Source organism: Cyanistes caeruleus, chromosome 3 (genome assembly GCF_971803275.1).
Source record: "Cyanistes caeruleus chromosome 3, bCyaCae1.hap1.1, whole genome shotgun sequence".
Taxonomy (NCBI): Eukaryota; Metazoa; Chordata; class Aves; order Passeriformes; family Paridae; genus Cyanistes; species Cyanistes caeruleus.
This window is the reverse complement of record NC_141703.1, coordinates 28,066,012-28,292,697: the sequence shown is the minus strand read 5'-3', so window position 1 is coordinate 28,292,697 and position 226,686 is coordinate 28,066,012. Positions and strand designations below refer to the sequence as shown.

Below are 226,686 nucleotides of genomic sequence, written 5' to 3'. Positions count from 1 at the left end.
TCTTTGCTGTGATTTGCTCAGCAGCTCCTGGGGCAGTCACAAGAGCAGCCATGGGTTTGTAAACTGCCCTGTGGCTCTGTGGGCTCAGGGGTCACCCCATTCCCTTGTGCTGCTGCAGCAGCTGCTGGTCACCTTCTGCCCCTCAGGGCAGCACCTGCCCAGCGTGGCTCTGGGGACATCTGAGACAGCTCTGCATCCTCATCCTGCCCCAGCCCTTCCTGCTTTCCCTTCAGGGCCCTCCAGGAGCCCTGGCTGGCAGCTGAACTGTGGATTGCACTTCTCTGCAGGAGCTCCTGCTGCTCCGTTTCAGCTGCCTGACAAGCCCTGCAGCCAAAGGCCCTGAGGGCTGTCCTTACAAATCAAAACAGGAGGAGAAATGTTACATTAAGAATAATCTAGGCATTAGACTGTGAGTTGCTATGGGGAAAGAAAACCCTATCAAACAACAAGAACAACAAATCCCCCAAAACTTCCTAAATGCCACAGTATCCTAATTATCTCTGTTGAACTCTTTTCCTGGATCTCTCCAGGAGAAAGAGTCAGTTTATCATTTTACCCTTCCAGGCTGTTGGGTAGCTTTTGGACATGATCCAAACTCCCCTGAAGTTACTGAAAAGTTTCCAAGGTCTCTGAAAGAAGCCTCAAATGCAAGGTGTTAAAAAGTGTGAGTATCCTGCCTTATATTCCAGGTGAAAATACACACATTCTCCAGGTGCCAAATATCAGAGTTCAGTAAATACTTCTTTCCCTTTCCCTGTTTCTCTAGTGCATGAGCAATTGTCTCTGATACAGTGGATGAACCTCTTCTCAGAGAGGAGAACAAGTCTGGCTCCCTTCTAGCAGTGAAATTGCTATTAGCAGTGGAGCTGCACATCACAGGAGTGGTCCTTCTCCTGGTCCTTGACTGCATAATTTCACATAAGGCCCTGTTTCAATGATTTTATCACCGTAGGAGACTCTTTACCTGGTAACACTGTAGGTCTGTGAATAATAACCCCCTGCTTGTGGTCAGGCAGAAGAATTGTGTGTGATCTCTGAATAGTCACCAAACTGTCCATATGACCCAGGCCATCTATATTTTAAACAGCCAACCTGTAAGTTACATTCTCCAGTCAGCAAGCAACCCTAGATAGCACAATTTCAGCAGCAGCCTAAGAGATGAGACATTGACTGCTGCTATGAGCAGATAAACTGCTGCAGACCTGAGTGCCTACTGATCTGACCACACTTACACCTAGGTTCTTAAAGAGGACAGATAAGGATCTGACCATAAAAATAGTTCCACGGGCAGAGAGACAGAGCAGTAGAGGATAAAATGATGGGAAGCATTTTAAACCCTCTAATTCATTCAAATTGCTGTGTATTAGACCAACTCTGCTTGCAAATAGCTGAAGGCAAAAAACTTACCTGTGACTTTATAAGCTCTGCTCAGTACAGTTTTTGCCAGGCACAAGGACAAGGTTTTCCAAAGCCTCTCAAGAGGGTCTATCTTAAAGACACTGAATTTTGTAGCAAAAAATACACAGTCCCCTCCTCACTTAGCACCCTCTTCTAGTGAAAATGAACATCACAGAGATGTAAGGATAACCTCACATCAAGCCACTGCTTGCTATATCAGCTTGATTTTTCCAGAAGTGATGCCTCAGGCAAGTTTCAAAATTTAAATTTCTGCTACTCTTCACATTTCCCCAAAGCTATTTTTTTTCATTACATTTCTTTTTCTAAGCCATTACAACTCCCTGAGAAATTCAGGTTCTGTGTGATTTCCTTCAGCTTTCCTCCTCCTGGCCATGGGACTCACTGAACACCACAGAGTCACAGAAAAACAAAGCTGGATCTTCTACCCCTAGGCAAGATCAGCTGCAGACATACAATTTCTGAAAGATGTCCTGACAAAATGTTATCTTGTTCTTATTCAACAGCCTTCCTGAACTGTGTCAGCCTTTTTTGCTCATGCCTGACTCAGATCTTTTGCTCAATCCATAAATAAAACTTCATGAGTCCTTCTGCTGTTAGTGAAGGCCTCCAGAAGGTGGGCCAGAGGTGGCTTAAGTAGGGGCACATGTGCCCAGGACAGGTTAGGTTAGACAACATGAACACCCTGCTGTGTGCATTTCCATGGTGTGCCAGGCTGATTTGGAATAAAACTCTTGCAAGGTTTTCCTCTTAACCCCTGTGATGTGGTAAAGGCCAAAGCGGTGAAAAACATCTGGCCAGCTGTGTTGTAGGTACTCAGAGAGAACAACCAGTGTTGGCACCATAGGTGGAAACATGCAAAGATAAGAAAAAATATATTTATTTTTGTTCCATGACATCTGGCAGTCAAAATTCCTCAACTTGGTACCAGTTATTCTGAAAGTTTCATATACACACACACTACAAGACAATGAGAGTGGTCTAGGGCTCATCTTCCATCACTTTACACCTTCATTTATGTGCTGCAGGCAGCCCATTGCACAGTGATTAATTATTGCTGTCATTATTGTTATGATTACTGCTATTATTATAAAAACTGCTAAGAATGGTGATAAATATAGGGCTTGGTTTAGGGTGGCTTCTATCAGCATCTCCCGTTTTAGTGGAGTAAGGTTCCTTCTGAAACTTCTTCCTCCCTACAAAATATTATTCTGGACCCTTTCTTCCATCATGCTCACAACAGACACTTTCCAAATACTCCAGTTCACCAGTCATCCCTTGGAAATATTAGATGTGTCTTTTGCGAAGAGCTCCTCTTTTTAACAATAGATTGTTATTTCAAGCAAATACTTGATGAGTCTCCAAGTTTTTCCAGTGGCTCCTGGCATCTTTGAAATAAAAGGATATTTATGGGCAATGCTGGTGGGCGGAGGGGTGTACATCAGGTATGTAAAAAACATACCTTGTGGTTTTAGTGCTGCATGAATTGTAACCACTGAAGGTAGTGAGGTGCATTCCAGTCACTGTGACAAAGATAAAAGGCAAAGATTTGCCTTCCTAATTATTTATGGAAGCCTGCTGTTCTACTATGCAATGCTGTCATGGATAGATTTCCTTTCAGAAATGAACTGCAACATTAGCTGCCCCCCAAAACATCCACTCAGTCATTTTTGCATGGATGAATGGTGGCATGTCAGAAGTGCTATTTGTTGTACAGGTGTGACTGCAGTGTCAGGCACCTGGGAGTGGCTCCATGTGCTCTCCAGGTACATCATGTTATACCTCAGAGACTCCATGGAGCAGGGACATGTGTAGCTGCCCAAAAATGAGTGTTTCAGCCAGCCTGGGTGAAACCTCAGATGGGAACAAGTCTTCTCCCTCCTGCTCCTCCTTTTGCCTTTTCTCTCTTCCCTCCAGATTACACTCTGGTCAGTTTTAACATGTCATCTGCCAGGCATCTTTTAACTAACTATTATCAGATGGCCTAGATAAATACTGCCTTGTCCTGGTCTTGGCTGCTTATTCTTACCCACAAACTACCTTCTCTGATAGTCTGGAATAATATGTTTTTCCAAAAATCTGTCTGTTTTTTGGCTGAGTGAATTATCTCAAGCACCATGTACAGCCCATGGAGCCCAAAGCACCATCCAGCTTACCCAAAAGTGTAAGGACATCTTCACTTTTTAAACATCCTCACTATTTTAGACAATGAGCACTGCTAAAGCAAAACAAGACAAACCCCCCCCAGATATTAACTATAAAGACCACTTCAAAAAAAGAGTTGCTCCAAGTCAACCTTCAGGTGGAAATCAGCCCTGGTGGATCTGGATTCAGAGAGGGAAAAGGGCAAGAGAGCCCGTGATCTGCAGATAACTCTTACAGTTTTCCCCTTTTTGCCACTCAGTGCTTTTCCCCCAGCTGTAGCAGCACAGCGCTGAAGAAATGATGACTCTGCCTGCTAAAACAAAGCTAATCCATGCACATGCTGGTCTGAGCTGACACGGGCTTGCAGCAGAAGGTTTTAAAGGAGATCTGCTTAAAGCCTGCTAGTGGATGGCAGGTCATTTGCATGTCAGAGAACACTCCCGATGGAAACAAGCAAGCATAAACACCTACCCTTTACAATCCTGCTTTCATGCTCAAAGAAACCTGATGCTCAGCCATGTGGAGAAATCATTTCTTTCCTGTCCACATCATAAAGTTCACTGAAATGGAAAGTAGCTCTTACAGCTGAGTGCTCCAACTGGAATTATTAAGTATTTTTAACAGCTAGCAAAATGATGCATTCACTTTATCTGTTATCATGTAAATACTCTGTACTAAATACAGTAAACCATTTTTTGCAAGATTAGTTTGGCTGAGACACATACTATAATAATTGTAATGAAAATGTTTAGGTCTGAAACAGGATTTAAATATTATTTCCTATCGCTTTAGTGCCTCTGTATAAAGGTGAATGTGATCCTTTATGTTTAAATGGATTAAAATATCCAGCTTAAACTGTATTACACAAAAACTTCCATGTTGCCATTAATAGTCCAAGCTTAATTTGATGTACAGAGCAAAAATAATAATCAAAACCTGAATTTCCAAGCATTTTCTAGTTTAAACAAATCTCAATCTCACTTACATTAAAAAAATGTGATTTATTTGCTAAGTTAGGAGAATCTTAAAAAAGACACTAAAAGCAGAAGTTATAAAGCATACAGTTTACCTGAGCTGCCTCGAGGAGTCTCTCTATAACACACACTCACTCAGGCTCAGCCTTTAAAACTGATTTAATAGGGATTAAATAGGAAAACAATGCCATACACTTACCAGACTGGCAGCCATGGCTCTCTGCAAGGATGCTCTCCTTCTGCATCCTCGTCACTGCTGTCCCTGCAGACAGTGGTGGCCTCTTCCCCCACATAAGGCTCACCCAGCACCAAAGTGGTACCAAGTGGGTGGGAGGAAATGTTTTCAGTTTGCAGGGCAAGGAGGCTACAATATTTTTAGTACCTGGATCCTTGACTATCCCACTGCCCCTCTGGGATCAGGTCCCTACCTTGGTTTTGAGCCCATGATCCAACAGTCCCAGGAAGACAGATAAACCTGCTCTCAGCACTGAGAACTGTACATGCTCATGGCATGTTTCAGCCAATGGGCATTCACACACATTTAAATCTTTTTCTGGCCCAGGCTCTTAGGCACGTGCTAGGACTTTAGGAATTGGTTCAAGAGAAATCCATTTCATAATTTGGAAGCCACTGCCCAGCAAAACTCCAACATTTGTTGTCCTTGAGCTACTGACACTCAGCCTGAGGATGCTCAAGTAGAAGTTTAGGGTGGTCTGAAAGATGAATCTGTGAGGGAGCCACTGAGTTGTTCACATTTGGTCAAAGCTCTTTTCAGACCAGAGGCAGGTGGCTGTCCACAGTGAAGTTTTGCTACCAGTAGGAGCTCTTCAGCCTAGCATCCCCTCACCTCTGGGCATGACTTAACAATGCCCAGGCCTCTGCTGAGGTTTTAGTGTTTTACTGGGGATTCTTTTTACCCTTCAGGACATTTTACATTGAAATAAATTAAACCACTTCTATCTATATGCTTCAAAGCTTTTAAAATACGATTTTACGTTATCTGAATAGTCGGTTAATACTGTGCAAGACTTCATATCCTGGAAAAAAGTCTGCATTTTTCACCAGCCATCAGTCCTCCAATGACTAACTCCCCTGTTAGAGTTGTGAGACCATTTTATAAGCACACAGCAAGGTGATAAGTCTGGCTCTTGCAGCAGGAGCCACCTGCATCCCTCTCCTCTGTAACCCTGTTAAGGCATGGCAGTGTGCCAGCAGGGAGTAAGCGTTGTGGCTGGGGCCATCCCTGCCAAGTCTGCCCTCACAATTCCTTCTCTTGCATGATAAATAACCTTCTGTTTGCAGTTCTCCTCTACTGGAGAAGATTATTCTTGTTCTACACCTTAACTTTTCTGTAAAGTGATGGTACAGGAGAGCAGAAAACGTAAACTGTGCGAGTTGGGCATGGGGTGCAATGGCCACAACCGTGATGGAGGAGTGCCTGCTTTGGAAACAGGAGCCAAGCATGTCTAGTAGCCTATAAATAAACAACTTTGGGGCCCAGGCTTTCAGACACCGGCATGTGTCACAGAAATGCCTGTTACAGCTCTTCAGCACTTCAGAACTGAAGTTAATAGCTACAGGCACATGATGGGGATCCAGAGTGTAGAAGACCTGAGAGAGCAGGTCACATACGACATTTGTAAATTATGACAGAGCAACTTCACCCAGACAAATGAAAAAACTAGCAGGAGGTTACCTGTGTCCCGTGTCTAACCTGTCAGGCTACATCTGTCTTATTTTGGGCCTAGAGATACTGCCTCTTAAGGTGGTAGATGTAACCTAGGCTACAGTAACCTGTCATACTCTAACTGCCTCAGTTTCCCTGCTTTCTGTACCCGGAATGCAGCCCTGAGCACTCCCAGCAATCACCACAATCGACAGATCAATCACTTTCCACTTGTCACATTAAAAAAAAGGGATGGGTTAATGGTCACTAAAGAAATGCAGCCAAGGTGTGATTGTGTCATTTGTCAGCTCAGTCTCACAGGGAGATAAGCCTGAAGGTTCAATGGACTGCCAAGGCTAATTTCTCCAGGGGTGTGCTCTAGATGAAGCTGTACTCTACATCACAATCTCCCTCACCAACGTGTGAAAGGATGTCTGGGTTAAGCAAGCACAGAATGCAGGCTCAGGTAAGCCTCACACCTTCCTCTTGCACCAAGATGTACTACTAGGGAGTGCTGCCTGAAAGCTTGTGTATCTTACTTGTGCAAGCTTACACAGAATCACAGAATCATCAAGGCTGGAAGGGATCTCCAAAATCAGCTAGTGCAACCATCACCCTAACATCACTGTAATCACCCCTAAACCATATCACCAAGTGCCACACCTCCTATTTGGTGAATCTTAATTTCAAAAAGAAAAGAAAGCTTTGAGGAATTTTTCCTGAAGCAATTAATTTGACTTTTTCCAGTCTCTTAAAGCCATTCCTCTGCTCAATGTCAGATTCATCTCCCTTCACAAAACAGCATTCATAGGTGGCAAATCTAGCTGATCTTTTAGGTGTGGTACATGTTTCCATGGATAATTCTCCCCATGGCTACACCTCAGTCAGCAAAACCCACTCCATCTCCCCTCCTATGTGAGCCCCCAGACGCCCACTTCTGCTACCACAACCAGGGCAGAGCTGGCTCAGCTGAGTACAGCTCTGCCTGGGTCTGTACTGAGACAGCTGAGCCACCTCAAAATACTCTTTAAAAATTAATAATATAACCCAGCTTGCTCCCCTGCTTGGTTCAGCGTGTGCTTCCCCCCCAAAAATGTAGCAGCACGAGTGGGAACATGGCATTGGAAACTACTGGTGAAAGTGGGAAGGTTGGCAGAGGTTCTTGCTGGAGCCACCACAGAAAGAAAATTTGTGGTATCACAGAAAGCTCCGTGCATCACTGAAAGCTGTCATGGTCAGAAAGTTTCAGGCTAAAACTGTTTTCCCAATCATCTGCTTCCAAGAGATCAGGAGAAAAAACAGTACAGGAGTTAACAGAGGTGGCCAGAGGGCATGATGCATACCTGTGGGTTTTCCCACAAAAATATCTTTTTGTCTAACACTACACAGCCCACAACTTACACTATAGAGCAGCATTATTTAGTGTGGGAAGGTGGACAAATCACTCAAATAAACAGGACAGCTCAACAGAAGCCTTCTGCTACATTTGGGGTGTAAAATGAACCTTCAAGTTTTTTCTCCTGACAAGAGGGCATGATATCTGCCTGAGAGGCTCAAGTAACAAGAAGAGTTCAGTCTCATGATTAAGGGAAATAAAGTATTGGGACCAGTTTGTGCATGGGGAGCAGTACTATCTTGAGCACAGTTTGGGAGAGGGTTTGTTCAGTGCCATAGTTTAGGAATGGTACTCCCCAAATCACTATCCCCACCAAGACTCTCTCAAACAACTGCTCTCTCGATCCCACTTCCCCTCCCACTTCCCACTGTGGTGGGTTGGAATGGAGAATTGGAGGCACAAAAGTTGAAGATAACTGCTTGAGGTAAGAACGATTTACTGGAAACAGCAATGAGATGAGAAAATAAACAGTAACAGCAACAATATTAATAACAAAATTATACAGAGACAATGATTCCCACGCAAAAATGCTCACCATGGAGACTGTGGCAATAAAGAATACTAAAGAAAAAAATAGGTTTTTCCCCTTTCCCTCATTTTAACAGAAGCATGTAACAGGAGACATTTTTTAAACAAATGCAAACACAGGGTTACTATAGTGTGTTATGATCTGATTATTGAGAGATGCCTCTATAAATGAATGTGGGACTTTGGCCCCTGAAATTCCTCCTGACTACTGCTGCAGAGATCAGGGCTACTCCTGCAGAGCCAACTTTTGCCATCCCTCCCCAGAAGCTGAGGTTCTGAGAAAACTCTCTGCTGCCTCTCAGCTCCACTTCAGAGGTGATGAATTGCTGTTGATAGCCCTCTTCAAGTGAGCCAAACACACCAGGAAGAGCCCTTCGAAGCTTTGACTTAGGTTAAGGCAGGTAGTGGTTATCCACCATCATGTGTCTGTCATTAGCTATCAATTAAACTAAGTAAAAGACAAACATTGGCTTTAGGAACCATTTCCAGGTATTAAGGGTTTGTCCTCACTGTACATCCATACTCTAGCACCTGCCAAAAGCAGGTTAAGTAGCTCTTAAATTCTTTGGCTATGTTTCACACAGTATTTGCTCTTAATTTTAGAAATGTCATCCTACTTTTGGAATGGCTGGAACTTTATGTAATGTTCAATTTTTAGCAACCTGCCTACTGTCAGTCTATACCAATGACATCTACTAAATATGTCTGGGAGTCTGAGGAGGATTTCCAGGAAAACCCTTGATAGGATGATACAGTGCATTGGTTGGCGCTGGCCTAGCTTTTTGGCTCTGAAGCCAAATGCATATTTTGGCTAATAGGGGGCTTCCCCCACAGCCACTGCTTCTCACCCCTTCTGCAGCACATATGATGGCTCCTAGCAGTCCCCAGGCTGTGGGAACCTGTTGGGAACAGGCTGGACACGTGCATGCCCACATGAGAGCCTTCCAGCCCAGCTGCCTCTGATCCTCACATCCTCTGATCCGTGCAGTCCCCAAACACAGGTGTGCCCGTGGAAGCAGAGGCTGAGCCAGGATATGTGGGTGGCAGTGCTGGCACCACATGGACGTGCCTAGCTGCAGGCTGGATCTCACTCAGCCCTCAGTTAATGTACCTCTGTTCATCTGTCCCAGGAGTTAGTGGGTGGCTGGGGCGTTTTTGCAGGTCAACCATCACCACACGATCCATCTGCTTGAACCCCACCATGGACGTGTATTCCTAGTCAGAATTCAGCCAAGGGCCTGGCTTTCTGCTGCTATGTCAGTGAGCTCTGGCTCCCTTCTGGTAACACAGGCCATTATTCTAAAGTCTAAAAATCAGGCTATGTTATGCTATGTTGTTTTCTTCACTGAGACATCAGTATCAAAATCAAATAGGGAGGAGATGGACCATGGACCAAAAAGTAGGAATAGCTCCTGTTGTCAGCTATTTAGACAGCAGTCACAGGTAGTGGAAGTTTAGTCTGTAATTTTGATACAGAAATTCTTGGAAAATTCCAAAATTGCAAAATTTGCAGAAAGCTTTCTATGGGAAGGAAATAGTTGCTGGTTAAAAAAATGGTGGTCTGTATTCAAATAAGGACTACATTTTTCAGGAGTCAGTGGAGGATAATGCCATTGCCTTAAACCTGAGTAAGCCTGAAAGAGGATACAATAAGGTACATTTTAATTGGTGATGTATGCCATCACAAAAATCATCCTAGTGGTGCCTCAAAGGAAAAAATAATCTGTGTCTTCCTTATTGTCTACTCTTATGTCCCTTCCCTACTAATTACTAAATGTTCCTAGATGTTTGAAGAGAAAAATATTGAAGAATAATCTTATCTTTAGACACTGCTCTCTTCTCTATTCCTTTACAATCCCCATGCCTTATTTCAGCACATACAGTCAGTTGTTTAATATGTTAGAAAATAGAAAGAAAATATTTATAACATTGAACCTAAAGGACATCTTCATTTCTATTATCTTGGCAGAGTTAAGGTACCAGATTTTGTAAGATACTAGATTTTGAAACATCTGTGCTCTGAAGATCCTTCAGTCCTGGGTGTGAAAGAAGCGAAGCTAGAGCTTTCATCTCAAAGGAGTTTAGCAAAATTTATGTTCAGAGATTTTTCTCAGCCTCTCACCTCATAGACTTTTTTTTCTATATTCATCCACCATGAAAAAAGTTTAAGCTGCTACCTAAACTAGCATTATATCTTCGTGGATCTCCTGTCTAAGGCTCACCAGAGAAAGCAGTGCTTGCTCAAGTCTAGCAAAGTCTCAGCAGTAGCCATGAACTATTTTGCAGTGCAGGTTCTGCCTTGGAAATGAAGGAGTGAACTTTCAGCTTTGGGGGTTCATTATTGCTAGGGCTTATTTGTCTTCTCTGCCACTTTGCTAGTGGTGCCCTGGAAAGCAATACAGATAGAAGGATTTTGAAAGAAAGAAGTAGCATTTATTGTTTTGCTTGATTAGTACATGAGCCTTTGATCTGATGTATCTGTGCCTGTCTCAACATCATGGTATCTAACCACCACTGTTCTCCTAGCTTTCCCTAGACACTGCCCTCTGAAACAATTCCTTTTTAGAGTGCCTCCTTGCTTTGTGCCAGGCTATCCGCCTGGGCAGATGGAAATATGCATGCCTCTAATAAATGTGACCTTGTTAAGCTGCTCATCCTTCATGTCTGAGTGAGAGAGAGAAGAAAAATGTTACACCCACAACCTTCCAGAGGGCAAGAAGCCTCCAACGACGCACGTTTGCCGCGCTGTGAGGTGTTTCCTGGTAACGCGCCTTGATATGATCAACATTGCAGCTAGTGCTTCTCAGCATCTCAGCCTTGTTGTAAAGCATATGCTTGCCTGCACACCAACGCCTGCTCTCTCTTCACCTCCTGGAAAACACACCTGGGGGCTAAACGTGGGGTGCCGGGAAGGAGCCACGGCACAGCAGTAGCTGTCATTTTGGCAGTCGGTGAAAAGGTAACGTGAGAGATAAGCACAAAAATAGAAAGGCAATGTGTGAATGGAAAAAGAGGATAAATGGAGGTTTGTAAATAGCTTTGCTCTGTGACCTGATCCTAAAAGAAAGTACTGAAAAATGACTGCAACTGCTGCAGTGTAATTTGGGTTTGTCTCACTTCATACAAGATACAAGAAAGTTGTAAGTCTAAAGTCTGCGAGCATGACCAAAGAAATAGAACATGAACCTCCAGAGAGTAATTAATCTGACCTCTCTTTGGTGCTTAATTGTTATCTGGAGCAGCCTATTCATTCCTAGGAAAAGAAATTATATTATTCTTAGCCCTTGAGGGCTCCAGGCAGTTGTTCACAGGGCGCTGTTCCAAGCTACTGGATATTACCTGGGATCTCTGAGACACCTGCATGGGGCAGGAGGGAAGACACAGGAGCTGGAGGTGGCCTGTGCTGTTGTGGCTCCATGAAGGACCCCAGGGCACCACACAGGGCATGAGCCAAGGTATGGGCAGTGGAATGAATTCCCTAACCTTCAGGTTCTTATACCAGGGCTGATGAATCTTCACACAAGTGCAATAACACCAATAAGCACGCTCAGCCCTTTGTCTTAATAAGGATAAAATGTGTGCCTGCTACAACTCCATGAACTTCAGGCAACCAAGCCCCACCCCTGTTCCTCTGCCAAAGAGCTCTGTAGAATGCGAGGTCCAAGGACTGCTCCCAGTGTGAATCACAGCTGAGGGCCACATTTCAGTGCCTTACAAGTTACCTTCTCAGCTTAAGCATTGTCCTAGTAGTGGAAGATTCTTGAAAGGTGGCAGGGGAAATCAAGGGAATGGCTGAAGAGATGTGAGACTGGAGAGTAGGAAGGGTTGACTCTGAGCAAGAAAAGGATTGCAATGACCTTTGGTCCATCCTAAGCCTTCTCTCCCCTCCTCCACACCTCTTCATAGCTTTCACACATTCTTCATCTACTACTGGCATTTCTTTCCAAGTTTCGTAGCTGCTGAATACAAGGGAAGGAAGAATATGCAATTAGAATATACTAATGGAATACACCATTAGGGTTACACAGGAATTTTTGTCTCTGTATTCACATAAGATGCATCTGGTACTACAATCAATTGAAATTGAATAAATCTAGGCCCTTCCAGCATATTTAAGACTGTTGAAGCCTGACAATTGGCAACAGAATGACTCAGCTTTCATCTTTCACCCTTTGTCTTTGGTGGCAGGATCCCACTGATGCAGTGGGGTAAGGAGTGAGCTACCAAAACCTCATGTCTGTTTTTCAGACAGGGCAGTGTGGGTGAATGATAGCTGCTCTTAAAAAGTATTGGCTCACTAAGCAGTTGTTAGCAATAAACAAGAAAGTCTTATCAGACAGCCTAAAAATCAGAAACAAGTTTGCACTTGGGACAACTTAAAAGCAGCTACCAATACCCAGTATCTCTCCTTTGTTGGGGTGGTGAGGTGGCTGCCAGCCAAGTGTGTGTTCTCTCCTTTTAGGGTGTAGGTCCCTGCTGTCGGCAAATTGCTTTTATGTTTGGAAAACCAGCCAACTTGTGACCTATTAGTTGCTGACAAGTGAAGAGGGTGCTCTTCTATCCCTGGTATAATAACCAAAGAATAACAGGCCAGATTTTCAAATCTGATCTGTTGCTTCTGTGGTGTTCAGGAGATGAAAAGGAGCTGGCAAACATCCAGCTGCAAATGACCAGCTAAAAATGCCTCTCCTGGTCACCCCAACTCATGAGAGCAAAAATTGAGAAGAAGCAGGTAGATATGTTCCCCATGCAAAGCTAAGCTTAACCCAGGTCCCTGCATAAGTGTAAGTGAGGTGTCTTAGCCCACAGGTACAGACTTTTAAGGAAACTTTTAAGAAAACTTTTTAAGAAAACAACTGGACTCATCCTGGTAGCTCTCACTTTCTGGATCAACCTAGAGCAGACTGTAGGTCAAACTGACCACAGCTTTCTGCCAAGCAGCATTTCTTGGGGCAATCCATGGTGGTGCAGTGCTGTGTCTGAAGAAGGGCAGAGAGATGCTATCAGCAGCTTCTGAATAATGTTTCAGCAGTGAAAAAGAAAAAGAAGAGACTCTTTTCCCACTGTCCTAGACCCACAAGACATTTATTAACTGCCACTTTTCCTTTCTTTCCTCTTGGAAACACCTCTCTTAAAAGAGGCACAAGATTTTTGTTGTCGTCCTTAGCTGTTCTCTCCATAGACAAGGGAGGAAAGGCAGCCTCAGAGTGGGAGGTATCTCCAGACTTCACTGGAAAAAACACAGAAAAAAACCCCTTCTTTTCTGGCAGGGAAAATGTTGGCAGTGTTAATCACTGCCAGTGCCAAGTGTTAAGAAAAAGACAAACAATGAGGCAGATTTCAACAAACATGAGATTAAAAGCAGTGCCTCTGGCTTGTGTTGATGGCCTCCTGATACTCAGCTTGTGGTGTTAAGGAGAGGCTGCATAAGTGTGGGATGGGAAAGAATAGATGTTACCCTTACAGGTTTGCTTTATCTAGCACAAGTCTTGAAGGTGTCTTTTTAAAAAACAAAATCTGTGATTTTTACTCAGCCCTGTGTAAGAATTTTCATTTCCCATTTTCAGAATGGTGAAGCTTGATGTAAAAGATCAAATCATGGAACAAAATGATAAATGGTCATCACGTGCAACATGTTGTGACCTTTTCTCTTAAACACATTGGTACTTCTGATTAAAGTATCATACAATAATCCTCTACTACAACTAAGACCTGGGAGAAACATACAGTAATTGTCTCAATTTTAGATCTTGTGGCTGTGTAGACTCTTGTTTCCTCTGATCAGATACTGAAAAACACCACAAACTGCAGGACCAATACTCTGCTTTTTAGTAGTAGTGTCCTGGTTCCATCAGGACAGGTTTAATTTTTGCAGTAGCTGTGATGGGCCATGGCCAGTAGCTGGATGTTGTTCTATTCCACCTCATCATTGCCAGGTGTGGGGAGAAGAGACTTTCTCTTCCTTCTGGTCAAGCCAGCATGGTGGAAGGAGCAGTGGGGTAACACTGACTCTGAGCCAGAAGGGCAGTGGGGGTGGTGTGGAGGAGGGGGCAGATGGGTGCTGTCTACTGTCAGGGGTTTCTGTGGTGAGCAATAATGTCTGTTTTCTTGTCCCCTCTGTCATCAGCATTGCTGCTCTTACTGTTTGTTTTTGTATCTCATGGCTGTTTCCAGTAAATTGTTCTTATCTTAACCCATGATCTTTATTTTTTGTGCTTCAAATTTTCCTCCTCAGCCCATCGCAGGGGAAGAAAGAGAGGGACAAGGAGGAGAGCACCAAGCAAGTATCAGTGTGGTTTGGAGAGTCTCAGTGGGAACACTAGACTGGGGAATACCATTCCTAAACCACAACAATTAGTCAAAAGCCTTCCTTCAAAACTGTTTTTGATGAAAACCAATGTAACATTTATTTTCCCAAATAAGTGTTTGCTTTCCAAGATGAATATTTAATTTATTGAGAAAATAAATTTAATTAATTGAAACCTTGACCCTAGGACCTTATGAAAGCCGTGATTCAGTGGTTCCCCTGAATTAGCTTGATTCCTACCGTGTTCCACTGCTTCCCTAGGGAGCATGACTGTGTAGCAGCAGAGTTGCAAGGTCACAGGCACCACTTGCCCAGCAAGCCTGCTGTGTGAGGAAAGGATGTGGATGTGAGAGAGCTAATAAACAGATCTCAACAGAGACATTTCTAAAATACCTTGGTTCTTGACAGAGAGACTTAAAATAAAAAAACAAAACATAGATGTTTATGGGTTTTTTGTTTTTTTACTTTCTTATTCACACCATAAGATTTTCCTTGCAAAGTGAGGAGGAAGCATTTGTTTTCTCTCAGCTGGTACAAACTATTTTTGCACCTGTGCCATTTGGCACTTGATGCATTCATTATGTTTCTGTATCACCGTAGTGTCTGAGAGCCCTGATAGAGACCAGAACTTCAGAGAAAACAAAACATTTCTTTCTTGAAGCTGAGGTAGCAGATTTCTAGCTGACAAACAGCAACTCCTTAAATTTATTTGATAAAATTCTTAGTACCTTTCAGACCACAATAAGAATTTAAAATACAGGCAAACTAAAATAGTGATATGTTGAGATTTCTGTCTATAAGATGATGAATTTGAAAAATTGCCAGTTCAGGTGCATGTACACCAGACTTCTTAGCAATTAAAAACAAGAGCAGAGTCCTACTGTATTAGGCAAATAAAAAGTTGAAAAACAGTTGTTGAATTTGTGTTAGATTCAGCATGATCAAACAATACCTAAGGTCAACCCAAAATTTCTCTGATGTCTAATGAGGGGATAATCTCAACCCGACATCCTTTTAGGGTATTGTTGCTCTAGTTAAATTCTTATTTTCATGACTCCTGTAGGAAAAAAAAAAAAAAAAAAATTTTTTTTTTTAATGGCACCACCCTTCTAACAATGTATATGAAAATTATCAGGGTCTTCAATTGTTGTTGGGTGATATACACACACACAGTGTGACTGGACAGAAGGATATCTACAACAACGTGCCCAAAAAGATGCTCTCCCTCTTTCAGAGTTTTGTGGTGCCCAGCAGCTAAAAAACCTTTTCTATCAGGCTCCTCTCTATCAATTTAAAGAGAAAAAGCACTTGAAAGCCAAGTTCCTATTTTTGCCTCTATGATGGTATTTTAAAACTTTCCCCAGAGTCATCTCTCATGTGTTAAAGGAACTCTAGTGTGGGAGGAGGGAAATAGTGCTGAGCAAGACCAGGAACAGCATGGGAAGGCTGTCTGCCAGATTCTGCTTCATCATACTCAGGTTCAGTTCTGAGGGAGTCATGACTCACTTTCATAGATATAAAAGTAGAATATTTGCACAAACCTAAGTAAAGATATGGGATTTTATTTCCACTTTTCTGCTGGTTTCTCAGCTCTGTATTTTTCTTGCCCACTTTTCCACCTCATCCTTGGATTTTCTCAGCCCCCATCTGCTCAGTGGTTCTCTGTTTTTTGTCCACAGCCTTGTTAGTCTTGTCACTCAGATGCTGCAGGAAAAGACAGCATGCTGATGTCTCCAGAGGAAAAAGAGGAGGGTGGGTAGATCAGATGCACCTCTGCTACATTCATACCTGTGCTGTGGCTGACCTGTAATATTGTCGGGGCGTGTATCCCTGCTGGGTAGCCCAAAGAGTCCCAGCCACACCAGAGGAAAAGCTGTCATCTCTCTGACAGTGTGCAGGAGAGAGGTGCAGAGAAAAAGGAGGGAAGTCTTCAGGCAGGAGAGAAAATTAAATGGGATATTTCTCTGTCTCTGGTAAAGCTTAAGGCAAGTCCAAGCAGGGACAGAAATCTCATTCAATAGTTGAGAGAGAGAGAGAGAGATGAAAAAGAGTAATGTTTAATCTGATATGGTTGTTTGTGGTCCTTGAGTAAAGAAGATTCAGCAGTTCCCAGTGCAGGTATAGATGGTTTAGGCAGAAGCATGGGCAGTGTTGGTCAAAAACTCTTCAGACATCAACAGACCCCAAGTCTCTTCCATGGCCAGGGAGAAGACAGTTCTCTTCCACCAGTGCCATTCCCAGCCTGTTTGACTTTAGAAAAAGAACAGCTTGACCCTTACACATTGCTCTTTTAGATAATAGCATAAAGGTTACCTCTGTCTTTGACAGATTTTTATAATAAAAAAGTTAAAAGGTCACATGGACTGCAATAGATGGTTAAACTTCGATTGTTATGCAGCACTTTGTTATGTCATGGGACAGAAGGAAGAAATGGCTATTGGCCTTTTCTCTTTAAATTCATAAGGGAAGAGATGGAAATTTTTTGCCTTCATCTACAGAAGTAACTTAAATGATATATCAGGAAAAAAAATCTGTGATGATTTCATTGTACCACTGTATCATATGATTAATTTTCTGCTTTTAACAGGTTTTATTTCAGGTTAAAAAGCATGGTAACTGAGTTCCTTTTTAGTTGTTCTAGTTCTACTAATTTATCTTTTCCTTCTTATTTCTTCCTTGAAGTTTACATAACAGCCAGTCATCTGCACCACCTCACCTAATTATATGAGAACGTCCAAGTCTTTTGATGAGGAATTAAAAATATTATTAGGGCATTCTGCTTATCTATTCCTGATACCCATTTTAATGCTTTCATTAACAAATTAGAGGGAATACACTCAAAGGTCAACATGAAATCCAGAACTAAAGCAATAAGTCATCAACATATTTAAGGTTTTCAGGTGGTCTGTAGGACAGAATTTTAGTCAGTAATTTCATTTAAGGAATGGTATCTGATTGAAGATTATAAGCTAAGTGGAGGTCATAAAAGTTTCTGCCATACCATGGCTGCCTATTGTGAAATAAAATGTGTTTGATCCACACACACCACTACATCAGAATATCCTCCTGCGAAATGTATCCAGGGAAAAAGGCTTATATATTACTGATGTAAAAGTACAACTGCTTTAGAGAAAAATTTTCTACAACTACTTATAATCAGGATCTGTCCATCCATGCCATTATTTATAAAACAGCTTTCTTTTCAGGGGAAGGAAACTACAATAACATAATCTGCCTCCTAAAGTATCTGAAAAGAGATATATAGATGTGAGTGCAAGAACAGCAATCCTCCCCCACAGAATCCTCCCAATATTCACAAATGACTACAAAAGACTATCACATTGATCTTTAAAAAAAAAGGTATAGTATGTCTAAAACAATAATTTTTTAAAAAGTAAGATGCTGCAGTTAGTTAAGTTTAGAAATGTTGCACTGTAGGAGTAGCAGCAAGAATGACAGTTTAGCAGGAAATATCCCTGTGAGTTGCAAATTTGTGTATTTCTGACTACAGATGATGGGGAGGGGAGGGGGGGGGGAATAATCTGTTGGAAGAAACCTGACTGGGATTAGATATTTATAGCATTCTGAAAGGCACATTTTCCCTACCTTCCCTCATTCTACAGCTCATTTCAACAACCAGAAGGCCATATTCAAGCTCCTGCTGGACAGTCAACTATGCTCACATCGTCCCCCTGGGCCTGCAGAGAGGCCAATTCCAAGTCAGCAAGCACGTCTCCAGGAAAAACATCTTTATTTTTTTAGTGTGGTCACTGTCCCGTGGCCTCTTTTTTGAAGTTCATTGCTTTCAGGAGTTGTGAGCATCCAGCTGTCTCTCGTCGCAACAGAGAGAGCTTCCTGAGCCGTTTTCCTTGCCTGCCCTTCTGCGGTTCATAACTCTGACATGAACCATCTTTTCATGGGATAGAAAGTCACTTCATGAAATCAGTAGGACAACATTTTGTGGATCATTAGGCAGCCCAGCACAGGAGGATTGTTTGGAGGAACAAGGGAAAATGGAGAGTACAGTGATGGACATTTTTACTCTGTCATATCCTAAATACTGAATGCTTGAATTATTTATGCTTGTGCACAGATTCCTCAGTGAGAAGACAAAACAAAATGTGATAATGTTTCTTTTAAGCAAGTCTCAACAAAGTCATAGATCTTGCTTGCCAGAGAATAAGGCTGCTGTTTTTTCTTCTCTTTTTGAAGGCATTGTATGAATTTTTGTAGTCTTGGGTTATTGCCCTGGAGAATGGCCCATAATTTGAGTGACTGAACATACTGTCTTTGTTATGACTTTGAACGGGGTTGGCTCTAAATAAATCATGAATAACAAGAAAAAACAGCAAACAAATACAGAAGCATCCATGTGACCAGACCAGACAAGACTAGCCTTTCGTATCCAAGTAAATACAAGTGGGAAGTGAATCTGCTCACATTGAAAATTACAATTAAAAATCCTGGTAATGGCTGCAAACTTTGCATGCCCATCACAATGATGGTTCGTGTGCTCCCTTACACTTTTCATGATGGGCTTTTTCAGGCAGCAGAGAAACCCCTGACTCAGTAGGAAGGTCAGACAACATCCAAAGATAATTTGTGGGTTGCCATCATTTCATGTCTGTCAGTCAGACTGTCTTGGCGCAAACACTGCCCAATGGTCAGCTGGAGAGCATCTGCACAGAGAGGTGCTTCTCTTGGCATGATCTGCACAGATCATGCTTCTTGCCACCACTGCATGTGTACCCACAAATATGGCATGCAGTCTGTGCAGGTCCTCCAGGAAATGACAGAGATAAGACATGTCTCTGTGTATGTTCTGGACAGCTTGAGGAACAGCTTCCCAAATTTTCTCCTCTAGTTTTTGTACCAAGCCTGGCAGCAGCAGAAGGAGAAGTTCCAGTGGACTCCAGCCTGAAGATACTTCTGGAGCCAATGTCTGGTATGAACAAATATTCAGGAGATTAAAAAAACTTGGTGTAGTACAGAAAGAAATATTCTTCATTTCAATAAAGCTTCATTAGCTTGAAGCCTACAGACTTCAAGCTAATAAGAGCTTTATCCCTGTTTTCTGCTTTAGAACTGATCCAATTAGGGTTCAGATTTTTCCTGGTTTAAAAAAACCCTGTGCTGCAAATCCTAATGTGTAGGCGATGTGCTGATATGTGGGAATGAAGGGATGTGCCAAAAATATAAATACACTTAAGGGAATAAAAAAACCAGGGGAGAAATACAGAATGAAATGATGGTTTAAATGCAAAAAAAATAAACAACTATTTGGTTCACATAAAGTAGGTACGGAAAATACTTCAAGTGTAATTTTTATCTTTGTTATATTTCTTCTGTGGGTGAAGATCCTCTGGGAAAATGCGTACATTCTAGCAGCATTATCTTCTCAGTCTGTTCATGTGACTTCTGTGTACTGCTGTTGTGACAACAGATTAGTTGCAGCTATTCCAGTTTCCAATTGAATTTGGATTAATGGGTCATTTTAAGGTCTTCTCTAAATCTATTGCATGCTCCATATAAATTATATGAGAACTGGGGTATTTTGGAAGTAAAGAAGATATTTTTAAAAGCCCATATATTGCTACAGTTTTTTTTTTTTAGTCTAGTGCCTTTGTCATTTTTCCAATGGAAAATGGAAAAAAATGTAGTCCAGGACAATGTACAAACTTTCTCTGTTTAGCTGTATGGTGTTAATATTTTATTCTAGTCCTTCACAGTGTATAAACTTGAAGCTCAGTGAAATAAATGGGGTAGCTGGAATTCACAAACATAGCTGCAAATCCTATTAGCAGTTAAACACAACAGGTCTGAAATGCACCCTAGTGTGCATGAAATCTACTGTGCAAACACAAAATAATCACTTTGGGTTGAGTGACATTTGCAACTTAGAGGTAAAAATACTCAGAGAAATTAGTGTATTTAAGCAAGTCTGCCTTTTCCTGAAAGTGTCTACTAAGTCACTTGAAACTTAACATTTGATAGAGGAGAGAGAAAACCAGCCAAGGAGATGTCCTGGTCTAGTACAAGGTTGGACTGTGATAATAGATGGGCCTGTTACTTGGCAACTAAAGAACAGCAGGAGGTGTTTAGCTTCCAGCAGCACTAAAGTAAACAGGTGAAAGTGCAAGGCTGGATGGGGATGTGCCTCTGTTACGCACTGGAAACTGCTATCTGGGATATCTAAACATATTCCTGGTGCTCTTCCAGCCAACACCTGTCTCTTACATCCGTGCCCAGGACTAACACACTTGTGTAAGCAACCTTATTCCAGCTGCTCTAACAGTCACCATGCAGGAAGAAATCCAGTCCATTTTTAAAATTAGCAGTCAGTCCCAGAGGCTCAGCAGGAGACACTACGGTGCCAGTGACTACGTGGCCATGAGCTGCTTGGTCTTTGTAGGACCAGATCTCCACTTCCATCCTGGTGTGAGGAGGTGACTTCTTAATCTGCCTCACACAGGACACACTGCAGGATCTTTCTGGGGAAAAGAAGGAGATGGAGAAAGGAGAAAGGGGAAAGGGGAAAGGAGGAAGGAGGAAGGAGGAAGGAGGAAGGAGGAAGGAGGAAGGAGGAAGGAGAAAGGAGAAAGGAGAAAGGAGAAAGGAGAGGGTTCCCACCAAAATACTTGCCCTTACTCAGAGACAACTAATGATGGCAAATGCAGCATTTACTTTTGTAGCTTATTCCAACAATTAACAACCTCACAGCCAAAAATGTCTATTCTTGTTTCTGGTTTGATTCCACTTGGATTTAACTTCCAGGTATTAAAGCATTCCCCACTGCCTGTCTCAGGAAATTACACACAGACACTCAATACCCCTCCAATATGTTTTTGAAGAATTAACAGATTTTTCCTGTATCAGAGCACATGGCAGTTTTTCCAGCCTTTAATCCATTTTGGTGGCTCTTTGCTGTAGTCTCAGTAGCCTTTCAAGTCCCTTTAAAAATGGGCACACCAGAATTATGTGCTGGTATCTGTGTTGACAACAGAGCTAAATTTATCTCACTGCTCCTCTGATTTTATACTCTGGATCCCAGATGCCCTGGGTGACTGTGCTGGTTCTTCTATGCCATCACCTCTCAAACTGCTGCTAGGAGCTGATATTTCTGAAAATAAAGTTCTCCAGTCTGAGAGGATGGTCTGGCTCTTTTCCAGCTTTGGTTCTTCCAGGTCTGATCCCCACTTGGCCCTGGCATCAAAGCATGTTTTGGCTGTGACACCTCACCTGAGGGAGGGAACACCCAGAGGTGTCCTAGGCTGGAGGTAGATGTTGAACCCCAGCTTCCTTGAGTGAACAAGGTCACTCAGTATCACAGTGCTTTCCTCACCATTGTATCCTGCTTCATAGTCTACACCTATTTCTAGAAATACTCTTATGTATGCTTCTCAGCTTGAAATGATGAACAGATTTAGATTCTATTACAAATGCTCATGGAAAATGACTAGAAATGACCCATTTATGAGTACCCATGGAATAACAATTTTTGGTGTCTGTCATACACACAGTTTAGGGCATTTAGTGTATTATACTGATAGCACTAGGCCATGTGTCAGGTAGGATATTTTTAAGGAGAATCTAAGTATACTTATTATGCTGTCAAGCTCTTTTATGCCATAAATTTGTAATTTCTTAAAAAAAGGAAATCAGTCTTTCTTTATAAACAGATCAATTTTCCATTAGGCCATGTTGATCAGTATTAATTTAATTCTCTGCCTTTGTTTCTTCTTTAATTTTCAAAGCCTTTTATTACTTTGAATTTGCTAAAGACTGATATCAGGCTCAATAGCCAGAGTAAGTCTGCTGCTGGCACAGAATTAGCATGTTCCCACACTTCTGGGATTTGCATGGGGCTTCAAGACCTCTATAAAATTAGTGTCAGAATAGGGCATCTTGCTTTTTTGCTAGCAGTAATAGAAACTCCCAATAAATTATCATCTTGAATAGTTTGCCATCTCCCTGTAGCAAGTGGCTAATAGCACTGGAAATATTTTGCTCCTGGTAGAATTTAAGTTCCTCTAACATTCTGTGAGTCAGGTTAGAAGATAAGCTATGCCACTGATCAGAGAGGCAACTGCACACAAAAGCAGATGCTGAGGAGAGCTAATAAGGACAGGAAACAGGCCTAGGTATGCTTCCAGTGTACTTGTATTTTCCTTTGTGGGTCTACACTGTATATATCTTAATCTCTTTACATTCCCTATGATCACTTCTCTATATATGCACAGGTATATATGCTCTCACATGCATATGTTCCCAACTTCACTATTAACAAGTTACACTTCAACCAAAGCTCTCTCAATTGCAAAAGAGATATTTTTTAGCTGAGTCTAAAAAAACCTCTCGATATGTGACATCTTTATCTGTTGATGGATATTCCCTGTACTGACCCCTCTAGGTACCGGCAAACCCCAGTTTAACACAAATTGTCTCCTGTTGCTGGCTTCTTTAGGGGTCACATTCTCACAGTCCCCCTTTTCTCTTCCCCACTGAATGGTTGAGAGTCCTTAGAACAATTTTGCAACAGCACTATGGAATATATTGGTAAAATACCCCCATTAATGTCTTGATTGTGCAGAGGTCTCTTCAAAGGAACAAGATGACGAATAGATGATAAGAATGGTACTTATTTTATGCACTACAATAATCTAATAAAAGCATAAATTATTATATACTTGTAGAATAAACATGCATACCAAAGAGAGCATGCAAGAGGGCCTGAGATGGGCCTGCCATTTGGTGAGCACATTGTACAAGAGCATGTGTAACTCATTTAATTTAATGTATGATTAACAACTGAACGTGATTAGCACTTCTCTAATTGTGATTGACGTGAGATTTTCTGCAACAGCCTTTCCACAAACACAAATTTGTAGATTGTTAAAATGGAAAAGCAACTATATTTTAACATCAGCAGCCCAACATCTTGGAAAGTTCCAGAGCCTCTTCCAGCAATGTCCCAGTAAGTCTCTAATTATGTCTGGCATGAGTGGCTTTAACTATATCCCTGTTTTTTTCAGAGCTGACATTCAGCTCCGAGATGTTCTCCAACAGGTGGCCTTTAACTGGATGGTTACCAAGTGGCACTGGTGACAACAATATTCTGCCCCATACATAAAATACAAGGGATGTGACAGGGTCAGGAGATATCATAAAGCACAAGAGGAAGGCTTCCAGATAAACTGTGGCCAGTTCTCTTTTTTTCCCTCCTAATCTGCCTGTTTAAAGATGAGCTTTCCTGACCTTTGCTCTTTAAAAAAGCCTGGGTTTGCTAGTTCATTTGCTTGCTTCCACTTTTCTCCAAGGGCATTTGGAAGGTAAACACTGTATTCTTTTCTGTCTTCCCCAAAAGACTCTAGATGCTGAAAGAAAAATGTTTGAAAGAAAGTGTCTTTTCTCTTTTGAAAAAGAAGTCTTTTGGTGTTCTTCAGAATGTCTAAGTTCCTTTTGGGTTTGGACAACTTGATGCACACACTGTGTGTCTTCATCTCATTATATAAAACCATGGGTTTTTTTGTTTCATTAAGTTAAATCAAAACTTTGTATGAGAAGAGCATAATTCCTTCACCTTGACACAGTTGCTTACATCCCTTAGGAGAGTTTTGCAGAAATTGCCTGGACTCCTCTGGTTGTGTGACCAGAGAAGCCAGCAATGATTTATGAGCCAAAGGAAAAGGGTGCAGTCTGTCACCAGGGGATTAACAGGCAACAGCCAGCTCTCCTGGGAAGCTGAGTGCTGGCTATGGATTAATTCTGGGAATTTAGGGAAGTCCCTTGTCCTCTGTGGAATTTGAAAACTTTTCTGTGTATGAGACCTACACCCTGGTTCTCTTGGGGTAGCTGCTCCCCATTTCAGTGCCCAGAGTAAGTTGGGAAGGGAATAGCAAACACTCTGGCTTCAGACACACTGTCCTTTCCTCTCAGGGAGGCTAAATTCAGAGGATTAAACCAAAATCAGGCTTACCAGCATCAAGTGATACTCCACAGTAGCAGAGCAGTGAGGACAACAAGCCACCCATGCTGGGGGCTCTGTTCCATGCCATGTAACATGATGGAGCCCCTCAGTCCCCAGCCTGCCTTCAGGTCAGGGAAATTTCCTCCCTGACAAAAGACTTTTAAATGAAATCATCATAGTCAGTCAGCAGAGAGGGGTGGAAACTGGTATCTGAGCTTCCAGCATTGTACAGGGGAAAATGGAGTAAAGGGTGTGCTGGACAGGGTAAGAAAGCCAGGTGTGAACTCCGCTCTTTTAGACTTGAAAGTCAATTACAAGCCAAAAAGTTAGGCTCAGTGACCACGGTGGCAATCTTATAAAGTAACATTTATAACTGTGTGTTTGTTACTCCCGCAGGCATTGCTCTAGAAGTACAAAAGTCCTTTAGATCCTCCCCGGGTGGTGTTGTCTATTTGGACTGAGAGCCTGCCTTACAGCCATGCTGCTCCCGTGACATCCAGCCCCAGATACCCAGCTGAAAGCAGCAGTTACTGACGAACAAAGTACAACAGGGGACTGCTGATGGTGAAAGGAGAAGCAGATCTGCCCTCTTGTGTACACGACATCTACTGCAAATTTTTAAAAATTAATATGAAGTTAATTTATTCCTTGTAGTAAAAAATACGGAAAAGACACTAATGCTTTGAGTGTTTTAACCTCACCATAAAAAGAAGAATAAGAAAATAAAGGATGAAGGATTGGGTTATTTCTTCTCAGGAAATGGTTTGTAGACCTGAAAGTAACCAATGTGTCTAGCACGATCAGGAGAAGCTACTCTGAACACTCAGGCTATCAAACTAGAGACTATGAAAATACAAGTAGTACAAAACCTCTAGGAAAATAAATCTGATTGCTAGGGAAACTCAACCATCTGCAAAATTATTACCCATTAAAACTAAGCTGATTTTTTTGCTTTTTTTTTTGTTTGTTTGTTTTTGTTTTAAACGAGGATGAAAAGTAGTTTGAGTGTTTTCATTGCATTCATCACAGCAGGAAGGACCAAGAGAGAAGATTTTGGCTGAGGCAAGCATATCTGGCCAGTCTTAATTAAACCAGAAAGGGACAGAGGGCAGCCAGCTTCATAGCGTTGGGAAGGTCAGACCTTCCATGTCCTCCTCCCTCCAGCTGTTTTCTTTTGAAGCTTCACAGCCAATTCCTTTAGTCCCTAATATACCGAAATCTCATATTTTAGACATGATTTCCCTTCCCTTCCCTTCCCTTCCCTTCCCTTCCCTTCCCTTCCCTTCCCTTCCCTTCCCTTCCCTTCCCTTCCCTTCCCTTCCCTTCCCTTCCCTTCCCTTCCCTTCCCTTCCCTTCCCTTCCCTTCCCTTCCCTTCCCTTCCCTTCCCTTCCCTTCCCTTCCCTTCCCTTCCCTTCCCTTCCCTTCCCTTCCCTTCCCTTCCCTTCCCTTCCCTTCCCTTCCCTTCCCTTCCCTTCCCTTCCCTTCCCTTCCCTTCCCTTCCCTTCCCTTCCCTTCCCTTCCCTTCCCTTCCCTTCCCTTCCCTTCCCTTCCCTTCCCTTCCCTTCCCTTCCCTTCCCTTCCCTTCCCTTCCCTTCCCTTCCCTTCCCTTCCCTTCCCTTCCCTTCCCTTCCCTTCCCTTCCCTTCCCTTCCCATTTATAGCTGAATAGGCAGCTGTAAATGGAGAGAAATTTGGATGCAGCTTTAAAACAGAGGCTACAGCAAAAGGTGCATTTTCAATTTGTCATCACTGTTCTGACAATATGCTAGGTCTGATAGCATCCATTTTTCTCTTCTTTACAAGGAAAAAGCAATTATATTCTGGGCCTGAGGCCTGAGTAATATATAAAAAAAATTAACAAATTCTTCAGCATATAAGAATTTCATCTTCCATAGAAGTGGTAAATGCTGTTTAGGTGCCTTTCCCTACAATCTTCACTTTCCTGATTCTCTTTAGAGTGGTTTTTTTAAGAGTTCTAGTGAGATCAGCAATAAAGCAATCTCATGTGAATTAGCCTGGTTTTGTCTGAAGCAAAATTACGTCAGCAATAAATGTGACTTAGTGGATCCTATCTGATATAACTGCATTATAAAACAACACTGATATCCCTCCTTACCACAGGACAAACAAGAACAAAAAGTAAAAGAAGTAATTTTTGCCATTGAAATAACACAAATAATTATTATGGTTCCCTCTTCTCACTCTTTACCCTTTACCTGTTTCAGACTCATTGTTGAAGATCTGGGGGATCTGTGGCCTTTTATGCTTGTTTGTGTTATAAAGTTGTGTCTAACATCTGGGCTTGTAGTTTGATATGGTACTGGGGGTAAAACTATTTAACTGCATCATGAAGCAGGCTGCAAAATATTGGATGACAGGTTGATCAGGTGTTTTCTGTTAATTATTTTTTATTTAAAAATAGGCTAAAACAAATATACCTTTTAAGTCCTCTTTACCAAGAAAATATTGAAACATTTTGTTTTTTGGTATCAGATCCATTCTTTCATTTTTGCATATGTGTATATATATATATATATATATATATATATATATGCACATGTATATAAAAACCTTCCAAGTTCCTTCCATTCTTCTAATATTTCTTTTTTACCTTCCCAGAGGGCTGAAACTTGTGCACAAGTAAAGGAAAACACACAATATCCTTCTCCTTGTTTCCTCTTAGGACACGTCATGCTGGTGGACGTGAATATTCAGTTCCCAGATAAGGGGTGACCTTGAATCCAGGAGAACTGGAAGAATGTGGAGGTGCCTTGTCACTCTCTTTAATTGGCCATCCAGACTCAAGAAGCCAAGACATCCTCAAGAGATCTTTGGGCAATCACAGCACTGGCCTCATTTTTTGCCATTTTTGCAGAGATGTCTGTCTCACAATCATTACAGTTTGGTTGTTTTAGTAGAAATTTTAAGGTCTATATTTTAAAAATGGAAGGAATCTGCAATAGAGTCAGCAGTTGGCAATATCTGAATGACTAATAGCTAGCAGAGTTTAATGTCCCTTAACTTCCTCACAGGCCATCAACCCTGAGAACTGATCATTAATTGCCTGCAATAGCCTGTGCCGTGGTCATTACTGCTTAGTTATTCAGATGAAATGAGTAATACCAGTCTTAGGACTTCAGTTTTCATAAATGGAGACCTCAGTCTTTTTTCCTCAACACATTTCAAGTCCAATATGACATTACTTTTCTCCCCACTTTAATAAACAATGCTCTATGCCTGTTAAGCTCTCATAAAGGTAAAGACTTTTTTTATGTATTAGTCTATAGAGCAGACAAATAACTGGATTATATTCAGTTATTGATGCATCACTGAAAAAATGACCACAGAAATCAATCATGGTAAGTAATAAATGAATGAACTGGAAATTATAGGAAGGGCTGCATCCAAACTGCAGAGCAGAGGCAGCGTGTGACTTGGTCCTACTTTCTGCTCCCCAGTCATAGGGCAAGCTTTGAGCTCAGACTCCTGGGCTTCTCTTCTGAGGAACCACAAGGCATGGGGAAGCTTTATTTCATCAAGGTACATAAGCTGTTCATCTTCCAAAATCCCCACTATTTCAGCCTCCTTGATTACACTGCAACGTATTTCATTAAGCCCAAGTTGCTTCAGGTTTGTCATGATAAAAAAGTCTTGTAGAGGGTCTCAAAATCAAGCACCCTCATTTCTGCCCCAGAATCCAATAACCCTGCTTTCTCCACTATTTTTTTTCCCCCTGTAACAGAGGGAGATGTGAGAGTGCAAGACTGTGGTGAGCTCCAGCTGATCCCTGCTAAGGATGTGTAAGGCACTTGGTATCTCAGTCTTCCCTTCCCAGGGGAAAATTTTACAGGCAGCCTTTGGGAAATCAAAGGGAAATACACAAATGCATGTGTACTTGTATTTACTAAACACTCAGGGAGGGTATTTAACCTCAAAATTGCTGAGCCATGAAGTGCCAAATTCTTCCCATCCCAGATGAAACTTTGTGCAAGAAATGACACACCAGATCTGCCTTGCATGGATAACCACAAATAGCAATTACAGAATTACCTCCTGGGCATGTTTTATATGGTGAAACTGTGGTGGGCAGAGTAGAAGAGGTCAAACTTGTCAGTCATAGCAGTTTCTTCTGCTTTGAAGATCAGTGATTTTGTCAGTTACAGAGTCAGGAGAAAAGAGGCACCAGAACCAGCCCACGTACAACAGTTCACAGGCAAAGATTCAGGGAGGTTTAGATCTATGGTCTTGATACACTTCATCAGAGGTCACTTCTCAGCTAATCATTTTCCTATCCCAATGCACACCCAGGGTCCTGAAGCTTGTTCTAACAGTGTATAGTTTGGTGTGTCAAAAATTCTTTGTAATCTGATTGTCCATTATAAAGTACTGTTGTGACCATGTTTGCACACACTCAAAAACAAAATCGTAAGACAGTTCTGAGTGCCTCACCTCTGACAGCTCTTTTTCCCAAGTCAGGCTGGCAGACGAGCACCCAGGATTAGGAAAGAGTGTGGGGAAGAAGGGGCAGAAGAATGCGCATTGTCACTTCAGCTACTTTTGTTATGAGCACCATTCTGACCACATGCCTCTGCTTCTCTTTGTGTTTGTATGCGTACAAGTCACGGGTTGACAAATGGTGTGTATCAGATAGAGTTTGTCTTCAAAGGATGCTGCTGTTGGGTGTGCTGGGGTCCTTGGCCTCATGTGCTTGAGAATGTCCTCTTAGTCCATTTGGAGAAGGTATAAGCAATATCCTGCAGAATTTCGTGTTTACACAAGCCTGCTTCTGAAAGCATCACTTTCTGCAGGCTCTGCTAGACAGAGTGGAATGGGAAGCTCTCCGTTTATTTGCATAGGTAAATGCTGTGAGAGCTTGTCCATCAAAAGCAAGGACAAGAAAAAGCATTTGCTAGTGAATGGATGTAATATGAGCACATTTGCACAGGTAAATTAAACAGGGCCAGGCCACGAGTTTGAACACTGTTTCTCCCTATGTCTGTGCATCTTATCAGTGTTTTCCCTGAACAGATTAGGTCAGCCTATGGGCAGTCCTCTAGACAGTGCCTAGATGGAACTCAGAGGTCAGGATGTGAAAGAACCACCCCAGCATACCTGGACATGACCACACTTGGGACTTTGGAAAAGGAGGAGTATAGCAAAAGCTTATGAGCCTAAAAATTGTGGGACTGCAAATTGCAGAAATTGTAAATCTTGAAACTCCTCTGTGTTCTTTTTTTTTGTCTGTTATTAGTTCCATTTTAAGTACTCTCCAGGGATGGAAATAGAGTCCCCATTTCAAAGAATTCACTGAGAAAATGAAGAAGAAATGCAAAACCTGAGGTAAAGAAAAGAGAATGAGGAAGAAGAATATCCTGCATTTATTTGGTTGCAAGCTCTTGACAGGTCTCCTGTATATGCATTCATACATAGGAATGCACATATATATACATATATATATATGTGTGTGTGTGTGTACATATGTATACATATATGTATATATACATAGATATGCATAAATTAATGTATATATGTATACACACACACACACACACACAGATAGATAGATAGATAGATAGATAGATAGATAGATAGATAGATAGATACATCAACATATCCCTCATGGTTATCTTGAAGATCTAGCATAATATTCTTGTCATATTACTGCACTACTTGTCAGGTCCATGACAGATGTGGGCTTTTTGACAGGAAAGGATGAGAATGTAAAAACCTTTCTCTGGAGGTCATTTCATGCATGGACAGCTGCAAAAGGGAGGGCAGCAGAATGAGAATGGGAAATGGAGAGTGAAAGAATTCCAAGGGCATTATCAGGATAAAGTGATAGAAAAAGAAGATCAGAATATTGGGGACAGAGCTACATAGGGTCTTGATAGTAAAAGGGGATACATGTATTTTTTAAGCCATGAAATGGAGGGAAGACTGGTTTGGAAGATGAGAGGGCATCAGTGGTGTGTTCTGTGTGATGGAGACTAATCCATTCTTAGAAAGGGAAAAGCAGTTAAGAAATCATTTTGGTCCAAATGTTTAGGTTCCTCCTGCTTAACAATAATGCTGCTGCTGCTTCTATGAAAACCCATGGACTGTGGGATTCTTAAGATTTGCTTCTTGAAGCTTTTCTTTCATTTAGACTAAATGTCCAGTCTTGCTCACACAGTCAGGTCTCACCCAACTCATTTTTTGGCTGTTCCAAAGACAGAGGTAAAGCCATGAATTTTGAGGTGAGGAGGCAGCACCACAGATGTCTTCTGTCTGATCAGGCAAAGGCTGCCCACATCTTACATGACCTAACATACCATGTCACAGATTGGACAGAGTTCTGACATGGCAGGCAGGCATTTGTCATCCATACTCAAATAGGTCCTGATTGCTGGCAAGCTGCCCTGTGACAGCTCAGCATCCCAGTATCTCCTGTGCCCTGGGACCTCTCCTTCTAGACATCACTCCTAATCCGTTATTGTCTCTTGTATCAAATAAAAAGAAATTTGACAGTATAAAACAAACAGAAAAACTTCAGGCTTCTACCTTCTCTACTGAATTAATCATCTCTGGCAGATTTGTGGCTTCCTATGACCCTTGAGTTTTACTGTCTGCTAGCACATCAGGCACTGATTTTCCTCTCTTTTTCCCCTACAGCAAGCATTACAGTGATCTTCTCAACACTGACAGGGACAGGGCTTATTTCCAGTAAAAGGGCACCATACTTAGCTGTGCAGTGTAAGTGAGGTTAGGGGGATAGGTGCCTGGGAATAATAAAGGCACAGAGGGCAGCAGACTTTCAATATGTTTATGCAGTTAGATGTAACAAGTTCAGACACTATCATTTATTTTTTTCCGTTGTTCACCAAAAAAAAACCTCTTTATGTAGTTTTCTCTCTGTGAGTGCTTTTGTATTTTTCTTAACCTCTGCATTGCAGTGCAGCTAGGCTGTGCACATGAAGATATACTCCCTGCCCTGGGGAAGATCCGAGATAAGCAGAGAAGTGACATACAAATGGCAAGGGGGAGAGAGCGATCTAATCGACTGGCCGCAAGCTTTGTACATTAAGATAGCGAAAGCATACACAGAGGAGGAAAGCTGGTTTCTGCTGGGAGAGGCACGCTTCTCTCCCCCTTCTCTTCTTTGTCCTTGTATTTATGTCCTTGTCTCCCTCGTGCCCTTTTTGTACTTCCCATGCTGAGATGGCGTGAGGCTTGTGAGGGCTGTGGTGGGGCCTGTGTGCACATATTGGCTGCTCAGTTTGTTTTCTAATTTAGCTTGCTGCCTGTCTCTGTCTCAGCTCGTGGCCTTCAGCCTGGCACAGGGGTGTCAGCTGTTCTTTGCTAAAATTGGCTCCATTCCTCTTGCTGTCTGTGAATACCTAACACCTGCTGATGGTCTCTGAGTTTGAGAATTTTCCCATGTCTCCCATATTGCACGTAAAGATGGAAAATAAGCTACTTTTCTGCTTCTCCCTTTCTCACACCTAAAAAGTCTTTTCAGGTGTCAAATTTGAATTCAGCAATACTAAAGAATTTCTTGCACTTTTATTTCTCTATATTGTTCATCTTTGGGTGCAGCTTTCGAAACTCCTTCTAAACTTTATGGGCATGGTTGCACAGGGCATCATATAGGGCTCCTGTAGGTGTTACAACACACTCAGGCTGCTGTGCAATGTACCTGGGAAGCTGAGGTGACCAATTCTGCTCCTGCATTTTGTAGGGTGCTGTGGTATGTGCCCAGGAGGAAGTAGGATCTACCTTCTATCTCATTACAGGTACTTTAAACATACAAACTTATGAATCTCCTGAAACTAAGCTCTAATGGGGTAATGATGCTGTAGAAGATTTCAGAGGTCTAACACAAACACAGTAAACTTCCTCTGCAATGAATATCTTGGCTTTGCAAGTTCTGGCCAGGAGAAAGATGAACATTTGGCTTGACATCTCTGCTCTTCTGATGGCTTTTTCATCCTCCTTTTTCACAGACACTTCTGAAAAGAGCTGTCAGATCACAGATGCCTGTTTCACACCTCTCTGAGTGGACAAGGACAAGGGCACTGAATTCAAGCACTCATCCCTGGCTGTCACCCAGACAGCCTATGTGCACTTGGGCAAGTCGTCAAATCGTCCACCAGGCCACATTTAATTAATTTCTGAGTTTTCCAGGATGTCTCCTCCTCTGCAACCACTGTAGAATCATCAGCCTGGATCCATGTTCTGTTACTTCATGCATGTAACTGAAGAGCCTGGTAAACATCTCATCCCCATCATCATCTCTCTGTGGTCACTGGATGGCCAGAAACAGGCACTTCCAAGTGCAAGATGAGGTGGGATGTAGTGGTCTGGCATGAGTCTGGGCTACAACTCCCCTTCTCTGAGTCCACAGCACCTGGTGAAAAGGTGCTGAAGCTGGGGCATGGACGTTTCCACATGTCTCTGAGTGACTTCTGAGTTGGAGTGTCTTCAATGAAATGTCTGAGAAATGATGGAGACTATATCCATTTGTTGGCAGGACTTTTTCTGCTATCTGTTATGAAACTCTTCCCAAATGCCTAAATGCAACTTAATTGCTTTGCCTTATAATAAATTGCATATTCCCTGACTTTTCAGAGAAGAAAATGTGTTTCTTCCTGTGGCTGACACAGGAACAGACACATCAATACCTCATTTCACTAAAAGTGATGTTGCCTTTCTCAGAACACAGATAATGTAAGGTACAGATTTGTAAAGTAACTTCTGAAAAGTTTTACTTCAAAAACATCTAGCCTCATTAATACAGACAGAGAGCTTCAAATAGCCATCTTTGCTGACCTAGCTCATGGAAACATGGAGATTTAAGCAAAGGAAAGGTCCCAGTGAAGTCAATGGGCTTAAAACTAAGGACAGACTAGCAGGATCTACACGTACACAGGGCTAAAAGTAGGCTGACATGCTTTGGCAGGGTGAAGCCCTGCTGTCAGGCTCACTGCGGTGACCCAATTTCTTTGCAGGTCTCTGCAGGGGAAATGCTCACTCCTGCAGTTCATCCCTTTCCTTCAGTGTCATTAGTTCTTATCCTTCCACGTCAAACTTTGTAGAGGAAGGATTTTGCTGCACTGCTGAGTGACTGGGAAACGGCAACTAATTTTTGCTTGTAGTTTAGGAGAGGCAGGTTTGATTCCAGACAAAAAAAAAACACCTGCCCTGAGCTTTCCCATGCAATTTAAGGGCTGGAAAGGAGATGGAGCCCTGCTTTGTCCCCTTCCCAGTTAGTGAACAACTTCATTGCTGTGAAGGTTTGGAAAACTGCCTCTCAGGGAGGTGGCTGCTTCAGCAGGAGGAAAGCTGTCCTTCATTATTCTCTCAAGTAAAGCTTGAGGCTTAATCCACTGGACAACAGACACACAAGGATCCATCTCCATGGCATAAGCAGGTGATGGGGGAAACTACTAGGGCTGGTACAGAGGAGGAAAATGGTTTGGTAGCTGCTTTGAGCTGCCAGCTGTCTGAAGACAAGATTAGGTTTCAGATATCTTGGCCTGTATCCAGCACTGCCTTTCTTATTCAAATGTCTGTATGTTATTTGATTTCCATTTTCCACAACATCCCCCTCAGTAGCATGTAGTTAGTATTTATATATACTTAGCTAATGCATTAGCTAAGTATATATGTACACACTTCACTGTGGTTTTGCAGATTGGTTAACCAAACTCTGTCCAGATCCTGCCCTGTCTACAGATTTCTATGAGTGCAAAGAGGTTCACCATTTATCTGTTGCAAAATGCTTGAGAAGCAAGGAAGAAATTTAATTTTACAAGCAAAGTATTTGGTGCTAAATAAGGTGTATAATTTTTTTGTACATTACTTTAGAGAAGGAGATGCCATAAAATAAAACATCGTGGAGCAAGGACATTCCTGGAGAGCAAGTACTTGAGATGCAGGTAAGTACAGGTCCTGTGCCCTCCATCCTGCTTCTGCCAACAACACGGTTTGTGAGACAACATTAATTCAAATGCCTCAATATCATGCAAGGATGTACTTAAGGAAAATACAGTGCTTGATAAGAAATCACGCCCAGCTAAGCCACAGCCTAATTCTTGATAGGAAACAAGGTGTCCTACCTGATTTTTTCATGATCATTTTGATGCAAATAAAGAAGTTGTAGAGTCTCCCTTTTGCCACCAGAGGTCATAAGCAAAACACCCTCAGTCACTTTCTGGGCGGGAAGGAAGTGGGAGAGTCAGCAGAATTATTCCTACATTCTTGCTAAGTAAAATGCAAGCGGTAACCATAAGGACCCCCATCAACTGTGAGGGAAGATGCCCAGGTTAGCAGTGCAGCCATCAGTGTGCCAACATGGGAGCTGGGAGACAGACAGCTGGAGGGGCACTGCTTACACACTGCTGGGTGTAACACAGATTTGTTGGAATATTTTGTGCTTTTGTATTTGCTCATTCGTGAGCACTTATGCAGGAAACTTTCCGTGTTTTGAAAGAGGTAAGCAGAATCTAAAATCCCTTTTGAAACCTGTGTGAATATTCAAAAAAGGCATTTGCAGCTTCCCTCAAAATGAACTTTCCTTATTTGCAGACACATTTCAGGAATACTAGAAAAGCATCTGAACATAATCAGAAATCAGGAGAGGGAATTTTCCTGACCGAAAAGCCTTGATCAGCTTGTGGACAAGAAATACAAGCACATGATTTCTCTGACCAGCCATAAGGCATGAAAATTGGAAAGGCAGCAGAAAGTTTAGGAAGAAAATCAGCTGAAGTATATCCAAGCCATAAAACTTTAAGCAGTTATTAAAGTCATGGACTGTAAACAGTGTGCACATCGTTTGCAAAAGGAAATATGCCTTCAGACAAATTATTTACAACAAATACCTTCATCTCTTCCCTTTGAGCGCAGCTCTGAGCAATGCATGTTGGAAGGAAAGGACTGGGGTTGGCAAATAAAAATTGACATTTTTTTTAATTCAGAAAATGTCAAGGCAAGCAACTGTGCTCTGCTGTAAAGCACCATCATGTCCCTTCTGGAGCTCTGTGTGCTCTCAGTTACTGGTGGCCAGGGTTAGTTGTCTTCTCAGGAAGAGCACACATGAGGAAAGAGAAATGGCATGAGGTAGAAGATATGGTACTGGTGAGGCAGAATTTCCCAATTTCCTCCACTGTTTTACAACTCTACAGCACACATATTTCCACTATAAGCAAAATGGAGTCATTATATTCATATTAAAAGAACCCTACCCTGTTGCTCTGGGAAAGTCTCACAGTTTGTTTTTGCTGAGAGATAAGACTCTTGAAAAAGATGAGGTTTATTTTTCAAAATTGGTAAAGCACATTTCTGAGCAATGACTAAAAGTAAGCTTCATTTTGCAGCGAGTTATCACTTACAGCCCTGACAGAGAAGTTTATTACAGAAGTCTTGACAGCTCATTAACTACCTTACTGAAGAAGACTCATGCTATAATAAAACTACCATCACTCCACCTTTGCAGCCAGAGAAAAAATTAACAGGCCATTTACATATTATGTTCAGTCAGCAGCCACAGAAACACAAGTCTCCGAGTCTCAAGTAAGTTCCATGGTGGGGTTTCAGTGGGCTGTGGGAAATGCCTGTCTCCTGCAGAGGAAGGCAACCAAACCATGGCTACTTCTTGGCTGCTCTTTGCCCAGCCCATTTAAGATCTTCTCAGCCACTTGTCAGCCACTTCCTCAACCCCTCAGGACTTCTTTCTGTTTCCCTGCAGTAGGGGGATTTTGCGGTGAGCAATGGTTTCTGAGGCAGTTTTGCCATTTCTAGCACCTCCCCACAGAAAAGCTGTGGGTCCACCTTCTGTTGCTTTGATGCTGTCCCTTTTTGTCAGACCTGCTCCCAAAAATCTCTCATAATAGGCTCCAGGATTTAAATACATCTCACTGATGCAAATCAAGCTAATTATATTGTGCACTGCCCTTAGCAGACAGGGGAAGTTTGATCTCCCTCCCTCTCATTATAACCTGATAAGCTGAAGGGTTTGCATGGGCTCCTCCCCTCCCCTCTCCCTTACCCCTTGGGTCTTCCCCACAGTAAACACAGCAAAATTCTCTAATTTATACAGAAATAATATTTTGTAGCTCTCCTGTCATGCTTATTTTTCTCCTCCACTCTCTCTGCAGCTTGTCGTGTCTTTCTTTAAAGTGTGGTTATCAGCCCCGAAGAGAGTAACAGTCTAGCAGGAAACTTATCGTTGTGGATCAGAGGATGTTAAATACTTCTGGTGTCTCGCACATGACATTCCTGCCAGTGAATCCAGGAATGGGAGTTGTCTTTTCTGCAGCACCATCACACACACACATTTTTAGCTTGTGAATCACAGCAATTGCTGAATTATTTTCCACTCTAATGCTGACTTACTGTTAGTTCTCCATTGTGCATTTCTGTATTCACATCTTATGACTAAAGGAAGCTTTTTGAATTTTTTTTTTACTGAACACCCTGCAGACCTTGGATCGCTTCTGAAGCTTGTGAAAATAATTTAAAATGTTATCCCTGTCCTCCAAAGTACTTGCATCCCTTCCCAGTTAGCTGTCATCTATGAATGGCAGAAAAAAATTGTTTTTCAGTTCTATTCTACAAGCTGCTTAACAGGACAAAATCTATGGTAAATACCCACTGAACATTATTTGAAACACATCCATGCTTGACAAAACCAAAACCAACTCTAAGCATGTTTTTTCTTCAGTGTACATGTCCACCCATGAGCTAGATGTCTAAGCTGCTGTTACAGTGTGTGGAGGTTGGAGAGATCTTTGTCTCATCGTCAAGTGGGCGATGAGTGGCCAGGTCAATTTGCTGTCTGAACTGTACAGTGGTGCCCTCAGGACAGCCAGACAGGGTGGCAGATCTGACACAAAGATTACTTTGGAGATTGGTTTGACATGATTCTTCTCAATAACTCCAGGACTGCTGGGTTTCAATCACTGTATTATCCTTTGGGTGCTTCAGTGGTGTTTGCTTAACAAGTTTGCTCAATAACTTGTTCTACGCACTGGAGTTACATTCCTTGAGCTCTAGCTCCTCAGACTGCTCTCCACCTTCTAATAATGTGTGCCATATTGCCTCTTTACCCTTCTCTAAGGCATCCCATAACCTCTTGAAGACAGTTGATAGACACAAATTGCTTCAGCAAGATCTGCAAGTTTGCCAGTGTGTGTTTCATTGGGTGTTACCAATTTGAATGATTCTGCTTATCTAAATGTTGCTTACACTGTTCTTTGAAAGTGCAGCCTGCATTTCTAATCCCTTATTAAAATAATGATAAATATCTAGTCTTAATTAACCTCGTTTAGTGATGAGTGAGGCTTTTGAATGCTTCAATCCTCTTTGCTCTTCATCTTCATGAGTTGGTGGAACTCTGATTTTGTTTGTTCTCCTCTAGCTTTCCCTGTGTTCTTCAAGGTTCTCCCTGCTCTCTGCTCTTTGTAAGACATTTTACATCTTGGCCATTCTGAATTTAATATTACATACTGTAGATGTAAGGACTAGTGTAGAAAGATTGTTTTTCCTTCCTGAGAACCAGACACAGGATTCAGTTACTATTAATATTATCTGACAACAGTATTGAAAACCAATGATGTCAGGTTTTGGCATTTGTGTGTCAGTGCTGCTTGATTACTTCAGTCTTATTCATGAAATGGTGTATGATTGCTTTTTTTGTAGGCTGTTTTGAACTAGTCTTTTTATAACAACAGATGATATGAGCCAAAATTGAAGGATACAGGCAATACCCCATATATAGTCATATTTAGTTTTCCATCTTTGCTTCCAGCATGTGCTTTCAGGTCACTGAGATATTTTGCTACCATGTTTTCTCTTGTACTCACCTCAAATAGGAATCTAGACATTAAGTTATTAAACAAGTTCATTTAAGAAATAATATTTGTTTTTGTTGTGGGGTGTTTTTTTGTTGATGTTGATTGGGATTTTAAATTCTTCTTGATCGATTCCAAATGTTTATTAAAATTACAGAATTTCTAGGACTCATTGAGAATGTTGAACAGCAAAGGGCAGACACATTTGCTAATGGCAAGTAGCCCATCATTCAGCATGGTTGTGATTAAAGCTGAAAATGGTCTTGGATGCAATCTTTTGAACTCCAAATTATGGCTCACATGGTAGATTGATTCAGAAAAGATTTACACTTCTTTATGCTGTAAAATGATGGATAATCTTGCCACTGCATTTGATCAGTGAAGTGTAGGAACAGGTCAGATGAAGTAGCAGATGGAGCAGGTTGAGAAATGAGGATAGAAAGTTAATTGTGGCCAAGATTAATTTCCTTTATTTGACTATGCAGGAGAAGTGTTTGAAATTGTTTCAAAAGCATTTCTAATTTCAGAAGACAATAAAAGTATTTAGCACTGCACATAACTTTAGGCACTAAATTTAATCTGTAGATTTCAAAGCTCTTCACAAGCACAGCTGTTAATCTACTTGCTTGCATCTAGAAGAAGAGGCACTGACAATTTAGTGAACTGGTACTCCAGTCCAGCTTTTCCACAGCAGGCTTGATTCAGTCTGCTGTCCCCAGTTACACATCCTCAGACTACAGACCAGACATAGAAAGCCAGCTCCTCTCCTAATGTCCTTGGAGAAAATTGTAAATGGGGTCTGTTCTTCCTGGAATATCCTTTTGAGTCCCAAGTGAAATCTGCATGCAAATGGGTGGAGACAGGAGTGCCTCCGACCACAACTTGGTGCTGTGTCAGGATGACATCCTAGTACTTAACAGCTAAATGAATCTGGCAGCACCTTCCAACGTGGGGCCCAGTCTGGACAGCTGGTTTGTCAGAATCTTAGAGGCATACCCATGCACCTGGCATGAAATTGTTCATCTGCTGCATGCAGAACATACAGCCATTTCTACAAAAGCGCAGTGAAAAAATAATTAATATTTCCCATTAGGTATGTGGAAACTGGATAATTTCTGTGCACTTTTCCTAAGTTATGTATTGCCTTCTTCTTGCTTTTATACATTGCAAGGTTTCCTGCACGTCACTGGAGCTCTCTGTGCTCTGTCCCATAACTGCACATGCAATGTTCAGTCATCCCAAGCATAATTTGCAGTCCTCTGTAGCTTGTGATCCTCTATACCCCTTAGAAACCACCGATTTCTCACCCATTGAAATCAAAGGCCAAACTCCTGCAGACTTCAATTATGTCAATGCTTTCCCCCTCTATGTCTGAGATCATTAAGCAGAAGCCATTTGACTTTAGACATTTGACTTTAGATACTGGGAATGTCATCATTCTGAATAAGCTACTAAAAGAAAGGAAAAATGGACAGTTTTTCTGTCATTCTGGTTCTTCAGCAAATCTGGAATTGTACACAGACCTTTCCGTTTTCTCAGTATGTGTCCTGTCAATTTGTCTCCTCTTGAGAGAGTCCAATATCGTAGGTGTCACAGTCATATAATAAAACAGACATTTCACAAAATAACTGATTTTGCAACGTGACTGAAACATATTAAAAATACCATTTGCTGTATTTACAAATCCTGGCAGTTAACAGTGGCACTCACAAAGCAGATGGGAATCTCTTCAACTAGTGTTTACCAATTTGGGGTACTTCACTGAATAAAAGATTTTTGCAATGGAATTTTTATGTAGGGGTAGCTGTGTACCAATGTTAAGTAGGAGGGTAGCTTTTCTTGAGCAACACAGTCAGATGTAGTCCTGATGATGACAACTAAATAGCACATCTCCTGGCACTTAGCAGCGGTGCAAAAATGACAGATAGTACTTATTACATCAAAGGAACTGGAATTGGTTTGGGGCACAGATCCTGCAGATGTTATATAGACAAAATGGCAGTGAAGCAAATAGGAATTTTGGCTGAGCTGTGCCTCTTCTCATCACATGGCTTTGAAATCTGAAACTGTAAGGCTTGAGTCCAATCATTCACACTCATGCTCAGAACGGGAAAATAACTGAAGATGTAAATAATGGTACCATCTAATGGTATCTTCTCATATAATGCTGACTTCTCATATAATACTGAATAAAACTTCAGGTTTTGTCCATTTAAACAAAAGAAAGTGTAAAAAAAATTCAGAGTATTACTGTATCTAAGCTAAAATTTTTAAAAATTATTGAAGATATAGTTATTGTTGTAACTATCATCATACAACATACAGCATCATACAACAACAGTTTTGACTACGCTGTTATAGAAAGTTACTACAGAACAGCATAACCTACATGATGTAACAATACGTTACTGACTTCTTCTATAGCACTATTCACCCAGAGATATCAACACGCCTCACACAGAAGAGCAGTATTAGCATTGCTATTGTAATTACTATTATCACTAGCCAACAAGAAATGTGCATATCTGCACATTGCAGATGAACCCAATCAATGTATGTGTACAGAACAGAAATGCCTGTAAATATTAATCTGAAATATTATTTCAATAGCACATTTCATTGCGTATCAACACAACTGAAGCTCTTCTTAGAAGGGCTGTGGAAAATTATTTTCTGCCAGTTTATTCACTCAATACAGATGACTGGAGAAAAGGACAATGACCATGAAACTAGCATTAATCTTCACATATAATTGATGATTTAATTGTAGTAGTCTTTCATGAAGCTAAATAATCACTAGTTGATACAGAATTGTTCTCAAGATTTACAGAGTAAACACCCATCACATTTTAGACATCACACAATAGCCCAAGCTACAATTATCAGTTCATCATTAGTATTGTTAAACATACCACGTAGGCACTGGAAATCAATCCCAAAATACCAAAACCTCAAGCAGCATCCTAATTGATATAAAACAACCTTCATATTCAGGTTATTGGCTGAAATTGATCTAAAATTAGTGTATTTAGCCAGAACTTTGGTTCTGCATTTAAAAGAGAAGCGTGATCCAACATTTTGAGGTAAACTATCATGTTGTTATGAAGAAAAAACTGTCAAGATAATAAAACATGGGAAGTAACAGAGAGATGAACTCCAGCAGTGGTAGTGTTAGAATATGTTATTAATTTTGGATTAGGTGTGAATGATGGGTTTAACATTTACACTAGAGATCAGAATAGAAGGATTCCTTCCTGTCCTTCTTTATCAAAAAATGGCACCCTTTATGACCTCTCTGAAGAGTGATATGCGAACAATTTATAACAAAACTATACAATGCTGCTAAAGCTCAGGTAAATAACAAAGGTTGTTGGCAATGATAAGTTGCAGCATGCCATAGAGAAATCTTTTTCAGGAATTTGCCACCATTTTTCAAAAGATGATGGAAAAATCTTTACTGAAATGGGGAATATATTTGAGAGCAGAGCAAGTGATTACCGTGTTTAGCCAACATCTTGCCCATAGTGCAGTTGGTAACCATCTGCCTTTGTACTATTTGTCTGTGGCTCTGGCTGTGCCTGACCTACATGTGACACTTCTGAGCAGATGTGCATCAGGATACAGCAGATGAGAGAATGCCAGCCCCTGCCAAAAGGACTCCACACATATTGGGAAGGATGAATACCAATAAATCAGTATCAGATGGGATGTATTGTATGGCCTTTTCAGAGCAGAAAAACAGTTGAATTTTTTTATCTAATAAATGAATGGATAAAGGATTTAATAGTAATATGTGTTCCTGATGTATTTGTCTTAAACAATAAGATAACATTTGTGTCCATCCATGACCTTTTCTTTTTAGGGTATTAGAGACTGAAACACAGGTTTGATGTCTGGAAATCAAGATCCTCCAAAACAACATTAATTCCATCCTATTACCTTCCACTTACCTTCTATTCATACTTCATTTAACTTGTATGACTGACCGAGGCATAGTATCAGAGTTCACAGGCTCAGAGTATATATTTAAGATATTACAGGAAGTGGATGGGGGGAGAGGGAGAGCACGATACTTAAGAGGGTTCAACAGAAATGGGTTGAATGCAAGTATGTTGGAGGAGAGGCTCATGAAATCTATGCAATAGCCAAGGCATGAAAACTGCTGTGCTGTCAACATCATGGAGAAATGGAGATAACCACGTGCTCAGCTAGTATGCCATATCTGTCTGATACAAAGCAGCCTGCAACCCTTGATTTAAATTGCAGGCTATGGTATTTTGTGCTGGGCACTTGTCATTTGGAAGTTCAATTGGTTAGCCAAGGAGGGCTCATCATGAGGAATTTTTGAGGGACAGGCACACTGGTGTTGAGAATAACAGTTAGGGCTATGTATGGAACTGAAACTTCAATTTTACCATCCTTTCAATATTTGCTTTACAATTCTGCTAAGTTCTTGACATAGTAGGGTCTTTAATTACTACAGTATTTGTAATGAAGCCTCATCTGAAGTTCTGTTTAAAACCAGACAATGCCTGTTAAAGATACTTTGCATAGTGACTTCTTTATACAAAGAATGAGAATAGTTTTCTTATCTAATGTCTTCATGTCATCCATCATCAGTGGATATATCACAGGCAATTTATAAGCATTTGAAACAATGCAGTGAACTACATGATTTGAAATGCCAGAATTTTTCTTAAAAAGAACAAATGGGCAAAAATGAGAAGCAAAATTGATGAGAAAACAGAATACATTTGATTTGATAAGGGCACATGCATCTTTTCAAAGGCAGATGAATAAATTTAGAGCAGAGGTATTTGTGTCTTTTTTATTATGAAGATTATTCATATTAATAGTATTAATTTAACTCTCTGTTATTTTAATCTCCATGTTTTCCGAATCAGAGGTAAGTTTTAGATACCCTTGGATATACACTAAAGCTGCATATTTAGCAATATCATTTTCCCTAGGACTGCCTTCCTCACAGAATGCTCTTAGCATCTGTGATCTTAGATCTCTTTGTTTCCTGCTCCCAGTTCAGTTTTGCACCTGTTGAAGACATTACTGAGAGCCACAAATCTAAATGTTGTGGTCTGAATGGTGACTTCTTCAATAAACTGTGTTATATTATAGTAAATTGAATTAGGACTCTTTCCCCAAGGCATGCACTTTCCAGGGCCACCAGGTTTGGTGCATGCTCTGAGAGTCCTTCCCCCGTGATGCATGGGAACTGAAGAGCAATATTTCTCTCCATACATGTGTTCAAAGAGCAGACGAGCTTTGCAAGTTGTGTTGTTTGGCTCACACCCTCTTTATCTCTCTGAGTGCTGGTCATGCAGTTCTGGTTTAACCTTTCTGTTAGCGGGTGACTAATATGCAGTTAATACTTAAGTAAAACCACAGGTACCTGATCCCAGCTGGGCAAGTGACTATCTCCCAGAGGCTTAGCTCTTGGATAAACCCAGGACCTCTAGAGATAAGCCTAGGGTGGCACACATGCTTGAGGGACTGCGCTAGAGATGTCCTTTGGTCTGCCATCTCAGTGGAGGTAGGGGGTGGAGATCCATGTGGCAGTTAAGACACAAGGGTTATAGATGTGTTATATAGATGTGTATATTTCTGTGTATAGAAACCACAGAAATGCCTGAGAATGGTCATGTAAGAATTAGGGCTTCTTCCCCACAAAAGTAACAGGATCAATAGCCCAAATGAAGTGCATTTGCACAAATTCACACAGGGCAACAAACAGGAGGAGCTTGAAGCCATTGAACAGCAGGAAAACCATGACATGGTTGCCTTCATGGAGACATGGTGAATGACTCACACATCTGAAGTGCTATAAACTGTTCAGAACGGATTGGCAAGGAAGAAGATGTGGTGGAGTAGCCCTGTGTGTTAGGGAGTGGTTTGATTGTCTGGAGCTTAATGATGGTGATGACAGAGTTGAGTTTTTGTGGTTAAGAATCAGGAGAAAGGCCAACAGGGCAGATATCCTGGCGGGAGTCTGTTATAAACTACCAAACCAGGATGAAGAGGCAGACGAAATATTGTATGAGCAGCTGGGAGCCGTCTCATGATTGATGGCTCTTGCTCTGGCAGGGGACCTCAACTTACCAGACATCTGCTGGAAATACAACACAGCAGAGAGGAAACTGTCCAGGAGGTTCCTGGAGTGTGTGGAAGTTCATAACCCCTGACATAGCATGTGAAGGACTCAGCTGGGGAAGGTGCCCTGTTGGACCTGCTGTTCATGAACAGAGAAGGACTCAGGGGTGATGTGACTGTGGATGTGATGTGATGGCTGGAGACCATCTTGGGCAAAGCAAAGGAAGGCACCCTCAGTCAGTTTACAGGTGACAACAAGTAAATTAATTTTACCTTATTGGAGAAGTAAGAAGGGGGGGCTTCAGAACTGCTGCCTTGGAGTTCTGGAGTAGCAGACTTTGGCCTCTTTAGGAGATGGTTGAAAGACTCCCTTGGGAGGCAGTTTTGAGAGGCTAAGGAGTCCAGGAAGGGCAGACATTCTTCAAGAAAGAAATCTTAAGGCACCAGAGAGCACACCCCCATATGCCAAAAGACCAGCTGGCAGGGAAGAAAACTGGCTTGATTGAACAGAAAGGTTTGGCTGGAACTCTGGAAAAAAAAGGAGAGGAGTGTTCATGGCCTTTGGGAGAACCAGCAGGCAACTCAGGAGGATTGCAAAGATGTCATGAAGTTATGCAGGGAGAAAAGTCAGAAGGGCTAAAGCCCAACTGTAATTTAATCTGGCTACTGCCATAAAGGACAATAAAAAATATGTCTATAAATACATCAGCAGCACAAGGAGGGCTAAGGAGAATCTCTGTACTCTGCTGGAGAGAGAAACATAGTGACAAAGGATAAGGAAAAGGCTGAGATGCCCAATGCCTTCTTTGCTTCACTCTTTAATAGCAAAACCAATTGTTCTTCAGGCACCCAGCCCCCTGAGCTGCAAGACAGGGACAAAGAGCAGAACTCTCATTATCCAAGGTAAAAAGTCAGAGACCTGATACTCCACTTACACATGCACAAGCCTATGGGGCCAGATGGGATCCACACTCAGGGAGCTGGTGGAAATGCTCACTGAGACACTTTCCCTCATCTATCAGCAGTCCTGGCTAACCAGGGAGATCCCAGGTGTTTAGAAGTCAGCAAATCTGTTGTCCATCCACAAGAAGGGCTGGAAGGAGGATCTGGGTGACTAGAGGCCTGTCAGTCTGCCCTCAGTGCTGGGAAAGGTCATGGAGCAAATCATCCTGAGGGCTGTCATGCAGCACGTACAGGACAGCCAGGGGATCAGGCCCAGCCAGCACAAACATGAGTTTGTCAAAGGCAGGTCCTGCTGGACCAACCTGATCTCCTCCTATGACAAGGTGACCCATTTAGTGGATGAGGGGAAGGCTGTGGGTGTTGTCTGACTGAAGTTTGGTAAAGTATTTGACACTGTCTCCCACAGAATTCTCCTGGAGAAACTGGCCGTTCATGTCTTGGACATGTGCTCTGTTCTTTGGGTAAAGAACTGGCTGGATGGCTAAGCCCAGAGAGTGGGTGGTAGATGGAGTAAAATTCAGCTGGCTGTCAGGTGCCAGTGGTATTTCAGGGCCAGTTCTGCTCAGTAACTATTGATGATCTGGATGAGGGGAACGAGTGCTCCCTCAGTAGGCTCACAAATAACACCAAGCTGTGTGAGATTGTTGATCTACTGGAGGGCAGGAAGGCTCTGCAGAGGGATCTGGACAAGCTGGATCAATGGGCCAGGGCAAGTTTTATGAGGGTTAACAAGGCCAAGTGCCAAGTCCTGCGCTTAGGTCACAACCATCCCAGGCAGTGCTACAGGCTCAGGGAAGAGTGTCTGGAAAGCTGCCTGGCAGAGAAAGACCTGGGCATGCTGGTCCACAGCTGCTGAACAAGAAGGTTAATGGTATCCTGGCCTGTATCAGATATAGTGTGGCAGCAGGACCAGAGCAGGGATTGTGCCCCTGTACTGAGCACTGGTGAGGCCTCCCTCAAATCCTGCATTCAGTTTTAGGCCCCTCACTAGAAGACATTGAGGGGCTGCAGTCCAGCGAGTGAGTTGAGAGGACAATGGAGTTGATGAAGGTTCTGGAGCACAAATCAGAAGGAGGAGCAGCTGAAGGAGATGAGGGTGTTTCACCTGGAGAAAAAGAGGTTCAAGGGCGACCTTATCATTTTCTGCAAACACCTGAAAGAAGGCTGTAGACAGGTGGGAACTGTAGTCAGTTCCAACCCCAGGTAACTAGTGATAGAACACCAGAAAATTACCTGGAGTTACACCTGAGGAGATTTAGACATTAGGAAAAATTTCTTCACCAAAAGGGCAGTCAGACATTGGAACAGGCTGCCCAGGAAAGTAGCTGCATCATTATCTCTAGAGATTTTTAAAAGATAAAAAGTAGATGTGGCACTTAGGGACATGGTTTAGGGCTGGACTTGGCAGTGCCATGTTAACAGTTAGACTCGATGATAATAAAGGTATTTTCCAACCTAAATGATTCTAAGATTCAGTGATTCTAAAAGGTGAGTCAAGAGGAATTACAGTGTCACATTCAAAATTCCCAGGCACTTTGTACCTGAGACAGGACCTCCCATCAATATTTTAATCCTGCATTTTTCACAAAAGCTACAAGGTCTTCTACTTAACTTGATTTTTAAAGTAAGTAGCAGCAATTTTCAGAATCCAGGAAAAAAATTACATCGGAATGACAATCTTTAAGGCTGAGCAAGGAAAAAATTATACTGCTTTCTTCTGCACTAATGATTTGAAATGTATACCTAGACTTTTGGGAATAAGGCTACAGAAATTACTTTTTTCCTGATTTTTATCGATGCAATCTTCTTGTAGGTTTTCATTACAGCATTTAAGCTCCAAGATTTCCTTTAAAATCACAAAACAATAGATTGACCTCAGCACTAAGGAAAGAATCCCTCTTTTCCTGGAAGTTTTTCTAATAGGCTAACTTTTGTCCTTTTAGGAATAAAGACAGAGAAAATAAAGCCTTGCCCTAACAGAAAATCTTTGACAGAACTCCAGCAACAATGGTCAGACTGTCTAAATGGTCTCAGAAAAGTGGGTAGTCCTTGAGATTTTATGGAATTAATGACAGACACTAATTCTTGATCTTTTGGGGGCTGCAATTCCTCTCACCTAAACATACAAAAATGATGTCTCCATCTGAGCAATTTTTTCTTATCAGCAAAGAGAAATGAGCCCTTCTCCCTTGTGATTCATCTTGTCCTGAGGTAATCATCCAAACCAGATCAGATGACTCATGAGCTAGAAATGTATGTTTCTATCCATTAGTCTAGGAAGGGAACCCTGGTCTAGCTCAAGTGGAGACATCTACCTGGCAGATGCCTCAGGTTAGGTGAGATGAATGCTATCAAGTATCTCTTCAAGCCTTTCTGTCCTTGGTAGAGTAGACAGGAATAATTTGTCATAAAATTATTCAAAAGAAGCATTCAAAACAGGATCTTTCCATGTAATAGTTTGCTACAGGGCATGGTCCCTTTCTAAAAGGAAGAAAGAGCTGAAATAAGGCAGTTTCCCTGGAAGTGATAAAACATAAAAGGCAGAAGTGGTCTCCATAAAAATTTAGAGATGCAATGAAACTGTACTTTGCTGGTCTAACAAAGGAGCCATCTTTTGGAATTCCAGAAATAAGTGAAAGGCAGCATGATAGAGAACAAAAATCCCCCATATTCTTCTCATCACTCTGCTCATTTAGATGGTGGGGTGTGGCAGGTTCACCATTAAGGATTGTGTTATTAGACGGATCAGGAGGAAAAGACAGAACAATAAGACATTTAAAATGGATTAATAAATTCCAGGCGTATCTTTGAAGAATACTAAAATACTCTATTTCCTTTTGTTTGCAGTATATATCTTATTTTAAAATAGGTCTGATGGGAAAACTTCGTATTTATTGCATTTCTGGAAATGTGCCTGTATTTATTACTGGCATCTGCTGTTAGTGACAGATCTTGAGTAGAATCCAGAAGTCCTGAATAACACTTGGCTTTCTTTATTATGGTAAAAAAACCCTGCTCTTGCAGGCTCACTGCAATTAGCAAAGATTGTATTTTGTTCTGCATGCCCTTTACTAGCAGTAATCCAATACTGAATTGCCTCAGAGGGTCTCAGCAATAACTGGGTCAAACTCTCTCATAACTCTTTCTGCTTGACCTGGAAAATTGACACTTCTATAGGAGTGCACAGTATATATTTATACGGTCAAATCACCATGTGTATTTCAATGTCTCACTCAGTTCTTCATGTATTCACCTTCCTTTTATGATTTATTTGAAGCTTGTCCATATCTCAATTTTCTTCCCAACCTATTTAGCCTCTAGATAAAGACCACTTAGCTGCTAGCAGGAGCAGAATTCGTCTTCATACAGCATTTATACTGAGCATGTTCTAATTAAGTCAGTTAAAGCAGCTATCTGCAATTCAGCATGTCTGAGCAGCTCTCCATTCATCAGTGATCTCCTGTAAACACTTAGGACATCTTGACCTTGACTGGTTGTGAGTGTAGAAAAGGAAACATGACTGAGATTCAGGTGCTGCTTCTTGGCAGCAAGGTAGCAGCGTTTTAAGCTGCTTCTCCAAGTTGTTCCTAATCATGAGTGAAAAGAACGAGGAGGAACAGGGGCAACTCACAGACACCACTAAGACCCAGGAATGCTGGGTGCCAGGAGGGGAAAATCTCTTGTTGGGCTCAGAGACATGATGTTTTATGGTGTAATTCTCTGTTTAACACTCATGCAAGAAACTGGATAAACCATATTTTTCTCCAATGTTAATGAAATATATTCTTATTTGATTTTGTAGAAATCCAGTATGTTAAAACTACGCCCAGATTCAACTGACATAATCTTTCCCCACCCACAGCTGCTTTTTTTCCTTTTAGCTGACTCTCAGAAGCTGGTACAGATACCATCAAGGTTTTCTCATTACCATGGTTTGAATGTTTCATTAATTCTATGTACAACACCCATAAATATTTTCTGTTTTGGAAACTCCATACGTAAAGTTAAATTTATGTTAATATCTAGGCTTTTGAACCAGCAGGACAGCAGGACAGATTATACAGAAAAAAAAATGTGTGGTTTGCATGCGTGAAACCAGGACAGAGAAGTATTGCCACTCATGTTCCTGCATTTTGCCCAAAGTCCAGAGATTAAAGCAATCCCCAAAATACGTGAAATCCAGTTCTTATTCCTGTCATAACCAAAGTGGATCTGAGTCCACACTTACCTCCCCAGAGTGCCTAAGCAGGCTGTGTAATATAAGGATCTTCTGTCAATGCCACTCCTCTTCATATCTAAAAGGTTATTGGGGTAGGAACGGGTTCCCTGGTATTACAAGTCCTGAATGAGTGCCCTGACCTCTACTTCATCCGTCTTTCTCTCCTGCCTCTGGCTCAATTTATATTTAACCACTAAGCCTTTGTATAAAACAAGCACTACATTCTTTACTTGCTTCCCTGCATTTTGAATGCCGTCTGTACTTTGCACTTCATTTCATGAGGGATTAAAATGCTTGAAATAGATTTGATATGTTTTCCTTCAGCCTGAAGTGATAATTGATATAATTTTCTTCTACAAGAGAAATTTTTTTAAGTTTTAATTTTGGCTCAGGTTTCATAGTTCCTGCCTTGAACATTTTTCAGTTTTACGGATGAGCTAAAGAATATTTTATTTTTTTTTTTAAATCCCAATTTCTCTTTGTTCTGTTCATTATACTATCTGCTGTCAACTGCCTTGAGGTTTTGGTAAGGTTTCATACACTGAATGTCCTTGCCAGTGGAGACTAAGCTTAATAATTTAACAGCATTTTCAATGTTCAAAGCCAGGAGAGTTTGAGTTGTTAAGCCTGCTAGTTGAAGCTGCTCAAAGTCCTATTACACAGTATAAAATGCTCATAATTTTCAATCTATTAAACCAGTCTCATTGCATTTTGCTCTTATTTCCCAATGTTAAAAAAAAAAAAAAAAGTGTTAATTAAGAAAAACGAGTGTAATTCCAGTTTTATTTAAGGGAATTTTGCCTAAATTCTTAGGCAAAAAAAATTCTTGAACTACCCCAGATAAAAACTTTGGAGGTGAGGTAAAGAAAGATAAATTTTAACTCTCAAGGAATGGATAAAGATATAATCAGGAGCTTATTATGACCTAGATATTTTTGGCATTCATGTGTGGATAGCAGATAGGTTTCCTGTATGTCATCCCTCTAGCAAAAGAGAGTTGAAAACAGGTGGATTTTATAATCCTATCCTTACTCCACTCCTGGAAAGCTAAGGATCACAGTGAAAGAAACATATTTTTCCCGCAGAGAAATCACAGTAAGAAACTTCCTCTAGCAGCATACTTTGACTCTGCTCAATTGGCTAAGGATACATCTCCCCCTCGAGGGGTGAGGTTAGGAAACAATGGGGATCCAAAGAGAGGTAGCAGCTTCAGGCTCTTCTACAAAGAAGCCCTGATGAACATCCTGTGCTTTGCCTATTTTTATCTCCATTGTGCTCAAAAATTTCATAAAAGCCCCTATTAAGTTTCAGTATAAGAGCAGCTATAGGCAGGAACTGAAGGTTTGATGACATTAGGCTAAAGTTATGACTAGACTGGTGAGGTGAGGTAACCTGGATAAAAAGTGAGCCTTATATACAAAAATAAAAAACACGCATAGATATGAGGCCAAAACCCCCTCGCTGAGAACTATTTGCATAAGTGGGGTTTTTTCAAAAGAAAGAAGTGATGTGATTATGCTTTTGATCTCACTGAGAAGTAAAGGCTTTGAATAGCATCCCCTAAATGCGGTAAGAAATTAGGTAAAAATACACCCCCAAACAAACAGAAGAATGGATGAAAAAGACATGTTGCTACCTAGAAGGGTGTCGCTGCCAAAGGTGGTATTTTCTGCTGCCCATGTGGCTGAGACCACACCCAGGGCATGACCACTGGCTAATAAGGAACTGATGCCCTGGAATTAACACCAGTGAAAAAACACAGGGTTTTTTGCCATCTGAGAAGCCCTGTTTTTTGCCTGAGAGATCCCTGGCACCTCCAGCTGCTGTTCCAAAGGAGCATAGCCCTGTGTTACATCTCCCAACCCCACATTTCCTATCCATACAAATGATTCCAACAGTATTAGACACTTGCATTTAGTAGTAGAATTCTAGAGGGGCCTAGACTGTCACTGGCTGCAATGGTACCTGTGTGTAACCAGTCACCTACAGGGACACCCCACAACGCAGTGATCCTCAGGAATAGTCCAAACCTGCTACAACCCTTAATCAATTCTGATGAAGTTAACAAAGAGCAGCAAGATGTTAAGGGAGCTAATGCTGATTATAAATTATAGGGAATCCTATTTGACAACTAAATCCTATTAAAGTAAGGAGGTGGATTACAAACAGCATGGTTGATAATGAAATGGGTGCGTGGAAAATGTTCTGTAGGCTAAAAACAAGAGAACACAGAACAAATTCTTAACACAGGATGAGTGTCACTGCTTATTAATAGTTTCTTTCAGTCATTGTGATAGCTGGTGCTGCACATGATCATATGGGAGAAATAACATGGCATACAAAGCAACCAGTCCTTGTATATGTTTTTATTTGTTTTGTGATAGCAGGAGCCTGCCCATTAATCACCAAATGTAAGGCTCATCAAATACCCATGCCGCAGACAACTGTATGTGATCTGGTCACCTTGCCATGAACTGACATGCCAAGGACACATGTTCCCTCATTTTTTTTAGCTCTTCCTCTCAGGGTGGAAAGAAAGAGGCCTGTTCCCCTCTGGCAGCTATACTGAGCGGTCTGCTAAGGTGGCCAGAGGGGCCCCACATAGAGCTACCCGTGTGCTTCACAACTTACTGCATCCCATACAAGTCTTACATCCCACAAAATTATGAGCTTAAGACCTGTGTATTTTGAGCTCATAGCTCTCAAAAATTGGATATGCTAGGTGAGCAGATCTGTAGAAGTGTTCACTAAACCAACTTTGATCCAACTAGCTCAGGCTGTGAGCATATAGCTGAAGTTTGGTGTGGCACTCCAAGGCATCCCCATGACCATCATACTTCACATTGCTGGAGGCATTTTCACGGAGAAGCAGTGCTGGCTGTCCTGTGCAGAAGATCTGAACCTGTGCCACCTTCCAGGGCTCTGTGGTATGGTGAGTGAGTCCACACTGGTGTTCTGAGTGATACCTCACTCTCACAAGCTTTACAGACACCATCTGTCACAAACTATGCCCTACCACTGTGTAAAAACTGAATGCCACCTCCAAATCATCAGAAAACAAGAAACAAACCCAAACCCAAGCATCCTGACCTTTTTACAACACCCCCACTTAAAAACGTGCAGCAGTAGACAAAAGGCAGGCTCAGCAACTGGTATTAAAGCAAAGGGACATTTGCAATGCAGTGGGAAAGGAAGACAGATGGGATGTCTCACTGTGAAAGGGCCCTGCTATGACAGCACACAGCCATTTCACTGAGACAGACATCAGATGCTGAGGAGGAGGAGTTGCAGTCAGTGAAAGGGAAGTTACTTGCTGTGCTGGAAGATATTTGTTACAGTATTTCCCGACTCTGTAGGCACAGAAAGTAATGTTATGGGAAAAATTCATCCTTTCAGATTATCTACTTTTCAAACCAACAGAGATTCAACAAAGATGGAAATAAATCCATAATATGTGTATTATGTATCTATGTTCCAAATCAATATTAGAGATGGGCTACCAGTGCGAAAAGCCAGAGATCCAGGCCAGAGATGCATGCAGTATTACAAGGACAGAGAGAAATCCATATGCTCGGTGTATTTCTCTACATTCTATGCCAATATTCAAGCTAGTTTACTCATGTGAAAAATTAGTGCTACATAGTTTGGAAGGGGAGAACACATCAATAGTTGTACTGTGGAAACGTGTGCTAAATAACGAAGATTGCCTTCATGCCATGCCAATTGAGTGCATCTATATTCTGCAGAGAAATCCTCGTCCACCAAAATATTTAAGTTAAGCAGCCTTTTTTGAAAGAACAGTATTTATGCTTCCCTGATAATTTTCTTCTATACTTCATCAGGTGCTGTGAAAAATTACTCATGCCACCTCGGTGTTTTCTAGGGCATGCATCATGGTAGTCAGTGGCCTGGCTCAGCCTGAACAGTGCAGCACTGAAATGTCTCTCTCCATAGGGGCCAGACCTTCCCTCCTCCTTCCCTCCTAGCCTCTTCCTTCCCTCCTTCCCTCTTCCTTCCCTCCTTCCCTCCCCCTCCCCTCCTTCCCTCCCCCTCCCCTCCCTTCCTCCCTCCCTTCCTCCCTCCCTCCCTTCCTCCCTCCCTCCCTTCCTTCCTTCCTTCCTTCCTTCCTTCCTTCCTTCCTTCCTTCCTTCCTTCCTTCCTTCCTTCCTTCCTTCCTTCCTTCCTTCCTTCCTTCCTTCCTGCCTTCCTGCCTTCCTGCCTTCCTGCCTTCCTGCCTTCCTGCCTTCCTGCCTTCCTTCCTGCCTGCCTTCCTGCCTGCCTTCCTGCCTTCCTGCCTTCCTGCCTTCCTGCCTTCCTGCCTTCCTGCCTGCCTGCCTTCCTTCCTTCCTTCCTGCCTTCCTGCCTGCCTGCCTTCCTGCCTTCCTGCCTGCCTTCCTGCCTTCCTGCCTTCCTGCCTTCCTGCCTTCCTTCCTGCCTTCCTTCCTGCCTTCCTGCCTTCCTGCCTGCCTTCCTTCCTGCCTGCCTGCCTGCCTTCCTTCCTGCCTGCCTGCCTTCCTTCCTGCCTTCCTTCCTTCCTGCCTTCCTTCCTGCCTGCCTTCCTGCCTTCCTGCCTTCCTGCCTGCCTTCCTGCCTTCCTGCCTTCCTGCCTGCCTTCCTTCCTTCCTTCCTTCCTTCCTTCCTGCCTTCCTGCCTTCCTGCCTTCCTGCCTTCCTGCCTTCCTTCCTGCCTTCCTGCCTTGCTGCCTTCCTGCCTTGCTGCCTTCCTGCCTTCCTGCCTTCCTGCCTTCCTTCCTGCCTGCCTTCCTGCCTTCCTTCCTGCCTTCCTGCCTTCCTTCCTGCCTTCCTGCCTTCCTTCCTTCCTTCCTGCCTGCCTTCCTGCCTTCCTGCCTGCCTTCCTGCCTTCTTTCCACAGTGGCTTCCTCTTTCCACACTCCACCGTTTGCCCTGCCTTTGCTCCGTTTTACGCAGAACCATTGGGCGCTGCAGTTTTGTGGCACATGAAAAGAAGAGGCAGGTGAAGCCAAATCCACCATATCTAATTCTATGGGATTTGGTTGTTTACTACCAAAACATTCTTCTTTCGCCAGCAGTCGCAGCAGCATAGCTGGCACGGAGTAGGCACAGGTGAAAAAAAGGTCTCCTTACACAAGGCTTGCCTGGTCCCAGGTTTCCTTATCTCTGACCCTTGCACTCCTCACACACATGCCGATTTATTGCCACTCTCACAAAGGCTGCCTTCTGTGAGCGTCAGGCTTGCACAAGCTGCCCTGCCCTGCTGTTCTCTTTTATCCCTCCTCTGTCTTTGCAGACATTTTCTTCCTTTTAGCTTATCAACACCAGGAGGGGCTGTCTGATCTGAGCCCTTATTCTTTCTATGGCTGCAGTCTCACCCCCATCAACACCTGTCTCTTTCATAAATTAATCCAAAATCAGTCAATAACACCATCAAATAAGCCATGTCCCTTCTTTTGCGCACACTTTTATCTTGCTCTGATTAATATCGCAACAATGAGTCACCAGCTGTTTAGCCTAATTTGGGAACTCTACAATAGACCAGCCTGTTCAGGAGCTCACCATTTATTTTCCACGTCAACAAAGGAGTCATTTCTTTAGAAACAAAAAATACCCCAATGCCCCACTCAACACATTCAGGTCCTGATGAATAACTGTGCCCAAATAAGGCCCTTCCTTACTAAAATAACAAATAATATGAGTGTTTGATGGCTGCTTATGAAAGTACCTTGCAATCTTGTGCAATACCAGTAAATCACAGCAAATCTGTAAGGCAGACATATTCAAGCAGCCCTGGGAAACATTTCAGATATATTTTGTTGGGTGACTGATCTGGGCCTACCCCTGAACTTGTACCTGATAAAACTCGCTAAAGATTCAGGTAAGGCTCTTCCCAGTTTGCCCCCCAAAAAATTCTTATGCTTCTGAGAACTAATATGCAAATGAAGGTAATCAAAGCCCACTGTCAGTATGGCTCCTCTAAATCCTTTATACAATTAATTTCTTATTGAGAGGACTGTCAGATCTGCTGTCTGGCAATGTTGCAGCTGTGAAGCCAGGAAAACTGACTTCAAAACTCCGGAAGAACAGACTGTTTCCATGAGTGTGCAGAGATGTGATAATTTTTGTCAAGAGCTCTATGTAACAGGCAGGTATTAGTTCATGTTTTCTGCCATAGGCACTGCAAGTAATGATGGAGAGAAGTGGGATTTTGGAAGGTGCCAGGCTCATATATTGGAAATGCGGTGACAAAGAAAACATACACCACTTATATTCAGAAAACATCTTTTTTTGTTTGAAGTATGTCTTCTGATTTCTGCCTTATCTGACCATATATATCAGAATACAGATAATTTTCAGTTTTGTTTGGAAAGCATGTGATGGGTTCAGGCACTGGCCTGAGATCTGAACTCCTGAAGAGCAGTTTCATGCCAGATTCTCACAGCTGGTACCTCTGTGGCTTTGGGTGTGCCTGATCCTACAGGGTACTCAGCATTGTGCAAGACCCAGGTCCCAGTCCACCAAAGATCTTTAACATATGATTAATTTTTAGTCCCTTTGACTTCACCAACTAAACTGCTTAGATGGCTTCACTCCTAGGCACTTAATCTTCCCACCTGAATTTCAATATTAGCAAAATGAGGATAATTCTTTAATATAGATGGGTACAGTGACCATTAATTAGTTAATACAGGTGAAGTGCTTTGGAGATACAAAGGCTATCTACATGTTAATTTATGCAGATATTGGAAGAAGTAGAGGGAAATAATTGCTGTCTCTCACCTGTGCAGAGTTTCAGAACAGCATTCATTCGCTCACCTGCTGTAGAATAGAAACTAAATGCTGAGACAAGCCCACGCTTAGGAGACACTCAGAGCGCGCTTATCAGATTTAACACACTTTCCCATTTAAGGGAACGCAATCAGCTCTGTATTTGCATTTCCCTTGCAAATGAACCTCACTGACTCCTTAGGCTGGCTTTGCACTAGCTGCTTCTCCTGTCTCAGTGCCGTGGTAGCCAATTGCCTCAGCACTGTAACATGCTTTCATCTATCCTGTGTCTGTACTTAATAACGAACCTGGCAAGAAGGCTCCAGCACTGGCAATTGGCAGATTCTCTCCCGTTCTTGTTTTGAGACGCTGAACTTGGGCCATGTGAGATCTTGGTTTGGCCAAATGCTTACCTTGGATCTATAGATAAATAAATAAAGCACATAAAAGGGACTGGTTTCTCTCATGTGATTCATTAAGTTGTTCATACAAGGTTTTTCCCTAACAATCTCTGTAAAGTGGCTTTGGTGAAGATGCCTTTGCTCCTGGCTCGGGAGGTCTGTGGATAGTATTGTTATCTTTCCAGAATTGGAAAGTCTTGGCAGACCCTAGTTCCCTTTCCCACCTGACAGAAGTAATAAACCACTGTTAACCATAGATCCAAGCCTAGTCTCTTATCAGTTGGAGAAAAGCTGAATGTCAGAGACTCTGGAGTCTCCATCAAGTCCTGGTGCTGGGATTTCTGCCTGGTGTTTCAAGCCCTCCACATCAGGCTGTGCTGAAGATTTGGCTGTTTTTCTACTAAGAAATTATTTCCCCAGCTAAAAATGGAATGTGAACATAAATGCAAGGCTTTATACTCAGCTCTTTATCTGCTTGTGGACCTGAGGAAAATAGGAAGAGACCTAAACAGGGCTAAATAAACTACAAGAGAAAAAAGACTCCAGGCAAATCCCTCAGAGATAAAAATCTCAGGAGACTCTTTCTAATCCTTATGGAGTTAAGCCTGAAAGTACCTGCTGCCTGTCAGCTGGAAACAGCTTGAAATGTGAGGTTGGGGGGTCAGGTCTGCTCCATCCATCCTGTGGGATCCAATCACTCAGCAGGGGTTCTGGCACCTAGGGGAAGCCCAGAGCCAGGACAGACATCAGAGGGGTCTGGCTTGAGAAGTACAGGCTACAGTGAGAGCCCTTCATACATTTCTGGGCAATGTGACAGCTCTCCTGAGTGCAGAAATAATTATAAAATTCACCTTAAGTAAAGCTGATACTGGCTGGAAAATATCCCTGATACATCAGAATAATATCACTTAAAACATCAACAGCAACTGTATGTACCCACACTCTCTGATTTATATCTTCTTTAATCAAGTTTCGTTGCTAAGAAGCTTATTGATAATAGAAAACAAACACTCTGGATAAAAATGAAGAGACTACTTTTTCTCATTTTTTTCTCCCTTGTTTACCAATTCATGTTATGTTCTGAGTAAACTTTATTCTTTTCTAAGGTGAATGCCAGCTATTCCCATACATCTACATCAATCATGTAGAAAATTACATTGATAATGCAGAAAATACATGAAACTTCTGACTTATAACTTGTGGCTTCCTAGAAACTTGGACCTTGCCTGGAAAAGGGCTGTCACCTGTGAGGCAATTGGTATCCAGCTCATGGAGATAACAGCCACATGTCTGGGATTATTGCTAACACAAGAATTTTACCTGCAGACAGCTCTGCTGACTAGTAGCAAAGTCAAGTTTTCAGTCCCTGTGCATAGGACTTTATTCAAATATTTAAATACAGCAGACAGAGCCTACAACTTTAAAAACATTATGTAAAAATCCATATAGAAACACCATAGGAAACTGCCAGTTAATGTTTGCTCTACAGCCAACCCATTACACTGTTACAGTGAGACAGGTTTTCTTAAAATTTATGATTGGCTTATCAGAAGCAAAGCACTTCAGTATCGTTTATTTATTAATTGAACATAGAACCTTTCAAAAACTCAGCTGTGTGTTTTGTTTTTGTTATGGTATCACCCATAGGCTCTGTTTGAGGTTGCTGGATACAGTAAAAATAAAAACAAATCAAATCAGAGACAATCAAATGCAGACAGAGAAATCAAAAATCAGGAATCAGAGGCTGTCTATACCTTACAGAATTTACACTCTCAGCAGGTGAGGCAGATAGAGAGAGAAACAGAGAGAGAGTAGTGCTGGAGAGGGGAAATCCATGTAATGATGGAGTAGTGGCACAGAGAGATGAATTGACTTTGGTCAAGGTTATGTGAGAATCCTGAGCAGAGCCAGGAAATGAGGCCAGCGCTCCCGAGACCCTCAGCCACAAGGTAGTCCTTCCCACTCTGTACATCTTTCTCTTCCTCTCTTTTTAAGGCAGAAAATGTTTCAGCTGAACATCTGCAGTTCCTCAAATTTCTTCTACTGTTTGCCAGTCTGGGATTTTGAAGCCAAGCAACCCCCTCTTTATCCGGGCACACCCTCACGTAGTCTGCCTGTGTTCTACAGGTTTATTTTCAGACGCTGTCCTGATGATAATAATCATGACAGTGAGTTTTCAAAGCAGGGATGAGAGAATGACAATTTATTTGGCTAAGTTTCTCTGCCTAATCTAGTAAACAAATATTATCATTGCAGATGTTAGTAAGAAATGGGATAGTCTCCTGTTACGCAGCATGCAGTTCCCCACCACAGAGACTGCTGCCTTTGGCAGCCTGCATGGTTTCTAAATTCCAATGTAAATGTCCATCACTGGGCCAGGTGACAGCAAAAAGCAGTACACTGGGTGATGGGGGAAATGCACCATCCAGCACAGGAGGGATATTTCCAGCTCTGTTCATCCCTGCAGTCTCTGCGCTCTGTGAGCTGCAGCGCAGACACAGATGAGCAGCTGGTAGCAGAGCAGAGGCATCCAGTTCTGGTTGACAAGCCAAGCAGTGCCCGTGCTGTGGTGCAAATGAAAGAGGCAAGCAGCCACAGCTGGGAAGCTTGGAAGTGGGACCAGCTGAGTGAGGTTGACAGGTCTAGGGCTGTCTGGGAGCAAACCTGCACTACCACCCAATGCACGGCAGTGATGTGGGAGCAAGATGTCACCCAACCCAAACCATCTTGTAGATGGCTTCTCAGCTTAGCTAAGCAGTTCAGAGGGAGCAATAGTGTAATGTAATTACAGTGATTCTGGGATCAAAGCTGCGTTGCACCACTGAGACATATCAGCTCACAGGCGGGAGAGCTCCAGCATGGCATGGCATGCTTTGGATAGAGCAGCCCCTGTCTTGCAGAAATGCATATGTATGTATGCAGAGTAGATGATGCTGTGGAGCAAACCTTGTGAGTACCATGCACACAGCCAACACAGCTCTGGATCCCAAACCGTGCAGGTGGTGCAGTCATGTTGCAACATTCACTTTTGGGATAATTAAAGGCACCAAGCATTTCAGCAACTTGCAAGTGACTGCAGACAAAGCCTTTGGGATTCATGTTACTCATCTGTTCTAAATGCAAAGGGATGTGGAGGATCAGCTCAACTAGAAAAGCAAGGCATTCTTAGGGGACATGGGGAGAAGATATTCTAAATAGGGCTAGATAATATACAAGACTAGAAAAAGTATGTTTATATTAAATAACAACTTACAATGATGTTAAGGAAGAAAAGAAGCTTACTTCTAAATGCCATATTAGCAAACCTCTCTGAGCAGTGTAGTGTACAGGTTTGTCATTGATATTTGCAGTACAGATGATGAAGGTTGTCAAAGCAAGGACATCTATTGATCCAATATTGAAAACCAGTGGAAATGAGGATAAGTAAAGAGACCACAGTTCTTGGCTCCAAATACTTTTGGATGTCACCCTTTCCCAGCTAGTCATTGGTGTGCATGTCTGTATCCACGTCTGCCAACCTATTTAAGCACTTGTAAATGGAAAAGGTACTTCACAGGGAATGCATTCTGTATTGTCAGTGAAAGATCTGGGACAAGTGTGGCTGAAAAAAACTCAGCCTAAGAATGTAATTTCTTAGGAATGTAGATGTTTGTTTGCCTCATCATAGTGTAGGTGTGTCATTATGAAGACCTTTTGGGTTAGTAAATGTGGCTACTTGGTCCGACTTTATACATAGCACTCTTGATAGAAACCTGAAATCACTGAAGCCTCAAGCCACCAGAAGAAGTCCTTGCACAAAATGACAGTCAACAGGGGCAGGAAGGGCACATGACCAGGAGTTGAACGAGGTTGTTTGCACTTCCTCAGTGACTCACCTGAGCATCCACAGCTTTGCACACAAGCAGTCATTCTAATGAAATCTCACACTTCAGAAGTTCACAGGCAGCCCCAATACCCTGCAGTTAATTAATGCATTGCTTTCAGCATTACTATCATTTTGACTTCTCCTGAAATATGAGAAGATGACTTGCTCAATGATGGCTGTAGGATGGGTAACAAGGCTAGTGAGCCACACACAGGAAGTTTCTGTATGCACTCAGAGTCAACCAGTGATCACAGCTCTGCAGCCTGTTCTGCGGGACTGGAGCACTGACAAACTTTCAGAATGATTCTTTCACACGTGAATTGTATGCAACTTTGCAAACACCTGCTTTGCACAGAAGGGATTATTTTGATACCAAATTTGAAGCTTCAAAAGTCAGGATGTGTCTACATAAACAGGTGTGGATGAATGCATGTGCTTTGCATATTCTCAAAGACAGGTGCAAGAGGCACATCTGCCTGCACACAGCTGGGCTACTTATTCTTAGATGTGTTCAAAACATCTCCTTTCTCTTTTCTCCTCCAAAGAAGGTTGACCAAATCACTCAGTCAAGGCTAGGTAAGTGGTTCATTCAGTTTATCTACTATTTCACCCTTGTTTACCTCAAAAACAGCAATGGGTTTACGTTTTTTCCTTAAAGTCTCCCCAAAACCAAAACAAATTTTCAGATGAATTTTCAAGCCTTTATGGGAATATAACTGCAGGTGGTTTGTATACATACAAAAATGGGAAGTTGTCTGGCAATTCTTTTGACAGTCTTCAATTTTTACTGTAAGACACAGTAAATAATGAGACAGCTGGTGAACTGTGGGGAATGTGTGGCTGAAAAAACTTTGGTGCAGGAAAGCTGATTAAGCGATATTCACAGTGCTTCTAATCTTGACAACGGCTGAAGCCCAGCAGCAAGCTCAGCTTGGAGCGTGAGCCTCCCATCAGTGGTGACAGAGCAGCCCTTTCTGGACAGGTTATTGCCCTGGACTGCAGGATCAACACATATGGGGGATCTGAAAGTGACTATTTTGTTTCCTTGGTCAGATAAGCTTGCAGGGAAATTATGCTCATTTTCAATTAGATAGGTATGAAGAGTGCAGTACCATATGATGACTAGACTTATCCTATCTTTCAGGAAAAGAGACCTCCTGTTAAAAGGTGAGACAGGTTCTATTAACAAACCCCAGTGAGAGAGAGGATAGAGGGAAAGAGGGATAAACAGAGAAGAGTGCTGCACTTCAGACCTGTGCTATAGATTCTGCTTTCAAACAGCTTACAGTTTTGGAGTGAGCTATATTTTGAGGTTTTTAGTTCAGACTATCCAATAACATGGAGGACTAAAAAACACATCCTGATTTATACAGAAGATGCAAGGAGAAGCTATGAAAATCCCATGGGCAAGGTATGATTTTGCTACTGGGCTGCTTTTACTCCTGGGTTGTTTTTACTCTGTCATTTCTGTGGAACAAGGGCAGGGTACTGCAGTTCAATTCTGCTACTGCTGAACTAACTCAGCTCACATAGCACAACCCTGGGTTCCATAACGTGGTGCACAAGAGAGGGTTCTCACAGTCTGACTTGTGTGAGAGTGGCAGTTTTCAATCCTTAGATTGAAAATGTCAGTTTTGAAATGAGAACATAGCTCGAATGAGAGAAGCAGGACCAAGCAGAATCCAGACAAAAGAGATTCTCACCTTCTCACCATTGTTTCTGAACACCCAAAGGTAGACTGATGCAACCTCTTCTCTCAGTGAGCTATTATTGCAAGGGGCCAGATGGGCTCTCTTTGAACCAAAGTACTACACAGTTTAAGTAAAAACTGAAAAGTTTACACTGTCTCTTCAAATGCTGGCAAGTTAGGTACATTCCCAAAAGGTATAGAAAGTACAGAATCAGTCAAGTTTCATTATGAATGGGTTTACTAATTTAGCAACGATGGTTGAAGATTTTCCAGACTAATGTAATATCTTCTCCCTGTCAAATTCTCAAATGTATAAAAACAGTGATTTAGAAATAAAAAATCTATTCAGCTAAGACAACAAGCTACTGTGCTTCCAACTAGCAAAGGTAGGGAAAACATGAAAACCTTGTAAGAAAGTATTGCCTAACAGAACCAGTGAAATCCTTGTGTAGATGTGAAATAATGCTGAGTGCCTGGAGGCAAAAAATGAGTGGAGGACAGACACAGGGCTATTGCAAGGCACAGACTGCCCATCTGCACCTTCATGCCACTTTTTGAATCACAACAGCGCCTTGGGGGTTAAACCAACAAATATGTCTATATGCTTGTGAGCTCAGCTGGCATTTTAGAGCAGCTCTGCAAGCTTGCTCCCAACCCACACTCATAGATATTGGATACTAAAGCCTGTCACATTAAATGTGTCTCTAGATGTTCTGTCCACAACGTGACCCGCAGCATTTTCTTCAGAGTGGCTGATACATTTCAACTCAATGCTGCAGCCCTCGGTGCCATGCTTGATTGAACAACTTGTCTCCACTATTAAAATGCAGAGAGAACTTAGACAAGCATTTAGAAGCTTTGTCATTAAATAGTTTTCTTGTCAATTGATCTATCTCGTAGGGGAAAGACAACTACTAGATCCATCAATTGCCAGCAAAAAAAACTAGGAGCAGGTCTTAGTCAATTAAATGGGCAAGTATTGCTTGACAGCTCCCTTCGGGAGATGGTTCATTTGGGGCCTGACTATTCAGCAGGATTAGCAACTTCAAGCACTGGAAACCTGACCTTAACTGAAGGTGATCTCGCATCTGCAATGTGTCTGTGGAGCAGCACTGTGTGAAGGAGCAGCACAAACCTCTCTCTGCTCCCCTGCTGAGGACTGTAAAGTCTTTTTCTTATTCCTTTTTTTCTACCCCAAGAGTTTCATGCAGCTTTTAAATGATCTAATTTTTTCTGAAGCCTCAGTGTTTTCCCTTTCTGTTGATTTTTGCTATCACACATTTCGTGACTTGTGGTGCTCATCTCAAGCCCTGGAAGCTCTTGCTCCTCCCTGGGTGCCATACCTTGAACAAGCAGCAGCACATGTGGTTGGGGGGTGCACTGAGATGGAACTGGGAGACAATTCACTGAGTGGAAATCACTCTTCTCATTGATGAATGGTCAAAAATGACCACACACAGAGTGCAAGGGGAACACATGTTTACCTACAGCTGTGTCACACAGGGGCATCTCACTGAGCCATTCCCTGCCATTCCCCCTCCTGATACGGGTTTTAAGCTTTCACTGTACACTGCCATTTTTTTCCCCAGAGTTCCAGGTCTTCCAGATGTCCCAGGACACCTCTAGGTCAGAAAAGCCTGGCATGGTTGTCACAGACAGATCCCTGTCACTGTGCTACTCCTTGGGAAGCTGTTTCCATCTCCTTCAGCATTAGAAATTGCTTGTCCTGACATTTCTAATGGTTGCTGCTCACAACCCCTGCTCAGCAAATCCTCCTGGCTTGAAACCGGAGCAAATATTTTTCACCCATTTTCAAGTAAAACTCCCTAGAAGTTTTTCTGTCTCTTCACTGAGTACCAATAACTTGGTTTCTTCATGGGATTAGCTAGTGCAGGTGTGTGCAGAATGTGCTCAGAAAAAGCCAAGTGCTGAGCAGGACTTCTTGATGAACAAATACTTGTAATATTTTCAACCCTGTCATCACTTTGTAGAGCTTGCCAAATCTGTTTTGCTTCTATTGCATGAAAGTAGAGTAACTCTCTCTTCCTGCCTTAGCTATGCTTCAAATGTTCTCAATGCACAACTACATTAATTATTACACTTAAAAGTAAGGCAGCAGACAGTCAGATACTGTACTTCAGGCAAAAATCCCTGTTGAGATTCAGCGACTGCATGAGAACTTAGGAAAATTTAAAATGTTCCAAATTTTTCTAAGCTACAAATTGATGCAAAAACTCAGATGAAGATCATGCCTATTTAGAGATGTTAAAGATTGATAAATCGTATTTGCCACCCTTGCAATCATTTTGAGTTGCAATTTAAGTAGAACTGAATCACCCAAGCATTTATTTCCTTTACAGATGGGTGGATTCAGGCTGTAAGGTTTACATGTCCAGATTTATTTTCCTCATGTTCTGCACCAATTCATTCTCTAGACTAATAAAAGTTGCAGAAAATAGTATTCACAGTGGATGTGCTCCAAAAAATTTGAAGCTCAGATGTCCATGAATACAACCAAATAATTTGGAAAAGTGATTTTCTATGTCCTAAATTAAAACTAGATTGATGATGAAAGTTCAGTTGTCTTTCACTAAACGATGTCATCACAGATACCAAGGGACATGCACAGCCACTCATTACAAACACTGAGTTTATAAGGAGTCTGCATGGAGCTGAGAAATGCAATTTCCACTCTGTGGAAGGAACCACTGCTCATTTTCCTATTGCATTTATAGAAAGTGATGCCAATAAATAGAGCAAAATACAGAATGCCTCGCTGCAATCAGCCCTTTAACTTGTAACAATTGCAATAAATCATCTTTCAGCCAGGGCAGCATCTTTTGATGTGTTTTTACCTCCTGTCCAGTACAGTGTGGCCATGATCCAGCAGTGGGACTCCTTCAGCAATACCTGGAAGGGAGCAGCAGCTGCCAGGTGGATGCAGCACAAGGGAGAATTTATCTCTTGCCCATTCTGCACCTGGGGTGCTGCTGGAGGGATTCTTTCCACCCCTAGGGGCACAGCAGACAGTCCAGCATGAGAAGTTTTGCTGTACCTCTGCTGAGGACTGCTTTTCAGAAAACCTCTGGAGGGTTTTGGGGGGTTATTTTTTTGTTTGTTTGTTTGGGGTTTTTTTTGGGGGGAAAGGTGTTTGGTTTGGTTTTGTTTTGGTGTTTTGTTTTGTTTTGGCATTTTGTTTTGGTTTTTGTTTTGTTTCTTTTTGTTTGTTTATTTCTTTGGGGTTATTTTTTGTTTTGTTTTTGTTTTTTTTTTCTTTTGGTTGGATTCTGTCATTTGGGGGTTTTTTAATAGAAAAAGAAAGCTCAGTAGCACTGTAGCAGTCCACAGTCAGGAGTTCTGTGGAATGTGATTACATTCACTGCTCTGGGATGTCCAGGATCCCAATCACTGAATCCCATTGGATGGAGAAGATAGCCAGGCTGGGCTTAAGGTCTGAACTAAAGCCACTGGTGCCCCATTTTCTGCTGTCCTGCAGTTGGGATGTGGATGAAGGGTGGCTTGCCACCTTTCAACCCGTGGGGAGAAGTCCCCGGAGTGAACCTGGGAGAGGCAGCATCTCAGTGAGATACTGTCTGTCACTTCAGCCTCAAGACCCATCTCCCAGGAACTACACATCCTGGTTGTTGGCAGCAGAGGACCCCCAGGGAGGCTCAGTCACAGAAGCAGAAATGTTCCTGCTTCTCATTCAATGTAAAATAATTGCCTGAATCCATGTGAGGAAATCCTCTCCCCAGAGCAGCTTTGGGGATATGACAGAAGGCATGCTCCACTTCTGGCAGAGATAAAGCAATTTATCCTTCTTTTTGCTGTAGAAAGCCCTGAATTTCTTTCAAGACATGACAGTGGTGTATATTAGTACATGATGAGGAAAGAAATTGCAAGAAATTGTCTGGGGTGGTTTGGTGGATTATTTTTTTGGGCCACCGCGGGGCATTTTCTATCTACAGAGTTGTGTCAGCGATTTCTGTGAGTTTATCCCCACTCTGTCATTGTTGATGTTGGTGGTGCTGTAAATCTGCCTGTAAGGCACTGCTTGCAAAAGCAGCATGTAAAGCAGAAATTTGTCCTTTGTATTTTGAGCAAACTAGAGGCAGAAATTACATAAGCTGTCCCCAGTTCTGTTAGACAGTCAGGAGTCTGTTTCACCGGTCTCCTCGCCTTGCAAAAAGTTTTGGGGTTGAGTTAGCATTTATATACTCCATATATATACATGTATATATGTGCACTGATACAAACATGTATGAAAATACAGATATATGCCTATATGCATGTGTATCCTTCTGTGTGTACATGTGTATTTGCATATGAGACAGTGATTTCAGATGAGGGGCTGTGTATCTATAATTATATAGATTGTTTTGGTGAAACTTATTGAACACTTCTTTATTACAGAGAAAATCATTGAATATGTATTTTACATCTTCTTTCCTCCCCTTTAATACCTATCTTGTTTTATTTTTGTATTTTGTTCCTTCTTTTCCTCTCTTTCACCCCCCCCCTTTTGTCTAAATATATTGGATGATAAATAGAGTCTAAAACTGGCTTTGCAGCAATAGTTTTGTGAAGTCTACTTGGGGAGAAAAGTCTTCTGAATAATTGTATCTAATGAAGATGCACTTGAATATATACTCCATGTCTCTCAGACATCCATGAAATGCTCATCCAGCAATCATCCAGCAATGCTCATCCCATGTCTGCAGCTTATGTAAAGATACCACTCTGCTTACATGATGTGTTATGGCAGTGTGGTATGTAAGCACACATAGAAACATACACTTGAAATGAATGTTGAAAATAATATAAATATTTGTTAGCATATTTAAAATTAATGTCTACATCTCAACAGTAGCATGTTTCTGTATGGGTACATGTGTTTTGCTACTGTATGTATCAGCCAGCCTTCCTTTAAGTGCATGTGTGTAGGAGAAAAGGATATGATTATGGATTTGCATAACATCCTGCACGAATGTAGACTGAAACTGAAAACATGGAGGAAATTATATAATCTATTTTTAAAGTCTGCATTACTGCAAATGTTGCTTCATCAAGCTGTTATCATTGCTGATTAATTATGTAGAATGAATGAAGATGAGTTCTAGCCTTATCTTCCACTGCACTGGAGAAGAAATTTAAGCAGGGTGTTTTGGGACACTCTCAAAGAGGTGTTTCAGCAGACAGTGGAGTACCATAACCTTATTATTTTGTCCCCTGGACATTCCAGTTACTGGTGTCTCTTCTAGTGCATGAGATTATTGATCTCCATGGTAGTAATGAAAGACAAAAAGGTCAATTTTTAAATGTGAACAGTAGAGACCGCTTGTTACTGCAATGGCTGATGCAGGTTATCTGTGCCCTTGTCTTTTGCAAATACCTCCATTATATCAACAATATTGATTTACTGTGGGAAGGTCTTGGTTTCCTCTCTTTTTGTCTCCATAACACTTCTGTCCAGCACTTCCAGAATGAAACGCTTTATAATTTTGATAAATGTTTTCCTAATATTCTTCTTCTCCAGCATGGGACGCACTTGCATTAAGCCACCTGAGGCACAGCTCTTGGCTGTGCTGGTGCTTTCCTGATGGCTGCTGGAGGAGGTGACCCATCTGGAGGGCACCTTCCCAACTTCAGCACCCCAGCCTCTCCTTGCAGCCCCCAGTGGTGCCAAACGGTGCCAGCAGAGGAGAGAGCCCCTATGGCTGTTCTTGTAAGCGGGCTGTGAGGATCCAGGCTGTGCCACAGAAGACAGAGGTGGGATAGAGAGCATTGATGTAGTTTGGTGCAGTCAGATGAGGGAAAAGGGGAGCAGCATATGGGGAGTTAGGTTATTATATTTTGTTATTCATGGAAAATGAAAAATGGATACAAGGGATGAGAGCCCAACAAGACAATCTGAGAAATCCCAGGAGTGACAGCCCCACATTTTGGGAATACAGGGACCACACCCTCATGTCTGGGATATGACAGTTACAGCTACTGCAAATATCAAGGCATTTGATACACAGCTGCAGCATGTTTCAGATAAGAAACAGATAGAGTGCCTCAATATTTCCTTCCTTTCCTTCCTCTCCTTCCTCTCCTTCCTCTCCGCCCTCCCTCCCTCCCTCCCTCCCTCCCTCCCTCCCTCCCTCCCTCCCTCCCTCCCTCCCTCCCTCCCTCCCTCCCTCCCTCCCTCCCTCCCTCCCTCCCTCCCTCCCTCCCTCCCTCCCTTCCTCCCTTTTTCTCTCTCCTCCTCTGCCTTTCCTCTCTTCTCTCTCACAGATGCAGTGAAAATATAAAAGGTTGCTTGCCCCCACACACTGAAAGAACTGAATCAAAAAAATCCCAATTTCTTTCCATGTTTTGTTGAACTCCCATGTTTATTTTTTCAATTTTTTTTATCAGTATCACACAGTTGTAGACAGGAAAATTGATCTGCAATTTTCTGCTTTTTTGAGGATTTAGTGCAGCTGGAATTCTTTCAAGGAAGATACTAGACTGGACTTATTTCTGTTCAGCAAGTGGATGTATTAGGTATGCGAGAAGAATAGGAAAGTTTGATGCTGGTATTCACAATGATTCAAGTTCAAGCAAACCCAAAAAGGCATTGTAGAGGAGATTCACTAATAGCCAAAAGTTTTGGATTAGGTGTTTAGTACAGGAGGTAAGAGGCACAGAACAACATTTGGAAGGTGTGAAGACTAGTCACTATGATGCAATGGAATACATCAACAAACAAGCCAACCATTGTGAGTTTCTGAGAAAGTTGGGGAACTCAAAAAGAAACCACAATTCCAGCATGTCTGTCTACATTCCCCACTATCCCCCACCCCTGAAACAGAAAACAGAATAGAGGAAGAAGTAGGCAGTGTGTCTTTGGAAATCCTGCTTGTCAGGCTCTACTCAAGTCCCTGGGAAGAGATAAAGTTAGCAGAAAACAGAAGAAGTGAAGGGCAGCCAAAGGGGCATCAGATAAGATGAGTTCTGTGCTTAAGAGGAGACCCCATTTTAAAGAGAGAACTAAAATAAATTGTGAAATGGGTATGATGCAGAACTATATTTAAACATTGTTTTATGTAAACTAAAATGAAGATGGACTGCTGGCAATTAGGAATCATTGACAAAACTTTAGCTGTTGATAAAAAAGCATGTGAGACAACATTTGGTAAATTAGCTGCCCTGACTAAATTAATCTATAATATTGAAGGGATTAATATTGAATTGCATATAATTTCTCATGTCTCAGAAAAATGGAAAAATACATTAATATGGGGAAGCAATATAAGGAAAGACTCAGCTTGCTGATCTAAGACATCCATAAGCAGGGAGGTACTTACAAAGGATGGAGGCATCGAATGTCCCATTATAATTGGTAGCAATTTAGGGCTTTGTTCAGTTGCTTACACATAGGCATGGCCTGGTGGCCCCAGGGGACAGCAGACATGCCCTGGGGACTAACAGTTGTATGACAGGAACTACAGGAAACCCATGTCTCTCTGGAGCATAGGACTGGAGACCAGACAGGAGAGGGCAGGCCTTGGGCATCTCAAAATGAACCAGGCACCTCCAGTTCACAGCCAAATCAGGAGCTGGGAGCAGGAGACAGGTCCAGCTTAAGGCTCCAAATGCCCATTGCCATAACTTCCCCAGATGTTAGATCTCCTACTACATTCCCCTAGTGAAAAATTGTTCCGTTTAGCTATTGGCATCTAAACATCATACCTAAAGATTATGTCAGCTGATCTAAGGTATGGGGACCTCAGGCCCTTGAGCAAAAGAAGCAGCAGAAAACATCAGCCCAGGAGCTGGGCTGTGTGATACGTGGTTACTTTCATTATCCTGGTATCACTTCAGACCTGTCCTTTAGAGGGCTTTATGATGGAGCAAGCTCCCCCTCCCCAGCTAATGAAGAGAGAGATGCACGGAAGTGCAATCCCTCTTGGCTCAAAGCAGGCCTCTAAAATAAAAGGGATTCCCTCTCTCAAGTTCTTGCTGTTCCTGAGAGAGTGATTTTTCTTAGCATTTAGAAAAACAAAGCCAGGTTCCTGGTGGTGCATGCAAAAGGAAAGCAGCTCTTTTTCTTCTCTCTGGGATTTGGAAGTGATTTCTCATGAAAATGCTAGGATGGCAAAATCAAAAAAGAACTGCAACATGCCTAATTTTTATCCATGATGTTTGGCAACCATGCTGCAAAGTAAGCATAGGCCTTGGCTCCCCTCCCTGCAGAGCTGGATCTTCTACAGAGCTGGATCTCTGCCCCAGGTCTAGCTTGTCCTGACACTTGGGGTGCCATGGGGAGAGGCATCCACACCCATGGGGTTCTACATAAAGTCCCTGGTGAAGATGGGACACCTGGAGTGAAGTGTGACACCCTGAGTCACAGTGATGGCCCAGACCCAGGAAATGAGTCAATCACTCACCTTCACCCTCTGTGGCCTGTCAGGGCCTCATCAAGTAGGTAGCCTTGTTTAAAAACAAACCCCCTTCAGCATGTAAATGCATCATAACTTAACACCATGGCACAGCAGCCCTTGCCCATGGCTTCCTCCATTTGCTGCTTTCTTGGGGTGAAATGAATCCCAGATTCTTCTGGGTGAGAGTTGCAAGAAAGGTGCCCACAACAACAGAGTTAGATTGGGTGATGAGCTGGAAAAAGTGGGGGTGATTTTTCAGAGGGAGTATTGAGAATACTTCCTGCTGACAGTCTTGTGCCCTGATGAAATACAGCATCACATCTGTACAACTCCAACAACTGAAGAGAGCAAGTAAAATGCCGAGGGAAGGGAGGGGATTCCTACAACATATATGTATATATATCTCATGCAACTGGAAGAGATTCAGTTTGCAGAGATTAAGGTGAACATTAGAGCAGAAATTCTAAAAGGATGACGTCTATGAAATTACAGAGAGCAATTTGGGAAACTGTGCTTCTTAAGCACTAAGGGGAACAAGAGTGCACTGTAAGGCACAGTATCTCTCCTAGTTAATAGCTGTATTACAATGATGTAGTGTTCATGCTATAGTTTAACATGAATCACAATGCTGACTGATGCATAAATACCATATTATTTTATATAGTCTATATATGCACCATGTCTATGACATTATTTTTATCTGCCCCTATAATGCAAGTTTAGAACTTCCCTGAGCTAGTCCATAAGAGTTAGGTACAATACTGGGAAAAATCCTTATGAAGTTTAATTTGACTAGTGCTTAAGGAATGTGCTAATAATTTTTTATATTTTATTTTTTGCATTAGGAAGTAAATAAACTTCACAAGTTTCCCTTGACAGTATGCACAAGTTTATCTTCAAATGGTTTTGGACTATAATGCAGTACTTGTAAATGAAACTTGGGAGTTCCAGTAGTTATCTGGCAAGTGACACAGGCTAGGGTTAAGAATGTGACCATCCACTATGAATAGTTCCCACTTACATCTTTAGTATGTGTATTTATAGAACTACTTATTTTATGCTTAATGTATTTAGTGGTGGGATCACTGGAATTTGTTCCTGGGCCCACTTTCCTCTTAAAAAGCAGCACAGACTGCTGTCTGCTTGGTGTTTGACACATCTTGTTTACAGCTAAAAATGAGGAAAGAGGAAGACTGGTATGTATAGATCTAAGCATTTGCCTGTCCATTTGCCAACTGAACATTCAATCACAGAAGTTGCACAAACAAATTAGGCATACAGCTATACAAACCTAGTTTGAAAAATTGGGCCATGCGTGGGTGTGTGCATCTAAATATTTTACAAGCTGAACAATTACCCTGGAGTATTTTAGGTTAGAGATAGATAAATGATATGTCCATCGAAATTTACATCTAAGCAAACATTCAAAGATGAATATGCATAAAATCTTTCAATTATCAGGTTTTCAGGCATTATGGGTGTCCTTATTTCAGAAGAGTGCTGGGCAGAGCTCCATGCTTTTGCGATTGAGTTACGTAACACAGAAGTAGCAATAAGGCTACTGCCAGAATCCAGGTTAAGAAAAAATATTTCCAGTCATCTATTACATTGCTGCAGTAAAGCAGGTGTTAACAGTGACAAAAATACTCAAAAAGGTGAACATATGGAGTGACTGAGAGAGGGGATGCCCAGTGCTGCCACTCAGCCACAGTGGGGAAGGCTCACTGGCAGGTTCAGGAGTTTGAGGGGAGCTTGTCATCTCTCCACAGCATTACTTCAGTTCAGCCCATGCAATGCCTAGAGCCTAGTGATGTGGGGCTTCCTGTGGATGGGCAGTCTGGAGCCTTGCCTTTATATTTCAAACCTCCTGGAAGAAGGCAGCAAGATCTGCTCCATGGTATCCATATCCCTACATGGCTGGACTTCGTCCTCTCTCAGTAGCTTCATTTTCTCCTTGACAAGGGCACAACTCCAGCAAGAAGAGTGACAAGACTTACCCTCCTGAAGTTACCCTACCAAACCATTTTCTTTTCTGAATCCAGGACCTTCTTTTTATGTTTCATGTTGTAATTACAGAATCTGAGATACTGTCCCATGAAGTGGTCTGATAAGGCAAGCCTATGGCTAAATCATGAGCAAGCAGAATTTGGGACTGGATTTGGAAACAGGCACTGGCTTAGACCAAAGGACATTGCTTGTGTTCCAGCAGCTCAGTCTTGCTGTTCAAGGGTGCTCCCAAGATTTCCCAGGTGACTAACGTTACCTCCTGGCACCAAAGGCTTCCCTGCTGTACTCAGTCCTACTACAAGGCTTGTATCCCATATTCACTTAAGTTAATTATTACTCGTATTGAAACACTCCCTTTTAATTAATGGGAGAGTTGATGATCTCATATGTTTATCTGTTAGCAGCTTTGTTACTTTTTAATAACTAGAACCCTAGAATGACACAAACCCACCACATCATATGATGGTGGCTGATTGTCACTTCAAATGGTAGTGAGGGCTGTGGTTTGGGGAAAACCCTGCTATTCAGGGCCACCTTCTTCCATGTGGTGTTTGGTGTACACCTCCAGCTAACAACCACTCTGAGAGGTCCAGCAAGTCACTTTGAAGGACAAACAATGGAAGGGGGAAAAAAAAGACAAAACAATAAAGCAGCAGCCTTTTACGTGGCACATCTACAAATGAGCAGTCTTCATTCCCAAGAGGCTGGCAGATTACCACAGTTATTCTTGCAGCTGACTGATCTGTCAAAAATTATGATTTTCTCTTCTTTTCTTCAATGGAGATCTTTTTATTTTGTCTGTTGACTTGGAAAAGCACTCCAGAAATACATTTTCATTTCAGTTTCTGCTCATCAGGATGTGGATGCAAGTGAGGGGAAAGGAAAGAAAATGTAAACAACTCCCCATGTGCATTTCCTGGTTGTGTTGCCTGAACGGGTACATATCAAGACCAGAAATACAGAAGACAAAGCATACCAGAACTGTCTACAAACTATCATCTTTCTCACTTTTCCAGCAGCATTACCAACATTACATTTCTCTGCCCGGAATGTTCCTGAACCACCACTGCTGGGAAAACCTGTGGGAAAAGTAAAGAAAGCCCAAGCTACCTTATTTGCCCACAGCAGTCCCTACGGACAGCTCCAGTGTGTGTGCCTCTCCTCCCTCTTCCCCTGAAATACTGAGGGTTGGTGCCCATGGGTCTGGAGGGACCTATTGAATGGGCACTGCAGAGAAGGCTCGGCCCACTTCTGGGTGTGGGAAAAATGCACACTGTCCAGAGAAAATCCCTCCTGGTACAGATTTCAGAATGTATGTTTTCTTCATCAGTAAACAAACAATGAGTCATTAGGTGTCACATGGGAGAAAATGAGATTACAAAGGATGTATAAGTAAATAAATTAGTTCCTGTTAGTCATGGCAACAGCTCAGTGTTTCCACCCAAGTGTTTTATTCCAATTCATCTTTCTGTCTTTATTTTTGTAATATTGTTATTCTTTTACTTTGGGGAATGAAATTCTAATAAGACTCTCTTGTAAATACAGTTTTTAAAAATCCAGTTCTTCTGTTAGACTACTTTTGAGGACACAATCTTTTTTTTTTTTTTTTACATTTATGTTCAGGGATGGAGCTGTGGGGGAAGAAATGATGCTGTACCCTCCTCTGCCCTGATAGTGCTGCAGGTCTTGCATGTGGCCATTTGTCACTCAACCTGCAAAAGGAGCTTTTACCATACAGGCATCTGTTGCTCAGCTCCCTGCCCCAAATGTGGGTACATTACACCCTATCTGTTTTACAGATGCCATCCAATAGAGCTCTGGAGGTTTGCTGACCGCTGTCCCCAGACATTGATGCCAGAATATTGTGATCCAAAGAACTGTATCTCTCTGAAGAAATGTCTATTTTAAAACATTGTTCCACTCCTTTCCTTTACATCTGCATCTCAGAGTAGCTGATAAAAACTTTTTGTTTTTACCCTAGATCCTGCAGAGATGAAAATCTTGCAGAAGAGCTGTATTTCCATCTGTGGTTTTAATTTATTTTTTTTTCAAAGACCTTGTTTTGCTATAGATGCTAAATAGTCTACAAATTATATAAGATGTTTTAAATATGTATATTTATTACAATTCCTGTAATCTCAGTCCATGCCAAAAGCGTGCACTCCAAAGCAGGGGAAGTTGGAAATCATCAGTCACATCTCGATCTAAACGTCACAGTTCTCATCTACAGACAAAAGTGGTTGTTACTGTTTTCACTAAGATATGAAAAAGACTTGAGAAATTATTCCAGAGAACTGAATTATTTAAGTATTACCAGTATTCACAGATTTTCCTAAAACTATTTTCTGCCTGGTTTTGTCCCTTATTCTAAGATGTAGGAGGAATTTAGGGAGATAGTGCCTTTTCTGGTACATTCTTTAACACGTGCAACAAAGAAAATCACTTCCATTAAAATGATATCCAAAAGCATCTCTCTCGCTCTCTGTTCTGAGTGTTTTTATACCTGCAGATGCTGTTAAATATATCTGTTCTAATTGTAAAATTTCCTTCAAGCTATAAAGGTGATGGCATTTTCTTGGGGCAGCTGCTCAGGGGTGACTCAGAAGCCATTCAGCAGGACTACAGAACTATGCTCACAGCCAGCATTAGCAATATAAATCTCTTCATACTATAAATGAATCCATTTGACTTAGCTGGAATTTTTAGGTCAGTGGACCAAAAATGTACTTGGACCAATAGTGCCACTGTATTTCCTGCATTTTCAGTGACAACACTTAATCAAGACTATTGTCTTTAGTCACCCAGCAGAGGTTATGAGTGAGGGAAGGAGAAGAGGGAAAGCAGTGTGGAAGGGAATTTGGCCCCTGTACGCACCAAGAGGCACTGCAAGATTTGTGAATGCATCAGGTAGACAGCCTGGAGCCATCCCTGCTGTTTATACAAGGACTCTTCTTATTCCTGTCTTGCAAACATGTTTAGGCTGCAATAAATTGAAACTTCCCTGTCAAATTCTCAAGGCTCTCAAAATTTGGAGGCAATGTTAGTAAAAATTTAAAATAGGGGACTTCACAGGTTATTCATGCTGTCAACTCAAAAGGCTGTGGGATTTGTTTCAGTACAGCAGAGAATTTTTTTCATTACTGGTGGTAGCAATAATCATAAGCTGCGGCCTGTGATTCAGTTTATGGTGGACTTAATTTATGATGGAAGACTATATTTTTTAACAAAAAAAAAGTGAGAGGATAGCAAAATTCTGTTAAGGGTAATTAACTCCACAGATGCAGGGCTGAAGACTGCTCTAAAGAATTAAAAAAAACCCCAAACAAATCTATACAGGTGATGGATTTTATCCTCTTTCTTTCCAGCAGGCTAACTCTAAAGTATTTTTTTTAATTGACACTCTTAATGAAATAATTTAAATACTACAAAACTATGCTTAGTTCTGCTTATTGCTATTGTCAAGGACATTTCTACATGAAACCTGAACAAGAACAGGTCAGGTGAAGCAACGTGTGGGTGAAAGCACTTCCTCTACACAAAGTATAGCAAGACAGATTGTATGTAAACAACTACTGATTCATGGTTTTGTCTTTGAATGAAAGGGACAAATTTGTTTCTAAATTCTCCATCTTCACTTCTGACGGGAGAACTGATTCTCTGGTGCTGGACTGAATAAATCACAGCTTGATTTTTGCTGTTATTTAGAGGGGTTTTTTTTCTCTCAAGAATGGAAAGTAAATATATGAGTCTCACAGAGAAAAAATAAATTAATTTCTTTCAAGGCAATCCATCTGATTTGAGTTGTTCATTTAACAGAGGAAAGTGAAGTTGAAAAGCAAGTCTCCAAAGGCCAGCTCTGACAGAGCAAGAAGGTAAGAATTTACCCATCTCAACCTGTCAAGAGCTGACACTATTAATCTCTATGCTGCTGCATAACAAATATGTAAGCTTAACAATTAAAGGATGGATATTTTCATTCATTTAAATATGGGTGAAGTAAGAAATTGAGGGCTGGGTTTGTTTTTTTTCAATACTTCTGAGACATCAAAAGCACTTGAAGCAATATAATTTTGATTCTTATTTTATGAATATAAAAGTATTTGTATTTTCTTGTTGAGACAGTGGGTGGGAGCAGTGGAATCAGGAGCTTTGTGTTGAATTTCGTCTCTGATAATGAATTCCTTTTTGATCAAAGGCAAGTCTCCTAACAGCTGCACGCTGTAATTTCTTTGTCCTAAATGTAGCTGTATATAAAGTATACCTGCCTCATGGGATATTCCAGCAATGAATAGAACTGTATATGTTGAAAGTACTACATAATGCCACTATAGCTGATATTTAGATTGAAGCTTTAAAGCCTAGGTGCCGTAAACACTTTTTTCATTACCTCATTATTTTCTTTACTGTTTATATGTGGCCTATTCAGGCAGAACCCATTAGACAGTAAGGAAAGAGGGAGAGATGTTTATAGTTAAATCACCAAAAGATCCAGAGATTTTTTTTTTTTTTAATATATTTGAAATATTTGCAGCCAGAATTGGAGGAGGAATGGGGAGGATGGAGTTTTCAGTTCAGGGATTTTGTTTGGGTTTTTTTAAGGCTCTGGTATCTGCAAACATTTGGAAGCATTTCATGGTTCCCAAGTGTTGTCTAGCTCAAGATGGTACATAATATGTGTATCTACCATCTATTTTCTGAGATTCTTGGGAAGTTACAATATAGACAAAGGTTACCACCAGAGTCACACTGGAAATGTGAAAACTTGTGCACCACAGAGTATTTATTTAGGTAAGGAAAGGTTATGCAGCTTATGGAAGAATTACTCTGCGAGGAAATTCAATTTCAGTAGCTTTTTTATCTCATTTCCTCAGTTCCTCTGTCATCCCCTGAGCTCAACCCTTTCTTTAGGATCCCTGAGTGAGAGGGGAAAAAATGTGTTGAATTTAATGGTTGGCTTGGGAAGTCTTCCCCAAAGGACTGTTTGTCCATTATAACTGGCTGTCTGCTGCACTTACTTTGTTTTACTGGCTATAAGGACAGGAGTACTTACATTTGTTCCCTTTCTCAAAATGTTGTGGTTTGGCTGAGTGGTTTAGACTAAACTGAAGAAATATATCAGTGCTAGAGAGGATGGTTTATTTTGGTCGTTTTACCTGTGTGTTTTCAAACTCCATCTGTACTGTGAGTATCATGCTGTGTGTGGGAGCGGCGCTGCGGCTGCGGCGGGTGGATGTGCAGGAGCCCTGGTTGCCCATTCCTACGCTCACACAGAAGGGTTTTCCCCAAATGCTCCTCTCTGTTATAGAGGGGAATTTACAGATGGGAGCAAGGTCAGGGACCTCTGCACAGAAAGCTCGGTGTGCTGGGGAAAGACAGATTTCACAGAGACTTAGTGCCACATCCCTCACAAGCACAGTGCAATTTAGCTGCAGGCAAGGCAGGGTTGACCACAGTGTGACTTGAATTAACTGCACCAGCCGGACCGAGCCAGAGGACAGACCAGTCAAGGTCAACCAGGGCTGTCCTGGCAGTCACCCTGGCCTCACCCATGCTACAGAGGAGATGCTGAAGCCACTCACTGCCCCTTCAGCTTGGCTGGGGTGCAGTGCTGTTCCTTGAGGACACCTTCTCAGCTGCACTGCCTGGCTGTGCTGCTGTTCTGCTGAACAAAGGGACACCTATATTCCACCACAATCAGCTTTGATAAAATGTTTCTTCAGAGGAGCAGCTCCCCAGTGGCTTGGCCTCCACATCCAGGCTGTGTGCTCCGGCAGCCAGTCTCCTGCAGCCCTGGTGCCAGGACGCCTGCTCGCCCGCGGACAGCTGGGCTCGGCGCCTGACAAAACCTGCTCGCACTCTTGGCCGTGATGAGTCCGGCAGCCTATTGCTCCCTGCTTCTCTGGGAAATACTACACTTAGGAGATCGGCAAAGCAGCCCTGAGCACGCTCCAGCCACATGCAGAAAGGATTTGGATTACAACTCTCCAGCTGCATGTGCAGCCCAAGCATTCTGGCCTTGTGCGAATGCAGTGGACTTTGCCTATTGATCTATTTTTCCCCTCTCCAAGAGGACTTTCTTATGAGACAGTTGTTCAGAAATTAATTTGTGCTGCACTAGTGATTGTATAGTTATTGCTCCCATGCGGCAATGGATATAGATTATATTTTACAGGAAATCATGAAGAAAAGACTATTGCTTTGAGCAAGGCTGTAATTTAAAGTTATCCAGGGAACATGACCCATTGCTTCTATTCTCACCTCTATAGCATTGCAGTGGTACAACACTAGCTCTAGTTCAGGGGATGTTCTGACCTTGGCTTTCAACATGACCGTGTTTATTCTAATTGACAGGTTTAACATTTTAGATCTGGTTCATAAGCCTAAGGTATGAATTAGTGAGCACTTAAACCTGAGGCAAAATTTTCTTGTGTATGAATAAGAGATGCAGGAGTCCAGTATATGTATTCAATGTAGAAATGCCTTTTCTCTTTTCCTACCTGGGATGCATGAGATGTGTTTGCAGTTCATGGTTTTATTTTATAGAAGATATATTTTATTGCCTCAGACTTCATGAAAATGAAAAAAATCAGTGATCATACTGAATTAGTCTAAATAGCATCACTTCATCATTTGTAACAGGAGACAAAATAACCTAAAAATATGCCCATGTAAATTGCTTCTTGTATACATATGATTTCTTTTATGTCGTTCTAGTGTGAACATCCCCCTTGAACGCTTCCCTGTATTGGACAAACTGATTACACTGTTCATTTAGCAAGTAGAAAATGAATGGAAGTACTATTAAATACTCCAAATCATTTGGATCAGAATATACCCACTTCCTTGAAAAATGAAGGTTGGGAAGAGCATGTAGGAATAACAACAAACACATAAATATAGAAGATGCAGTTCAGTCTGGGAGCTGAAAGTGGAGGTGATGCTCCTGTGTCTGGTTCTGCCTGGGCTGGCAGCAGCCAGAGGGCAGGGTGAGCCAGGGCTTCTGCTCTCTGGGGCCAGGGGTGTAACTGGGAGCAAAAAAAACTGGGTGGAGGGGATAGGATTACTGCTGGCTGTCTCTCCCAACCAGACTGAGGCTCAACCAAGTTCCACCAATTTATTTGTGGGAGAGGAGTTAGAGGAATTAATTTACTAATCCTGCACCCAGCCTCTCTCTTCCCTGACTGCAGTCTTCCACCAATTTCCCAATATAGATTGTCTTCCTCTCTGCAGCTGTTAGTTATTTGTAATTTTTAATAACAGAATGGTATTTCCTAAGACTTGGAGACTTTTATTTCTTCATCAAATCCACTTCTACCTAATGTACATAAAGGATTTTTTCCTAATACATAAAAATCTGTAAATTAAAGCACTTATAGTAGATTTTTTCTTCTGTCAATTTGATCTGAAGAAATTAGACGTATGCTTTAACAGTAAATGAATGTTTAAGAAAATTAGGGATTAGAAGTGATTCTTCAATCACTTACAAATCATGAACTTTTTGAGTAGCCCTGAAATAGCTTGCAGGAGTAGTTTTTAGGTGGCTAAAGATGTCTCACTGCACTCCTGTAGTTGCTCAGGAGAGACAATGTGGGGGCAGAGGCTCTACATGATATTGCTTCAGCTCCTGACTGTACGACTGCAACTTAATGAGCTGCTTAGGGCTCGACCCAATTAAAGGTTTAAGTGACTAAAAAAGGGCTTATGTATTATTAAGATTCCTGTACTGAACATTTCTAATCCATACCTTCCTGTTTAATTTCATAAGTCCTAAATGCAGCCAACTCTGCACCTGCACATGTTTGGGACCATCCCTGATACTCTTGTCATGTCTGGGTGTGATTACAACACAAAAATATACCACTTATTTGCTTTAAGGGCCTGTCACACTAGGCTTGGCACACAACCATTGGATGGATCCACCACAGGAAGCAGCAGTGGTTATGGAGCAGCTTTGGCTATGAATATGCTCCACCTTTGTTTTTGAAGGTAAAGGCAAATTCATGGGCAGGAGAAAGGGTGTGTAGTGCCACTAATATGTCAGGTACTTACTTACATAGAAAAGAGGATGTCAGTAAAATCCAGAGATCTCTATCTTCTAGTCAGCAAAGCAAGTCCAAGATCCCTTCATCCTGGCCAGAGGAACAGGGGTGGGATTTCTAAGAGATGCTCATGCACCATGTTTCTTGGTATGAGGTTGCTTCCTGCAGAAGGTGCTGGAGAATGTTCATATTCTAATCCCTTTGCCCCAAAGATTTCGTATCACAAAATCCCAAGGAGTAAAATAACCACTTTGTGACTCCAAAAATTGAGGTCCCACCCATCTCTCAGACTCCCGCCACCACAGAGTTTCTCTCTGTATCTCATGGTTGTACCAGCACTCACGTGTTGGCTTTGCCCTTGAGTCACCTCAGTTCAACAACCTGGAAGAAAACAAACAACAGCAAATCCTACATAGCTTTATGCCACACTAGTGAGTCAAAGGGAGGGTCCAGTCAGGGTCAGAGCTGGTGTAAGCAGGATGCAGGACTGGGAAAGGAGAGGCACATGTTGCCTCTCTTCTTTGTCCTTAGCTGAACACTTTGGTGCCTGCAGCTACAGGCTCCATATGTCTTTACAAGGAGCACACTGCCGAGCTCTGGGTTCGGGCCCTGATTGCTCATAGTGACCATTTCTGTTGGTGAAAATATTAGCAAAGATCTGAGAAAGAAGACCAGTAAAAATTAATTAGAAAAAGATTAAGTAATATAAGAATAGGCTCCTGTACAAACAGCCACATACAGCTCAAATGGTGTCTCCTGGGGATACGTTTGCATTAGATACATTCTCTCCTAGCTTTAATAAATGTTTTCTCTCAGAGCATAAAAATTTATGATTTAATCTAGGAATTAGCCTTAGAGACACCACAAATGTCTAGGGTAATATTAACCTTTGTCTCAGATAATCAATTGTTGTTGGTCAGCAAATAATTAATCTGATTTAAGGGGTTCTTAGGTGACACTGGGCAAACCCACACACTTCTGCACTGCTGCAGGCAAAGAGCTGCGACCAAAACACAGTTCCAAGTGTGACAGGTTGCTTCATCCTTGGCACTAGCTCAGCTGATGTATGTAGGCAGCAGAGCAAGATTACCAAGACCCTTCTGCCCACCCTGCCCTTTAGAAGGCAAGGAACTGCCAGATGAGGGCCCATAAGTAGACCACAATTTGACCGAGAGATACATAAAACAAGTACAGCATTAATCTAACTGAGAGAAAATAATTGGTAGGTATGTTCCTCAAGCTGCTTTGTTCTGCTTATGTAGAATGCTACATTGATTGAAGACATAAGCAGGAAGTACCTGAGAAAAGACAACTGAAAAGCAGATTTGCTATATGTCTTAATTTTTCATTATAGCAAAAAAGACACAGAGGCCTATTTGAGATTGAAAGCCTTTTTTTATATGCATATTATTAAAGGGAAAGAAAAAGAGAGAAAGAATACATTAAAAAGAAAAAAGGAAAATAGGAAAAGGAGGAAAGAAAAATATCTTTTGAGAGTTAATTCTTCAGCCATTTTCCTCTGCTTTTGAGCTGGTGCTCCACGACATTTCCATTATATGCTGTCTCTGGTGTATTGCTATCAAAGCATACAGGACTTTTCCATTGAGTGGAAAATTGGCGAGCCTTTCTTGTTTACAACTGCAAAGGTAACAACTCTGATAAAGTAATGGACGTAATTATGACACTTTTAGCCAAATTGTGGGAAAAATAATGTTACGTTCCCTTAGCCTGGCCATTGCACCTGAATGTGTTATTTTTAAAAATATTGATGCTTCTTGTTAACAGCTTCCCTGCTCAGAGAGGGCTGTGTGCACTCAGTAACCTCCTGACTTCAACAAATCACAGTAAAAACACTCTCCTTGCAAGTGTAGCTTAAGGATTTTCACAGCAATTGGTGCTCTCAATAGGCTCAGCTTTGGAAGAAGAGTGTGAGATTGACTTGTAGAGGCAGCAAGTGAAGCTCTGCGCTAGAAGGGGACTGGGCAGTTCAACTCAGCAGAGTCCCTCTGCAGTCTTTCCAGGCTTCACTGTGGACTGCTGCTACCCTTAAAAGACCAGGTGCCATCTAAGGCTGAAATATAAATGGATAGATGCTGCACTGCTGTAGTGATCATGCCATCCCCGTCGACAGATTGACAGGAAAAGCAGTGTACCGCAAGCCTTTTTAAAAAATACACTCTGAAGGCAGTATAAAGTAGATCTAGGCTGTTTAGGAGCACTTAAACCCCCACAGGATTACTATTATTAGAATCATAAAATCATAGAATAAGCTGAGTTGGAAGGGACCCATCAGGATCATTGAGTCCAACTCTTGGACCTCTGCAGGACACCATAAGAATCCCACCATGTGCCTGAGACACTGAGTCCATTCCTCTTTTATTGTATTGTATTGTAGGCTCTCTCACCAGACTACTCTCTCCCTATCCTAGCAGCTCAGGGAGTCAAGCACTGCAAACTTTCTTGAGCATCAAGCTCCAGACTCTAGCAAGCCCCTTGAATCCTCATCTTCTTAAGGCAATTCCCTAGCAAGCAGCCTATTCTTTCAATGCTTTACCTTTGTGGTTCTCAAAGTGCTTTATGAATGTTTATCAACATACCAGTGAGGGGTTAAAACATTGCTACTTTCCCAAGGGTGGGTAATGCAATTTTGGGCATCCACATGGAGATGTGTGAAAGTTTCAGAGATATACAATACCCAGAACTACCAGCTTCTGGTACACATAACTTGTGACCCAAAATAAGCACTATTAAAAATACAATGGTGGGCTTGCTTTTATTTACCTCCTATCAAAAAAGAGTTTAGAAGTAAAAACATTTTCAAGTGTGCCTCCACAGCTCTGAGAGTAAGAAACTTTTTATTTGTTTGTGCTTTTTTGCTGGAAGGGAGATGAGACAACTTAACTAAAGATGCAATTCAGGCAGTTTGGTCTGTAAGTAAAACAAAGTACACACCATATTGGATGACTCATAGCGAAATTGCAAGAGCAGATGAAATCAGTGGGAGCCACGAGCTTTTCCGTAAACAATTTCAAAGTTACTGACACCAAAGCACAAGGCAGTGCAGTGTCAGGCACCTGTTAGGGGAAGAAACAATTAAAATACATGACATTGTGAGGCAATGTGTTGTAGAGGCAAACAGCAGTGTGGGGACCAGCACAAAACAGCATTTGTAACATCTTCAGATCAACATGAATAACAGCATGTCAACATAAAGGCACATTTCATTCCCTCTGGATCGGCTACTTCCCAGGAATTCCCCTCTCAGGGGTATTTTGGTGGAGAGGGCCCAATGACTAGGAGGTTTGGGACAGGAATGATGAGAATGCAACCACTCCCCGTTATCATTTTTCCCACCCACCCTCCCACGGTGAGGAGCTTTTCTCCCTCCCGATGCTTTCACAGGAGCTCTGAAGCAGCTGGCAAGGCGAGGCATGCCAGCTACAGCTCTGCTGCTGGGGGCCCTTCAGGGGGGCTGCAAAGGCAACCAACCTCAAGCTCTGACCCTCTGCAGGGTTCCCTGTGGTCTGCTGGGAAACTCCTAAGGTAAATTAAACTGTTCTTTGGGGTGAGGGCAGAGGAAATGGTCTTTTCCTGAGTGATCTGTAAAAGGACTATCATGACCTACCAGTATCAACACAAAGTAAAAGAGTGGTGATTAATTTTGCCTCCCTGTCAGCTAGGGACCTCGCTCATCAAATTTTAAATCCCAGGAGAGCAGGTTACTGCAGTGTTGAGCTCTACAGAAAGTCAAAATGTAGGTGATTTCAAACCTAGAACAGACATGATTGTTAGTATTGAGTCAAATAAGTCATTGATTTGACTGCTACTTTTTTGTATGTCAGCTGAACAGCGCTGTGCCTCCTGCCTGGCATGCACTCACAGCTATGGCAAGCCATCTCCACTCTGGAGAGGTTTGGCATTGAAAGAGCTGTAATATTTTAAATTGGTATTTGAGGAACCATGCAGTCCTTTGGTATAGACTATTTCTTGCTGAGTAGAAATTGGTCCTGTTTTTGGCAGATGGCACAGACTCAAGTGTTTAGCCAGAGTGCTCTGATGTACATGTCCATGCATGCTCACAGTCTACAGATAAACATGTAGTGACTTAGGTTAGTGTGACAAAGGTGTTTGGCTAATGAGTGTCAAAACTACAAACACAACCAAGCCTCCTAAATTTGTTGAAGAAAAAATACCACCTGATATATTTCAGTTGGGTACTGGATTTGTCAGCTAAATCAGGACTGACTTTGCTGCTGTAAGCCATAATGCTAAAATATACCATTTGTATAGGATGCCCTCTGTGCTTTACACCTACAAATTATTCCTCCCAGTGAACTATTACTATAATTGTATAAAACCCAGGAATACTAAACTATCAAAGCTTTCCTGACTAAGCCAAAGCTATACAGCACTTGGGTGACAGTGACACTTGGAAAACAAAGACTAGGAACACTGACTTCTGGATTATTTTTCTTGTCCTGTATGTAATAGAGATCAGGTAAAAGAATGGTAGTGATGCAGATCCGAGTTTACATATTCTCAGCCAGTTGTTATTGCCATGCTGCTTCCTTGCAATAGCAGCTTAAAAAGGGACTGCTTAAAAAAGCCCCACCCAAAACCAAGACACTCCTAACTGTATTTTGAAATCTGATTAATTTCTCATCGCTCCTTTGTCATTACTAAAAAGCCTGTTCCTTAAAATAATTAATTGTGATACAATCAATATTTAAAATTTTACTTTATTTCAGTTAACAACCCATAGTTATGATTTTGTAGAGTTAAAAATTTTCTCCATCTCTGATTCAAGAATTCAGTGTTTCCAGATTGTTTCATGTAGTATTTGTAATTGACCACTGATTTTTATAATGCTGTCTGGTATTCAGTTTTTCTGCTATGTATAATTATTCAGCAATTTCAATTATGACTGGTGAAGTCAGGAAAATTTCACTTTCAGCCATATTAGTTCTTCACACTATTTTTCTCCCAGCTAATTCTAATTTTAATTAGATTGAGCAGCAATTGATTGTACTGATGTACTATTCAATTAATTCCACAGTAATGACTGAGGTTATTTGCTGAGTGACAGCAAAATACACCAAATTTTACAATTATGTACCAGTTCTACTGGAAACAGTGGTCTTGTATACCCAAATTCTGATTTTAAAGTCACACCTATTCAGGTATTTTTAAGCTATTTCCCATTAGAAAATGAGGATGACTTAATTTGTTAAGTGTAGAGATCATAAGCTCAGTAACATTAAGAAGGAACTTAACTGTAAAAATATCTCAAATTTAATTTTTTCATTAGAGACAGTTGGAGTCTTGGTTTGTTGTTGTGTGCCCATTGTTTTTTGCCTCCTGTTATTGTAGATACAGGGAAAATTATCTAGTGATCACACTACTTATGGTCTTGTCTTTTAATTCTGGATTGAAAAGTAAAATACAGACTACACTTCTGTATTTTCTGAACCAGAAAAACACAGATAAGACTATGACCATTGCAGACGATGTTTGATCTGCATGGACTGTACATATGTCTAGACTGTAGACTAAAATCTTGTGCACTGATCGGTAAGAGTCTGCATAACCCATTCAAACAGGAAATGTTGCATGAAGGTAAAATTCATGCCAGCATATAATAGCAGAAAATTACTTACACTGTCTGACCCAATTCAGAATCGTCAACCTCAAACATTCAAAAATTCAATCACCACACCAATCATGAAACTAATGCAAAATCTTGATTTAAAAGCACATTGATTTTTCTTTTATCTACAGGTTTCTAAGCTCACAGAGAGCAGGCTTCCAGACTTTCCCTGGCAGTCATGAAGGATGAAAACATTGTTTGGAAGGCTGCACTTTTCGCATAATCATATGCTTCTTGGGATCAGTGCTCTGCGAGATACAATACATTTTGTATAACAATTAAAATCATTGGCAAAACAGTTTTCAAAGGCAGGACCTATGATTAGTCACCAGTTATTAGAAAATAATTGGGAAGGCTAATGAGGAGCATTTGTTTCATTCTCTGCAGTTAACTACAGCATTATCAGACCTCTAAAGGATGAAGTCAGCTCTTTGATATGAAGTTGAAAATTAAGGCTGTAGACACATAGTAGAGAGCCAAATAGGAACTTAAACTTGAGTCAATGTGATGCCATAGGCTTATGGCACTGCCTTCACTCACAACCTGCAGCTGCTTTCACAGCCTCTTGGCCCAACTCAGTGCCGCCATACCTCTGCTCCATTTTCCCATGCTCTTGGGGAGCATGGTCCAGTAATGTATGTATGGATCTACAGCACATTACTTTGCCACTTTTTCAGACCATGGCTCTTGTACCAAGCTGGGATGGGCCAGAGAAAAAGTCCTGTCCAGGCACACAAATGTTGCAAGGTTGTGGCTGTGGGTCCCCAAGGAAGCTGCCATGGAACCTGGCCCAAGGAATTTGAGGGCCCATGGGATGAGCTTCCCTGCATCAGTAAACAACTACATACACTTGGCAAATGTTCCTCCCAAGCAAAGAAAGCACTGATCCCTGGGCTTATGCAACTCATAAATTGGTTATGCAGCCTACTGCATCTCCAAGTAAGATAACATCCACTCTTTCTTTTCTGTTGTCTCTCCCTACAAATTTTTTCACCATAAGAGGGGATTATCAGCTTGCAGTCCTGAGCAAAGTCCAGAGTGGGCAATCCCATTTTACTGATACAACCTACCACAGCAGTGGAATGCTATATCTGCCCCATTGGCTCTGAACTATTGCACATGTTGGGGGGTTGTGCTCCTCCCTTGAAATGGCTGCACCTCATGGCTGGAAGATGCAATGCCTGTGTCTGCACTGTGCAGAACAGCCAACTCTGGACAGAATTTGGTATTTAAGTGCAAAACAGAGATTACACAGCAGAGTCAAAACATTTAACAGCAGTATTTTGAATTTCAAAACTGTATGAAAGATCAGTTTTAACCTTTGAATAGAGTTCAAAAGATGTCCCTCAGCACACTTCCACTTTTAAATAAACAGGAGAATCAAGGGCCCTGACATTTCCAAAGCCCAAAACACCGGTTTGTTTTCCTTACATAAATACTTTGAATCTCAGCAACTGTCTACAAAAGATAACGACAGAATTTGTCATAGTAAAATGTGATCTGCTGTTAGATTTAGCTTGCAGTTTTACAGCACCTTTGGGGAGCTTTGGTCCATTGAATAGAAGAATTTGGATGTATTCTGAGCTCTAAGGACACGTTCTTCCCCTCAACGTTTTTCATAAATGTCATTGAAGATGCAGCAGCCATGCAGCAAGTGAGAAAAGCAGCTGCCTTACCATCAGGCTGAATTAGAATCATAGTGCAAATATACTTAAGTGACTCAGCAGTAACGAAGTGAGTATTTGGGATCTATTCTCCTCGGGTAGTGGTCATGTAATTCCCCTTCATCTACATGAGAATTGAACATATGTTTTAAACAGAAACTAAATATGTAGTGATGTAAACCCTTCAAGATTTTTTTTTCTTGAGAGAAAAGACACTGACAGAAGTTTTCTGTTATCTTCTGTTATTCTGTTGTTTATGTTATTAAAACGGGCATTTTTTTTCTAGGTTACAGAGAATTAAAAATCACCTTTTTTTCCCCAGAGCACCCAGGGTTTTTTTACCTTTCCATTTGATAGTGACACAGTATTAACAACCCCACATGTATAAATGGAGTCTATTAGACTATTGATACCTTTAAAAGGCAGTTTTGAAAATCAGGAGTAGTGGCTTTTGAAAGAGGTTAATCACAGAATCATAGAATAAAACAGGTTTTGCAAAGACTTCTCAGATCATGGAGTCTGACCTATGTTAACTTAGATTAGGTGTATTTTCTCCCCAGTGGACTAACAGAGTGACCAAACATCATTGCTGTCCACCTCTGAACTGGACAATGTTGTTTTCCAGATTTTCAACTTACCAGTCCCTCTGTCTCCCTGTGGGAGTGGGTATTAGCTCATACACTAGATAGAGCAGCTGGTGAGAAAACCTGATGCATCTGGAGAAAAGATCAAGTATTTGTGCAGAAGGAGCTACATCTAGGACGTGGTTGTTGTCTCCCGCCACGATGTGTGTAAATACATTAATGTGGTTTGGATCTGCACGGCTGGGATCCATACATTCATATGCTCATCCTGTGGAAGCCATCGCTCTGCCGAGCTGGTGGTAAAGCACAAGCAGCAGCACACAGGGGACAGAAAATGGGTAGTCATGAAAAAATAAAGGCAAAAAAAATTAATAAAGAACTATAAGCCAAAAGACACGTTATTGTTTTTTTAAGCCTCTTGTTCAAGACATGAACATCAAGATGAATTGACTGCCATTATGCAATTACAAAATAAACCTATCAGACAACCTCTGGGTCTGGGGTTTGCATGTAGCCCTGTTTGAAGCAGCAGTATGAGGCATGCTGTTTCTTTGCTAAAGACATAGATACACATTTCTATTTCTTACACATTTTTTCTATTTTTTTAGTATATAGTTATGGCCTTAGGCTGGGAAAAATATTTATGCTCTTCTCTTCGGTGTATATATTTTCTAGAGGACAACCCCACTCTTATGCATATGCAAAAGTGCATGCTTTACATATTTACTTTCTTTATACAAAACAGTGTGCCTGCCACATCATGTACTGCTTTCACTTCTGTGCATATTCCCCCAAATTTATCATCTTCTCATATTTAGAATGTAATTCTCACTCAAATCACAAGCAGCCAGCTTTTCTTAATAACAGTTATTTCAGAGATAACAGCTAATTATGACATTTTAAAAGGCATACATTAATATTTCAGTAGGCTCAATGTTTTGAAATACTACTCAGGGCAACATCTTGGTTGTTTTTGCAGGGAAACCTAAGGATCCATTCAGCAAATAGGCAGTTAAAACATCCTTCAACATACAAACCCTTGCAAACACTTTCTACAGCGTCTTCTGTTTGTCATAAGCCACACTTTGAAAAAAAAAAAACCAACCCAGCTTTAATGGATCACTTCTTAATGTAATTAAGTATATTTAACAACAGTATGCTTCAGAGTCCTTAAATGAGCACTTTGCCTGAAGACAATGTATTCATCCAAATCCCGCCCTAAAACATTCTTATTCTGTAAATCCTATTAGCAATTAATCTGCTAAAGTTAGGTGTGCTTTATCATATTTTTTCAGATACCTGGAAAGCTTTGAGAGCTACTGCTCATTCAGCAGCTTATGGTTCCTTCTGGAGATCTAACTTAGCCTGGAAACTTTGAAGGGTTGATGCCACCTTGCCTTGGACATCCTCAGCTCAACAGCGCTACAGGGAAAAGAACAAAGTGGAGGATTTATTGTAGGACGGCATTAGCAAGGGTGTGGTGAGGGACAAGACTGAGACGGAAACCTAACTGTGTACTATAAATGCAAAGGAGAGAAGGGATAACTCACCTCTCTTTTATCACTTCCACAGTGCATTTCATTCCAAAAACAACAGAGACTTTTATCTGAAAGTCCTTGGATGACCGATCCCATTTAAATTCAGCCTAAGCCTCTGCAGGCTGGAGTGAGGCCTGACCATGCTGTGAGGTGGGGCCAGCAGGGACCCCAAATATTTTCAAGCTCTAAAAAAGCACGGTCAGATTATTGTTTCAAAAGAATGATTAACACCTCTCTGAACTGAAGTCAAATTCGCACACGAAAAGCCAGGAAAGGGGATTTCTGTTCCTCCCTGAGGTGCATGCAAAGTCTTTCTTGGAAGAAAGAAGTGGCTGTATTTTCCTTTCAGGTTTATCTCACAGGCATGTGAAAGGCACTTGGGGCTTCCCAAACCATCAATTAAATGCTGTGAGAATTTGAAAAAGTTAACAAGGGGAAGAGGGAGTTATTTGAGGATCTCTAAACCATTTTAAGCAGGAACATGGAAAAATTACCGAGCACACATTTTAAAATCATCATATTGCAAGATTCTAAAATCTTTGTCTCAAAATCTCACTGCTAGATTAAGCTTGGCCACAGAAAACAAGACAGCAGGGCTACTGACTTTAATTTAGATTCAGAAAGAGTGGTACTACCTAGCCTTGCCTCCCAAGCCAGGAAATGTCTCCTGAGGAGAACCAGTACAGCTAACACTCCAGCCTCCTCTCCCTCAAAGCTGCCATGTCCTAAAGGGTTTACAGTATTATAGAGTGGCATCCCCCTTTCCTCCTGCCCACTCCAAGGGATGATCTTTCCCCATAGCCCAGGGACACTTCTGGGGGGAGTGGGGAAAGCACTGGGGCTGGCAGGTTGCCTATTCCCCCTTCGAGACCAGGGCCACCATGGGGGGGCTTCTGTCCTCTGCCTTTAACCACTCGTGGAGGCCTTTCCCGTGAGAGGAGGGGCACAGTGGCTGGCACTGACTGGACATGCACCCAACCACGGGGTTCTGCTTCGGAATTGTCTTACCCCAGGGACCAGCCTGAACCGTGTCAGGGCAGGTTTAGGCTGGGCGTTAGAAAAAGGTTCTTCACCCAGAGGGTGGTTTGGCACTGGCGCCCCAGGTCACAGCACCAAGTCTGACAGAACTTAAGAAGCATTTGGAAAACGCTCTCAAACATGGTGGAATTCTTGGAGTGTCCTGAGCTTGGCAGAGTTGGAATCGATGAACCTTGTGGGTCCCTTCCAACACGGGAAACTCTCTGATTCTGCGGCTTGGGGTGGCTGCTGCGCTCAGCAGCCTCTGCCGAGGGCACACCACCTACCAATCCCCGCCCGACCCGCCTGACACACGGGGCGCTGAGGCTGAAACTTCGCCCCGGGCCGGCAGGGAAGAGAAGGGCCGGGAAGAGCTGGAGCTGCGGCCGCCCCGCGGCTTATGGGCGGCGGCGGAAGCGCCCCGAAACCGTGGCTGGAAATTCCCCGGCGGCAGCGGCCCCGCGCTCCCGGCTCGTGAAGCCCCCGGCCCGTGGCATCCCCGGGGCGAACCACGGCGCTTCCCCCGGCCCAGCCCCGAAGAGCGCGCGTTCCCCCCATCCCCGGCTCTTTCAGCGTCCGCCAGTACTTCTCCCGGGCGCTTCCGCTCCCAGCGGGGCAGCTTCTCCGGGAGCGCCGGGTCTCACGGGGCTGGAAGGGGGAGGAGGTGTCAAGGCGCTCCTGCAGGGAAGGGCCCCCCTTTGCCCCGCCCCGCGGTCCCGGAGAGGTCCTGCAGCAGAGGGGAGAGAGCCACCCAGGCTGTCCCTGCCCGTCCTTCCTGCGCTGGGGCGGGGGAGCGGCGGCCCTCCCGGCGGGCAAGGGGGGAGCCCGGGGAGCTCCTCCCGCGCGATCCCGGCAGCGGCAGCGGCAGGAAGGGCAGGGCGGGGGCGGGGGCTGTGCCTGTGCCGGGGGGGGGGCGGTTCGCGGAGGAGGGGCCGCCGCCGCCGCCGCCGGGCGCAGCAGGCAGAGGGAAGGCAGGGAGCGCAGCTGCCGCCGCCGTTGCCGCCGCCGAGGGCCGGGGCCTTGGACGCGTCCGGCGAACAGCGCAGGAGGAGAAGGAAGGGGAAGGGGGGGGAGCCAGCCGGCCCCTCTCGGAGGACGCGGCCCGCATCCGCCCGGAGAAGGGCAGAGGGAAGCGGAGGGGGAGCGAGCGGGCGCAGCCGCCGCCGCCGCCGAGGAGACAAAGAAGCGGAGCCCGCCTGGGCTGGGAGCCTCCCCGCCGCCGCCCGCTCCGCTCCGCTCCCCGCCGGCCGGCCGGAGGTAAGCGCGGCTGCGGGCGGGACGGGGATGGGGCCGGGGCGGGGGCTGGGGCCCGCCGCAAACTTGTGGCAGCCGCGGGGGACGACGCGGAGAAGGGGCGTCGGGAGCGGGGGAAAGGCGGGTGTCACCTGGGCGGCCGAGGCTCCGCGGCCGCCCCGCGCAGGAGAGGGCCGGTACCTGCCGGGGGCGGCACGGGGGGCCCGGAGCGGGAGGAGGTGTTTGTATGCCACGTCCAGTTGCGGGGGGAGCTCGGGGGCGGCTCCTCCTCATCCTCCCGAGTTGCTGCTTGTGTGTGTGTGTGTGTGTGTGTGTGTGTGTGTGTGCGCGCGTGTGACAGCCGCTGCTTTGTGTCGCCCGGCCGGGGGGCAGCGCCGGGCCGGGACGCCACCCCCCACACCCCTCGCGGGGCTCCGGTGAATGGAGGCGGTGTATCCGGCGGCCGCGGGGCAGCGCCGGGGGAAGGCGGGCAGCGCCTCCCGGCCGGAGCGCGGCGCAACCCCAAAGTTTCCCGGGCGGGAGCGGCAGCGCCGCCGCCCCACACGGGGACCGACGGGCGGGCGGGCACACCGGGCTGCGGCGGGGACATGGCCCTTGGCCCGGCCGGTTCGTTTTTCTTTCCGTCACCGGCTTTCGACTTCGGTCGGGCTGAGGCCGGGGGTTTTCTCGAGGAGCGCGGTGTGCTGTGGCCTCGGTCGATGCCAGTGTAGGTAAAGGACGTAAAGGTAAAATTACATCTCATGTTCTGAATGTTCAGTGAAGCGCATCCCTGCGTGTTTTCGGAAGAAAATTACTGAAGTTTTTAAGTCTTCTCGCCCTGTTTTTAATTAAAAATGTGCCCAGGCTAACAGCTACCCCTTGCTGGCGGGGTAGGCACTTTGGCCTATCTCAGATCAGGTTGTCATATCGCGATTCAGGTTTGTACTTCAGGTTTGTAATTCAGGTCTGACCTGCAGCTGGCTGATCATGAGGGCTCTCGGCTCTAGTTCCTATGTCAATACCTTCCACTGTTTTTTAACTGTGAATGTGGTCCTCTGAGTGGATCAGGGTTATTCCGTGAATTCTATGTAGTATTTCACTTGGAACTGTCATGTTTTTGTAAAACAAAGAGAAACCTTTTGTTATTTTAAAAGTTGAATGGTGACTGAAAGTCGGCACGAATTTAAAGCATTCTTCAGCTCGAACAGTGTTTCTTCCCATGAAGCCTTTTTGTTTCTGAGGAACATACTGCTGCTGTTCTAGCAGCTCAACGTGGGAGAATTAGACTTCTTTTTCATGAAATGCGGTAGCGGCCTTTGTAAAAACAAATTTTCATGGCTTAACCACGCGTGGTTTGTATCATTGGGAGTTTGGACTGGTAACTTAATATGGAGGAATTTGAAAGGACTCACTGGATAGGAGATTATGAAGAATTTCTGTTTGAAAATACTTATTTTTCTGTTGCTTTTTAGGAATCTGAAGCAGTACTACATAGATGATGTTAATAGTACTGTGTTTTCATTTTTAGGATTATAATTTCTGATGTAATGTTGTTGCTTCTCTGACATATTGATCCTACAACTCTGGAAATTAAAAGCCTCTGTCTCACCCAAGTGTGTTTAAGAAGTTAAGCAGATCGCTTTGTCTTTGTAACTGACTTTCTTCTTGTGACTTTGACAGAAGATGTCACTTTTGGGAACAGTGAACAAATGTAACAATAGAAGGCACCTGTACCATGAAGAGCAAGGCTGTAATTAGCAAATATTTTTATATAGGCCATGAAACAGATACAGATTCATTATAATGTTAGCTCTTATTGCTGTTATTCTGTCATTGCAGTATTTGCCTCCTACTTCTACCGGATTACATTTCCAATTGCTTTTGTGAAAAAAAAATAATACACAAAATCTCTTTTACTGTATTTTCTAAAAACTAACAGCAGAGTTAGCCCTTGATAGTCTGGATGATCCTTTTTATTATATCCTGGGTACTGAACATATGGTAAATATTCAGAACTTCAGCCTTTGCCTTGTTGCCGTACAGAAACTCCCCTGCCGTACTTATCTCCCCTTCCTCTCTTTTTTTTTATCCTGTTTTCCTTGGTAGCTGTCTGAAAGCTTAAGGTTTTCTCTTCCATGTCACCTCACATATTCTGTTAGCTAAAGAAGATGCACGAGGTCAGGGGTGTTTGCTGTTTTTCCAGCCTTTGTTTTTTTTCTGCCTTGTGTTGCTGTTGGTATGTTAATCCTTTGCAGCGCTCATGGCTTTCCCGGGTAGAAACTGTAACAGTAGCAGCTCGAAAAGTGATACCCAAATGGCTCTGTTTGTTGGTCGTGGTCTTGAGCAGCAGCAAAACTACTCAGAGTATCTGCATTTTTCATGCTCCTTGAGCATAAAAGCTGCTTCCAAACTCATGGAGACAGGTGCTGTATCAATTTACTTGCTGCAGGTTTGAAATCAAACCCAAGACATCTTTGAATGTAAAGCGTATGTTCTAGAAAAATATTTTCTGTTTGTATTTGATGGACTGATGGTTTCTAAGCTGTGGGTATTCCCAAAGCCCACTCCCACTGTGTTTTGAGGAAGGAGGATTGCTGATGTGGATTTATTAGAGGAGTTTGAAGGAGTTTTTAGATAGCTGAAAACTGAAACCAGATGATGCTGTGTTTCTGTCAGCCCGGGGTGAGGTGCTGGGTGCTTGTCGCTGGACACCCTGCTCCCCCAAAGTAGGTCATCTGGAGAGGCAGAGAGTTGAGGCACTCTGCAGGAGAGCTGCTTTCTGCTTCTCATGAAATAATAAATATAAAGGTAGTGTGCTTTGTCCTTGTATTTACTAAGTATACAGAAATGTTGAACAACAATTAGTTTCCAGGGAGTGAAAATGAGGAATTCTTACTAGTTCCTGAAGAGAATGATGTTTAGAGAGCTGGGATGGTGCTTTGTAATGTGGGAAACAGCATTGTTGTGTCGTCCTGACGTGAAGAAGTGTGGCCTGCACTAATCATTTCACCTGTGTACCATTGTCCAGTCTTTCCTACATGAGATACTGGTACCCTTTTTGAGAAATGACTTTTCTGTTTGTTTTGCTTTTCAGATTTATGCATGTTGGCCCAGGAATCCAAAAGTTGTTTCTGTTTTAAGTAGTTCCAATTTAATTTTTTTCCTGCAAATTAATTAGGCCCATTAGTTTTCTCATAATAATGTAGTCAATGGTGTTCTGCCCAATTAAACTGTTGCTCTGTTCAGTAGTGGGTAATTCTTCCAAATGCTAAGTTTTTGTTGTTTTGGTTGGGTTTTTCTTGTTGTTTTTTTTGTTTGTTTGTTTTAGTAATCTTTTTTCCCCATCATAAGACTTCTTAATTGCTTCATAAATGCTAATGACATGAGTAAGTTGAAAGTGCATTGAAATATGAAATACGTATTTTTATATTCAATTAAATATATGTGACACAACAAATCAATTTGTTTCTTACTATTAATGGAGTGAGTTCATATTTTAAACTCATAAATAATAATTTTGCTGTGAGCTGGCCCGACAGTGTACATTTTTAAGCTTTCTTAGAGTATTGCAAATTTTAAGAATTCAGAAGCAGAGGAATAAATCTTGATAAGAGAATAGCAACCCATTGCATTTTAAATTACTGCAACTATAGACAAAACCCTGGTGTCAGTAAAGTTTTAGAAGTACTCATGCTATGAAAAACATTTTTTAGAGTGGAAGCTCAGGCTGGTATAGCTTGTATTTTTTCACAGCTGCAGAAATGAACTTTGTGGCATAGAGACTGGAGGTTTACTATACTGGTTTTGATCCTTATCTCGTTAGCCAGTACTAACATGGTGACATGTAACTACTGTTGATTATTTGGTGGAGCAGACAGTGTAGTAAACATGGGACACTTGGAAGATCCCCAAGTTCTCAAAAGTGCTGCTTCTCTCTTCCAATCATGACAAAATACAGGTGCAAAATAAAATGCTATATGGGTGTGTTTTTACCTTACCCAGTTTTCCTAAACTCATATCAATTACTGTATGCAGAGTACACACAACCATAGAAACAGACCTGAAAATGGGTAGTGAGATGTACCACAGATAGAATATAGCAGAAATTTTACTAGACAAAAAAAGGTAGTTATAGTATGTTTAAAGAATCAGATGTACCTGTCTTAGGCAACCTCCTTTTTATAATCTTCATTTAAATTAATTAAATGAAATAAAAACTTTGTTTCAAATAAGGTAAAATCAGAAAAAGAAATATTGTTAGGTAGCCTGTTGTGTTTCAGCAGTTGTGCTGTTTTAATAGGTGAGGCATCAATAACCAAAAATAAATGAGCACACCTCCAGTTTATTGCCTATTTGATAGAAACACAGGTTTTAGCCTTCTAAACTGTTTGAAGTTTCTACGTTCCAGAAATGATCAGAGTATTTATGAAGGCCTTAATAAAGAGAAGTGTCACGAGTGTGAAAGCAGGTACTGAAGTTTATGGAGAAGCTAGAGGCTGTGGATGCTCTTCCTGATGCAGTCCTCTGAGTCTGGGTCACGTCCCCTTACACTGTGAGAAGCTGCTTTTAGCTGAGTGCTGTCTCTTGCCTGTCTTTCCCTGTGGGTTACGCTGGATCAGCTCTGTGCAAATACAGAGGAGCCATCAGAGCCTGCAGGAGAACAGGAAGAGGAATAACAAAAGGCAGGTACTTTTTGCTTGTGCTGGGGTGGGATTATTGGTTCTTCTAGCAGTGCATCATTTAAAAAGTATTTTTAAGAAAGTAAAATACTAATAAAAAAGAAAAGAAAGTAAAAGCAAGCTCTTGAAAAAATATTTGGCGATTTCACTTTGGATTTAACTATATTGCTCTTATTTATATTACTTTCAAAAAGTCATTGAACACTGTCTGATAACCTTTCCTTCAAAGTAGGATTAGATCCTTGCAAAGATGGGAAGGTTTAGAAAGGACTGATGGTATCCATTAAACATATATGGATACTATAAATGAAACATAGTAGGATTTTCTAACTCATCCTTGTCAAATTTAAGTTGGCTAAAATAATGCTTTTTGTATATCAATTAAGTATTAGTTAACTACACAGTAAAATAAAACATGTCACTCCTTCAGTCCCTTCATAGGTTTGTGAGAGAAGAGGAATACTTTGTCCTGTTAAAACTTACTCTGCATATGCAGAGTTAAACTGGTGTATTCCTGTAAATTTTTTAGAGCATTCTCGACTAATAAACATTTCAAGGAAAAGCAATAAATGAAGCCTCCTGTTTAGCAAAACCTGGCACTGATACCAAAGAAGAGTCCCAAGCATTGATCATACTGACCTCTTGGTTTTAATGCATTAAGAACACCCTCAGCATACCATGGCTCATGGCTGCAAGGTTTTTCCTTGCTGTTTTACAATAGCATCACACTTACTTTCTCCCACATCCATTGTGCTTTGGACTTGGCTCCCAGTGCTGTCCTGGGCCACTGCTGCTTCAGGGGAGCTGACTTCTTAGTTGACATCCTAATGATGTTTTGGATGATGACAAGGAAAGTATTTTTCAACCTTTTAATGCAGAAGGAGAGATACGTGGCTCTATGATATGCTCTCGGGCTGAATTTTGATAGCTGTCATGACAACAAATGACACGTTCATTTCCCTGAATGGATGGTGTCCTTCCAGACACACACAGAGTGTTATCGAATTTGACAGGTCTTGAATGATGGCATGTCAAGCATTCTGGATTCCACCACAGGAGACTTGGGCTGCTGCAAATGCACACTGCCACCTGGCTTAGCAAAACTTACTTTTTCTTGGGTTTGAGTTCAGAGTTTTTTAGTTTGTTTTTACAAGTGTCCTTTGAGTTTTCATTTTAAATAGATTTAATATTGGTTAAAAATTTAGTTGGTAATTTTAGATTGAAAATTTGTTTGCTAAATAGTGGAAGAGAAAAAAGGTAGTTGGACTTCATCCAGTCACTTTAAAGATGCATGTGTTTTAAATGCCTTCAGTATTTTTAGTACAAATTTCAGGAAAACCAGAAGGATAGGTTTTGGGTATTTGTTAGGTTGGAAACGAGCACTCTGTTCACTGATTTTTTTCATTTTTTGTTTGTGCTGTCAGTCGGTGATGGCAGAAACACTCCACGATAGTTCAGCTGTAGAGGCCAGGAGCTGACACCTGTGTAGATGGGCTGCAAACAAGCAGTCAGTGGCACAGATGGCTTATTTGCTTTATTTATAAGCTTGGCTGTTGTTTATTTGTTAGGTTGCAATCTGAGTTGCCCAGGTGTTTCTGGTTTAACTGAACTGAAGAAGTCCTGTAAGTTAGGTAAAACCCTATAAATGCTGGTTTTTGTGTGTTTTGTATAGGAGTGTTAAGCTGGATTATGGTCTGTCAGTATCTAGTGCTCTGATAACGGACTCAAATGACCTGCAAACAGCAGTTTTTCATGCATGGTGGTATATTTATTTATAGTTATGAATTACTTTTGTTAGCAGTACTGTCTTGTTGTACCTGTAATATAAGTGAAATGATAACTGCTACCATATAGGCCCTGGGAAGAAGGTACTATGTTTATATCTTTAACTGATCCTTCCTACCAGAACTTGGAATTCTGTGTGTGTAGCAACTTCGGAAACTTAAGTTAAGAACATAGCATTTTTCCTAGTGACTACTGAAATTTTGTAAAAGTCATTGCTATTTTTTCAGCTTTGTGGTTTTAATTAAGAATGTTTTTGTTCCAGTCATAAAAGAAGTTGGTTATGGTATATCTTGTTTAATTGTGCTTTCCTTTAATCATTGCATGCAAAAAATGTAGGTGACATTTATAGGTATAAAGATGGGTATTTTTACATCAAAAAAAAGAGTGAAGCCATTTGGAGTATAAACATCCTGAGCTTTACTTTTCCGTCTGTCAGAAAAAAAGATTAAAAGAAAAATTGATGATCAATCTTCTTCCTTTACATTTTCAGGTCTGTAAGCAGTCTTTCTGCTAGTGCTGCAGGGATAATATAGAAATAATTGTATTGTGGACTATTCATAAATTCACACTGTTTTGAATTGCATTTAATTCAAATAGAGAAAGAAATTAATGCTAATATCCCAAATAATTAATGCTATAATAAAGGATCTGCCTTCTACTTGACACTAAATGACTTATGTTCTGTTACATCAAAAGACCTAAATCATTTTGAGCATTCAATATTAAAATTCTAGTTCATGAATATTAGAAATTTAATCAGATATCTCAGTAAGGACTGTGTGGATTGTATTGAGTTTAAACACTGGTAATCACAAAGGTTGTGTTTAGCACAAGTATCAAAATATGACACATCATTTTTTATGAGCTTTGAGGCTCTTTAGGGATGCATGGGGAATCATAATGAACTGAAATGTTATAGACTTTCTATGGAAGAGAACTGTTAAAGTGTGGGTAATGTGGTTACTGTGACAATGTGTGTCTTCCTCTGTTAGTCTTGTCTTATAATACTCTTGATTGTATTCCTTTAGGATCTTTTCTGGTTTTGCTGACAGGAGATTCTGGATATTTATTCAGGTATTTCTTTCACCTTTCTGGAAGACGCAATGTCAAAGCTTTGCCAAAGTTTCATTCTTTGTTTTGTATCCCAACTTCTCCCTGCATTGCTGTGGCCCTTTGAATATGCAAGCATGTGCTTAGTGGTCCTATTGCAGTGAACGTCTCTAATTTACAAAACATGAAGCTGAGCCGTATGTACATCTTTTCCAAGATAAGAACCACTGTTATATTGCAGGTCAATTGTTTTTTAGTTATGCATTCTTTAGTTGTCACAGCATGTATATTGAATTTTGGAACTTCTGCTGTAGTGTCACACAGCCAGCTTATTTTTAGAGACAGACTTTATACCTATACATTGTATACGACATTACTTTTCCAGCAGTCCCATAAAGTCAGTGTGGCTCCCAGTAGTTTAGGATTGCTTAATGAGCAGTAATACTGAGCTTTTATAGAACAGGTGTGGATCAGACAGTGCTTGATATAATGCCTGCTTAAGCTGATGAAAAGAAAGTTAGTCCCTCAGGGGGGAGACAAGGAATTGGTTAGTTTGGTGTTTTATTTAAAAACATGGAAACCTAGAATTTAAACCAGACAACCAAAATGAATTAAAACAGGAAAAAAAAAAAAAAAAGGGAAAATGGGAAAACTACAATGTGATACAAGAAAGGCTCTTAAATCCATTGAAGGTTGTAATTCCTGTTTTGGAGGAACCAGGGTTTGAAAATAAGTATATTAATGCTGATCATGGAAATTCATCACTTGTAAAATGCTTTGTCCCCCTTGTTTTAACTGTCTTAGATTGTTTAATGGTGCAGCTAGACCTGATTTCAGTGCTCTGTTATAAAGATGTTTTCAGCTTACCCTTGTGATTTGTCTGTTCTTTTCTTTGATTTTTTTTTCCTTCTTTCCAGATAGATAATTTTATTGGTTAAGTAGCTGGTCATTTGGATTCTTTTGAGTTAATGTAAGTGATATACTTGTGGTTAAAAAATGATACTATACATAACTGCAATCTGAATTAATGGCCATTGACATACTCTCCTGCAGCAATGGCATACATACCATTACTGAGTGTACATAGCATTTGAAGCAGCTTGGTATTTAGTAGATTATACTGTGCTTGCCAAGCAGGTAGTAAAATTTCAAATGCTTCATTCTTCAAAAGTAGCAATCCTGAATCTGATGTCAGTGAGTCATGGATGCAGGTGAGTCAAGGTGGAGTTGTGCTAGAGAGGAGATCATTTTTCCAGTGCCACTCCCTGGTCAGCTCTGCCTGCCTGTTGCCCACCTGACTGGTAGCAGCCCTTGGCTCTTTTTCCTGTGCCATTTTCCTGCCACAGGAAAAATGTGAGGGATGTGTCTAGTTTGCAGGATGTCATGCCTGATGTTAAGCAGCTGGATTTCAGTGGATTTTAAAATTGTTGATACTTTTGTTCTAAAATTGTGGCACTTAGTAGATATGAAGGGGACACCGACAAAACCCAACTACAATCAAAACTCCAAACCTCAATAGTAATACTTGCACCTGGTATCAATGTAATTTGTAGTTTTGGCAGTTGTGTATCTTTAGATTTTCTTAGGGAAGTATTTCATTTTATGAATCTGTAAATACTTCAAGAAAAACTTGGATTTAGTTGGTGTATACCTTGATTTTTTTGCTACTTAAACTGATGGTGATCACCTGTGTCTTTGCTTTGTTAATCTTTTCCCTCCTCCTTTTCCATTGCACAGTATTTTGTAGATAATTAGGACTGGAAATAGCCTTGATTGTGAGTAGACATGTTTTTGGGTTGTCTGTAATCCATTCATATGGCAGAAATATTTAAGCAAAGGAAATAAAATATTATCTACAACTAGAAAAAAATGTAATCTGTCTAGTGTGATTACACACATTTGGGAATGAGAAAGATTTGGCTGGAACATTGCAATTGTGTGATGTGTGGAAGTAGAGTTGTTGAGGTTTCTGAAATGAGAATACACTTGAACCCTTGCTTGCAAGATTTCTGTATAATTGTTTTTAACTTCCTTCTATGAATATATTCTAGAATTATGTTAAGGTACTGCGGTGGGCTCCCACATAGGTCAACTAATACATATCTTTCCTTAAATAAGAAGAACTATTTTTACATTGAGAAGTGTAATAAATAAATAAATGTTTTGCATTGTTTTTCTAGAATTTTCAGTGGTATTGATTTGAAGTACTGTAAATTTATGGAAGGCTAAAATGACCGTGTGTAACTGTTTTACGGAGAAATCTGTTTTCCTGCAGCTGCTGTGTGTGACCGATCATCATGTGTTGTCTTGCATCACGTAGCCCTTTGCTCTAATACCTCTTTCAAAGCATCCAAATCTGCCTCCTTACCCCATCTCCCTTCTGTTCCCTTTGCAGTACGGGGTAGCACCAGTCAATGCCTCAGAAATCCACATCCTCTGGTTAATGCACTCTTTCCAAGCAGCGCAGGGGCTGTCAGGTAGCTGAATGGCATCCAGCCGCTGTGTTATGAAGCCCTTTGTCTAACGATCTGCTATTAAAGTTCCCGTGGAGGCTATTACTCATGTATTCTTCATGCCGGAAGAGTCTTTCCATTAATTTAACAGCTGTGAATAGGATTTGGATGAAGATGTTTTTGTTAGTGTTTTGTTGGCTCTCTATTCTAGCTAAATATGTCTTTGCACACAGTCACAGAAATGAGGTTGTTTGCTTGTATCTGCTCAGGGGAGGAGAAAGTGTAAGGTGCTTTGCAGGTTATTCTGTTGAATATCATGTTCTCATTTTCTACCTTCGTATGTATATGCTTGCAACTTGGTATTTGGGAATGATTAATTAAATCTGAACTTAATGTGGTCCAAACTGGGGTAGGTTTACCAGTATGAACTGGCTTTGGGCTAAGATGAATTGTAGAAAATTAACACTGTACTTTCCTTCACATGTATAACCTCCTCCTCCTGCTTGTCCACTCTTTATAGTGTGGGAGAGCTGCATAGAGAGAACTATGCAGTGAGATTCAGCACTGAATCCCAGTGTCATAGGGTGTTGGGGGAATGATGGAAGCAGTATTATTTCAGTTTTTTCTGTTTTCCAGTAGCTGGATTTTCTCTTTTTTGTAATATTTCTTCAGAACATTGCTGTTCTGAAAAGTCTCTGTTGTTCTGTACTGAAATGAAATGTAGCCTGGGGTTTTCAGCTTGTAGATGTGCTGTAATATACTTACTGACAGTTGCTGATTCTGAGGATTTTATATGCAACACTGATCTGAAACTTATAAATTTTAAGGGCAGGTAAAGGAAAGAGTTGGAAAATAGAAATCTTGAGTTCAGGAAGAGTTGAACAAAGGATATATGATTAACAGTTAGTAGCCTTAAATGTATATGTACATTAAAAAAAGTTTAATGTGGGCATACTTCCAAGATTGTTTTCTAAAGCAGTTGTTTTGTGCTTATCAGCTTTTGCTGCAAAGTGGACGTAATGCAGGTTGCTGAGTCATTGACCCTTGTAACTAACAATTTGTATATCTTCACCTTGTTTAGCTTCATACTAAGAAGCAGTAGAAATGTGATTTTTATATAAAAATCTAGGTGGATATACTTATTCACAAAGGAAAGACTTCAATTTTTCTCCTGTATGTCTAATTTTTTATCATTATGTATGGACTTACAGAATGTGCTCAGCTGAGATTGATCACTGGTGTGTGAAATGACCAAATTATAACAATGGAGGGTTTTCTGAGGTGGGTAATATATTTTCATATGTAGCTTCCAGCAATGACTTTAATACACTGAAGGCCACACTTTCAATGCTTCTGTTATTGAAATGTAGTGCTCTGATCGTTTTTCTGCTGAACTTCAATTTAGAACTTCATCTGGAAAACATCCAAGGAAAAAACATCAAAGTAAAAATAATAATTGTCTTGGAATGCAGGAGGATCTTTAAGTATAGAATTAAAATAGGGAACAAGAGCTTGAAAAAGAGCACTGGACACCTTAAAGGCTAAATCTGTAAGTTAGAAAGGAAAAGACTGGCATGTACCTTGATGTTGTAATAGTTTGCTAACCTTGCATATGGGAAGTAAACTTCTGCATTCTCACTGTTTATAACTTCGTTTCCCATCTTGAATCATTTGGCTTTGGCTTTACTTAAAGGATTGTTACCACTTTACTGATGGAGCCTTGAGAAGTATATTACCACTTGTAGAACTCTGAATTGGTCCTCTTCTGCATTTCAAAGCCACCAGGTGAACTCTTCCAAATATTTAATCAACTGAGTTATGATACTCAAGCAGCTTATGAATGTGTTTAGTTAACTTTTCTGAGGTTTAGATTTTTGACTTTGTAAAGGGAAGCACATATGGGAAGAAGAAAATGGTGACTGAAGTAAATGGATACACAGTTGAGAACTGGTTCTGGCTCTTTGGCTTTTTAGGTGTTCCAGTATGAGAACGATTTCTGTAGTTCTTCTGTCAGTGTAGTAATAGCTGTGGGAGGATGGTGGTGTGCATGTGGTTTCAAACAGCTTTTTTATTTTCTACAACAATTAAAAGTACTGTAAAAGTTGAATTTCACACTGCGTTTATTGGAAGAATGATCTGTATTATCCTGGATCACTTTTATGAATCATGCTGAAGTCATTCAGATTTTCCTTTCTTTACAGTAGGTCTGGACCTGTCAAATACAGGTTTTGGTGGTTCTTGAATTTTCTGGCAGCATCAGCAGATGGTTTCAATGCCATCTGCAAAATACATGGAAAATTCTGTGAAGTGCAGATTTTCTAGGGTTTTGTTTGGTTTTACTGTGTGCTGCAGTGAATATTAAAATGTTCAGGAAGTTTAGCATACTTTGTCTGCTGGGCACAGTAAAATTTTGCTGTAGCATGTGGAGGCCGCTTTTCATCCCAACCACAAGCTCAATGTACCTGAAAAACCCAGTTATTGGCTGTGGAGTGTGTTGGGGAGAGACATACGGTCTTTCAGTTTAAATCTTAGCAGACATGGGGATTTTCTTCACCTCTTGTATTATAGAGAACTCTTTAGCTTGCTTTAGTTTCTACATTGTCTTTTCAGCTCAGCCCACGCATTTTTCTTGCTTTTCTAGGAACAGCTTCCCTAGATGGCAACACCAGTGGCTGGTAGCTCTGTGCTAGTTATGCCTGGGGAAAAAGCCCTGGCTTTCTCAAAGCCCTCTGCCTCTAGCAGCAATGAGCAGATACGGAGTTAGATGTGAGTGCCAGCTTTGTGCTTGTCTTGTCTCTTCATGGCTGAAACCCTCATCAGCTGGAGCATCTGGATGGATCCTGGTCTGGGATGAACCTGATGGATTAGTTTAGTGAGAGAGTGTCTGTGCTATGTTGCGTGTCCCAGCTGATGCTGCCATTGGTTGTTTTAGGTGCTTGCAAATACCAGGTATGGTAGAAATGCTCTTGATTTTCTTCTTTATTTGTAGGTAAGTTGCAGTAGATCTGGATTGGACTCTGATGATAAAATCATCTGTGTTTCCTTGCCATTTTTTTCCAAGTCACCTCTGCATACTTAAATATAATAAATAAATAGCACACATACACTTTCTCCAAAACAGGTATTTCTTTGAAATATGCAAATAGGAAATTTGTTACAGATTATATGATCCATGGCTCTGGAGAAAGATGATTTCCTTGATTTCTGTGTGTGGTTAAAAACATAGTATCACCCCTAAAGCACATCTTGTCAACAGAGTTACTACTCCCTGTTAAATTTCATATTTGGGGTAAAAAGATGTGTGTTAGGATAATGTATTTTCAAGATGCCATATGAGGTTTAAAGAGAGGAACTGTGTGTGCCTGGGAAAAGGTGAATGCTTCTCTGTTTCTCTGTGTCTGCAATTCCATCCTTGAAAGAAAAAAGCAAGGAGGAAAACCACTGTGGTCACGTAGTGTTATTTGATTTCAGCTTGCTAGTCTGAGTTTTCTTTCTCAGAAAAGAAAGATCATTTAATCACACATTGCAAATAGTAGAAATTAGACACATTAGAAATTAGAAATGATAGTAGAAGGATGAATTAGTTGATTTCTACCTACAGCACGGGATTCGCTCATTTTGGCAACAGCAAGGTGTTTAGTTCAGCTCTGCCAATTTTTTTGGAATCTCACTCTTAATTTGCTGAGCTTGGAGACTGTGTGATTATTTCAGCCAGCAGGAGAGCCTTATTTCTTTTGTCAGATTTTTATTTTTTTTAAAATCTGTTTGCTAATTCTTTTGGGTTTTGTTTGACAGGTTTTTAGTTTTTTTGAATGTTACTTCATCATGTGCACCATTAAACATTTTATGCAGGAATGAGAAGTAATTATTTCTTCTTTAGTTGGTTCACACTGGAATAGCCATAAAACCCTTGATCCTGATTCTCCACTGTTCTGCAACTTGTAAATCATTTACTTTGTGCTCCAAGTGCAACGTGTTTATATAAATCTACTATTGATGTTGATGTATCATTTCTACTTCAGTCTCACTTAAGGCAAGTGTAAATAACTTTACGGAGTTGCAAAACAGTAGGGAAATAAGCCTCCACAATCTAAGGCATCAGATTTATTTTCTGGGGCAAATGAAGAGATTCTTTGAAGCCTGATCAAAGTCCAGGCTCTCCAGTTGTGCGTAGTATAAAGCTGGTGGCGTTTGAGCAAAATTAGTTGGCTTCAGGAGTTTTGTTTTGTTTTTTTATTTTTTTTTATTGGGGATTTATATCTCTGGAATCCATATTCAACATATTTCTGGAAATGACAAGTGTACTGCCATATGGCATACCAGATTTCAAGCCACTCTGAGGTGCATGTGTGAATTTTAGAGTGCCTGGAAGAAATGAATGAAAACCACATTCTCAATTTTATCTATTGCTGAGCTCTGTAGGCAGAAAAACGGGAAGGCTTTGAAGTAAATTCTGCTGGAGGGATTGTGCATATTTCTGAGCCACCATCCTAATGCAGCAAGGTGTAGATGTAATTTATGTTTCAAAATATGCACTAATTTCAGCAGGGCTGTTGGTTTATGTGCTGCTCTGCTATTCTGGGAGATGGTAAGAAATGCTGAACATCTTTTTGCTACGGGCAACTGTTACCATTTTCAATTCTTCATTTCCAACCCTTTTTGTGCCTAAACCTCTCTTTCAGACTTTAATGCCTGAACTTAATTCTTAAGTATGGTTGAACTGTTATTTCTCTATATACTCTGCTTCCTTAAAACGTTCTGTATTGATTATACTTTGAGTAGATTTCTTACGCTTTTGTTGGTTAGTAAAAGCTGAGGAAGCATTACTGAAGGTATTTGTACCGGGGTTATTTTTCATTCTGGAAACTTTGTGTAAACTTTTTAAATGCAGAAAAGATGTTTGGGGAAGTTGTGTCAGGTTTTGGTTATAAAAAGCATCTCCTCCTTGCAGAGGGCAAGCTATTAAGGTAGTTCCTTAAGTTCAGTTGAGTGATCAGCTTACAGAATTCTGTGTATTTTCTTTAGAATCAAAGAAAGACAATCTCTTTTGAAGGTTTTTTTTTTATGTAGAAGGGGGAAGAAAATGTACTTTTGAGATAACTAATTTGAGTGATTAATATTTTGCCACAATAGTTTCTTAGCTGGTAGAATTTGGTAAAATTAATTCTTTCTTCCTCTAACAGCAGGAGAGGAATGTTATGCTACGAAATCCTTTCCCCCAAATTTTTCTTTTAAAAATGTACCTTGATACAGTAATTGTTCATGACCACTTACAATGCACAGCCTCAAGCTCTTTGATTTGTGTGAAACCCTAAGGCTTTTCATAAGATTCTGAGTTTCCTCCATGTTAGGTCATCTCCATGATTCAGTTTAACTTGCTGTGTGCCAGTTAATTGCTATTTCTGACCTTGAATGAAAGAGTACATTGTTTCAAAAAGATGACAGCAAAGGAATGGTCTTGCAGTGATGTAAAGCAGCAGTTTTACAGGTGCTTATAATTACCAACATTTCTGATGTTTTCACACACATGATGGAAAAATGTTTTCCTTCTTCCTAGAAAACACTGATTTGTTAGGTGTGTGGTATTTAATAAATCAGCTTGCTGAGGTTGGATATCCTGATGAACTGAGAAGCAGGAAGCTGTGGTTCTTGTTGGTGGCAGCAGGAGGGCCAGGAGCTGCCTTTACCTGTGTGTGCGTGCAATCCTCCTCTGGCCCTGGGGACAGCTCTCCCTGGTAGGAGTCACTGTCAGGAGCCTGAACAGACACAGAGTAGGGGGTTCCTAATGCTGAGAGCATGTCCTCTTGGTGGGCAGTGGGCAACTAGGGGAAAATCATGGAGTTTTCAAGGAAGAGAAAATTATATCCCTTATTTCTTTTTGAATGTTTTTTGGTTTTGTTTTTTATTCTGCTTGGTGTGATATGCTTTCAAATTATCTTCCTCTTTCTGTCATGATGGATTTTTTTTTTTAATAATTTAAACAAACTTTTTTTTAATACAAAATCTTCATATCTGTATTCCACTTAAAGACTTCTGGAGTACAGAGAACCCCACAATAGTAAGAAGTCATTATTCTTTGCTTTTGAAATTCTGTGAAACCATATGTAGCACCAAGTATGTATTCAATGAAAAACTTTTGTTTGAAATAAAGAATTTGGAATTTCTGAAATGCAGTTTCTGTGTGTTTTGGCAGGAATAAAATAAAATACATTTTAGAGTTTATAACCTTACCTGTTACACGCACAAACCAATTTGAAACCTAAGGTTTTGTGTCAGAATGGCAATTCACTTCTCAAATTGCCATCCATATAGAAACTGGTTTTGGAATCGTTTAAGAGGAGTATTAGTACTCTGCAAATTTGTTATTTAGTCCTCTTCATACATTTGTTTCAAAACTCTTCCTCCAACTGTTCTAGAAATTCTGTGTATATTCATATCTTTAGAGAAACCTAGGTAAAAAACCTAGGTAAGAAACTCTTGGAAAAAAATGTGTCTCTGACTTGGATCAGTATTAGCAACAAATATCTCCCTTCCTGTTCTGAAAGACTGACTTGAATTTGTTAGCATTTTGTTTTATCTTTCAGAATTAGAGTTTAAGCTGTCAAATACGAAACCCTAGGTAAACCTGAGCTCTTTTGGTGTAATAGTCATTGGAGGTGATACGTGTTTCCTTTATTGTGTATAAATGTTCTTAAATATTTAGTATTATATAAAAGTATTATCTCTGAAATTTCAGTGTATCAAAAACAGTGTTCTGAGGCCATTACCAGCCAACCCTTATTCTGTCTAATAGTTCTGAATACTGTAATATTCTTGGTGGTTGTTTGTCATCAGTTGAAGTTAAAAACCAAGCTCTGCATAGGTCTTCTGTGTATTTTTCCTTCCCTGTCTGTGAAGGGAATTGCTAATTGCTTAAAACCTTTCTGCATCTATTTCAATGCTCCTCTAACATTTTGGCTGTTTTTGTTTCTTTGTCTGCTTTTTCACTAGTTGACTTTCTCATGTGCGTTATCTTTACCAGCCACTTACAAAAACACTACATCTGCTATCCATGTTCTTGTTTTGAAAACACCAGCAAAGAGCAATTCTGAAAGAAAGTTGTGATTGCATGCCCATCCAAGCTTTATTGCTCGGTTAATATTGCAGGTAATGGCACTAAGGAAAATACAACAGCATGCGTTGGCAATCAAAATGTAGCCCTCCTAGATTTGTAATCTCGTTTATGTGTTGGTACTGTTTGGAGAAGCTCTGTAGACCTGAAGCAGAAGTCTTGCTGCCCTTAGGCCATCAATTTACACATGCTTCTGGTTCTACAAGTTTTCTTTGAAATCTTAGATGTGTGTGGTTGGCTTGTTTTGTTTTGGGTTGGGTTTTTTTAGTGAAGGATTGTTCATAACATTTGGTGGTAATTGGCCTGAGTCTTATCATTCGAGCTGGCAGGGTGGAAATCCTGCCCTGCTGAGAATCACAGAAATTGTGCGATTCTGATTCTTGAGGACACCATGATCTCATACCATTTTCTGATAAAGCTTTTGTATAGGTACACAAGATGTCATTCAAAGTTTATGGATGTGTGTGTATTAGGCTAATGGTTTAGTCTTTAATTTGACATAAATTTGACTGATTAACATGTGCCAATAACTTTCCAAAGCTGGTGCTTAAGTTGGGATTATCTACTCTTCTGCTCACCAGTGTAAGTTGTCTTGAAGTAGCAGTCTTCCTGCCTCTCTGCTCTAGGGAGACCACTGATAGGAAAGAGAAGTTTTTTGCCTGTGGGGACACTGAAAGGCTGGACAAAGAAACAGTACCACCCTCCTTTGAGGTGATTCTTTTTTCAAGCTTTATTCAAACAGGAGGTGTTTTTGCCCTGTGACAGCTTGGAGTTTGGTTCTCAGACTCAAAGTGCTCATTTTGAAACTCCCATCAGGTTGTATTTTGCAGAAAAGGGGAGTCATGTTTCTGTGTTGAAGCCAGCTGGCTTTTTTTAGGAGCAAAGCTAAAACTGACTTCTGAAACACAAGCTAAGCAAAGTGTGTAACATTTAGCCTTGCAGTTTATAAGTGTGGCTCTCTCTACTTCAAAGTTTTGTTACATAGGTGCAGAAGCCCATGCTAGAACTTGTGGTTGGTATGTTGTCTGTAGGGCTGCACTTTTTTCTATCTTCGTTTTCCTTTTTATCTAACAAAGAAAGATAGTAATATATCTTTAATAAAAATAAATTGCCCTGAGCTGCTTTGCTTCAGGTATTTTTTGGTGAATATTGATTGACTCTTCTTGAGTGCATTAATGCCTGTCATCAGCAGGAAATGTAAGAATTCTGATTGAAGGAAGTTTGCACATGTAAAGTTACTACAAGCTGGTAAAATTCAAGGTAAAAATATTTTTTTTTGGCAAATGAATGGTGTACCCCATTTATGGTGTCAGAATCAGTACTAGATAATGCATCATGCTTTTTATCTCTGATATTGTTTTGTCATGGTAGGTTTATTTCTGATTCCTGCCTGAAGCATCACCAAAATTTTGAATCCTGTTCACACAGCATGCCTGTTTCCTGGGCTGGTTTGTTTTATTTTTTAAAATTTTTTTTTCGTTTGCCACCATATGTCAAATGCACTAAGAACGTGAAGCTTGTTGTTTCTTAAAGTACCTGGTGCTTCTAAAAATTCAATAGCTATAATTTGAGTACTTGATATGTTCACAGTCTGTAGGTAGGTTCAGGTTCTGAAAATACTTAATACTGCGAACTGCTACTTTATATTTGTCAGGAAGAAAGCAGCTGTGGCATTTGTGATATTGCTGATTTAAATGAAAGGTTGCTATAACAATTTTTTTTTTGAGAAAAATTGTGTGTATGCTTTAGCAATTAACAGTGAGTTTTTGAGACTGTTGCTCTTAGAATTCATGTCATAGACTTTGTGCTCTGAAGCATGTGGGATGCTTGTGCTCTTTTGCAGTTTGAGATGTTTAACTTCCCTAAAGAATCTGTTCTTCTTACAGGATCCATATTTGCCATCATAAGTCTACTGAAAAGAATGGTAAATTACAAAGAAAACCAATACAAATAAAATTGTGCAAAAAGGAGAGGAAATTGTTTTGCCTCCTTTGAAGTTAACCAGCATTTTCAAAATTATTTAAGTATACAAGTACTTACTTAGTGTTACCAGATCTTCATTAGCTTTAAAAAACTCAGAGATGATACTCTTAGCTTCATTTTTAGACAAAGATGTATGGAGCATGAAGCTAGTGTCTTCATAATTCTCTTAGCAAAGCTTCTGTTCCTGCATGTCAGTAAAGCCATTTTAAAGTGTGTTCAGAAAACGCCATGAAAATACTCCAGAAAAGCCCATGTGATTAAGTAATATGCATGGAAAAATGCCTTTGTCTTTTGTTACCTTTTGTCACAGAAAGGAATAAAAGCCCCACAAACCCCAACCTCATGTTATTGTCTTTTAATCTCCACTGAGAAAGCTGAGGCCCAGATCTTCCCATTCTAGTTGTGGAATTGGAGTACAAACCTTGAAATTACTTGATTACCTTCCCTTCCCTAGTCAGCATCCTCTCTCTCACAGTCTGGAATTTATCTGTTTCTTGGGTTGTCAGTAGGCATGTAAAGGACAAAATTTAATAAAACTATAACTAGAATTGTTTAAGGAAATTACTGAAATATTTAAAAGTCTGTTCTTGAAACTTTGAGCCTTTCTGTACTAGAAGCAAAGTTTGGCATGTGTGCTTGAAAGTCGACAGCATGTGTTTTCTTGGCTTTTGTTTTTTAGCAACAGATCATGTTGATGTCATGGCATAATGACATTTTGATTCCTAGCCTACATGAGGAAGATAATTTAGTCAGGTTAGCTGTTGAGAAAGAGCTATTCAGCAAGGCTCTTGTGTACCCTTCAGAGAGAGCTTTTACTGTTGTGACTGCCTGCTTCAAGTGAGGGATTTTTTGTTTTCTTTTGGTTTTTTGCTCCCAAAAGAAAGGACAGACCTGGACATCTATAAATGTTTTGGTTTGAGTAGTTGGATGAGCTTGGGAAATACTGTATGAAGAGAGGGACACATGATTATTATTCTATATCATAGATGAAGTGCTCTGAAGTAGTGAAGTGTTCAGAACTTCTGAAAGTTGTCTAAATTTACTTTGAAATATTTAGTAATGATAGTTTCTAAAATCCAGATAGGGTAAGAGCTTATTTTTAGAAAATTCATCTTTTCAGTACCCTTCAGATTGGTGAGGTTTTGTTTTGATCTCCCCTCCCTGTTCTCCAACATGAAGTCACCCTGTGTCAAAAGGTTCCTAACCCAGGAAATCTTTAAAAAACAACAAGACAGGCAAAATAAAATAACCCCTAACAAACAAGAAAATGGGAGCTGGAACACCACTGAAGTAAATACCAAATTCACCTAGTGGTTGTTGTCATGGCATACATACTTTTTGAGCACTGGGGCCAGGACAAACTTCTGTGCCACAAGCAGAAGGAACAGTTGTTTGAGAACTATGAAATAGCACCTGGCTTCTTCAAGGGATTCTTCAAGGAAGGAGGCATTTCCCAAGTCTTTCTGAAACGCCTGTCAGAGAAAGGGAACTCTGAATTTTCTTTCTTGTAAATGAAATTTTATTGAGCTGTGATTGCCATCTATGTCATACTATAAAGATGGTTGAAAAATGTGCTGATTCTCATTTCATTCAGTTTATTGTCATACCGTATGGGATTTAAATGAGACCTAATGGAGTAGTAATTGGATTTGATTGGATTTGCAGTGCCTGTGTGACATGAAGGAGGATTCATGGTACTATGCTCAGTCTGTTGTTGGAGAGCAAATGCAAAAATTAAATCTCATACAAAACTGGAAACAAATAGATTGATTGAATATATCCTTAAACCTAAAAAAAAAAAAAGGGGAAAGTTGAGGAAAATTGTAGCTGAAGAATTTCACTCTAGGCTTTGTCAAAATGCTTCTGACAGGCTCATTGACTGTATGATTCAGTTGGGAGATATTTTCAATTAACTGTGTATTTTCATATATATTAACTGTATATTTTCAGTATATTAATGATATATGCTATGTAAGTACAATAAAGTTATCATTAGTTTAGAAGTTCAGTTAAAATTACGGTGTCTGATATTCTCTGTTACGCTTTAACAGCAGAAAACATTGGTTACTGGTTGGAATTTGGTTCAAACCAGTAATATCCAAAATTGCTGCCTTGCAAAGAGATGTCTGTGACATACCTCTGAGAAAGGATTTTGAGACTAAGTGCCCTAAGAAAACAATAACTGGTTGTCATTGGCACTGCTTTTGGGTTAAGGCTATCTTGAGTTCTGGAGTGCAACCCTGCATTTGTGTATTAGGTGTTTCTTTGAATTTGTTTTTGAATTAGCTCTATATTCTAGAATGTACCAGATTTTGACCAAGGGAAAATCTTGTTTTCTGAGCATTGCTAATGACTGTATTCAGGAAAAAAACAATCAGAAAAAAAATTACCCACGTCTAATTGTGTGAATTTTGGTGTAAGAAGCACAGGCTCAGAATATGCAGTCCTAAATATAGTCACATTAATAATGAATGCTTTACTATCTCCTGAATTTTATGCCGTCTTGATACCAGAACACTTGCAATATATATAAAGTGAGTTATGTCCTCACCACTGAAAAAGTTCTGGACAGATCAGTATTAGAAACTTTGTCTAAACTAGTCTGCTATTTTTGATCATAATGCTTATATTTAAAGGTTTATTCATCTCCTCTTAATAGAGATAAGGCTTTCTAGGTAGAATGTATTTACTAACCATCATATATTGCTCCAGTTATTTGGCACATGCAGTTTTTTTCTTTAGTTTCATAGCAGTCTCTTGAATAGCTACATTTAAAAAACAGATAAACTTTTATTTTAATATGCCTCCACAGAAAGAAAATAAATCCTTATTTTTATTTTTTTGTTGAATTAAAATACTGTTTCCCTTTCTTCTTGATCCTTATCTATTTTAAAACAACAATTAAACAGAATCCTGTTGCAGGCTTAGTAAACTGAATTTGCCACATAATTAAGCAATAACACACACACTTCCAAAGAAAAAGGGAAATCAGCAGTTAAAATGGCTTAAGGAAAGCAGCAAGAAATCATACTCTTAAATTAAAATACCATTTGTCAATGAATACCATTTGTCAAAATGAGAGAGATTATTTTCTTTTATGTAGACTTCAGGTAAATTTTTTTGTGCCTCTGGGAATTTGGCATGTTATACTACTGCTGTTAATGTTTTGTTGGGAAAAATAAGTTTTGGAAAAACCAAAATGGTAATTGAGGATGAAGAGGTAAGGAGAAATCTTTGTAATTACTTGAGTCAATATGTCTTTGTTCAAAGAACTGGACCTGGAAGCTATTATCTTGGGGGGCAAATTTGGACAAGGTAATTGGCTTTGACCTTTTGCCAGATGTCTTAACAGTTCCTATTCCCCTCTCCCTTGCATCCAGATAAATGTCATGCCTTTAGGTTTTTGTTCCCTTGTTCTGGTTTCAAGAGTGGAGTTGCTTATGTAGCTAATCTGTGCTTAACATTATTTCCACTTCTAACCCCAGTAGGACTCTCTTTTGGGGTATTCAGACAGAATTGACATTATTGGATTTCTGCCCAGATACTGTATTTAGATAGCTTTGGAGATGTCATTAATTTGACAGCTGCCATAGGAAATCTTTGTTTTGACTAGTGTTACAGGGCCTGCAATGTTTCTATTGCATTTTCATTTGTAGTCTGCCACTGAATTGCTGTGATTAAAATGAGTAGAATAAGACACCATCACATGTGTACAAGACATGAAAGGGCAAAAATCAGTGCTAAAAACCTCACAAGGTAGGCTGTTGCCAAATTTTAGTTGGGTATGATGAGATCCTGGAATACCTAGTTTTCTTCCAAACACCAGTAACAGTAACAGCACAGCCTGGAGCTAGAGCTGTTGTGTGCTGAGGTGGAACCAAAGCTGCATTAACATTTATTTTCTTGCCAATCTAAAGCAAAGTTTCTGTGTGGTTCAGGCAAAAACTGCTTCAGCTGCTTTTCTGATGGTTAACTTGGAAGAAAAAACAGGTTTTTTGGGGAGCTGTGTTCTTGGGAAGTGGAGATCCTAGCAACTCAGTCATTAATTTCCAAAAGGAAACATGAATCTAAGGATCTTTGTCCCACATAGTGAAGGCGTAGGTTTTGGGGACTGCTGTTCCAACATGTTCAAAGACGATGGTCACTGTATCACCTACCAAGTCCTGTAAGTGGCAAAACAGCTTCAGAGTTCCATGTGTTTGTCTTCCAGTTCCCTTTGGCTCTTAGATGTGAACCTTTCATTTGGTGGTTTTGTACTTGAGATTTATGCAGGTTATTGCAACTTGTTGTTTTTCATCAGTTACATCATCAGGAGAGACTCAGAAAAACTTTACATCTGAAATATCAGTTTTTTGCCTTTGATATACAAATAGACTTTGACAAAAATATCTTACTCCTCCCAAAGAAGATAATTTTCATCAGAGCATTACTGAGTACTAACACCAAATATTATTTATGCCTATTCTGGTGTCAGTAAGGGATTCTGTGTTGAGTGATCTCCCACCTCAATTTTACTATTGCATTCTAGTTTAGTGTGTGTTTATATGAGTTCTTCAGCCCTGTGCTTTTTGGCATTGTAAATGAAATACTGAGTTTCAGTAAACAGTAGATCTCTGCTCTTCTTGATGGTGTTGTTTTAGAGAAGTTTCTTCAACTTGCTCCCTCAGCTGAAGTGATTATAGATTTCTTCACCTAAGGGCCAGGATGCCTGGACTTCTTTCTGCTGTCCTGTCCAAGTCAAGTGGCTCATTCATGCTGACAGTACTTCAGATGCACTTTGCCTTAACAGAATAGGGAAGAGCTTGTAAAATCTTCAGTATCAGATACTTCATTTGGACAGTAATGCCTAGAGCATCCTTACTCCTGGTGTCTGAGCATCTGGAGGAAGGGTAAAACCCAGACACCCTCAGCAAATGGGCTCAGGTGTGGGGAATGACAGCTGCAGCTGTCAGTGACAGCTTTTGCTGGGGAGTGCCCAAACCAGGCCTTGTTCAGTGTAAATTATCCACTTGCCACCTTGTAGTTTGAGTTATCAAGAAGTTTCTGACAGTGTTTTCCTTGAAGACATCAGTTACAATATGGTCTGTGCATTTCCTCTAATTTTCTGTATCTTCATGGTGGCTTCAGACACAAACACTGACCTTGAACTATGCCTCTAAAAATGACCATGGCCATATATTTTAGCACCAAGACAGTAGTGGCAATATTATTTTAAATTCAGACAGTGCTGTGTTGAATGTACACATAGGAAAAATTTTCTTCAGACTGAGAGTGAATAATTTACCAGAATACAAACTCTAATAAGGATTTCAGTCAGCCTTTAACTTTGAATTGCCAGAAGGCTAAGTCTGCCTTACTTGACTCTCTGTAGCCCCTGGTACAGTCCGTTTTCTGTTACATCTCACCCCAAAGCAAATCAAAACTGTAACTGTGAGATTTATTTGCTTATTTTAAATGTTAATCATTTTAGCCATGAGTGGTAACCAGTTGTCTCTACCTAGTGTTTCTCTGATACCAAGTTAATGTTACACTCTTCTGTGGTAGCTAATTTTTTGGAATATGCCGTTTTCAATTCTCCAGAAGACATCTGTGAACCTTTTTCCAGTGGAGGTGTTAATTTTCAGTAATCTACATGTGCAGATTACTAGATTACAGTAAAGATTATATTAACATGCTGTTTGTAGTCATCTTTCACAGTCCTGAAATCCACAAGCTCTGACTCTAGTAGAGAGGTTTGGAAGAACTGGTATAATTCAGTGGGTTATATACATCTTCGCCTTTAAAATGTTTTACATGAAGATGCAATAGGAAAAACAGATTTGTGAAGGAACTGCTTGCTTAGTAAATTGCTAACCACTGAGGTCATCCTCAAAGATTCTGAGCTGATTCTATATTTAATGGAAAAGTCTGTTGTCGTACAGTTTTTACGAAGCATTGAATTATTGATTAGAAAAAGGCTGAAGCTCAAGTGGAACCAATTTTTAAAATGTATGTACAAAGTACAAAGCACTAGTTTATGAAAGTTACTAATTATAGATTCTAAGATGTTTCTAATAATGGCATCCGTAATTTGAATAATAAAGCATCCTTTTAAGGAAACCAAAGTAATTCTTGTGCTCAAACCATGGCCTGAGAAGCTCACTTGGTGAAGTGTTACCTGGGCTGAAGTCTAATTCTTTCCTTTCCTTAGAGACACTGTGAGACAAAGTTTAAGAACAGCCTTGGTACGTATAGTTCAGTTTCTGCTTATCTGTTTGCCATTATAATTGGCAATGCAGGTCTTTCCACATACATTTGTAAGGGTTCTTGAAGTGATTAGAGCAGTCCTAAGCATGAATTAAGACCTTCGTTGCTTCTCCTATGTGATCTTTAGGATATGTATCTGTACCCTTACAAATCCAGCTTGTAAACTCTTAAAGAAATAAAATAAGAAAGGTTGTGAGCTCTGTTTTCTTATTGCAGATAAAAAAGGAAAAATAGGGGATTGATACAACATGGAATTTATATAATTCACTTTTCACTGATAGCTCTTGAATAAGAATGCTAAAAAAACCTATGATGAGCTATGATGGTGGCACAGCATCTTTGTTGTGAGCTTCCTTCAGTTTGCAGAGTGACTGGTCACAACCTGCACTTGTTTTGGTGCTTTATTTTTAGTCTGAACAACAAATGTATGGAGTTTTGGTCATGGGGATTATTTGGTTCTGAGACTGCAATATTTGTCTTCTCAAAGAGTTCATAGCCTTCCTGTTGGGGAAGCTTTCTGGCCACCCATTCATGATTTTTCCATTGTGCTTTACGGTTACTTTTTTTTTTTCCATTTTCTCGTGCAGGGGCTGCCAAAGACGTTTGCAGCTCAGCATAATCAAATATAAATTAGATCAATATCAGCAAGCATCAAGATAGAAAATCCTGCTTAATCCTGGAATTGTAAAAATTGCATATTACAATGAGTTTAGATAGTAATTTGTTATCAGTATTTGGTTTTTTTAATAGCTCAGACTTCTGGGGGAGAGCTAGGGAATATAAAAAGCATGTGATTTCTCTTAAAATAATGTAAATTTGTACAATACATGTTGTAGAAATCTCAGCAGATACATGCACTAACAGATGTAACCCTCGTTATTTCTTTCCAGTTTAAAAAGATGCTAGTCATGCAGGTGATTGGAGGATATACATGCAATAAATAGGAAGCTTGCAATGGCAGTTAGATTTTGAAAGGCAATATTTATTTTAAATAGTGATATTTTTTGAACAGTCAACTATTTGTGTGTCATGAGTAGATCATCAGGTGGTTGTGCAAATATTTGTAAAAAATATTCTTTTTCTTGAAAACATACAGTATGTATTCCAGTACAGAGAATACACATTTGACTGCAGGGGTTAAATGAGAATACAAGTCAGCATAGATTCTTTATTTGTGTGTGATTAAAGTGTGAGCTATGCATGTTTTCTCTAGCTGCCTTTCTCTTCCTATTCCCCCCCAAGTATATGCCTATTTTAAAAAAAAAAAAGTTTTTGAAGGACCAATGATACGTGTCTAACTGCTTCCTCTTTGATACAGACAGCACGGCCAGAGGTGCACGACAGCTCTTGCATCCAGACAGGAGCACAGGGAAGCACAACCTCCTCCTGCCTGTGTGCTGTTCAGTAGAGACATGAATTCTTAGGGCAACCTGTACAGCCTCTGGCGATGGCTCCAAACCTGGACTACTTAAAAAAGCCCATTTAAATGCAGAAATTTCTCTTTGCTTCAAGGGCTAGTCCCGTTTTTATAGCTGGCATACAAGCTCAAATCTTTCCCAGTGATTTAAGTATATCACAGTCTTTTCTGCATCCAAGGCAGTGAGCCTATTCTTGTGCCTCATTTCACTTGCTTCCTTGCTGTTAGGGAGCCATAGTCTTAAGAGAAGAAAAGCTTAGTTGTATTGACTATGTAGTATGAAAGGATTTTAACTCTTTTGTTTGTTTTTAAAATGTTATACACGTTGTAATGCAGTGTTGTAATTTGCTGCCTTTTTGAAACCTTAAATATGATATAAATCTGCTTTTTCTTTTCTCCCCATGTTTCCTACTGACTATGAAAGTGTATTACTATTTTAACATAACTATTTTCTTAGTAGAAGAAGGTAATATTAAGTGAGTTTTAGACAATATATATGACTAGGAGATGTAAAATACACAGCATATGCTAGAGTATTAAAAAATTTGTTGGGTTTCTTTTCCCTTTAAGCAAATTCAGGCATTGGGCTTTTGAGTGCTTAGGCTGATCTGTCTGCTGCTCCATGGAACTGGATTGTGCTTGCCCAATTGTCTGCATAGTTAAAATATTTTGAACATAGCCTATTTTAATGTAACTTCTTTTGAAATATCTGCCTAATGGAGAAGTCTTAATGGAATACTTTAATAGCCCAAAGTGGTTACCTGCAATTGCTCCAGTGTATTTCAGTCAATTACAAAGGAAGGCAATATTTAATGCTGGAGTGAAACTAGATGGTGTAATGAACTGGCAGATTGCCAACTTGATCTTCTCCACAGGAGAATTTGTATTAATGTGATGCTTTTCATTTGTTCTCCAGAAGGTCACCAGTAATACGTCAATTGGAGTTAAAATTTCCACTCTGTGCAGTACAGGTTTATGGTCAGATCATTTTTGTATATTAGCATATTAAGTATCAAAGAGATTATTTTAGCTATTTCATGTCAGAATTTAAATAGGAGGTGGTTGGGTGTTGGGAAGAGAGCCTGAGAGAATTGTCATCGAAATCATTGCTGTGAGGCTGAATCTGGATTTTTGCCATAGAGATAAAGAAAACGGGGCACATTAGAGCTATTAGTGAAAGAAGAGGTGGTTAATAACTGTGGATGTTACTTGTAATGTAATCATTACAAGACCACTAATTTATTCTGTGAGGTAGTAACCTTTGTAATAAGGTTTTATTACATTAGATGTTACTGATATTTACCTTCTGGTGCTTGTTTGCAAGCATCAGGTTCAAACTTTTATTTCTGACTATTGACAGGGGCTTTTTATTGTGGAGCTTTTATAGTCCTTGTGTTTGGAAGACCTTGATTTAGAAGGCAAATGAGTGTCTAAAGTTACTATTGAAGATTGATAAATTTGTCTTTTTGCTTTGTGTGTTTGTAATCCCATGTTCATCCAATTCCTATACTCTGCCATTCCTTCTCCTTGTCATAGTCTTCTGTTCCTCTGCTCTGGACCTCAAGGGAAGTGTAGGGTATGAAGAGACTCATGAGTGGTAAGGAGCTGTGGCATTTTACATGCGGCAGGGCTGACATTACTCCAGTAGCAGATGCATTGAGTGAGGTGTGGCAGATGGAAATCATGCTAAAGAAGTGATGGGCACTGGGATACCATGGGAGAAGACTGCCCACCTCTGTGCCTCCATTGGCTTTGCTGACTCCCGAAAAAAGTTGTTGACTTGATTTCCCAAGTTTTCCAGTGTTGCGCCAGGTTGACTTTTGCATGAACACTAAGTCCTGTGTGTTGCAAGGCTTTTGAAGGTGGCTGGAAATAATTCTGTACTCTCAAAATTTAACAATTCATTCCCCAGAATGTTGGTGCTATCAGATGTTTCTTTCTAGTCCTGGCTGGTAGGACACAGCAGGAGAACTAGAAAACTCCATGTATGGTGTAAACTTTGCCTAGGGGCAGGTAGGCCCAAACCCTAACCACTGTTGTAGTTGTTTGACCCTTGAGAAGAAAGGTCCTAAACTTCTGTAACTGAAGATTGTTTCAAGGAACACATTTTAAAGGAACATTTTAAGGAACGTTTTAAATATAAGTGAAATATTTGAGGTCTGGGTTTCCATCCTAAGTCTGTGTCACTTGGCAAATCACAGTGTTTTGGGCAAAGCTTTGGACTGTGTGGGTGTGTTATGGAAATTGGCTACTCCTCTGGGGAAGTGACTGTTAGTGTGACTCGTAGAAAACTTCCTCTGGCTCTTCCAAAGCCAAGTGAAGATTTTTATGGTGAGAAAAATAGAAAATGGGGTTACAATGTAACAGGATTGAACCCAAGGAGGATAGAGACCAGTCTGCAGCTTGTGTTTGTGTGTCTGTTAGATTAACAGAGTTTTATTTCAGTCTAAGTGTTGTTAGGAATGATGGTTTTTTGTGCATCTTCTTCCTCTGACTATTTGCACTATCACCATTAACATTCCAAACTACTTTCAATGTGTTTTAATTGAGCTGCCAAAATAAAACCATTCTTGCTCTACAGAAGGAAGTTAGCATTGTTATGTTGAGATAAACACATGACTCATTCTTTTCTTATGTGTTGAGATGAAATTTGGACTCTTTTCCCAGCTGTACTTCTTCTCTGACTTATAAATACAGGGCTAATTTTTCAGGTATTGATGATGAACAGTGCTGTTTTCAGTTCACTTTCAAACACATGTTCTATTTGCAAGTGTGCTTTTCTGAAGGTGGAAGCAATAATTGAGAGAGGATATTGTGTTTTTCTTTAAGGAACAGAACAAAAATACTGTAACAAAATCAGAGACTTGGTACAGCACTTCAGTGATAGATGGTAATGAGCAGTAGATGATTTGTGAGGTAGGACAAGGGGAGATAGTACTGTTCAGAAGATCTTGTACCAAAAATATGAGATTTTTATTTTCCCATTTTTGCCTCTTAATATTAAAAATGTCCTTGTATTATTGACAGGAGAAAAACACATACTGCAAAACAGTCAGTCAGCAGGAAAATAGATCTGCTCTGCCTCAGGGTTTTAATGTTGCTTCATTTATTAAAGTATCTCTCCCATTTACTTGATATCTGTCCTACAATTTCAATAGAGCAGTTTTCAGTGGGAACACAGTTAAGGTCTGTAATTGGTTAGAAAAATTGGTATACCAAAGTGGTGTTGCCTGTGGTCTGAGTTCAGGACACTGGAAACCCAGGTGGGGCAGCAGCTATTCCAGCCACAACCTGGCAGAGGAGAAGGGATTGGTCATCCTCCAGTCCTGTCTGCTTTCTGCTGTCACAGGCAAATCTTCATTCAGGTGGTGAACTGGATCAGGAGGTTCTTCTGGTGGAATAACAATTCATCATAATTTTCTATCCTCCATTATTCATTTATTTTTTAATCTTGTGTGTTTTTCAGGAGGGTTGGCAACAGTTTATCTCCCCTTGCAGCTGCTGGGGAGCAAAGGGTGAGCTTCCAGGAGCTGAGGGTCAGGGAGTCTCCTGTTCTTTACCCCCTAACAATATGTTTAGGTTTAAATGTTTGTCAAACTGTGACTTTAGTTACTCCACCTATTAATGAATGGGAGAGTAAATCTCACTTTGAAACATTTGTGTAAGGTATTTACCTTTGTCAATACTTTTTATTCTCCCCTCACTTCTATCGTGGGGTCACTGGGTGACTTGCACCTTTGAAGTTAATTTCTTCCTAGGATGCTTTTGTAGAGTCACAACTGTTTGGAATCTGCTCAGAAAAGATTTTGAACAGAAACATTTGTGCGTGAGTGGCCTGGGGTTGTGTAGGAGTTTTAACACATCGTCCTTGCTGCAGCACAAGAAGTTGCTGAGAATTTTTTTCTTATTTTTGAGTTGGATCTTGTATGGGTTTACACTGTCTGAATTTGTCAGACATCCTGTGCAGTTAGAAGGTCATTAAAAAACAGAAACAAGTGTTTAAATATACTCTGACCTGTGTTCTGAACAGTTACTTCTGTGGCTAGAAATACTTAACAGAACAATGGAGGCCAGGAGGGACCTCTGGACAAGCCATTCACATTGTTACCAGGGCTGAGGCTGCACCTAGGGCCATGTGTAAGTAGAATTTGAGACTCTCCCAGGAAGAAGGCCCATCACTTCACAGAGGGTATGTGGCTGTGCTTAGCCACCCTTGTACCTTCTTTATATCCAGACAGAATTTCCCTGAGTGTGGTTCTCTGATCCCTTAACAAGCTTCACCACTGCTGTCAGAGCTCTCTCGCTGGGTCACCAGCTCTTGTGCCAGAAGGCTCTAAGTCACATGTGGTAGTAATCCATCTGAATTACACATATGTATGTGTCTGAGTGTCTTCTGAATGGAAATACTTTGCTGCCCCGCAAAACTCCTGGCTATGCTTTTGTTGCTGTACCTCTTTTCCATGCATAGAGGCATTTTCTTTTCCTTAGAAAGTACAGTCAAGTTAAACTGACTAATACAAGAGTGAAGGAAACAGTAAATAATGGTGCTTTATAAAATATAATATTTCTAAAACTAGGCTGAATTTTTAATTCCATTTCTTGATTGATTTTTCTCTATATTATGAAGGCTTAAGTTGTATGTGGTTCAGATTGTTTGGGGTTAAAATCACTTTGTATTCATTGAGATAAGTTAAATATGAAGATGGGAGTCTGTTTATGCTAAACAGGTGGATCAAGTTCAAGCCATTCTGTCTCCTCTTCATCATTTCTTAGGAGATTTTGACAGCCTGAAAGCTAAATTACCTATTTAGAAGTGTTCTAAGTTTAGTGTTTGAACTAAAATATGTTTGTTGTTTCAGGTGGTGGTGTATATAACTGTGTTGGAGAGTCCTGCCTTTCACTGCCTGGATCCTTTTAACAGTGTGTCAAAGGTGAGTGGTTCAAGTTCAGTGGCTATTTTTGTAACTTAAGATAACAAGTGAACTGGATATATTGCTTGGTTTTGGCTTTTATGTAATAGCAGTATCATTGTGATTTTTTGAATTTCTTTTTTTAACTGCTGGATGAATGATAAAATAGCATGTCTTTTTCTGTCAGTGTTCTGGGGAAAATAAGTTCTCTGACTTTCAGTAAAAAAAACCCCAAGAAAAAATGATAGGCTCAGACTATGAATTAAGAGCTAGATATTGCTTCCACTATTTTATGGCTCCTGTCTCATGCTACCCACTGCATCGACTTGGGATGTTTTCCCCTGAAGGTGCTGCCTGAAAGCACAACACGATGGTGTGGGAAGTATGGAGAAGCAGTCATTCATAAACAATGGTGGGGCAGGCTTCATACTATTCTTTGGTTGAATTCTAAAACCTAAGTAACAACTTTGAAAGTGTTGAGTATTGAAAGTATTGGGTGGAAAGAACGTTTTTGTGTTTCCTCTGCAAGCAGAAGAGAATTGCATTCAGTGTATAAAGAATATATTCTTAGGCTGACTCTGAAGACCTGAAATAATCTAATGAAGCTGATGTTGCTGTAGAAGTCTTTGTGGTAGTTTGGCTAACTTCTTTCTTTTAATATGTGTACCCTGTTGTCAGTTTCTAGTAGCTGTAGCTGATCTGTGTGGCTTAGTAGGCATTTACTAACAGAAACATTTAATAAGTGACACCTCATTTCAACTGTACCAAAAAATAAAAGCAAAATGGCAGAACACTGAATAAACATTCAGCATTATAGTAGCTGCAGCATGGAATCTTGGCTTTATTCAGTACTTTACCAGGTGGATTTGTTACTTTTTACTCAAATTCTGTTTATAAAATAAAAGTAATGTTATCTTCTTCAGTGGGAAGTTATGAAGTCCAGTTATTGATTTTTTGGTACCTTCAGATCATTGTGTGCCTTGATATTTGCTGTGAGTTCTGTTAAATACCTGTCCAATTAAGCGTTATGAGATGTTGAAATTAGATTTATTTATTCAATAAAGTGAAGTTGAACCAGTTACAATTAAAAATGCAATCCAGTCTTAACTATAATGTCTCCATGTGTTTTTGCAAATTATTGATTTTCCTTTAAACTGAAAAGGAAATTCTGAACTAATACTGAGATAGTGGGCTCCTGCACTATATTTTCAAGTTATCTGACATGTCTTTAAATGTACTGAAAAAAATTAATAACCCTGGCCGTTCTAGTAGATCAGTGTAACCTTGAACACTTAGGTGTTTAAAGACTAATAGTGAGAAAGCTTTTGTACTAGTTTTATGGAGTAGAAATTGCAGTAAGTTTTCTTTAATACTTTTTCTGTGATGTATAGGTAGCAAAATCAAAATATTCTTGAAAGAGCTGTTAATGTGAAAACAAAATGAATGCACAATCCTAAGCAAATGATTAATCAAGCTGTTGACTTAATAATTCTAAAATTATTTTTCTGAAATAATTTCTTCTCAAAATTAAGTTGGTTGATTGGTTAATTATTGACTGTGGGCTGAATTATGTATTTATTTCAAATTTGTAGTATAAGACACATTAGAGTTTTATCTTTGGAATCTCTTTCTTGTCCTTTAGTATAATAGTTTTAAGTTAAATGTTCAGTGAAAGTAATTTTAAAAATAGTCCACTACTCACTTAAAAGAAATAGGTATCTGTGATATATGGCTTACTGAGTAATGTTTTTTGCTCTTTAAAGCAATAAATGTGGAAGGTAACCAGACATGTCCAAAGTGGTGCTCTTTATACATCAGGTGAAGGTTTTATGTATTTTACTAAGAGGCAGTAAATAGATAACAGCTAACTGAAAGGAGGTGAGAAAGAACTACCTGGACATGTCAGTTGGTGGGGAGTGTAAGGAGTGTCTCTCCTTTTGTATCTGGTTTGGTTTTTTTCCCCTTTTTTATTGAAGGCTGAGTACCCAGGATATTTGCTGTGTACAAGTAGACCACGCTCAATTTCAGTAACAAAATTGAATCTAACTGTAACTGTTTTCCATACTTTCTGTGCTTGTTTCTGATGGACTGTATTTAGCTTGGTAAATACGTGAATCTGCAAAACCTGGAGCATTCTAATGCTGTTCCCAAAAGGAAATGATTGCGTAGGTGTAGGTTCAGTAAAGCCTACATTTGTAAAGCTTTGTTGAACCAGAGCGTAGTAAACCTTTTGCCCTTTGAAAAGGAAATGAAATTGGCAACAAAGTAAATTTTCAGAAATTGCACTCAAAGTCCTTAAACTTCAGGAACTGCAGGCAATCATGTATCCTTACAGGATTTTTTGTGGTTATCAAGGTCTTCCAGGTCTTTTATGTAGCTGAGCATGCTGGCTTTTTTCAGTTGTTTGCTCTCCTCTCCATCTCCTCTAACATCATATTTTATGTAGTGGTATTCTGTACTTTTGAACTTGTCCTTCATTCACTTGCAATAATTGAATCAAAACCAAGATTTCATATTTTCACAATAAAATATTTTGAAGAGTTGTTGCAATATTGATATGTACATTGAACATTTTTTATTTTAGATTAAAATCTTCTGGGAAATGTTCTGTGATTTTTTGAGACTTGATACACTTGTATGGAATGATTGGTTCTTTAGGGTTACCTCTGTACATGGGAGGGAGATTTTGATGAGATCAGAAGCAAACCCATATAAGCAAATTTATCAATGTTTTCATACAAAGTGGATTTGTCAAAGGCTACAGTACCACAGCATAGAACAGAAATCCTTGTCTGTAAAGATTCTCAGAGCAACCATGATAGTGATGTGCTCATCACGATTTGAGATTGGGGACTTGCACAGAGCATCTGACAGTCTGATCCTCCTTCTCTATTCAAGAGTAAAAAGAACCATAGACATTTCAGCTTGGTGCAACTGTTAGTGATGCTGAATCAGAATATTTCTTGGTATTTTTCTGTGATTCAGCATGTTTGTAGTTGTTGATTTTGGATATTTTTTAACCCAAGGAAAATGATGCCTATTCTCAGTGTTTCATATGGGTTAGTTGTGGGAAAATTTGATGCTGACAGTTATGAAGAGAATGAAAAGTATGTGCTGAGTGGATGTCTGGATTCCTTTCCCTTAAAAAAATATTTCTGTAATTACACCAATTACCTCAGGTGCCTGAAGTGATTGTAAGACTTTGAATGCAACTTCAGTGTTACTTAAGTATATTTACAGACATTTGGTATAAGAAATGAATTTATAGAACACTGCCTGTTACGTTATGCTAGTGGCATAATACTTTCTAACTTATAATTGAGGACAGTGGGGAAGAGCACTTTCAGCCCACTCTTACACTTCCATCACCACAGGTAACACCCTGAATAAAATAGTCTTCCCTGAATTATGTTTTTTTAGTATTTCTTTTTTTAGGTTTTTCTTTACTGCATTTTTTTCTATTTCTCTTTGTAGTAATTGTAGTTCTTTGCTTGAACTATAGGCAAGTTTTAATTTACTTATAATATGAAAGTTAAGAATAAGTTGTCCAATTTTTTCCAGTTTTGATAGTTTCAGGTGCAACTCATATTTGAACGTATCAGCGGCACCTGTTACAGCCCACAAATTTCCTGTGCAGTGTGCTTTAACTGCAGTCTATATGGTTTCCTTATCAGAGAACACTTTATAGCTTTCATCTATGCAGGAAAATTAATTTCAGTAAAAATATAACTGACCACATTTTTTTCATGATGGAAATAGTTTTGGCGTATGATAGCCAGTGTAGACTTTGTCTTGTCATCCAGCATGTCAGTTTTTCTGAGCCAAATGGCTTGGTGTGTTATCTAGATGTTGAAATAGGTGAACTTCACAGAAGCAAAGAATGTTTAAAAGTTAGTGTGGTATATTTCTTGTGGAATTCTTTTTCTAATGACTTGGTTAATTAATCTTGGATTACAATTACTGTTTGCATTGTAGTAACAAAGCTCCAATTGTACTAAGCAGAGAGGACTGAGAAAATGAGCTTGTCCTGTTGTTTAATTTTTAAGCCAGTAGCAACACAAAGCATAGAATACCATGCATATAGATGCAAACCTTTTACAGTTTATTTTTCTTTCCCTGATTTTAAGTTTGAGAGCATGTCTCTTCATGTCCTTTTGTTTCAGGGTGTGAAGGATGTTGCAGGGATGGCCTGCAGCTCTCATCCCTCCTTATTTTGTAGGCTGTTGTTTGTGTCAGCTGTTCTTAGTTGTTCCCTGCAATATAGCCTTGGTATAGCCTATTTTCTACCTGCTCCATTCTCTCTTTTATCCCCCCACCTTTCCTTTAAATCATCCTTCTCCTTATTCTTGATTCAGCAATTCTATGTGTAATCCTTCCAGGTACTGTTGTTGCCACTCAGACTGTTTTTTTTGGTCACTGGTTTAGGTCCTTGAAATTTTATAGCACACCTTTTCTTTTGTGACTGCTTGTTCCACCTCTTCCTACTAATACTTAAAATTTACCAGTGGCCTGATTTTTTTATTTTTTTTTTATTAACATTCAATATTATCGTTTTAACAGATGTGTTCTTGTATGTGGTCTAGAAATCTGCTTTATGGAAGCAGATACAGCAGATGATGTCAGAGAGATTATTTCCCTGAAGCAGCAGGTAGTTGGGAGATCCAAATTTTCCCAAGAGACTGATTTTGAATTCTCTATCTTCCACCAAAATCCGCAGCTCTTAGCACATTCCTTGATAAGCTCAGTTGTCTCATACCATTAGTTCTCAGGTTATCACATACCAGCCCCAAATATGCTGTTGAGTGAGGGTTAGACTTCTCTTTATGTTTGATCTCTGAATTTTTTTTTCAAGATTAAACTGTTGGAGTATTAGTTTTCCTTGCTTAGTTCTCCCTCAAGATTACTGAATGGTATTTTCTGCCAGCCCTGGATTTGCATGGGATCTGGAAAGGTCTGTTCCTTTATTGCTGGAGAGAGGGTTGATTTATGATGGTAAAGTTCTGGATGCATGGTAATGTGAAACATTTATCTCAAAATGAAAGGGTGTTGACATCCCTGAGTTCCCTTGAATGTTTGGACTAGAACTACAAAACTTGTGTGTATATGTATATTTATAAAATTGATTTTGAAACTAGCTCATAAGCAAGGCTTTGACAATTGTGCTCTGTAGAATTTGAGTTTATTGTCAAAGGGATGACGGAAGGTAGCATTCTCAGTTGCTGACTTGCACTTCAGGCACTCTTTAGATGCATGGTTGCTGTAACATACTTTCTGACTGCTGTAAATTACTGAAACTTTAGGAAGTCTTGAGCTGTAAGTCTTCTTCCACGTGACTGCTCACACATTGTTATGTGGCCAACATTGGGGTGTCCCATTTCTGTGCTGAGTTTATGTCCATTGTGTAAAGAGCAGCTGGTGCTTTGTAATCTTCAGGAAAAAAAAGTGGTGGCAGAGAGATCAGAAGCCTGCTGATTGTTGTGACCTGCTTCCTGCCTGTGGGTTAGGAGAAGGGGAGAAAAATGACAGCACAAAGTAGGTCACTGGTCACCTAAAGATTCTGGCCTGTAGATGGTAGCTGGGTATTCTGGCATTTCCACATCCTGAGTCAGTACCCTAACTAATCCTGCAAAATTCTTGAAAATAAGAGAATCAAAACCGAGGGCAGTTTGATGAAATGACACAGTGCTACTTAGCTTTACAGACTATAGCTTGGTTTCAGGGTGGAGTTTTTTGAACCTAAATGTATTTATTACACACTGGAGGAGCAGGAGCAAGGCATCAAATAACAATTCAGACCTGTTCCTCAGAATTTAATTTGCAAGAAGCTAAAGAATAAATAAAATAAAAATGCTTGGTATGAGTCACTTGACACAGTCAGGGATTCTGTGGTAGAGGAAAGGAAAAGGGATGTCTCTTTATAAGTTCTCCCTGAGGTCCAGGGAAGGAGGGGATAAATATATCATCCTTGTTGTCCCGATTCTCTTTTTTCTCTATTTTCTTTATATTCTATTTTATTATCTGTTACCTTGAGATGATTTGTTAATTTTTATATACTGGCTCTTATTTCTGTTTAGTCATGAGTTTGTAACTTGCTACTCCTTTAATACACTGCTCTACAGCTCCCACCCAGTATTTGTGTATCAATTTCTTCAGAATTCCTTTCATTGAGGCTTGGTCCAGATTTGGTAACACTGTTGTCTTGTTTGAGTAATGTCTGAGTTAGATAATGAAGAAATTGTCTACTTCTGTTGTAACATTACTTTTAACAGGGTGGTGGTGCGTTGCTCTTGGATATTGACTACAAGTAATGTTTAGTACTTGACAGCGTCTTGTAGTACCTTAGTATTTTGTATGGCTTCCAGTTGAACTGGTGTGTGACAGCAATGGCACAGTTATTTTTATTGCAAATCAGTAGCAGTATAATTTTTTTTAAATTCATATTAATCTAGAAGGAACAGGAACTCTGTGGTTAAAGTTCCACATTTCAGACCTGTGGTTTTGAACCTGTTCTTCCCTTTATTAAATCTTTGTTCTTGTACAGATGTTAATCCTCACAATCTCTCTCCATGCTTGGAAATTATTTGGCTGCTATTATTTCTCTTTCATTTTTGTTGATGCATTTTATTGTTATCTGGCAGGAATAAGGAAGAAAATGTGTCTGAATGTGAGGGTAGAATGTCTCATCAGTGCAAGAGTATATAACACTTTTGGATGAAAGGGAATGTGATGTAGCAGCCAAAACCAAATGTTTAATTTTGAACCAAGTTATTGCAGGGAGGTTTTGTTCAGGGAAAGCAAGCTTTGAAGAAATTTGACAGAAGATAAAAATAATAGGAGAGTTAAAGTTGTTTAGAAGTATTCCAGTTTGTTCAAGCACTGAAGGTAAGAGTAGGAATAAAGGAGGATGAGAAACCGGCATCATGAGGCAATGTTGGTCTCTCTTAAATGTATGTTTGCTCTTGGAAATGTAGACTTTTCTAATGGCTTATTTTTTGGTTTTGGGTAACTGTTTCTATGGAAAAAGTCAGATATTCCTGCAGTGAAAATTTACTTTGAGAAGCTTATCCTTTTGAGCAGCAGATCTGGTGCAGTGGAAAATTGTGTTGGGATAATAGCAGTGGAACAACTTTTGAGATTGTCTGTGTAAGCTGTCTTAGAGCAGCTGGCACCAGAACTGCAACATAAGAGCTCAGAATGAGGAGCATCTTCCTAACATACTTACAGAAGCATGTGTTCTCTGGAGCACTCCTGGGGTTTTAGAAAATCCTCTTTCATCCTCTTCCCTCTTCTGTGAAAGGTGTTTCTCTCTTGGCTTTGTGTCCCTTTCCGTCAACTGAGGAATTAGCAATAGCTAGCTGCTGTAATTGTGTAGCAGAGCACTCACAAGTGCAATTTCTTGGAAGAGGTCCTCATTTAAACTGGAAGACAATATGTAGGAAATAATTTGATTGAAATAAATGAACACTACCAGCTATCCAGATCAAAAATGTGGTTTTGAATTTAAAGCATTCTTTACTTGTCTATTTAACTTTTAATTTTTAAACCTGTTTTGTTTGGGAAAGTTTGAGGGATAGAGTTTCCTCTGCGTTTGTGTTTTGGGAGCAGTAAGAGAGGATTCCTGTATTGACTCTGAAGTGCTGTTAGATGAAAGAATAAATGATTTTAAGGGGAGGCTAGGATTGCCATTTCTTGCCCAGGCTTATACTTTGTTGGTTAGCACAGCAGTCAGTGTGACTGACAGGAGACTTGTGAAGCTGCAGCATTCACTCGCATTTCATAAAAGATCCAAGACTCTTTCTTTATTTAAATTGTGCTTTCACTGGGTACGTATCCTATCAGGAAATTAAAAGCATAGCTTTCTGAGTAGCTATCTCATGTTCCAGTCTTTTTCAGGAAGATGTACAGATTTATACAGGAATATAAATTTAATACTATTAGCTGTCTCTTAATGAAATCTAACACTGCATCTTTCAGGCTACCACTTTGGTTACATGCTTAAGGGCAGAATCAAGAATGGTATCTTATGTCCAGTGATTATTTTTACCTGTACTATTCAAAGACCCTGCTTCTAGAAAGTAGCTTTTGGCCTGAGAAACTCTCCTAGATATGAGAAATAGGTGTTCATTAACCCCATTTCAGCTTTGGAACTTTGCCTTGAGATTTAAATTGAGAAGCATCTTCCCTGGCCCTCCCCCCCCACTGCTACATGCACCCTTTCATATTAGATAAAAATTTTGGTCGAGGTGACTTGATAAGAAAATCTAGAAATTTAAGAATTTATTCAGCATTGAAATTGACAGTAAACTGCAAAGTTTATGGGAGCAGAGTCTGAACAGGACCTTTAAATTACTGACCTTTAAGTTACTAAGTACTCTGTGAACTAGTAAGTTTAAAATTATTATAACAATAATTATTTTTTTTTCTCATTTCCCTAGCATTATGAGGTAGACTGTTGGGGTGATTTTTGGAAAAAGCAAATGATAAATTGTTTGAGACTATAGAGTGAATGTTGTCTAGGAATGGACAATATATTCTTGGGGTTTTTTTTTTTCCCTTAAAAACTTTGGCAATAAATGGGTTTTTGAACTGAACAAACATCTCTTCCTCTTTCTAGTTAAAAAGTGAATATATGATTTTTCCATTGGGGAACAGAAGGTCAGCGGTTCAGTTTTATTTTCAGCATTTTATAGACAGTTTAAAGTGAAATCCCTTGAAAAGTAGGTAGCGCTGTTTCAAGGGATTAGCAGTAAAACGTAGCAATCCACAGTGATTCTGAGCTTTGTCCTTCTGTGTGAGATCAAGGTTAAACTTCTTATGTCTGTGGACTGTTCTTTGTTTATACAATACATAAATGTACTAATACTTTCAGTGAAGTATAACTCCTGCAGACCATTGAATGTTTGAGCTATGTGAAAAGAAGCAGCAGTGGAAGCAAATCTTTCAAATGCTTTATTATTTGGAATCTTGAAAGAAATTCAAGGATGTCTCATAAAATCTCATGGTGTTCACCATGTCCTGAGTGGCTGGCTGGTTTCATTTTGAGAAGGAAGGCTTGTTGATAGTAAGGATGAAAGTCCATGGACAGGGGTACACTTAATTTGTTCTTTCACAGAGTCTGTCACCAATGTCACCAGTTTGTCATACAGCTAAGTTTACCTAAATGACCTCTCAGGAGAGCGTCTTGGTTTTTTTTCAGACCTTGTGTGCTTGGCTCCCTCCGACTCTGATTTGTAAAGAACTATGGAGTGGTTGTAAGGTGTGAAATGATTTGTAATTTTGTCTTAATATAGACACCTAAAGTATGCTTTATTCTTCCTGGGCTTTCCCTTCTCTTTTATCTTGTTTGTTTTTGGTTTCATGTGTTTCTGAATGGTGAGGTAAACTTAAATGCTGTCTGCTGGGAGGAGTGAAGAGAGCCATCCAGAGCAACAGCAACAAACACTAAACTTATCTGTGTTTCTGACTTTGTAGAAACACCGAAACACCCATAAGCCAATGCAGAGATGTGGTCATTAATCACTGCTGCTGTTTTAAAGGTGAGATGAGGTCTCTTTTCCAAAAGTTTTCTTTAGGGCTGCAGAGTTTATTAGCTGCATCATTTTTCTGGCACTGCTTTTAAAAGAATTGAGGAAAAGATAAGTCAGTGCTCTTTTCTGTCCCTCTTGATGTATCTTAAGTGTGAGGTAGTTTGAGATTCTGATGTGTTTGCTCTGCAGCCAAGAAAAAATGGGCTAAAAAAGCTGCCACCTTCCTGTTTGTCTCGTGTTGTTTGCCGTCAAAATGTCTGAATATGTACTCTCTGCACAGTTCTCACTGCTGTCTACAGTGTACCATTGCTCTTGATTGTCTTCAAAATAAAGCAAGACTTTTTGCACTAATAGTGGAAAAAGTCACCACAGGTTGGGTCATTCACAGTTGCTGCATCTGCATTAGGCTGCTGATGGAGGCTGAAAAAAAACTTGCAGCTGCTGCCTGTACTTGCCTGAGCCCTGCCTGCTGCTGGGGATTGCACAGCAGGTGCAGGAAAAAGAGGTTGAGGGCAGATGGCACAGGGAGGGTCAAGTCTGGAGGAAGGGCTTGCTAGGAAGGGGGATATTAGCCAACTGTCTGTTGTTGGAGTTGCTTTATACTCGGGCATTATTTTTTTTGCTCATCTTTCAACAAATAAAAATCAGCAAAGATGACAATTCACATTCCTTGTGTTTTCTGGTAAATATATGATAAAAGGGCATGAAAAGATATATAGTCTTCAAGATATGGGGAAATAGCTTCTTCCAAACATACTCTCTGAGATGAAACAGTAAAAATCATCTCTTTACAAAAATCCTCTCTCTTAGTGTTGTTTTTTGGGATTTTTACTCGGTCTCTAGAAGGATGCCAGTATTGTCTATTAATCTTTGTCCTGTTTTCTGAATGACATACAGATACACATTTGTTAAAAATGACACATGTCCCAAACAAACTGAAACATATTAGTTTGGTTTTCTTAATCCCTTAAGGTTGTCATCCCATATCTATGGAAAGATTTGAGCTAGGTTTTTCTGACAAGCTCTTTACCTTGTCTGTTGGTGACTATACTAAGCTTAGTTAAAGATGTGATGAAGTGTTTTCTCTGTAATTTCTGTTACTATCGCTATCTATCTTGTAAGCATAGGTAAGTTGTAAGGCTTGTAGCTAGTACTGTGTAGCTGTAACATGAGCTGCTCTAATACCAGCTTGTTCCTGTAGAATACCAGCTTTTTGTCCTTTGAAATAGAACTTTAAATTTAAATCATCTGTCAGAAGCTGAAAATGAACACTGCCTACTTTATAGCAGGGATACTGTTCCAAAAAAGGCTATAGAAATATCCTTTTCAAGTAAAATATCAAAAGAATTTTAAAAAGCTCAGCTTCCTGAAACAGCAGAGTGCTTATCACATAAATAGAAAAGATCATACTTATATTATGTGTTTTAAAGTCTGCCACATTGATTAAGCATTTGTATCTTGAACTGCACCAGATGAGGAAATTTTGTGGTATAGCAGTATTACTAACGAAAATCTTAAAAAATATTGAATTGGAAGGATTAGCTTGTGTGAAAGTTACAACATGAAACAAGAATGAATAGCACATAAAATTAGAGTGGAATTGCATGATTAATAGGCCAGAACTCAGATTTGTGTTCTTGTGATGTTGCAGCAGCCTGCCTTATAACAGTTTGGATGGCTTTCTCTTTGTACCACCAGAGAGTTAGCAGTCTAAAAGTATCCACTGCTTTGTGTAGGATCATAGAATATTTTGGGTTGGAAGGGACTTCTAAAGGATCATCTAGTTCAACCCCTTCTGTAGTGGGGAAGGACATGGTCAAGTATATCAGGTTGCTCAGTTTCCTATCTAATCTGACCTTGAATATTGCCAGGGATGGAGCATCTGGGCAAGATATTCCACCACTCTCATTTTTAAAAAATATTTCTTCCTTATTCTAAAGCTATTTAGCTAGCTATTTAGCTAGTCTAAATCTACTGTCTTCTATCTTAAAACCATTATCCCTTGTCCTATCCCAACAGGCCCTGCTACAAAGTCTGTCTCCATCTTTCTTAGAGGCCCCTTTTAAGTACTGGAAGATTCTATAAGGTCATCTCTTCTCCAGGCTGAACAACCCCACCTCTCTGAGCCTATCTTCACAGAAGAGGTGTTCCAGCCCACTGATCATCTTGGTGGCCCTCTTTTGGACCTGCTCCAACATGTCTTTCTTTGCTGAGGGCCCCAGATCTGGATGCAGCACTCTGGGTGTGCACTCAATAGAGCAGAGGGGCAGAATCACCTTTGACCTGCTGGCGTGATGCATCCCGAGATGCAGTTTGCTTTCTGGGCTGCAATTGGACGTTGCTGGGCCATGTCAAGGCTTTCATCTACCAGTGCTCCATAGTCCTTCTCTATAGATTTGCTCTCAATCCCTGCATCCCCCAGCCTGTACTGATACGGAGTTCCTTGACCCAGGCAGACCACCTTGTACTTGCACTTTTTGAACCTCCTCCAGTGCCCATCGGCCCAGTTCTTGAGCTTGTCCATGTCCCTCTGGATGGCATTCTATCCTTCAGTTTTGTCAACCATAGTCTGGTGTATGTAGTATATTGGTCTATATGTATAGTATATTTGGTGTATGTGTAGACTTGCTAAGGATGGGCTCAATTCTCCCATCTGTGTCACTGATGAAGACATTGAACAGTGCTGGTGCCAGTATGGACTCCACTTGCCACTGATCTCCATTCAGACACTGAGCCATTGATCAATGTCCAAATACCCTCTGGATGTGACCAGCCAGCCAGTTCCTCATCCACTGAGTAATCTATACATCAAATCCATATCTCTCCAATGCAGAGAGAAGGATGTTGTGGGGAACTGTGCCAAAGGCCTTACTGAAGTCCAGACAGACAACATCTGTAGCCTTTCCCTTATCCACAGCTGTACTCACTCCATCAGAGAAGGCCACTCAGTTGTTCAGGTAGGGATTGCATTTGATGAAGCCACTTTTTCATTAACCATTAGCAATTTTATTCCTATTTGATATTTTCCAAAGTCTTTTGTTGTGTTTCTTCTTGCAACTTTTGACATTGTATGCCTCAAATTATGAAGCTGTATTAGTCTGAATAATGGGCAGCTGTGAGTGTGAGGTGACTTTGGCTTTCAAGAAAGGAAAAAAAAAAGTGAGGTGGAAAATTGCCCTCACTGCATTCATTGTGCTTGGCAGTCTCTTCTTTTGAGGACGTCCCTGTCAGTCTTGTACTACAGACACTTGTGCTGCACCTTCCTGCTGGAGTGGAACTTGGAGAGCTGGAAAAACCTACGGACATCAGATACTGACATCACTAAGAACCTGGAGTGCAAGCAAAACATAAATGGGTCTTGCTGAGGAGATACAGCCTTTTTGTTTAAAACTATTCCTTTTTCTTAAATGTTGAGTTTACAGTTTAAGAGGTCATTTGAAGCAGTCCCTGCTTGCTTATTTCACCTGAGCAGGCTCATTAATGTGATAGACATAATGAAAAGTTTGGATGAGAATTTTTTTTACAAACATACTTTTTGACATTCTTAGATAAACACACAAATATTTCATTTTTGTTGAATGGTAAAATGCTGTACTGACTCCTTAGCAGGAAGGATGTCTGGGTGTTTCTGACATGTATTTTCCTATTTCTTTGTCTGTCTTTTTAAAAGGCTTCTGAGCCACTTACAAGACAAAAAACCAGGCTTAAACTCTGTGCACTATTGGAGCTATACAGAAATTCGTTACCACTAAACTAGTCTTGAGGTTTCCTGTTTGTAGTTGTTCTGCAATGTGAGATACAAGGCACTAGCACATAGCTGCAGCTGTATTAGAGATTGGGATATCAGATATGTTGTGGGGCTGGGAGAGGCCAACCTTGCCTAGCAGCTGTCAAAGGCATTTATCTGCAGCAAACCCCAGCCCTCACCACTGTGCCCGTAAACAGTGGCAGGCCACACCAAGGGGGACAGGGTCTGAGGTGTCTAGGTAGCGAGGTGAAGTTAGTTAGTACACCTCTAAATTACTGGGTAATTATGAATGATCCTTCACTTTTTTTGGAGATATACCACCTGGTTATGTTAACGAGAAGTATCATCTAAAAACCTCATCCTGTAGAAGGGGACTGTGGCAGGGCTGTCCTGCCTGGGTGCACGGGCTGTAGCGCCTCTGGTGCCATGATGTGTTGCACTGGCCTGGATCATCCTCACTCTTTCATCTATAATTATGTCCTTCTGGTTGGTTGGTTGGTTGTTGTTTTTTTTTTAAATTTTTTCCCCCTAACTTGAAAGGAAACCAAGCACTTTTTGCACTGTAGAGCAAATGTCCTGGTGCTGCCAGAAAAGCTCACAACGCCAATTGAGCCTACCATTGAGTCATTGCTACATTGTGGCTGGGGCTGTCCCTCAGGTGATGGTTAAATCTGTCCAGCTTGAGCAGATGGGTAGAGCTAACCCAGCCTCTGAAAAGAAGTGGGGGGGAAAAAGAAAACAGTGACTAGCTAAAACTGTAATAGCTTTGTGGATATTTCTGATATCTTAAGATGCATTTGAGCATTAAAAGTGTCTTAATTTTTCTAATTATTTTTGTATGCTAATTAATGACAAAGAAGAAAACGGTTGCATCTGTAAAATAATCCCATATGTAGAAATACATACTAAACTTCTTTTCCTGCGTCATGTGCAATCAACTGAATATTCTGTCTAATTCTGTACTTATTCTTTTGCTAATATTTAAATTATTCCAATGCAGTTTTAGTACCTTTTCTTTGTTCTTGATGAGCTGAAATTTACTTCTTTCAGTTTGCATTTCTGGACTTGAGCATATTGCTGAACTTTCCCTTTCCATTAAAAGGACCAGAGAGAGGGGACAGAGAAAACCCCTAGAGCTTTTTACCTCACTTTTTTAACAGGTCATTGTTTTAATCAGTTCTTCTTTTGTAAACGCTGAATTGTGAGAGTAGGTTGCAGATTGTAATAAAATATTCATCCTTTGCAGTGGATTCATTTATTTACATCTTGTTCACATTTATTTTTTACAGCCTTCCACTCATCTTTGCTTTCAGCTTTGGAAAACCAACCCCCTAAAATACAGACAGCAGCATCTATTGATTGCGACTGTGCCTTCAGTTTGCACATCAAAGTAAATTAGATAATAATGACTTGCACTTACTTAGCTATCACTTTTAGTTCTGTAATCAATGCATCCTAATGAGACCTAATAGTGAAATACCCCAAATTAATTGCCAAGGTTGTACTAAAATAGTCAGTTATTTTAGGTTGCCTGGGTGTGGGGGTCTTTTTTGATCAGATATCACTCTGACACCCTAGAACCACATAGATGGGTGATGAATCCTTGTTCACTATGGCTATTTAGTTAACTTCCTTTAAAAGAGAGAGAGAGAGAGAGAGAGAGTAGTCTTCCAGTAATTTTTGATGCAGTGGCCTCTTTCTGATAAAATGTGTCTCTTGGGGTGGGTTGACACACATTATATGAAGTATGGAAGTGTTAAGCTGCAAAAGCAGTTAGACAAAGTGGCCTTTATGTGATCCATCTCTATTTGTCCAAGCACCAGCAAATAGCCAAGTAACAAAGCATGGAAAGGGTTTTACTGGTAATAACAAAGATTGTAATTAAAACAACTGGTTATAAATTGGGTCAGTTTCTTTACTCTTCTTAAACCTCTGCATTTTGAGATTTCCTTATCACAGTCATTAGAAATATGTCTTCTTTGGTTTGGGTTAACTTTGGCCTTTGAATGAAGGACATTATATTTTCCTGTTTCTTCAAACATGTTCCACTGGAAATAGCTGAAAGTATATCCAAAAGATGTATTCTTTTTTCACAAATGTTTATTTTGAATTCACATTACTGGTTCTTTTTAATGCCTTCTGAGTTCTGTCTTTGTCTTAGTGTTTTACTTGTCCTCAAGAACTGAATGAAACAATTTCAAATGTAAAGATGTGTTTTTTTGAAATCTTTCTATATGTCAAAACTATTCATCTAGGCTGGTGTAAGAAAACTAACCACACACCCACACATGCGATAAAGGAAAAAACTGTAGGTAAAAACAAAACTTCAAATTTCCTGAAACTGTAGGCAAGCTAACCAGAGATGGCATCATCATAAACAAGAAAGCTTCAGATTTAGAGTGTACTTCAGATGAAGTGATCTAATAGAAGTTATTAAGAATACAGTAAGCACATCCAGGTACCATGAAACAGGTCTGTATGAACACAGATTTCTTTTAAAATTTATTTTCTGCAACTAGATTACCTTAGAGGACCAAATATTACCTATTTGCCATAGTTTATGAAAGATTAACTGGGTGGGCACCAGATAGCCAGCCTGTCAGCAACAAATGCTGCATGGTTCAAAACATTCTGATTTTTCAGAGTTTAGGGACAGGAGGAGAGGTTATTCAGCCTTCAAATCTTAGCGAAAACCATGATACATCATTAGTTAGTTTTCTGTTCTTCCCATGTAATTAACTAGATATCATATAGTAATTATATTTTACTTAATACTGTATAGCAATTAGGTGTTTTATGTACATCAGTGTCATGTAAAAGCTTCTGTATCAATTCGGTCCCTTTCTTTCAGTGTGTCTTAGGAAGACATCCAATTCCAGAACAGCCTATTATATCAATTGGCACTGCCTATTATTAGAATTTTTGCTTGTTCCCTTGGTGAGGGATTAAATTTCAAGCATTACTGTCAGTCATTTTTCAGTCGTGTTCATTTTTGCAAAACAAATTGTGAACAAGGAAAGCAACTGCTTCCTTTCTCACTGCATCTTTGCACTGTCCTAACTAACCCTGCCATAACTATGAGCCTTCCTCTTGAGGGCCAGAAAAGATGCTGCTTTTCTACCCACTGGACCAGGGCATTAAACTAGTCATAGTCTTAACTTTTGTCAGTCTACAGGAGAAGATATCAGTTCAGGTGGCATGCTGATAAAGAGTCCTTTCCTATTTGTCATTTGTGGGAGAAATATATTAGTCCTGTATGGGGAGGGAGAGAGGGTGAGTATTGAAATCCCAGCCTGATAAAAAGAGAATGGGATCTGCGTAACAATTCTTTGTACTTGGCTATTTAAAATGACAACAACTGAATAAATCTTTCACATGGAGAATCACTAGTAGATTTACAAGCTTATTGGAGCAAATTCTCTTAAGTTCCTCTATGTTTAAGTTTCCATCATCTCAAATATTGCTTACATAGTTCAGTTTTAAGCATGTCTTAAAAATGGTGTGTTTCTTTGTTTAGTGTTTTTTCCTGTCATTGCTAAGTTGTTGGATTGTTGATAGTTTTGAACATAACCTTTCTCTTTCTGGACTTTGATCTCATAAAGTCATACAGAAGCTACAGTACTAGATATTCCACCAATGTCTGCATTTTTTCTGCCATATGGTTAGTTGATGTTCCTCATTTGTATGAGCAGACTTTCAGTACAGCTGTAACTATCTTGACTTTGGCTGAGTTTTTGTTCATTGCCTTCTTGGCTGGGCAATTTTTCAGTTTTTGCCCTCTGTCTCAAGGACAATTTTGTGTAGAAAAATTTTCATGTGTGCTTCTGCAGTAGGGCAGCTTCCACTGAAGACAGGACTTCCTTTCCTATCAGAACCTAAGCTGAAGGGAAGTAATAAACTTGTTGAAAATACATGAGCTCAGTCTAAACTGTATTAGTTTTAACATTTCAGCAAAAATACAGTGTCGGTAAAATAAATTAGTTTTTTTAAGACTGATAGCAGTGAAGGAATTTCTGGATTAAAAGGAGTTGTGTATTGGTATTATAAGAATTACCATTTGAAGGTCTGCATTGTGGAGTTCTATTTACTCTCATTTAATGTGGTGTCTTCGTTTCTGGTTGTTTTTGGTTTTTAAGTTTGGGGGTTGGATTGCCATGAAAGTAAAACAAATGACAACTTGATATGGTAAGGTGAAAGCCAGGGTCATGTGAAAATATTGTATGGAGGATAGACTGTTTCATTGAATGGACTGTATGGAGGAAAGATGGTTACAGCTCCTTGCAGAAGTATTTCAAAGCTTTTCACTGGTGCTTTTTAATGTGTGGAATGTTGTTCTGTCAGGTAGGAGAAGACAACTCAGTATTTCAGTGCTAGAACTTTTGAGCTTTTTGAGAAGGAACTTTGCAGAAAGTTGTACACTTTTAGCAGTAATGGATTTTCATTTTCCTGATGTGAAGGAAACTTACGTTGCCTTTAAAATCTTTAGGAACTGTGGTATCTTTTATTTTGCAGTATGTAAGCAGTATACTGAAGAAATCTCATGCTTTGAGTCCATGTCAAGTTTTTCAAGTACTCTCAGATGCTTTGGGAGGCTGTGTTATTGTGTTTTCTTTTCGTTTTCCCCCAAATCTCGTTATGTTGTCTGCTTATAATCTTTTATTTGACACATGGCTATGTTGGAGAAGCATTTCAAAACTATTACTTCTACAACCCTCCTTCTGGGAAACAAATGTGTATTTACATACTAGGAAATCTTAACTCTGCAGATGCCACAGGAAGAGCCATATTGTCCTTGATGGAGATAGTCTAATGATGTAATCATAAGAAAATAATTTTAAGAACTTTAATGTATTTCCCCACATTAAAAAAAACAAAACAAAACAGTCAAACAACCCCAAAACACAAAACAAAATTTGCTCCCCCCAAAAGAATAAATCTAAAACTGAAAAAAATAACCCAACACAACTGAATTGTACACACATGTATACAGCTTTAAATGGACAAATGTTTAGCTGCAATTACATTATGCATTTTGACTCTAAATCCTGTCTCCCCTTGGGAAGGAAAGCTTGTGTCACTAAACATTTAGTAAAACTTGGACTACTTTACTGAAAAGGGTTATGTGTGAGTATGGTGCTCAGGAAGCTTGGCTTCTCTATATCTGAATATTTCTGCCAAAATTGCATCATGCAAGGGGTCTGCTTATGAAATGACATCATTTCTCAGGCATAGTGACAGTTTTGCATGTCTGCACTAATGGGAATTTACGAAATCAAGTAGGTTTGAGCACCCTGTCCTGGTGAGTTTGAGAGGACTACAGCTGATGTTGTCAGCCCTGGTAAATAGTTTCTTCCTGTGCTTCTGACCTTGCCCAACACTGCCCATCATGGAAAGACGTGATGACTCTTAAAATAGAGGTCAGTTCAAATCCTTTTTTTCTTCTGAGGTATAGAAAGAGTTTAATAGTTTTCCACCAGTCATTACTCAAATACTATTCCTAATGTGGGGTTTTTTAAATTATTAATATGGTGTAATACTGGTCATTTGAACGTGCCTATATTGTGAAAACAACCTTTTTCAGACGGGGAGCCTATGTAGTGGCAAAATCAACCAGCTGCATTGATGATGTCCTATTTCTTCACGTTCTCCATGTCCCCAGGAATAGTAAGAATTGACCATTTTACAATTGCTGAGATAAAATAAACCAACCTAAATTGGAGAGATAGATTATATTGACAGCACCAGCTTCCAGAACTTGTTTGATTGCAGTCCCCTGTGGCTACATCAGCTTATCGACCTGTAGGCTCTCTGTCCATTTTATGTCGGTCAGAAAGCAGGGCAGTTTATTGGAGACTGAGGTCCAAAGTTCAGACTCTTCTCTGTCATTGTCAGATGGGATTATTATTTTAGGGGGGGAAAAATGGTTGAACGGTTACTGATTTATTTCTTGTAAAACTGTCAGTTCCACTGCGTAAGTCACAGCCTGTTAAAGCTGTGCTTCTCAGTTATTCGAGGCATCATAGCTCCTTTTTAAATTCATCTTGGGGACCTCAGCCGTGCAAATGCATATTTGAATAATGTTTTAATTGTTGTTATGTTCTTTCTGGTTTTTGATTGGAAAATGCGTACTTAAACCTGTTCAACTCAGCTTCAGATTTTCAAAAATCATGTCCTGCCTTGGCCATGAGGGGTGATTTTGCTGGTGCTTGGCAGAGCTTTGGTGTCAGATAGTTTAGCAACCATAGCTCAGGCCTATATTATGTTCTCCTAGAAACAAAATTCATGATAAGAGGAGACTATTAATTTATAGTAGGGTCCACTATTATGTTTTATGATTATAGATTAAATAATGAAAGCACTTCTTTTTCCTAGAATAGATAAGCTGAGTTGCCTGGCATGCAGTTTTCACAGTTTGTACTGTAGCTAAAGGGGGAAGTGTGTTGTGGTTTTGTGTGTATTTAGACTGCAGAAGGAACCCTTTTGGAATATAGGTGATAAAACTGACATGCTGAACAGAATTTCTGAATGAAGTTTAGTTTTTGATTACCTTTCTGTCACATAAAAACTACTAGGTGTCGGAGAAGATAGAGTTGTGGACTTCCAAGACCTAGGAAACAAAGTCTAATATTACAGAATTTTTTGGGCATTAATAGTTTGAAGTATTTTTACACTTTTTCTACTAGTATGTAGTTTAAATGAAATCTACACCTTTTATATAAAAAAACCCCAAATCTGCTACATTGATTTTCAGATATGTTCTCACCTCCTACTCCTTCTGTCCTCCTCCACTTCCCTCTCCCCCAACCCCCATGGCAATAACTAGAATATTTTAGGTGACTGCTGAGAATTTAGAAGGTAAAATCAACGTGTCTCAGTTGGTGTTATAACATATTTGAATGTCATTGGTACTAGCATTGGACTTTTCCTTGCACACTATTGTGCTGCTTCACATTGTTCCTGGTAATTGCTGGGATGTGTAGGAAAACGTGGAGGCATGCGGCTGTCTTTGTGCAGCTGACAAATAGCTTTGAAAAAGATCATTGTTCTTACACATAAGTGAGAGAAAGACATCTCATTCAGTCTTAATGGAACTCTGGATGTATTTCAGGTAGGGAAAAAATGAAATCCAGTGGGTGCTCTTTTCTACCCTGCTGACTAATGCCTGGTGCAGGACTGTGCTGAGCTGGGATCTTCCTGGGAACAAAGCAGGAGTGAAGACTCTTGAAGGCAGTTTTGTGCTGCCTGCACCAAACGGTGAACAAAGGCTTCCTAAAGACAGTACCCTCTTATTGATGGCAAATTTCCCTGCTGGGTTGCATTACTACTTGAATTATTTCTTAACTTTCTACTAAATAAAAATGGACAACTTTGTTTAAATGCAGAAATCTTATATATGTGATATTAGTATGAGGATGCGGAACTAGTGCAGAAGGAAGATACGATGTTTAGAATGCTGCTATTTTATATTTTTTCTCAGATCAGAACTTGGAATGCCGCATGTGGGATACTTTTATAATGCTATACCCAAAAATTAAACAGATTTTATAAATAAGCTTCTGTTAATATATATCCATATAATATTTTATATACATTCTGAGATAGTGAATGTAACACATTATGACTAGAATTCACTGTCAAGATGTTGCCTTATTTTTGTGGCTGAAGACCCAAGCAAAGTCATTATGACTTCCCTTCTTTTTTAAAGAGGGCTTTCCCTATATGGCATCCTCATTTTGCCCTAACCTTTTTCTTGCTTATTTTAGAAGAATTCAAAGGATAAAATGAGTTAGAATTTTATGAATTATAAGAATTATATAATTTACTGAGGATCATGTTTTAATATTTTGTTGCAGAAGGACTCCATGAAAGATGACAGAAGAAGTTATTGTTATTGCAAAGTGGGATTACACTGCACAGCAGGACCAAGAACTTGACATCAAGAAAAATGAGCGTCTTTGGCTATTAGATGATTCTAAAACATGGTGGAGGGTAAGAAACGCGGCCAACAAAACGGGATATGTGCCATCAAATTATGTGGAGCGAAAAAACAGCTTGAAGAAAGGTTCTCTGGTTAAAAATCTAAAAGACACATTGGGTAAGTCCTTTTGTATTTTGGAATAAATTTAGTAGACTTGATGAATTGGGAATGTAATATGGATATAAATATCTTTAACATGCTTGTTTTTTAACCTGTTTGGATTGTCTTTTTGCTTAGTTTGAGGTGACATGATGGATAGATGATTGAGGGAGGGAGAGACAGAGAGTAGGTGTGGGTGGAGAATCATGTGTAAAAATCTGTAATGTGTTTTCTTGCATCACATCCAGAAGAAAAAGATGATACTTTTGTTCCAGTTTGTCAAAGGTTGTGTATTTTCAGTGGCTGAAGAGCTGTGGATTTCATACACATATCAACTGCTGAATCCTCTCCTTTCATGCCAAGTCCTCTCACTTTAAAGATGAAGGATGTAAACTGGATTATTCAGCATAGGTATCACAGCCAAAGCTAAATCACTTCATGAATGGGATTTTACACTGTGGCTATGTACAGAGCCAGGGGTTAAGTTTCTGTGGTCTGAGATACTCTGTCAAATTTCAAGTCCTTAAATATGTATTCTATTTTATATTTGCACATAAAGTCTTCACAACAGTATCTCATACATATAAAATAACCTAGCTTTGAAAATTTTTTTGTGTATTTCAAAGTCTATTTGAAATTCAAGTGAAATATTGGGTTTTTTTCTCTTTGATTTTTAAAGACTGATTAAGAATGGCTTTGCATACAGCTAGAAAAGCTTAAAACATAGTGATAAATTGTTGTTTTATGCCAGGAAAACCTACTAGTGATATTTTAGGATGTTGTGAATAAAACAGAAACAGGCACATTGATAGTGTTTTGAGGGGTTTTCTTTAGCTTCTGTTTTGGTTTTTTTGTCTGTTTTATGAGCTCTTTCATAGAGAAAATTTGTTCTGTTGCAGACTGCTGTACAAAATGACGCTTCAATAGAAAAGTTAGGATTAAGGATTGGATTTATTAGAAAGTTAAAAGGTTCACTTAAAAATAACATGGCGATATCTTATGTGGAATTAGCCTGTGCCAGTGGCCAATGTTGTTTCTAACAGGTTTGTTTCTTAGTCACTCCTTCATTACTATGTCTTTCACTGCTGAGCTGACATAAAGTATGTGGAAATTGGGGACTAGAGGATGGGTGGCAGGCAAACAAGGTTATCATAAAATTTAACATGGTAATGTTTAGTACCCGAGTCCTTTCTACAGATGGTCTTGGAATATACTGATTACAGTGCCAGGAAATGCAATTATGCCTTTTCAAATATTTGTGTGGTTAAAATCAAGGTCCCAGTTGTGCCATTAAGCTCCTTTTATATAGATTTATGTTGTTTAAAACATAAATATAATGTATGTATTTTGATTGAAAGTTACCTTGGGAAAGGATTGCAGTCCTTTTGTAATAATATTTCAAGTGTTCATGTAAAATGTGGGCAGTACTTGCTTGCTGTAAACACATTTTTATTTATGTCCAACTGAAATCTATTTAAGTGAAGGAATGTGTCCTAGCCTATGTATGTGTGTTTATTTTTTTGGGTGTTGTGTTTTTGGTGGTGGTTTGTTTGTTTGTTTTTGTCTTAACAAAGCTGCATGGTTCAGGTTGCTTCCCTTCACTCTGGTGGTGAATGATGAAAAGGTATGAGAAAAAAGCTTGGTGGTTTCATGGCTGAGCCATCCTTAGGTGTCACATCTTGCAAGCCTCAGCCCTTTGCTCGCACCTGCATGGGTTTCTAAGTTCTGAAGCACTGTTATGACAAGTTATCCATTCCCTGTTCCCTTTCTAATGGTTTTGTCTGGGTGTTTGTTCAGCTGAGGCAGAAAGTGCCTAATGATGGAGTCTGGCTTTTTGTGTGCTGTGACCACACTTACCTGGTGAGCATCCAGAGTGTAAAGTACCTCTCATGCTCTTCTAAGCTCATGCATCCTGTGACAGTGAGAAACAGCCTAAGTCATACCTACCTCTCAAATGGACTCAGAATATTCTTAACATCCACCCAAAAGTGCCAGTGCTTGAGAGTATTCTTTAATAGTTCAGTTGCTGTGAACTCCTTACCATAATGAAGCATGTATGTGCTGTGCCCCACGTATCTATACAACTTTTTTTAACCTTTCCTGAATCAGAGTCCTGAACTAAACTATAGTCTTTAAGCCTTTCCTGTCTTACTGTACAGTAATTTCCCATTCAGAGCAAGCAGAGCATGTGTCCTTCCTTAGAGGATCCATTGTTTTGAGAGGCCATCAAAAATCCACTCCTTCTTTTTAAACAAAGGCTTGCAAATTGCAAGACTGATGCTTCATCTAGTGAAACAGCTTTTGAAAGTTTTGCTTCACCAGTGAAGAAAGTTCTTAAGTTCTTTTTATACAAAAATGTCTAATGTATCATCACGCCTCCCTCTCCAAGGATCACAAGAAAATTCTCATTAAAATGCATCCTAACCCAGCACAGTTGGGAATGGTGGTCATGAGTATTTAGTCCTTAAACCAAATCTGTTTCCAACTTCGATCTTGAAGCTACTGCCAAAATACCAGTTACTGAACTTAAAAAAAACCTAACAAAGTGTCACTTAATAGTCTGTCAATAATAAATCATGAATCTTGTGAAATCTCAGGAGGGAAACAGCAGACTCATAGCTGTTTCCAGTGACGTACCCACACCCCCTTTCATACTTGTGTCACTCAAGCAAATGGTTGTTCCCATGGAAATGCACTTTTCCCTGCCTCTTTGTTAATAGATTGAATTTCTTGTGTTAAAAAATAATTCATCTGAAAGAATTATTATAATGCAAATGATGTCATGGTTTGTCTATGTGATTACCTGTAGCTATCTGCCACTCTTGTGCTTATTGGCAGTAATTACCGGTACTTGATTTATATTTTTATATTCAATAAATATGAAAAGTGCCAGCCATAGTTCAAATTGTGGCAGACCCCATAGGAGCTGTAACTAATTAATAGTTCCCCTCGTTTGCTGTTGAAGGTGCATCAACTAATAGTTGTTCATCTTTGGCAGTCTGTGTTCTAATGAAACTTTATGCCACCAGTTATGTTGGTGTCTTGTACACAAAAACCAAAGTACACCATGAAAGTTTGCTATCTTTTGGAAGTGAGCTTTTATCAGGAAAACTTACAATCTCATCAGAAAATTAAGTCATGCCTGTTTGATGCTAAAATCTAATTTTCCCAGAACTGTTGACTGTCATTAATTATATCTCAACCCTTGAATATTTTATTAATAGAGTCCTGTCAGCTTTACTGTTTTTTGCTTGGGGTTGGTGGAAGGTTAATGGACATATGGGTACCTAGAAGAGGCAGCTTGATGTTTTAAAATATCAGCTCATTTTTAGCAATGTCTTAAAGGCTTCTTGAATTTCCATTTTATTTCAGTATTTTTTTGGAAAAAAAAAAATCAAATAAAGTGCGTTCAGAGGCAGCTCTCCTAAATGTGTTGGGTGCTTATTAAAATGCTGATTAACGCTTGTTTAGCATATGTTCATTAAATCAGCTCCTTGTAGACTGAAAAACAGCACACCCAAAATCTCAAATGACCCCCAATAATTTCTGAAGAGATACTTTAGAATCATCCTACATCTTTTTACAAAACAATAGCCTTTTCTGCACCATTCACTTTGTCTTTGCCTTTTTCAGGGCTTACTCTATCCAATTGTATCTTCTTTTAGTCCTAACATCAGGGAATTTTCCATAACTTTTAGCATTCGTTAAATTACTTGGAGAAACTTTGAGTCTTGTAATTCTTCAATTAATGGATGTCTGGTTTTTTAATTTTTCTGTTTAATATATACTACTTTTGTCTTAAATCTCTTTCTTGAGTGAGGTCTAATGAATACTCAGCTACAATGGCCTAGTTTTAATTCTGGAAATATAGTGTACAGGGCACCTATTGAGTATTTTGAATGATTCATCTTCTCATTCCCTTTTTTGTCTTAACTGAGTGATACTGCAGGTAAAAAGTTAATGGCAATTTGGCCATTTTCAAATTGCTATCTTTTGTTTGCTCATATTGAATGAAATCTGATAATTATCACTATTTTTAAGGCAAAATCCAGCTTCCGTGCCTGTGATTAAAATTTCATCTTCATTCATTATAATGAAGTTTAAAATACTTTCCTTTTACAGTATTTCTTTTGTGGAGAGGGTATTCTCCATACATTTTGAATGAGTCTTACTAAGCAAGAGACCTCCAGCATGCATCTTTTAAACTGTAATTTTCTGTAATATAATTCTTCCCATGTGCTGGGGGGCGGAAAGGAATTCCCATTTCCATTTGGTTGGAGTGGGTGTTTGCCAGCACCACCCCCGGAGCTGCCTCTGAGTGCAACTCCACGGGTTTCCCCTTCTGCAGCAAAGATGGTCTATGCCTGCTGGCTCATCTCTGTCATGCCGAACAGAAACCTTATCTGAAGGAAGCCAAAATAATTGAGAAGTCAGTTGTTTGTGTACTCAGAATAAAACCTCTACATTTTTTCCATCCCTTTGCAAGTCATTTTCCTGGCAGCAGCATAACTCCCCAGGCAGCAGCATGCCATGAGTGACTGAGGCATGTGATCCAGCAGCAGGGTGCCATTTTCATGGGAATCCATGATTTTCTGAATGTTACTGCCTTTGCTTCACAACCAGCACTGCATGTAGGCTTTTCTTACAGGTTTCTGGTCTTCTTCCCTTCAGTGAACAGCTACATAAGCAACCTTGAAGACATTTCCACTCTGCTCTTGGTGTGGGTTTTTGAACAGATGCCCTGCCCTGTAATTAATAAAACGTGTATTGAAAAGGAGATTGGACACCAAGAATACAGGAGAAGTGATTGAAAATCTGTAGGAGCAGGAGAAACAGATGCGTTTGGGTGGTGATGGCGAGTAACTGTAACCATGATAACATTTCACAGACATGTCTGAGTTGCATGAGAGACTTTTTAAACAGCTACTTTATTAAGCTTCTGGAGGTCTGCAAAACTTTTCAGTAACTTTTTAGTTTTAATTCACTCAGTGTGCCAGATTTGGAATGTAAGAATTGCCAAGTGAAATGTAATGTAGTGAAACCAGTTCTTGCTTGCATCAGTGTTTCCTAGCAGGTTATTTCAGAAGAGTTACGGGCTTCCAGGAGTATTTCCTGTGTTTGTCAACCCTGTGGTGCATGTCTACTTGGGTCAGTCAGTAGATCTGCAGCAGTCCCTGAGCGCCATATAGACTGATACTTCCAGGAATCAACAGTTTTAGATCTCTCTCCTCTCCCCAGTTATTTTTATGAAAATGCTGGGGTTTTTTTTCAAATTTATAACTTCATATTTTCCTATTTGAGAGCTACTTAGTACCACTTTTTCAGTGCTCATTTGGAAATTGACAGGGAAGTTAGCGTTTTTTTCTTTGCAGAGTCACTCCCTAGTAAGAAGCAGAAATGAGGAATTGGTCATTCTTTAATGCAATAGAAAACTGTTCCTCTTTACTGTTGGTTAAGAGGTTTGGTGTACTTCCTTTTTACATATAAGTATTTCAATTTAGATTTAAACAATTACCATCATAGTTCTGTATAACATGGTTATGAAATCTCATTCTCCAATTAAATTATCAACCTAAGTTCTAGTATGTGTGTGTATGTGTGTTATTGGCCTTTATTTTCTTTTTTTTTTGCTTGTTTGGCTTGCTTTTGAGGAAGTTTTATTTTTAAAAATATCTTAGTGATCCGATTTTGGTAGTTGTGATGTGATATGTGTGGCAGATTTAATGGCATAAGGTGGTATTTTGACATTCATCAGGTTGCTTCTAAATCTTGTTTCAAGTATTGAAATTTGATTACTAAAGTCTTTAACTGGTGAAAGTTACTTACATGACTCTAACATGGGTTTTAGCTGAATATTTTCCCGTTCTTCCACACTAATTTTTAAAAGTGTAATCATAAGAAGTATGCACAGAATTTTTGGCACAGTCAGAGCACTAAACTGAGCCTTCAGTACTCTTTGTTTGATGAATTTTCTTGTTTACCAGTGACCTGAGCCACATTTGCAAGATCACAGAAAACACATTAAATTCGTAATAGAACCAAGTACCAGTTTGGAAATATTTCTGTTAGTTTATAATTAGTTACTTCCAATTGTAGTCTTCTCTGGACATCATAAGGGTATAAAATTTTTTACAGAGTGAAAGAATGGTGGAAATAAAAATAAAAATGGTATCACTATATATTTCTGTATAGCACAGCCTCTTAAGCCTTATACAGCTTATGTTAACAAGAGCAGCAAGATGAACAGAAGCTGTTTTAATCTCTTTAGAACTTCAAGCTTCCAGTGTTTTTGACCTTCCTTGTCACAGACCTGTAAGAAATGCTATTCTTTCCATTCAAAGGCCAGCATTTAATAAAGTTGATTTAAAAAAATAACTAACTTCTTAAAGTATATAGCTATTTTTCAAATAATTTATCACATATAAAAAATCCTAAGAAGGAATTATATGAAGTTTTCGTTTAGCCAAACATCTCTAGCTGAAATTAGTGATAAAATCAACCCCCATATAGGAAGTCAGTAAAAATAAAATTATTTTTTCTGTGTCACTTATTGTTGCTTTGAAGCTTTCAAGCTTGTCAGAAAATGTGGGCATGACAGTAGTGGCATGTCTGTCGTGCCTCTTGGGGAATAGGATAAGGGTAAGTCATCTCTTTAAAGGAGTTGGCACACAGGAATTTTAAGTTCAAATTTAAGGAGAGGAAGTAGTGGAAGTGTTTATATACAACACAAATTCTTGCTTAATTTCCTAGAATCCTAGAATAGCTCATTTCATGGTTGAATTTATTCAGCAGAAGCACTTTTTCTCTGTTGTGCTTCATCCTGATTTGTAGTTGCATTGCTTAAGGTAAGCATGTTTGTTTGTGAGACAGTGTGGCAACGGTGGTGACTTGGCCAGTGATGGGACTGTGGAGAACATGGTTTTGTGGTAGTGAGAGAAGTGATAGGAACTCCTTTTAGGTGTGGTGTCTTTAGTTTCGGGGGAAAAATAAGCTGGAACAACTGCATTTCCTCCATGTTCACAGTAATAATAGATGATTGTGGTTACATAGATTGCTGAGAAAGGAGAAATGGAAGATGTTCACAATGATTTCAAACACAGGGAAGAGATTTCTTCCATTCCCATCTAGAGCGTGTGGAGTAAGGTGCTGGCAGTGCTGATGCCACTGGAGTGGCGGCAGATGATTTGTATGAATGAATGCTTTTTTTTTGATGAATGAAATGCTTTGCTGCTTTCTGGAAATATACCTGCCTCACAATCATCATTAAAACCTAGACTTAGTTAAAGTAGCCATTTTCACTTCATTAATGATCTTAGAAGATGATGGAGACATACTCAATAGCAGTAGTTTTTCATATGGAAAATGACGGAAGAACATACTGGTGACAGGGGAGGGTCTGCCTTCTCACTATCAATTAGATACATAATTGCAAAAAGTATATTAATTTGACTAATTAGTGTTACTATAAAACACTAAAATACTTATCTAGAATGCAAAACAAACTCATGAATTTGTGGTTTTGGAACTGTTGTACACCTGCAAACATTTAAATGATTTTAATATGCTTATCAACTATGTCCACTGAAAGTAATATTAAAGGAGTCCAAGTCTCTGCTTGGTAGAATTAAAATCTGATTTTCTAAAAAATGGTGCAGAATAATGCTTCTTTTATTGCTTGATAAGAGTTTCTCTGCTGGATGTATGCACCAGGCCCTTTATCTGCTCCAAAATGAAAAGCCAAAAGCAACAATGAATGCAGAACCTTGAAGCTTGTTGCAGTGCTAGCTTGAAATAGTTCAGAAGTTTGCTTTTTTCAGTTTAAAATTGTATATATTGTATTCTGTTGAAGTTTTAGCTTTATTGGGGCAGATTATTTATTGGGGTAGATACTTTAAAGGATGTGCTGCTTTAAGAATTTAAAAGAAATATATAATGGAAGCCATGATGTGTGCTAACTTTCAGCAGATTTTTTTCCACTGTGATGGATGCAGTAAAATGTTGCAAGGCTGAAGGCATAAAGAAATCTTCCTAATTTTAATCTATACTGAGTAAATGAATTTGTTCATTGTATTAGAAGTTTTATCTAATAGGTGTACTTTTTTCCCTTTCCCATGCAGAATGTCTGTGTGTGCTTGGAGATACATCGATATTTACAGATCAAAGAACAAGCCTTTATTTTATTCATAATTATATGTGAAAGATAAAAGGAGCACCTTAACACAGTGTGGCTGTGTGTACTGATGTCTTCGGTATTATTTCCCTCAATTGTCACCTTACAGGACCCTTGTTTTTGCCCCTCTCTGAGCCAGTTAGGTTTCAGCCTGTAATGTCTGGCCTTAAAGCAAACCCAAAAATTAGCTCCCAAGGTAGTTTCAAAGGTAGTTTCACATCTCAGTATTAAAGAGAGTCACTCCATTGCCAGTAGCTCTTCCTACGCCCTGTTCCAGCTATGGAGGCAAACTTTTACTTTCTTCTTAGCATTAAAAGTTTGTATCTGAACCCTCAACTCTTTTGATGTTTCATTTTTTTACATAGAATAAAATATTTTAAGAATTCTTCTAATTATGTCTCTTCTTCTGAACCAGTGAAAATAGAGTACTTTTTTTTCCACACACTGTCTAGTACTGGAGGTTCCTGGGAGAACTGAAGTTGGCTGAGGCAGCAGAACTGGGGCTGCAGTGTGGGTCACTGCATTGCACCTATCTGCCTGGGCTGTGCTTTCTCCATAAGCACATGTTTATATGGGTACATGTGTTCGTGTGCTGTGCATACTGTCCTCCCCTTTGGCTTCATGTCCTAGCACATGAAGGTGGTAGCAGAGAGAAGAAACAGGTGACAATAGCTGAGGTGTTAAAGGGATTGTGTACCTTGATTGGTGTGTGGAGCTGGGTCACCGTTCTAAAGACCAAACTAAGGGAAAAGTCAGTAGCCTCTGTATGTACTCTGAGGGACACCATTTTCCAATTACAGTGACTCAAAGGACAAGAAGTTTTTCAACACATAGGTGGCAGTGGCTGTTCTTTCTCCCACCTTAGAATTCTTTTCCTTCAGATGTGGCTATTTCCTTCAATATGCAGCCTTAAGTAATTATTTCACTTATTACTGGATGAATCTCTCCCTTTCTTTTTTTTTGTGGCCTTGGGCTGTCTTGAGATTTAATATTTTTAGATATTAAAACTTTTTAAGTAATAATTTATTTCTTTTTCTTTTTCTCTACGTGTTTTCACTTGGGTTCTGTTGCTTTCTGTTTCTCAGGTTTTCTGAAGACCTGAACGATAGGTGGCTATTCTGTGACACGTTCTCACTCCATGCGAACAGAATTTGTAAATTAGTGTTCACATCAAAAGAAACTGGGTTTTGTCTTGGAATGTGTAAGGAAAGGTTTCATTCCATTTTCTGAGTCTCAAAAGTGTTTTGTTTTGTGGAGTCTGTCCATAATGCATGGAGTGTATGTAGATGTGAAGGACAAAGCTTCAGTGTTGGAGAGAATGCCCACCTCTGTTGTTTTGAAGGGAAAGGTTCCAGCACAGATGGCTTTTTTTGGGAGTTGCTTCAGTGGTGAATGTGATTGTTTACTGACAGGTTTGTTTTGTGGGCTCAGCAAGTTCATTTGGATGGACACCTCTCTTAATGGCTGGTCAGCTTGGACAGGTGGACATTTAAGGGTGATCTTTCTATTAGATGACTATTTGTAGCTGTATTTTGCACTAGAAATTGATTTAAGACTTAGGGTTAAATCTTAATTGTATGCAATCATTGCCATCACTCCTGTTTGTAGTGTTTGGGGTTTTAAAAATTAAAGGAATGGAAAGTGAAAGAAAAAAGAAAGGAAAAATGTATTTTGAAGTGGTGGAAACATCATTATTTTCTATAGGGCTCTACCAGTTTACTAACCAACCTGTAAGATATTTTTTTAATTGTTCATTCAGGAAATGGTTCTTCAGAACAGGAGATAATTGTATTACTTTACTATTACTCTATAGTTATTGAGTGTAAATCTGCAGAAGAAATTCTGGTTTGTGTGTGAGTTCCTGGGTTTTATGTTTTGGCTGTGAGGACTAAACCTCAGAGAAGATGAGCTGTTTTGTTAAGTGAGCCATTTCATCCTGTTACTTCCCCTTCAGAGACAGAGAGGCCTGTCTTTGTGTGTGTAATTGCAAATAACCTGAGAGCCCTTGATTAATGAAGCTATGTGCATTGAAATTCAGAGAGGAAGGTAGTACAGAAAAGATGATACTTAGTTTGCTTTCCCCTTCCTAAAAGGAGCTTGCAAACTGCAAAAAACTACAGTATCAATGACTGGCTTCTAAGGATTTTTGACGATTCTTAAGAGAAAATGTAGTCAACATCTTGTATTTTCTTGTAGCATTTATTTAATGTTGGAAAACATTAGTATGGTATAACATGGGCATTCTGACCTTATGGTAGAACTACTAAGGTGTTTCATCGTGCTTGGAATTGGTATGGGTCAACTGGAGTAAAACACAGTAAGCTCAAAGGGTAGATCTGTTGTACTTCAGGAGGGTCTGTCTTGAGCTTTCTGATGCTGAGATACTGCCCTTGAGTCAGTATTTGGATCATTGTCTTCCAAAGCATTTCTTAGAGCTGAGGGGCTGTATAATTGCTGCTTTGTAGTTTCTCTCTTCAGGTTTGGGCTTGGTGATCCAAATTTCAATCTCTATCTGTAACATCTGTTACATCTTTGCTTTTCAGATACAGAATTGAGAGTAAATTTGAGCATACAAGAAGTAAAATTACAAAGTTGGAACTATACTTACGTGTGTTTAAAATAGAATAATTTCATCTCAGTTATTTGGAAGGGTCTTTAAATTGGAGGGTTGTCATCTTGCATTGAGGGTAGTCTATTTTGGACTTGCTGTATTTTATTTTCTCTAATTTCTTTTTAATTGAGTGGGTTAGTGTTAGGAAGTCAAATTTGTATCCTGAGCTGTCCTGTGCACTCCTTTTACTTCATACAAATGTGAGATATCTAAATATAAATCATCTTTCCACCAAGTGCTGGAAGGGAAGAGGGTACACAAACTATGACGTACTTCTTGAGGGACAGGAGTATGCATTGAGGTAGACAATTTGGAGCGTCTCACACATATTAGTGATTTTTTTTGCCAATGTCCTCTGTTAGTGTTTGTGAAGGAGAGGCAAACCAGTGTAGCTTTCCTCTCTACATCAAGGGAACAGAAGGCAATGAGAAGTCCTACATGGCTACTGTGCCTTCTCCCCACACTATAGATATGTTCTTAGAATATAGGGCTGCCTTAGATTTAAGGTATATTCTCTTATCGGGTTATATTCTCTTATCAGGACATCTTTCAAAAGCAAGATAGCATTATTTATAAGATTACAAATCAGGTGAAAATGTTTTTATTTGTGTTTGAAACCAGAGACCACATATTTAAAGCAAGCAAGCTTCAATTTAAATATGTAGAGATCATTTGGAATGGTAGGTCTTGAGAAACCCCATTCATTTTATATGTCTTCTGAGAACAAGGCAGGTGTTTTCCTGTTTTCCTGTTGTATTGAGGAATTAAAATCCCAAGACCATTTAAATTTGCTTAGTGAGTCTTCTATATCATTTTGCCACTGGGGTGAGAACATACATGAGGCAGTTTATGGAAGCATCCAGAGGGTGCATTTGTCTCTGTCCACATATGTCCCTATAATTGAATCTTTATAATTTTAACCTTTTGCTCTAAAATGATCCGGGTAAAGAAAACTCAGTACCTGATACTGGAATTTGAGTGTACCTTTCCTAATCACAAATAGGCATGTGTAGCACAGTGTAAATTACAAGAATTGGTGCAGTAGTTGGTTTTAATATAGTTGTTAAATTGATTTCTTTATGGAAGCTTCCAGACCAAATAGTGTTTGATGCATGGAAAACTTGGACACTGATTTTTCCTGTATTTGAAAAGCAGTGATAAAGCAGCCTGGTTGTTGAAATGTCACATTTTCACTTTGACATTTAGAGAAGAGTTTCCATTTTCTGATTTGTTCTAGTGTGGCTTTTTTTTTTATATTGAGCTTCTTAGAGGAGATACGAAAAGTCATTAATTGAGCTGTAAAGCTTCATTTCTGTATCACAAGTGCAGCTGAAGATTTCTGGAATTTATAGCAGTGTCCTTTAAAGAGTGCTGTTGATGGATATGTTGCTTCTAAAACACTGACTATCCCATATGGATCTTAGCCTTTGAACATTTTCTTGGAAACTGTACATGTAGGTGGAAGGGGAGAAGGAGTGGGAGGTTGCAGTCCGAAAATGTGCAGAAATGTTTGATTTTTTTCTTTCTGTGTAACAGAAGAAACTTTGATTGCTGAATTCCTTTGTAATAAAGAAGCAAAGACAAGTTAATTTGAAATTATAAAAGTAATAATAAATAAACAAAACTACATGAATGTCTGATCTGAATGTTCCAGTTGACAAGAAGTTGTGTTTAGCTCTGTACTGAGTGAACGAATTACTTAATTTACATTGCATTATGGTGGTTTTTTTTCTGAAGAGTTTTCCTGAACAGTTAATTACTTCTTTCGTAATAAAATTTTTAGTTTATTTAAAAACAAACACTAAACACTTTGCACTCTTATTAAATGTATACATTAATATACAGTATAATTCACTGTCATAGTATTCAGAGATGAATAACTTTTTGTTAGAATACACAAGAAAAATCATTTTAAGTATCTTAAAATTGACTAAAATGTCAAAATATGACTTTTAAATAAAAATTAATTTTGAGAAATTTGCTTGATCCTGTTCCATCTAATAGAAAACACTAGGTTACTAAACTGAATGAAAATTTCTGGTTGCCTTGTCTTTGAATATTTTTAAAACAAGGGGAGTTGTAAAATTTGATTTAATGTTTACAGGAACTAAAACATATCTCAATTTCAGCTGAAATTCATTTCTTAACTTCTATATAACTCTGAAACTAGCAGCAATATATATTTTTTTTTCCCCCTCTGGGTATTTGTATTGTCTTCCTCAGATTTATCAGCCTCAAACTTGTTTATCTTGAATCCTTCAACTCTTTAATGGAAGTCATCTTAAAATACTATAACAAGGTTAAATTTCTCAGCACTCTGGAGTGCTTTTTTTCAGTTTGGATTGTAATTGGGTTATTTTTAAAGAACAAAACCCATTGCTATAAAAAAATTGTTAAAATGAAAATATTTCCATTAAAATTGTACTGTACTCATGTTCTTTGTGCAGTTTCTATTACGTTATGGCTTTCTTTGGGTTTTTTATAGCCATAAAGCAAGTGGTACTGTTAAAAGCATTTTACTCTAGAGAGAGGGTGCCTAAATTAAAATGCATTAAAATTAGTATGAAAAATTTAACAAGTGGTTGCATTGTTGTTCTAAGGTATTTTTTGTTGTGGTGGTATCTTTTGCTTGTTTGTTTGGTTTTGGTTTTTTGTTTGTTTGTTTTTTGTTTTTGTTTTGTTTTGTAGGGTTTTTGCTTGTCTGGTTTGGTGGGGGTTTTTTGGGTGTTTTTTATTTCTTTTTTTTTGTTTTTTTTTTATTCAGAGGATAATGGTCAGTAATATTTTAAAAAGTTGAGTTTCTGGGCAGTTAATATTTCCCATAAAAGATATTTTCTTAATTATTTTTCCTATATATACATTTTCATGTACATATATATATATATACACACACGCACAAAATATTCATGTGAAGTTTCAAACCCATTATTTTAACTGTGTGTGGGTGAGTTGTGGGTGCACATGTATCCTTTTCAGCTCTAGGATCAGTTTCTGTGCTTTGGTATTCTAGTTTTTTTAATTGAGAAAAAAGCTTGTTGTACTTGTAAATAGACTATGAAAGAGAGTACCTGTTGGTATTTGATGAACTATTAATTCAAGATAGCTCTTTGATGACTCTTATCTTGCTCAAGTCACTTTTTGGCCAATTTACAGCTTTGCAGTAATATATAATAACTGATCAAAAACTAATTTTAGACATAAAGGTTTGAATACATTATAGGAAAATTAGTTCCAACTTGTTGTGATAAAAAATCTATTAAGATATGTAAATATGGCAGTAGATGAAAATGTGCAAATAGTTGGCTTTCTAATTGCCATGGAGAGAACTAACAGCTTTACTCAGCAGCATCCATTTTTATATTTCCAGCTGCCTATTTAGACTTAAAACTAGCTTCTCCAGCATTGATACAGGATATTTGAAGAACACCATTTAATAGAACTCTAGTCCCTTAAAGAGGAAGTAGTTTTCAAAACTCGGTTGTATTGAGACACAGTTGTTGGTTTTGCAGTGTATTTTATAGTTTATAGGTCACTTTTGGAGGAGAGTGTCCTTCCTTAATTTTTCTTGATATTTGAATAAGAAGCTATTGGAGGATTCTGAAGGAGTTGTATCTGTTGTATTCAGTAGTATTTGGTTTTTTTAACTGAGTTCTGAATTGATGAATTCAGATGTTTTGGACATTTAGTATTGCTCTTAGGATTTCTCAAAGCAATAGTTTTCTTGTATTACAATGTTTTTCTGAAAGGGTTTTTGGGTTTTTTTATCCTGTGATTTTGATGTGCAGGTAAGCTGCAAAAAATATCTTTCCTCATCATTTGTATATTAAAATTATGTATTAAAATCAGAGAAGAGGTGGGTTGGGACAATTCAGATGACACTGATGACTTGCCAACAATTACTCAGAAACTCATTTGATACTGAATAATTTATTTTTCTTTTATGGAAGAGGGAGAAATACAAAAGACAGGAATATCAAATCAACTTGAGAAAAAGTCAGGTATCAAATCTACGTAAAATTCCTTTAAAAAAGAAACGCAACTGTATTTAGTCTAAAGTTAAGCTACGAGATTTTACAAATTTAAGTAGCAGTGTTGGGAAGGGGATGCTAGAGAATTTGACTGCAAATACCTTTAATGTTTGGTTCATGTTATTCTTAAGCAGAACTTAATAACTGTGAGTCTGAATAAGCCTGTGGAGATATTCTTTCATCTCTGGGGATGATCAAATGCAGTTAAAATACAAAATGTGGTCATTCATCAGTTTCAGATAAGGATACCAGCTTGCAGGAACATGGAAGGACTTGTCAAATAAAACTTCATAAAATCAGTTGTCTTTTTTGTAAATAGCCTTTTTCTAGTAAAGATAGGATGGAATGTTAAACCATAATTAGCAAATGGAATATAAACTTATACTAGCGGCAAAAAAAACCCTTTGTATGGAAGTGTTACGTATGTGTTTGATAAGATATGTTTTAAATATAGTTAAACTTGTTTATCCTGTGAACCAATTTTCATAGAGGTTGTAGCTCTGCAGCCTTGTTTCAGTGCCATCAGTGAAAGCAGCAGAGAGAGAGAAATCCTTTTGATTTTAGTAGGAGAAGGCTGGGCAGTTGGGGCATCTGTGCTGACAGGCAGCCAAGCTTTGGCCCAGGAGTGTGGCCAGCATGGCAGGAGACACTGTCCCAGCATCAGGCCAGAGGAGATCGACCAGAGGGAAATTCCACCACTTTGAGCTTTGAGGCTTAGGGGAACTCAAGACATTTCCTTTGGATGTGAGGTGGGAAGGCTGGAAATGCTGTGGGGAGATGGAATTGGAGATGCAAACTTGAGGACCTTATAGGTACAATGGAAGGGCTGTCTCGGGGACAAGCTGGTAATAAAGGGGTGCTTGCACAATGGAAACTTAAGTGACAGGAAGCAAATTCACAGGAAACTGGTCTTCAGCCTGCTGCTCAGAAAACAAGCTATTCTTTAGAGCCACAGCTGAGCTAGGAAAGGAAGACAGCACGTAATGACGCGACAGGCACGTTTCTGAGTTTCCTAGCACTAATTGGGGCCAGAGGATTTCTTTCACTGCAGAGAGAAGGAGGATTTGCAGTGGGTCACTTCTCTGGAAATGCTGCTAGCCAGTTGATTTTTATTTTATTTTTTTTTGTCTCATTAATGTATCCTAAGAATTATACAAACTCGCATCACTTGACAATGTATTTGTAAGAGTGAAAATGAAGTAATTTACTGCGGGTTACTTGTCGATTGTGAATAGTGTTACTTCCTACAAATTGCAGTAAGAGGCTTTCTGCTGCTTTGTTTTGCAATGTTACTTTTCCTTCCACACTTTTCTTCTCACTTGAAAGCTAACCTCTTGCTTTAGATTACTCCTTATGACAACTATTTGTTTTACAAAGGATTACGGCTTCCAGAGGTTACAGATGAACTGTAACCAATGAGTCAGAATAGGAAAAGCACAGTTGTAGTAGATAGGTAGATAGATTAGTAGATAGGTTTTCATTAGAACAAAGACAATGAAACATGCCAAAACTATGACTGCAATTGCAAGGATATTCAACTTTTCTACATGTGACTCCCACAGTGCTTGAATGTTTTGTTTTCCATGAAATCCTTCATATGGGTTTCATTCCATTTGGACATAAGAATAGGGATCCCCTTACAAATAGTAGTAAGTGAGCATTTCTGTTAGTAGAACTGTAGTGTTTACTCTTCTAGAGATGACTCATGCAGATTATATTTTTCTTTTTTTAATGGAGTTGTGGTTTTTGTTACAGATGCATATACAAAGTTTATAATTATTCTAACTTTATTCTTTAGCTGTGACGAGCCATCCCACTAAACTGTATTTTTAGACTTTCCTAAGGAAATGAAGCTTTCACTAGTCATGCTGTCACAGTCAGCTGTCATAGTCCGTCCATCTGTCCATCCTTGATAACTCAGCCAATTTTAGGCAAACTTGACAGACTGGCAGAGATACACTAACTAGTTTTCTCCAAGCCTGTGCCTGCGAGAGTCATTGCTGGTGTCCCTCACTGGATGAGAAGCCAGAGCAACCCCAGTTCTTTGCTCAGTCCAGGCAGGACTGAAAGGCAGTGGGGCACCAGGCACTGTGCTTCACTGGCCAGCCCAACAAAGGCAGGGAAGAGGGCAGCACCAGGGGAGATGGAGTACGCTTTGAAGGCATTTTGGAGATGGCATTGAGGGGCTAGAGACATGAGAAGGACCTGGGGACTTACTGTGGATCCTTCAGGAGATGTGGGAGGAAGAGGAGGAATAGCTCAGCAGGAACAGAGAAAAACAGGAACATATTTCCTTCATTCTGCTCCTGGAACAACTTGTTTCCTTTTCAGTCATGGACACAGTTATGAATGTTGCAACCTCACATAAAAAATGATTCTTAGATAATGTGCATGCCCTTCGCTGTGCTTGACTGCAGATGGGTCTCTGCATAGTTTGTTCCTTTGGTCAAACCAACTGGAAAGTCTTTGGTGCACATTGCTGCCGTTGCAAAAGGTTAATCATTACCATGCTGTCAGTCTTAAAAAGTTTGTTCACATGAAATGTTAAGCTTAAACTGAAGAACTCCAGTAGTCTTTATTGATAGAAATTAGAAACTTTACTGTATTTTTTTTTTATTTACCCAAATTTGTTATGTTTAATTGGCATGATAGGAAGCAACATTTGAAATGTCAGATGCACAGTTGGAAGGTCTGTGAAAAAAGAGGGGATTTTTGAAACTCCAAATGAAAGAAAGTGCTTGAATGATAACTTTTTCCTAAATGTTTAGATACTTTTATGAGATGTCAAAGGGGATTTTTGAGAAATTTTGGGGGTTTGCCTGTTTGTCAATATTTTTTTTCTCTAGATACTTAAGTTTATGGTATTTTCTTGTCACACTACATCCCCATTTCTCACAGTTATCTCTGTACTCTGCATTTCAGCTACTTAGGCCATCTACTTTACCATCTACCACTTTTTTCATTAGTTCTTTTGCTGTGATTCCAGGAAGTGAACTGTGTATCTTCATTAGTGAGCTGATAAAAGCCTAAGTTTTTAATCTGGAAACTTCAGTCTCAGTGGAAGGCTTTGTGTGGAGTGAATCTATTGAAATGCAGTTGCTTGTTTTCAATGAATTTATAACAAGTAATTTCCCCCTTTTCTTAACAGAACGACCCTTAAGTTGTGTTTGTTTATATCACTGTAATTTAATGCTCATTAGTTCTGAAACATCCTTGTCTTTTTGGTTAAAAATTATCACTAAACTGATGAAAATTTCCAGTCTTGGCAGAGATCAGAGGCTGACCAGCTTCTGATTAGTACTCGCTTGTACACTCTTTTCCTGTGATTGTCTCCCCTAGCACAATAAACTGCCTCCCTCATTTTGCTTGAAAGTGCAGCCACTTACTCTTGGCTGAAGTGATGTAGTTAGAGTTACATTAGGATGTAGCAGGCTCCAGCAGGAAATCAGGCCCTACTGGGGAAGGTCAGGAGACAACTTAGGATCATCAGAATTTTCTCTCATCTTCTGAGACCATAAGATCATGTATTAGTTAATGTATTTAACCCTTCTAGACAGCGATCCCTGCGTGGTTTTGTGTGCATTGTTAGTCTGTGCTGTACAGACAATTGTGACATAAGCATGAAGTCTTGTGGTGGTCAAACAGCTTTGAAGATACTGAAGGCATCTGAAGATGTCCATTGTGTATGCAAGTACATACATATCTAAATATATTAAAACTCACTTTTTGGCAGTGGAGTGGCTGGATTGAATAGGCCTGAATTGTTAAAAACACAATAGCATGCATCTTCTTATTTCAGATTATTCAAAGAAAAAGTACTTTTATTATTTTCCTTCCATTAAATATTCCATAATCACCGTGTGTGCTCTTGTGTCTCAACTAAATCTCTCACCTGCTGCCCAGGCTCTAGGAGTATGGAGAAAAGTACAAATGCTCCTATTTCTGTGATGGTTTTGCTTTCTGTCTCTTGCATGATATTTTGGGTGTTGCTTGGTTGTTTTTCAGGAATTTTGTAAGTGAATTTCACAAGGGAGGCTACTTGTTCACTTAATTTATTATTTTGTTTATATATAAGCTTAAGTGAGGCTTGCTGCAAAAGCTTGAAAAGTACTCCAAATGTGTTGTGCAGTTTTTCTATATTTAAACAGACATTAGTATGGTTTCTCTAATTTTAAAAAAAAATAAATAGAAGGTGATGTGTTCAATGTTATTGTTGTTTCTCCTGTACATTGTATTTACATTATAATTAAAGCCATGACAGGATATCAGAATTTACAGATTATAGGGAAACATACACAAATGGTCTTCCTCATCATCAGGTTTTTGCTGTTACAGTACATGATAAAATGTAGTAGAAAGAGGTGTGGGTTTTGGAAGGAGGGTTGCAGTTGGAAGGGATTGCAGCTGTGCCTGCCTGGGTACTGCCAAAGCAAAGGGAGCAATACAATCTGCAGAGAAACTTTAGCTTTTATTTCTGTGCTCGTTAATTTTTGTAGGTTTTCTTTCACTTTTTGTTTGAGCCTAATTGAAGTCATCTGTAAAATTAAAAGGCATGGTCATTTGGCTGGAATTTAAAGATATATTAACAGCAAGCTCAGAATGGGTTTCAGTGATTAGCTGTTCTAGTGAAGAAATCACTGTGTTTAAACTCTGCTACTTTTGAGAAGAGACTAGAAGTCATTATAACACAAATTGCTCTTTACCTAATGGTGCATCAGCTGGATGTTAACGAGAATCTCTTAAAGGTGTTGCTAGTTACTGACTATGTAGTGTTACAGAAGAGATCTCCATTTATCAGTGTTGTTGAAGTGAGGGTACAGCATGTCACCACATCCAGCTTCTGCAATCTGGGGACAAGCATTCCAAGTGACCACTTTACATTTCTGTCTTTAACAGGCTTGGGAAAAACAAAGAGAAAGACGAGTGCAAGAGACGCCTCCCCCACTCCCAGCACAGACGCAGAATACCCTTCCAACGGCAGCAGCGCCGACCGGATTTACGATCTTAACATTCCCGCCTACGTGAAATTTGCCTACGTTGCCGAGAGGGAGGATGAACTGTCCCTCGTTAAAGGGTCCCGAGTGATTGTCATGGAGAAGTGCAGCGATGGCTGGTGGAGAGGTAGCTACAACGGACAGATCGGCTGGTTCCCTTCGAACTATGTGGTAGAGGAGGTTGAGGAGGCAACTGCAGATTCACCCAGCTTCCTCAGCCTAAGGAAAGGCGCTTCCATGAGTAACGGCCAGGGCACCAAAGTACTCCACATCGTTCAGACACTGTACCCATTCAGCTCCGTCACAGAAGAAGAGCTCAATTTTGAAAAAGGGGAAACGATGGAAGTCATTGAAAAGCCAGAAAATGACCCAGAATGGTGGAAATGTAAAAATTCCAGAGGTCAAATCGGTCTTGTTCCTAAAAACTATGTAGTAATCATTAGTGATGGTCCTTCCATGAACACTTCCTATCCGCCTCAGATAAGCTACACGGGACCATCTTCTACCGGACGATTTGCTGGAAGAGAGTGGTATTACGGGAACGTTACCCGGCACCAAGCAGAATGTGCCCTGAACGAAAGGGGAGTGGAAGGAGATTTCCTTGTTAGAGACAGTGAATCTTCGGTAAGTGGTGCTCGGCCTGCTGGTTTGTAACCCCCCATGCATGGGTTAGCAAGCACGGCACTTAACACATTCCCTGTCTTTTCACCCTTAAAGAAGCGAGCAGGGCTTCAGCATTACCAACCAGTACCCTCCTTGCTCATGAGAATTGGTCTGTCAGTGAAATGCAGTGGCATTTACACTGAAATTTAACAGCTGTGGTCTGTATTATCCAGGGGTTTTTTAAATTAGTGGACATTCAAGTAAATATTTCAGGTTTCCAATTGGCTTTCCATGTGTTTCTCATGCCATCCTCAAATTTAAAGCACTAAAAGAGAAAATAATTCTAGTTGATTGAAAATTTGGTCACCTAAAGCTATTTTCAAATAGAATCTTTGCATTGGTCAGTTCTGTTCTGCTTTTAATTGAATAATTACAGTTTCTTTATTAGTTACAATCCCATTTTAATGTATTTTTGATCTACTTAGATCATTTAGGTTGTAATAAAATAAAGTTATTATTGTATCTAGTTTTTAAGATTGTTATATACACCAGAGAGGGTCAAGTCAGAAGCTCATATGCCTTGTAAAATGAGCCTTGATGACATCAGAGGGATCTGAGTAATGCTGATTATGGTTCATATAATTCTGAAAGTTAAGATTTAAAATTCAGCTGAAAGGACTTTCATGTCTGCTGAGGCCAGAGAATTTGCAGTTAAAAGCACTAAAATTTAATTATCCTTTGACTGTGATTTTGAAAAGCTGACAAATTTTAACCTTGTATCATACATAACACCGACAAAATTGACAGAGTACAATTTCATAACAGTCCCAGATATTTTTATCTGAAGATAGTATTGTCTGATTAAATTTCAGGTACCTCTCCTTGATGAATTTGCTCTGCAAAAAACATGATAGCTATCAAACTACCCTTTATTTGAAGCTCTGTGTCATTGAATTCCTATTTCACCTTAATTGTAATCACTAAACAAAGGCAAGTGCAAATAAACCACAGGAGAACAGGAAAAAAAAATTAAATAAAAATTAATTAGAAGAAGATAGGAAGAAAAAATTGGGATTTAGAAATCATAACTGATTTACAGAGGCTGAGAAGAATCAAGTTAGTTTAGTCAACAGAAGAAAAGAGTGATATGGGACACACAGTCTTCTAAAATGTAGAAAGCCACTGGAGGATTATGGTAGTCATAAAATTACAGTAGTTCCTTTTTTTCCCCAACATTCTTTTCCTATCAACATCGTGTCTGATAGGGGCATACTGGATGTGGTGGATTCTTTGAATGTCTGTCCAGCAGGTAGAAGCTCACTTTCAGATCTAGAGGCTGCATTGTGATTTATCCTGAGACTGTAGCTATCAACTTTGTTTCATCTCATGGGAAAGTGCCAGAAGGAGAGTTTGAAAATTAATACATTACTTAAAATATGAAAAAGCTTACCCATTTCTTAGTGCATGATATGTTACAGTGAACACTGTGCTATGGCTTGGGTTTTTTTTGCTCTTAAGAATCTGCCTCTATCTCTGGAGTAAACGAACTACCTTGAAAGAACACAATAACCTTTTAATTTAATGTGATATCATAATATTAAATCCCTGTATTCATAGCAGTTTCAAACTTTTTTGCCTGCATTGTTACTGAAGAAATCATTTCTTCAGAGTACAAAAAGACTCGTTCAAAATGTGGTCTTCCAACTATTTCTGGCATCTAACACTTAGTAGGATAACAGAAAATTTATTCAGTTCATATCACAGCAAGTTTTTGCACACCTGCAGGAAAAAGAAAAAGCACTGAATTGAGGAACTTACCTTTTTTCCTTATTTTTGTACTCTTTATCTGGTCTTGCAAACCCCGTATTTAGCAATGAGAAACTGTAGTCATGCACGTAAATGCCTCTCTGGTATTAGTACTGCATGAGAGTTTTACTTTTTATTAGGTTTAAAGAAATAATTTACTGCATCTCAAACTTTCATCTGCCCTAATCTCTATGTATCATTCCATCATATAGTGTGTTCATGTATGTGAATTATAATACACTGGGGCATTGCTAGTTTTTTTCCCTGGAGTGCCACAAGTGATGTAATAAGTGAATGGGTATATTTCATAACATTGAGAAAAGGATCGTAAATATCTATTTCAAATTTATTATGTATGGAATAAAGAAAGAGTTTAGCAATAACTCATAAATTTGATAGTTGCTGTATTTCACACATGTGACTACATAGGTTGTTCATGCTGTGCCTAAAAGTCACCAGGAGTGTCTTCACAATCTGAGCAGATGGTTTTGATTAGAGAGAACAGGCTGAGCAGAGCCAAGTTGTCAGCTCTCTTATTTGCTCATCTGGCCACCAGACCAGCACTTCCCATGACACTGAGTTGCTAACTCACCTATTAAAGCTGCAGATGCAGGGGTTATTCCTTTTTAGAAAGGCCCATAGATAAAACTGTGAATCATGCTGCTAATCTTGTGCCTTATTTTTGACCTGTTTTAGAGTTTTCTGTAGCTTTCCATCACCATAGTTACAAAAATTGGTCTGCATAAAAGTTTTCCATAGATTTCAATTTTGCTCTTGTCACTGAGCTATGAAAAGCTCTCCTTGGATAGATGAAGGTTTGTATTACTCTGTATTCACTTGATGAGACTGTCATGTTTTTGCATTTCAAGTGTTAGTAGTTGCAAGATTTTACAATATTTCTCTAGGTTTAATTTACCAGATGTTTGTCTCACAGCTCAATTCCTTGAGCCAAAAATATTCTTCTCAGTAACACTTAGACCTACAGGATGCTACCAGAGAGCAGAATAACCTGAGGTGAACTCTGTAAGGTAGCTAGGAGCCTGATTATCTTCATTAATTACGAATTACTATTATTAGAACCATAAACTTGTTTGAACCATTTAAGCCTATAGTTTATGTAACAGGCACAGTTACCTACTGATAATTTTTTTTGCCAACTGTGTTATACCTAGGTAATGTCACCTTAGTTTTGGAAATCTGAAAGAACTGGGCATGTCCCTAGTTAGAAATACTGCTAACTAGTTGTTCTTTCTGTTGCAGGCTGCTAGGTTAATGAAACCTGACGTTTGTCTCATTTAAGTAACATAACAATGAACAAAAAAATGCAGATTTAACCTATGCAGTCTCTGTAGAGCCACTTTATGAATTGCAGGCTCTTCAGTGGTCAGATTTTTGCTCTCTTTGTGTAGTTCCTAACCCAAGACAATCAGGTCTTGGCTGATACTGGTGGTCTTGGTTGGGTGGGTGATTGTCATGCTTTGAAGATCTCAGATTTCACTGAGCACAGAAGCAAATTTGGGTGAGAGAAGGTTGTTCTGTTCAGATTCACACCAGAAGACAAGCGTGCTCGCTAGTACTGTAGCTAACAGGAAGCAGTAGTGTGTCACCTCCAGCTTCTGAGCAGAGCCTTTGCTGCAGACACCCTTAAACTTCAAAGGGAGCTTTTGTCAGAACTTGAGGGCCCCTTGCAGTCCTCTGCAGGTGGGTGTGAAACTGGTGATCAGGCAAACAGCAGTGCTTTGTAGTCCTATGAGGTCTTCTCATGAAGCAGAGAAGGTGTTATTTTTCTCAGACTATGAGTGAGCTTTGCAAATTTCTGGATGATTTCAGGAGCAGTTATTCATTAGGAAGCAATGGCTACTTTCTGCTGGTAGCGTCACAGCATTCAAATTAAAGTAACCCGTCCTAAACAAGTTGCAGGATATAGTTTTAAGATGATACTGATGATTTTAGGTATATTAAAATGATAGGATTGTAGGTATGACTGGATTTGTCAGTTTTTTGAGATCATATTTAGCTTCTCTGTTTTTTGTCTTGCAATAATGACAATAGAAGGAGGAGGCAGAGGTTGAGAGGTTTGTATGTTTTTTGAGGCGCTAATTCTGTAGCATTCAAGGTGTCCCATGTTTTCCTGGGGTTTTAATCCTGCAACTGTTGGATAGAAGCAGTGAAATGTGGCAACTGTTTAAAAAGTGAACATTGGTCATGTTCTGTGACATGCAGTGATCGATAAGTAAAGCAGACATGAGGAAAAAGTTTTGCTTTGAAAACAGGCATAAGGAAATATCCTAGTGGCTTGTTTTAAATGGAAGAACAGAAACCTTATTAGAGCTATAGCTGAAGATCGATGAAACCAATTCATATTTCTGACCTGTGTAATATTGATTTTGGAACATGAACATTACATAGGGAGGAGAATGGTATTTGGTTATATCCAAATGAAACAGAAGGAGTAGAAAAAGGAATAATTCTCCCAGATGGTTCTTTCCAGCCTGATCTTAGATCTTTGAGCTATGACTTTGAGTTTTTTGGCTGGGTGGTTAAGAGAAGTGAGGGAAAACTTGGAGTATGGAAGTGGGAGGAGTTAGGAAGCCCCAGGACAGGCTCACCGATGGGAGTTGAAAGGGTCTGGAATAGTTTGAAGAATGAGTGCATGAGAATACGTTTCTTGGGGAAAGGGCATTGGCAGATGGAATTGGATTAAAAGGAAAAATTTGTAAGTTATAAGATCAATGGAAGACTTTCAGAGGGAGCTTTTTCACAACCTTGCCATTTATAAATGATAAAATTATAATTTCATTCTCAAATTGAGTGTGAAGTGGGAACTGTGTTTTTCCTGTTTCACTTGTTTTTCCTTATATTGCTTTATCACTTGTTTTTGTGGTAGTTTTCAGTTGTGTTTTTTTAAAAGATCGTTCAGTTCCTCACCAAAGAAATAAAAAAACAACTTCCTACCTTTTGTTTTCCACATGTTGTAGGTACCAGCTAGCTTATGATCATCTGTAGATATAAGCAGGTGTTAAAATAAAAGAATTGAAAATAAGTCAAAGTACTGCTACACCTGGACTGTAGGTATAGATTAGATCTAATTAGAGCTAATCTTCAATTTTCTGGTTTAGGAATTGATTTAACTTCAGGTTAGGCTTTTCAGGCTTTGGTCTGTCTAATTATGATGGTGCAGAAATATTCATAGTTTCCCTGCCACAAAGCTGTTCTTTGTAACTCTGTTGCAGAATCATCAACTCTTCTATAGACTTAAGGGATTAAAGTTTACTTCTGATATGCCTTTATTTGGTATGTGAGTCTTTTATTCCTGGAAAAGTTAGTGTGTAAACATCCAAATGTAGCAATTAATTTAAGAGGGAGAAGAGAGAAAAATTGGCCAGCAGTTAGAACAAAATAGCTTTAACAGTAAATAAAATAAACAGACTTGGAGCAAATCCAAGGAGGACAGCAGGGAACCAATTCAAATTGCATTGAACCAGCATACTTTGAAATGGTAGTGTTAAGAGCAATAGTTTATTTAAATTTTTTTTTAAATGGTATTTTTAATGAATTTGCATTTCTTAGGGCAGGAAGGAACCAAAATAATAACAAAAATAAGTCAAATTGCTTTTGCTGTGCATTCTTGAGTCCTATAGAAGTTACTACTCTGAGGCCAATAAAGGGTTTCAGGATTTTTGCAACAGCTGTTTGAGCTCTTGCATGTCTTTGCACCGGATGATGACTCTTGAAAGTTAGATCAGCCTTTCCGCTTTTTATATTTTTTTTTAATTAAATCAGATAATGAAAAGAATAAACTTTGTAACATATTCTGCAGAAAATATGATAATGTCTTCTACTTATGTATCAATCTAACTAGCAGGCTCCAGGGCTGTGGAGAACAGACAATAGTTCATGAGAAATGTTCATTCATTAAGGTTATAATTAAACTGGCAGGAAGAGTATTTGATGTATTGTGTGGGTCACCTCACAAAGATAGAAATCTGGCCAGTGCCTGGGTCATAGGACAGTATGTCAGAGGTCCAGCATCTCTCTGTGTGTCATTAACACATCCTTTATGCCTAGAAATAGCGATTCTTAACAGATACAAGGAGCTTTGAAAACTCATAATTTTGACATGTTTAAAAACAACTGCTTAGTCAGAAAATACAACTTATTTGAGAGCAAAGTGATTATTTCACTTATTTTTAAACTTTTTCCATAACAACGTTGTTTCCTGTTCCTAAGACAAACGAAAACTAATGTTTAGTTCAAATTAGGAACTTCCCATTTATAAGTTCTTCTGTTTTAGTTGAGGGCCTTTTGGTTACTGGTTTTTGTTTGGTGTATACATCACCCATGGAAGGAGCAGAACTTAGTCAGCAAGATTTGATACTGTTTTTTGAATCCTAACTGGCTGATCTGTACTTGCTGCCTTAGTCTGTCCTTGGTGAGACCCCACAGACCTGCCTGTGTTCAGGGCACAGCGATCAGAGCCCATGCCCTAAATTTCTCTTCCATGAGCACAAAGGGTCCCAGAGCTTCTGGAGAGCTTTGTGCAGGCCTGTGCTTTGTTACTGTTTAATGGCTGCTGCTTGGAACTTTGGAGATTCCACTACAACCAGGTCCCAGGCCTGTGTGGGTATGGCTGCTGGAGGGTTTGTCCACAATGCGTTCAGGGCTTTAATCACAGCAAAGTGTCTGTACAGCCAGGTTAGCTTTAACCCAGTGGGGTTGATGCTGAAAATAAGCCAGTATCAGTGTGAGATCTGTGCAGCCTTCTTTGTGATGCTGCTGAGGCAGGGGCTTAATACCAGAGATAGTTACCTTAAAATAGCAGTTTTCATACTTGAATTTAGGGAGGGATGGCAGAGCACAAAATATATCTTGGGCGGGGAACTGGAAATCCCAAAGATATGCTGTTACGCACATTTCTTTCCATCACTTTCTCCCACCCTTCCCAGTCTCCTCTTGGCAGTCATAGCGAGTGTTCTGTGTATTTTGAGCCAATGGCTGCTCAATGCCAGAGGAAGCCTTCCTGATGGAACCTGCACTGACCCGGTCAAGGCCCAGTGACCCTGGATTATACATGGAACAAGTAATTATCCTACGGGTGTTACATAAAATATATTTTTAAAGAAGTGATGCTTGTTGATCTGGAATGTAGTGGCTTGAGGTAGAAGAGGGTTAGGCCAAGGGTGTGGGGAGATTGCTGCTGCCTTTAGCAGTACAAAGGGAGAAGAGCTGCTGCCCAAAGCTGAGCCTTGAGTCTGAGGAACTGGACAGAGCCAGATCAACAGGCATGGCAGGAGCTTTGTTTGCTGTGGCAGGGTACATGGAGTCAGAGGGAAGACAGAGAAAGCATTAGTTCTAAAACAGGTGAGGAGGAGATGCAAGAGATGAGATATTTGGGATAGGCAGGACATGAGGGTTGTGTGGGCAGAGACTCATTTTATTGCAGGAATAAAGACAGCATGTCTGAGAAAATTCTGTCCTCCAGCTTATTTGGGTATGTACTCAGTGTGTGTTTGGTCCCTTGCAAAATGCAGGATAGAAGACTCGGTGTGGTTTTATGAGCTGAAGTCTGGTGTCAGGAGTAACATGTGAGGGCTCCTGACCCATCCACTTAGTCCTCTCCTTTGCCATGGCTGTGCTCAGGATTATTCCTAAGGCAGTGCTGTGACCCAGGTGGGTTTTGTTTAGCCTGGGCAAGCACAGGTTTGCAGTGCTGGCCCAGCCAAAACAGCAGTGTGGTGGGGAGAGGACCAAGGGACACAGTAGGTGGTGTCAAAAGCCTGGCATGTGCCTTCAGCAGTTTGTGCTTGAAGCCATGCCTTCAGTGGGCTGAGACACTGCAGCAGGAGCTCCAGAGTAGCATAAGCATTACTTAACTCCATTAAGTGCTTGTTACAAACTTCAGTGTGTGCTTTTTACTATTCAATTTCCTGCTGGCTGATGGCACTTCCATACACCTCTCACAGGGCAAACCCATGCTCCCATCTGTCATATCCCACTCCTACATGGAAGGGAGCACCCAAGATTCATCAAAGAATGGCAAAAACCACAAGAGTCCAAAAGAAGCTCATGAAGTTTTATTAGCAAACTACACATTTGGCATAAAAATCCATGTTTTGCCCCTACTCTCTAATAGTAAGGGGAACAATAAAAGAAAAGAGGGAAGAAAGAGAAAGTGAAAAGTAGATCAGACTGAAGAGGGCAGGAGATCCAGTCCTGGATCCAGAATCAATCCAGCCAACAGGGTGTCCAGGGCCTGGGGGGCGCATCACCAAGGCTTTGTGGGGCTACCTGGTTATAGGTAACTTACCCCTCCCTGGGAGTAGATTTCTTACTCTTCATGTAAATGAATCAGCATGTGTACTCTTCTGGACGTTTATGGAAATGGGGGGAGCTTTGAGGGTCTTTTGGTGGTCTTGATCCCCCTCTACTGGACTTGTCGGCTCCTTGACCCCATTCCCATGTCTGTACTGTTTTGTGTTGTGTGGTCTCCATGGACCAGAACAGGAAAATTGGCCTAAGAAAGATGCTGCCCTACCTCTGCACATCTCCCCTTTCCAGCCACATCCTTTTCTAATTTGTCTACTTGAATGGTCGTTGATATTTGAGGCATAGCAGCACATTAAATCCTTATTGCCCAGGCTTTTACACCATCTCTGTGGCCGGCCAGCAGCAGTAGGTGGCTGGAGACAGAGTTCAGCTGGAAGCTGAAGGGACACTGTGTCCTTTCCACCCTCCTATGGTGCATGTGGTGAAGAAAGTGGAATAGTCTCATTCTGGCTGTTTGGATGACAGCACTCTCCTTGTTAAAGCAACTGATTGCCAGGATGAAGAGATTTATCGTTAGAAATTGTTATGTCCTGAGTAACTTAATTAGTGCATAAATTCTGTCTTTTGTGGGTAGTGGCATAATGGTGAGATTTGTACTGTGTTTTAATTCTATAGCTTTATCTTTTTTTACAAAGGAAGTGTACTCAATGGGAGAAATTATTCCCCATGCATGTAGTAATGAAGATAAAAGGTGCATGTGTTTTTGTCTTTTGCAATGCAAAGCAAGAATGGCCCTCTAGTGGTCACCGTTTTAAAAAAAGCAAAATGGGGAATTTTCTTCATCTCACCCAAGCTACATTGCAGTAATTGTTTTCTCCGGGGCACTCTAGTGAGGAAGACATGCATGACAAAAATTCTACCCTTCTCCTTGACATTCTTGTGCTTCTAGATTGAGTAACTAAGATAATATTTGCAATTTAGTCATGTAATTGGCAACTTCAGACTGTGCATCTGGGGAGCGTTCACTTAACTGACTTAACTGTGCACGTTAATAACAGTGGCAATTATTTATTGAATAATAGGCTATTTGGTTTCTTAAGAAGCTAAAGCACCGAGCTGTGGAACAAAGACTAATGTAAATTACTGTCAACTCTATGACACAGTTTGTTCCCGAAACTGCAAAATTATGCCATCGTTTTGTTCACTTTTATGTAATATTTTTTTTTTTTTTTCTTTTTGAATTCTTCTCTACAGCCCAGTGACTTCTCAGTATCTCTAAAGGCATCGGGGAAGAACAAACATTTCAAGGTGCAGCTCGTGGACAATGTCTATTGTATTGGGCAGCGACGATTTAATACTATGGATGAGTTGGTGGAACACTACAAAAAGGCTCCCATCTTCACCAGTGAACACGGGGAAAAGCTTTATCTTGTGAAAGCACTTCAGTGACGTTGAAGATGGACTTGGCCGCCTGGGCCTCTTATAACTTACAAGCCTTAGGTCCTAAATTCACTTTTATAGAGCAGAGCAATATCTGAAGCAGGCTTAAGGAATAGGCTCTTTCTAAAGTGTTTGCTCTGTCAGTTGCTGTTGGTCCTCTTTTTTTTTGTTTGCCTCTTTTTTGTGTTCCAGTTCTGTTGACCTCTGACCACCTCTCTTCAGGTTGAGAGTTTCCCTTGGGTGGCCGTGGCTAGCACTCACCTTCCCGGCAGAGTTCAAAACGCCCCTCTCCTGTGTACGTTTACATAGTTAGCTCAGATCAAGGAGGGGCGTTTTCAATTCAAACCAGTGTTAATCTGTTCAGACTGCTCATGCAGGCAGAACTCTCCGTTCAGAGACATCGGGCACAGTTTGAATGCACTGAAGCTGCAGCTGCTTGAGTGAGAGAGAGTAGACATAACAGTTGTGGCTGTGAGTTCTGTAGCTATATTGCTTACCGAGTAGGATAATACAAAACCTCCTAGTTCCTAGAAGCACTCTTTACACTGTACTCTGCTATTACATTGCCTCTCTGACTCTTTGTAAAGAGTACACTAATTAAAAGCATTTTGTAATAGTACTTCTTAAACTACTATGGTAAGATTGTAGTAAAAGAAAACTAGTGTATTTTGGTCTGTAATTGCAACAAAGAGAAATTTTATTTGAAAGTTGATTACTAGAGAAAGAATAATTGAATTGTAAAGGCTGAATGTTTTGGTAATCTACAACCAAATGTGCCATCCACATAATGCTTTTTCCTCTTGCCCTTCTGCTTGTTTGAATTAAACAATTATGTATTTAATTCTCAAAGTAATATGTATCTGTAGCTGATTGTTGACACTAATACAGAAGATTAATAAAAACTGATCTTGGGACAGGGTGGGATGGGCTACCAACACTATATATATATTTGCTTTACAGAAAGAAATCTTCGGGTTTTACAGAGGATGGCGTGGTTGGTAGGAAGAGACACACAGAATGTTTATGAAGAAAATGCATTTTTCTCTTTTCTTTACATTTAAACTCCTTTATGGTTTAAATATACAGTCTTTAGATGGCACATTCCTGAGATTGAAGAAGGGATCATGAGATCTCAAAATCTTGCATACTCAGTTTTTTGGATATTGTAATAAAAAAGGTATTACGTCATGATGGAGTACTGGATTTATCCTTGGGTGGTAGTCCTGGTGTTACTTTAGCAAGGTGAAATAGAGTGAATAATGAATTTGTTTGTCTTGGAATTTGTGTGGCCTAAAAAGAAATCATCTGCGATGGCAGAGGACAGTTTTGATATGAGGCAGTGTCTAATGAGCTCTGTGTTTCATGTTTCTGTGATAATTAAGTTATGATGGTCCATTCATAGCTTTAATGAAAACTGCAAGATGGACCTATTTCCTGGTACCTCTTTGCTATTAAAACACATTTCTTACCTATTCTGTGTTTCAGCCAGTAGTAGTGCAACTACCTCTGTGTATAACTCTGGAGCAGGTTAAGCAGATACCAGCACTGTCTGACTTGCTTTGGGGTAAATAATGCCACTGCCAGGAGACTGCACTGGCACCTTTGCAAATGAACTGCAGTCTTGCTCAGATCCAAGAGGCTAGTACAATTTCTGAAATTCTATGCATGTACTATTTTTCCACCACTCTTGAAATCTTATTTCTGTAAGGTTTTCTGAATTGACAGCTTGCATTGGAACTAAAATATGTATTTTTCTGTATGTGCATTAACTAAAAATTGGGCAGTGACACTTGTGCTTGGTAAAGCTTAATGAAAGAAAGCAGTGATTCAGAGCAATCCAAAATGATCATGTGTTATCTTGAAGAGCACCTACCCACGACTGTCTTCTAAGAAGATAGAAGTTTTCTTTAGGAAGTTGGTGAGAAGTACCAGTTGTTTACAACTTACCTACAGAAGGACTCCACAATGGGAGTGAATTCTGCAGAGAATGTAGGGATTTGCCTTCTAATACCCAGTTTTTTCTTTAGGTGAATCTAAGCATGTACTGGCTATGGCAATAACATTAAGAAAGTCAGCTATATGTTGTATGAGCATTTTCAGGTTTGAGTGAATTGCTTTTCAGTCTTATTGTCTCCTGATAGTATTTGCAAAAATTATTTATGGGAATGGTTTATCTTTTTAGTAAACTGATTACTCTATTTACTGTTTCATGCCCTGTGTTCCTTTTTTTCCTGAAATATTCCCTATGTTTCCTGTTCCAGAAGCCTTCATATGCCTCTTGCAATCTTTTTTCACTTTTTTCTGGAGTCCATTTTTACAAGCTCTCTTAGTTCCTAAGTCCTTTCTAGTCTTAGTATTTTAGAACTAAATCAGATAGACATCTGAATGAAGGTTTTACAACATGCTTTATATTTTAATGGATTTATCAAATTTTCTTTGCTTGTTTCTGTTACCTCATCCTCTGTAAACAGCTTCTGTGTCTTGAGGTGTGAATTGTAAAGTACTTTGTTTTGGAAGCAGTTAGTTAGTTTATGACCTGTAAATTACTAGCTCAAGTAATTTCTTTTCTTTTTTCTCAAGTAAGTCTCACTTTGGTTTTTCCCATGCTGTATTTTATCAGCATGCTTTCCATTCAGCAGGCTCATTAATAGCTCTTCAGTTGTCCCCATCATTACTGAGGTATGTTCATACTAATTTTTCCACCTTTTCCTGCCCTTTTGGTCTCATTTGTTGAACTTGGCTTAAGCATTAATAATCTTCAGTACTAAATGCTTCATAAAGGGGCAATAGACATGGATTTATTTTCCTATTTTTATACACATCTTTCAATTATTTGACAAAATCTCATCTTTATTTTTTGACTACTTACAGCCTCTTTGTCAAAGCTTGCGGTGGGCGTGGGATTTTTTATTTAAATATGAGCGGAGTCGTGGTGACCTGAATTTCATTGCTTACAGTATTCATTAAAGGCTCAAATAATTTCTGATGGAGTAGAAGTTGTGATTTTTCTTTATGGTGTTTAGTCTGGGTTTTGCCATCCTACCTGATTCATACAGGTGCGTAAGTTGTACTTTTAAGTACTACTCCTGTACAGCTGTTAATGTTTTCTTGTCTTGCTGGTGTCCATGGAGGAATGTGAATGACTTGTGAATCTGTAACAGTTGCTGCACTTTCCACACAGTGGCAGAAATTTTAGATCCATGTTTATAATTTTAGCTCTGGGAGCTTGGTGACAAGCTCCCACTTGACGTTATCTTGACTGTTATATCACCCTGTTTTATTATCACATATTAGGTGGGGACAAATTAGTAAAGGATTAATCTAAGAGTGCACTGACAACATGCCAGGTAAACACACATGGATATACTGTGCTATAAAAGCAAAGGATTTGCTTACTCTTTGCTTTTGAGTAGAGAGGAGGCAATAAAGACGTGCAGTTGGGTACTTAATGTCACTGACTGCATGAACAAACTCTGAAGTCCCACACTTGAATGGTTCTGCTTAGTGTTCTCTATTCAGAGCTTTATGTCTCATAAATGTATATTAAATCCTAAAAGTTTACAGCTGTTCCTCCAAACCTTTATTGTAGCTTTTTTGTACTGGCAAGTTTGGTGTCTGGTTTAATGGTTTCACTATGGGGAAATAAAGATCTTCCACGCTTAGAACAATAACTTCTATTATAACACAAAGTTGAAGTACTTTCAGAATGCCACCATACAATTTCATCTATAAAAATGACTCAGATTTTTGCCTTAATTATAAATAAAAAACTAGGAAAATGGATTACAGGTCCTTTGAACTAGGTCTGACAATTTACTTGGCAAAAGCTACTAAATAACTTTTACTTCCATTTTTTCTTGGTCTTAAGATAGTTTAATTCTGTGGTTTAGAGGTAAATGAAACTTGGACGGTCTCTACAATCTGAATCTGACAGGTTCTGTTTTCTTACTCCAGTGGGATGGGATGACTCATTTTTAAATGGAAACTTGTTAAAATATAATAAGCTGTGAAAATTGTATTGCTAAAGTAACACTGATCTCTTAAAATGCTTTAGGAACTGTGAACCTTCCTATTCCTTTCTTTTCAGTACATCCAAAATTCAGTGCCTTTTTTATGAAGTGGAAAAGTGCAAGCCAGCAAGAGTGTACAGCATGCACAGTCCTGAAGAGCATTACAGATTGCCTATACCACATGAATGGAAGGATGCAAGCAAATGCTGCCATTCATTCACTATTTTGACTAACAAGTAAATCAGTTGTGCAATGCTCTTCTAGAAAGTATACTGTAATTGTATCCCAAATGTGTACCAGCTTTGGTATGTGATAACAATGACTAATACATGTTCTTGTGCCAGTGTCTTGCCAAAGCAATAGCTTGCTGTCTTTTTCTCTTTTTTAGGTGGGCGTTCATGTTGTTGGATATAGTTATAATTTTTTTGAGAAATCAACACATAATGTTTTTTGACCTAAACTGACTTAATGTGAAAAATATCTTTACATATATACTTAAAACTCTAGTATTTTCTGGTCTCTTGCATGCTGCTGGAATCCTGCACTCTTTTTGTATTTTAAAATGTAATTTTTTTTCTGGCATATTCTTAGTGTGTCTTTTCTTGTTAGAAAATAGGCTGTTTCCCCTGTAGTTACTTGAACTATCTACCCAGGCTGATACAGAAGCTGACTAATAGAAGTGACATGTAGCCATTGACACATTAGACAAGTTTTTCCATGCATTTGCTTTCCCATGTGGTAATATTAAATGGTTTAAGAGTGGGAGGTTAAACAAAAAGAAAGAAAAAAGGAGTCTCTCTAATTTGACAGATTATCTTCAGCAGTGGGAGTCCACAGTGAAGAGAGACTAAAAGGTAAGAAATGTTCTTTTCTATTTACTTAAATGGATTTAGTTTGGAATTTAGCTTGACATCATATGGCATGAGTGCATGAAGTAATACAAAGGTTAACAAATTAATGCTGGTTTAGTCCATTTTATTGAAGGAGTGGATGGATAAAGTTCTTGATTCTCAATGTCTTACTATAGGAAATAGTCAACAAAGGGAGAACTGGGATTTTGGGGACTTCTTTGTAGTTGGTGGGGCTTTTTGTTTTGATTTTTCAGGGAAGACTTCAAAGGAGGTGTCCTGCTCCAGTGTTCAAGCGAGATTTTTGCTTCTAAGCTTCCTCCCAAAAAACATCTCTTGAGTGTGGGCCAGGCCACAGGGAATGTGTTGAGTGGAATTATTCTCCCACCTGTAATTGAAACTGTGGTGAATAATGGGCTACTTTTTTTTTTCTTTTTAATTTTGATCTTCATTAGATTGGATACATACATCTATATGGTAATTAATTAGTGGGTTCTGTGGGTTACTGACTTAGTTTTTCACCTGGGTTCAACTCTCTCAAGTTGAAATAAGCTTGATGATTTTTTTTTTTTTTAATTCCTTTTTATGTCACAGAACCAGTAGTGCATTCAGTGCAATTATAATTGGTAATGCAAAGGAGCCCTTTAGTTGTGGGCAGCTGGTATGTTTGGAATACAAAGTCCAGAGATGATGATGATGATAATACAGCCAAATAAAGAATTGTGGATAAGGATACCAGGAGACAGTTAGAGAGAACAGGCTCTGGTATCATTAACCAAGTGTCTTGATGATTTCTCTTTGGAGAATTAGGATGTTTATTTTCATTTGAATATGCATAGCTATTTGTAGAAGTTAAACTTAACCCTTTTTTGGTGTACAGTGTGTTTATACATAAGTAAATTCACAGGAATTGGCACTGCAGGAGAGAATGTGAATGTTGAGGCCCCAGGAAAATTAAGTCTACTCATGTTTATGACAGCTTTCCTAATGAAAATCCTCGCAGGTTTATGTCCCAGTAAAAGGTGGGGTGCTACTTCATGTTCCTTGGTATTGCACTGGCATTGGCCTGACTTTGTGCTGCTACAGACTGTCTCCACCAAAGACAGGGTGACTGTGATTATATTAGAAGAGATTTCCATAGTGTCAGGGCTCTTGTGTGACTAGTTTGGGCTAAGCACAGAGTGCAGTGTGAAGAGAAGAACAAGGTCTTGAAGAACCCACCAGGAATGGGTGTGTGCCACAGAGAAATCATTAAACCTAGTTGTGTTTGTCCTTTGTCCTTACTAATTCAGCAGTGAATGCTGACATTATTGGTGTTTGGTGTTAATAAGTCTCAGGGTTGTTTCTTGTGCTAACAGAGATCAGATGTGCCACATCTCTGGCTTGTCTCTGTAATCGTTCTGCTATAAAGTTCAGAATGATTTAAGAGAAATTATATCTTCATTTTAGCTAGCATTTCTGGTATATAACCATAGCTATATTGTCAGCCTTCTGATGCTCTTTATTATTACTTTTTCTGTAAAAATTAGAAGCCTGAGCATGTTTTAAAAGTTACCATTCTCAACTCAGCCCTTTGCCACATGATAAGCATTAGATTACCAGTCATGTACTCTTCCATGGCAACATCCCATGTTGTTCAACAGTGGTCTTGGAGATTTGTCTCCCTAAATTAACATCAGATTTGTCTTTTTTTATTTTTTCTTTTCTCTACAATTTATTTTCCTTAGAAATACATGTCTTTGCAGTCTTGTTAGTTCTGGAAGGTCTTCTAGTCCTTGTCTGCTGTTCTGGAATTTTGGGGATCATTTGGAACAATGGTCTTTCCATCCAGTGTTGGCTTCTTGGGAAATAATACTCTTCATGATGAACTCTGTTATCTGGTGTTGGGGAAATAAGAGCCAAAGGTGCTTTCCTACTTCATGGTAGTTCTGGGAAGCACTTTGTTCTAACAGAATTAACTCCGGCCATTCTTTAGAAAAGAAACAAAAAAAAGAGGGAACATGTTACCCTTCTGGTTTAAATCAAATGCTCTGTAAAAACTTGCAAATAGTTCTAAAGCTGTAATAATGGAGGAGCTCATTATGTAATGCAGTGCCAGGAACTACTTTGGTTTCTTATGGAAGGAGGAGATTGCTTTCCTCAGCATTAGCAGGATGTTAATTCTGCAATAGTCTTAGAATTTCATGAAGAACAAACCCAGCCACCTTCAGGAATATGTCTGAAATCAAGCTGTGCATATAACAGTTCTCAATCTTTGAGGGTAGGGCACCACACAGTCACCTAGCTTGAATTTTTATTCTTTTACTGTTAACTGCAATGATTTTACTTTTATGATGACTCAGATGAATAATCTTATTTGTGTTTTTCCTAGTGCAGTTGCATGTGGTCTGGCATAATTTTCATTGACGCTGGTTGAGCTTCCAGGAATCCTGCTTGTCCTGTGCTTTATTCATCTGCACTGCCTTCCTACCTGATTTGTACTTGGGCTCTGCTTTTTTGCTTTTCTCAACTGTTTTCTCTTGTGCCCTAGAGCTTCTTCAGTTTTTCGTCTCCTTGTCTTCAAGTATTTCTACTCTCCCTTAATTTATAACCTTTAATATTTAGAGCCTGCCTAATGAAGAGGAATGATTGCTTTGCTCCAGTCTCCTCCCTTACACCCCCAGATTGCAGAAGAGCAGGTCCACTTCCCTGCATGGAGCTGTATTTCTGCTGTGGGAACATCAAGGAACAGATCATCAAACAAACAACTATATGGCCTGAGCAAACCTGTTTTTACTCACAGAGATGGTTACTGGGTGGTGCAATGCCCACTTGAATCAGCAGCTTGATTTCGGAACTTCAGTGCACGTGTTCTCACTGTGGAAGGTGCTCAAACAGGCTAAGCATCTGCAATTCTGAAATGGGGAGTAGGAAAATACGTGGCCAGTATTTCTGCATATTTACTGCAAATGCTACACAGCATGCTCATCAAAATAGGGGCAGTGAAATTCTTATGTTGGTATTTGGGAGTGTTGGCCCGTCCCTCCTTTTTTGCTTGCTGAAGTTTCTTCTTCACCTGCTGGCTAGTATTTTCCAGAACTGAACAGAGAGAATAGCAAGGATTCCTCCAAGAGAAGTGCCATTCAGCAGTAGCAGCTTTTGAGATGTGATTTGGTTGAATTGCGTCAATCCGTATTCAGGCTGATGTAGTGGAGTTGTTACACCAGCATATAACTATAACCCCGTGTTCTAGCTGTAAATGCCAGTTTGTGCTGTTTATTAGGATTGTTATAAGTATGGTGTGTGTTATAAAATCTTCATTCAAAACCTGGTATCATAAACAAAGCCCTTTAATTAAAAAGAAAAAATAGCTGCCAGCCCACATACAAAAGGAAGGAACAGCTCAAACAGAAGAGAGGAGCCAAAGTAATTGTTATGCACTGTACAGTGATGATGGAGAGCAGACAAAGAGCATACACCGAGGAGCCATGGAAATGAAGCAGCATGAAAGGGCTGGTGACAGCACCATTGGGAGTGTGCTCACCCACACGAATGGAGTCATCCATGTGTTTGCACCAGTGAGCAGGAGTAGAGTTCAAAATAATTGCACGAGGCATTTGCTGGGGGACTGGGCTCAGCAGGCCCAGGCCAGAGGAACTTCAGTTTCATTCTAAAGAAGCTTATGCTTTTTCTCTCAAGATACAGAGGCGGGATATAAATAGTAGTGGGCTTGAATAAGCAGTCTGCCTCTGCAGCAGGAAATGAAGACATCTAAGAAATCCCCTTTGTCCCAGATAGATGTGTGTGTGCGCATGTTTACTTTCCCTCCATTTAAAAGACTGCTTCAGATTTGATTTGTTTTAGAACGAGCTCAGTTCTCCATTAAGAATCAGTGCAAGCCTTTCCATAGCAGACTGGTCACCAGGGAAAAATTTGATTACGCTTGAGCATGAGTGTTAGCCACATTGTCCTAGACTGGACATGGTTGCCTTAATCCTTGGTGAGCTCAGTACCTTAGGAAGGGAGAACCAATATTTCAACAATTTTAGTGGGGTACATAATTGCATTGAAACTCCTCTGCTCTTCCTCCTTCCCCACCATTCCAATGGCTTGGGTACACATACCCTTTGGCTACTATGATATGTTTTGCAGCCCTGATACCTGAGCAAGTTGTTTTAAGTCTGGAAAAAAAAATCTTGAACTTGCTTCTCCCACTGGCCTTTCCACTGAATATGAAAAACATCTGCACTTACTTAGTCATACCCATGTCAAGGAACCTCATTGCCCACTGCCATAAGAAGAATTTGTTGCTTGCCATCTGTACACAGAAAATACAGGATTGCTCCCTCACCTGTGGAAGACCAATATGAGGCTATCTGTCAGTACTATGTTGTTTCACATCAGCATGGGTATGAGTTGGATTAGGAGCTGGTGATGCATAAAACTTGATCAGGAGAGATAAAATACAGTGTGTGTCAATTCTGAATCATCTCTTTTTCAATGAAGAGGTCTGTGCTGGCCCTCCTATTTAAACAGTTTTAACAGTAGACTTACCAGTACACATGCATTAGGGGTATGCAAGGCCTTAAAAACACTGACTGTGATGCTTCTTTTTTTCAAGCAAGGGGAACATTATTATTGCAAAAGCAGTGAATCTGAACTAAAATACACCCTTGTTAGTGATTCAGCAAAGAGACCAGGTCAGCCAGTTTCCTCGTCTTTATGAGGCTTTGTACTTTTTTATGGGACCCATCTCCTTCCAGTCCGGATGGGTGCAAGTATGTTATGAACTCTTAACAGGATGCTCTGAACTAATCCTCCCCTGGGCTTTCAGCTGCTGTGCTTGCCAGTCATGAAAGTCATCTTTTACTGGCCTGAAAAAGAAAGCAGAGAGGTTTTTCCGGGTTTTATCTGTGTCAGCAGATTAGGAAGAACAGTCTTGAAATTAAGTCATGGTAAATTGTGATCTAGAGAGCTATAGATTTTTGTGCTCCTCTAAGATGATAGACAGGTATTGAAAAAAAATAGGGAAAGTTAATGGAGACATTTCTTTCTCTGAATGACATTCACCCTTCCTGTAATCCTTATCCTTTCCGGCAGATAGAGAAGTTTGACAGTGCTTTCCCCCTCTGAATTTCTTGCCCTAGAACTCAGGAAACTGGCCAGTCTTGGTACTGTCTTCTGGTAGATTATGGCAATTTACACTCACCAAATGTTTTGAATATACAATGGTAATGTTTTGGTAATGTGTTTCAGCAAAATTTGTGTGTCATTATGTGAGCACAAATATCACTTCTCTTCAGTGATACTGCCTGTGCTGAGAGGCATACGTGCATTATCTATCACCCTGACTGTTAGTTTGAGAATGCTTTTGTTTTTAATGGACAGTGGCCATGTACTGAGGTGCAGAAAAAGGAAATTATTTGCAGAGAACCCCGCAACATTATGCAATAACCGCAAAGAGCATCAACATTTACATGTTCTCTAAGGGCTTACACCAAGGCAGGCTGAAATTTCATGGAAAGATCAAAATGGCTAGACTTGGCTTTGGATCAGACTCTAATACAATTAATTCCTTACTGACTTCTGTTTGATATCAGAAGGTACTAAGGCACTTGCACTTATGATTTTAAGAGGCCTTATTTTAGAAGACATAGGGGATCAGAAATGTTAACTTGTATTCCAGAGCAACTGACTAAATTATATATCTGTGTTTTTTCTAAGCTATCTTAGACAAGGCATATTTACTTTACCAATCTTGCAAAAAGTATAAAAAATTGAGATGATGCCAAATCTGCAAAGAGAATGTCATATGAAAGGGGATTTCATGCTTACTTCAGTATGAACTATTGCACTGCTCTTTATCTGAATCTGACTTCTTAAGTTTTCTACTGTAGAATTACTGTGGCTTTTCACAGATTTTCTGGTTATTAAAATTCAGCCCTCCAGCTTCAGAGCTGTCTTGTCTAATGTTATTTGATCCTACCTAGGGGAATGTGTTTTAAGTGCTAGATATTTTTAATGGATAAAACCTTAATAGTAAGAATTTAAAGAATATTATACTTTGGGATTTAAAAACCTCAACTTGGAAAAGAAAAGAATATTATTTGCTTTCTCAGTTTATTTCACCTTTCAAATAATGCTCCAGCTCTTCAAGGAACACTCTGATATTACTGTGCCTATGCACTTAGACCTTACATTCCCATCCCATAGAGATTTTGCAAGTTTTCTTCATCTAAAATATAAGCCAGTATTAAAAATAAATTCTGGATTTCTCCTAGAATTACAGAGTGGTTTTGGTTGGAAGGGACCTTAAAGATCACCTAGTTCCAGCCCCCATGCAATTGCCAGGGAGGCCTTTCTTTAGACCAGTTTGCTCAAAACCCCATCCAGCCTGGTCTTAGACACTTGCAGGGATGGGGCATCCACAACTTCTCTGGGAAAACTGTTGCAGTGCCCCACCACCCTCACAAGTAAATAATTTCTTCCTAATACCTAAATCTACCATCTTGCAGTTTAAAGTCATTTCCCCCCTGTCCTGTCACTACATGCCCTTGTGAGAAGTTCCTCCACAGCTCTCTTGTCAGTTCCCTGTAGGTACTGGAAGGAGCTATAAGGTCTCCCCAGAGCCTTCTCTTCTCCAGGCTGAACAACCCAGATTCTCTCAGCCTGTTTTCCTAGGAGAAGTGTTCCAGCCCTCTGATTGTGTTTGCAGCCCTCCTCTGTCCTCCAGTAGGTCCACGTCTTTTGTGTGCTGGAGTCCCCAGAGCTGGATTCAGCACTCCAGGTAGGGTCTCACAGGAGCAGAGTAGAGGGGCAGAATCCCCTCCCTTGCTCTGCTGCCTGCACTGCTTTTGATGCAGCCCAGAACCATCAGCTTTCTGAGCTGAAACGTGCATATTACCAGGTCGTGCCCAGCCTGTACTTGTGTAGAAATGTATTTTCCTCCAGTCTTTTGGAATTACAGAGGAGAATGTCACATATATTCCCAGTTTTGGCACTTGCATTTCAGATAGTCACTTGTTGCACAATTGCAGTGGGAAAAGTGCATACATTGTAGTGTATGAAAGATCTTAAAAAGTAGGTTAGGAATGATTGCTTTCAATTCCTTCATCTCTTAGATTTTGATGTTTATCTTTGTGATAGTGTAGCAATACAGCACAACTGTAGCTGAAGTTTAGCAGTTTCTTCCTCTTGAGTTCTCTATCAGCTTCTCTGTAAGAAGAAGCATTAAGCTTGCTGTTTAATGATATTCCTTTCTTCTCTACTGGTTGGAACTGACTAGCTTCACAAACTTTATATTGCAGTAATCGTTATAAGATGTTTAGTACTGGAGGTTGGATGCCTAAAAGGGCAGTGAGTTTCCAGGCAGAGATCAGATCCCGACAACTGCTTGCAGAAGAATTTAGTGAGGTTACACCTGTTTATCTGCTGCAGACTGGTCTTTTTTTTCCTTCTGTTGCTGCCATTTTCCCATGTCTTCAGTGATTCACAGCCTCCTACACTGCAGTCCACTGGGACTGTTAGAGATGACTTTGTTATTAGTTGATGTTTCTTGAATGACCCAAGTTTTCCTTGTAATCTGATTCCATCAAGGGGATGGTGTTAGGCCTCTGGGATTTTCAGGAATGACTTGCATTGCACACACTTAAAGGAAGCTTGTTCAAAGTGACCTAAAAACTTTCAAGTCTCACAGGAATCATCATTTTTCAGTTCAGGGCTCAAAAACGTGACTTTTCTCAAATGCCTGTGCTCTTTTGGACCAGTGTGCTTGCTCCATGCCAAGCTCTCCTTTTTGCTTTCCTCTAGTCCTAAGCTCCTCTGTGCAAGCAGGGTCACAGTCCTGTTTGGATGTGAGGCACCCATGTCAGATGACCCCCTATGACCTCAGTGCTTTCACTGTTGTGCCCTCCTCTTGTATCTGTGTGCTCAGTATGTGAGAGTTCTCAATCACGTACGAAGCCTAAAGCACAACCTTGGGCCCTACTTATGAAACACCATTTAAAAAGCCTCTACAGATTTCAGCTTATCTTGAATGTGTGAAGGTCCACCTTCTTGACAGAGTGGTAGGTTTCCATTTTCTCTTTATGAGAATGATAATGAATAAATATCATTTCTTCTTTATACTGTATACATGCTCCCAAAAATAGGGAGAATTAAATAAGGAATTAGAAAAATTAAATGGTACTGTGCATTTTCTGCCATTGGCTTGTTAGAGCTCCTGTTCTTCCACAGGCTTTGCAGCACTGAGAAGTATAAACACAGCTAGTCTCTTCCTTTTTCAACACTACTTAGACAGTGTATCACTCTGCTACTCGAATTTATTGCCAAAGTTGCCAAGTGGCAAATCACATAGATTCATTACATGAATGGACATTTGTTCATGTGGGATTGCTTTAGTGCTACAAAACAGTTTCCTATAGGTCAGTGATTTGCTGTCATTCAGATGCTCAGCGATGTTACTCATCATTTCTTTTCGCTGTTCATCAGAGCCACACTTCAGTCTGTGAAGAAGGGAAAAGAGGATGTTCAATATAAATCTGAACTGTGCAATTCTCTCTCAAGGTACATGTTGTAAAGAAGGGAGGGAATTAATTCTCCTGCTGCTTCTGCCACAAGTGGGATTTAAGGTGAGCCAAGAAACTTCAGCTGATCCTCCATATTATATTATGTGTCAGGCAAGCCCAAAAACTTTCTTCATGAGGGCTGTGCATGCTCTTGACTGATGAAATATTTCACCCTCTTTAGCAGTGGGAGGTTGCTTAATTAAAGGGAATAAGTAGCCTGTACTATATCAAACACTTTAATTCTGAAAACTTGGAAATGAGAATTAATAGATTCATGCAGAAGTGTGCTTACAGGGGATTAATTACTGTTGTTAAGCTGGTTATTATTCATTTCCATTTTGAATACGTTGGTCTGAGAATATTCTTGAGATCCAAAAAATTAAAAAATGGAGATGTGCAGCCTTGGGGGTGGGAACTCTGGGACTGAAATGTGTTTCCCTTCAGTGCCACAGCTTTAAAACCCACTGGCTGATGCTTCAAGTAACTGTGACTGTCATTTCCACCCTGCATGTGGCCTCGAGACTTTCTGCTCAGTTTTCAAGCATGCCATTATACTGAGGGTAAGGTTTAAAGACAGCAGTGAAAATAAAGGTGTGAAATACTAGTAAAAGCCCAGTTTCATGCCACTGGTTGAGAAGGAAGCACAGTGAAGGTTTGTATGATGTTCACATGGGCTTTGGTTCATGCTGCTATCACTGACATCCACAGTCCTCCTAGAGTCTCTGAGACTTGAATCAGACCTAGTTTGCCTGGATTATCGTGCAACCTGTTTTCTCCAATCTTGCTTCATCCAGAATAAAAGAAACTACTTCACTGTTCTAGGACTGGGATTTAAAACAAAAGGGCAGTATTAAGATTAAGTATTAAGAGTAAGCCCTTTTTAAAAAGGTGCCCTGTATTTAAAGAAAAACTGGTGAGGGGGAAGAAGAGAAAGCTGAGGTACACAAGTGTGAGTTTTTCATGCAGCAAGCATGGGGTGCAGGGTGAGCAAGAAAGGTCAGGATGAGGAATGAGCCTCCACTGATATTCACACAGAAAGGGAAGAGCATTAAATCAGCTCTATTGATTGGCACTGATAAAAAAGTAATGCTTTTCTCTTAAGCACAACTCTGCTGTCACAGCTTTTTGGTTACTGATGTGTGCTCCCAACAAAAGACATTACCTTAATACAGAGAGGTCACTGTGAGCTGCAGGCATAAGTGAGGCTGTGGCATATTCTCAAGCACAGTTATGCCAGCAATTTTTTTCTAGTGCATTTTTACATCTGTGTTTTTCTCTCCTGAATGCTTCTGTTGATAGTCAGACTTTCTCAATTGTTATTGCTCACATTAATTGGTAGGAGGAGGGAAGAGTAAAAACCTGAATGCTTATAATGTCACTGTTGCAAAATCATTATTAGCAACAAGTGACATCAACACAGGGGATTAGAAAAGCACAGAAATAGTACATGAGGGGTTAAAAAGACAATGTTAAGTGGCTGTGAATCATCATCCTGCCTTTCTCAAATAAAATGCTCTCATCCGCTAACTCATCTATCTCAGTCCTCATTAAAGTTAGTGGGAGCCTTTCCATTAACTTAAAAGGATATTGGATCAACCCCAGATCCTCCATGCTGGGTGTAACGGGCACAGTTGTTAAGCTCAGAGGTGAGCAGAGGGAATTTTATGACTGAAGAGTCAGTGTGAAATTTCAGCCCTCTTGAATCCACTGGTGAAACTCCCATTAACTTCATTAGTGCTGTGATTTTGCCACTAGACTCAGCATGGAGTGAAATCAATGTGGCAAGAGACGGCAGGATGTTTGACAACAGAGATTCTAGCTGTGTTATATCCATGGCTGGAATGCTGAAGTGTAAACTCTTTTCTCTGTTAAAGTTTCATTCTGCCATTTCAGTGGCAATAGGAGAATTGAGCCTGACTGCAGCTGCCTGTCTCGTAAGGAGAGAAATTCCAGCATGGCATCTGGCATGGGTTTTCCTTCAATAATGCTCCCTTGGGAGATTTCCATTTTATCCAGAGGTGGCTGTATCTAATATGCAGCAGATAACTGGAATATGGTACACTTCCATCCAGCAGCATAGACCATGCCCATAATCCCTTCCCAGGTAGAAGAAAGCATAATGCAAATGCTAGAGTTAAAATAAAAATAGGAAGTGTGGAAGAAAAGAAGCTTCTTAGAAATTAATGAGTTATACCCATCCAGCTGTGCTATCTGCAGGGAAATGATATATTTTTGAATTGGAAAGAGATGCATGTATGTAAGAAGGAGGAAAAAAATGATTGAAAACACATGAGAATGGAAAGGATTTTCACCACCCTCTCCCCAAATCTGAAGAGAAAGATGTCTATTATAGTAATTGCAGTGTAAGGCCCAGAAATATGCTGCAGTGTGAGGCCAGATCCATCCCTGGAGGGCTTGCAGGCAGAGATGAATATAAAAAGTCACAGGAGTTCAGGGATAGGTCAATACAATGATTTCAGTTTTTAAGCAGCTAGTACAGGGTTTTCTAGAAAGGGCTGGAAATCTTACTTCCCTTAAGCAGTTGTAGTGAACTCCAAAACCCAAAGGCCCTTAAAACACTGGTTGCTTTCTGAAGTGTTGGTGTTTATCAGTGTCTAATTCTAGCCTGTTTCCCAACCTGGGGCTGCCTTTGAAGTATCACTGCTGAGAACTGCTCTGTGCTCCTCTCTGCCCTAGCCTACTCCCTGAGCAGGCTCTGAATGAAAGGGTTTGTTGGAGGCATCTGCTTCACCTTTTACTTCTACATGCTGGTATTAGCAGTACCTTCCTCAAAAGAGATGAGGATGATAACAAGGTGGTGCTTAATTGAGGTTCCTGAAAGGACTTCACTGGCTTTAGGCTCTGCTTGCAGCCACCTGAACAGAAAGATCTGTTCTTGGGGAGAACACGTAGGTGCTGCATTGTAGTGCCTGCATTTATACGTGCTGCCTGAAAGTCTGACTCCTCCTGGGGTTAAATGGTTCATTCTTTCAAATACTATCTTATTGGTAATGCCAGCATGTCATTAGTGTAAGGAATCATTAAATGGAGAACATTTTTTCTGTCTACTTTTCTGTGTGGTATTGTTAAATGTGGTCCCCCATTCCTGCCTCCAACACCCACACCCCGCACCCCCCATCCATTTCTCTTTCTGGAGCATTCAGAGTGCATGACTTCATCTGCTTGATTATCTGGAGCCTTGGGAATTCTGGCTTTGTCTCTGAAACCACCAGAATGTGCTGAGCAAACACCGCTCCCAGTCAGGCTGCATCAGGGCTGGCAGTTAAAGCCTCCCATGCAAGAAAACTTGCTGGGAGCTGCTTTTCAATGAGATCATCTTTAATGATAGGGGGTTGTCTTATTTTGGTGAACTGGATTGTACACGAGGGCAGCATCAGGGCCAAATAAAAGAGCTCTTGTTTCTGAATGTTTTTGTAGCTTTCTAGGATTGCATTTTTGCACAAAAGTGGGCATTCATTCTTAGTTACGTTGCAGTTTCATCTTTCATACTGACAATGTGGTTTCTGTCATTGGCAGCAGTGCCAGTAAAATCTACAATGGATTTTTTAAATGTAATTAGGGAGGGAGTGTTTTTTTCTCCAAGAGGCATGAGGAGCTGTATCTCTGACAATGCAAATTTCTTAAGAACCGTGCTGTTCACTCAAGTCTGTCTGGCTATAGAGCATTGTTGTTCTTGTGTTGCATCAAGCAGCGGGAGTAGGCTGAAGCAGTGGAAAGGGAAGGATTGCTGACAGGTATCTAATGGGAGCCATTTCATGGGAACTCTCATGGTTGGAGTGCAGGAGCTCCATGTGCAGCATCTCTAACTTGTTGAGTGGTGTATTTGCTGCCACAGATGTTCTGATGTGCAGAACAGGAAATTAGGATGGGTTAGATATTACTGGGATACAAGGAAGAATATTATGTTTCCATGTTAGCTGATAATATCTAAGCTATGCAAATGCAATCTTTTATGGTGTGCAGATATCTCCTTCTGCCCTCCACGAGGAAGATAAGTTTATAGAGCTTGCTCAGAACTGAAGCTGCGGCATTACGTTGTCAGAAGTGATCCAAAGGAGGGGAGGTATAGTGTGAAAAATGGACAATGTGAGTTACATACCCTGAACCCCCCGTCTGTGAAAGCACATCTTGGCATCTTGAATTTCCTCCTTGAATACTCAAAAAATGTGGGCCTGACACTATCTTTACACAGCAGTGGCAAATAATGCAGATGGCAATTACAACCACTGTCCAAATCTTAGTCAAGCATGTGCTTATTAGTTTGAACAGTGTCAAGGTCCCTGCTTTCTCCCTGTCAGACAGTACAACCCCTGCAGGTTTAGGAGCTGCCAGTGCATGTGAGGACATTTGCTGTTTTCTGTCACTGTTCTTGAATGTATATGGAGTGTTACCCTGGTGTTACAGTGATTGTTTCCAGCACAGCTTTTTGAGGGAAATAAATCATGCCAGTCAAATTAGGAAGTGATCCAATATCCTGCTCATAACCCAAATTAAGTAAAACAAAGCTTGTATTTTATTCTGGTTTATAAAAGGTTTAACTCTTTGGCATGAAGCCCTCTATACTCTCTTCTAAATCCATCCCACACACATCAAAGAAATTGTTATAGCTTAGCCAGAAATACTTAAAGATGTTCTAGAAAAGAACTTATTCTCACTGTGCTGAGAAGATAATTCTGTGCAGAGTTGAAACCAGCTTTCAGGAGCTTTGCAGGTGGAATCTTTGAATGTCCAGCCAAGAAACTGACTCAGTTTTGATTCTTTGTATTAAGATTAGTGCTCAAGACAGTCTTAATACACAGTCTTGCATGGCCTAATAGAAGATGCAGCTTTATCACAGATGATGAAATTGAAGTCTTTTCCATTGAGATAGAAGCTAGAGAAGGCTACCATGGATAACTGCTGACTGTGAACATTTTAGAATTCTTAAATCCAACAAATTTGTATCCATGAAATTTTAAAGACCTGGGGATAGGAGCTCTGTTGATCTCTGTATGTTGATTTTTAGTCAGTGAGTGGAAAAAAGTGTACTGCTATCAGGCTATGAAAATTGAGTGCTGGTGCTAAGTATAGGTCTATCAGCTTGACATTGATCCAAAGCAAAATAATGAAACTACTGCAATTGGAGTCCTTTATTAACAAATAAAGGGAACAGCACTTCGTTAGCAGCTCTCTACCTAAGAGAAAATGGATCTTGTCAAATCAGCCTGATGTGTTTTGGTTCACCAAGATTACAAGCTTGCCTGATAGTAGTCACCCAGGTGGGCTTTCTTCACATCTTGATCCAGAGGAGAAAATGAACAGTGTCCAGCAGGAAGTGGTTTTGATGCTGATGGATCTCCAGGTGGAGACAGATGGAGTGAATCCTCTCTGAGCTGTTGGTGTTCCTCGGGGCTCGTTTTCTGGCTTTTCACTGTTTAACACTTGTGTCAGTAGCTTGCTAGAAAACACGAAATGATTGCTGCTACTATTTGTAGATGTGCATGCACACTGGACACAGTTGAGGGAATAACTAAGTCAGCTCACTGTAAGAGCCACCCACATGATTTGATAAACCGTGAGAACATAAGAAACACTCATATATTATTTTCCTGGTGCAAGGTTTCTATTTAAACTCAGGATAGCAGGTTTTGAAGGGGCCTGAGGCCTTGGTCCAGCAGAGCAACAACCGGGAGGCCCTGGTGGATGGAAAAGGGAGTATAAATCCCAACACTCTGCCAGTGTGTGGGGTTTGATAAGGCACCATTGTGGATGTGGAAGGAAACATTAGAAAACTAAACTCAGTATTGGTAAAAAGGAAGTGGGTTGTTTACAAAGTCGCTGTATGTTGGATAAAATCCACTTTTGTGCAGAGGGCTAGCACAGATGATATCAGGGTTTGGAATGAGATTTTCATCTTGGTCTGCCTTTCAGTGTAGAGGTGGAGTTTAACCTCAGTATGTTATTGTGCTACATCAGGATTTAAATTCCTTATTTACTGTTTTCTGGCAAACATTTAGGTAAATGTTGCATTAAGTAGACATTTATTTTTAATAACATTGACATTTATCTCACTTTTCTCCTGACATTTTTAGCATCTTCACAGATACCTGCATAGCTATTTTTGTTCTAAAATTTGCAGTAATTAATTGAATTTCTGCATATCAGTGGGAGCAGCTATCAGCAAAGAGAAAGGGAGGCACTCCAGTTTCACATCCTTTGATTAAAAGTAAATTGAAATAATTAAAGGTGTGGTATTTAATGTAGAGGCTTTAGGGCTGAAAACCAACATCCTGATACCTGCTGAGAAATACCTTACTCCACAAATAACCTCTGTTCTAGTAACTCCTGCCATGGCTAGGGCTAGCATTGGAATGTGGCCCACAGTAATTACTGTTTTGAGACAAAGGGGACACTTTCTGTTCACTCAGAAATAAATCACTTTGATTGCTTTTCTCCTATGGCAGAGCACTGTATGTATAATTTAAGATGTACAGCACAGCAGTGGAGCCTTTTAGAACTGGATCATCCCACTGGTCAGCAGTAAGAAAGCTGATGCAAGTGATGGGTGAGCAGATAAACACTAACAGTTTTGGGAGCTGGCAAGTGCCAAGGATGCTACACATACAGCTAAGAGCACTGCATGTGTTTCAGTCTCTGGTATCAGCCTGTCTGGAGGTGAGACACAGCTTGCCCACGTGTGGCTAAGCTGCAGGGATGTCTCAGGATTGCTCTTGGGGGATTGTCTGAGTGCTGAGTGGAGCTGCAGTCATGTCAAGAAAACCAGTCCATCGTGTCAAGTGCTAATAACAGGAATTAAGTAGTTCTGTAAACACATTTTATGAACAAGTATAATCACTTTGGTGTCTCTTAACAGGCTGGTATGTGATGACTCTGGGGAGCTTTGGAGCAGCTTTAGGAAGGGGAGGCAAGGCAAGGCAGAGCATCATCCCCTCTGAGAGGGTGTTTGCTGCAAGTGTGAGGCTTTCTTGTAGCTGTGAGTGGGGCTGCTCCATGCACAGCTGGGGGCTAACCTTGCAAATGCAGGGTTGTTTGTTGTAGTAACCAGCTACCTGGGAAAGGTTTCCAAAAACAGTTCTTTTTTATTACTTGGTGAGCACTCAAAACAATTTTAACTATGGCAGAAATTGCTGATGGGCTTGTATCAGTTTCCTTTTGATAGCTGTATTTTCTTTCTTTACTTTGCAGTCTGAGATGATTTTGGAATACCAGGATCTCCAACCTCTCTTCCATGGCTCCAGGCTGTGAAATCAGTTTCAGTCTCTCTGTCTCACCCTACTGTGAAGTCATGGAACTTTTAACCAGTTGTGTAGTTAAACAGCCCCTTCTCACTGTGCCACGAAAGCACATCTCGCTCAACATGCCCCCAGCTTCTGTACTGGAGGCACAGCAAGAACTGGAGGAACCCCCTCTGCCAGCAGCCACCCACCTCTTCCAGGGCTTTCCACCTGAGCAGACAGTTCTTGGTGTTGTCCCTGCTCTGGCTGAGAGGAGAGGTGAACAGTGAACATCAAGGTTCAGTGTCACAAAGCATCTGGCAAAGTCAGTGAACCTGGGCTTGATACCATGCTTTGTCTTCTGGCTCAGCTGAAATGCTGACACAGAAATTTCAGTAAAACATGTTAAGTAGGCACCCAGAACCTGCTACAGACGAGATCACTTCATTGTCTTGCATGTGTTCATCTGAAAAAGCAAATATATGTAGTTTGCATGTCTAATGAAACTAGAGGAGACAGAAGATCAGAGAAAAGGTGGTTGTATTTAATTTCTAGTCATTCAACTTTTGTGTAAAATCAGCATTGTGATTGAGGTATTCTTATAATTTTGCAGATACTTGTTTTTTAATGGGAGGCATTGCCATGTGGCATTCTTACACCCCCTTTTTGTTTTGTCCTTTGTGAAATCTTATGGTTTTGGTTCTGAGTAAATTAAAGGGGTTGGATTGGCAATTCCAGATGTAATGATGTCTGTTCATAAGGCAGATCCTCTACAGTAACAGAATTAAACTGCTAGTTTAGGTGTGTTTGAGCACCTCTGATTTGATCGGAAGAAACCTCCATGCCAGCAGAAAAAGTGAGCAATTTTGTTTTCAGCATAAGCATGAACTTTCATGATGTAGAAGTTATGCAGCTGACTGCAGTAAACTGACTGGTTGTACTGCTGCTCTTCCATCCATGTCACTACTTACTGATTATAAAACCCTGCCTCTTTACTCCTCTTGATAGCAGGTTTCATACTTTCTGCATCTGCTGGGTTTCAGTAACATGTCTGCTGAGAAAATATCTTTCTGTCTTATCTTGAGCTTGGTGGCTTTTTCCTACATTTTATTTTTAATGAGATTAAAAAGAAAAAAAAGCAGGTGGGGGAAAATTTGGATCCTAATAGTTATTTAAGCAATGAGTTCAGCTTGGAGGCTAAACCGGACCTTTTGCTTTTGAATCACTCTGTGGGTGGTGTTGCTTCTGTACAAGCACAAGGTGCACTTACTACATTTGTAGTTCAGAATAATTTCCAGCAATATGAGTGCAGATAGAGCCAATCATTGGTTTCTAGGCTCTTTCTACCTTCTCATGGAGAAAAAAAGGTCTTTCTGATGCTCTTTTGAAGCTGAACATGATGCAAAAATCAGGCAGAGCTTTTATCTTCCTCTCTCCTGATGCTTACCATCTTCTCTGTTGAAACACGGGGACAGTGGCATGTGTCTAGCATATACAGCAAGCTGGAGACAGACCATGGCTGTTTCTGTGGAGGGCCCCAACAAGGTACTTGTACCAGCCCAAAACTGTGGAACAAATAGTTTCTATGGGGTCTGCACCTATCCTTTTGTAGGCCTGGATCCCCATCTCACACTGGTCCCAGGCAGAAGCTGGGGTGGGCTGTGTTCACACAAGGACAACAGCACCAGGGCAAAGGCCCTTGCCTGCACCTGTTGCTGTTTGAACATGGGGGAGGTTCCTTTTCCAGAAGCCTAATGGGAGATGTTTCAACCTCTTCTAGTTGAGCAGTGCTACAGTACAAAAGGCTATTTGAAAATCAGGGTTCCTTTGTACACAGCTCTTTCACCTCTCTCACCATGACCAAGGCACAGAGCTGAAGTAGCAGCCCTGTAGCATCTGGGGAATGGCTGACAACAGGCCACGTTCACAAGGAGCCAGAGCTTGTTCTAGGCTGGGGAGCAGGCATAGGGAAAACCATCTCCTTTAAGGAAATCTGGCAGCTCCAACAGACTGACACAGTTCCTCTGCCCCTCATCCAGACCATGGTTAGCCACTGGTCTGGCACACTGGCAGCATGCTCTCCTCTCCACACCCATCCTCCCTCTGCCAGGCACAGTCTGTCCCTCTGTGCTGACCACTGGAAAAGCTTGTAGGGGTTATGGAACAAAGGTTTGCCTGTCCAGCTGGTGAACTGAGAAGCACTCGCTCTTGGATAGAAATGACAACAGCTTTTTTTTTTAAACCAAATTATTTATTTGAATAGATGAAGCAGCAACTGTGCACTGTATTCAGAATAATTTAAAACCAAATTAATGCCATGCACTTTTAAGCCAAGGCATAGGAAGGCAAGTAAATCCTTCTTCCTAGTCCCAGTGGAGTTGTTTTTCCCCTGAAGCACAAGAGAAGGACTGAAGGGCTCATGCATGCTTAAAATGTCATGTATCAGTCACAGAGCCCGTGCCTCTGCTCAGATGACATCACTGGTAAGCACACAGTTTTCTTCCCTCTCGACCAAGTAATGTATGTGCCCTCTCATTATCATCCCCCATTTTATTTTAATAGGGAGCAGGCTCCACCAGCAGCATAACAATTTGTTTCACAGGGTTCTTCCTCATCTCAGGATAATCATTAGAAATCATTAGAATTAGAAAAAAGCTGGGGTTGGATTGAGATATGGGAAATCGTTACACTAAAGCTGGAGTGCATGAGGAGTATGGCCTAGCCCATCTGCATTCAAAGGTAATGATGCTTTTGGGTTTTTTTACGATTTTTGGGATGGAAAAGGTCAAGGCTGGGTGCAGCAATGCTGCTCTTTGCAGCTGGAAGTGCAGGGAGAGGTTTTTTGCTCCGTTGTGTACCATCTGCTGTTGGGCTGCTGGAGAAGCCAGCAAGTAGCTCCAGATAACCACCCAGACAGGGTATTTTTCAGAAACTGCTTCTGGGATTGTCCTCAACCCAAAGGCCTGTTAAAATCCGTGTTAGACTGATGAACAGGGATTTCTGCTCGTTATCATAAAGGCTGAAATGGCTGGATAGAGAAAGCTATCAGTTTCCCGTTCTCCTTGAGCAGATATTTCTGCCCAGGATAATGCCCCTCTGGGGGTGGAGGATGAATGGAAATGAGTTATAGGGAGTTCCAAGGGAAGGCAAAAATGAAAGCAATTTAATCATAAGGTAAGTATTTATGTTGCAGAAATAACTAATCGGTATTGAGCAATAAAGATCTTAGGATATAAAAGAGAAAAATGAAATATTTTATGCATGAAAGTACTTTTGATAGATTCTGGATACTAGATTTTATACTGGAGTAAATTTCTACCGTTAGTTCTGTGCATAAAAAATTAGATTTTTGTAAGGAAAACAGTAGCAGGATGTTGTGTTATAGAGATGAAGGAACAGGGGTTTTCTCTCACTTTACATTTACATCTAGAAAATTTTGGTTTTTTCCTGTTAGTAGCTTGACCAAAACCCCAAACATTTTTTTTTTTTTAATGCATACTCTGAATGCTGCTTTGCACTGTACTGCACAGAGCAGGGGCAAGTGATTAAAACAGACCGATGGGGAAAGCATAAAAATTATTGTACAAAGAGAGATTGTTTAGATATCTTTATTTAGCAAGTGAAGTACATTGCCAATAGGAAAGAGAAAAATGGAGACTCAGCTGTGTTTACCAAGGCAACAGAAATTTTCCTGAAGTGAGGCCAACTTTGATATGAGCTATTAATTTTGCTTGATTTTTGCAGGGCTACTTTGGAGTAGGACTTGAATGTCATGTTTTTGTGTGAGGGCATAAACATCTTGCTTTCAGTTCATGTTAGTTTTGCATCTGTGCTTGTAAAAACTGGTGTCTGGTCCGGCACTTGAAGGCCCATAAGGTGGCTGAGGTTGTAGCACGACCTGAAAAAGTTGTGCCCTGTGAACTTTCGGGAAGGGCTGAGATCCTTGTGGCACCAAAACAGGCTCTTGAAACTAGAGCCAAGTGCATTGTGTTAATCCTGTATTTTTTGCCCTTCTCTTCTTCCATCTCAGCAAAGCTTTTCCTTGTGGCCCTGATCCAACAAGCCGTTTAACTGCACGCAGGTGCAGTCACGGGATGGGACCTCCTGGCACGCCTCACTGTGTGCTGAACTGTATTTCCAATGAAAAAACAGCTACAAGATAACTTCTGTGGCCACCTGCCCCTGCCAGCCCCAGTCTTTGTTAGTGCTGAGTACAAACATCTTCCCAAACTGCCAAGGTCAAGGTGACAAACCAGGAAATACCAAGTGAAGGTGCGAGTCCTTACATTTCACTCTCTGACCTTCTAAGATGGGTGCAGCTGCTGGGATTTACCTGCAGCACTCTGGCTTTGTCCATGAGAGCAGTTTTGCTGGGTGGCACAGCAGGCTGTGCCTGGGCCTCACTGCTCCCTGAACACACTTGTCTGAGCACAGGTAGCACAGGTTGGCTCGTCATGCAAGGCCACCTGCAGCTCCTGCACCACCAGTGATCCACGTTGTGCCAATGGTCAGTGGCCAGCACAGGTGGTGATGTCCTGGAGAGTGCCATCTGTGAAACACTGGCAAGGAGGATGAACATTTTTCTGCAGTGATTTCTGTGGATCACATATTTTAGTGTTCCTTAGGCACAGTTATTAGTTGGTGGTTTTGATATCAGCAAACCTGATGAGATGTCAAGTCTATTTCTGCCTTCATCCTGCCTCAGATAAGTGCCAGGCATGAGTGCCAGTACATGAGTGTCCTTTCTCATCCCACTAGGCCACTCACACTCCTGACCCATTGACCATAAGCCAAGTCTTCTTCCTTGGCCCCTTTTCTACTGCAGATGTGAGAAGGAGCTCTGACGGATCTCCCGTGTCTCACACCCGCACTGATAAACTACCCTTCCCCATTAACAGGAGCCCTCAGCCTTCTCTTCCCCACTGATAACTTTCCTCACAATTTCACCCTATTATTCCCCCATTTTCCCTTAGTTTCTGACAAGAAGAATTTGTTAAGCTTCAAGAGTTTTTTTTAGATTTCTCACTTGACTCAATTTGCAGTGCCTCAGAGTGAGCTTGGCCCTCCTCATCACCTTCTTAGCAGACCCAGGCTGCAAGAGCATACCATCACTTCCTTCTACTCCCTGGGTGAGGAGTACATTTTGTAGGTATTGTTCATATTTTGGGCATGGTGAACTGTCCCACGGGTTCTGTTGAGAAAAACAGAAGAATCAAAGGCTAGAAATTTTCTTGACCTGCCTAAGCCTTTGTAGTGTGACCATTTGCCTGAGCTCTTGCACGTGTGACTGCCCCCCAAAGAGCTCGATTGTTTTGGCAATACAGTGTTGAATTGGCCATATCCCAGTAGGGAATTACTTGGTGCTACTTAAGAGGAAATGTCAACAGACTTTCAAGTATGAAGTTATGAACAGAATCTGCTTTTGAGCAACTTCTGGTAGACTTTTATCCACTTCAACAAAATTATGAATTTGTCTTTGGATCATATTCCCTGGCTTGCACAGCTGAGCAGAGTCAGTCTCATCGAGTTATTTATGGTGTTTACCTCATATCAATAATATTTTCCTCCTTTTGAGCACTGTGAACAATCATTTTGTACAGCCAAGTTGGTGACATTTGGGAGTTTTATTTCAAATGACTTCTAGGTAATATCTAAAATAAGATTTGATTTTAACCCTAAGGAGGAAAATAAAACTAATGGGCATGACCAAATTCCCACTTACTTAGAAAAAAATCTACAAGCATCATTTGACAAATAGACTTGGTTAAGACCAAGGACCCTAACTCATGGGCCCAGATGAAGACGTTCCCAGAGATGTCATTGTGCAGCTTTTTTTTCCCTTTGGCAGCCCCCAGGTTCCTAGGCAAATGAAAGCTCTAAACTTTGTTCCTTTCCCAACATAAACCCTAACCCTAGGCACAGACTAAACCCTTTTCCAAGGACCACAAGCTGTAGTAGAAATCAAAAAGCTGTCCTGGGAGAAATATTTTCACATTCTCCCTTGTCAGCCACAACATAACTGGAGTTCAAGGGTTTTCCCTCTCCTAACCCTAAACATTGGCCTTGGCTGGATTATCACAAGCCACACCAATGATGAAATTTTCAGAGACAAAACCCTAATGAATCCAGTCACTCCCTCTGAGGGAGCTCCTTGGCAGCTCCACATCACATGCAGTTCTAGGCTTTGACATTCCCCTGAACTAACCCTAGCCCTAAATGTTCTGTGTGAGTTGAGCAATTGCCAAAGAGACTAAGCCGTGACCAAGATAACAAACTTGTCAGGGGAGAAAGCTCTTTACAGCCTCTCCTTTGCCTTTGTCAGTGCATTGACAACCCCATGCCAGCTGGAGCTGTAGGACCTCTAAGTGCTCAAAATGTAACCCTAAGCCCAGGTGTGGGCTGCTTCACAGGTAAGAACACTCAGCTGTGGATGAGATGGAAAGTGTAGCAGGGGGTTAACTTGTTTACTGTTCATTCCAGCCTTTTCCAAGTCTTTTGCAGACCTTTGCCATCTGGAGCGCTAGGCTTTGTCCCTTTTCCATCCTTAGCCCTAAAGCCTGAGGACAGCTAATCCTCAGTCAAGCACACAGAGCACTGGTGATGAAAAAGCAATCAGAAGAGAAATATTTCTGTGGCCTGCACTTCCCTCCAGAATTCCCTCACCAGTGCCATGCTAACTTCTGCTGTAGGCTTTTTCCCTTTCCCAACACTGAACTCAGCCCTAAGGCTGTGCAGGGGATAACCCTTTGCTGAGGAACCAAAGCCAAATCAAGCTGTTGTCAAAGGAATGGCCTTCTAGGAGACTCCTGCTTCTCCTGGCAGCCTGTGGGAAGTGCAACATCTACTGAAGCTTCAGGACATCTTTCCCCCCTAAAGCAAAAGCCTGACCCTGAATTAACTATAATTAGGGATAACCTGCTGTGGTCCCAGCAAAGATGTCAGAGGAGCAATCTTTCAGGAAACCCGAACCTTAATCCTAATACTGAATGTGGAATGAGCCCTGGACTGTAATTTAAATGAAAAAGGTGCAGGGAAGAGATATTTTTCTTTCCTCCTCCTTACTTTGGAATCCCCTTGGCAGCCCCATGCCAGCAGAGCTCCTGTCCCAACTTTCTCCCTGTTTCTGTCCCAAGCCTAACCCTGCCCCAGACCCTCAACTCAGCTTACCCAGAGCCCAGGGAGAAAGCTTGTCCAGAGGTAATTTTTTTCAGCCTATACATTGCTTTGGCAGTCCAATGCCAAGTGGGGCTTTAGGCTTTGTCCCATTCTTAAACAATGTTACTGTGACCTGAGTTTTATCCCTGTCCTAAACTGAGCTTTTCAAGGGATAATCATGTAACTCCAGTCTTGAAATGCTGACAGTCTCTAGCCTTCCTTCCAGCTACAGTGACTCACCTTTACTGTTTAAGCACTGTGCTCCTTTTGACTCTTAATGCCACAGCCAGGCACAGCACAATTAAAGATTAGTAACAGGTGTGTATTGCTAGTGTGTTTGTGAGCCCTATTTAGGATTCTTCCTCTCAAATGGATAAAAACCCAAACAAACCAAACCCAAACACCTCTGACAGGTAGCACTGTTGTGTCTGTGATTAATTACGGGGAGGATTGAAGACCATCCTTGTGAGATGAGCACATTTGTTCACTAACCTGTGTGGACTGTGTGATGAAGTGGTGGGAACAAGAGCTTCAGACACCAGCTATCTTCCTATCTGTTCTGGCACAGGCCAGGCACTGTTTTCCCCCATGCTGAAGACTCCCCCCTGGCATCCAGTTGGAAGAACAGAAGGATCAAACCAGCTCCCTGTTCTTTTTTATCCGGCTCTTGCTGTTCCTGCCAATAGCACCCAGAGAAAGACCACATGTTTATTTTCATGTAGTGTTGTAGTGTCTCCCACCCATCAGCTGGAGCAAGCCATGGATCCCTGTGATCTAAATCCTGCAGGCATTTCTCTCTCCTTCCACCCCCTTCAAATCTGCCCATGTTGGAAAGTCACTTATTAATAAAAGAAAATCTTCTCATATTAGGAGAGATTATTTCTGTAACTTCTGTTCTGTGTTCCAATATTCTCAAGGACCTCTGCATCTTCCCTGTTGTGCTTTAATGATGGGAAGGATGGGGCATTTGCCCCCCCCCCCCCCCCCCCCAAAATATTTTCCATCAGGAAAAGGAATGAGCCGTGTGTGTCTGGAAAATGGAAAATGAGTGTTAACAGGTCCTCACCCTGAGGTGTGCTCTCTGGTAATTACTGTTTCAGATGGCTCTGCATGAGTGTTATGTCCTATAGCTTTCAGATCTTTAGAAAAATAATAAAATCTGCTCCTTAAGCTGAAGCTAAAGCTGTGACTGTGCCACAATTATGAGCTATAGGATTGAATTTAGACTGGCGCAGTGGAAATCAAGGTAAATGTGCAGCATATGTGGTTGCTTTCCCAGAGAGTTTGAGGGCAGAAAGGGAGTATGACTGAAAGTTGGAAGGAAAATGAAAAGAGCCACTGAGAGGAAAAAAAAATTGCTGTAGTAAAGATTTCTGTAGGCAAATACCAGGTCGAGTGCTGATGAATGGTAACTGCCCAAGCATAACTCATGAGTTATTGTCTGGTGGAAAATAGTAGACTACACTGAGCATCCTCATTCAGCAGAAAGAGCCCTGCTGCATGTTTATGTGATACACAAGGGCTAACCTACATGATTTTGGTAGTGCTGTAACTCCATCTGTAGCAATTAAACGAGGACATCCCTCTGGCACGGGTTCAGTTAGACTGATGGGACCCAATTCTCACACATTTAATAGAGAGGGCTGTGTGGATGTGAAAAACCCCAAGCTGATAGAGCCACCACCTGCACAAAAGTTTATAGCATTGTGATGACACTGACACTGAGTCACAACTCTCTACCCAAAGGTAGATAAATCACCAAAAACCCAATCCCAATCCCTGTGACAGAATTTAAGAGAAAAGCTTTGTTTTGCTGCATGTTTGTCTTTCCAGCTCCTTGACACCAAAGACCAGAGGGATACATGGATCTGCAGGCAGGAATGGAGACGGGCTGGGTGAGCCCAGGGTGGAGGAGCTGTCCTGGCACAGTGCACTGGAGCTGTGCTGCCAGCACCTCCTGTGGGGCTGCTGCTCTGCAGGGAAACAGCCAGCAGGAACAGCGGCTGAGGGAGGGTTTGGTGAGACTGGAAGTGCCAGAGGGCTCTCCAGCTGTAGGAGACAGCAATGGGGAGGGTGCCTAGGGGAGGAATGAATGGTGGAGTGGGTACAAGGGTAAAGCCATGGGTAAACCCATAAATCTCCAGCCCTGGCTCATATCTGGCCATTTCATGTGCTTGCTAGGTCAGTGATGAAAGACTTTTTCATCAAATCATTGTATCCTGAAATGTGTTGCATTTTAGTAGAAATAACACTTTGAAGCAAGATTTATTATTTATTCTTGACACTTTCACCTCAGCCAGAACACTTTTTCATGTTATTTAACTGAATTAACAAGTAGGCTGTGATCTGATGAAGCAGTGAATTCTGCAGCAGTGCTACAGGACAGAGGTCCCCTGTCCCCTGGGCGTGAGGCTGTGGCACCAGATCAGAGCAGCAACTACAGGAAAAAAATAAAAACAGCTTAAAAATGCCTTTTTGTTGTTTTATTTTTTTACTGGATGTTGAGGTATTGTGAATGGGCAGGCTGGGCTGAGTTCTTTAGCTTATCTTGCCACAATGTTTTCAAGCCTGAGTCAGTGGTTATGCAAAACTGAGGAAGAAGCAGAAATAACAGTTTGCCAGTATTTGTTGTGATGTATTTTGTTTAATTGTGCTCACAAAAACCAAATTAAGCTGAGGAACATTTTTTTAGATTTGAAAAGAGACTGAATTTCTTAGATTATATATCCACAACAAGCAATAAGTTCATTCTCATTATAGAAATCAGAAAGTGCATTTCCAGCAGGAGGCATGAAGGGCATGCATGACCTCCACTCACGCAAGAAGCTGATAATGTATTTTTAAATTATGGTCCTCTCTGGTCACAGTGTCTGGGGTGACATTTAGAAAGCCCAAGGAAATCTGTGTGTCTCTAAAATGACCAGCTTCATGGAGGTGGATTTTATTTTTCCAGGAGTAAGTGATTATTGCTTCCTATGGTTACTCTGGGGGTTTTGTTAGGTGTCAGGGCAGTGCCTTGCTGCACACTCAGTTCCCCAGCTCAGGGTCTTTCACAGTGCCTGAGGGGATGCTTTGAATTAGATGTGCTTACTAAGTCTTTCTCAAAAAGTACATCAGGAGGAAGAAGAGGACCCCCTTTCCTCAGAAAGTGCCAGGATTAGTCCAGGATGTGGTAGATAGGGATTAGCTTCCTCCTTTCCCTCAGGCTCCTTAGGCTCATCTCTCACACTTTCCTGTTGAAACTGCTTCCCTTTTTTTTAGTAGTCACTTGGCTAGGAAAAAAAAAAAAAAAGCAAACACAAGGCAATTGCAATAATTATATTGGCAGTAATAATAATAATAATAACAATTTACTCTTGACAGCTGCAAGAATGACATTGGGTTCTGACCATTTTCTTGATTAGTTACTTTCACCTCTGAGAGGACAGGGGACTTGCTGGCCCTGCTCTCCATATGTGAGACAGAAGGACACTAAGGAAGCAAACCTGTGTCTGCTGTCCCTTCCAAACTCTTCTTACTCTCCAACATAGCCAGAAATGTAGGGTTGCTGTCTGTTCAGCTCTGCCTGGGAGACAATACATCTGATCCTCAGAAATCACAGTGAATAATTATTTTTGCACAACAAAAAATTAAATTGTAGGGAAATGACAAGAAGGAAAGAATATACAAAATTGCTGAAAATTGTTAGTATTGGCAGATGAAGAATTTGCCTAATCAGGAAGGTAAATGACTAGGCAAAAGTGAAGCCTGAGCTTGAATGTGAATATTTTTCCAGATTTGCACATTACCACTCTGTGTTTAAGGAGGGATCAGTCAGGGAAGAAGTGCAGTAGTGACTGTCATGTCTGAAAGCAAAGCCAAATAAGCAAAGCCAAAAGAGCCCTCTTACAAAAATTAAATCTTGATCCTCATCCTGCCTTTACCCTCCATCTCAGATCACTAACCATTGGTTGCAGCTTCTCCAGGCTCAAAGGGGAAAATGCTGAACTATTATTGCTGGACAACTCTTGCTCCTCCAGGACATTTATTAAACTAACACCTTTATTATTCAAAATATTTGAACAAGTGGTAGCATGGTTACCTCCCTCTTTCAGAGGTCTGCTGACGCCAGCCCTAACACAGCAGAACAAAGCAGAGACTTTTGCTCAGCGCTCCATTTCTCCCCTCCCCTGTTCTCCCTGCACAAAGTGACCCCTGATGAAGGGCAGGCAGAAGCCTGAGCTTTAGAACAGATTATTTTGTTCAACCTTGGAATTGAAAGCAAACACTCCCAAGTCTCCTTTGATGCCAGCTGACCTGAATCAAAGCTTGCAGACCCCTGGTTTATAATGTTTACCAGATGCAGCAGTGAAAAAAGGTTTCCAATCTAGTTTCTCTGCTTCTAGGCATCCCCATCAAAAATTAAGTGCATGGGTAGGAGTTTGGCATCTGACTGCTGTGAGGGAAGGCCTATTGCAGAAGAGAAAAAACAAACAGAAAATTATCTTTCTGCACAGCCCAGTACATTCAGGTACTTGATTAATACATTCTAATAACCCAGAGAAGTGCAAAAGGTCTGTTACAGGTTCTGCAGTGATGGGGGTTGCTGACAGCTGGATCTGTACTAACATTTGGGGGAGCAGGGGGAGTCCTGTGTGGCAAACACCTTGGCAGGAAGGCAGAGCTGAATGAAGGGAAGGAACAACAAAAGCAACATTAGTTTTTGCTGACTGAAGCAGAGGAAAATAGGAAGCGTCACCCAAGGGACTCTCAGTGGCAGATACAGGCACTGGCAGGGCCAGTGGTGCTGGGCACACAGATACCTCTGTCACCTGCCTCAGGGACAAAGAGAGATGGTGACAGCTACCTGATCACTCCTTGTAGAAGAAAAGAGTGATGCAAGGCAGATATTACTTCATAACCTGCAGTCATTGTGGCAGAGAGTCCATTCTGGCAGCTCAGCCACGACAAAGCAAAGGTGCTTCGGTACAGAGGGAGGAATGAGGTGGTCACACAAGAAACTCACAAATACTCGACTTCCAGAGGCTTAATCTATTATGTGAGAACTCCAGCTGAGCCAGTTGAGAATGGGAGAAGAAGAAGGAAAGGGGGAAAATGTAAGCATTCATATTTCGGAGGCCCAGCTGCTCAAAGCAAATCCAGACAAAAGGCTCTGTTGTCCTACTGCTGGAAATAACAGCAAGATCAAGCTTTGGGGCAGCAGGAGAGAGTTAAGCATTGCATGACAGGACATGTCCACCCTTGTGACAGCTGTTGTGTTGTATATACAGCTTTGTATATGATACAGAGAAATATTAAACAAAGGAAGAGTATCCAGGCCCCACAGCTCCCTGTGTGTCCCTGTATACCATGGGTTGTGCCTGCACTCCCAGGACATGACAGCTTGCCAGCCCTGCAGTCACATCAGTTCCCTGGGACTCCTGGGAATGTGCTGTTCATCCTCAGGGATGGACCCTCCTTTCAGAAACTGTCTCAAAAAGCAGCAGCAGCAGGATGGGGGCAGGGAAAGCAGCCAGAGGATGTAAACCTTGTGCAAAAATCTGTGAAACAAAAGCTGGTGAGTGTGGCCAGCATGGGGGAGCTCAGCTTCTCTGGGGCTCAGGGCAGTGGCAGAAGATGTGGCGTGGCTGCAAGTCGTGCATACCAGGAGGGAGAACAGAAAACAGGGCTAGATCTGAGCCCACAGGAATGCTCTCCCCCTCCTCCTCCTCTGTTTGTGTGTGTGTTTGTGTGTGTGTGCCAATTTCTGATTAATTATGATCCCTGACAGACCTTATTAGGGTAGTTTGACCTGGGCTAAGACCTCTCATCTGTCTTTGCTTTTTGCAGAATTGGGGCATAATCACCTCCTGTGGGCAGTGAGCTTCGCTTCTGACAAATCATTAACTTGCTCTCAGCTCCAGGAGCTTCCCTAAGTGTCACAGCCAGAAGGCCAAAGAGCATGGCATGGATGTGTACATCCCCTCCAGGGGCTGAAGCAGCTGCTGCACAGTATCTGGTCTCTCCATCACCTGCCAGACCTGCACCAGCTGTTTTACAGCTGTGGGGGTGCTCCCACCCCCTGTCCTTCATACATTATTGACAGACAGGAGCCATAGCCTCTTCTCCATTACTAGTCCCAGACAAGTCCTACACCCTTCTCCCAAAGATGTTTTTCCTCTGTTGTTCTACAGTGTTCTACAGTGAGCAAGACCCTGACATTTTCATGATTCAAGCAATAAATGACACATAGTTAAAAAATATACGTGACCTGTCTATCATCTGCTGTTAGCCCATTCCTTGCAAAGAGCGAGTGGCAGCTCTCCCCAACAGGTCTCATACCTTGTCTCCTAGGTGCCTGCCTTCTTCAATCCTCACCTCATTTTAGAGCTGCTAAAACATCAGTAGGTTTGTCTGAGCCAAAACCCCACACAAGACTAAATTTTTGTTCCTCAGCTCCTTTGATGCTTCCTGCTGCAGCCGTTCACATGCAAGGTGCAAGTCAAAGGATGGAGCAAGATGGACCCTCTGCACAGTCTGGTACCCCATGGGCAGGTGAGAAAAAAGGTCAGGGCTCTCCCATGTCTGATCCTGAATCCTGGGATGAAGCCTGCCTGGCCTGCCTGTGTCTTATTGTATTCTCATTCAGTAAGTATGTAGTAATACTGGGAATTTCAGTCTCAAGCCCATTGCTAGCCTGGCCTCATTCTGCTCCCACCCCCTCCCAGTCTGTCCAGTATGTTTGTTTCAGTCTTGGACTGGAGTCTGAAGTGATGTAATAGGTGTCCCAGACAGGAAACTCGGGCTCAGGGCTGGCAGAGGCTGTAAGTCTGGGCACTGCAGGTGTGGGGGCTGCACCCCCTGGCCCTTTCTCCATGTCCCAGCAGAGCCAATGCCTGCAGCCTTTCCTTCCCTCTTTCCTCCCAAAGCACTTCAGAGATGCCACCCTGGCACACACCTGCCTCCAAACCACAGGGGTGCTTAAGATGACATGTATTTAAATATTATTTAGCATGTGGTTTGCATGCTGTCTAGTCTTTACTTGAAAGAGCAGTGTATAGGGAGAGAACCAACACGTGATGCTTTTTTATAGTCCTGGAAGAGCTACAAACCAACACCTCCGAAGTAACATAAGCCACTGATGAAAGGAAAAGCCATGTGTGGGTACCACAGGTGAGCAGCACAAGGAGTGTTAAAAGGTCCCCAGCAAGCACACCCTTGCTCAAGTTCCTATCAGACGGAAATTCAGTCTCAGGAGGATTAAATTTTATTTCCTTGAGATGTTTTCCAGACATATGGTGCCAGTCTCAAAATTTCATGTCTGAATCATTTATTTTAAATAGATAAATAGATAAATGATAGATAAATATCTTCCTTCTATCTCTCCTTTATTCAGGTTTCCTTAGTGGGACAAGAACAATTTTTTTTTTATTTTTATTTTTATTTTTATTTTTATTTTTATTTTTATTTTTATTTTTATTTTTATTTTTATTTTTATTTTTATTTTTATTTTTATTTTTATTTTTATTTTTTAACAGAGAATGAGCTTCCCTGTATTGCTCCCTTGGACTTGTGGAATTTTTTCCTTGAGAAGTTTTGCCAGAAGGAGAAGGTGGCCATGCCTGTCCCATCCCATGGTGTGGCTCTAGGAAGTGCCACTCTCACCTCATATGCAGCACAGGGCTGCTGAAAAACGTCCCTGCTGCGCTGGAGAAGTCCCTCAGGAACTGTGTTTATGTGATAACATACTTTTGTTACAATATATGTGCCCAGCTCCTCTTACAGAGTTCACTGTGGTTTTCTTTCTGCTGCTGTATTCCAGCACCTTCAAACAAACTTCAAAATCACTTCAGTGGCCCTGTAGTTGTCTCCAGGTTGTTTGCCATCATCTCTTGCAAGCTGGAAATGAAATCTTTTATCTCATAGAAGGCAAGACACAGATGATGTGTGTGCCTGGAGGGGTGTGGGTTTAAGTATGGGTCCTGTTTGGGAGCTTTAAACTCACGAGCTATGCAAGAAAACCAGCCCTACAACTTCCCTCCCCTGGCTTCTCTCACTGGGCTTCATTGCCTTAGTGCTGAAATATCCTCCCAAAAGTAGACTGACAGCAACGGTGGGGAGGTGCTTCCATGTCCAACCTGATGCACTCGGTCTGGGCTATGGAAGTGCCTGAATTACACCCTGCAGCTGGGTTGTTAACAGCAGTCATTAGATATGCACTAGCATGTGAGAGCAAGTGGCTGTATCCAGCTTTGGGAGAGATTTTAAATAGGCAGCTCTGGCAGTCCTCTCAGTTTCTCTCAACATGAGGATTTTCTGCTTTACTGGTTTATTTTTGGATATGCAGGCTGCAGAAAAAATAATTTTGTTAATAGAGACATGCAGTCTCGTTTGTGAAAATAACTTCATAAGTATGGGAGAACATAGTGCTGTTTTACTTAAATCTGCACATGTTTTGCTGACTTAGAAGTTGGTACTGCATTTCAAAGGCTAACTCACTAAGCCTGATTGGTATCCTTTATCTTTTGATGTTTAAGAAATTTTTCTTTCCAAAGTCTTCTTTTCTTTCAAGGGACTTCAATGACAATTCTTCTTTTTCCCACCTTCAGAACTGCATGTAACATCCTTCAATTCTCCCTGATTTATCTTCTGTATTCTCTTGACTCAAGGCAGATCATAAATTTATGATCTGGTATTTTGTTTATTTATTTATTTTTAATTTCAGTCCTGCATTTTCAGAGACATTTATTTCACCCTAATGAAAATAATTTATCTGCTGGGGTAGATGCTTGTCCAGTATACTGTGGTGTCCTACCATGGCAATAGGGACAATAAATACACCAACTGGAAGCAAAATCAACTCACCCCTTGCTGGTATTTCATCAAGTATCTGGATCTTTCTGGATTTTTCCCGTGAACTATTACTACTTACATGTTCAAATGCAAAAAAGTATGTTTAAAAATAAAGTGAAGGGTCAAACTCTGACCTTGTCTTCTGTGGGAACTGAACTGATGTGGTACTCAAGATCATGTTCTGGTCAGAATTCCAGAGTAGAAAGAAGAATCCTTTTTGTTTTGTTTTTTTTGTTTCTTTTTCTTTTTCTTTGTCTTTGTCTTTTTTTTTTTCTTTTTTTTTTTTTTTTTGGTGCAGGAAGAGCTACTAGCTAAAAAACCCACTTACATCTTGCTTTAAGGCTTTAAAACAAACCACAGTTTTTTAATGACAGTTCTGGGACTTGTATATCACTTCATTTTTCTACTTTTCTTCTAGCTTTTTGTCACCAAAGGTTTTTGCAGGAAAAGAGGATTATTCTTGTTCTTGTTCTTATTCTTATTAACTTTAAAGAGGTCATCTGCTCCTGCTTCACCTCTCTCTCTCCTCAAACCATTATTTTCTGTTTGCAACATCAAATTGTGGATCTGTGCTGTGGTAGCAACTCAAAAATAGAAGAACGTGACATCATGCAGGGAAATAGCAGCATATCTGGGGAACTTTTAAAGGTGTCCTCATTTTCACTTTTTGTTTTCCCAGACCCTGATTTTAATCTGTGTGCTTGAAAAAATAATTTTGCAGATAGTGAGCCTCCTACCTGCCTACCCACTTATCTACCAGCCATGTCCCTTGCTAACATGTATGGCTACACAGAGTTTTCCTGTTTCAACATGAGATGTTCAACACTGGCTAAATATTTAAACTTCTAAATTAGGGTTTATCAGAAAAATGCAGCTAGATCTTCAGCCACAGATTCCCTGGCAAAACGCTCCATTGATTGGGACTTCTGCCAGGGTGGGATAAAGATTAGATAATTCCATGCTACTGATGGTCCTTTTAGGACCCAGGGCACATCCTGTCTTCCCATAATTCTGTTTATCTGAATAGGGGAGTAGGGAATGTTTGGAGAAGATGTGATTCTTGGTGTCTCTCCTCCTTCTGGAGCTCAGAGACTGACTATAGCAGGAAGGGAAAAGGTGGGCAAGAGGCAAAGTTTCTCCATGTAGGACCAAGCAACCTCATGAGTGGTGTGTCATCTCTCTGGTCCTCAAACTCAGAACTGAGATGATCAACAGATTAGAAACAAGAACTGAATCAAGAACCAATGGGTTACCTCCAAAGATATTATCTGGGCTTTTTCTGCTGGCATGATTTTTACTCTGGCATTGTCCTAGGCCATTAGGACCCTTATTGCTACCTTTCTGTGGTCCTTTGGGATGGCTGTTGCATACTTTATTTCTGCATCAAAGGTCTTGATTTTCTCATGGATTGATGAGGTGTTTTGTGACAAAGCAAGGAAAGTATGTGCGTCCTTCCTTTATATGGTTGCCTGTGACTGCCAAAGACTGGATTTAATCACTCTACAGGCTTCTTTGAGTTGTATCACTGGTATTAGTAGTTCAGGCTCACCTGTAGGAGAATTTGGATTATTGCTCTTACTATGCTATGCTTTACTTGCATTCAGGCCTTTGTTGGGAGCAGGACTCTTGTAACAGGTTCTGAAAGTTGTTACCCAGAGGAAGGAGCTGAAGGGAGCAGTCTACTGCCTGAAGCCCACAGATGTCAAGGATTTGAGGCCTTTTGACTTTTGCATCCTAAACTCTTCTTCTGAACTTGATTTTTTAGAGAAAGATTTTCTCATTCCCCATGCAGCAGTGGAATATCTTTGCATATCACAGTCTTAAATTTGCCTGAGGCCTCTCAAGACTTTAATCATGAAACAGAAATTCAAGAATCAACTGGAAAGACTTTTGGCAGCCAGCACAATCCTGCAGATACAGTCCCTTCCTTATTTTCTCTATGAGTTTGCTGCAGAATTTGGCTGAATTGGCTGTGTGACTATTCCTTCATTGCCTGCTTTGCTGGGGTTTTGGAGACCTCATCACAGTTCTTATCACCCCCTCCATGTTCCTGCTTCTTTGTTTGTTGTGTCTCTTTCATCATCTTTCATCAGGCAGGATCATGCAGCCTCTCAGACACCAGACAGGTAGAGGCATCCTTACCCCACAGACATTTAAGAAATCTGCACAGCTGCATTACTGTTCTGGCCAGGAGGTATTGCCCTGGCATGGGAACTGGAGAGCAAACAGTCAGGGCACATGAAGGGATGGAGGGAGAGTTACCAAAGCTGCTCTTCAGGGCTTCATCATGGATTCACATGGCCAAATGGGTCTGAATGCAGCATCAACCATGACAGACCACAGGTACCTCTTGCACCGCACCCTCAGTGCCTCTGAGCATCTCGGTGGCTTTTCTGAAAGGGAAAGCACAGGAGGCTGTGGTGCAGTCTTCTCAAGGTAGCCCCATGGAAGGTCTAGGGGAGATGGGAAGATCTATTCTGGTCCCATGGTAATGTGCTCTTCATGGCTTCTGGAGTGATTTACAAGGAAGGAAGCCACTTCTGCCCACAAAACAAGAGAAGAAAATATGAGTCAAAATGTTGCCACAGCAATTTTACAAGCCTGCCTTAGAGATATCCTGATAGAAAAAGCAAGAACTAAATACACACAGTATAATGGGAAATAGATGGCTTAGAAAACATCTGTTGTGCTGCAGAGATAAAGAGATGCCAGTGAATGTGTTTTCAAAATGGGAGCTTTTTCCTCATCTTTTTTTTATTTAATAGAAAAGCTAATGGCATTCTCTTTCATGTGAAAAATCATAACATCATAGAATGGTTCAGGGACATTAAAAATTATCTTGTTCCAACCACCCCACCTTGGGCAGGGACTCCTTCCTCTAGACCAGGTTGCTCAGCATCCAACCTGGTCCTAAACACTTCCAGGAATAGGGCATCCACAGTTTCTCTGTGCAACCTTTTCCAGTGCCTCACCACTCTCACAATAAATAATTTCTTCATAAGATCTAACCTAAACCTGCCCTCTTTCAGTTTGAAGCCATTATCCCTTGTCCTATCACTATATGCCCTGGTAAGAAGTCCTTCTCCACCTTTCCCTCTAGGTACTAGAAGGCATTTACAAAGTCTCCCTGGAGGGTTCTCTTCTCAAGGCTGAACAGCCCCAACCTCAGCCTGTCCTCACAGGAGGGGTGTTCCAGCCCTGTTAGCAACTTTGTGGCCCTCCTCTGGACTCCTGTCAGCAGGTCCACACCCATCCTATGTTGGTTCCCCAGAGGTGGATGCAGCAGTCTAGATGGGGTCTTTCCAGAGTGGAGCAGTGGGGCAGAATCCCCTCCTTTGCCCTGCTGGCCACAGTGGTTTTGATGCAGTCCAGGATGCACTTGGCTTTCTGGGCTGCAAGTGCACATTGTCAGCTCATGTCCAGTTTTCAGTACCTCCAAATCCTTCTCCTCAGGGCTGTTTTCAATCCATTCTGTGCCCAGCCTGTATTTGTGTGTGGCTTACCCCAGTCCAGGTGCAGGACCTTGGCACTTGGCCTTGTAGAACTTCCTGAGGTTGCCGTGGTCCTACATCTCAAGCTGTCCTGGTCCCTCTGGATGCCATTCCATCCCTCCAGCATGTTGACCACACCACAGAGTTTGGTGTCACCAGAAAACTTGCTGAGGGTGGACTCAATCCCACAGTCCATGTCAATGACAAAGGTTTTGAACAGCACCAGTCACCTCCTGAGGAACACTGCTGGTCACTGTTCTCCACTTGGACATAGAGCCATTGACCACAACCCTTGGAGTATGGCCATCCACCCAATTTCTTATCCACCCAGTCATCTATCCATCAAATCCATGTCTCTCTAGTTTAGAGACAAGGATGTCATATCCTTGTGTGTATCCAGTGCCAAATGTTTTTCACAAGTGCAGGTAGGTGATGGCAGTTGTTTTTCCCTTATACCCCAGTGCTGTAATCCCATCATAGCAGGCCACAATATTTGTTATGTATGGTTTGCCAATAGTGAAACCATGCTGGCTGTTACCAACTACTTCATTATTTACATGTGCCTTAGTACAGTTTCCATAAGGCTCTGTTCCATGACCTTGATGGACAGACTCACTGGTCTGTATTTCCCCAGGTCTCTCTTATTTCCATTTTTAAAACTGGAAGTTATATTTTCCCTTTTCCAGCCAGTGAGGACTTCTCCAGACTGCCATAACTTCTCAGATATGGATAGTGGCTTAGCCACTTCCCTGGACAGTTCTGTCAGGACAGAAGGATGTATCTCCTCTGGTCCCATGGGCTTGTACACCTTCAGATGAGCAACAATGAGCAGTTCTTCATTCTCCCAGTCCCTGCCTTTGCCTTCTGCAACTCGACTGGTTTGGCTGGAACACTTTCCAGTGAAGACTGAGACAAAAATGTGGAGTACCTCAGTCTTCTTCTCCATGCCCCAGGTAACCAAGTATCCCACATCCTTCCTGAGAGGGCCTACATTTCCCCAAGTTTTCCTTTTGTCACTGTTGTGTCTATAGAATCTTTGCTTGTTACCCTTGATGTCCCTGGCCAGGTTTAATTCTGTCAGGGTTCTAACTTTCCTTACGTGATCTGCTTGAACAATTTCTCTGCATTCTTCACAGGCTGCCTGTTCTTGTTTCCACCTGCTGTAGGCTTCCTGTGTTTGATTTTGTCCAGGAGCTCCTTGTTCATCCCCACACATTCTCTCTGGTGTTTCTGCCTGACTTCCTCCTTGTTGGAATGCACTGCTCCTGAGCTTGAAGGAGGTGATTCTTGAATACCAACCAGCTTTCTTGGGCTCCTCTTGCCTACAGTGTCATATTGCATGGTGGTTTATCAAGCAGATCCCCAAAGTGCCAAAATCTTTGCTCCTGAAGTCCAGGATAGCAGGAGTGTTACATACCCTCCTCTCTGCCTTGGGGATCTTGTGCTCCACCATTTCAGGGTCACTGCAGCCCAGGCTGCCCTTGGGCTTCACGTTTCCCACCAGCCTCTCCTTGCTGGTGAGAACCAGGTCCAGTATAACACCTGTCCTCATTGGGTGCTCTGTCACTTGGAGGAGGAAGTTACCATCAGAACATTCAGGAACCTTCTGAATTGCTCACACCCTGCTGTGTTTTCTCTCCAACAGATATCAGAGTCCCCCATGAGGACCAGGGCTTGTGGACATGAGGCTGCTCCTATCTGTCTATAGAGTGACACATCCTCTGGGTCTTCCAGGTTGGGTGGCCTGCAGCACACCCCCACGGTACTGTCACCTGTTCCTGCCCTCCCTTTATTCCTGACTCATAATTTCTTGGTCAGCTCTTCATCCATCCCCAGGTGGAGCTCCATTCCCTCCAGCTGGTCACTGACATAGAGAGCAACACCACCTCCTTCATGTCCCCTGCCTGTCCCTCCTGAAGAGCCTGTGTCCTTCCATTCCGACACCGCAGCCATGGGAGCCAGATCTCCATGGTGCTGGTAAGGCCTCAGCTCTGCAGGCACACACACAACCCTAACTCCTCTCCTTTATCTCCCATGCTGTGTGTTTGAGCAGAGGTATTTAAGCTGGGCCCCCTGATGAAGATGATTTACTGGCTGGGGTGGCAAGAATTCCTTTGTTCTGCCCTTCAGGAGCTCTCCTGATGACCTGTGATCCTTCTCCAGGCTCTGGGCATCTCATGATGGCCCTGACATCAAACTGGAAGCGATGCATTGAGGACCTTTTCCTTGAGAAACTTTAACAAAGTTTAAAAACATTGTTAAGCTTCAAGTTTAATAAACTCTTTGGTTTAAATAAAACAAGTGAAAAGGGGGGAGTGGTAAATTGTTAGCTGCCTATTTAAAAACAAGGGAGCTGCAAACAGTTATTCCAAAGGCATTTGCTTCATCCTGCTCACTAACTTGCAACTCAAGTGGAATAATTAATTAATTTGAGGCACTCTGAAATGTGCAAATGCATTTCTCAGCATCTCCCGTAATCAATCACTCTACAGGGAGACAATTAATTTATCAAAATTAGGAATTACTGATAGGGCTGTTTCACAGTTCCTGTACCTGTAGAGAGGAAAGCAAAACAATTAATTAAATAAAAGGGAGACTTTCTCCAAAGCAATGACTCCCCAGCCAAATAAAATTGAACCTCTTGTGGTGATGAATTTATTTTGGGTTGGTGAGGAAGGTGGTGATCTCCAAAGGTAAGCAGCTTCCACAGACAGCAGTGCCCAGAAACTGTAGGAGCTCTCAGCCAGGTGTCAGCACTTTCTACTAAGCCGTTCAGCAACATTTGAACACCAGCTTAATTTTAAACTCATTGGCTTGCTGATTAACTGCTGAGGTGCAGTTTCATCAGACATGTGGCCACAGGCACAGCACATCTGGGCAGCTGCTCCCTCTGCCCGTTGGTGTCACCCCCAGGATGTGTTGGAGGTCATGGTCCCCACAGCAGCCCTTGTGGAAGACCTGACTTTGCACATTCACTTACAGAATTTGACGTCTTGATACTTATCTGGAGCTCAGCTCAATGGAACCCCAAGTTTGGGGCTTTTGAGAGGTCCTACAATGCAAATATTAGGTAATAATTTATAGAAATAACAACAGGAAAATGAACTAACCAAAAGCCTGCCTCAAACTTTATTGAGATCAGTGAGGCTTTTCTTTTGAAGCCATTAGGATTTTGATTTTGTTCTTCAGAAAAATTATTTTTTTCCATGAAAGAAACACTAGAAGTATGTTTGTTGTTCCTGCATTCAAGTATGGGATTCTTCGACATTTTCTCCGCATAATGAAGAATTATAGACTTATTCCTAATCAGTTAGCAGCAAGGAGTGAAGAACAGATCCTACACACTAGGCTTTATCAGAGAGATAATGAAGCCCACATGACATTTCAGGGCAAGCTTTGAAAGCCTTTTCCTGAGATAAGCTATCACCCACTCTGTAAGCAAAATTGTTGTGACTATGGGTTTTTCCTCCCCACCGTGATTTTCATTAACATAACCATTTGCATAAAAAGGAAGATTCTTGTTGCTGAAAAGTCCATATTCTCCTGCTACTTTTTTCCCCCCACTCCCCCAAAATTTTCATTCTCTGTTGGCAACTTGATAAATCACTTCCACTAACTCAATTATGGTATCACCCACACAGCTTTATCACTTCAGGTGATAAGGAATAAGCAGCAAGTACAGCCACAAAACCTGCAGGAATACAGATTATGTTTCTATGTCATTTGCTCCATTAACAGCTTGTATGGAGTATTTGAAAAAAAAAAGGAACAAAAAGAAGACATGATAGAAAGCGATTATATTCTTTACATATCTCAGATGCTTACAGCAGAGGTAATGCATAAATTATGAGTCTCAGGTAGGGCCTTCTGAGAGCAGTGGAAGGGCTTTCATCAGCCTCAGTGAGTTTCAGATAGAACAACGCATTTGGAGTGAAGCAGAGTACCATTGTGTAATGAAAAAAATTGGAAAGAGGGGAAAAAAAAGAAGCAAGTGAGAAGAGAAAAAAAGCTGCAGGCATTTTTGCTGACTTGGATATGAAGGTTCACAGCAGAAGCCGAAAGAGATCCATATCTAAATGGAAATGAGGAAACCACTACATCTGAATGAGATTTTGCTGATCTAGTCTAATTAACCTGGTAAATGTTCAGATACTTTAGTAATTAAACTTTAACTTTAGAAGCTAAATTGCTTCTAAATAAGCTCCTGGAATTTATTTTTGGCATGGAGATCAACAGTATTCTTGTCTTCTACGCTACAAGAGTCTGGAGCAGGATTCTGGAAACCATCATTATTATAGTCCAAGCCACCACCAGAAACAGATTTCAAGAGGAAAGGATCCATATTTAACTATAGTCAAGAAGACCTGTGCAAAAAGAAAAACATTAAAGAACTGTAACCAGAAAAATTTCATCCAGTACATAAACCATTAAGTGCTGCAATCATCTTGTGCTATAAAATAAAATTCCTTCTGGGAAAGTTAGGGGATGAAACTACAGTGATAATGACAGGTTACTGAGAAAGAATAATGTCTGGTTAATAGTCACCATCCAAAACATGCTTAAATATTTCTAAAATAGAGGTACATTGCAGCTTGGAATATATAAGGAGTACCTTAAGTAAGTAAGACAGGAGAATCTGTCCCACACAGGCCATGAGAGTGATTATGAATAGCCTTCTCAACAAAACTTCCCAGGGCAATGTTGCACAAGAAGAGGAGCATCAAACAGAAGCAGTCACGTTGCTGTTTGTCTGTGCAGCATGCACATGACCACTCTGGAGACAGATGCCCAGGTATGGAGTCCTTACTGCAGGAAGAATGAGAAAATATTGGGGAGAGCCTCAGAAACAGTCCAGGTGACCCTCAGCCTGGAGACCAAGCCTTCCCAGGTATGACTTGAAGCAGAAAGGCTGTCATTCTCACCTAGGAGAAAACCTTATCCAGCTTATGTTCTTGCAGACAGAAAAATCTGTCTGATAAGGGAATGGTGGGGCGGTATAAAGTTACAGACAAGGGGATAGCAAGATCCAGTAGGTAGAACTTTAAGTCAGGTGAATTCAACCTTAACACAAGAACTAATCTCCTAGTGCTAAAGTTAATGGGATGTTGCAGAGCCTGAAGAGGAAAGAAGTGGGCACTTCTGTCAGTTTGTGATAGCACGTGCCTCTCTTTGGATCACCTGCACATAGTCCATACCGAGCCACAGATGGTGAGCAGACAGGAGGGACCAAGGCACAGGGGATCAGGTGCAGAGGGGATATTGGGACAGATTAGATCTGGTACAGGCACATACTTGTTATTTGTGCTGCTGCAGGTGGCTGTATGGATGAAAATGTAGTGATTTGGTGCCTCCTTGCTCCAAAGAGAGGCTGGGGAGCGCTACAGGTCCAGGCAGTGCCAGCACGTGTTGGTAAGGCCATTAGTGCAATGAAGCTCCCTGCATCCAGGCTTCGTGCAGTTGCTTGGGAGGTTCTGGGGGGATATTTTTATCCTGACAGTGTTTGCCTACTGTATATGTATTTCAGAGAAAGGCAGAAAAAGGACATTTAATTCCAACAGGGCACAGTAAATTCAAACAGGATGGCTCACAGAGCACCAAGGCAATTTTTTGCTGCTGGTAGATGACATCAAGACCTCTTTTGCATTTTATTTAGTCCGTTGACAGATACAGAATTGGCCCAGAAGAAATCTTTGGGTAACATCTGCTGGTGTCCACCATGCTGAGGGGAGGCCACCATGGGCTTGCTGACTCCTGCTGCCCACTCCTGTCTGGCACCACCACAGCTTCCTCGGCTGATGGAGCCCAGGCTTTGCTTCTGTCTCCAAGGAGGAGAGGGTCACTGGGATGTAGTGCCATGGAGGGAGTCAGCTTGTTTTTCCTGAGATTTGGGTACCTGAATGCTGAGCAGAAATGAAGAGTTTTCAGTTCAGAGCTGGATTCCTCCAGCTTCCTGCTGAGCCTGGGTGCAGCCCTTTAATTAGTGTGAAATAATTGCATTTGACAGAAGAAGAGGCTGTCAAGTAGTTTGGGAAAAATTACTTTTGATTTAGCAGAAGTCATTTTAACTGGAGGTATCTTGTAAGAAGTAGGTACAGCTATGAAGCCAGCATTTCTGAGAGCAGGATATGTTGTCTTTTCAGAAACATTCCCTCTTTGCTGGGGACATGTCCTATTTGGACAGTGGCTGAACAACAGGAGATGAAAGGCTGCTGAGGCTGAGGTTTCCTACCAGCTGGCACCACTTCCTGCTGCATCAGAGGGGTGGCAGCAGCCAGTGGGGTGGGACCTGCCAGGGCATGTTTAGGCTGATGTTGGACCTGAAGAAGGCTTAGGATGTGCAAAACCTCTTGACTTATTTGCTTATCAAAGGATTTAGGCTTAGCTTTCTAGAAGCCAGCACAGACTGAGCTCAGCTCAGCCCCACTGACATCCTGGAGGAATTGAGCTCCTTGGTTCCTGGACCTCTTTGAAAATTCCAAACTTCCTCTCCCCTCCTGCCCATGAGGGGCTGGGACTTATTTCATAATGTAGCAAAATAACAATGATATGGCAGATCTTAAACTCACTAAACTCCAACAACTAGAGTAACATGGAGTTTGAAGAGCTGGCGATCATAAATGGTTAACTAACAAGTGTTTACAGCGCCTCATGATAGTTGCTGGCACTAAGACAAGGGCAGTAAAAACTGGATTAGATGAAGATAAATGTGAGACACAGGCAGAAACAAGTACTTTAGCAGATGTGTGTGGAAATTAATGGGGTGGTGATAATAACAAATTCTGATTCGCCACACAGTAAATGTGTCTCTTGATAATTGGTTTCCAGCAGAATACCAACCAGGCATGCAGGAGACAAAAACCTAAATGGGATGACATCTCCACATTGTTAATGCATTGGGTGGATGCAGAAAAGCTCAAAAAAGATAGCTGGAGGAGCTGAGTTTGTTTTGTCCCCTGCAGTCTTCAAGATTTTATTTTCTGGATCTGTGACCAAGTCTCTTGACAAATAAATCCCCAGGGTTACCAGGGAAAGATTTCTCCCAACTTGAGCTGAGGTCTTGGCCGTGTTCCCACCACTGCTGCAGATATCCTGTCTGATGTGGGGCAGGCAGCCACCACTGACCCCACATGTCTGTTCATCTACCAAACTGGGATGTGAAAGCTCCCACACAGCACAATGCTTTGCCAGATGTGTTGTTGAACTTCATGTGTTTATGTTTGTGAAGAGAACATAGGATGAAAAGCATTGCAGAAATGCAAGATATGATTTGTTATGATTTAAAAGCCATTCTGGTTTAGCAATGCTACTTTCAAATATTTGCATCCTGCAGGCATTTCCAGATAAGGACTCAAGCTCAGCTTTTCTTTTCCGGTACCAATTTTTTTAAAAAGCAGAGTGGTTTCCAAACCCTTTGGAAATGGAACTTTGAGCTTGCCTGCTGCAGTGTGTGTGACCACAGGGACCAGGCTGTGGCTCCACAGGCATGGAGGCATGGAAAGCAGTCCTGTTCTTGCCTGTGTTCCCCATGTGCACAGACCCCATATCTGCCCCTGCTTCACCCTGCACACCCATCCTTGTAGGCGCTGCAATAAAGGTGACACAAACCCAGCTGGGACATTTTGCCAACGTGTGTGGAGGTGGGGCTGTAGCAGGGCAGGGAGGGCAGGAAGCCCCAAGACTGGTGTCACCATGGTGGTAACTGTTAAAAGGACCCACCTCACCACTTGTACCCAGAATTTCTTCCCACTTAACCTGAAGTGAGGTTTGCATGAGTGTGGGAATAAATCCTGTGGAATGTCTCTGAGCCCCTGCTAAAATACAGTAATTTGAATAACTATAGGGGACTAAAGACAAAGACAATGGAATTTATGGATTTCTGTCTTACATCCTAAAATAAATACTACATTTTCCATTCCCAGTGAAGGTAGCAAATACCTCCCTGCTCAAAGTCTTTCTCCTGAGAATGGTCTGGCCACATGTGATGGTGATGCTCAGATACTCTGGCCCCTTTTTTCCTGGCCTCCCCATGTTCAGCCACATCAGTCCTGGGCCTCACTGCCTCAGGCTTGGGTGGTGAGGGTTCATCAGCTGAGCGCAGTGCCCAAAAAATCCCCAAAAGCAGTGAGTGGGGACCTGCTGACTTCAGGCTACCAACAGTGCAGCCCAATGAAATGCATCTAATTTCCCAGTCGCCGCTTCTTGTACACATGACCTGTTAAAAGGATTATATTAAAAGAATTCCCAGAGCTAATCTAGTGATGATATGATGAGAGACAGGAGCTCAAGCATATCCCAGAGGTGACTGATCAGGTTTCCTAGGATGTATTATTTATGGGGCCATCTGCTTTAGACAAGCATTGAAGTCTGAAGGGGAGGAGGATTTTGATGGCATTCAATCATTTAACTGGGACAGGGTGACGGTGGAAGAGATACTGTGGTTTCTTGCCACTCTTGCACTTATTAATGTGCATCCAAAAACTGACACCGTAGTTATTTATGGAATAAAGCTGGAAGCAGGGTGCCTCTGTGTCAATGCCTTCAACAAAATGCTGCTGAGCTCTGAGATCTCACGTGTGTCCTCACAGAAAGGGCCATTCATAGCAAGGTCCATCAGCACAAGGGAGAGAGGTGTAAATATGTTCCAGTATGAGCTACTGGTAGAGTGAAAAACCCAGGAGTATAAACAGAGCCATGACTGGAATGTGAGGAGGTAGGGGGGCAGCCAAGATGAGGCAGAGTGGGCAGGAGAACAGGAAGAATTTCCCCAAGATAGATGACTTAGTTACTATATAGCTCAGTAACTGCAGGATCTGTTTACAGCAATTACAGACAACACAAAGCAAAATCACTAATGTATAAAAGGAAACTGTCATTCTTTCTGATTCAGCCTGATGTACTATTTAAATAATATGGGTCAAGCAATCTGAAATAAAATATCTTCATGAACAGAATTCCCTTCTGCCCATCTCCCACTGTGCTAAAAGTAGCCACCTTCTGCTGACATTCCCACATCACATGTGCATTATCAGATTTCTAAATACTGAAGCTTCCTTGGAGTAGTGTCTAAGCTTTTCATCAGGAGTGAAAGTCCTGAAAGTCTCAAAGCTTTGGTTGGGAAAGTTCTACTAAACCTTTACACAGAAATTTGCTGGAAGCTACCTGTCAGTTTGCTGCCCACTTTCCAGTAATTCAGACTAATGATTCGTCAACACCCCTTTTTTTTTTTTTGCTTTTTGCATCTGTCTAGAAGGAGCTTTCTGCTCCAGTTACTGGTTTAATAACACAAGGCTATGTACCGAGGCAAAATTCTCACCCAGTCTTTCTTGATTTGTCTCATGACTGTTTCCCTAATCCTTACTTTTAACATTGTCCAAGAAAATAGTTCTAGCATATAAAGATTGGTCCTTCTGAATTGGGGTATTGCTTCAGAGCTGTTCTTCTGGACACTGGGTTTATGCAGGAAAGTTTTGATTACAAAAAATGCAGACTTAGAGTCACAAGCTATAAGGAAGGTGGCTGTAAACAACATCAGAAATCCTTTTTTGCTTCGCTGTTTCTGTATGGTTTGTCCCAGAGTTGTTACCTACCAGTGTTTTACCAGACAGGGAATTAAACCTCTGTCCGGTGATTTGCTGTATCATTTATGTGCTGAATGTTCAGGCTGGGAAGATCAGCCTGCAGAAGGAGCCTGGATTAGGCCATTTGGCAGGATTTTTCTTGTTCATGAGCTTCACTGAGGTGCCTTTCTGGTGTAGCTGCCACCTCACTTCACCCTTGGCGGTGGCACACTCAGGCATCATCGGGCTCTTCTGGAAGGAGGACAGTAATGGATTGTGGCAGCTGGGAAGAGGGAGCAGCAAAGCTCCCCCATGAGTGGCCTTCAGCCACAAGTGTAGCATCAGCTAAACCTCTGTAAGGGCCTGTGGCAAAGGGCTGGGTGGCCTCAGCATCCCCTGCTCTGTGGCACCGGGACAGTGAGGGTCAGGGTGCTACAAGCTGCGTGTGTGCAGTAGAGGGAGGCACATGAAACCCCCTCCATGGGGCAGTGCAAGCATCTGTCCCTTGCACACTGCCAAGCATCTATGAAGGCAATTCCTTGGCACATGTTTCAGTCTCTCAATAGCCAGCAAGGTGTGTGCTGACAGAAACCTGCATGAAAATGAGTGCCTGGGGACAAGCAAGGACATACGTTCTCTTCTTGCTGAAGTTGAAGTCAGCAAGGTGGTAAAAAACAATCAGGCCATTTACTGTAAAAATAGTACTAGTGGCAGATTTGTCTCTCCACCTCCCAGCCCAAAATTGTCCCAAGGACTGGATTTTTCTGCCAGATTACTCTGATTGGCACCTTCACCAACTTCAGGGAAATGACTCACAAAAGACAAGACATTTGGGCTGGATGGTGGGACAGGGATTTTTAAAGCCCTTGCAGGACAAAATACTGGAGAGGCTTGTCCTTTGTGTGGCTTTTGAGCAGAGACTCCTTCATCTCTGCAGAGACTTCTTCATTTTCCAGGAAAACAGGCTGAAATGTTATGAGAGCTTCTTAAGGAATGCTTACAGCAAGCAAGCCTCCCTACGTGTTGGTACAGCCCGTATCCCAAAGCATCTTGCTGCTGCCACTGTACAGGAGTGAATCCTCCATTACTGCTGGGTTAGTTTTTGCTGGATTATTCTTCTGCCAGATTATCCTGCTGAGTTAGTGAGTTAAACTGTGTGGGCAAAGACATGATGTTGGAGTCAAGATGGCATCGGTGGTGAGAGTAACTCCTGGAAGGGCTGAAGAGACAAGAGAGGCTCTTGTTGATGGTGAGATGTCACAGTGTGTCTCAGTCTCATCTGACTTGGCTTTCAACACTGCATGGTGTTTTCCTGTCCCCTGTGCTGTGTCTCATTGAATCAGTGAGAAGGTGAATGAGAAGATCAAGCAAAATGATGGGCAGGTTGTTTCTTTTCCCTTGGGGTATTTGCAGCCAGTGCTGCTGCCCTGATCTGGACCACTGCATGACCTCCATGTGAGCAGACACAGCAATGTGGGGAAAAGCAGGACAGAGTTTGCTTAACCCACCTTTGCTGTTAAAACAGTATTCACCACACTGGAGCTTCACAGATCAGACCTGAAGCTAAATTTTTTTTCCTAAGAAGACATCTTCTCAAGTAAGCACTGATGTTTTCAGTGGAGCCAGCAAAGAAAAGAAAAGGCTTTTTCTGGCTTCCAGATGCTGTTTTTTTAGGTTTAAAAATCTGTGTCAGGTGGATTGGGTTTTGCTGAGTAAACAGCAAGCCACAGAGGTGGAACTTTTGAGGTCT

General features: G+C 40.6%; 1 protein-coding gene and 5 long non-coding RNA genes across 12 annotated transcripts; 4 read left to right on the top strand and 2 right to left on the bottom strand.

Annotated features, from left to right (window-relative positions):
- The first annotated feature begins 10,953 nt into the window (after positions 1 to 10,953).
- Positions 10,954 to 25,269, top strand: LOC111922761 (uncharacterized). Its single transcript, XR_002860709.2, has 3 exons — positions 10,954 to 11,084; positions 19,297 to 19,377; positions 24,796 to 25,269. It is a non-coding gene; the product is annotated as an uncharacterized LOC111922761 (long non-coding RNA).
- Positions 25,270 to 82,049: 56,780 nt separating this feature from the next.
- Positions 82,050 to 92,796, bottom strand: LOC111922678 (uncharacterized). Of its 2 annotated transcripts, XR_015284287.1 has the most exons (6): positions 90,120 to 91,821; positions 89,869 to 89,991; positions 88,624 to 88,862; positions 84,300 to 84,444; positions 83,627 to 83,748; positions 82,050 to 82,312 (listed from the first exon to the last, which is right to left on the bottom strand). It is a non-coding gene; the product is annotated as an uncharacterized LOC111922678 (long non-coding RNA). The 2 variants fall into 2 exon arrangements; XR_015284288.1 differs by lacking the exons at positions 82,050 to 82,312; positions 90,120 to 91,821 and adding an exon at positions 92,559 to 92,796 and having other exon boundaries at positions 83,513 to 83,748.
- On the top strand, positions 84,084 to 86,628 carry LOC111922679 (uncharacterized). Its single transcript, XR_002860643.2, has 2 exons — positions 84,084 to 84,217; positions 86,453 to 86,628. It is a non-coding gene; the product is annotated as an uncharacterized LOC111922679 (long non-coding RNA).
- NCK2 (NCK adaptor protein 2) lies at positions 92,045 to 212,480 on the top strand. Of its 5 annotated transcripts, XR_015284286.1 has the most exons (6): positions 92,441 to 92,554; positions 123,941 to 124,012; positions 145,120 to 145,361; positions 165,049 to 165,770; positions 209,492 to 209,590; positions 210,574 to 212,480. XR_015284286.1 is itself a non-coding variant. In XM_086880330.1 (5 exons), the coding sequence occupies exons 3-5, from the start codon at positions 145,136 to 145,138 to the stop codon at positions 175,269 to 175,271; spliced, it is 1,143 nt and encodes a 380-aa protein (XP_086736456.1). In that variant the 5' UTR covers positions 92,045 to 92,381; positions 123,941 to 124,012; positions 145,120 to 145,135; the 3' UTR covers positions 175,272 to 176,450. The 5 variants fall into 5 exon arrangements, 4 of the variants coding, with proteins under 4 accessions (XP_086736456.1, XP_086736459.1, XP_086736458.1 ...); XM_086880330.1 differs by lacking the exons at positions 92,441 to 92,554; positions 209,492 to 209,590; positions 210,574 to 212,480 and adding exons at positions 92,045 to 92,381; positions 175,077 to 176,450; XM_086880333.1 differs by lacking the exons at positions 92,441 to 92,554; positions 210,574 to 212,480 and adding an exon at positions 92,074 to 92,381 and having other exon boundaries at positions 209,492 to 209,571.
- Positions 187,597 to 196,343, top strand: LOC111922681 (uncharacterized). 2 transcript variants are annotated; one of them, XR_002860647.2, is made up of 3 exons: positions 187,597 to 188,165; positions 188,665 to 188,729; positions 195,873 to 196,343. It is a non-coding gene; the product is annotated as an uncharacterized LOC111922681 (long non-coding RNA). The 2 variants fall into 2 exon arrangements; XR_015284289.1 differs by lacking the exon at positions 195,873 to 196,343 and adding an exon at positions 189,111 to 189,199 and having other exon boundaries at positions 188,078 to 188,165.
- On the bottom strand, positions 199,127 to 203,303 carry LOC147654035 (uncharacterized). The gene is made up of 2 exons (XR_015284290.1): positions 203,069 to 203,303; positions 199,127 to 201,092 (listed from the first exon to the last, which is right to left on the bottom strand). It is a non-coding gene; the product is annotated as an uncharacterized LOC147654035 (long non-coding RNA).
- Positions 212,481 to 226,686: the final 14,206 nt, after the last annotated feature.

Excerpts from the sequence above, each read along its gene's own strand:
- NCK2 (XM_086880330.1), top strand. The coding sequence starts at position 145,136 with ATGACAGAAGAAGTTATTGTTATTGCAAAGTGGGATTACACTGCACAG. Across the intron at positions 145,362-165,048 it reads AAATCTAAAAGACACATTGG|GCTTGGGAAAAACAAAGAGA; the intron begins GTAAGTCCTTTT and ends TGTCTTTAACAG. Across the intron at positions 165,771-175,076 it reads TTAGAGACAGTGAATCTTCG|CCCAGTGACTTCTCAGTATC; the intron begins GTAAGTGGTGCT and ends TCTTCTCTACAG.